At 42.4% G+C, this 246,547-nt stretch overlaps 3 protein-coding genes across 5 annotated transcripts; 2 read left to right on the forward strand and 1 right to left on the reverse strand.

The window, feature by feature from the left end:
• Positions 1 to 9,092: 9,092 nt before the first annotated feature.
• On the forward strand, positions 9,093 to 42,762 carry CAPZA2 (capping actin protein of muscle Z-line subunit alpha 2; the record flags this gene model as incomplete). 2 transcript variants are annotated; one of them, XM_082310157.1, is made up of 10 exons in its annotated part: positions 9,093 to 9,186; positions 25,209 to 25,272; positions 27,389 to 27,440; positions 28,160 to 28,223; positions 28,722 to 28,928; positions 30,291 to 30,370; positions 33,184 to 33,262; positions 36,935 to 37,006; positions 39,647 to 39,709; positions 40,612 to 42,762. In XM_082310157.1, 10 exons carry the CDS (start codon positions 9,148 to 9,150, stop codon positions 40,750 to 40,752), a joined length of 861 nt encoding a protein of 286 aa, XP_082166283.1. In that variant the 3' UTR covers positions 40,753 to 42,762. The 2 variants fall into 2 exon arrangements, with proteins under 2 accessions (XP_082166283.1, XP_082166282.1); XM_082310156.1 differs by lacking the exon at positions 9,093 to 9,186 and having other exon boundaries at positions 25,164 to 25,272.
• A 16,578-nt stretch (positions 42,763 to 59,340) lies between these two features.
• ST7 (suppression of tumorigenicity 7) lies at positions 59,341 to 214,149 on the forward strand. 2 transcript variants are annotated; one of them, XM_082311352.1, is made up of 15 exons: positions 59,341 to 59,498; positions 142,951 to 143,033; positions 152,723 to 152,882; positions 156,933 to 156,987; positions 157,557 to 157,672; positions 158,820 to 158,895; positions 161,264 to 161,418; positions 164,719 to 164,816; positions 177,139 to 177,253; positions 187,321 to 187,393; positions 188,938 to 189,040; positions 199,071 to 199,221; positions 204,120 to 204,212; positions 207,283 to 207,422; positions 213,960 to 214,149. In XM_082311352.1, exons 1-15 carry the CDS (start codon positions 59,348 to 59,350, stop codon positions 214,053 to 214,055), a joined length of 1,665 nt encoding a protein of 554 aa, XP_082167478.1. In that variant the 5' UTR covers positions 59,341 to 59,347; the 3' UTR covers positions 214,056 to 214,149. The 2 variants fall into 2 exon arrangements, with proteins under 2 accessions (XP_082167478.1, XP_082167479.1); XM_082311353.1 differs by lacking the exon at positions 152,723 to 152,882 and having other exon boundaries at positions 59,446 to 59,498.
• Positions 214,150 to 221,136: 6,987 nt separating this feature from the next.
• WNT2 (Wnt family member 2) lies at positions 221,137 to 238,599 on the reverse strand (the record flags this gene model as incomplete). Its single annotated transcript, XM_082308859.1, has 5 exons — positions 221,137 to 221,366; positions 229,813 to 230,077; positions 233,113 to 233,390; positions 236,917 to 237,140; positions 238,520 to 238,599. The coding sequence occupies 5 exons, from the start codon at positions 238,597 to 238,599 to the stop codon at positions 221,137 to 221,139; spliced, it is 1,077 nt and encodes a 358-aa protein (XP_082164985.1).
• Positions 238,600 to 246,547: the final 7,948 nt, after the last annotated feature.

Consider the following 246,547-nt stretch of genomic DNA (forward strand, 5'->3'; position numbering starts at 1 on the left):
GTTTTCTCATGGAGCTTTTCAAAATCAGGTGGCTGCTCTATTCCCGTGAGTTAATGCTCTATTCCTGTAACAAGTCAATGGCTGGGGAGAGCAGCGCTCCAGCTCCTCTGCTTTCCTCAGTTTTATTTGCTTTCTCCTACCACCACTGCTGCTTTCTCCTGGTCCTCCCTTCTCTTCCCAATCTATCCTGGTACAGAGCAAAGGCAAAGAAGTGATGTACACCAAAGGAGAGCTAGACTGGTTCAGGCTGGAGAAGTCTGAGCAATTGTAAGGCAGACAGTCATCTTCAAGGCCCTCTTCAGCCGTTATGAGGTGCAGAACCCTTACACTTTGATTCTCCCCCACTTCCTAATCCCTAGCCTGCCCTCTCCCTTTGTTAATCCTAATCCTGCTCTATCTCTGTATTATCAATAGCTACTGGTACAGCATTCCTGATGTCCGAATAGAAGCTGCAATAAAGGCAGTACAGAAATACAGCCCTCTTGGTACAAAGTCCTTTGTGGGTAAGTGTGTGATCTACCTCCCCGAGTACAGGTTCCCTGAGGAGCAGAGCAATGATGAATTACAGGTATGGTCCTTTCTCCCTTCCCTTAGCCTTGTAACTTCAGCTGTCCTCCGTGGTTTTCCCTTAGCCCCATCCCACTTCCTTGGTCCATCACCTTCTTGCCCTTTGATCTAACACTGAAAGGGGGTTTGGCTGTCATAACATAGGCACCTAATATTTAGACAGTCGGGTCTGAACCAGCCACCTCATTACAGCCAATAATCCTATCCTAAGACAGACGTCTTAACTAGGTCAAACGAATCTCACCCTTGGAGCACTTATTTCTCCCTGTTGATGTAATGGGAGCCGAGGGTCACCAGCTCAGACTCAGGTTAAGTATCAAAAATACTCCCCAAATAATCCCATTTCAAATACTTTACTAAACCTTTTTACAGACCTTCTATTTGAGCCTGGTCTTCCCTGTTTCATTAAGACCCACTCTAACCTCAGTAGTTTCCCTGGTACTTTTTCTTCGCTCCTTTTTCAAAGCCAGGTGCCCTTCTGTACTCCATCCTCGCTGGATCCAGTTTATTACACTCCAACTATACTCTCCTTTGGCTCTTCCATGGAGCCACTTCCATTCTCACCTGAGTTTCTCTCCACCAGTTGTTGAACAGGAAAAGGGCTCCAAGAATCACGCCGTACAACATCAGAGAGGATTGCTTCAGGATCCTCCTTGCTACTTTCTTCTGCAACACAGGCCACAAGACTCCTTGCTGAACTGTAGAATATATCTTTTAGACAAACGGTCAATCTTTGCTCTAAAATTGCTAGTGCCAGTGTTGCCTTGGTTAAATTGTTCCAGTAGTCAACTACTCTGACAATTAATACTAAGTTTATTTATTAATAAATAAATAAGTTTATTTTTAGCCTGACTTTGTCCTGTTTTAACTTCTGGCCATGAATCCTGTCATATCCTAATACACCAAAACATCCTATTAACAAATTTCTGATCTCCCAATAAGTATTCACAAACCTTTAAGCTTTCTGCTGATAAACTAACCAGATTGGATTGCTCACATTTTCCAGTCTCTGATTGATTATTTTTTGAACCTTTTGCAATTCATAAACGTTCTCCTTGAAACCCTCTAGCTCTACCTGTCTGTAGCTAATTTATTTATCTTTGAAAAACAGGCTGTAAAATAGACATGCTAATACTCTTCTTTCCAAAGCACTGTCACAGCACGTGGCTATGATATAATTTACTAATAAAATATTTACCACCGTAGCACAGACTAATGTTTAAGTTAGAAACTTTTCCACAGACACTGTAAACAATGCTAGAGAAAACTTTTCTAGTTGTCCTGTTTTTCCTGAAAACTCCAGTGCTGTAATTTAAACCCTAAAATTGCTTGGTACTGGCAATCCATCATGCACTGCCAACTTCAAAAATACTTTTAGAATGCACTTTTACTATGCTGTTGTTCCTTACATTGCATCAGAATTAAATAAATTAGCATTGAGAGAAGATATTCTGTAATGAAAGATGTTTTATAAGCAGTCACTAATCTTCTTTGCTTGACAGTACTTCATTGTACATTTCAGAAGGAAATGAGGACTCTTTCATCAGAGAATTTTGGATGAAGCACTTCTGCAAGTCTGACAACTTTATCAAACAATACACTCAAGAAGTCAAAGGGCAGGTGAAGAAAAGAAGCTGGCGGGTAGCGACAACACTTTAAAAGCTAATGCTGTGGCTTTTATATAGTTAACATACTAAGATAGCAAAGATAACAAACATGTTAGGAGAAACGTACCAACACATACCCCATGTATGAAGACTACAGGCTTCAGAATCAGCAGAACATGAAATTTTTGGCACCTCTGAAAATTTGTACATAATTTGGATTATATAAGCATCGCTCCTTCCAAAAGATAGCTTGGGACTGACTAGAACCAAAAGTGGATGTTTTATCGTGCAGGACTTCATCCTTATCATCTTCTTGTTGCCTTCAGCTGTTTGCAGATGCTGCTGCCCTATGGCCTGTTGCCTTCAAAGACCTGCAACCTCCTTATCTCTGCTGGGGCAGGAGTAGCAGCCAACAGGACTTAGGTGTATTTCCTTCCTTTGGTTGCCTTCCCCTGAAATGCTCAACACTTGCTCTTTTTCACCCTACTTTTGCGCATTCCCATCCTGGAATAAAAATTCTGTATCACAAATAAACAATCCCACTCGTAGTTCTTGAAACAGTATACTGTTTCAACAGTATAAAACAGCAGACTTCAAAGCACCTCAATTTATGGGAAAACTAAATCTTGCTGTAACCAGTGAAGTAAACTACTGGACTGCATTTTAAGATAAATTTAAGAAACAACATGGATATCTAATTCCTAAAACCTAGGTACATGTCAAAAGAAGGCAAATGCAAGACTGAATTTGAATTACATAAGGCAAGATATATAGCTGACTATTCTTGGAGGGGACGGGGTGGAGAAAGAAGCCAAGAAAACTCCCAAGAATAGAAACAGAGTAGGAAGCCACAGAGCAAGCCTGCGTAAGATCAGAACACAATCCTAAGAGGAACCTAAAAGAGCTTCTAGGGTAAATGTGGTAATAAAGGCTCCTAAAACTGACCAAAAAATCCACTCTAAATATTGACTTTGTCATCTAAATAATTATGACATGCATGGTCTCCATGAAAAACATAAAATATGATGCAAAATTAATAAAACTTGTAAAAATATTATGGTTGTGAAGCATAAAGAATGTTGTGACAATGTTAAAAATGCCACAGTAGGCACGACCGTGAACTTGATGAGCAAAGAAACTGAAGGACAGTGAATTCTAAGATATCAACAAAAACCTTGACGTAAGAAAGACATTTTTTACAGTGAGAACAATCACTAACTGGAACAATCTCCCCAGGAAAGTGGTAGAGTCCCCATCAGTGGAGGTTTTCAAGATGCAATTGGACAGGGTGCTATATAGTCTCACCTATGCTCCCTTTCCCATGAAAGGCTGGACCAGGTGATCTTTCAAGGTCCCTTCCAACCTGGGCTGTTCTATGACTCTAAATGGGACCTCCACAGTAGGTGAAGGGCTACCGAGTCATTCTCTGGAATGTCTGTTGTGGCCTAAAAGATCCCAAGTGTTATCTAAGAAGGAAGCTCAGTCTCAGGTTTGCTCTACAGTTGCACTTTACTATAGTTTTCTTCCTGTCACAGCTTTCTTCCCAACACTGTTGCAAGGATTTAACATTCATCTTCTGTAGAACAAACCTACTTGCTTTTGTCGCTAAGGTTCTATATAGTACAAATTGCAAGGTTTGCAAACACCAATTCCCCCCAAAATCTGGACACAAATTGGCAGGCAATTCCCAAGGCCCTAAGATCTGATAGGTATTTGGGAATCTCAGGAACTGGAGTATGCCTCCCACCAACCAGAAGGAATGTGAGGATTTACACCAACAGGTATCAGGATGCAGGGAGACGCTTCCCACAGAAAGGAGGAGGCAACAGGGACGCAGCCCGCCACACCTTTCTGGGCGCTCCTCCTGTCCCACTGCCAGGAGCACCACCTGAGCGGGGCTCAGAGCTTGGCCAGAGTCCACCTTTGTCCTAGGAAACAGACTGTAGTACATCCTCCAGATTAAACAAGTAGGCACCAAATACACCTCTCATCAATTTGTCCTCTGAACAGATGCAATAGGTCAAATGTCCACCACCTGTCTTGAATACGAAGAATTAAAATGTAATTTATCTTTTTCTGCATTGTTTATCTCCATCTTTGGGGCCAGTGCAGTGTGCTACGCTAACCCCTATGTCCCACTGCCTCGCCACCAGTCTTCAGGATGGCTTTAACACAGAAACTGCACTTCTCTCAAGCCATTTTGACAGCCCTGCAGGGAGACCTTGCAGGAAGGATTGCTGTGCCCTTCCTCCCAGTGCTACTCAAGGGCCGGGGTCCAGCCCTACAGAGTCAATACAGAAAGAAATGACAGAAGCAGTACGGCAAAATAGCAAGGTACTTGACTGGTAGTTCTATCGTGTCCAATTAGATTAAGTAGAACTCAATAGCTGCTTTTTTTTTTTTAATTAATTTGTTTTTCTCTCATCAGTAAACCACACACTGCTCATCAAACAGATCTGCTAGCACACGGAGAGCTTCATGTAGTGGAACTAGACATCTACTAAGACACGAGCTAGCTAGTTACCAATAGGATGTTTTGCAGTTCTGTATGTGATTGTAGTGCAAATTAACCTTTGATCAATGTGTAGAAACACTGGCACGTGAAAAAGATCATTAACGTGGGTGAATTTTATAGCATGAGAAGATATACTGGCTGGAAATTGTCTGTATTCAATTTAAAACAGCACGTAAAGATGTATGACCTCAGATAAGATGCATATAAATTCCAAACTAAGTCAGGTATCACTGCTATTTCCTAAGTCACTTCTTAATCTTGACATCCTTAAGCCTCACATCCTGAAATTTGTTCTGCATCTTCAGGAATATTTTTAGTCCTCCTTTAAATTCCCTCTGAAATTTCCATATTCTTCCTGAAAACACACACAAGCACTCCAAAACACTGAGTCACAAGGCAAGAACGGTACTTATTTCTGTGCAATTATTCATTTCCCATTAAGTCCTAAGGTCACGGTAAAGTACCTGCCAGGGTACTATGCAGAAGGTTCCCATTAGTATCTATGATGACTACACAGTCACTCTCTGAATCATTCACTTAATCATGCTAATTTCAGCAACCTTCAAGAAAAAACCTGGTGTAAACATGTTACATCCATCAGACAGATATATTAACTTATGAGAAAACTATTCATGTGTACCTGGTAAGATCTACCTTTTTGAACCATCCTCTTAATACATTTTAAATTAAGTAACATCCTTGGCAACATCCCCTAGCTGGCAAATCCCAAGGTGTGTTAAAAATTAACAGAAGCATTTCACAGACCTCCTCAGCCAGTTACTGTTAAGACTCCTGGGTGGAAGTTATAAAGTCCTGTTGCATGAAACTGAATGTTGTGCAATGGTTTCCCCTGCTACAGACCATTACGTTTTATTATCGAGTCCAAATAATTTATGTGAGATGCTCCAAAACCAAACATCCTTTAGACGTACCTCTTCTGCTCTACACTTCACCACTCTGCATCTAGCAGTGGCCTTATCAAACACTAGGTTTGGTTGTCCTTTATTTTGTTCCTGACATGAATAAACTACTGTCCATTATCCTTATCCTCCATGGCTACAGGTATTTTAAATCCCTCTTCAATCCTCCTGAATCGGTCACATTGTCCAACTTGCACATTCATTATTTTGACTTTTTTTCATTTTCATCCTTTGTTCATATATTGATTTTTGGTGCCATTGTAATTTCCACGTATCCATTTGACTGTAACAACTTCTTGTCCAATATCACCTTCCTTCACTTCCACGCAACAGTCCTGTTAGGGCATGTAGAATGACAGCCCTGAAAAACTCTACAGACATTGGCAATATTTTGCTATACTGCATGTGACAGCATTAATCGTTGTGTACAAATACTCATGCAAGAAAGACAGATGTGGAGGAACTCTATAGCATAACAAGATCCTTTGGCTAGAAGCTGGCTACATTCATACCACTAACCATGACTGACTTAGATCATATAGAATCATAGAATGCTTTGGGATGGAAGGGACCTTTAAAGGCCATCTAGTCCATTCTCCCTGCAATAGGCAGGGACATCTACAACTAGATCAGGTTGCTCAGAGCCCCATCCAGCCTGGCCTTGAATGTTGCCAAGGATGGGGCATCTACCACCTCTCTGGGCAACCTGTTCCAGTGTTTCACCACCCTCATTGTAAAAAATTTCTTCCTTATATCTAGTCTGAATCTTCCCTCTTTTAGTTTAAAACCATTACCCCTTGTCCTATCACAACAGTCCCTGCTAAAAAGTCTGTCCCCATCTTTCTTATAAGCCCCCTTTAAGTACTGAAAGACCGCAATAAGGCCTTCCTGCAGCCTTCTCTTCTCCAGGCTGAACAGCCCCAGCTCTTTCAGCCTTTCCTCACAGCAGAGGTGTTCCAACCCTCTGAGCATTTTTGTGGCCCTCCTCTGGACCCGCTCCAACAGGGCCATGTCCTTCCTGTGCTGAGGACCCCAGAGCTGGACGCAGTACTGCAGGTGTATCTTGACACCTCTGATCTTCCAGTCAACGATCTGCTTTTCCTTGTCCACCATAACTAAGGTGAAGTACACTGTGCTGGACATTAAGAAAAAGTATTTGTTAAATGTCCTTCGGCTGGGGCTGCACGGCTAGAAGGCGCGTCCCCTGGGTGGTGGATAGGGGATCCCTCTCTGGAGGGTGCACCGGATAAAATTGAAGAAGGTGCCGCGAACCAACGCAGCCTAAGGGAAGGCCACCCTGCCAGAAAAACCACTGGCCCTCCAAGTCATGGGGGTTGGGCAGGAGGCCAACTACCTCCTCCCGGAAAAAAAAAAAAAAAAAAAAAGTTGCAGAAACGACGATCATCAGAAATGGCGGGGATGGAGAAAATCGGTAACGAAGTGAGGAGGAGGAGATGGAGCTGGATCGGTCGTGTCGTGAGGGGGAAACCGAAGGAAGACTGCGCTGTGGCCCTTGACTCCAGAGCACGCAGCCGCGGACCGATCGAAGTGGAAGAACGATGTTCGCGCCTTGTGTGCCTGCTGGCACTGAGAGAATTCAGATTCAGAGATTCAGATTTGTTAAATGTTACCAAAGAGTTATCACTGGACATATAATTCCTCCACCATACTTCCTTCAGTTTGAAGTAACGATAAAAACTTTATGCTTCCCACACATTAGGAACAGACTGTTAAGTTCAACTTATTCTCTAGCAAGATCAGGTGGTCCATGGCAGACCATATTTCATTTAATTAATTAAAACTTTAATTTATAAATAATTTCTTATTCTTCTGAACCTTCTCTGACTTTGAAACAGCTAATGGCCACTCTGGCAAAATACACCAGCCTTTTTACCTTTTCCATCCTGAAGAACAAGGTTTAACCATCAGTTTCAACACCATACAAGACTCTACCCACTACCTTTGTTATACTAATCATATAATCTTTCTCAAGCTCCAAATCGTCTTACATATTTGAGTTTCCTAACACAGTAAACTGGAAGATGTACCCCTTACAAACAATGCAACATTTGGATTTACCACATAATGCTTTAGGGTTGTCCTTTTTTAGAACGTGGAATAAGGATATTTCTTTTGTTCTCTCAGCTGTCCTTGCTCTTGTATCATCCAGGAAATTGGCACCCATATTAATGAGATGAAGCCTACAGACACACAATTTTATTCAGACTTTATCACAGTGTTCCGCAAAACCCAAACACTCTGTTTGGCTAACACCAGTATTTCCCATGTTCCTTCTACTTCTCTACTTGAGGAAGGATTTCTCAAAAAGATCATCTGACTCCTCTTTTGGTTTCCTTCTTAGGCCTCTGCATTTTTTCACCTTCTGCAGAATGGAGTCTGCGACTGTCTCACTGTTGCCAGAACAGATCATTATCAAAGCAGCTTCTCCTAGTTATCCATTTTCCCAGTCTGACTTTGCTCCTAGAAGGAAACAAAACCTCCCACTGTCTACCTGACCCTTGAAGAACAGTTCAACAGTCCTCGTTAGAATGAAGTCACTGAGGAGGATGACCATTTTCTGTGCCGCGGCTGGCTGGAAGCGAGGAAGCATTCCCAGAAAGTGCCAACACGGACTGCCTTGTTCTCTCACCGGTCCTTGGGCATCTGCCCCCGGGACACTGTTGGAAGAGGATACAGAATTCCACTGGCCTCAACCCCACATGAATGTTTTCTCTCCTCTATTAGTTTTCCTCAAAACTTCTATTATGTTTTCTTCCAGGCAATCCTTGCAAGCCGTCATCTCAAATGCCCCTCTGTGTACCTGCAATGTCACACCGCTGGAAGACACCCTTCACATTTTCTTATTCTTGTGGTAGAAAATTTCCAATCTATTTATTTTCCTGTTTCCTCCTCTTGACCACACAAATCATTTTACATAATCTATTCCCTCAGCCTCCCGTTGCTGGCAACAAACTGGGGGTCCCAAAATCTCCTCCGGCACACTGCAGGGTGCACCAGAACACCCCGCCGGCCTGCGCCCCCACCCCAACGCTCAGCACCCGCATCCACTAACCCGCGCTGCCCGCTGCCAAGGGAGGTCTGAAACCAGCCCATCTTTAGTTCTGCCTGCCCCAGTTTCCAGCGGTCTTACTTAAATGACCCATTTTGCTATCAAATCAGAGGTGGGAACCCCGCTCTTCACTCCGAAGACGCCCCGAGGGGCGCAGCAGGCCCTGCCGCCCTGCTCCCCCCCGACTCCCTCTGACACCCAGCCACCGGCTGAGGCCCCCGCTTCCCCCGAGCAAGCACCACCCCGAGGGCCACCCCGCGCCCCACGGACACGGGCGGGAAGCCGGCAACCCGCCCGCCCTCGCTGCCTGCCCCTCCCGCCCCCGCCCCACAGCGGGACGCCCGCCCCGGCCTGCGCATGCGCAGAGAGGCCGCCCCAGGCCCCGCCAGCCGCGCACCGAGCGGGGGGCCCCGCCCTTCCTGCCCGGGAGGGAGGAGGCGGGGGCGGCGGCCGGAGCCAGACGGGAAGATGGCGGACCTGGAGGAGCAGCTGTCCGACGAGGAGAAGGTAGGGGTGGGAGGGGGTGCCGCGCCGAGCCGCGCCGCCCTTTTGTCCCCGGGCCCTCTGAGCCGGGAGGCCGCGGGGCGAGCTCGGCTCTCGCCCCGTGGTTCGTATTTTTCCCGTCGCCCCGCGGCCGGGCCTGTCAGTCAGGGGGGCGGGCGGAGGGTCGGCGGGGAGGCCGGGCGGGAGGGCTGGCCCGGCGGGCTGGCCCGGCCGCCGCGCCGGCCCCGGCGCATCTCCCGCCGCTCCTTGTACGGTGCGGGCCCGGCGGGGGGGCGGAGCGCGGTGCCCGGTGAGGCGGCGGCCGCTCTGCCCGCTCCCCGCTGCCGCCGGGGCGGCGGGCACGGCCGCTGCCTGCCGCCGCCCCCGCCCGGCGTGTGGCGGCGGGGACGGTGAGCGGGGAACGGCGGGGAGAGGCAGAAGAGACGCGGAGGGACTCTCCCCTCCCCTTCCCCCACCGCCGCTTCCCGTTTCCGAGGCCTCCTGCCCGTGCCGGCCGGCCGCCCCGGAGCACCGGCCCCGTCCTCCCGCAGAGGGGCTCCGTGCCGCCGGCCTGGCCCCGGAGCGGGGCCGGCCTGGGCCGTCGCCTCCCCTGTCAGCCCCGCAGGCTCCGGGAGAGGTGGGAGAGGAGCGGGGTGTGGGGATGAGCAAGGCTGTTTTACTTCCTATTAGACAGCAATTGGGGAAGTGTAAGGTCAAGGGGCAGAGGGTCCCTGTTAACGAGATGTACGTGTAATCTCTGTTTGCGGAGGTTGGAAGCTGCTTAGGTTTAAGATTTTTTCAGAAGAATCTCAAGGAGCGGAGGGTCTTGTAAGACCTCAATTATCCATGTCCCTTATCTACCTCTGTTGGATCCAGCTTCATGGCAGCTGCCTGTTTCAGAGCTAGGGTGTGGTGTTTTGTGTACATGGTGCTGGTGCACTGCTCATGTCTTTATGTAATGTGCTGTGTTATTAATTTTCAACTTGAGAAATGTGGGTTTTCATGGCTGTGGAAGCTGTGAGATGACTTAAATATGGGAGACATCAATAAATGATGTTTCAGACTTTTTTGAAGTTGGAAGAAGGATGTCTAAAATGTCTGCGTGGTTACAATAAGGCAGATTTTCTGCATGCTTGAGGTTAAGAGGACCGTGTTTCAGAACTAGAGATGCACTGATATGCCGAGAGATGCATAGCGCCAGGATCTCACTGTCTTTTTCCTAAGAGGCTTTAAGACTGTGCCTTCCTCTAGTTAATTCACATTCAAATGCCACCTTTTTGTTGGTGCAAGTAGTAATGTAATCAAGAAGTATATGTGGTAATCCGTGACTCTTTTAGCCCATTGTAGAAAATACAAGTAACTCTAATTCAGTACGTTGTTCCTAGAGGGTATGCTTGAAATATTTAGACTATTTAGACTATTTAGAGTTATCTTGGCATCACTGAATGGTTGAGGTTGGAAGGGGCCTCTGGAGGTCATTTTGTCCAATGCCCCTGCTCAAGCAGGGTCATCTAGAGCAGACTGCCCAGGGCTATGGGGAGGTGGCTTTTGGAAATCTCCAAGGAAGGAGACTCCACAACCTCCCTGGGCAACCTGTGCCAGTGTTTGGTCGCCCTTGCAGTAAAAAAGTGGTTCCTTATGCTCAGACGGTACCTTCTGTGTTTAATTTTGTGCTCGTTGCCTCTTGTTCTCTCAACTAATAAAAGATACAATGACAGTTTTATCTTGCCTCTGTATGATCTGAGAAGCACCGTCTGTGCTTTTGTGTCTGATGGGGTTAAGTTCTGAACTTTCTTCTATCCATTAATTCCACTTTTTCTTTTCTCCCAAAATGGGTACAGACCTAGAGACGCTTCCTGCCTCAGTGTAAGTGAAGAGAATCAGCACTCTTCCATTGTAAATTTAAATTGATTCCTTTATCTGCTTCAGTCCCATATAAAATTTATTGTCCTATATGAGTGGAATTTTCCAAGCCTGGCAGTATATTTTATTGGCTAATAAAGCAAAAATGGGTAACACTGCAGACTCTTGGAAAAGGAGGCAAATATCCATGCGGATCTTGTGATGCTTTAAAATTTTAATTCTGATATGTTCAAGTTGTGCTATCATTTTACAATAAAAATGTGTATTGCTTAAAAGCTTTAATCATTTTCTGATGGTGTTAAACTGAGATCTAGATGATTGCGCACTCTAAGTGGATTAAATAGAAGACATACTCAGTTTACAGTAAAATATTTTGGGGGGGTGTAAGTTACTGTAATTTTAAGTGGTCAGATTTGCCCTCCACTGAGCCACTAATTGAATACTGTATAAGGAAGGAAATTCAGAAGTGCACGTTCTTAATACATATGGAGATCTTGAACTGGATTTCTTCAGTTTTGATTAATTTCTGATGTCTCACTTGACACTTGTTATGAAAGATAACTGCAAATATTTTTGAAGTTAAAACTTGTCTAACTCCATAAAAATGTTATCTCAAACATTCAGTTTCACTGAGCTAAAAAAAATATCAGCTGGATAGCATTTGAAAAGCACAGCCTTCTCACCTATCCAGTTGGGACTATAAATAAATGTAGGAGTAAAGGCAGACAGACAAACGTTCATTTTCACAGGGAATAAATCACATTGCTCCTTTATATACTTTTCCCCCATGATATGGAACTGATAGTATTGAAGGCTGACACAGATGGTGGTGGTATAGTTTTGTAGGTAGCTTCGATAGAGGCATAGCTATAACTCTGGTCAAAACTGCTGAAATTCAAGGAGGGAAGAAGGTGAACAAAATAACAGAACTTTTTCGTACTAGACTCCTAATAATGCTGTAAAAGCATAAGTAAAGAGGAGATCAAGTGACGTAGTGATATGACAGGTTCTGAAAGGTCTTTGATTCGTGTCTTATTTGTATATAGTCAGTAGATTTAAGTGTTGCAAAGGCAGTAAGCAATTCCCTTTGCAGCAGCTATACCTTCCTGTTGCTATCTGGCAGTCACTTTAAGATGGCTGTATTTAGCTCTAACGTAATTCAGGTTTAAAACTTGCAGTGTTTAGCGTAATTGAAGATACAGAAAGGGCATGAATTGGAATAGTGGCAAAACAGAGAGTTACAGTTCAGGTAAAGAAGCTTTAAAATCAAGGAAGGAGAAGAGCCAGTTGCCAGAAATAACATGATTTCGATATGCAAGATTGCATAACTGGTTTTGAACCCAGTCTTGTTCCTCAGATACACATTTTAGCATGAGATTTTTGAAGCCTTGCTTATCTTTTAAAATGATGATAGTGAGTGTGAGGACAAATTTGAAAAAGCTTTTTTAAAAAATTCTGAGAACTATTTCTAGTAAATATGGTGTGTAAGATTTGCGTACATCCAAAGATCTGAAGTTGGGCCATTGCCAGTGAAAGTTACTGGCTTTAGCATCCAGTACCAGGGACTTCCCAGGGCTGAAAACAGCTTTTGTGAGGCACAGTGTTTTGTAGATGCTTTATTCACGTAGGTCACTGAAAGTTCAGAAGCTTTTAGATAGGTGGAAAAACATGCTTGTGCTTGCTTCAGTCTGTAAATAAAAATGAGGCATGAGAGGTGGAAATCGTGAAGCCCTGAACTCTTAAGTGAGATAGCAACGGGAAGTCGTCACTTCTGTGCCCTTCCTATGGGTAATGCATCCTCACTTAACAAGTTTTGAATGCAAAACCTATTTATTTATCTGGCATATTTGAAGTAGTTTTATTAAAGTCCAGTAACCATTTTTTGAAGTTTAATTTTATTCTAGTTTCTGTAGAAATTGTTTTCCTACCTGTGGCGATGTCAAACTAATAAGTATATATAAAAATGTTTTTAATGAGCATATTAGTGTGAATATAAAAGCTACAATTTATCTACATGAATATAGGCAATGATTAATGGAAGGTACTGATTTAACTGTAAAAGTTGCATTTACTAATGTAAATATTCATTAACAAACACTAGCGCAAATGCAAAACAAGACTAAAACTATTTAAATCATAAAACTAGTGCTCTGCAGTCCATTTTTGGTGACTCGAAGGGATGTGTTTACTGTAGATTTTTTTTTTTTTTTAACCATGAATCCTGTTCTCTACAAAGCACAGGAGTTAAATAGCTGTGTTGATATCAAGATAAAGCCTGAGAAAATCAGGATGCCTTCAGGGAGGAAAGGGGCGAATCCTCATAGGAAAGGATAACGCATCAGTTTTTTAATGCAAAATTAGCTCTTGCATTCCTTAAAATGCTAAGCATATAAATATGGGAATTGTCCAACACCTCTTTCAGTAAGGTTATGTCTCAGTAGTTCCACTTATTCAGGAAGGCATATTGACTAAGGTGGAGTTTAACACTAGGTCAGCTTGCTGTAAGGAGAGCAAAACTTCTCTTCCGATGAGGACATAGTCCCGTTTGTGAAAATGAGCCAGGCCAGCGTTGCTTCCAGGTATTTCCTGGTGCATTGGGTAACTGCAACTTCTTAAATTAGGTGTCAAAACATACAAATCTAAGTAATAAAGGTGGATGTCTTACACCAACAGAACTCTGCAGTGTAGTTTTGTCAGATTGTTTAAGGAAAACTTCTTTCTTTAGTCAGTGCTTTGAGATGAAAGGTCTATGCCAGTAAAATGCATTCTCTCGTGTGTAACTCCATCTTTAAAATGTAATACATTGACAGCAGATCCCACTTGCACATACAACAAGCCCACCAATGCGGGAGGTTCAGGTGTTTCCTTAATGCAAACATAAACCTTTTTCCTGAAACTGTTTTGAAAGCATTGGCAGAATTTTTTGACAAACCCCAGTTTTTAAAAATCTTTACACGTATTAAAGCAATACATGTGCTCTAAATCATTCATTTTGAAAGGATGTCCAATTCTGGCTTTGGAATTGCCCTGAATGAGACTTGGAGACCATTGATGATTAGAAGCAGAATGTGTTGAAGTAGAAGCAGGATTTGAATAGCCTTTTCTGGGTATAACTGCACTGTAATCTATAAGGTAAACTTAAGGTAAAGTTTTGCAAGTGTCCTTAATGTTCTTTCTTTGTAGTTCATCAGTGTATGCTTTGTTTTCTATTTAAAGGAGCAGCTTTGCTAATGTGTCTAGCAGGAGGACCTTGTGAGCTCTCTGGTTCTTGTTTATATTCAAATTCTGAATGGAACTGGAAATGCTGTAGCAGGTTCCAATGACAGGTTGAAAAACCTTTAATACTTAAACGTGAAATAACTAGGTTACTGTTTAAGCATATCTTCTGTTTAATTTACTACATTATCAAAGCTGTGAAAATTAACATTTTTCCACAAGTGAAATGTAACAGAAGTTGCGTAGAAGGAATTGTTTTTGCAAAGGTGAGGTTCAATTCAGTGGTTACGCTTTGATAACGTTTTGAGGCAATTCTTTAATAACAATGAGGAAGTTGAGAGTGCTTCTCAGACTGACACGTAATTCTGAATATAGCAGTCCTCCCAAGGTTAAGATTTTTATATACATCCTGAGATATCATAGTGTGTTGACTTGAGTTAGGAATTTTTTTTTTTAAATGCATCAAAACAGAACAGACATTTTAATCGCTTTATTGGGAAATTACAGAAGTGTTCAACACTATCTGAAAAAATGATCATATACTGTATGTATAACTGCAATTAATAACTTCATTTATTTGTAGAGTCATGCAGGCTGGAAGAAACTTCTGGAGGTAACCCAAATGCCGCTTGCTCAAAGCGGGCCAACTTAGATCAGGTTGCTTAGGGACTTGCACTTTGAGTTTTGGATATCTTGAAGGATGGAGAGACTGCACAGGCTCTCTGAGTGATGTGTTGCAATGTTTGACTACACCCATGGTCAGAAACTTTTCCTAATATTTAATTGTTGCAACTTGTGTCCAACGCTGCTTATCTTTTCACGGTGCACTGCCATAGAAAGTTATTATGCAAAGCAAAATCGTCTGCATTTTTGACAAGTTAAAAACAATTATCTGAAGCTTGAAGATAAATACAAATGAAACCTGTTATTCTAAATATAAGATCAGTGATTGGTATAACTGCAGTTCATATATTCTTTTTTTATTAGTATTTTGAAGAAATTAGATACTTTTTGTGGATTACAGCTTTTAGTGTGTCATAGAGTATTTATAATGCAGTGGCACCTCAGGACCATCAAAAGCCCTGTTCTTGTTGCCTTTGTGCTCGCAGAACTCTTGCAGAAGCTTGCTACCCAGGAAACCTCATAGTTTAAGTAGATAAGAGAAACAAATTGAACCAAAAATAGAGACGAGTAATAGAACAAATTATTAGCAAATCCAGTAATGAAACTGGAGACAATAATTTGTGATATAACAGATAAGGTTCTATTGCCCACCAATACAGTCATCAGCGTACAGTTCTGCTGTGAAATACCATCTTTGGTTGATTACAATTTTGGCAGCCAAAGAAGAATAGGATAAGGATTCTGGCCACATTATTTAGCGAATCAGTGTATTTTTCTCAGGCGGCACTGTATAATATTCACTTCCAGTTTCTGAATCTGAATTCTCTCAGTGCCAGGAGGCACACAAGGCGCGAACATCGTTCTTCCACTTCGATCGGTCTGCGGCTGCGTGCTCTGGAGTCCCAAGGGCCACAGCGCAGTCTTCTATTGTTTTTTTCCTCGGGACATGACTGATCCAGTTCCATCTCCTCCTCCTCACTTCATTACTGATTTTCTCCATCTCCGCCATTTCGGGTTTTTTTTTTGAAAGTTGATGCTCGTTGTTTCTGCAACTTTTTTTTTTTTTTTTTTTCCGGGAGGAGGTAGTTGGCCTCCTGCCCAACCCCCATGACTTGGAGGGCCAGTGGTTTTTCTGGCAGGGTGGCCTTCCCTTAGGCTGCATTGGTTCGCGGCACCTTCTTCAATTTTATCCGGTGCACCCTCCAGAGAGGGATCCCCTATCCACCACCCAGGGGACGCGCCTTCTAGCCGTGCAGCCCCAGCCGAAGGTCCAGTTTCTGAAAGCAGGGCATAAAGGAGTTTGACTTGCTCATGGAGAAATGAAAGCAGATTTTTCAGCATATGGAAATTACTTTTTTTTTTATCCTTGAGTAAAAAGCTTCTGAAATGTAAAATATTTCAAATACTTTCTTAACTTGACAGAAGGCATTAAAACTTTCGAAATAATAGGTAACTTTGAGAGAGAATTTTAAGACACTGGAATGGGGGGGTAGGGGGACATACAGTTAAGCTAGCACCTTATTCTATGACTTTATTAAAGGCATTTTTCGTAGAGCAAGCTGTGATCTTGTTCCTTTTCTCTCCCCGCTGCTATTGAATCCAGCCTTGATGTCCTTGGAGTATTTAATTATAAATAATGAACTGGGAGCAGTAGGAAGGATCACTTTAAAAATTTAGGCTTTGTGGTGGAAGAATGCTTTGCAAATGTGAACCAAGTGCTTTTTAGGTTATGGTAGATACCACTCTAAAGACTGCTGAGAAAGAGAGGTCTCGTTGCTGCAACTGAGGAGCACGTGCGTTGGGCTGACAGAACATCTTGATTCTGTATGTGGGAGATGATGCTATCAGTTGCTTTCTTTGTGAAGTCTTAGTTAGCCATTTCTTATACCTTTTACTTTTCAAACAAAAGTTAATGCTTTTATTTTTCACTAAATGTAAAATTTTACTACTTTTTCAGTTTTCAATTAATGACTTATGCAAGGAAATTCGGTGATTTTTTTTATGCTTATGATCTGTTGTTTACCTGATCCATAAGCAAAGTATGCAATTGCTCAGCTTCTAAAGGTTTTATGGATAAGGTTTCCTCATAAATTTACATTAGACCAATGTCTGCATTAGACCCTTGTCAAATCATATGAGATTTCTATTTAGCGAAGGGAGTCCTAGCCTCTAGCATGCTTCCCAAAGCAATATTTTTTTTCTTGAGTTGGTTACATATGTTGGGGCTTGATCTGACAATGAAACAGGAAGTACCAAAGAATGATGCAGTTTGAGATACTGGTAATTTAAAGCACCCAATGTATAGCCTCTTGAGACTGGAACTTACTGCTACTTTATGGGACACACCTCCTATTCATACGTCCTTTGGAAGTTACTGAAAGCAACTTTTGTCCGAGTTGTGAACCTGAGATGTTCTTAATCTTTTTTTTTTTTTTTCCCCTGGTTGCTCATATTATGAGCTTTCATGTACGTATCTCGAAAAAGGACTACTACAGTAAAGATGAAAACTTGCAGTAAAGACGCTGCAGGAAGAATGCTGTGTATGACAAATTCGGGAGATGCAGCGCTATCAATAATTTCAGAATTACTTTTGCATGTATGTGGTTTTCTCGGCTTATTTGTTTTCCAGCCAACTACTGAGAAGACATAGGCTTTCAGAGAAATACAGATATGGGGAAAAAAAAATATAATGTATTCTACCGACTGTATTACAAGCAATTTTTTTCAGTTCAGAGCCTTTAGTTATTGATGGTGATAGCTGAAGCTAAAGTTTCAGGTTGGTCTTCATCCTTTAACGTCTACAAACAAAACATTCTTGTTTCACTAATTTGAGAACAGTGCTGTTCTTTCAGTATGTTTCTAAATTAATATATGGGAAGTGCATGACGTAAAAAGCTGTCGAATTAGATATCATCGCGGGTAATAAAAGTAACTGCAAAATGACATGGGGGAGATTTATCTTCCCTAATTTTTTTTTCCTAGTTAGACCTGTATTTTACCCAAGTAACATATATTGCTTTTGTATTCGTCTTTGCTATCTGTACCTGATACAATGACTTTCAAAAGTCCTGTTTCAGGTTTGTTTTTTTTAATCCTTCATCTTAATATGATCTTGTGTTTAAAGTGATTTTAAGATGGAGACTTTTATAATATTTAGATACACTACTGCTGAAAGGCCCTACAGTGAAACAATCAGCACCTCTCAAAATGGTTATTTTTGTGAAAATAAATCTCATTATCTGAGTCGGTTCTTCAGGCAGAAAGAATGCAGCTAGAATACCTCACACTGTGTAAGTTTTATGTTTTGCACCACTATTAAGTGCTGGTACTGCTACATACTCTTAAGTACTCATGTATTAAAATTGAGGAAAACACACGTTCTACAGATGCAATGCAGCTTCAGGCATTACTATGAAGGAAATGTCTGTTCGGTCAAAGCCATAGGCATGGAATGTGCCCTTCCTTTCCTGTGCCACAGAACCACATTTTTGCAGTGTTTTCTTCCTCAGCTCTCCCAGAAGCAGGAGTGAGTTGAATACTACAGTGCGTTTTTTAGTTGAGCTTGGTAGGAAAGCAGTTGCGACACTACTTTTTATATTAATTCCCTCTCTACCAGAGTCACTGTCTTTGCTCTGTGTTTGTGTGAGATGCTGCTTGTTTCGGGATGCTTCTTCACCATGTGAAGTTACGCCCGTGGGTATGGACGAGGTTTCATGAGATGCTGAGAAGACGGTTTGCTGCTGACATGGGGTAATCCCTTTCTCACATATTCGTTCTCAGTGCTTATCTGGCTCTTTGAAGGTTTATTCACTTCACTAAACTGTTAGCAGCAAGAAGCAATAATTATTTAAAGCCCTCTTGATAAGTGAATTGGTTGCTCTGTTCTTGCCACCTTCTAAAGCTATTCTTTAAGCTGGATCAGTTTGCTTCTCTGGATGCTCACATAAACAGATGAGCACTGGTGATACAAAGGAGTTTGTAAAAATGGATCACAGAGCTTATTTGGGAGGAGGCAGGGAGATCAGTCCTTTTGGTGGCAGCAGGGGCATGGTATTCAGTCAGTTTATGCCACTTACGAAACACCCCCAAATCTTTCTTATTTTAAAAGTGTATTGTAATTGCTGGTGTAACATCCTGGGAAGTATCTAACCTAAGAATTTGATGAGCAATTGGAGCTAGTAATACCAAATATCTACCTGTCCAAAGGAGTAATACCAAATATCTACCTGTCTACCTGTTACCTTTTTTTTAAACATTGAACGGTTCGCAACCTCAAAAACTACGTTGATGTTTGCAGTACTGACAGATCGTCAGGCATTGTATCTTGCAAATGATTGAAACTTAGACTGTGTTCCTTGATGTGCTACGTGTGTCAATGCAAAATTAATTTTGACTGGTAGAAGATGTCAGAGCAGTTTTGTTGTTCATTAGAAAGTAAAGCTGGATATTGAAAAATAACAGCTCAGCTGAACTCAAAACACAAGTTTGAATCAAACTCCGACCACAATAAAACTAGACAAGCCTTTTGTCCCGTATCACTCCAGGTGGCACAAGCAGGATCCCTGAATGACTTGTGTTATTGTGAGTGTGAATTACAGGGTCCTGAGAGAATTGAAACTTTTTAAATCTAGTTTGAATCAGCTTAACTGTGTTACTATTTCTGTAACTACAGGCTAATTGTGAGAAACCCCAGTAGCTGCCTGTAAATAGAGTTGGGTGGGTCAAGACAAAGCCGTTTGCTTAGTTGCCACCAGAAAGGTTTCCTGAACCAGCAAGGAGGACCGTGGCAGAAGGCGTGACACCAGGAATGGACTCTCTACTGTTCCTAGGGCAGAACCAAAGAGCTCACTTCTAAATGTGATGTCTCATCTACTTCTTTTGCCAAACAGGGGTTCCTGTGAATGGGAGATTTGGTTTGTTTTGTAAGGAAGCAAGGGTGCTTTCAGGAATCCAGAATATAAATGCATGATACACAATGCCTTGCTCCTGCTATAACACTTTTTATAATCACTGATAAAAGTAACTGCTGGAAGCTCTTCCTCCTGCCCTGTGATTAGCAACAAAGTTGTCTTTGAGTGGAAACGTATTGTGGAGGTCTTCTGTCACTTTTTTTTTTCTTTTCAGATTTGCATGCAGTTTTTAGGTAAAAAGGGCTTTTAGTATGTACTTCACTATTTCATTTGTATTGCTCCAGAGCAGTAAAGTTTAACCTGTTATGAGTGTAGAGGAAGGGTGGGTCTCCCTGCTGCAAGGAGTTCGCACCTGAACTTGAAGTAAGTGATGTGTAGGAAAGAGTAAGGGCAAAGTATGTGGTTTCACAGCATCTTGCTTACCAGGGTGTTTTTCCTGCGCAGCATGGCTGTTGATTGAAGGAGTGAGCTGTCAGGGTGCCTGGCAAATACAGCTGTATTTCAGTTAAGTTAAAAAGGGGAAAGGTAAGGGGGGGGGGGAGAAAAGCTAACTTAAGTTTTAGTGTCTCTTTTATTGCTAGGTGTACTCTAGCTGATTATCAGGAATGAGCATATCTTAGCAGAGCTGACCGTGGCGTGGCAGGAGCCCCTGCACTTCTGGGAGCACATATTCATGACCATATATAGGCACATACAGCGCAGAAGGTCGGGCTTTTTCAACCAGTGTCAGTTCCGATGTGCCAGGAACAGGAAGAGTGGTTTGGGGGCATTTGAAGTCACTGTGTATAACTTCTTTAAAATAAAACAAACTTCAGAATGTCACAGACTGGAAAAGGTAGAGAAGTAGGATTTCTCTATGTATCTGATGGGTGTCACACCTTGAGAGAAATTAGATTGTGAAATAAAGGCAGAAGTATGAAAACAAGGCAGATTTAGCGTAACTAACGCTATTCCGTATATTGCTACCTTTGTGCATGCGTAATCTGAAAACTGCAAATACCGTAGTAACTGAGTGTAGGCATTTGATTAAAACTAATCGTTTTAATCTCTAGCAGAATGAGGAATTAGGCATTTTATTATGCCTAGTATCCATGCACATCGCATACAACAAACCTGTCCTTTTTCGCTAAGCTCCTCGGTCTGAATTTTTACCTTAACTGAAATAGTTTACTTTATAAAATCAAAAAGCTTGTAACTGATGTGATGGGTAGCATTTGGCTTCACTTGAATTGAGGAAGTAAATTTTCTAGCTCTTACTTATTGATACTAGACTTCATTTAAGTGAGTCTGTGACTGGTGTATATGTGAAAATTGGGTAAAGAGAACGCCTGCAGTGGATGCTTCCCTTCTCGATGTTTCAGAAGTCTTTTTTTTTTTTTTTTTTTGGTAACTTCCTCTCAGCTTCTGTATGATTTGTCCAAATTAATGCTCAAACCTGCAGGAAGTCATGTTTCATGAAAACGTATTTAGATTGGTTTTGTGCATTCCAGGAATTTAGTATATTAAATGTGCAATTCCTTACGTAGGCTTGTGGTAAAAGCTGTTTGCAAGACCTGTTTTTTGTGAACCATTGATGATCAGATGTTTTGGATTAGTGAACTCTGAAGTTTATAGTTTCTTGCAAGCTGCTCTGCAGACATTTAACTGAAGACAGTGGCTGTAAATCTAATCTTGGAAACTACATCATTAAAACACTGTCTTAAACTTTAGGTGGTGTTTTAGGAGTAACTAGAGTAAAAAGTGGAGAAACTTCAGGTGATTTCTCAGTCTTAGCTTTGGAGTTTTCTAAAGGAATACTCAACTGTAACCTAATTTTTTTGTTACTTGCTGATATGTGTATAAGGCTTTTGTACTGTGTGTGAAGGTGCAGTTCTCTTGAATGAAAAAGGCTTTGTCATTTAGACTTTGAGAATGTTATGGTTTTTCTGTTTTGACTTGTTCAAATCAGTTCTAATCAATTTTTTGAAGTCTCAATGTATTGAATAACCAGCATTGGTTTCAACTGTAATGCATCTGATTGAAGTGTTTTCTTAATCAGTTTTCAGTAAAAATAACTTCCTATCTCAACTGGACTATATTGCAGTTAAGTTTTTTACCTGTTGCTTCATATTACAAGTAATGTACCTCTTGCTATATGTGCATTTTTAATTTTTTTTATTTGCCCATAAACACCACATTTTGTATGGACTGTCCCTTTGTTTAAATTGTGCTTCCTCAAGTGATAGCTGAGCCAGTGGCTTTTTACTGCCAAAAGGGGGAGATCTTCATCTCATTGAGGCTCATGAAAGTGCGTTCTCTTATCCTTCGGTATCAGTCTGGTTTGGGGAAACGGAGAAACCTCCTTCAGAGTATTTATTTCTGGAAAAACTCAGTGGCAATAAAGAAGCTGTAAGTCCTTTTCAGTTCTTACGTGTTAAGTGAGACTACTGGATGTAATTCTTTTATATGGGCTTCTTGTATGTATGAGTTGGGGAAATACGGCTTTTTCAGATACTCATCTCCACAGATAAGTTAATTTGGTTTAATTGCTGAAGAAAAGTGGATTAGTTTTAAATGGACTTAACAAAGGCAGGTTAGCAAAATGCAGTGTCTTAGCTGACAGACTCTCATCTTCTGAAGACACATTAGGTTTTCTCCTTCTGTAAGCATGAATATACTTTATACTTCTTGATGAGATATTCATTGCAAATTTGCATGATTGTGTTTCTGTCCTATAAAAAGTGGCATCTATGAATAATAATCACACTGAAAAAGTTCTCATTGAGGAATTGAATTTACTAGTAAAATGTTCATTAAAAGCAATGTTTAGGTTGGTCTGTCCTGAGGAAACATCTGTTACTATTGAATACTTCTGAATGGATATTACTCGTACTATAGCTAATCTGGCTGATGAGAATAGTTCTTACTGATGGCTAAAAAAGAAGCAAAACCAGTTTTATATTACCAAAACAGCTGAAAATGAGGTATCATTCCAATTTTAGTACAGACTTAATATCTCACCTTACAGATACTACCACTTTAAAGCACACGGTCATTCAGAGTGCAGTTTGGGCACCCAGGTTTTCCTTACCTTTGCTCCTTTAAGCATGTCTTGTTTCTCTGCTTGCCCAGAGCTAACCCAGCCTTGGCAGGGATAAGCAGTCCTGTTCATGTCCTTAAGTCAAGTTGGAACAAAGAAATGGTGTGCCTTCATCTAACTTTGAGCTGGGAGTCAGCCTGATAGTCATGCTGAAAGCACAACTAAATACCTGCTCTTAAGCATGAAGCCTAAATTCTAGTCTGATCCCAGACTCTGTTAATTGGTCATTTGATAAAATGGCCTTGTAGTAGAGCCTTGGAGCCTGTCTTGCCCTTCTCCTTCATGAGTGCTTTAATAGTACTGTAGGTTAGCTATATTGCACATCCTTTACATTGCTTTGGGTTGAGCATTCAGCTGTGTATACCACATACAGAATGCCCCGACTTCAGCAGGAGAGGTATGGAGTATGTCCTCACTCGGAAAAAGTGTACAGACCGGTGGTTGGGGTAATGTCTGGCTAATGCAGATGAGTTTGCAGTCCTTTGGGTCGAAGGAGACAATCCAAGTTGCTTTCTAATCGGGGCAAGTGGTTTAATAAGCTGCCATAGAAAAAGATGCTCTTGCCTCTCTGTGTCTCTTTTGAGAAGAGTAAACCCTGTGGCATTTATCTCAGTATAATGCAAATTTGTTTACATGGAAAGAGGAGTTCTGATCTAGGTATTTGAGGTAGCAGATAAATGCTGTCTGCAATCCAAAGTGTAGCATTCAGTTTAGAAAGTTGGGAACTGACAGCCTTTCCATTTCCATTAGCCAGCTCTGAGTGGCTGTGGGCTGACTCCTAGGGAGCAGAAAGCTGCCTGGGCTAGTCATTTGGGATCTCGTTGAGGTTTGAACACTGCTAATGAGGCAGCTAAGTGCTCTCTCAGGGCACTCTTAAGCTTGAACCATCTCTCCTGGAGACTCTTGCCTTAAACTTGGGCCCTGTCAAGAAGCTGGGGTCCGAGCACTGGCTGTATTGCAACTCTCGACTATAAAAGCTATTTACAAGTCAGCTCAAGAGCTTTAGCGTGCTCAGACAGTTTTTCTATAGTTTCAGATATATGTAAATGTATACATGTAAAGCATTCTTTGGTTATTTTTAGGTATTTGTTAATGGAGTATGTGCTTCTCAAACACCTTAATTTCAAACAGGAAGCCCAGAGAGTGCAGACACTGAATCTCCCAGCTCTTTATTCCATAGAAATACAACCGAAGGTATTAGAAATGAGAACTATGGTTCAGGTAGTATCCTGTATTTGAATAGCAACATTGTATCAAGGATGCAAGAGAGCATTGAATGTCTCCTGAACTTAGGTAACTGTAAAATGTGAAGGGTAGGAACTTTCGTCAGGTTAAGTTAGGAAACCAACATTTATTTACTTATTTTTATAACGGGTCCCTTAACAGTTTAAGGGGGAAAGAAGAATGAATGAAAGCAAGTCTGCTGAGTGACATTCTACAAGTAAGGTAATAGTTGAAAAGTTTTAAGGTTGCTTCACATCAGAAAAGCACTTTTGTGTTCGTTTTGCAAGGCACGTGTGTCTGCTGCTGTGCAGTGAACCAGTTCAGGGACCCGGTCTAATAAAAAAAGAAAAATAACCTTTCTAATTTTGCTCACTGTACAGTTGTACAAGTGCTTGTGCAAGCAGAAGGAGGGAGAAGGCCAGGGCAGGTGTACGTACTTTTAGTGGAAGTACTGGCTTATGCCGTGTTTTGTCTGCAAGAAGTTGTGGCTGAAGGCAATTGCTTGAGGACTTGCATTAAAGAAGTTCTCAAGGTGTTTTTTTTTAAACTTTAACTGCTGATTCTGTGGTACTAAGAGACCTTACAGGTAGATGCAGGTGAAATTACATGCTTTAGTGTCTACGCAAGTGTTTTTAAGCTTATGTAATCTATTGATTACTGTCCACCTATGGGCCTTTTGGAAAGTTTAGAACCATAGGATGTGTAGTAAAATTATTAGAGGAGAAGCTTTGAAGATTGAATGTATCTTCATCGTGGTTGGTTTTTGGCTCTCTTGGAATGTGTGTTGACAGACATCCATGGACTGAAAGTTGAAATAGATTGTGAATATATTATTGATCTCATTTGTTATATTAATCTTTTCCTTTTTGCCAGTAATACAAAACATGAGTGACTCAATTTCTCTATCTGCTTCCATCACATATAACCTCCTCTGTTCTGTTTGAAGAGGTAGAACTTTATATTCTGTGTTTCTAACAAAGACAGAGTAGTTTAAGTAATGTGAACAAATACATGAAACAGTGGGAGCTGTACAATTTCATGTCTGGGTATTAAAGCTATACAATGCATCATTGGTTTGAATAGGAATGAATACAAATATATACAACCACATAATTGTTTTTGTTTTTAAGGTGCGTATAGCAGCAAAATTCATAATTCATGCTCCTCCTGGGGAATTCAATGAGGTGTTCAACGGTGAGTATCTGTCTGCTCTGTCCTTTCATTTAAGGCATCTATATCCAAAATTGTATTGCCAATTACTCTTCTGAATTTCATGTAGCTTATATTCTAGCAGCTCACTTGCTGTAAGAGCTGGTTTTGTAGCTTGGCATAATAAGCTTTGCAGTCACAAGACAGCTTGGAGTTTAAATGCAAAAGGAGGAAAGTACCACTTTCTTTGTGATGTGAGAATGAGCTTGCTTTCTGTTTTTTTAATCAGTCATGAATTAACAGTTGCTAGGGGTTTTGTTTAGAAGACATATGTACTCTTTTTTTTTTTTTCAGTCTTTGATAGACAATTACCTTTTTCAACAGAAATTAAACTAGCTGAAATTAAAATGCCCCCCCCCCCCTTTTTTTTTTTAATTAAGGAATATAATTACAAGTACTTAACCTTGAATATACAAAGGACTACTGCTTAATGCCTGTTGTGGAAAGAATATTAATCTTCTCCAAACATTTTTAACCCTTACATTTTGGGCACACTTCATTTTACTGGTTGTATTGGGAAGCTGAAAGGAAACTTGAAATTAGCTTCTCTCAACTATTGTTGCCTGAACTTTACCTAAGATGTTATTTTTCTTTAAAAATTGTTGTGTATGTCTTGCATCAAGATACATGGGTGTCCATACTATGTAAGAAGGTATACGTTTTGTAGCTGTAGCTTACAAATAGCTCTGGTGCTATTTAAGTAAAGAAGTAGTAGTATACTAAACCTATAGTCAATGTCAGGCTGGAGAGAGCTTAAATTTGTTAAAGAATGTAATGTTTTTAGAAGTACCTTGCTCTTCAGTTAGACTGTGACAAGCTGATTATTATTTAAACTTAAACCAGTTTGTACTGCATTTGTGAAATGAACTGTTGGTGAGCAGCTCATTAACCCAGCTCCCTAAAGGTTAATGCAATTTCTTATAGCAGAACTGCTATGAACTTTATTGTTAAGCTAGTTCATAGTTGCAACTACCTGCTTAATAACCGAGTATAATATGTTTGGAAACACATAACAAAACATTTGATCATAAATGTGTGATGAGTGTTCAATGAGATTCAGACTGACCTCTTAGAAAAAGAGAGAGAGAAAGCTTTAAATTCCAATTCTCTAAATTGTGATTTTGTTTGTTTGGTTTGGTGTGGGGGTTTGTGGGGTTGTTGTGGGTTTTCTTGTTGTTTGGATTTTTTTAATTTTGGGTGTTTTGTTTTGTGCTTTGGTTTGGGTTTTGTTGTGATGTGGGGGTTTTTTTGTTTGTTTTTTTTTGGTGGTGTTTTTTGTTGTGGTTTTTTGTGGGTTTTGTTTTGTTTTTTGGTTTTTTTTTTTTTAGAAAAAATACTTCAGATACATTCCGTATTTTTTTTTTTTCCCCTTGCATGATATCTTGGGAATCTTTAGAAGAGTTTTAAAATGTTATAGTGAGAATAATGATCAGTTCGTTAATGATCAGTGCATTAAACTGGTATTAAGATACTACCTAGTAAATAATAAGGCAGTAAGTCAAGTACATAAATATCAATTTACTGCATAGAAAATAAGAAGTCATTCTGATGAGAGTATCGACTTTATTCTATACTCCCATGTTTCTTGTATGATGGTAGAAGAAATGGTATTGTGATATATTGTGCTCTGACTACTAAGTGTCATTAAGGAACGAAAGCAAAAATGTTAAGGTCAAAAAAAAAAAAAAAACACATACCATATTAATGTTGTCAAAATACAAAATACAGTAACCGCTACCATCAATACAGTGTGAAGGATTTGGTAGTTTATATCTTAAAAGTGAACTCATTTGAACCCTGTGCTGTTCTCATTCAGAACTTGTCTAAAAACTAGTTTGACAGATTCCTAGAGCTGTCACACAGCCTGTAGAATATGGCTTATATGTGTTTACCGGATTGTGTTGGAAGGGATCATGCTAGTTTTCTCATTTTGTTCAGTCAAAATTATGAAATATGAAGCAATAAATTTCCTACCTAGTAATCCATATGGGTATGGGGTGGTTTGGGTTTTTTGTTTTGTACAGTCTGTTGACATTTGTCATGTGACTGAAACAAGTTTCTGAGTTAACTGTACTTTTATGTTGTAAACATCTCCTTTCAGATGTTCGATTGCTGCTTAATAATGACAATCTTCTCAGGGAAGGAGCAGCCCAGTAAGTACCAGATGCCACATACTCAGTTGCATAAAAGCAAGATGTTTTTCAGTAAGACTTTCACTGTCAGTAAGTGATTCGTTTAAAAAGATGTGTGCTTGGAAAGTAAAACCCTATTATGTGTGTTGTGCATCTTTGATCAAGATTAAATTCTTGGCGGAGGAGAGATCTGTATTGTATCCTAATGATTAGAGCAACTGTTTCGGAAATCGGTGACCTGGATTTTGGAACTAGTCTCCACCTTTTTGGATTTCATTTTCTGTTTCGTGGTAGTTTTTATAGGCACTGAACATCTGTAAGATACTGCTTCCTTAGACCCTACTTTTATATCAAAACATTATGCCTACTGTGTTTTATGCCAAAATTAGTTTCATCTGTAAGAATAGAGATGTCTGGCGTAGTAGTTTGGATCCCTGTGGAATTTAAACTTTATCTGTTCCTCCAGTTTCTGTGGGTTACTGTGGAGTTTGTGTTTGTCTATATCAGGTTACTTTTGAACAGAAATCATTGTGTAATGGTGGTCGGAATCTGTAAGATGAGCACTGAATGAACCAAGGTGATTCCAAGAATTTGGGCTTGCTAGATAATGAAGCATTGATATAATTTTTTGATGCATCATTGCCCAGATTATTAGCTATTATTTAAATCTCTTACAGCTACTAAGGAAAAAGATTGTGCTTGCTGCAGGCTTTTGATTTTTTTTTTTTTCTCTCTTGTAGTGCATTTGCACAGTACAACTTGGACCAGTTTACTCCAGTGAAAATTGACGGTTATGATGAACAGGTATGAATACAATTAAATACTTTCAATGCTCCTTAAACTGTTAAAGATGTTCTGGTGTTGGAATATATCTTGGCAAGAAAATGGAAAGAAATGCATCTTCCCTGTCAAAATATAAATATGGCCAGTACCAGTTCCATAAGCTAATCGTTTAGGGCATATAAAGAGCCTGAAATTTCATTCTATGGTGTTGTCCTGAATTCAGTCTGACCTGATTTGCAGCGGTAGAAACAATTTGCTCCATCTTTAGTATTAGAAGACATGAATTTCTATATTGCATTTCTTATTGCAGTAAGAGGGTAAGATTCAGGATTTTTTTTTTCTGAGTCAGTGTGTCATGTTAGCCTCGTCCTCTCTTGCTATATGCATATTTTGTTTAAAATGTGAGTCTTTGGATATGAGTAAGCTCCAGTTAAATGTAGGATATAATTAGATTTGGCATGGTATTTCTTTTCTCTTTATTCAATAGCAAATGTTATTAACTGAAATTTTATAATGCAGGTTTTGATAACAGAACATGGTGATTTGGGAAATGGAAAATTTTTGGATCCCAAGAATAAGATCTCTTTTAAATTTGATCACTTAAGAAAGGAGGCTACTGATCCTAGACCCCACGAAGTTGAAAATGCCATAGAATCTTGGAGAAATTCAGTTGAAACAGCAATGAAAGCATATGTGAAAGAACACTACCCAAATGGTGTCTGCACAGTAAGTACTAAATTATATAACCACTGTACCACTATAGATAGAAATCCAAAATAAAAGTGTTACTCTTTGTAAACCAGGAAGATAGGCGGTTTCAACTGTAAAGAATTTAGTCCTGTCAAGGGTTCATACAGGGAAATGAGGGAAAGCTTCAGAAGTTTAATATTTTAGCTATTGGATTACTAGTGGGTGGTTACTGTAGATCATAGCAAAGACTTACCTCTCGGTTCTGATGAATTTTTATTTAAATTTTTTAAAGCATTAAGACCTTCTGTAGACGACTGCAGGTTGATCCCATTGATCCTGGTTACTTCAAAAAAAAAAAAAAATCCATAAGATACAAATGTCTGTCTTGCCTCAGTTTATTGACAAAACTGTCAGTAAAGCAAACTGTTTTCTCTCCATCACATTTCCTGTATATCAAAGTGCTATATTCTTACCATCAGAATCAGTGGCTTCTGATGGCTGCTTAAAATAAAACCTCTCAGTCTGGACTAAAATAGCATTCATTTGCTGTTAGGAGCCCTATGACCATTTAGAGTTCACCAAACTGATCTAACGATAGCTGTCCTGTGCTTTCTATTAACCTGATGGAAAAACAAAAAAAAAAAAAAAAAAATTGCTCGGTTAACATATGTAATTCGATTGCCAGGCAGTCAGATGAGTTCCAGTTTTTGTAAAGGAAACCAGATTGCGTGTTCATTGAGATCATTTTGAGTAGTATTTGATTTTAGGGGATAAAGCAGAACAGAGGACCCAAACCACCCTTTTAATCACCTTTTCACTAGTCTGTAAAGGCTTAAATCATCACTTAGTTGTAGAATAACTGGTATCTGAAATCCAGCTGGTAATATATATTGCCATAGCAGTCATTCTTATAGGCTTAAAATTCCTATAGTTGCAGAAAAATTCGTAGTATATAAAAAATAAATATAAAAATATATAAAGTTTTTTATATTTTATATATTTTATATTATTTTATATATAAATATATTTTATATTTTATATTATATTATTTTATATATATACAAATATAAAAAGTATATTAAAATAAATATAAAAAATAAAAATTCATAATATACTATATTCGTAGTATTTGCAGAGTTTGTAGTATATAAAATTTCAGTTAAGATGCTTGACCTTCACATTTTTCTAATCTTAAATTTTTCTGCATTGTAATATACACTTCAATGTTTCAAGTACTGAATATTATGTAAGAACCATAGTAGTTGTAAAATTAAATTTTACAGATTATGTAACGATAATGGAACTAGGTATCTCTAAGCAGTTTGAACAAGTCAGATGATGAAACTTTAACTTTGTGGTTTTTTGTTGTTTTTTTTTTCCCCCTCCTTTCTAATTAAGGTGTATGGTAAGACAATTGATGGACAGCAGACCATTATTGCATGCATAGAAAGCCATCAGTTCCAAGCAAAAAATTTTTGGTAAGTTTCTGTATGCATACAAATACAGTAAAATACACCAAACTGAATAACTGCGCTAGTGCCATTACACTGATAATCCTTAGTTCAGAGAAGGAGGTGTATGCACGTCTTGCATGTAACTTTTTTCTCCCTCCACCCCACCCCAAGTTTTTCTGCCAAAACTGTGTAGAAATCTCTTCCTTTGTGGTAGGTAAAATGGCAGACTGCATGTCTGCATCTCCATTACAGAACTTTGGGAACTTGGTAAAATTCCTTATGACTCTTCCAGTTTATCCCACCAGCACCAATACCCATGCCTGTGTTCCCTCATACAGTTGCTTCTGCTCGTGTTGCTTCCTTTGTGACTGACAGAATAAAAACAACTCCGTCTAGGCATGTCTTGGAGAAAGAAAGTGACCAAAGATGAATTTACTGTGAGACTTGAATCATTGATTTTTGGGTGAGGTAGATAAAGGTGATCTTTGATGAAATGAACTCTTATAAACTGCAGCTTGATTTTTTTTCTGTACTTGGTTGAAAGATGTTTTCCACAGTCTGGAGTGAACTTTGGATAGCTCCTTGGAGGAAACTGGCCAGAGTTGAGATAAATATCACAGTATGGGATTTGGGTTAAGGAAGTATCTCCTAAAGATAATGAATGTATGCAAATGTCTGAAGAAATGTATTTCATTATTATTTTATTTGCTATTTTGCATCCGCTTAAAATTATATTTAGTAATGAATGGAAGTGCAGAAATTTTTGTTTTCTGATGCTGAAGGTGAACATTACATATGCATAGTAATTTCAGCACGTGTCTATATCAGTTAAATTATTTGCCCAGTATACTGTTCCATAGATTTTAATTTAATTTGCATAGTTAATAAATAGTTTTTCCTACTGACTTAAACCTGACTGGTTAAGTCTGCATGTTTTACATCAATATTAAAAGTAACTTGAAATAATACTGATTTTCTTTTTAGTTCAGAAGTATGAATAAATTTTGGTATTCCAAATAGTTACTTTAATATTATAGTCTTTATATTAAAGAAGAGGAACAGATATGCAACAACATTTTACAGATGGAAAAAATCTTTCTTGAAAGTTTTCTTTAATAAAGCTATGGTCAGACATCTATGGGTAAATATTGATCATGTTTCTAAGAGTTTTACAGGGGCATAGTCAGACTAATTCTCATTCTTAGCAAATTTTAATAAATGCATATTGATTTGGGGGATTTGGGGATGGAGGAATGGATTCAAAGTTAACCAGGCTCTTCAGCTATCCAGCTGTATGTCCGGATATCCAGCCCAAGCCACGGACATTATTTATTCTCAAGGTGTCCCAGCTTTTTAGGCATTTGGAAGGCTGGCAGCCTACCGTGACAGCAAGTTTGGTGGATGATAGAAAACCAATACATGCCAAAGAAAAATGTTTTATGAATTTCTGAAATGCTATCAACATAGGATAGATGGTTTATTAAAGAATGTGAAAGAAAAGGAATGACACTTAATCTTTTACAAAATATCTTAAGTCAGCAGAGGTAAATAAAGTAATGACACATTGTTTTTAACTTCGAGCATTTCCTACAGAAGGATCCTTCTGAACTTGAACTGTTTTCTTGGAATAGCATCTTAAGGAGAAAAAGGATATCCCAGGGTGGAAACATTGTGGTCATCTTAACTTCAAGGACCACAAAGTGACTAAGGAGCAAACAAACCTGTTAGCTAGTCATTGAATCCCGTGCATTTAAAAACTAATATTGTACCTAAAATGTAGTTCAGCATGTAAGCTTTCTTATAGCTAATGGATCGGTCTTAAAGTTACCAGTAATATTAATGTCACTGAGTTGGGTGACCCTTTCAGTTTTCTTAGAGATGCCAACCAGCTTCTGAATTGCCTTAGTCTGAATTTTCAGTGATATCTATAATTTGGATAGTGTCTGAAAAAATAATAATGTAATTGAGTTAATGTTGTTAGTATCTAAGGTGTGTCAATATAGATCCATAAGTAGGTGTTAATGTCTTTATCTCTTTCTCTTCCCTTGTTGAATGCACTGGAATCTACACCTAACATTAGTAGGAATGGAACTCATAGTATCAACTTTCCTTCTTTAAGTCCAGAGGAGAAATCGAGAGACAGCCGCAGTACATTCTTAATATAGCTCTAATGTACTAACCTTCTAATCCACTAACCTCATAACTAAATAAGAAAATGTCTTGTCTACAGGAAAGAAATCAAGTGAAACTACAATCTCCCCATACTGTTTTCCAGATGTTTGAAACTCCCTTTAAGCAATTTGGCAAGGATATTGAATTTGTGGAAGGAAACTGGAAGGAAATAGTTGTCCTGGAACAGAAATGCTAGAAGAGCTGAAAGGCCTGGTTACGGTTCAGCATAGCGGAAAGTCTTGCTACTTTAATGTTCCTTCCATTCAAGGTTTTCATAGCCTGATGCGAAGTAAGACTTCGGCTGATCCAGGAAGTCATCCAGGTCCCGGAAACAAAAGATTGACTATATATACACCTAATTAATAATAAAGGAGGGAAAGAACATTGGAGGCTTTAGGTATTTTCAAAAGTTAATTCCTACTGTTAAAAGGTCCATACTGATAAATCTCTTTGGTCCACATCCAAAACTGAGGGTAAATATTTTGGGAAACTCTCTTCTCTTCTTGACTGACTACAGGGCTGAATCTTTAGGGAAAGATTTTGTGCACGTGTAGTTGCACAGCATATTTCATTCTCTGTTTTCCCTTGACTATCAGTTGTATGTTCGTGTTTTTTTTTTCTTAACCAGTGGGGTGACATCTGATTTCTATTTTATTTTTTTAAAGGAATGGCCGTTGGAGGTCAGAATGGAAGTTTACAATCACCCCTTCAACCACTCAAGTGGCTGGCATCTTGAAAATTCAGGTATGCTTATCTCAAACTGTGTCCTGATTAGTAAAGTCTCCAGTTATTATCAAGGGAGACTCAGGCCAGTGTATTAAGTATTCTAAGAGAATTTGGAGACCCAATAAGCAAAGCAGAGATGCCCATTCAGTTAAGTGTTAGCAGCTTAATTGCATATTTACCTAATCCTTACAAACACAAAATATGTGTTTACTGTAATGATTCAGAAGAGTTCAGAAGGTGTATTCACCTCAGCTAGGTAGTATACCTCTTTGGTTTCCTGTTTCTTGAATTCACAGTGGCACAAGCCTTTCCTGAGGGTAGGCCCTTTCTGAAGTAGAACTTTTTTCCTATTTAACTGATAGTAGCAGGTTTTTTTCATGTTACCCATCCTATTGTTCAGAAAGGTGGGAAACTTTTGGTTTTAGTCATTCCACCATCTGACATTTTTGAATCTGTGTTTCCTTCATTCAGAATTTGCCCTTCCTGTTGGCTTTAGGGCATTCAGAAAGGAGATACTGTCTAAGCAGGAATGCAGAAATCTTGAGACCAAAGGAAGTCTGACTGTCATCTGGTAGGCAGGGGGACTTGACTGCCTGGATTGGTTCCCTGGAATGCGTACGCATATTTTGTAGGAGTTTATTAAAACAATTCTGGGATCAGGGACTAGAATCTTAGTGCAGTTTGGCATTCAGTGTAGTACTTTATTATTTTTTTACAAGACATAGAGTCAAGTTCTCTTTTCCTGCTCTTTTTGTGCCCCCATGAGTTTTGCGGTTCCTTACTGCTCAGTGACTTGACTTCAGAAGGAAGATGCAATGGAATGTTTTTCTAGCCATAGCCTGAGGCTAGGATGTTATTTTAGGATGTGGTAGCTGTGTTCAGATCCACCCAAGCAGGGGGCCTGAATCTGATTTCCCTTTCTGGGGCGAATTCTATAACAACTGGAATGATAGTCAAAGTGGGGACAGCCATTATTATTACATTGTCAGATCAAGATGGTCATGGTAAGCACCCTAAGTAACTTCTAGGCTTCTCAAGACGTTGGGAGAATCTAAGTAAACTGTCACTTAAATCCAGTCTGCAGCAAAACAGGCATTTTCTCCACAGCATGCACTTTTGGTTAAATGTCTTGAGACATTAATTTTCCAGAACAAGCAGGCAGGTGTCTACCTAATTCTGCGAAAGGTTAGCCCAGTAGCTTAGAAAATAGCCTGAATAGGGAATTTAGTCAGGTTTTAATCGGCACCTCAATTTGGGCACCAGCTGATTTTGTCTTTTATTAGTCTTTCACATAATTAATCAAGACATTGTTTACATTCACTAAAGTCTGTGTTTTGGGGAGTGATGAAAAGTTTTACTTTTTTTGCTTGTATAGGAACTACTTGTTTCACCAAGGAATTTTGAACTCAGTTTCAAATTTTTAGAAATTGTGTACAATTTCTTCAGTGTATGTGGGAGTGCTCCCCTTCCCCTTAACAAACAAAGTGCCTTTTTTTTTAAAGAGCAAAATCATTTTCTAGAATATGAACTCACCACAACATTAGTGAAGTTTCAGAGTACTGAAATTTCAGTGTTATTTGCAGAATCTTTAACAGCAATACGGCCCTTGCCCTGTTTCTGCTAAGACTTTTTATGAATATGTTGGGGAAAATTCCAGCATCACCTGCTGTCTTCAGGTGTCTTCAGTATTTTTAAGGTCACTTGCACAACTTCTTCCTTTTTTTTTTTTTAAAATTCTGTTGTTAAATTGTAATATAACAGAGTCTCAACTGTCTTAATCTCTTCCATTGTTTAATTTTCTTTTAATTATCTGTAAGGGGAAAACTGCAACAGCAGAGTCTTTTACTAAAACTAAGTCCCCGTGGTGCTTGACGTGCTCCAACTGTGCATGGAAACAACTGAAAAGTGTACTGGTTACTAATTTTATCTCTTAGATAATTTGTTATTCTCATCCCTCCTTAGTTAACCTTTCCAAGAGGTTCTGTTCATAAACATCATCCTTCTTGTAGTCTTCTGAACCCAGACCTAGCATTCTAGAAGGATGTCAGCAGTGAGGTATAGTACAGAACAGTTACTTCTCATTATTTTGTATAAGATATACCACATCCCAGAATTAGATTTGACTCTTCATCGCTGTTAAGTTTTTAGGCCTGAGTGTTTGTCAAGAATGTGAGTCGGTGAGGCAGATGTTCATGCTGATGTTAGCCTCAGAGTACAGGGGAAGTTTGGCCCCTCTGAAGTGGATTGTGATGGAGAAGGGGGGAGAGTTATACTTCTCTCGGTTCTGCTGTTTTACTGGGAGGTCTCAGAATTTTGCACTGAGTAAGCACTTCTCATCTTTTAGGAACTGGATTGAAAAAGTCTGGCAGAAGTTTCACTTAGTAATGTTTGATTTGAAAAGAAGCTTATTTTATGGTTAGGATGATATCTTTTTTTGAAAACCAACTATTTGACAATAAGCAAAATAAGAATGTAAGATGAATCATAGGAAATAATGCTTTTCTCATATGGGAAACCTTTCTTTTGCCTAAGTATTATAGCTGTCTTACTCTGTGTCGTGTTTTCTCTGTTGTTGTTTATAAAACTGAGGGTCTCTTGCACAGATCATGATCATAATGTGTATGAAATTATAGCATTGTGCATTAATCTCCAAATTAAAATGTTATCTTGCCTAATAGGGCAAGGCACATATTCTTCAATTCCTCATAACATCAGCTATGTTAACTTTATCAAAATTGTAAAAAATCCTTAAAGATACGTTTAAATGTCAATGAGCTGCATAAGTCTTGTGTATCAGTTTTTGTGAATGACTACATGTAACTTTATGTATGCTTCCTTTTTTTTTTTTAAGTTTTCCAACAGTTGCATTAGAAACTGAGTGTTTTCAGATCCTTCCTAACTGAATTTAAATGTACTAAAGCTAGCTTAGGTAGAGTTTTTACTGGTCGTCTCCTCCTGCAAAATAATTAAGCTGTTCTGTAGATACAACATTTCAAGAGTAAATAAATTTCATTCTGCTTTGCTATCTAGCCTTGGCAGACTTTGTCCCAAAGAGCTCCTTTGTCTAGATAAATACCAGCTTTTGTTATGAGCCATATCTAACAGAGGAAAATACCAAAACCAGCAGATCTAGACAGGAAAGCTTAATGTTGCACTGTCCCTAGAAAACAGTTTGGATGAAGCAAAAAACCAACTTCACAGTATCGTGAGCCTTGCCAAAACTATTCTCATTTTAAATGTGTCTTCACCATTTCAAGAGTTTCTAGTACGGTCACGTAAACAGTATGTCATCTTCATGATGTTAATCAAAACCTTGGTTTAGTGGTGGACGTGGCAGTGTTAGTTTTACGGTTGGACTTGATAATCTTAAAGGTCTCTTCCAACCTAAATGATTCTATGGTTCTGTGATTCTAAACTTCTTTGCATGAAATACTACTTAAGGCACATCAACACAAAAATGTTTCCAGAGTATCTTCTTTACTGTTCCCCCTCAAAAATATTTAAATAGTACAACGTTTTGGTTTTCCTGTTTGTTTTTGTTGTTCTGTAATGTTGTGTGTGTGTGTGTGTGTGTGTGTGCTTGATTCATATAGGTTTGTTATTATAATAAATAGTACAATAGTTTGATTTTCCTTTATGTTGCTGGTCTGTAACATTTAATATGAGGTTCTTTGTTTAATTTTTCTGTAGGTTCACTATTATGAAGATGGCAATGTTCAGCTGGTGAGCCATAAAGACATACAAGATTCTCTAACGGTGTCTGTAAGTGAACTTTTAAAGACCTTAATGTGTATAGTGAATTGACTTTTTTAATTTAAAACAGAAGCAAGCTTAAAAAAACTCAGAAGTCTGGAGGCTAGTTCGCTCTTCTGCATGAATGGGAATTAATGTTCTAATTTATAAATATTTTGTATGTGATATTTACTACTTTTACCTAATATGTAGTTACTGGTTTTTTTAAAAAAAAGTTTAAAAAAAAAAATTAACGTATGCTTGCATGTGGCGTATATAAGCTCAAGTAACTTTGATTGTAAATCGTTAATTAGCTTGCTGTCAGTCTTTCTGCACTTCTGTTGTATTTAAACTTTGATCTGCAGAGTGACCTGTAGAAGTAATTTTTGAATATGAAGGAGGTTTGAGTTATAACAACACAGTTTAGTACAGTCTCTAGATTGCCTCCTTTGCTCACTGGGAGAAGACCAGTATGCTAAAAATAGTAAACAAATGCTACCAGTTGAGAAGCAGTAGTGGGTATTCTCCCTTCATTTCCTCCCTGTCTGTAACTGGTGCTGTCAGCCTCTTGCTTTTCTGTACAAAAAGCCCTTTCAGAGATGCTTCAGCCTGAGAAGCGTAACACTATATTTGAAGCATAATTTTATTCAACTTCTTTCCAAATGGATCATTATAGCAATGAGGAGCAGACAGAAATAAAAATTGTTTGGAAATAGTACCAGTTGTATTCTTTTCAGAGCTGGTAATGTTGCGACATGAACAACTACTACTTTTGAAATAATGCTCTTCTTGCCTACTGTGTTTATAAACAGTAAGATTTTCTGTTGGAGTGTTCTTTAATAAAACTTAAGCCAGTGCAGTTAAACTGGCAAAGGGAAACTGTAAAAGTGAACAGTAGAGGTATTTTGATGATAATGACTGGTAGTGACCAATTTGGCTCAAAAGCTCAATTCATCAATAAAGAACATTGTTTGTTAATATAAAGCAAGGCTTGTTGGCTTTTCAGTTGCAATAGCACCATAAAGAATGGGGGAGTGTGGTGCCAATTGATAATGCTTCTGAAGCTGTAGGTATAAAATTACTTTTGACCCCCTAAGCGAAGGGATCTGTTTAGTCTTTCATTCAACTAAGAGTTGCTTCAGGGAAGATTATGTGGAAGAAGTTCTCCTTTCAGTAGCTTTTGCTTCACTTTCTATTGGGAAGAAACTTAATCCTCTTCCGCAATTTAGTAAAGCGGCAGAAGACTGATGAGTAGAAAAACATCTTTTACATAACTTTCCTACCTCCTGCTAGAACAAAAGCAAGTATGTTGCTGGTTACCAATTTTTAGCCTTGGCTTTGAGCTTCATAGAGGGAAGAGGCTGTACGGGCTCTTATTTCACACAGAAGGAATGGTAGGTAGATTTAAAGGAGTCCCAATGACTCCTCTTTTTTGTTGTACAGCAGAGAAACAATTCTGAGCCATCAATGGGCACAACTGAAATAAATGGCTGAAGAGTTCTCTTCTTGCTGGAGCTATGAATCATTTTGCTGAAGGTTACATTCTTATCCCTAATTTCTCTCTGAGCCAAATAAGACCTCATAGCCCTGAATACTTCCTTTCATTAGCAGAGCCTTTGAAATCATTGCCTCAGTTCACTGAAAAGTCAAAACCCTTTCATTTGTTCTACTTGTTCTACTTGCTCTCTGCCTCCTCCTTCATCTCTTCTTGTGATGTCCAGGAGCACTTTCACAGCTGCTAGCTGCAGTTTCCCTGAAACTTTGAACGAGTTGTAGTTGAAGCTGCCATAGCTTTCTCCCAGTCTTTGCCTCTGTAGGAACAAGGGATCATGTGGGGCAAGAATGCTCCTATCTTTCAACAGCATCTGCAAAAGCACCCTTAGGAATGTCTCCAACACGAAGTTGGAAGTTTCGAAATTCATGAACCCTGACTTCCTTCTTGAGACTTCTTTCAAGCACGTCAGCTAATCTGTCTCCAGATTGACTGATGGGTAATTTTTTTGTTTTTGCAACAAACACACACTTGAACACTTGAGGATGAGGCCCAAAGCCAAGAAACTCTTTATCAGCCATGAAGAAATTTGGACACTGTGGTGGGTTGCACCCTCTTTTTTGCAAGATGTACTTGGGGATGTTTTTAGAAGGTCAGGTATATGAAGTCTAGTGTTTGCCTCAGCTTAGTCTCCAGATTCAGAATGTTTAGAGGTGAACAAATTTGTTTTGGTTTTTTGGTTGTGTTCTGTGTACTTCTGGGTTAGCTGGGGTTCTTTAGGTTTTCCTGAGTTTGTACTGGAAGTTTAACACTGATAAATGTTAATATCCATACTTTGCATGTTTTCAGAGACTTGTGTGTAGGCATTCTCATATTTCCAAATGCTGTTCTGTTCCATATTTTTTTATCATACCATAGAATTTTAAATCTAAATATCTTACTGAGCTCCATGATAATCTTTATGCTTGTTGCAGTTGGACTGTCTTTATTTTTTAATATAATAATAATAATATAAATATAACGTGGCATATGCCATTTGAATGAATGTTTTGTTCAGTAAATGGTCGTCTTCTCATGGAGTCTGCCTGACGTGTCTCATAACTATAGGAAAAAACATAATCCAACTGGTCTTAGAATCTTGCTGTACATCAGACCTAATTCAAATGCTCTTTTTCTAGAATGAAGCCCAGACAGCGAAGGAATTTATAAAAATCGTAGAGGCTGCAGAAAATGAATATCAGGTATGTTGGAAAGAAACACTGTATCCTTACTCACATGTATAACCAAAGCTAGTATTCTATAATTAGCTAGCTTATGATAGTAAGATAATGCAGTTCCATACAAATATAAATAGATTGTATGCTGCTATTAGCTGTATCCTCCCTTTCCATACCTCTGGTGATTGCACTCACCTACTTAATGTTACGTTAGAAGTCATTTTTTTGAGAGCAGAAAAACTCCCAGCACGATCAAATATCAGCAATTCTGATCTCTTTCAGTATTAGTGCATTCCTTAAGTGGAATTCTTTTACAGATTCTGTTTGGAGGCTACTCTGTTAGACAGCTTTGCTAAATATGACTATAAGCGTTATCCATTTCAATTAGCCATTTTAAAGTTAGAAAAGTTTAATTGTACTAGATATCCTCTGTAGAAGTGGATTCATGTTCATTTAGGTCTTGAACATGAGGTAAATTTCAGACACCATGTTCTGTCAGTTTTAAAAAAATGCTCTTTAATAAAAATTTACTAAGTATGTATCATACGCCTTATATTCAGGTTCATACGATGTTGTGGACTGACTCTACCATCCCCACAGGAAAAACAGTGGAAGACTTTGGTGTCTGAAATTAATGATGTATGAGCTAACTCTGATCAGCACTTTATTCAAGCCGCTGATTAACTATACACTGCGGTTTGCTGAAACACCTAGGCTACAGCCAGGTTTATTGCATCCGTCTCACTAATTTTCTTCACATAGTTTCAATCTAGATCTGGCAGCTTTCCTTCATAAAATATTATTTTAATTTAGCATATTTTTATTAAGCTTGTTTAAGAGGTAACAGACAATCATTTAACTTTTTATATAACATTCTAGTTCTGTTCTTCATGTGTCTTTGTTTTGTATGACTTTGTGTTTAACAGACTGCTATCAGTGAGAATTATCAGACTATGTCGGACACTACTTTCAAGGCCCTACGTCGACAATTGCCAGTTACCCGCACCAAGATTGACTGGAACAAGATCCTTAGCTATAAGATTGGAAAAGAGATGCAGAATGCTTAAAGTGAACGTTGCATGACTGGATCATTTTAGTGTCCTTGTAGACAAATAAAAATTATTACAAAAAGTATTCGGAACTGTCGCATCACCCAGTCAGCATGGGCTTTTGCCATTGAAAATCACTGTAAGTAGTTTGGTTAGAGCACAAAGCTTAGCTAATTGACTTTTTTCCTTTTTCTTTCTTTTCAGAGGGTTGCAACTTCAGTATAGCTGAATATCTTTCTTTAGAGTTTCTGTTGTACCTTTATTTTTTTATGATAAAGAGACCATGCCTTTAGTTTTCAATTACATGTTAAGAACAGTTTGAAAAATATTTTCGCATATGATAACCCTTTCTCTTGCTTTCATGTGAAATGGACAACTTCCAAAATCTGCCGGATTCCTTGTCGAGATCAGTAATGTGACCTCTAGGTCAAGGTCAACATGGAGTTAGCCATAGGTGCTGTTTTTGAAATCATCTGTCCTTTCATTGTATGTAAAATTGGGAAAAGCATTTTCTATGTCGTTTAAACCTTTCAGAATACTTATTTAGCTAACTCCGTGGTAACTAAATTTTTTTAAAAAGAAAAGGCCAAGGTTTAATGCTGTTTTAAGATTTTGAAATTAAATAAAAGTACTTATTTCAGAATTACATTTAATGCTTTGTTCCTGACAGTTACTTAAATGAGCTCAAACTCCATCTGCCCTTGAGGTTTTTTTATCATAAAGCCACAAATGTATTATAATAAGGCATACTGTAATATATATAATAATCCTGTACGCATTACTATGTCTGTAGGTTTATTTTTTCCTTGGATTGAAATGTACTAAAATGCAATGTGACATTAAAATGCAAATTTTCTATTTATTTGAGTATCAGATTGGTTCCTGATATAGCCTATTTTTGGTGTTTCTATATGTTTTTAGAATACCGCTTAAAACAGCCACAAACTTGTGGCCTATTGACTATTATCTCAGTGTATTTGGAGATTGTTGTAATATCATCATCCATTGTTTCCATCTGCATTTAAGAAACATCTACATATGGAAGTCTGCTTAAAACAGGTATCTTTTAGCTTCCTATTGGCTACAGAGGATGGAAGAAATTACAAGACCAAAACCAAGACATTTGTCTGGAGAATACTTTCCCTGTCTGATATATGTCATATTGAAAATGGACATCAGGTATCTAAAAACACAGATTTCATTACAAATGCTGTATAATACTTCTGTGAAATGCATAGATTTCATTTTTAATTGGATGAAAACCTGTTTTAAAATATGCTCATGATGGAAAATTAAACAGCTTGGTTTTTTTAGAAGGCAGGTATTTATGCACAGTCCTAAACCAGTAAAGCTTACACAAAGGTTTTATATCTTTGTTTACATCATGATCCAATTAATTACCTTAAACTGTTAAGTTACAGCATAGCAAGAGAAAGAGTTGAGACTTGTACTGAGTATAAAAATGTACACACAAAGTAGTTTACTGTTTGAATTGTAATAGCAATACCCCTATATTCTGTTCTTCAGTGCTCTCTTATAAAGGGGTATAGAATTAACTGAAGTTCTTGAAATTGCTGCTACTTTACAGTACTAAACTGTATAGTAGAAGAGCGGGATTTGTTCTGCCACAGTCTTCCTGGAGAGTTGCCCTCCTAATTGTCTCTGTAGATCAGCTATTGAACCATGTTGTTCTTTAAAAGGAGGCTTATAAAAGCTGTATGTAAGCTAATAACAGATGCTGAGTCACTGTCAAGTCAGTCTGTCAATCTTAACTAAGATCTAAATACAAACCTTGTTTGAAGAATTTCTTCAACATATATAAGAACAAGCTAAAAAAATAAAAGACAGTGCATGGACAGTTAGGAGAACTGTTAAGGGGCAACAACAGTGCAAATAACTTTTCTAGCTGTTAGAATATAGTGTATGACCGAAATCAGCACTGGCTAAAAGTCAGAATGCTATTTTTCTTACCTGAAATAAAAAGCTAATTTTAAATATATTCCTAATAAAGAGGTGTTTTACTGTAAAGTACTCTATTACTGTGTTTCCCTCTCTGTTCATTCAGTCCTGTGATAGTCTTAATTCCTTATCTTCAAAGAATAGCATCCTACAGGTTCAGTTCTACCAGTAGGGTGACATAAGTAGATTTGTATTACTTACATTTTTTTCCTCTTGTGTTAATTTTTAGTCTGTGAGATAATTTTACACCTTGAACGTCAAATTTATTAAGTTATAGCTTCAATAAAGTGATTTATAAGTAAATCAACTATTCTGTTACTTTTTCGCAATGGTATGCTGTATCATATTTAGGGATAATGACTCCCCAGATGAAGCTGACCCGAGTATCAGCTGAGGCAGATGGCACATCTGGAGTTCTTGATTTCTCTCAAAATTTTGGATGTCACTTGCCCTTTATTTTTGTTTCTACCCCTATCCCTTTTAAATTGGACAACTTTAGAGCTTGCTTGGTAGGCTTTAGGGTATTTTGTGTGGGTAAAGCACTTTCTCTGAGAAATTTTGCTGTGGCAATTGTCTTAATGTGAATTACTATTTGTTTATATTCTATTTTTAAATATAAAGACAAGCTTTGTGTTGTGGATTGTTGATGTACTAGACATTATGGCTTGTAATATGGACTTGTAAAATGCTTGCGTTTATGAAGTGTATTACATCTTATGCGTCTCAGTGCTCCTTTATACGAAGGAATTTTTAACTCATGCAAGTAAGCAATTGTTCTTTCTGAACATCTGCAACAGGAGTGACAATTCTGCTTTCAATTTCTCCTGAGTAGCCCCTTTTTTGTATGTCTGTCTTAATTCATACTGCAGGCAGAATGAAACTTTAAAGTCATTGTAATTTTGGTTACATCACTACTGCTTCTTATGCTCTACAGGCTGAAAGCAATTCTGCCGGCTGGTTCAGTTGGGAGCACTGCAATGCAGTTCATTAGTAAATGGTCATTCAGCCCAGGGTTAAAAGTATTGTATGAGACTGCACATCCTAACAGATGTGCTCTCTTTAGGGGATGACTCCAGCCGCATCTACGGCAGTGATGTAGTTTGTGCAGTTTGGGAGTAAATGCCTCGCTCATCCCCGCTTGCCACATACTGGTTTGGCTGAGAAGGCAGTCTCGGTGCTTTTGCATTCACTTCCTTTGCAGAAATCTAAACTGGGAACTGAGCTCTGGGTGTGCACCAAACGCCCTGCAGCTCCTAATGGTGGCCTGTGTCCGTAGCGGTGGTTTCCTTCAGGCAGCTGGAAGCCACCTATGCATTGAGGATGCCTGGAGGATCAGGCTAAACCTGGCCTTCAAATTTCCAGACTCTATGTACTGTTGGCACTGAGTTTGAACATCATCTGTTTGATTCTATGGATTCACTCCTATCATACTGAATTATTTGCTGACACAGACATAGCTTCTGTTGCATTCGTTTACTGGAAAGACTGAAACTGTTCTTCCTCTGATGCAACTGTAAACTAGGTTTAGATTAAACTTAGTTTGTTCATAACCTTGAAGTGTCAATTTTTGTGTGATAGTGTCAACTCTGAACTCTTTTCCCTTTTCAAAAAAAAAAAAAAAAATTTGCATCATATTTAACCAAAAAAGTCAATTTTTTTTCCACAGCTAAAGGAAAGGAACTGTGAATATGTACTTTATTCCTTCTGTGAAAATGAATGCTTAATACTTGGTAGGTTTTTTTATTAGCAATATTTTCCTCTGGTACTATGATTGGCTTACCTGTAACAGATGTTGCTTAGCATGATGTTATCTATGTGTTCATCACAAGAGAGGATAAGAGCAGTAATTGTTGCCTTAAAGGATATTTTCTGTAAACACATTTAGACTTTTCTGTGCATCTTTTCCTTGCAAATCAATAAAGTTGTGCAGGGGCAAATCTTAGGTTTTTTCCTCTTAAGTCAAGAGGAGCATGTAGGGACTTATGCCTGACTAGTTGTAGTTTGAAATAACTTCAGGTCTGAAACAGCTTCCAGCTTACAGGGTTGTAAATGTGCCTGCTAAAGTAGCATTTGGTTGGTTAGCATGTGGGGGTGTCCCCCCAAACCAATAATGACTTGTGCTTAATATTTTTCAATGTCAAGTGTATGCTGAGTACAGCTACTGTAGCCATGAGTGAAAGAATTGAGAGTACTGCCTCTAATAAGTAGTTTCCCAGTTTGAGTTACCCTTCAAGATTATTTCAGAAATTACTTAGGAATGATAATGTAGAAGGCTGAGCTACAGCTTTGGCACAATGTTATGAATGCAAGACAAGCAGCATTGTGAGGAGGGGTTCAGAAAAACATGCTCACGATCTCTTTCTTAGCATGTAAAAATGTCCTCAGAAGGATTGCCGGTTACGGTGCAACAGCCTGCTAAGGCGAAAGTCACCTCTCGTGGTAACACCTGGAACCTCGGCTACTCTCCTCAGATGTAGAGAAGAGAGTTTTGGTCCCATGAGTTAAAGAAGGGACTCGGTCTCCCTGGAGCAAATGTTCTTACAACTGGCTAAAAGAAAACCAGGCTATCTCCTCTTTTGCAAGTCAGGTGTTTATGAACGTAACTGAAAAATCACAGCCACAAGCTCTCGAGTGCAGGAAACACTTACCTTTCACTCTCTGGGGCTGCAGTGGATTTAAAATGCTTTCCTTCCGCCTGCTTGAGCTGCCTCCCTGCCCAGTGTGCTGGCTTTCTTGGGTACCGGATGGTGGTGTGTGTTGTCTTGGACTGGGCGTCTGTTGCAGAAGTTGGGTACTAACAGTTAGGTCCCCAAAGGCAGAAATGTTCAAATTCTTGCTGTGCTGTGAAGGTGTCAGAAAGGCCAATGGTGCAGCAAGGGGCCCGGATCTCAGCCCTGGGATTTGGCATGCCGTCATGCTGCCTCTTCCCAGGTAAGGCAGTCCATCCAGTTATAACGCAAGGTGTGCCAGTAAGACTATAAGAGGTACAAGAATGTGATCTATTATGATTTTCCTTAAGGAAGAAAGGTGCTACGTGTTTCCACTCAACCAAGTCTCCTGTTCAGCCTGAGAGTAGGAGCCTGGTGCTGCAGCTCTGAGGAGAGGGTCAGTTCAATTCAAGCTGCGCTCCAGGAGCGCAGGTCTGGGGCAGGCTGTCGGAGCACTTGCGACAGAAGTCGCTGGTACACAGTGCCTGTGAGCTACGGCCTCCGCTGCCCGCCTGTCTGGGTACGCGTGCTGCTCCCGAACCTGTGCTTGCAAATGGCAATGGTGTGCTTTAAGTATTGCTTGAGCTGCTGTTCTTGTCCCAGCGCAGTCTGTCTGAACCCAGACAGAACTCCTGAGGGTGCTGCTCCAAATGCCCTGTGCGCCTTCTGTTAATAACCTGTGATTTGTATAGTGACCGAGCAACTCTCTCTTCTCTGTTGGTCTAACTGTGCAGTAATAACTTCCACATCATTTGGAAATTAGGGAAGGAGGCTTGGAAAAGGAGTAAGCTAATTACAAAATAAATCAATATTCAAAAGATGAACAGATTTTTTTTAATACATTTTCAGCTTTGCTGTGGCATTTGAGGTTAATGCCTGCACAAGCAAGTGGCATAGAAATCTGAGCTTTCAAGAACCATTGGCAGTTTTAAACTAAGTAGCAGGAAGAAAAATCTGCTTCCTTCTTTCCTTTTACATGACGCTGCATTGTTAAAGCAGCTTTCAGATGCTGTAAAACTAGTAAGCTGTGCAAGTCTTTCACTTCGTTGTAAAAATAGGAACATGAGGTAGCAAAAAAACAGTTGTGGTTAAAGACTCCAAAGTTCAGATATTTGATTGGAAGATATCTGAAAAACAGTGGTATTGGAAATCTTGAAATCCTTGAATGGAAAGCAAAAGCTCGTCTTGTTTTTTATTCCACAGTTTGGCAGGATCAGCTGCATCTCAGCCATACATGGCAGGACAGAGACTTCTCTGCCCCACAAGAAATCGCTAATAATAAAGATTATCCTTCCTCTCCAAGTTCTTGTAGGGCTTTGGTATTATTAGTATTAAGGTAGATATTAGGAAAAGTTAAATCATCCTTGCTGGATCTAAACCTCTTTATCTTAGCTATGGGCATAGAGAACAGCTTGTTCCCATATTCTTTGCAACATGTTTGATGTATTTGAAGAGTGTCTCCAGACCCTGTAGCTTTTAGGCTAAAGACTGAATCCAGCAACTCTTAATTTCTCCATGAAATCCAATACTTTAAGTCATTTCTCTACATCCTGCTTTTTGGTTTCTGTTCATTTTGAGAAGCTTGTTTTTCTCTGCATATTGTTTATTTCGGTCCTTGTGACTTGGCAGGCTATCATGATATTAACATAGTACTTAAATTTCCTTTTGCTAGAATCTGGCCTTGAATGCTGTAATATTCTCTAGCATTGTCTTCACCAGCAATTAGAAGATTGCTGTTATGATTTCAAAGCCCATGCTAAATTAAGGAGGGGAGAAAATCCCAACCAACCAGTACTACGTATGTGTGCCTGTGGTTATCCTTCTCTACTGACAAAGTAGGCGCTGGGAGCATACAAAAATGAGACCGTTCCGTAACGATGTGGACCAGCCAGCAAACGGTTTCTGAGCTAAGAGCATCCTGGAATGAAGAGTCAAGGGCTGCTCTGAACTTGTCCAGGGTGATGAGCTGGATCCTTGTTATCTGGGATATTTGCGCCAACAGCAGGGGGTTTGTCTGTACTTTGTAGGCATTGATGTCAGTCAGAACTGAGGAGGTGAAACACGCAGCCCTCTCTTGTGCTAGGAAGTACATAATGTGCTTTTTTTCCCTACCTTTTTTCTATGTGGAGGAAAAGAAAAGGAATCAACGATCAGAGTTGACAAGGCAGCCTGAGCTGGGGGTCCAAGAGGATAACTTGTCCTGTTTGTAGAAGCACATCTCGGCTCTCCTGCCATGCGCTGGTGAAGACTGGATGGTAGCTGGTGTACCATCCATGCAAGCATTTTCCGTGTGTCCCAACAGTTCTGTGTGTAGGGATAGGTAGTATCCTCCAGCAAGCTAGCCCGAACTTCTCATAGAGTACCAGAAAAGCCTGTGTCATTCAAGAGCCTGTTTAAAGTTCCTGTAGGCATGCGCTTAGTATGAAGAGTCCTTCAGCTGTCACAGATGCCTGGAGCCAGCTGCATTGCAGACGACTAGACCTGAGAGATGCTGCTAAGAAAGTAAATGCCATATGCTCATGAAGAATTGAAGTGCTGCTCCTGTTCCAGGGTTTTGCTGCAAGGCAAAGGCAGAGGTTGCTACATAACTGATTCTCTGGGTGCAAAAGAATCTGTTAACAGTCGGCAAGGAGTAGGTGTCCTGTTCCAGTGCATTGCTAAATTTAGTGAGCCGTCATCTTCCATTTAAGAAGTTGTCTGCCTTTCCTTAGCTCTTTCATAGAATCATAGAATTGTCAACGTTGGAAAAGACCCTTAAGATCATCGAGTCCAACCGTTAACCTGACACTACCAAGTCCATCTATACCATGTCCTTGAGCACCACATCTATCTGTTCTTTAAATACCTCCAGGGATGGAGACTCAACCACTTCCCTGGGCAGCCTGGTCCAATGCTTGACCACCCTCTCAGTGAAGAAGTTTCTCCTAATGTCTAACCTAAACCTCCCCTGGCGCAGATTGAGGCCGTTCCCTCTCGTCCTATCGCTTGTCACTAGGGAGAAGAGGCCGACCCCCACCTCGCTACAACCTCCTTTCAGGTAGTTGTAGAGAGCGATAAGGTCTCCCCTCAGCCTCCTCTTCTCCAGGCTAAACAACCCCAGCTCCCTCAGCCGCTCCTCATAACACTTGTGCTCCAGACCCTTCACCAGCTTCCTTGCCCTTCTCTGGACACGCTCCAGCACCTCGATGTCCCTCTTGTAGTGAGGGACCCAAAACTGAACACAGTATTCGAGGTGTGGCCTCACCAGTGCCGAGTACAGGGGCACTATCACCTCCCTGGTCCTGCTGGCCACACTATTCCTGATACAAGCCAGGATGCCATTGGCCCTCTTGGCCGCCTGAGCACACTGCTGGCTCATGTTCAGGCGGCTGTCAACCAACACCCCCAGGTCCTTTTCTGCCAGGCAGCTCTCCAGCCACTCCTCCCCCAGCCTGTAGCGTTGCATGGGGTTGTTGTGACCCAAGTGCAGGACCCGGCACTTGGCCTTGTTGAATCTCATACAGTTGGCCCCGGCCCATTGATCCAGCCTGTCCAGGTCCCTCTGCAGGGCCTTCCTACCCTCCAGCAGATCGACACTTCCACCCAACTTGGTGTCATAATGGTGACCACTTTCCGCTGGATACTGTGTGCCTTGCAGTCCTACCAGCAGTTAGTGTGACCAGAGTTACTCTACCTGAATGTAAATGAAGAAGGTAGAGTGTGCCAGTACGTAATTTCCCAAAGAACAAACCCAGCTACCTGATACTTCACCCTCCTGATAAGATCCTTCCAGATGTAGTAAAGTTGCTACCCAAATTGTAGCTGCTGACACAGTGCCTAGTGTCAAAACACAGATGATGACAAGGCTGAGAAACAGGGCAGTAGCAGATGCAACCTTGGCAATCCTACAACCAAGGATCATTGTTCTGGGAAAAATCAAAATTACCAACAAAGTAACAGACCCAGTGAAAGAGGTCCCAAGGTTATCCGTAATAGTGATTTTCGCTGCAGATGATGGGTTTGCTATAATCATGTGGCCGTCTTTGGTGGTGAATCTCACCACAGAAGCTGAAAACATGGGAGCAGCAACCATTACTATGTCCTTTGCTCAGAGCCTCTTGTAGTCTGTCGATGAAATTGTAAGGAAAAAACCCTTCAATGTGGCCATTTGCCCCTGCCAGCAAGGTTAGGAAGTGCTGAGGGGAAAGAATGTAAGTGTATGGGTGAAGCTCCCTGCTTACCCACCAGGGTTTTCATCTCCTTCTTCCCTGCTGCCATGCAGAGCAACTGATTCGGTCAGCAGGATGAGGACAGACTGGCTTCTTCAGCTGCACTGATTGTGTCTGAACAGAAAGCGAAGTGAGCCAATGCTGGAGTCATGTAAACAAGGATCCATCAGATGTGTGTTCGGCCGGAACTGAGATGGGATGGAAGAATTCCTGTTGGAGCAGCAGAGGGGAAGGTATGCCATTGAAACCAGTTAGCCAGAGCAGACTGGGGCTAGCCTGTAGCAGAGGGGTTCCTAAAGATTTAAAATCTCCTCTGCACAGAAGATAAAAGTGCAAAATAGAGAAGATGATAAAGACTTTGGGAACAGTCTATACCTCAGGATGGAAAAGGCCTAACAGCTAATTTTCTGGGGTGTGGGAGGGCAAGAAGAATATATAACTATCTCTAGCAAAAGCAACGAGGGAAGCAGAAGAAAGTCTTCTCTTCCTTTCTGAAAATGGCTAAATAGCAGCAGCAGGAGTTAAAACGAGTCCTGTTTCTAAGTGGCAGTGTGTGGAAAGAGCAGGGTGTATTGAGAAGGGAAGGAACTGAAAGCCACTCGGATACGACCCCTGCGTGCGTCGCTCTCGCCAGCGCACAGAGCACCCCTGATGCCGGGCAAGTCACCTCTGTCGCACCTATCGCGGGGGCTGCGGGAGGGCCGCGCAGGCTGCCCTTGCGGGATCCCTGTTTGGCAAGGAGAACGAGCCGGCAGTACCCAGCCTCGCCTCTCGCAGTCTGTACCCGTACAAAGCTCTGGTGTAAGTACTGCTGTGCTCCAGTTATGTGGTCAGAGCCATTGCACAGCGTTTTGGCGCCAGACCTGAGCCTGCTGCCCTGACCTCGGTGCGCTCTCCCAGCCGCTGCAGCACTCTGCTCGCCCTACAGCTGCAGGGCCACCGCACTTCTCCCCACGCAGCACCAGCTGTTGGGATTGAGGAGGATTTTGTCTCCATTTAATGCTCCTTACAAGCCTCCTTTGCCATGGGTCTGCTCGTGTTCCTCACCTTGGGCTGTGCAAGCCCCGAGAAACCCAGATGTGCAGAAGCACTCGCTGTTTCAAACTAATGTCGGGCTGGAGTTCAACAAGAATGATGTTGTGAGTATTCAGCAATGCACAAGACCCCATATTAGTGACTATATTTAGTGTTATTCCTTCTCTATCACAGCTTTCTGTTTGCAAAAGACATTATGGAGAAAGTCCATATGAAGCCTATGAAGTACTTGGTACTGTAGTGGCAAGCCTCATGAAAGAAGCCATCAGGGAATGAATAATATTGTATGTATAGCAGGATTTCAATAATAGGTGTTAAACGGGGCCGGGGATACGTACTGAATAATGGGACTGCAGGTGTCACCTGGTGCTTGAGTACAAACACACCTTGTCCCCAACAAGCCGGTGGGCTATGTGAGAAATGCGTGGTGTTTGGGGCTGCAGGCACCCACCTCGCCCCTGCGTGTCTAACAGTCTCGGCTAAGGCTGTCCAACTACGCCCGGCTGTGCGGTAAATTCGGAGCTGTATGATAAGAGATAGTAAGCAGGATGTAAGCTAGCAGTAATCTATGACAGGGAAAGTCACTTCACTTTGGGCTTACCAACACTAGTGGGTGTGAGAAAGAAGAGAATCTTCTCAAACCAGGTGGGACTCCGTCGCATTACTCTTCTGCGTTCTTCACAATCGGAAGGAGGCTGAAATATTAAAATGTTATATAAAAGCATATCTATAATGTAGAATTCACCTATGTCTGAGTTTGGCTAAAGAGCATACAACCTATTCGAATAATGTAGAAGAAGAGAGATATGAACTACTCAGATTAATATTAACGAAATGTTCAGATTACATTAAGAAGGGAAGAAAGGCCTCCTCTGAAATTAATGAAATTTCTTCTTGAAACATGGTTCAGGTAACAAATGTGAGCATCCCACTTCAACGCAAGGTAGGAGGCTGGCACCAACAATTAACACTGAGCTTGGTTTTAGGATGTTGGGCAACCCAGGTGTCCGTACCAGTGGCAAGCTTCTTTCTCTCTTTCCTGGACCCATCACCTGCTCACACAGGGCCTGAGACAGGCTGCAGGGTCTGTCAGCTCCTGCTGATGAACAAGAGATGTTTTATAGGCAAGGGCGGCATTCCCCAGCCACCTCGGAAGTGAGAAACGCTGCCCGCGGGGTTATTCTGCTGCTTCGTGAGCATTTAGAGAGTGGATTAGCATAAATCTTAGGCCAGGCTTACTCTGAAATGTCACTTTTGCAGCCAGGCCACTTTTACTCAAGAAATGGCCATCATGGTTTTTCTTTTCCAGAAGTCTCTTTCTCCTTAACGGACTACATCAGGGTTATCAACAAGGCTTTCTGTTTAGGCAGAGATTATTGGGTACCTTTTCTCACTACACATCAGCAAAATATGTTCCTCCTTTTTCCACAATATTATAACCTAAATATAGTGAGGTAACTGTAATTTGGGATAGTGATTGCGTCACTACTAAAAGGGGAGGCAGGATGGGCTGAAGAAAAGGATGCTGTGAGAAGGGAACGTGGATGTGAAGAACGACTGCTGGGTGCAGAAGAGAGAATGCCATGAGCCAGCAAGAATATAGATCAAGCAAAACAGACTGAAGAGCAAAGGAGGGAAGAAAGTAGGGTATGATGACGCTAACATGTAAGACAGACAATTGTTCTGTAGCCCAAATTTAAAGACAAGAGCTCATGGAGACCTTCATCTGTGGAGAGGGAAAGAAGATGGGGGCTCCGTGGTCTGCAGAGAGAGGTTTTCTCAGCAGTGATGTACTGGATGGATGTGAAGAGGCAAGACAAGCAGGCCAAGGAGGAAAGAATTGTGTCAGGCAAGGCAAAAGGGTATTTTGGGACTTGATTTTGCAAAGGTTTAACAAGATTTTGCTCAGGAGCCAAATCTAGCTGTGATCTTAAGGAAATTTGGATGCTACCTGCTTCCGTGGCAGAGGATGTGCTGCTTGCTCCATCCCCGTCTACCTACAGCCAGAGCTGTTCTTATCCTCCATAATAGTTGCCAGCCTCAAGCAGCAATAATTATCTGTACGTGACCCAGCACTGTGAGTGCTCAATTGCCTTCATCTGAATTTCTGGAGATTAAGTGAAATGTAACTGTCAGTGGATTTCTGTGTTTCTACTGATACGTAGCTGGTAAAGATGCTGTGTTGACAAATGATAGGGGAGAAATAAACTGTGCTCTGCTAATTGCAGATTTCAGAGGAGAGGAGTTGAGACCTTTTTCTCTCATAAAAAGGCTTGTTTATTAAATATAGTATCAATGCTCAGCAAATTAAAGACCACTCTCAGCGTCTTTTTTCTTCAGAAAAAAAAGGACAAGACACCGAACAGTGGGAAAAATTCCATGTCTTCTCCATCTCCTGCATCCACAAATGCATCTCCTTAAAAAAAAAAAAAAAAAAAGAAGCAGATTTACTGTTTGGCTTCAGTCCAAGGCATGGGTATGGGAGGCTGAGCTCTTGTCCTTTCCCTCAACGTAAACAGGGGAGGGAGAAACCAGCGCTGGTTCCCTCCGGGCTTTTTGCCATCTGTCTCTGCCTCCCTGATTCTCCCACAGCCTTGTTTGCCTCCCGTGACGTACAGAACGCACGGATGCAGATGGCAGACACTGACTTGCCGAGAGCTCTTTTTTGACCAGGGGCCAACCTCGCAGCTCGCATCATTCCTTTATGAATCCTAAGCACGTACCATCTCGTATGAATACTGACGTGTCTTGGTCCACCACCTGATTTTTATAAAGGATCTTCATAAAATGCCTCAATGAATGCGTGTGTCCACCTACTGCATAAAAATATGTAAGTGCTACTGGGGGATATTTCCACAGATTTAAAAAAAAAATAAAATTTCAATGTGCTTTAGCAAATGTGTGTGTTCGGGTTGAGGCACTCTGCCCCGCGCTGATGCCTAAGTGTGCCGACGGTCAGGGTGGAATTCCCATCTCATTTTTAGGAAGAAAAGTCATTTGTTAGGCAAAAAAGCAAAAGAAGAAAACAGGTTTGGGTTATTTTTTTGTTTTGGAGTTTGGTTTCTTTTTTTTCTGGTTAAGATTTATTTTGAACACTACCTGAAAATACTGAAACGCTGCTCTGAGTCGCACCAGCTATTTGGTAACACCTTTCTTTGCCCTGTCTTTGCATTGACATCTCATCCTTAACTGAGCCAGTTCTAACTCAGCTTTTGTGACTTGTCTGGCAATTAAGGCAGCTTGTTGGTTCATTTTCTTGTCAGTAAAGTTCTTAAAACAACTTTCAGGCGGTCTTTCCTCCCTCCCCTACAACTGCCCAGACACGTTCTGCATCACCCTGTTTTCTGGCAGAGTCCCCATGGCCATGGCCAACCCCAGGGGTTTAGGGGAGTTTGCTTTCCCGTTGTTTTCTCCATCCTCCTTTGGTTTAAGCAGATCTCTGGGAATCTGAAGATTCAGCTTGCTCAAACTCAGCTTCCCTGCTTTCTGAACCGATAAAACAGGCAGAGCTTCATCCCCATATTCCCACCTTCATACTGCTTTGGAAGTAATAAGGAAGACAAATTTTTTAAGCTTTTTGACAAGCGATGCTCGAGGCATGTGAATGCTTATTTGACTTTTCCTCATTAGTAATGGTGGCATATATTTAAACATTACTGTCTTCCTTTAAGCTGAAGAATATTCCTGTAATACCGTAATATCTCACTTTTAAGGTGGGGAACAGAAACTTCAGCCTGGGCACACTGTTCAGAAGTCTGTAGTTGCATACTTTTGAAATATCTCTGCTTTAATGAAAATACATTGATTAAATTGTAAAGTAAGCATGAATTTTTATTTCAGTCTTTCTTAGCATATTTTCAGTTCTCCAGACTGTGACTAAGGATCGTGTGCTTTAGCTGAAAACAGATTTTTCACATGTGTTTAAGCCATTTTATTCAGACTTTGGTATGTCTGAAAAGTGCTGGCTATGGGATCCCATGAACTCTCCTCCCGTGCTTTCACATTGGCATGCTGTGTCTCACCATCACTGATTTCAGTTTAGACTGCCATCTCCAGTTCATCCCTGATATTGTTTAATATGCATCTGATGTTGTTTAATATGCATCTGATATGTTTAACATGCATCTGATACGTTTAATAGGTGCACTATATGCATATGTATTTATGTGTATATACATACACGTGTAGATATATGCATGCATGCATACCTATATATACTGTTGGTTAACATGTATCTAGATTAAAAGGTGTTGGGCATAACGCTGCTCAGCTGGATTCAATTGCTCACCGGGCATCAGCTGAAGGTCGGGGGATGTCTGCCTCCTTTGAACCAAGCTGGCAATGCTTCCCAGCACTCACTGATGTCTGGAGCCGACGTGGGGCTTGTTCGTGCCCTTTCAGAACGTCCTCAACAAATGTGCCTGGCCATCTCTCGCCGGCCAAGAACCCTGATGCAATCTTATTTTATAGCTGGGCTGCAAGAGGATTGTACATTGTGGGCCTAGAAAGAGTTATTGATCTCTGAAATGTTCAGACAGAAGATATTTTAAGGTTTATTTAAAAAAACCCAAAACAAACAACATTAAAACCCCCACTACTTTGGATCACGACCCATAAAAAGATCAGGTGGGCAGAATTTTCAAACTAGACTTTTGCTGCATAGTGGTGCCATCTATTCTTTCTTACTTGTGAGGACCCAAGTTCAAGAGCATTTCTTTCTCCTGGAAAAAAACAGTAACTTCACTGTACCTCACGTTTAGTAACTGTCATCGCTTCTACTTCTTGATTTCATTTAGCAAAGTCATCAACAGTCGCATGAGAAACTAGGAACCCTGAACTTGGTTTATGGCAAACAAATTAGTAGTGTTTGCACTTATAGATACTATTTTGAGGTAGGAACTGGGGTACCTGAGGGGTTGTGTGACAAAACACTTAAACAAGTGAGAGAATTGAGTGGCAAATCTTAGCAGAAAGGCAAAAGACTCTTTTCAAAATTATTTTTGTCCAATGATCACTTCAGCTGTATTCTGTTATGTCTTGACTTAGCAAATAAGTGCCTGGAGCCAGATGACACTTAATAAAATCGTGCCTCTTCGTAGTACTGAACAGTTTGCTGCTTTGACTTGCGAAATGCCTGTTTTAAGGCTTTGTATTAATCCTTGGCACTCCTTTCGAACAGAACTGAAAGAGGAGAGATAATTTGTGTTAAACAGAGCCTGAACTGTGAACTTGTCTTGACTCTCAGCTTAGGTGGTGCTTTAATGGAGACAACTGAAATGTAATTTGTCGTATGAGTGCACCAAGCTAGCCATGAGTCAAGAGATCCTAACGGGTAATTGCTCTTCACCTCATGCAAACATCTGAGTTTGGACACATGCTTTTTCTTTCCTGTTTTTTTTTTTTATTATTATTGTTGTTGTTATTGTTATTATTAGTTTTTGTGTGTAGCACCCAATGGGAAATCCATTGGAGTGTGCTACTGAGAGCCTGAAGAGCTGGACTCCGTTGGCAGCTTGGTTTTTAAATTCTTTATGCTCACTGTAAAAACACTGGAGATGCAGGACTGAAATGCATAAAATTACTGCAAAATATTAATAACTGCTGTAATTCCAGGGGAAGAAGAAAGAGTGGTGCTTAAAGGAAGAAGACAGAAAATTTATAACTGTGCTTTAAGTGGGCACAGTTCATAGTGATTTGATCTTCTAGTAATACAGAGGATATAAAGAAAGTATAGCTGAAGAAACCAACCCAGTCCACTCCAGTCTTTCAATAAAAGACAGCTTAACAGAATGAAAAGTTGTTTATAAAAATAAATTATAAAGAAGCCCCATAAACCACCTCTGCCTTTCATACATAACAGGAATTGATCATAGTTAGTTTTATAATATAAGGGATAATATTCTGAAAATTAAAATATGTAGAGGAAAATTTATAAAAGTGAAAAAATTGCTTAGTTTTGGGGGTTTTTTTACTAACACATAAGAGAAAGTGAGATGAATATTTTGATTTATAAATAACTGCAGGATGGAATAATGCTGACTTTTTTCAGACATGACTTATGTGTTAAGTATTTCTTGCCTTCATAACTGGAGGGGGAAGCTGAAATATTTCAAATGTGGTTTTCTTTGGTATGTAATTAAACTATAAATGACCTTTTTGTAGTGAAAGGCCATCTGTATATTCTAATTTTAAAAGTTTTCTGATGTATTAGCAGGAAAAACTTCTGTCGTTCTTGCACCAATATTCCGATCTGGGGACCGCGCTCCCTTAATCAGCAGATCCTGCCATCTTCGATTGCACAGGACACAGCCAGCTTCAAGTTTCCCCGTCCAGCTTCAAGTTCCATAGCATAGTCTGGAAGAAAAGATTTGTGAATTTTGGTGCTTTTGGTACTATATGAGAAGGTATGGATTTGAATAACTACAGATTTATTTTGGTTTAATGTCTGTGGATATAGTAAACATTCTGGAAAAGCTACTATGTTTTTCTCCATGATGACTTTTTCATTGGCAGACTAGAAAATCCCAGGACAGAATGGCTATTACCAGTTGGAAAAATTCTCCAGGATTTTTTGTTCTTTTGGTACTGCTTCAGAAATACTACCTGTTTCTTAAGATGCTGGAAAGTATTATCCCACTCCAAACATATTGTGGAAACACAGAAGGCGAAAGGTCCAAAGAAACTGCAATATGTACAGCGCGTGTCTGCTTAAGTGTTTCTAACTCGCGTAACAGCAAAAAAAGTAGGGATCAATTGTGTTAACCGGCCTCTGAATTTTTGTCACATTCTGTTTAATGTCTTTATCAATGATCTGGATGAGGAGATCAAGTGCACCCTCAGTAAGTTTGCAGATGACACCAAGTCGGGTGGAAGTGTTGATCTGCTGGAGGGTAGGAAGGCTCTGCAGAGGGACCTGGACAGGCTGGACCGATGGGCCGGGGCCAACTGTATGAGATTCAACAAGGCCGAGTGCCGGGTCCTGCACTTGGGACACAACAACCCCATGCAACGCTACAGGCTGGGGGAGGAGTGGCTGGAGAGCTGCCTGGCAGAAAAGGACCTGGGGGTGTTGGTTGACAGCCGCCTGAACATGAGCCAGCAGTGTGCTCAGGTGGCCAAGAGGGCCAATGGCATCCTGGCTTGTATCAGGAATAGTGTGGCCAGCAGGACCAGGGAGGTGATAGTGCCCCTGTACCTGGCCCTGGTGAGGCCGCACCTCGAGTACTGGGTTCAGTTTTGGGCCCCTCACTACAAGAAGGACATCGAGGTGCTGGAGCGTGTCCAGAGGAGGGCAATGAAGTTGGTGAAGGGTCTAGGGCACAAGTCTTATGAGGAGCGGCTGAGGGAGCTGGGGTTGTTTAGCCTGGAGAAGAGGAGGCTGAGGGGAGACCTTATCGCTCTCTCCAACTACCTGAAAGGAGGTTGTAGCGAGGTGGGGGTCGGCCTCTTCTCCCTAGTGACAAGTGATAGGACGAGAGGAAACGGCCTCAAGCTGCGCCAGGGGAAGTTTAGGTTGGATATTAGGAAAAACTTCTTCACCGAAAGGGTAGTCAGGCAGTGGAACAGGCTGCCCAGGGAAGCGGTTGAGTCTCCATCCCTGGAGGTATTCAAAAGAAGGGTAGACGTGGTGCTCGAGGACATGGTTTAGTGGTGAACTTGGCAGTGCTAGGTAAATGGTTGGACTCGATGATCTTAAGGGTCTTTTCCAATTCTATGATTCTATGATTCTGTTGACAAATCTTGTTTCATGAGGAAATACCTCATTGAGAGAGTCATGGAAGAAGAATAATGCATTTCACAAAAGTACAATTTTTTGACTGGATGATTATGCGTCATCAACACTATTTTAATAAGACACACTTATTTCTCGTGCCATATAATATCTTCGGGGGGGGGCAGTTTTACAGTTCAGGACTCTGCTCGGCACTGTACACACAACTATGTCCAAGCAAAACTGCAGTTTTACGCCTGTGATATTATCCTAGCAAGACTCTTAGGCGAGTAAACTGCAAAAAAACATCCTACGAGAGCCCTTTTTAGGCTTAAAGTCCTGCCGCATGGTGAAAACACCGCCTGAAATTCTTCCTCAAAATCGCAAAGACGTGAAAAAAAGTTGCACGGCCTTTTTCCGTTTCTCTTTTTCCCTTTCCCCCCCTCCTCGTCCCCGCAGCCTCTCGCCGTTTCCCCGCATTTCATCATGCAGCTGCCGGGGTGCCGAGCGGCGGGGCGCGGCCGGGGGCAGGTCCGGCGCTGCCGCCGCGGCGCGTCCCTCCCGTCCCCCCCTCGCCCCGCTTTTGGGGACCGCCGGCCGGGGCTTCTGGGCTCGGCTTTCCCCTTCCCCGCCCCTCGGCGGCAGGAGAGGGGGGAGCCCCGAGTTACAGCGCGGGTGGCTTTGCCTACAACCGCCCCGCTCGGCGAGGGGAGCTCGGCGGAGTCCATCTTAGCGGGCCGGCCCTCGCCGCCGGCCGCCGGGGCGGGGAGAAGCGGCAGCGCCCCGGGGGGACGCGCAGCCCCCCGCGGCCGGGCCGCGCCCCTCGGCGGGAGCTCCGGGAGGGGGAGAAGCCGAGTCGGGGAGGCGTGAATCATCCCAGAAATACACGCTGAGAGGCTGTGGCAGCAGAGAGCAGCGTTTGGCTTCTGTTTCTTTTTTTTTTTTCTCCCCCCCCCCGCTTTTTTTTTTTTTTTTTCCCCTCCTCCAAAAACATGGCTGAAGCTGGGACGGGTTTTTTAGAACAGCTGAAGTCTTGCATCGTTTGGTCCTGGACTTATCTCTGGACGCTGTGGTTCTTCATCATGCTCTTCCTGGTCTACATCTTAAGGGTGCCCCTGAAGATCAATGATAATTTAACCACAGGTAGGGTGCGATCATCCCCGAGGGGGCTCTCCCACCGCCGCTTGCCCGACGTCCCCTTCCCCTTCCCCCGGGGGGCGGCGGAGCCGCCCCCCGGGGGAAGGGGAAGGGGACGTCGGCATCGCCGCTGCCCCCTCGGATGCAGGGGGACCGGGCATTGCCTCCCCCACCGCCTCCCCTTCCTCCGCGATCGGCGTAAAACCCGCGGCGGGGCGCGGAGGCGCTCGGCTGTCCCGTCCCGTTAAGGCCGGAGGAGGGAGAGGGTCCCTTCCCTCGAAACGCTCCCGGGGCGGTGGGAGGCTACCGGTTGCTTGGTGGTTTTTGTAAAAAGGGGCTGGGGTGGGGAATGTTGGCTTGTGAGTGACAGGGCTTCAGAGAGCGACCGGGAATTTCAGAGGCTTGAGCAAAAACCTGCAGCTTGTTCAATTCACGCGAAGTCAGGAACAACCACAATTTACATCTCGTATGCGCCTGGTCTCAAATCATTTCCATACCGGGCTTATCTTTGATGTAAACTGGGTAAGTATGTAAATACTTCATCTTCAGTTGCAGGGCAGTTCATTCTTTCTGGGAGCTCGCTTAGGAGCAGGTGGCGTACGCCTGTGCGAGGGCTTCCAAAGGAAAATGGTGTTTGTGGAAGGTCCTCGGCTTCTTTGAAGGATAAAAAAGGACTGGTTATTGTGGGGAATATGCTTGGAGTCGGGCAGTATATGGAGGGGAATTAATATCTTTTCCTGTACAGTTTATATTACACTTCAGCATTTTTTAACAGGATTAAACTTTTATTATGTTTCTGATAAAAATTAGATATCTGCTTATTCTTTTGAATGATAATAAATAATATGCATGCAAGTTTGCTGGAAGATTGTCACTGGTGCAGTGGACTTTGGTCGTTAAGACTCACTAAGGCAGTATGCCACTACTACACTGAATCAGCAGTAACTTCTGTAGTGTTAGCCAGTCTGAATTGGGCAGTTATGTCTTTATCCTGAAATTGCTTATTTTTCCTTCCTATCTACCATGGTCATTTAATCCCCCCCCCCCCCTCCCAGAGAAGGCTGTTTGTTTTGGGGGCAGATGAGATGTAACCCATGCGGCATCCCTGCTGCTGGGAAGCCGAGTGCTATCTGAGCGCTCTTCACCCGCCTTTCTGGCCTGTTCTCATTCGATAAGCCTTTGGCAAATCCAGCATCAAAGAAGAACGAAGGAAAAAAAAAAAAAATTCAGCATACTGCAATTGTCACTTTAAGCGTAGACAGTAAACACAATTAAAACCAGTTTTTAAATACAATTTTGGTCAAACTTTCTCAATATGCCTTTGAACAAGTATCCTGTTTCTTTGACATGGCTGCATACTGATTAGAACAGGGTGTAATTCTTGTTGCTTGGTTATTAACAATGTATGTAATACATAGGTCCCAGGTAAACATTGCAGGCCCTGGTTGTCAAGCAGCATTACCAGAATGCTTTTTATGATCATTTTCACTATTGGAAAAAAATTGCAGGTGTCCATCTGAGACGTAATCAAACCCCTCTGATTTTTTTCCTGAGTTGGAACAAACTAATTCTTGATGCACTCTCTCATTTGAAGTGTTACTCCAGCCATCTTCAGCTGAGTCATCTTGGTTTTCGTTGAAACGTCCCAAAATGCAAGTGAAATGGCAGTATGAAATCTGCAGATCGGAGAGGCTTTCACACCTGTGTGTTTTAAAGCATTGAGGGGGTTAAAAAGACTGACGAAATTGCCCTTAAGTCCCAAAGCGCGTGAGGAAAATGAGTTACCAGGGAAGAACAACAGGCACAATATGGCCTTCATGCATCATCTGTTCCTAAATGGGGTTTATTAAAAAATCAGCACTGGCAATAACATGAGCGGGTTTTTTTGTTTGTTTTGTTTGTCAAAGCTTTTGTGAATGGATTAAAAACGATCTGATTTATTATGGTTTTTGTTTTTTCTTTTTCCCAATTGATCACAATGGGATACTGTCAGTGGGTTAAGGTTGCTCATAAAGTACCACAGCAACTGGCCCCAGATGCGATACTAATCAAATGGATCTCAGTGGTGTGAAAATAGAAGTATAAATGTTGCTACTAAAACTTCTGCATGACGTAAAGAAATAATAAGCTGATTAAAACCAATGACTGGGCGGTTTCCCAGAACAAGCTGGATCTGTTGGTGAGTCGAGGTGAAACAAACTGGTTTTCAGTACCACCAGACGCAGGCTTAGACAGCCGGTAAGGAACTGCTGTTCTGCAGGTATGATTTGCACCTCATGAAATAGTGATTTAAAGAGATTTGAGGTATTTAGCTCAAACTTCTTACCGTGAGTCCACAGCGGGCTGCTGTGATACGAGGGACTGGTGTGGCATGTACGGCAGAGTACCTGCCAGAGGGACCGGTGCTTCGTACTGCTGTGTGATTTTGTTTTTCCATGCCTGACGTCAATATTTTTAAAAGGAAGTTGAAAAGCTGGAGAAGATAGTGGAAAAATGATTTAAGGGCTGGAGAGGATCATCAGAGTAAGAGATTTTGCTCGGGAGGTGACTAGATTACAGTAAAGAGGTGTTGCCATGGGGGAGAAATAAATGGCCTTTTAATCACGAAAAGAATAGTAAGAATTGATGACTGGAAGCAGAGGGCAAACTCAGTTTAGTGATAATCAGGCATTAATTTTTAATGCACCGCGGATCAGCTGCTAAAGGAACCTTTGGGTTTCCCATGCCTGGAAGTCTTCAAATCAGATGGCAAAATACAAGTCCCTAGTGTTCATACAGCCTTACATCGGTTTTCAGCGAGGACTTGGGCAGTGCGCCGTGCAACGGCGGCCGTCAGAGTAGCTACGGATGGGTTCACCAAATAGTCCGGTGGTCACTTCTAGCTGTAAGTTTTGTTAAGATGAAGTGTGGAGCCCTTTTTCCCCCTCTTTTGCTGTTGTACAGATGTGCATGCCCCGAGCATTTGGTAGCTCTGGTAGTGCAAGTCAGTCATTCTGTATGTTTCATTGCGCTTCCAGGCTTGAAAGTCCTCGCAGTTTGGGGCAAGCGTAAGTTCAGTATCCTCAGTGGAGTAGATTACTGTGATATAATCAAAGGGAAATCTAGTCTGTCATATCAAAATATTAATGTTAAATCTTATTGTGGTGTTTCATGGGTTTTGCATTTTATTGAAGCTTGATATACAAATCAAATCATGAAATCCTTTATGAATAAGTGTGTTTCAACTTATAACTCTACCATACCATTAGCCAGGAAGCAAGAGAGGAGATTTAATATGCCAGGCTAAAATATTAAATACAGAATAAGTAGTTGAGGAAGCGGATGTTATCATCTTATTCCAAAATAATTAAAATAAACATGATTATTTTATGTAACATGCTGTATTTTCCTCCCATGTTGGCACTTGCACAATTTCTGAATGCCACATTAATCTGAACTAAGACACACCTCTTCTAAAAATGTGCAACCCTGCTTGTTTTTCCTGACATAACAGTTTGGCTTTCTAGTCATATCCTAAGAAGGAGAAAGTCCCAGAAGTTAAACAGTTTCTGATTATTTTATTTATCCTTTCGAAGCGCAACAGAAAGACGGATTTAATAACCAGAGCATTAAGTGCAGCTGGCTTGCGACGAGGCAGACAGGAGGAAACCTTTGGGGTAGAGAAATCGGCAAACCTGATTTCCTGAAAGTGTGAATAATAAATGTATGGGTATGAGCTCCGGGTTGAAGCTGGCTCCGTCAGTGCTGCAGAGTATTACTGGCTTTCTGCGGGACGTCCCGCTTCAGCTGCACTGGAGCAAGGCCCTGTGCTGTTACCGGTTGAACATCTAGAGGAGGGAGGGTTAGAAACCTACCGCGGGAAAGGCAGCGAGTAACGTTGTCCTGCCGGGCCCCCGAGGTCAGCGAGCCGGGGAGAACCGCAGCCGGAGGAGGAAGGGAAGGCCACGTCGCCTCGGTGAGGAGCTGGCGGCTGTGACACAGTTGCGTTCTGGGGAACGCGGCGGTTTTCTTCATTATGATTTTTTTATTATTACTCTGACGTTCCTACTGAAATAATTGCCTAGAATTTTAATTAATGTGGGATTTGTGACCGTGTAATAGGCTTCTCGTAGAGCCCAGAGCCTGAAGCAGCGCGCATGGTGCCAGCCACCTGGAGAGGGGAAGAAAGGCTGACGCGCACCGCGCTTGCGGCAGTGGCCAACACCAGATTACTCACTCGCAGTCAGGGCTTGCGCACGCATGGGAAGGAGGACAGAGCAGACATGGTCTCCTCTGTTCCCTGTAAAATTGGGATAGTGACGCTTTCTCTTCATCCAAGAGTCCTTCTGAAGACACAGAACGGAGAGATTTTTAGGCAGCCAGATGCTACAGTGATCTAGTCCGCCTCAGATGCATTCACTGATGTGTGCATTGCACAGGCTTCGGTAAATAAAGCAGTTGGACCGCTCCTGTCTCACTGAACCCTCATTTTACGAAAACGATCCAGTATTTAACCATGCAAGAAAGCTGGGTGTGATTCTATAAGCAGAAATACCACGGGAGAAGGAGAGATGGAGCACCCCTCTCAGGTTTAGGCTACGCTGCCTTAGGGTGGTGGTTGCTGTCTTAGGGGTGGTTGCTGTCAGTGGAGCTCATCTCACCTTCCTGATCTTCCCTTTCTGGGTTTCCTGACCTTGCAGATACATGCTTGGCACCGGTGCAGTGTGCTCCAATAGGTTGCAATGTGAGAAATAAGTAACTTTTCGTTCCCATGGTTTCAAATTCAAGCAGCAGCAGAAAACATTCTCCTGTTATTGAAATTTAGCTAATGGTCACTTTTTTCCTGCTGGTGCTGTTTGGCCATCTGGAGCTGTGTGTGCGCAGACCTACGGTGATAAAGCACCCTTAGGGCAGAATCTTTTTTGTTAGCCAGGGATTTGTCCTCCCCATGGCTGCGGGTGTGCTCGGTCACCGTAGCCACCGTGCGTGTCGCGGTTTGTTTGCTGTGATAGCATCTTGACAGCACGATCAGGAGGTATTGTTCCCCTTCATAAATTTAAGCCCGGGAAGGTAATCATGAGGGTTGGAAAACATTAACCTGATGAAGGCCAGGGAATTTCAAATGGATTAAAAACAAGTGAACAGCTTCTTTCTTTTGAGAAGAACCGAAGGACAGTTATTTTTACATTCGCGGACTTGCTGGTAGTTGCTTGGCCTTCTTTCAAAGTCATCTGCCATCGTTGGGATGGGTTTCCCTGTAAGTGCCTGCTGTGTGAACTACAGAAGTGAGGGTGGTGATGTGACCACAGGAGATCTGGAGCAAGATTGCTATGCCGCCAAAAGTAGCTGGAGAACCTCGTAACTCCCTGCAAGTGCAGTGCTGAGGTTTTTTTTCCGTATGAGCTAGACTGTTGAAAGTAAAATTTTAAATACACGACCACTTCTGGCAAGGTCAGCATTAATCCTGCATATGGATTTCACAGAATAAATTATATCAGTTATATATAGATAGTTTGCCCACTGACAACAAATCACTTGTCTTTTAATTTTTGTGTTTCGCAGAACGTAAATGAAGTCTTTCCTAAATACTGATCTTATTTTTCTGTAGTCCTAATGGCACTAAAGTAAGCAGTGTTTTGTTTACTCTTAACCTCCATCTTTGGTTGTATCAGCTACTGGACCGTGAAGCATTCATAGTGGCTGCTCAGCCTCCAGACAGGGTTTGGATGTTAGAAGTTTCTTTGGTCTGCCTTTTGGGGTTTTGCAAAAAATTAGTTGTTACCTGGATATAGGATAATATTCATTATTATAAAACAGATTTTAACCGTTTTAAGCATGTGTTTTTTCAGCGTGGTACGCTTGGAAACTCTCCCTTTAACTTTTATGGAGAAGGATATGATGTTCATGAAAGTAGTGTGTTATTTTTGAGAAAAGTCTTTATAGATGAAACTTGGGATTCTTGTGGGGGTAAAAGCCCTAACAAAACTTGTTAGATCAGTTCCCAATGGATGCAGCGTACAACGATACTTGTTTTCTACAAATTTTGGCATTTCTTCATGAGCTTGATTTTTTTGATTGAGCTTAATTTTTCACTCAGCATCAAATGCAGGAAACTGAGTGAAGTTTGTAGCAAATGCAAGGTTTTCAGAAAATACTTCTTTAAGAAATTGACTTTCATACTACAAAAGCTCTAGAAGATTTGCAGGCAGTATTTCAGGGGAAATGTGTAAGCCAGAGCCTTCAAAATAATACTTGATAAAATCTTGAGTGAGCTTACTGTGGCACTGGCTGATACGCAACCATGGAGTTGTACTGCCAGCTTCTAACTGAAGTTAAGTGTCCTCCGTGTGCTGATGAAAGTCTTCAGAAGTGCTCCTAAAACTGCATGTATTTAGTGGGATTTTCCCAAAGCATCTGCTGAGTGCCCGGCTAAATTTAGCCCGAAAGAACATAAGCCCCGTTGTTCACAGAGGTCGTAGGTCCTAATTGTCTGAGCGGCTGCAAAAATACTACGATTCTAAATTAAAAGAAAAATTTAAAATGGATTTTTTAATGGTTATTTTGTAAACAAAGCAAATATAAAAATATAAATCATAAATTTGCATTTGTGAAAGACGCAAGAAGTGCTAAGTGGTATCAGTGCCTAAAGGACTGAAAAGAGGGAGAAACACATAATTCTGTGCCAGAACTCTACATTAAGTGAAAGACAGAAGGACGTGATGCCTGCCTTGAGAGCAACACCTAGCAGGAATTAGGAAGATGATGTTGGATAAAACGGGGATTTGGGGTGGAATGGTATGCCCGTGTTTTAAAATGGATTCTGAAAACTGCAGCATCTCAGAGAAGAACTACGCAGAGTCTAGCAAAAACACATTGCTAGCATAAGGAAGCTCAAACTGTTTACCTAATCACAGAGAAGCTACAGAAGCAACTTGACGGTAGCGAAGGAGGAGTAAGAGCTTTAGTCTAGTTGACAAACATATAGCGAGCTTCCTAAATATTTGGAGTTAAAATGCATGTGATACACTTGGCAGAATTGGGGCCAAATCATTTGCGGTCTGAAGAAGCAGCCCGGCAGCGAGACATGCTGCGTGCAATGCCTTCACTTTAATAGAAGCAAAGATTTGAGAAGTGCTTGCTTACACTGTAAACCATATGGTGGGAAGAAAATAGCAGGTACTAAAGTAGCCTTTAATACAGGAGAGACAACTCTCACAAAACTGGGTGGCTGCAAGCTGAATCCAGAGGAATTCACATGCGAAGTATGTTTCTAAAGGAAATTTTTGAGGATGTGTGTGTTTGGACCCAGCTGCTATGGCAAGCGATGCTACGGCTTTGCAGCTTTGGCTGTGGTGGTATTAAGACCGTCAGCGTGATGAGGATTGCCAAACTCAGTAGACGGGGAATGGGAGCAAAACCTAATGGCCTGTGATAAACAGGAGAGCTGACTAGTAAAAATGCTATCATGTTGAGATTAAAAAAAACCAACACCCAGCTGGAAGCGATTGCTGAGGGTGTGCAGGTGCGTTGTGCAAGCACGGAGGCTCCGACAGTCCCCGGATCTGCCAGGACTTCTGTGCCTGCGCCAGACCGCCAGCCCCGCCGAGTCCAGGGCTTCTGTGCGCAGCTCGGTCGGCTGGCAAGCTCTGTGCTTAAGGGAGAGTTATTTGTCTTGTTGGCAAGCGGTAAAGCAAATAAAACCACCTAAGTGGTGACTTATATTGGATGACCGAGCAGTTTCTTCTGGACTTAAATCTACAGAAATAAACATCACCGTCAGAAAATGAAGAAGATAGATAGTGTCTTTTGTGCAGCAGTCACAAGTCAGGATTCAGCTTTTTTATAACAAGGCTAGTTGTTTAAGAAGATATTTTATATTTAACAAAATAAGCCCCTACTCCAGACATCTGTTGGTATGTCGAATACAACTGAGAGTTATGTTAAACTGTACAGGGAGAACCAAGGCACAGGGAAATGAGACCCCGATCCTGCAAATCTTTCGTGGCATGATTGCTTCTGCAAGCCTAGGTCCAGGGGTTTACTGCAAAGGTAATTAATGGGCATGAATTCTTAATGACTGGGGCATAAATAGTTTACCAAGGTACTGCAGGAAGCCTGTAGCAAAATTGGGGATGGAGTCCGCAGTTTCTTCAGTCCAAAGGCAGTTTTCCCTCTTGTAATTTGACGGTCACATGTTAAGTTTTACCCTTTTTACCAGAGCTACTTCAGAAACGTATTTAGGGCATTTGTCAGAGAATTTAAGATAAAACCTAGCTTGGTCCTGTGGCCAGACTGAGGTGCTTGTGGGGATGTAGCTCCTTCGCTGCCTGTTAAAGGGGGTGTCTGAAGGCCCCTTCCACCTGTTTTTAAATTAGCTCTTTGTGGCACTGGAGGCATCTATTGAAAGATTGTATTATAAACTCCAGCTCGTCCTCGTGTCTCTGAAGTGTCATGTAGACCAGTGATGCTGTGTAAATACTAATGAGTGAAAGTTGCTTTGTAAACTCCCAGCACAGGCTAATTGGATTTTTTTGTGTGTTTCTTAGTTGGGCACTGCAGAAGGGCAACCAATTTTAACACCAAGAACACTAAGCTTAAGCAACGATAATGCATTTAAAGACAAGAGTTAATGTGCTCTCAGCAGACAGAACAAACAAGTTGTTACTGTTAAGCCTGAGGAAAGGACCTAAATTCAAAGTCCAAATCAAAACTCGCCAGCTGCTGTGAGAAGACAAAGATTTATTATTGTAGAGTCTAAACTGGAGATTTATCACTGCGGCAGATTCAACGCTTAAGTGATTAAGTGCTCTTAAATATACCAATTAGAAGGATGAAAGCTATAGGGCAAAAATGAAATGCAGTCATCGTAAGATTCCTCTTCTGCACAGTGTGCCAACTGCAACCATGAGATTTAATATCCAGCTCACTTTCTAGAAATAAACTTTGCTTATTAAATGTCAAGCCTGTTAAGTTGATATGTTAGGTCTTGTGCTCAGCAGCAAGACAGTCAGAGATCAGATTTAAAGCACAAGAAATGTTATCGTCATCATTGTTTTATTTTGTAAGGCTGCCATTCATTTCTCCAGAAAATGTGCTCGTAACTTGAGAGTGCTGTAGATGTTGATCTTCACATACATGTTTTGATGGCACTGCCTGTATGTTTTATGCTGAGGACTGAAAATTGTTTACAGCGCAGCTTGGTCTGGAGCAGGGTTATATGATCTACTAACGCACTTAATCTTCCATGTGAAATTTCTCTTGCTATTTTTAATTCCAAAGTGAACTTGATAGCAGCGTACCCAGCTGGCATGTTTTACACAAATCTCAGCTTGGAGTCCCAGACTAGTAATTTCCTCGGTTTTTGGAGAGAAGGTTAAACCAGACCCCGTGAGGAGAGGGCGTGCAGCTGGCCCGTCGTACCCTGCACAGGGGACGAGGGGCCGGACACCAGCCCTTGGTGCTCCTGGAGCAGAAGCCGCCTGTGCGCAGCAGCAGGATGCTGCAGCGGAGCTGACGAGCCTTCCCTGCTGGGAGAAGGAGCCGAGGAGGTCTCGTGCAGTGTTGCACTGATGCAGACCTACTTCTTTTAGGAGCCAGAAGTGTCTCCTCAATAACACTTGACTTTTTGGATTTATCTGCCTGCTCGGAGTAGGCTCCTGTACCGTGCTGTGTTGGGTGGTATAGAAGTGCCTCATAGTCCCTATGTCTGTCTGTCCAGCTCTTTGGGTTAGGACAAAAGAGGAATGATAGAAGCACAGGAGAATCTCCTTAGCAGTAAATGTTGTCTTACATACTTCTAACTTGGATTTCCCTCCAGAAATCCTTGTCAAGAGTCTGTGGTTTTAAAATGCTGATCGCAGCCATGTTAGCAGCAGCCCCAAAAGCTGTGTAGTCTTGGGGGAAACACAAGCCATGAGGAGCTCTCATTAGCTCCAGGACTTCTGAAGATGCCCAGACTGCAGGATTTGCCTAGACCTGGTGAGCGAGGCTTTGGCCTGTCTTACAGTTGGGTTGTTTTGTCAGTGGCTCCGCGGGAGCCGGGGTTTTCACCCTTGATGTCCTAGCGTAGCTCCCCTGACTCCTGTGAGGGGTAGGTAGGAGCTGTGCTGTGTGGGACTAGAGAGGTGGACGAGGCTCTCTGGGACCCCGACTGCAGTCCCCAGCCATATTTTACATTATCTTCCCATAAACCACTTCACTGAAAGACATTTCTGGAACTTGATCGCTCTGGTGGTTAGAAACCTTGGTCTTACTCCAGCCCAGATGTATTCGTGGCTGGTTTGCATGCATTTGCCCTCATGACAGCTTTCTCCTTTACCTTCAGAAACTGCACCGCCGCCATGAGGACTGGTTCCCCATGCACGTACATGGGGTTTTCCCTCCTTGTCCTCCCCTTGTGAGGCTGAGTCAGTTAGGCTGTCCTAGCCTGCTCTCCTAAAATGGCTGGATGTCCTTGATCGTGCTAGTAATACTCTACTCTTTCATTTTTTCATCCATTTTAATTGGGTAACCAGCGTTGTACGTCGTATGCCAAGGGAAGGCTTCATTAACTGCCTTAGGTAGTGTAATTAATCTTTCCCTTCTTCCACTGGAAATATTTTGCCCTGTAGTCATATGGTGAAAATTGCCTTTTTTTTTGTGTTGGTATCTCCTTGGTGGATCATAGCAGTATGCGGTCATATAGGAGGTGTGGACCTGTCACGCCAGCTGACCAGCTGCGAGCAGGAACCCTTGCTGGCCCCTTGCCCTTTGCACTGTTGATCGTTGATGCACCCGTTGCACCGATCGATCAACTTAACGCTGATCCGGTTTCTCTGGCAGCTCATACCAGCCGCCTTCTGCACCCTTCTGGTTTTGATAATGAAAATATTCAGTAAGGTTCAGTTGACAGCTCCATGGGCTCTCCTCATAGCCCAGCGCTCCCAGGCACACTGCAGGTTTCTCCATCTCTGCCAGTTCCACCCTCCTCCCCACATCTCCTGTCATAACTAACTTCCTATGGTGCTGTCAAATACTTGACTGAAATCTAGATGGTTTAGAGCTACTCATTTTTCTTGGCTAGAAAACTGGCTATTTTTAATAAAGAGACACATCTGGTTGGTCTGGCATGATTTATTTATTTTGTGTTTTATCCAATTTTTCATTCACCTCTGCTTAATTTATTGTTACCTTTAAAATTCTGAAGTTTCGCATAGTACTGCTTTGTCAGTAGTGCAGTAGCTTGGGTCTGCATATTAAATATAGAAATATGAGGCATTCTGGCATAGTTTGGGGAGTTTCATCAGTTTATTAAAACGGATTGATTTATTGATGATTTATGTGTATTCCCTTCATCTCACACTCAACCGTGTCTTGAATGTGTTAAGCTCTTTGCATTATGTCTCTGTTTCTCCTGGTACAATATCTCTTTTCTTGCACTTACTTTTATTATTTCTTTACTCCACATTCAACAGTTTTCTTCTCGTTCAAAAGTGAAGTAAGTATTCACTTTGTTTTGGGGGCTACTGTATCCTATTTCTTACCTTGCTGTCTCATTATTTACTTTATTGAAGTAATCTTACTGGTTTGCTGGGTTTATTTTGATATATATTAAGTGTTTTTATACAACTCTTAAGGTATAACTCAGTCTGCCTTTTAGCAGATACAATTTTATTTCTGTGCCTTTTGTCCTCACCAAAGCAGAGGGGAATCTCTGAACGTCCCAGGTCTTGTGGGTGTTACTTGTACAGCACTGGTGTTGCTTTATTTTAAAGCCTTGGCTGATAGATCGGCATCTGTGAGGTGGAAATGGAATTTAACTTTCCATTATTATTTTGAGAAAGTCTGTGTTGCAGTTCAGGCCTCCTTGAAGCAGTCGGCAAAATTCCTACTGACTCTGATGAAACGACTGTGTTGCCCCGAGAGTTTTTTGAGGTTAGGTCCTGGGGGAAGAGGGTATTTAGTGTGAATGACTCCCAAACACCCCCCCAGCAATTTGCACATTCGCTGCCTTCCTGTGCTTGGAACATCATAGGTATCAAGAAACTGAGAACTGATAGCAGTGCAGGTTAGACAGCATTAAATAAAGATATTTAGTGAGTATTATGTGTTAAAAAAAGCTGGCTTGTCTAAACCTAAGCTGCAAAGTTTCTCAGGTGCTTTTATGTTTAAAGAGTTTTAATCAATTACCTTCCCACACGTTTTTTGAAGTTCTTGAAGTTGCAAGATAAATTTTCAGTTTTACAAGGTATTGTAAGCTTCCTGACAATATGACAAATTTTACACAATATAAGCCAAACCCAGTAATTAGTAAATCACTCAGCTGAAAATTTTGGGTGCTTCAAGTACTATTCCGCTGTCTTCTAAAACTCAGGTAGATCTAAAATTCCCAGTTTTTCTGCAGGCCACATTCAAGCTGGCAATGACTGATTATGGAACCACATCCTTATTAGGCAACTGGTTTTATTTAGGTTTCTGAATAATTATATATTGCTGTCCCCCTTGTGTTTGAGGGTCTAGGTCTATAAACACACAGCTCTGCAAATGCTCTGACAGTTGGGATGCAGAGTCAGCGATGTGCAGGACTAGTCAGCATCATTTGCTACTTTTCCTTAGGTGAGCTAGTAATACAGGCTTGAAATAAATATCCTATAAGGTCTTAATTACAAATCTGTTCTTCCCCTAGATATGGTGGAGTTCTTCTTGCTGGGTGGCAGAAATGCGTGGGTTTGTACACCTCTGTACTCTCCACTTTATCGCAGGGCTGTTAGGGGCCATTTTGTTTGTTGGTGCAAATGAGACCAGCTGCCGGTCGGTTGTTGTAAGGTGGCTCAGTGGCTGTAAATGCTGACCCAGCTTGGTTCATCGGGAGGGCAGCTGCCACCCTGGGGATCACCCAAGGTGGTGGGATCTCAGATCTTCCTATCTGGGTTGCGACCCCTTTGCATCTTTGCAGCGGACCCTTAGAGCTACAGCGGAGTCTTTGGTTTAGCCCAGGGTGAACACTGGACACTTTCTTAGTTTAAAAAAAAAACACCCCAAAACCAGGCACAGAGAGAATCCACACAGAGTTTCTCTGGCCATTGAGCTCCCTTTTATACACAGCCCTCTGTAAACTGCAGTCATCCTCTTTCCAGCGCACACACATGACCCTTCCGTACAGGCACAAAAATCAATAATAAACAGTAAATGGATAACGAAAGGCCTGCCAAGCAAAATCTCTCTTGTTTAATTTTGCATTTCTTTTCCTTTTCTAATCTAATGTATCAGAGAAGCATTTAAGGGAGAAGGACGCCGGGAGCAATGCAATTTTATGAAGCCTTTTCTCACAAACGCCTTTGTTTTAGGCGCGAAGGGGCTGGTGGTGCCGGGGGGCCGACATCCCCTCGCAGGGCCCCGCACGACCGGCGCTGCAGGCTGCGGCAGCGGGGGTCCCGGGCTTGCCCCTTCAGAAACCTTCTCCTTGCATAAGGATCAGAAACCCGTTACGTTAACGGAGCAGGTAGTGATATGTCTTGTGCAGGACGCGCTCGGCAGTTCTCTGGACCTCTTTTTATTTGTATATGGAAGCAGTACCGTATAGCTGTGCCCTCACCAGCTGTACCTGAGCCCGCCCTTTAACTAAGGGCTTTGTCCTCTTCCTTTCCCCCTCCCTCCTTAGATTTTTATCTGCCTTTGATGTTTAAGGTAAAAATAAATAGGTATTAAAAGTATCTTCTCTGTTGCAGTTTATAGCATTAGTTTATTTGGGGTATGTATTTTAAACACACAGACTGGAATTCTGTCTACAGGGCAATGTTTTCCGAAGCACCCGTGGTGTTTCATCACCTAGATGCTTTAGTCAGCCATTAGTTTACTTATTAACATGTGCTTATTTAGATATGCTTTATAATAAGTATAGTAATAAACCAGAAAGTGCTTTTCATTACATATCTGATATACAATGTAATATGTGCATCTGTAATGGCACAATATCCTTTTACTTGTACGCTAGTGTAATTCTCTACTGTGCGTCATGGCTGCTGCTTTTGCAGGGAGTTACACTGTCAGTTTGGAATAAAAGTTAATATTAATGAGAGATGTGAGAACACCATAAAATAATAATAAACCAAAAATACATGCCAGTTCAAACAAATTTGGTTACGGTGTGTTTGCTCTCTGAATGCTGTAGTTCAGCAAGAGGAAGGTTGGCTGACTCGAGTCCTCAACATTGTTCTTAAAATATGTGTCCCTCTGGTTGGGGGGGTTGCAACACTGCATGGCAGTAGATGGGAACGGTCTGAAGTTTGAATTCTGTTCTTAATTTATAGTGAACAAAAGAAACTGTATATTTATTTACAGAGACCATTAACATGACCATTTGGGATCTTGCAGTTTAAGTTTGGTAGAAAGGATTCCTTGAATTTGTTTATGAAGGGGATAAAATTATACTTTCGATTCTGCAGATGCTTATCATGCAGAAAACTAACTAGAAGCCAAAGCACTTGCATTTGAGTCACTTCCATTTCCTAGTGGTTGCTATTCAGGTAGGAATAGTAAGATTAGACTTTTGTTCTATGCTGTTGGTTTGTAGGTATTTTTTCCCCCTTGTCTTTGCTAGTTCCCTTCTGGTCCTTTCCTTAGTGCTTGAGCTGGGCCCTGCAGTGTGCCTTGCCTAGGCCTCCTTAAACGGATTTTGCATTTTATACGCAGTAATGTGGGCAGAAGTGGAAATGTCCATGTACAGTTTACGCACTAGAGGGCATCCTGTTAAAGATGCAGGAGGCATCCAGAGACAAGGAGAGGTGGCTGCGACCTGTGGGAAATGTAGTCTGAAAAAACCTGAGGCCTGATTGTGCGTCAGAGCCCTAACGAAGGGTCGTCATCAGTTGCTGATAGCGGACACATGCACACACAGACACAGCCCCACGCAGCAAACCTGTGAATGTGATGGAGCCCCTTCACATACAAGCAGAGATCCACAACAGTCATTATATTGCATCAAATTATCCACAGAGGGGAAGTATTAAGTTGAACACAGTCATGTGGTAGGTAAGAAATCCATCCTACAGCTGATGTAGCTGTAAGGCAGAGTCATGTCCCATCCTTGACCTTCAGAAGTCTGCTTGTGAGGTGGTCCTCTAGATTGCTTTTACAAGGTCAGATGAAAGATGAAGTCCTGGGCTTCGGTAAATCGGAGCAACGATGGTGCCTGCAGTAAAGCCAGGCTATCTTAAGTAGGACAAAAAGTGCAAAATACAGGACTAGAAGACTGATTGTTGACTTAAGGTGTCTCATATTTGTCTTCCTGAAGAAATCACTGCAAAATAAGCTAGACTGCGGGTTTGAAACAGTTGTGGTGATGCGTGCTACATCTGTGTGCCAAAGCTCCTGCAGACTGGGGGCTTAAAGACAGCGGGGACAATTTGCATTGAAACGCTGAGGAGGTAACTGCTGCCGGCCTGCCTGCATTTGCTCAACCCACTGCCTCAACCGTTAAGGTCACGAATTTTTAAGGCTCTGGAAAACTCATGGTAGTTTATCCTGCAGCGTTGGGTGGCAGGCTGCAGCGGTCGAGGAGCTGCCCCCAAACACGGAGCACCGCCTGCGCTGTGCGGCCGGAGCAGGTCGGGCAGCGGGAGGGGAGCAATTCCCTGCCAGAGCCGCCGGCTGCCCTCCTGCAGCACAGCCTGGCCCGCGGCAGAAGGCTGGTGCAGAACATCCCTGCACATACAGCCCCTCCCTGGACCACGGCTCGGGGTGCTTTCTTGCGGAGCCCAGTACGGGCACAGTCCGACGTATACCCAACGCTGGCTGGCTTGTTCTGTACAAATGGCAAAATTAGCTTCATTTCCTCAAGGTTTGTCTCCTCCTCAGCTGTTATTAGATAGATCTCCTGTATCGTCTGTCTGAGCGTTTGTGTAGGCATTCAGACAATTTTTTTGTTGTTGGTTTTGTATATGTACAAACAAATTAGAAGTGGTGGTTATTTCTTCTGCCCCCCAAATACAGCTGATCCATTCAGGCACCTGTGGACACTGATGCAAGTCTTAAAAAATGTCCCTTTTGATTCCATGTAATCTTTATAAAAGAAGAACATGTGTGTTGGTCATTTTTAGCATTTGACATTTTTTATCAGGGATTTGTCAGGAGAGAAGTCATCGCTTTTCTTTGATGCTTATGTCTGCCTTGCTAAAAGAACCTTATAGAAGATTGTTCTTTTATAAACCATTGTTCTTTTATAAACCAAATCAACCGAACTCTAATTCTGTTCATTCAGTTTGTTCCCCAGCTGCTTTATGTTCTTTCTCTGGACTGCCACTGATATTTTGTTTATGCACAACAGCATCATTTAAAAATAGGAGTATGTAGGTGGTTGCAGCTGCTCAGACAGTTAAAACAGACTCTTCAACATCAGGTGCCTCTGGAATAACACACATCTGCTTCATTGGGGTTTTATCCATGAGTTTTATTTGGGGAGTTTCAACTAGATTGGGGGTCTGGTGACTTGTCTTTATGCAGCTGTGTATTAAATGCTAGTTCCCACCTTTATGTGATCTATCCAGATTGACCAAAGATAAATGTAAGCGATAAAAGATGAAAAATAGCATTGCAGGTATGGTTTAGAATAGGTTACAAAGACCCGAGCACGTCTCAGTGTTTTGTAATGCCAGGTCCCCACCTGCTTTGTGGTTATTAAATTGATTTGTGTGTGTGGCTTGTTTTACGTGAAGGACTACCTCAGCTAAGGAGACTTACAATGAGGCATACTAGGTAGAAGCAACTTGAATACTTAAAATTTTTGTCTGTAAAGTATTTTTGTAAGAGCAGTCTCAGCTGTGATGTGGTTTTATGACAGATATTCATAAATGGAACAAAAGTATTTGCTGGTATCTATCAAGACAGCAGCTTAACTAAGATTTTAGAGAGATTTCAAAAAGAGAATACAAGAAAACAGATTTATATGGCTACCAGCAACTCACACTGAATGTCAGTGGCATAGGGATAGATGTTCTGGTCCAGTGAGTCATCTGCTACATCTCTTTGCATAATATATATTTCAACCTTGTCCTCTCTTGCATTTAACATGGTATAAAATAGCATGTTAACTGGAAGGGCAATGAGTTTTAAAGAATAGCTGCCTTGGGAGACAAGCCCTTGGCCCTTCCTTAGCTTACCATGTCTTCTAATGCCAAACAACGATGGCAAGGTCAGAAGAATTAAAAGAAGTTTACATGTTAAGTTGCTTCCTATGGAAGTACTTTGAAAAGCTAAATTTGTCCAATTGTATTGTAACATCTGAAGCTGAGAACATATAAGTGAATGTGAAATGTGACTGGGGCTTACTGCGTATTTTGCATGAAAAGCAGTTCTTCATATGTAAAGGAAAGGCCAAATAATGCCTGATGTATTGATTTATTTCTCAAGTGTTATCCAGTATCATATTAGCGTCAAGTTCTCATTTGCTCTCCAGCTCTTAAATGAGTGATGACTTTCACACTCCCCCTCCACTTGTGTTTGAATTTACTTTTCTCTTGCTTCAGCCATGCCACCACGGCCCCTTCCCAAATTGTGCAGCACATGGAGGAACACGGGCAATGATACGGAAAGGATTCAAAATCCATTTATCACTTTCTTTTTACAATTTTAAATGCAAATTTAGGTGCAGACCTTTTAACATCTAGTTCTGTGGGGAGAGTGAGAACATAAGGCTTCCTGTCCATACTTGCATCCTTTGTGAAACCCTCGAGGAGCCACTGCAGATAACGTAAAAGGTATTGCGTCTTTGCTAGCATACATTTTAATTTCTTCTACTCATACTTGGAACTAGGCTGTCTGCTTTCCGGGGAAAGGTCCTTTGATTGAAAATAAGTTGACAAGAAGGATGTCATGAAAGTTCATTTTTGGTGATCAGATGTATGAGTTCAGTGCGTTGTAGGGGAGAGCGGGAAATGATGCTTAATAAGCTGGAGGCTGGCATCCGGAGATTACCGAGAAGCAGTGTCTTCATTACCAAAACAGTGATTTTTCTCTCTTTCTACCTCATGCAATATAATTAACAACCATTTGCAGTACTGCTGTAAAATCTTAGTGGAGGCAAAATCTTGACATTTTTACTCCAAAGGCAAATGAATCCCTGGCTGTTATATAGCCCTGGCCTGGGAGTACGGAGAGTAAAAACCAACAGAATCATGGTTAGATTTCATTCAGCGTTAAAGATGTGGCAAGACGAAGTGATCTCAGTTAGCTCAAACACTTTTTCCATACAGTGGGTTTGCTTGGTTCTGGTTGTGACCTCCATCCCTCAGGCAGGGCTGGTGCGTGGGTTGACTGCTGTGCTATGCTTTGGGGGTTACCCCAGGTAGGGAGAGCAGTGACGACAGGCCTTCGCAGTGAAAAAGCACTTAATGCCTGACCTGCAGCCAGAAATACCTGTCAGACCGCAGCCTTAGTCTTGCTTTTGCTTTTGCAGAGTATCACATAGCTGGACTAAGCGTGATGGATTACGGTACTAACTTGGCAAGAAAAGACGGTCTCCTGTTCAAACGTAATGTAATGTATGTTGAAAGCTTCTTCAAGTTAGTCTGGAAATCATCAAACAGTTTCCTATTATCTGTAAAGTGGGGTTTTTAATGTGTTCTTGATATTTTCGAGCAGCATAGGGGTTTTTGTGTGTGCTAGTAGGCTGTGCTCCAGAAACTAGGCAGAACATTGAAACCTCTGTGGTGAAGTCACTCAGGGCATTTCTAGTGTTGTTTTGCAGGAGGTGGGACGTTCGTTATTTTGGGGGAAGGTGTATTTTTTTTCCTGAGAATAGGTAATACCAGATGCAGCCAACAATGTAAAATCACTCTTCATGAGCAGGTGCCAATCGTAATCTGCCTGTCCTTCTTCATCTGTAATTTACTTTCACATGCACGTTTGCCACTTGGCTTTCCTTTTGTTCCTCTTCTGGATAGTCTTATTGTAATTCCAACTTTGAGTTTTGTTCGTTCATGACTTCAGCATCATCTTTTCGTAGTGATCGTTGCAAGTAAATTATGTGTTTAGTGAAAGCCTGTTTTCTTCTACAGTTCTCAATTTGTCACTTATTTTATTGAATGACCGCTTTTTTGCAATTCTGCTTCTTTATTCTACATACACTTGGAGTATCCAATCTCCTTTAACTCTTACGTGACCTGAACAATACTAATTTTTTTTAATCTTGCCATTTTTATTGCCACTGCTACATCTCCCTCTACAGTCATCTTTTTTGGATAGAGTGATAGCACTCATAAAGTATAGGCGATCTACAATATATAAAAGACATTATATATTTCATATTCTTTGGCGTTCCTAACGTTGTGTTGGTTGGCTGGTTTTGGGATTTTTTTTGCTTTTTGTTTTTTTCTTTCTGGCTTTGGCTGCAGCTGTTCATGGAGGGAGGGGATTCTGTTGAGCCATGTACAGCAGCGCTCAGATTTTCTGCTCAATCTGTTGCTTTGTTTGGGGAGAGAAGAAAATGTAGTCGTTGTGTTTTAAATTTAGTAACTTCTAGTAATTTTGATGATTACTAAGATCACTCTTCCGATTATAAATAAACCACATTGTTTAAAAATATATTTTACCAGACTGAGCTCTGTCCCAAAATTGGAACAGACTGAGGAGAGATTGGGAAAGAAATTATGGTTAAGTTTTTGCATTCTTAACCGTAAATGGAAACAGAAGGGCATTGACTGTCCAGAAGCTTTAATTTTATAGCTCTTGTAGCTAATGGAAAACATTATTTACTAAAAATGCTGTCAGATTTAGTTTGTCATGCTTCGGAGGTTCCTCTGGAGCTCTGTAGGTAGTTGAAGCCTTGAGCAAACCCTTCTGTCTGATGCTGCTTGGTCAACCTGAAGAGCGCTGAAAGCTGAATGTGAATAGGTGTTAGGCATCCTCTGGTGCGAGTGAAAGAGGTAACCCAGCATCATTGTCACTGGGAGAGTAAGGCCAAGCTGGCAAACACTTGAGAATAACCACGGGTTACCGCGAAGCCAATTTCAAGTCATTGAAAGCAAAGTCTGAGGAATTCAATGTCTTCCTTGTCCAAATTGCTAGGAAAAGTCTGCAAAGTTTGATGAAGTAGCAAGGTGGTTAGTTGAGCTGAAGGAGAGCTTGCCAGGAAAAAAACCTCAAATCTGGTCACTGCTTCTGTAGCTATCCTGAATCCATTTACTTCCGTGGACTAAATTGGCTGTACAGTTTATTTACACTGCTTGAGAGTCATCCTTCTTTTTACGTAGTTTTGCCAAGATTTATCAATGGAGGAGAGCGATAGCATGTGGCAGACAGGAAGGTCATTGAGATGAAGTTATTGATGTAGCTGAACATGAGCAAACTGGTGGTTTGACGCTCTGGGCCGTATCTTTGCCCTCCAAGAGACTCACTGTTTACCCTCCTCTGTCTACCATGTGGCATCTCTCTCTGTGTGCACGTTACGCGAGTCTTACGCCTGAGAGATGGAAATGAATCTCCTTCCAGTGTCCGACCATTAAACATGATGTGTGTATTGAGGTGTCACTTCTGATCTCTCATCCTGGGGCCAGAACACCTCTCCTATGAAGAAAGGCTGGGGGGCTTGGGGTTGTTCAGGCTGGAGAAGAGAAGGCTCCGGGGAGACCTTATTGCTGCCTTTCAATATATAAAGGGGGCTTATAAGAAAGATGGAGAACGATTTCTTACCAAGGCCTGTAGTGATAGGACAAGGGGCAGTGGTTTTAAATTGAAAGAGGGCAGGTTTAGATTGGGCATAAGAAAGACATTTTTTACAATGCGGATGGTGAGGCTCTGGAACAGGTTGCCTGAGAAGTTGTGAATGCCCCATCATTGGAGTTGTTCAGGTCAGGCTGGACGGGGCTTTGAGCAACGTGATCTAGTGCAAGATGTCTCTGCCCATGGCAGGGAGGTTGGACTAGATGATCTTTAAAGGCTCCTTCCAACCCAAACCATTCCATGGTTCTATGATCCTCAAATCGGCCTCTTTGGAAAATCTTTACAACAAGGTGCCAAAGTGTTTTACAGTGTTGGGAAATGTAGATAATTGTGGATGTTAAAAGTTTGACATTGTAAAGTCATACACAGGAATGTTTCACCCATAACAAGATCTTGACTGTGTATTGTGGTTTTGACTGTTTAATTTGTATGATGTAGACATTTGATGAATTTTTCCATTACTAATTTTCTCTAAAGCCGAGATTAAAGGCCTTTTATGCACTACTTGATACTTCTTTTATGGACTTGGAAGAGTCCATAATCTTGGAAGAGATTTTCAAACAGGAGGTATGTTTGAAAAATCTTGCTTCTCTATCTCAAACCAGTATGTAGGGCTCTATTTTAGGTTACTAGGTATTTGTCTTCTTTCTGCTGTTGGTTTGTTAACAGTTTTTCATCCTCAGCGTTAACCAGAAACAGAAACTTAAGGAATCACTGTTACTTTTTTCTTTATTTACTAGTAAGTGAGAAGCTCAGGAGCTTTTAGGCGTGTTTGTAACCATGTGTGAAATATCCCTGTATAAAGTTATGAATTCCATTCTGGTGTATGAAAATCATTGATAGTTGTAGCTTGTGTTCTGGTTCACAGCATTTCTATCTCAGCACAGATGTGATACTTCATGGACAGTCAGGGCCAGAGGAGATTTTCTGGCACAGCAAGGTATGATCTGAACTCAACAGCTTTTCTGTGCAATTGCGGCAGTGGTTTTCTGCCAGTGAGGCCCCCGGCTTTATAAAGTCTCCCTGTACAATTAGGCAGAGATCAACCATGCTGGTGAGCCGAGACGGATTTCTGCTCTGTGAACTGCATGGATAGCAAGAGAAATGCCTTTTAAAAAAGGAGATCCCATTGGCATAGAGGCCTTTTACCCTAACGGACAAAAATCAGAAGAGGCAAGAAGGATTGTTGGGATTTGGGGTTTTAGATAAATCCAGGGCTTTAAGACGGGATAAGGTCCAACTGGTAGGGTGTGTTGGGTTTATGTTGTTTTTCAAGGTAAGACATTTGTGGCTAAAAACTTTGTTTCGCTCAGCCTGTTTCTTTGGATAGATTGTCCCATCTAAGTACAAGTAAGGCAGTGGGACATCCATTCCCCTTCTCTGGGAGACATCTGCCTTAAATACCCAGGGGCTCCAGGAGGCTGCGTCTTGAGCCCTGGGTCTGAGACCTCTGGACTCTGCTGGGAACATGAGGTGAGAGCCTGTTTGTTAGTGATGACAAATAGGTTTTCTGAGGGAATCTAGTTGCAAAAATAACTGTGGAGGTGCAATTGCTTTTCTTATTTAATGTCATGTTAATACTGCCGTGGAAGGTAGATATCCTTGAGAGCTCCATGGCTATGGAGATGAATGTCCTCTCCTCCTCAGAGTACACCAGGTACTCAAACAGGGTCCGGTCTGTGGATGTGTAAGGTCTCGACAAAGGCAGAGATACTGTTTTCTGCAAATACTTTCTGTCAGGTGCAGTGTATTCTCTAAGAGAAATCCTGTTCTTTCCACTTGGCAAACCATGGTGTCAGCGAGGCAGCAAATGCTATAGCTTTTGAACATCAGACATGGTCCATGATTCTGCCCATGTTGCCTTTGTTAAGCCAGTTTTAGAAAACTGTGTATTTATAACTGTCTTTAACCTTCTAATGGAGTTGACAGAAAACACTTAATACAGGTCGGACCATTGTATGTGTTGATTACCACTTGTTTCTTTTACACAACTTATTTAATTCTAGAGTGACATTATCCTCTTACATTTTTTTTCTGAATGGTCTGACCTGCTCCTCGTGGTGTCAATAGCTTATTTCTCACTGGCTTCTATAGGTAAAAGTTCATGGCAACAGGAATAGAAGTATGTTTTCATGTTTGGTCATGAATTTGTGGTTTGAACCTAAGTTGTGTGTGGTTTTGAATAATTTTGTATGAGATATAGCAGCATAACTTTTATTATTTCATATATAGCCTATTTCTACTTGTTTTAGTAGAAAAAACCTTAAAAATAAAAAATTGTGACAGTGTGCAAAGCCAAAGTAATAATTCAGCTAAAGGAAAGAAGAAATATAGCAATTTAACGGAAATTTATTTGCATTTCCTATTTTTTCTCCTAGCTGCATGCAGTAAGATACATTTAGTCAATACAGTAACTTATAACCTACAAGATCCCTAAGTGCAGTAGAGAGATTAATCTGCTTTTACATTATATGGCAGGAGCACTTTTGTACCAACGTGTAATGCAGTGAGCAGGGGAGCAAGGAATAATTCCTGATTGTGACCGAAACTGCCTACCCAGACTCATGGGGTAGCTCCATGACCTTGGCATTTATAAAAGCTTCATTTACAGAACCTTAAAATTTGAACCTGACACTTCAGACGTGACATGTACCCTTTCTCATCACTGACACAAAACACGCTTACCTTTATTTATCAGTGCTAGGGGGAAAAAGAAGGAGGAATTAACTAGTTTGTTAGAAGTACCAGGCATTTAACCTCACTTTCTGTGCATATATGATGTGCTGTTAAGAAGTAACAGGGCATTATGGTATAGGAGACCTTCTCTCCTCATCTGGGATAGAAAACCTTCCTTAGGCAGGCCAGTTGGGATCAATGAGAATTCGTTTGAGGAAGGCAATCTAGTTTTAGACCTATATTATTTCCTATTAAATATTAAACATTACTTACTTGAAGACCTAGAAGGTCTGTCATGCTCCTAACACAGACAACATAATTTAAGCGTTCGTTTCAGTAGCTGACCAAGTATGTGCCACTGAAATACGGTATACCTTTCAGACAGATCTCCAGTTGTTGATTAGTGCTATTCCAAAGAGTCGTCTTTAGCCAAGTTTTTATTACTGCAGTTTTTTATTATTGCTGAGATTTGAAATGAAGAGCTGTGGACAGCTAATAGAAAACTGTTGTTTTTTATTCTGTTGCTGTTCTGAATCATATTTCCTGTGAAGGGGTTGAAATATTATGGAAATGATGACTAAGACCATTTGTTTTAAAATATATTATGCTGCATTCTCAGCCATGGATTTAAAAATAAATTGTCTACTGAGGAAAAAATGTTGGGCATGTTCCAGTTTCACAACAAAAAGTGGGGGGTGGGGTCAGATACTGTGCTTGGGCTGAGAAGGAAAAGTGCAGAGAGGCTGGGTAAAAGGCGTTTCACGGAGAGCCACAGGAGATGTCCAGCCGCACGTCTTGCATAAGGGAAAAAAAAGACTTTCTCAATATTTCTGAAAGTTGGTTCAACTCTCTCTCTATAATCAGAAAAGGAGAGTTGATAGATTAAGGTGGCAAGAACTCTATCGCCAGATTAATTCTACTTTTCTTTTTTTTTTTTTTTTAACGTTGCTCTTTTGAGGCTTAGTTATTTTGTGTACCTGAGGCTGTGCTACAGAGAATGGAGTTAGTCTGAGTGTAGAAAGCCGTAGTTTGATCTGTTCCATGTCAAGTGTAACATAGAAAGAAACTCTTCTGCGAGTGTTGCAGAAGATGCTTTATTACTAAATGCTTCCAGCTTTTGGACATCATCCTTCAGCCTCTGGTTTTAATCCTAGACTTTCATAGTTCATATGATTTAAACAGGTGTGAACACACAGACCTCTCTGGCCTCTGCAGCATTCACTTGAATATCAGTGATAAGAGACTTTGGTAACAAATGATCTGGGTATGGGTCAGTGGTACAGGTGAGCTACTGGACTGGTTAACGTCTCCAAAACGAAGTTGTTCTGAATTTCCTTCCACACCGTCACGCATCTAAATCCTAGTTCCAAAAGTGACGTGACTTTCTAGGAAAGCCAATGGTACTTGAATAAAGATATCTGTTCCTAATTAACTTTTGAAAAAGACACTTAGGTTTCTAAAAGCTTCAATGACACAGCTGAACCAATATTTAAATGAATACATGTATGTAAGGCATGAAGTGTATTTTGAAACAACAAGAACAGGACAGTAAACAATCATGAAAGGATGAATGACAGAAAAATAGATCTACCACATGCAGAGCACATGGTATAGTGATTTTGATAGCATTGGACATTGCTCCTTTCAGGGCTGTAATTTCTTTCTGTCTGCAATATGGGCTTTTTTTTTCCCGCTCAATAAAAATCCAGTGGCACTAGATAGGATGAAACTGAGGTATGTATAAAGGTCCTACTGAAATGAAACGAGCTTTGAGTGGTGTTTTGGAGTTCTGCACACCCGAACAAAACACCACGAAACGATGCAAGAAAACACAAGGCACCTTTGGGAAGCAGGCCAGGCTGGGCTGGGCTGCGGGTGCTGGTGGCTGCATCTCGGGACACGGGTGCCCCGCTTCACATCTCTGCCTTGCCTGGCCCCGGGTCGGTTGAATTGGCCAGAGCAGGGTCTTGTGGGGGAAGAAGCTTTGGTCGAAGCCTGACTCAGACTGACGCGAGGTGAAAAAAAGGAGATTTGAATGCATCTGCTCATCAAATAGGGTCAAGTCTGGTCTGTCTTACCCCAGGCCAGTGCCCTGAGCGGGGGGCTCTGAGAGGTCCTCCTTGTTCCTCCTGGCCTGCAAGCCTGTCCGGCCTTCCCTGACAAAGTGTCGCTGAAATTCACGCACTTCCATGAGATACGTTGATACAGTTGAATATGCTGCCAGCAGAAAAATCCCTCCTCTCATAGGGAGACAGTGACTAGGAGGCTACTGAGAGATATTTATTAGAATTAGTCTTATAAACCTGTCATAGTGTAATTTATGCTTTCCTCTTCATGTAGGCTACAGCTTTCCTGCTGTAAGGATTGTGAGAAAGCATAGAGTGGTCCCAGACTGAAAGAAAAACAGAGTGGCTGTGAAATCCTGTTCTCATATGAATGCCGAGAAAGATTACTTGAAAAATGTGTGGGAAGAAACATAACAGTGACCATTACAGATAAGAAGAAAAGTCTAACTTTTAAGAGGACGTAAGCTTTGCCACATGTTAGGGAAACTTAAAAAAAGAGCCCTGAAAAAATCATTGGAAAAATTAGGCGTTTTTTTCAACAGTGAAGCACGCAGTGTTGTCTCCGTGGCCATCACCATGTTCTCTTCCCCCTGACAGATCTGTGAGATTGTACAGGTAGAGAAAGCACTTCAGGTTCTTCTGTGTTTCTGTTTCTTGTTTATTCTTTTTTTCTTCTTTTTTTTTTTTACTTTTTTTTTTTTTTCCCTTTGGTCATGTACATCCATAAAATTCAGTTACTTGCTTTAATCTAATGCCTGGGGGTTTCTGGCCTTTTTCAACTTTCACTTGAATTCACAGGTAAGGTCAAGCTTGGTTGTTTGATCATCAGCCTTTTAAGGTTTATTAAGATCTAGTCTCCGTTGTTCACCTGAGTTCATGTCACTCTGCTTAGCTGTGTGGTCAACATGTAAAATACCTGCTGTAGTGCAGCCAAAAGAGCATTGCTCCTCATTGCTTCAGCTGCTTCTCAGAGTTTGCTCGTGGCTGAGCTTGGATGTTTTTTCTCCTGTCTGCTGGAATCCTGGGGACGTGACAATGCAATATTGTTCCTGGCACAGAGTGATGAATGTGATCCTTACTGTGGGAAAATTCCTCTGACAGCCGTGCTGGTTCAGAGGAGGTTTATTGTTGATGCTCTCTTCGGTCACAGGATGTGGCTGAGGCAGCCGTGATCGCACAGAGGGATGGATGATGCTCCCTGCCACGTTACTTCGTAAACTTTCTCCCATCTTCTGCCATTCATCTTCTCTTGTGCTCGCACCTCAGTCTCCCCTGACTGTCTGTCACCTCTCTGTGGCCTGTTTTGATTGCTCTGGCTTTTCAGCAGAGCCTGGTCCTTGAAGCGCAGCTGCCCATTGCAGTCCCATAAGGATTTTAGATGAAATGGTGTTGCAAATGCAAGTGCATCCCTGTAGCAGCAAAAGCCTTGGCTGACCTGTAAAATAACCCTGGTCTGTTGTGTGGATCGCTGCCACGCAGCAAGCCATCAATATTTAGCTTGGGTCCTTCACTATTCGCTGGAAAGAGCTCTGCGTTGCACTGCTGTGGCCACACTGGACAGTCTCTTGCATAGTGCTTTCATTAGCCGCTTATTTCTCAGACACGGTTTTTGCTGTCCTCTGAGTCCTGTGAAGGTGCGTTTTGATAAGAACAACTCATGGATAGTTTTTTAGCTGCCTGCCAGAGCAAAATCAGGGATTTTGAAAAACTGGGATAGTCAGGTCTGCTCTGGGGATGGGAGGTGCGCTCTGAGGCATGCGAGGAGGCTCGTGATGTGAGTGATTTTTTGGGGGGTAGGGTGAGCGATGGTGGTTGATGGGGAATCTCTGGACCCTGGCAGGGTGGGCGCTTGTCCCCTGTCCCTTGAGTGGCCACTAGTTCCTTTTCTCAGTCAGAGGAAGGCTGTGTCTGGACTAGAAATGAGTGAGGAATAGGAGCACAGGGAGGAAGACTTCTCTGCAAGGCTTCAGTCATGTCTCTGTAAAGGGCAAGTGCTTGCCACACAGGAGAGCTAATACTTATTACTGCAGAAATGCATCTGAGTACTGCGTAAAGAGCACAGATTTTAAATTTGATAACCCAGCTCCTTCTGGCAGGGTCTGAAGCTTTAAATAGAAACTGTAGTGGAGCTCCTGGGAAGCTATTACCCAGGATCAGTATCTGGAGGTAGGGGAGGCACTAGGAGGCTCATGGCACTCTGCTGTCAACATTTTCCTATCAGTTGTGCAGGTTGTAGAAAGAAGTCTTGAGAGTTGTGGGACGGAAGAGGAAAGAGAAATGGTTTCTCTTTGAGTGCAGGAGCAATTAGGTGAGACTTTGAAAGGGCGAAAGCCTTCCTAAGGTCCTGCTGACAGCTTGAAGACAGCAAACTCTATGCAATAAATAAATAAATAAATAGCTAAAAGGGCAAAAGAGTTAGAATGAGTGAAAGATGCCTGGTGAGCTCTCCCTCTGCAGTAGGAATTCAGAGACTGCACCAGATCCACCTTTGTGGGACTATGCTTCACCTCCCTCAACTACCTTGTGCCTTGAGACCAACTCTTGTCATTTGAGGTGGAATACTCTGGTCCCGTATAAGCAGCACCTTTAGTAGCTCAATCTAATCATTAGCATTATGGGGGACTTAATTTGGCAAAATTTGACTTTATTGTATGTCTTTTTACCTCAAATACAGTGATGGACAGAATACTTTTCTTGCATGAATAGACTTGGGCAGATTACAGAAGTCTGAAAAATATTCAGCTGTTAAGGCTGAGTTTCAGTTTGAGGTTAATTCCAAAGGCATGTGCAAAACACGATTTTTTGATTTTAGAATAAGAAAAAACAGTTATATGGACATCTGCTTTAAGTGACATTATTTTAATAAACTGTGCATGTTGTTGCCTCCTTATTTTTATCCAAGGGACCTCTGGCTGAGATGGAAGGGTGTTTTGACTGGGAGATGGCAAGGAATGGTGGAGTCTGGGCCAGGAGGTGCTGCAACCTTGGAGGTGGACTGGATACACAGATCGGATTCCCAGTGGGGCCCGGTGGCAGGACAAGAGGCAACGGGCACACACTGAAACACAGGAAATTTTGTCCGAACAAGAGAAAACACTTCTTTACTCTGTGGGTGGTCAGACACTGGAGCTGGTTGCCCAGAGAGGCTGAGGAGTCTCCATCCTTGGAGACATTCAAAAAAGCTGGCCCTGCTTGAGCAGCGGGCTCGGACTGGATGATCCACAAAGGCCCCTTCCAACCTGTGCTTCTGTGCGGTGCTTTAGGAGAAGCTTAAAGCAGAGGATATGGAGCAAGGCAGAAGAGAGGAGCAAGGAAGGTTTTTCCATGGGCTGGAGAAGAGGAGGGACTTGGCTGTGCATTGGGAAGGGCTGGGTGCTCCCCAAGGGGAAGGACGAATACTGGTGCAGCAGAGCTGTGGGTTAGGAAGCGCAGGGCAGGCGTAGGGTAGGTCTGGGAAGAGCAGGGATGGGACCTGAGCTTGGCTGTGGCCAGGCAGGTGGAACAAGTAGCCACCTTGCTATACCCATTTCATCTAACTTGGATTTTGGCTTGAATAAAAAGATCTATGGACATGACTGTCTTGCTCTGTTTCAACCATCCTCCAAGAGTGATTTACCACTTTGCCATGACTTTTTGCAGGGGGCCTGTCCACTCTATCCGTCAGCTGGTCCTGTAGGTTTTTATTTGATTTGTTTTTGCTTCATGTTTAGTGCTGGAGACATAGTAGTTCCTGTCTGTTATAAACTAGCAAAGCACTCTGTTTTAAATAGGCAATATTGATAACAACACAAGAACAATTAAAAAGACAGATTTTAAAGAAAATAAATGCTTTAACTGCATTTTGCTAACTAGGAAATTACCCCTTCAGAAAGCTCCTGCTCTGGAGACATCTCCTGGCTCTGTAGCTTAGTGCATGTGAATCTATGGCACTTTGTGGCAGAGCTGAACTATGACTGTGGGTATTGCAAGTAAAATATTCCAGTTGCCTTTTGGCTTCCACGGTGAGCATGCAGCGTGTATCTGTCCACTGCCTGCGTTAGCGCAGGCGCTTATCAAAGGACGCGTAAGGCACATTTCAACAAGTGGGTTTTTTTAAATCCTTTATGTTATTTCAGAGCAAAAGAAAAGTTATTGGCATTTCTTTAAGTGACTGTTATCTAACTAACTGCATTTAAATTGATGTCAATTCAAGCTAGTAAATGACAATGAAAAGCCGGTGAAGGGTTAGTTTGCTGATGAAATACAAATTCATGTATGTGTTGCTTTCATTTGCATCTGTAATGCAGAGCTAAAGTTGAATCAAGTTAACTATTTTTTTTTCTGGAATATATTTTGTAGAAATAATTGCTCCGGTAAGAACCAATTATTGCATACAATGAAAGCAATGTTCCAGAAGAGTCTTAACTCTCTGCACAGACACGAGAAAGATATTTGGAATAAGGGGCACGCTGAGCATATGATTAAGGCATAGTGGGACTTTCCACTGAGGTCTTTTCTCTGGGACCTGACACTGCATGCCAGGGGAGACTGTATGTTAATAGTTGGGACACTTGATATCACATACCCTTTTCTTATTAAAGTACTTAACCCTTTGCTTTTCCCTACCTGTAATGTGTTGTACCAATTTCAGTCAAACACGCAATTAGCAACAAGAAAAGTAATAAAGCCTGAAAGTCTGTTTTTAGCAGCTTATAAAGAGATGCGAGGGTTGAGATCAGGGAAGGTGCCATACTGGACGGCGTTCATCCAAGGCACTGTTTCCAGTGATGTTTGGTTTGAGCTGGAGAAGGGCACAATAGCCCGTGTCATTTATTTTCAAATACATTTTCTTGAGAATTTTAATAAAAAAAGATGAAACTATTTGCACAGGTTATTTCTCATGCTGTTTGACTGAAGTTTAAAGGACCGGTGAGCCTCTGCCCTCGGGGTGCCCTCAGGGGTCCTGCGGCATGGCCGCCGTGGTGTGGAGCCAGCCTTAATCAACCAAACGCAGGAGGCGAGTCGCTCCTTGTGCTTGAGGTTGTGTTTTGGCCAACCACCAAACCATCTTCCGCGAAGGGTAAGTGGTGTCAAATGCTACTTGCCTGTAGTGTAAACAGGGCCAGAGGCTGAAGTGGGTAAATAGCATTGCCTGACAACAAATAGAGCTAAGCAGGGCCTGTAGCCATCTGAAGGCTGATGGGTTTCATGAAGCATCAGCGAGGGATGCTCGGAGGCAATCTTCCTACCGTGCAGGCTGAGCAGAGCCGTATGCACGTGCTCTACTATAAGCTGAAGCTCTTCAGTCTGGTTTGACAACTGATTAGGTGGCGTTAAGTAAACAAATCAGGTATGTCAAAAGGGCCACAAACCCTTTGCCTTAAGGAAAGGAATGCATCTCCATGCTTAAATTTGTTAGGAGGAGGGATGTCTCTGACAGTAGGGGAGACTTGCTCTTTGGTGAAGTGACACCTGCTGATTTTATCCGCTTTGCAGATCTGCAAACGCTGTGCTCCGCATAACCTTCCTGCCTGGGGTGGTGAAGTTGATGATAAACTCTGTGTGCCATCTAGTACTGGACACAAGCCCTTGAATCTTTCAGGATATTGAAGCCAGAGGAGTGGCACAGTGCTTCCAGGTATCAAGATACTGTTAAGTCACTGGTGTCATGGAGCTGCAGGGGGGAAAAGGGTGTTTCTCTCAGCTAAACACCTGCTCTTTGGGTGACTTGATCATGCGGAAGCCTGGGATATGTTCAAGAAGAACTTGCACCCATAGCAGAGGTCATGGTTCAAGGTCGGTTTGGAGTGCAGGGATCTACTTTTCCTTCCTTGAAGTACAGGGCTGCTGACTGCAGCACAGCCTTCTCCTTCTCCTATGCTTCCTCTAAAACTCGCAGACACACAGGAGGCAGTTCTTCTATGCATATGTAGATGTCTGCATCTGAGCTGCTCCAGTCTGACTCTGTGTGTAGTCTCTCTGTAGTCAGCAGAGAGAAACAGGCATCATTGGGGTTGGCAACCGCTGCACCGACAACAAAAATACTCGGAAAATCAGTTCTCTCTAGTCATGCTGACAAGGACTTTTCTGGGATGGGTGCTGTGGAGGGTGGGAGCCGCAACGTCCGTGTTTCCATCCTCTCCTTGTGCTGCTGGAATACAGCAGCTCTGTGGGTACCACCACCCACCTCTCCAGGGGAGAGGCTGGGAAGCGGGATACAAGCACCCTGGCCCTGGGCAGTGTGGGCTGCTCAGAGGGAGGCCCACAACTAGTATCACGTTTCTGTTAAACGTGAATAATGTCTGGTCATGTAATTGCCACTAAGTTGCCATGCCACTTGTTACCGTGCCTATCTGGAATCACGGTTCTACCATGGTGTTCATACATTGACCATCAGTGGGCAGAAGGCGTAAGCCGTAGTTACTGAGGTTTCTTTGTGTTTTGGCAGCAAGGTGGTTTGCTGTGAGAGGAACCCTGTGAGCCAGTAAGTGCCGTGAGCTCCTAGTAAGGGTCTGCTCTACGTCCTAAGTTGAGTTCCCACATGGAGTTGGACATGGGAGTCTCTGCAGTTTTCCTTTGTGACTTGTGCCTGGAGGGAAGGGTGTTGGTGCAAATGAATCTGGTGAGAGGAGGGCAGATGCCACCACCCTTTCCAATCTTAATTTCTTCTACCTGCATAAGTAAGCCTTCTGTTGCCATGACTAAGTGCCTGAAGTTTTCTCTAGTGCTTTGTTTAGGAGAACATTTCCAAGGTGTCTGTCAAGTTTAAGAGCCTACTTCTCCTAAAAGCCAGTGGGACTATGCTTAAGTGCTTCAGTGGAGCCTTCCTCTTCACCATACGTTTGTTCCTCAGGCTGGCCCTTATCCCAGATAAGCCTTTTTTTAATTTGGAGAATGTTGCATTTCCAGAAGAGGTTTTACTCTTCTGCTGTTGAGTGTTCAGCAAATGAGACTGTTGTGTCCAGGCTTGCTGCCTGAAGCCTGCAGTCTGAGCCTCATCGATGGACGTCTGTGCCTGCAGGAACCTAAAACACCAAACAGACTGCAGGTTCAGGAGGGCCTCTTGCTTGAATTGCTTTCTCAACTCTTAGAAGCTCTTCTTTCTCAAGAAAAGCTATGATAATCAAGTTATCCAAACATTTACTGAATTTTGTGGTTAATTTTTTTTATTCTGAGAGAAAAATTTTACATCTCTAGTCTGCTCGGCTGGTACTGCATGGAAGTTGGGTGGAACCCATAGAAAGAGGGCCTGGGACACCACTGAAATGCTGCGTCTTGGGAAAACTGAAGTCCTTAAATGACTACAGTTTTGTCCAGTGGAACTAGTGAAACAATTTCCAGTGGACTTGGTTTCCCCACTGAGTCCACAACTGTATTATATTTACGGCTGCAATGGCAGCTTATCCACTGTTAAGTACGCGAGTATCCACATAGGAAAACAAAAATAAAATTCTTGTTTGACATTTTTCCCATGGTTATATTATGGATTCTTTTATGTCTCCTAGGGAGTGTGCTCAACACAGCACTTGCTCATCCAGCAGGGACCTTCATAAGTTCTCTTCCCTGTCTAATTCCTTGCTGTCACACGGCAGGCAGGATAACTTTGTTTCTCCTATCAATTTGCTAAATTGGGTTGCAATGGCTGGCTGGTTCATAGAATCATAGAATCATAGAATCGTTAAGGTTGGAAAAGACCCTTAAGATCATCGAGTCCAACCGTTAACCTATCACTGCCAAGTCCATCTATACCATGTCCTCGAGCACCACATCTATCCGTTCTTTAAATACCTCCAGGGATGGAGACTCAACCACTTCCCTGGGCAGCCTGGTCCAATGCTTGACCACCCTTTCGGTGAAGAGGTTTTTCCTAATGTCTAACCTAAACCTCCCCTGGCGCAGCTTGAGGCCGTTCCCTCTCGTCCTATCACTTGTCACTAGGGAGAAGAGGCCAACCCCCACCTCGCTACAACCTCCTTTCAGGTAGTTGTAGAGAGTGATAAGGTCTCCCCTCAGCCTCCTCTTCTCCAGGCTAAACAACCCCAGCTCCCTCAGCCGCTCCTCATAAGACTTGTGACCCAGACCCTTCACCAGCTTCGTTGCCCTTCTTTGGACACGCTCCAGCACCTCCATGTCCTTCTTGTAGTGAGGGGCCCAAAACTGAACCCAGTACTCGAGGTGCGGCCTCACCAGGGCCAGGTACAGGGGCACTATCACCTCCCTGGTCCTGCTGGCCACACTATTCTTGATACAAGCCAGGATGCCATTGGCCCCCTTGGCCACCTGAGCACACTGCTGGCTCATGTTCAGCTGGCTGTCAGCCAACACCCCCAGGTCCTTTTCCGCCAGGCAGCTCTCCAGCCACTCCTCCCCCAGCCTGTAGCGTTGCATGGGGTTGTTGTGACCCAAGTGCAGGACCCGGCACTCAACCTCGTTGAATCTCATACAGTTGGCCCTGGCCCAATGATCCAGCCTGTCCAGGTCCCTCTGCAGGGCCTTCCTACCCTCCAGCAGATCGACACTTCCACCCAACTTGGTGTCATCTGCAAACTTACTGAGAGTGCACTCAATCCCCTCATCCAGATCATCAATGAAGATGTTGAACAGGACCGGCCCCAGTACTGAGCCCTGGTTCCTGAGTTACTAAGCAGGGACACACGGAGCATGTTCATGTGAACAGCAAACTCCTTGGATACCTTCTTACACTGTTTTGTGGGTATTCCCTCCTAGGCTTAGAAGTCCTTCTTAATTTTTCCCGTATGTACGATGAAATAATTGCTATTTATAATGTCAGATTTAACGTTCTTACTATGTTTACTCAGACTGAGAAGTAATTTAAATTTGATCTTCCTCTCTCAACAATGAAACTTAGTCCTAACCGTGAAGTTCTGGCATTAGATCAGACATTATTAATGTGGATCGTAATGTAATGTTGGCAATGTTTAGTACTGTTCTAAATCTCTCCGACTTATTTTTTATGCATATAAATTGGATACTTGTGTTTTTTCTGGGGCACACACGTTCCGTCTGATGCTAGTTTGCATGCGGTTTATTATGAGTCGGCCTTAATCCTAATCTGTGGTCTCTCAGAGTTGCATAAAAAAATGATGATACTTTGTTTATAATCTGTTTTTTAATTCATTATCCACCTCTGTTCACTCTGACATTTGAGGCTTTCATGTGTACCTTATGTGCAGTCCTGCAGCATAAATCCTTGGAAATGACCCTGATATGAGGATACAAGAAACCCAAACCAAAATATTTTGGGTATATTTCCCTCAGTGTAGAAAAGACACACTTTGTTTCTTCTTCTAATACTTTATTCTTTTAAAAATGCATGTAAACAGGTGGTTATCTAAATATATTTAATTTAACCACAGTGCTGATTGGTTGCTTCCTTTGTTTTTAAGTTCTCCTTGGATCGTATCAAAAGGTAGTGTGTTCTGCTGGTGCATTTTCAGATATGGTAGTGGCCCCATTTCGTCACAAAATTGCATATGTTTGGGATAAAAACCGCTCTCAGACTTTAACGAAGCCATTATGTGTGCTCTGTTGAGCCATGGGTCTTGATGTTACTGAAAAAATAATGCATTTAATTTGGATTTGATATGTCATTTGGACACAGTGAGTAGATTGTCACACTGTGTTGGTAATGGTCTTAGATATTTGTGGATAAACAGTTTTATGTTTAAAATGAAACCAACCAAACTGAAAACCAAACCAACAAAACTGAAATAAAAAAGAGGTGAATCATCATCCTCATCTTTTGACAGTACTATGCAGAAGGTGAGCTATACTCTGCCACTTATAAAATAATATTGCCTTGTTTTCCAGTCACACGCTGAATATTGGAAGGGAAGTGGTTGTTGAAAATGCAAGATTTGTTCTGTATTGTCTGTTGTAGGGAATGGGAATATCTTTGTTCTGTTGCTCCCTGTTACTAGACCCCAGGTATTCAGGTAGAGTCCAGGGGCTACTGCCAGAGGAGAAGCAGATACTGTATTGCTTAGTATCTCAAGGCTCTCTCGCCTACAGAAGTTCCTTGTTCCTATGAGAAGACAGGAGCCCAAGATTTGGGTTTTGTTCAAGATCATGAGACTAATGAGGAGCAAACACCCAGCCCTCTGAAGAGAGCTAGGCACCTGCCTGGGATCCACAATCTCAGCCTTACCCTAGAATTGAGTTCTTAAACTGGGCTAATCCTTTCCTATTTTCTTTCTTGTATGTAATATTCTTTACATATAGCTTTCTGCATGTAATACTCTACCATTTCATAACTGCTGGAGCTTCATGTCCATTAGATGTGTCCCAGAAGGGTGGCCTGGGAGAGGCAGAACACGCAGAACTTCCTCTCGTAATTGCTGAGCATCTCCTCGGAGCTGCCTCATAGTGAATGGCTTGCAGTAATCATCTACAGAGCAGTGCTGAAGCAAAGATCTTTGTTAAAATTGAAGTTGAAAGACATTGCAGTAATGTAATGATTGGCTATTATGGTTCATTGTATCTCTTTTTAAAAAGGCAATCTGTCTTTTGAACTTCATCTCTCAGATAAGGACCAACACAGACATAAAGAGAATTTTTGGTGGTGAAATCAAGTACTTTTTCTTCAGTCTTTCTTGTCATTTGTGTATCTGTGTGCATGCATATGTTTACTCAAAAAACTTAGTTGTTCTAGGCATTAATTGGCTAAAAATGCAGCAGAAAAAGAATTTTTACGTGAAATGGGGTTGCATAAATGGAATATGGACTACACAGAAATATTTGAAAAATCAGTAAAAGAGCAAATAATAATAAAAGGAAAAAACATTCCTGCGATCAGTAAATTGGTCTGTTCTAAAATCCTCTTTGTATGTTGAACAGGACAAAGACCTTGACTTTTTTTCTGCTGTCAGACTCTTTCCTTTCTGTCCCAATGCAGTAAGGGAACAGTGAGTTGCAAAGAGGGAACGTGGGTGGAAAACCTTGAACGAAAGGTGATAAGAGCAGGCTATGAGGAGAACGCTGAGGACTTCCAGACAGCTCAGATGTGCAGGGATATTTTCCACTGTCCGGCTAGCCAGTCCCCTTGCCTCTGCGTCAGGGCTGCCTGGCGTGATCCTGGCTCGGCCGCCTGCCTCGTGCTCGGGGCTGCTCTTCTCCCCGCCGCCCAGCCTGGCGCCCAGTGGGAACGTGCTGGCATTTCCACAAATCATAGAATCATAGAATCGTTAAGGTTGGAAAAGACCCTTAAGATCATCGAGTCCAACCGTTAACCTAACACTGCCAAGTCCACCACTAAACCATGTCCTCAAGCACCACGTCCACCCATCTTGTAAATACCTCCAGGGATGGAGACTCAACCACTTCCCTGGGCAGCCTGTTCCAGTGCCTGACTGCCCTTTCGGTGAAGAAGTTTTTCCTAATATCCAACCTAAACTTCCCCTGGTGCAGCTTGAGGCCGTTTCCTCTCGTCCTATCCCTTGTCACTAGGGAGAAGAGACCGACCCCCACCTCGCTACAACCTCCTTTCAGGTAGTTGTAGAGAGCACTAAGGTCTCCCCTCAGCCTCCTCTTCTCCAGGCTAAACAACCCCAGCTCCCTCAGCCGCTCCTCATAAGACTTGTGCTCTAGGCCCTGATGAAGCACTTCAGACATTTCCTTCCAGTGGGATACGCTTTTGTTTGCTCTCTGTGGCTCTGATTCCCATGTAATCCAAGCCACAGACCCTGGGGGACCCTCCCCGCGGGACCCCTGCCCCGCTGCCCGCTTTCCTGCCGGGAAGCGCTCGTCAGGGCTGTCCTCCCTCCCAGCCGCTGCGCTCCCTCTTCCCACAGCCACGGCTCCAGAGGTGCTGTTTCCCAGACAGCGGCATCATTTAGGGAGGAAGGTGGGAACCTGTTTGGAAAAATACCCTGCAGATGGGTAATCGTTCACACCTCTGTGTCGGGGACTCGGCGTTGTAGCATCAGCGCAGGCCGCTGGGTTTGGTTGTTTGGGGGTTTGTTTGTACCTTAATTACATCATCCTGTGAGATGAGAAGCTGACGTTGTACCATCACGTTAGCTTCTCCCTGGTGTAATTGTGATGTCAACTTATTTCACCAGAAACATTTGTTAGAGCTAATTAAGGGTCAGTGAAGTTGAGCACAACAAGGCCGGAGAAAGTGTGAAGTCAAAGAGCTGTGGCTCAGTGATGTGCGGCCTGCTATTTGGCTTCATTTTTCTCTAGAGACTGAAAAAACACCTTTTTCTTGGTGTCATGTCGATCAATAATTGGTGTGGCAGCTGTTGGCAGAGCTGACAAAAACTACAGAAGCTGGAGGTTGTCGCAGCATGGGTGACTGGGGGTCTCACTGGGTTTTTAGGAGGGATAACATTCCTAGAGGCAAAATAAATTCCTTTTGGGGGTTGCTGAATAGTGTGAATTAACTACGCAGTCGCTCAGAGATTTCCAGTAGCACCTTAAATGCATTAAAATTTTTAATGCCTTAAAAAACCTCCAGTGCCCTTACAGAACAGGGAACTTGGAAAGTGAAGTTTAACTGACTTAATAAAAATCCTTACCCATCTTTGAGGACAATGAAGATTATCCTCTGCTTTCCCTGCAGAGGGGACCTGTTCCTGTTCTCCAGGGGGAGACAGGTGAGACCTCCCCTGTTGAGGGGAGCCGCTCAGGGCAGTAGGGTGGGAGAACCTCACAGGTGGGATGGATTCGTTTCCCATTCCCAGAGTTTCTCCTGTGGAAAACGAGGTTAAGCTCAAAATGAAATGCTCCTCTAGTGACAAGAGAGAATAAAGATTTCTGGTTTAGTGGATCAGCGTAAGGCATGTGTACAGATCTACCTCTGTTGGTAGCTCATGATTTCCTGCTTCCACTGTTTTTCTTCAGAGAAATTACTCAAAAGCAGAAATTTACACCTGTATGAAAATCTCACATTTCATTATCCAACTTCTTTATTAAAACTCAAACTATGCTTTAGGCTTTAGACACACGTCCTTACAAAAAAAGTAAAATATATGTATTATTTTTCTGCGGTAATAGAGGAATAAAGAATATCTGCTCAAGATTGGCAATGGTTGAGGAGCACATCCCTTTCTCTGGAAAATGTGAATGTATAGCAGAGAGCTTTGAGTAGCAAATATATTTGCTGCTTTAAATATTTCATGCTGGCTTGTGGGGAAATATATGGAAGTTACATTGTAAATGAATCTAACGCTTGAACAATGTCTTGTGCCCACTGTAAGCACATCAGCAATGCTAACACTTGCAGGAGATTTCATTTGACGTTCTCTGTATGCTAATTTACATTATCTTCACCGCTGTATAAGAGAGAGAAGCTTTCTCATAGGAGGAGATAAAATTTGTTGACCCTTCTTCACAGAATAAACCAACAGCAAAACTCAGGGTAGGAAACAGAAATCTGTAGTTCTGCTAGCCAGTTAGCCTAACTATAAGGTTATGGTCTTACAAGAGCTGTGGATCAGAAACAGATTTTAACACTTTCTCTAAGTCATTTTACAAAGTGTTTTAGGTAGACTTGAAAGAATTTCAGAGAAAGTCAAGAGTCACCTTCCCCACAAGGCAAAGCACTGACCTGGCAAGCCTGGTGCTAGCAAAATAGATTATTATGAAATCCTTCCACAGATACTGCATGGGTTGCTTAGGCTTTTCAACTGCGTATGTGCGTCAGCGTAATGAGAACTTGGCAGAGGGCCTGGGCTCCGTGACACCTTCAAGGATGTCGCTGGAAAGCCCTGAGGTTTTGCATCTTCCTTGGAAACGATGTTGTGGGAAGTTCAGATCTGCTCATCAGAGCGAATCTTATTCTTCAGCCATGCACATGAACACTAGGGTTTTTGTTCCAGAGGTTTGTGTTTAAAGGTGCTGGGAGACTGGCCGGTACATAATAGACATGTCTCCTTTGTGAACTTGGCTCGGTTGCTGGAAAGCCAAGCCAGAACACTTGCTTTGCTGCCTGCAGCGCAGCTTCTTGTCAAGCTGTTATGACTGAAGGAGGTGTTACTGGCTCTAAATAGTCAAAATAACTAGTTCAGTTCTGGGAACAGCAAAACAGGGTTTGTGCCACGGTCTTTATGGCATTATGGTCAAAAACAATTTGGACATGTCTTCCTGGTGCTGAGCATCCATGCACATGACTGCAAATATCCATGACAGTTGAACAGCCAGGCCATTAATTCAGGTGCTTAAGTACAGACTTGAGGACATCTGGTTAGTCATTGCCTAAGGGTTGATTTGAGTCACCATGCACCCGTGTCCTGCCTGCCAATGGAGAGAATAAAAGTTGCCTGTTAGAGAGTGTGTTGTGAGATGTCTCACCCCAGGGTATGGCCTCTCCCGTGGCTGTCTTCCAGAGATGAAATACAGTTAAATGCTCCCAAAAGCCTGCTGGTCCTAAGTATTCTCATGGTGAGTGCAGAACACAAAAGGACTGTTCAACGTGTGGGGTGGAAAGCAGGGAAACAGTTGAAGAGCGTTTTGTGCCAAGGGAGGTTACCAGGAGAGGAGCTCGGTGTGCCTTGCAGGTGCCTCCCACCCTCTACGCCAGGATGGGGAGGACAAGGAGGTCAGGAACATACAGCTTCTTGATCTCTCTCCTTCCTCACAGCACCTGTGGGGCAGGGTTGTTGAGGGTCCATACGGACATTGGTGGGCACGCACACTGTATGAGCGTGGGGCCGTGGTCCCCCTCCCCAGGAGCGGAGGGATTGGCGTGGCAGCAGATGGCTGTGGCTCCGACCCGTACGTTGCTTTCCAGTCTGCTCTTAGGGCAGCGGTGGCCCCAGCCAACACCGGCTTGGTTCCCTGATGATTTAAGCACATTGAGATCCTCCAGTGGCAGGTCCTGCCAGCCTTCGGTGTGACTTATTTTCCCAGCCTGCCAGTCGAGGTGGCATTGCGTATTCTGCAAACAGCACAAACCCCCTTCGCGCACAGAGCAGCAGGAGTGTTTGGGAACGGTTAACCCACAAAAGCTCAGAAATGCGGGGGTGGTTGTTTTTCTTTAAGTGCTTCACTTAATGAACTTGCATCTATCTTCTTTCTCCTCATCCACCAGCAGTGCTTTTCAGTCTTTGCCATCTTTGGAGCAGCATATACTTGTTCGGTGAGACATCAAAAATGTTCTTGGTTTTGCCCCTCTGGACAGCCATTCCTATGGATGGCCCCAATGCCTGGTAGCTTCTGACCATCAGCTTACTGCTTGGCTGCTCTCACCAGCACAAGCCAGGCAAATTCCTTTTGTCTGCGGGAGGATCGGAAGGAGCCAGCTTCGGGCTTTGTTTCTATGTGTGAACATTTTTAAATGACTGAGTGTCAGAAAAGAATACACTCAATGCACTCAAAAATGCACTAGCAGAGGCTAAGAAACACTCAATCTAGATGGTCTAGAAGAATAAAGAAGAAATAAGGAAAATATTTCTTTAGTTGCTAGGATGCCTTTCTATCACTTAGATCAGTGTGGTTTGAGGTTTTTCTTTTTGTTTAAATGTGTGACTTACAATGGTTAGAGCATTGCTACAGTATATTCTGACAATACATTTAAGTAAATGAGACAGTTGGCTAGCACTTTGATGTGAAAATTAGGTTTGAAGTGTAGATTGGCCCAGGATTTTAATTTTTCTTTGAAGGAAAAATAATGAAGAGAATTAGTGATAGCAAGTCATGGTTATTCTTTATTGAAAATGCCGTAAGTGGCATTTCCTTCGACATTTGTCCCCAAAATTTATTCTGTGTGATGTGTTTGCACAGAAACACTTTGCATCTCGTGCAGCTGAGGAAAGGAGGGTGAATACAACGCAGATATTTTCCTGCTAGCGTTACAGCCCCGGGGCGGGGGTTTTATCATCACGGAGGGAAATATATGTCTGGTCCTTTGTCTTCTGCTTTTTGTGACAAAGGAATTCCCATTTGAATTGCTCTGCTCCGTTCAAGCCCCCTCCGAGCCTCTGGGTTAGCAGCAGTCAGTCTTTGCAGTGTCCTGACGTCATCCAGTGTATGCATAAGCCCTGCTATTGTCTTACGGAGAGCAGGGAGTGGGGATTGCAGTATCTGGTGGCTGCTACCTATTTATGCCTGCCGGTATCACAGAGGGGACGCTGGCCTGCCCTTATCTCTTGGATTTAAAACAGAAGCTCCTGCTTTTTGCTTCCTGAAGAAGGACCTTTGCGGCGGTTGCAAGGAAAAGCTGTCTGCGGTGTGGAGCAGAGGAGGGGAGAGGAGAGAGGAGAGGAGAGGATCTGGCAGCTTGGATAGCCTGGACTGCATTGTCTGGCTTCATGACCCCTGCTGTGTAGCACTCATCCCTACTCTCATACACTCCCTCTCTCTTCCACTTTTTTTTCTTCTTTCCTTTTTAAAATAGCAGCATCTGGGGCCAGCCATGTTTGGCACTGAATCTTCATGTAAGTAATTGCATCCCACTTACATCCTTTTTGTGTTGAGAATAGGGCTTGTTTTATCCTTGCTGTACCCACCGTGCTTGCATTGCCTTTGCTGTAGGTCGTTGGCTAAAAGCTGCGGTCCTCGCCTGTTTACGAAGGGACGAAAGATGCCGGACGGGAAGCATCTACCTCCTAACTGTGGGTGCATCCTCGGTGCCGGCAGCAAGGCAGCCTAGGGCTGTCAGCGCTGCCGAATTCAGGCCACTGAAAGATGGGGAGAAAAAGGCAGTTTTGCTAGAGTGTGTTAATGGATAAGATCGTATCTGTCAATGATCGGGAGTTCCAAATGCTCTAATGCGCTACTCGGATTATATGTTTGGGGACTGGGAATGCTGCAGCATTAGATGGGCGAGAGCTAGGGGAGAGTGATTTAATCAGCAGGAAAAGACTATCTATCTCATTTGCTTCATTTTTGTTTCTGGGAAAAAGGAGGCTTGCGTGGGATTCCCTCCTGTAACTGCAGAATCCAAAATTAAATTAGGTGGAATTCTAAATATGAGGTGAAAATTGCAAAATAATAGGATCATTTATTTGTTTCTTCCTAATCTTTGTGCTGGAAAATCTTAACTGAGGCAGTCTGCTGTATAATAGCAGTGCAGACGCATGTCATTGAAAGCAAGCCAGTTTTGCTTCAACGGGAACAACAATTACCTACCTGGCAAATCTGGCCGCGGAGGAAGGCTGGGGGTTTATGTATAAATAACGTTGCTGGTGACAGTGCGGCTGTGTGGAGACCAGTCTGATCCGGTGACTATCAGGTGACTGACAAATACCAAACAGTCGGTTTACACTGTGTTTTGTGCACAAATAGTACTGCATGTTGGAAACGTGTCTCATTTGAATATGTAGCGGTGGCTTTTTGAGAGCGTTATAACGTGCAGCGTGGTGTAATGCCTCCGTGCCGTTAGGCTGGGGCCCGTTCTGCGGCTCGGCTCTTCCTGCGAAGTGGTAAGAGCATCGGGGTACCTCACCTCCTCCCGGCTGTCAAATCCCCATGCTCCCAAAGAGTTAATCGGTCCTGTTGCCTGGCTCGGGCAGCTCCCCACCTCCTCTGCCACCACACCTGGTCAAGGTCAGGCAGCATAAAAACAAAATTTGCCTTTAGATTTCTTTTGTTTGGGGACCCATTTTTCATGGACGGTTGTAAACATGTTTGCAGCTCTGGGTCAGTGGAGCGTGAGCAGAGATGCCGAATGCTGTAGCTGCATCTGTTTATACCCTGTCGGATCTGTAAGCCCCAGCCTGTGCGTCTATGGGGTCTGCCTCTGCAAAATGCATATTAACGTGCTCTGAGATAAAATCGGTGGCATGCCTGCCCTCTTGCAGAAGGCGCGTACTGCATACTCGGAAAGTCAGATTATTCAGCCGTGTTCATTTTCGTGGTCCTCTCTTGTTTTATGAGGTGCCTTAATAAACGGGTTGCTCGTCACATCGGGCTTGTGGCTAAAGTCACTGGGCTGTACCACCAGCAGCTGTGGCTGCTTTTGTTTCCATGGTTCCCCCAATTCAGAAAAGGGCGACGGGAGCTTCCGCAACAGCCGCTACCTGTTTCCCAGAAGCGTCTAGCAGCATTATTTGCCTTTAAAAAAGGGGTTAAACGCAACATGGCTAGTTGCCATCGATCCAAGCAGAGGCTGTGGCCAGTCCCTGTCTGCACTCCCTGGCCTGATGCAGGTGAAGGCAGCGTGATGGCTTTGCCTTTGTTCAGGCTCCCTCCCCTGCACCTCTGCCTAGGCCTGGGCCTCGGAGCCAAGGGGCCACTTGGGCCAGTGGCATTCCTCCTCAGGTTGGACTGGCTGTCCAGTTGCCTACTGCCGCCGGGTGCGGGCAGACGGGAGGAGAGCGGGGCCAGTGGTGATGCCCCCCGCGCGCCTGCCTGCGCAGGGCCGCCCTTGCGTCACCAGCCCTGCCCGCGCCGCTGCCGGAGCAGCGGCGGGTTTGCTTTCCAAGAAAGAAAATTATACCGAAATTAATTTAATCACAATGCAGTCGCAGCTAGGGGTTTTTGGTCTTCCCTCTCCTCCTGTCTTCTTCATATTTCCAAGCTGTCACATGACAACAGTGCGTCTAATTGTTAATATTTGTTTGGCTAGAACATAAAATAAATAAAATAAATTAATAAGATTCAGCATCATCTGGTCCTTGAAAACATGACAGCAGCCATTTCTGCTGCTGTCCAAAAAGCATGAAATGAGCAGATTACATCTTTTTAAATCCTGCTGTTTACACTTAGTGTTTAGGCTTTTATTTCTCTTTTCTCTGATTAAAAAAACAAGAAAAATGGTCAGAAGCAAATCCTGGTTTAGAACCTTTATTCTGTCACTCAGTATCAAAATATTTTAAATGTCAAATCAACTCTCATTCAGCAATCCTGGTTTTTCTTTTTGCTTTTAACAGCAGTCAGAAGGGCAATAAAAGATAGTCCAAAGGCCATTGTAGAAACACAGGCATCTGCTTATCGCCTCCTGGATGCAGGGAAAGACAAACAGCAGGCGACTTTGGCCTGTGAAGGGGGATAAGGCAGCATGCGATGCACAAGCAGCTGCTACCGCTCCGGCGCGTGATGAGCGAGGAAGGCGCGTGCAAAGCAGAAACGCCGTGAAGTGTCCGTGGGAAGGGCTGCGCTGTGGCCGGGGAGCTGCCGTACGGTCATGCTCCGTGTTTTCCATCGGTCACGCGTCCTCTTTATAATCCCCACGGGAAGTGTATGCGCCGGAGACCCTTCACCTTCAGTGCTTTTGTGCCGACCCCCTTGCAGCCGCGCCGCCAGGGGGGTGCTGGGGGGCTGTATGGGGGGGGGGGGGGGGGCAGCTCTCCATCCCACGCCACCTCTCCGGCTGACCTGACAGATTTATCTGCTCGTCATAGTTGTTTCACATTCTGTAGGGGGTAAATAAAACTTGGTTTGATAAAGCATGGGGTTGAGAATGAAGTCTTTCTGAAGGTGAAATGATGTTGCAGTGCTCCACCGAAGCAGGGAAGTGGTGGGGCTCTGAACAAGTGATGAGCTGGTCCCCGCGAGAAGGACACCCTCAGTTCAGGGAGAAGAGATAACCCCAACCCTAGGGGAAATAGCCAGCAAACATCCCTTGTCTAACTTGTAATACCAGCAGTTGCAGGCCTACAGGGGAGACAACACAGACACAAATTAAACCGAAATGTGAGAGCAGCCACAGTTGGTGGGGCTCACCAGTGCTAGGGGAGGTCAGGGCAATGGCGGCTCCACCAAATCTGTCTGTAATGGGAAGAAATGGGGCAGGGTGTGGTTCAGAGCCTGTAAAGCGAGCAAAGAGGCGCTCAGGGAGCCATTTCATGCATGTTTGAGAACGTGCCCCGTGTGTGCTTCAGATACCCCAGACAGCAGGGAAGCTGTGAGGAGGGAATCGCACACACACGTGTATGCCGCTCGCCCCGACGCTGTTGAAGGGACCCAGATGCGTGCTGTGGAGGTCTGAAGTGATGTTCTCCATACTGCTGTGTTTGTTCATGCCAGGGTATTTTAACCTAGCAGCAACGCTAAACTGCGAGGGTTATACGGGAGGTTGTCTGGGAGGTGCTCTTCCAGCCGGGGCTGTTCAGGGAGATGCTCATGGTGGTCCCTGTCTGGTAGATCAGCAGCTGCACTGTGGAAAGCGGAGAGGCTCTGGACCGAAGGAGAGCTGACCAAAGGGCAGGAGAAATGCCAAACCAAAGGGCAAGTGGTGCTTTCCTTCGTCGCGAGGCTAATGCTGGCAGGCTGCTCTCCACGGGGAGGCTGGGGAATGCTGTGGAGAAGGGGAAGCCCTGCCCACTTCAGTGTGCCAGGGAAAGCTGCTGTGCTTGTCCCAGGCTCACTGTACTGTCTTCTGCTCTGCCTGTTCAGAAAGTGCTTTTGTTCCTGGGCAATTTTTTTTCCCAAAGTCTCTTCCAGCCAGAGTGGAATAAATGGGAAAGGTTGCACCAAGATAATTGATTTTATGGCATCACAAAAGTAGTCTTATAAACCCCTGCAAAACAGCAGCAGCCAGCAGTGAAGAAACGAGTGATCTTAGCGTCAGATATTAAGAGCAAGGATGATCCGATCGGCACGGGTGCTGCCATCCTGAGCCAGTGTGCCTGCCTCCTCCTCTCCCCAGCACCGGTACCCACCCCCACCTGTGGGAGAGCCAGCCGAAACCTGACCACTTCTGCAAGCAGTCAGTTTTGAGCATGTTGGTTCCTCAGGCTGGTTCACGGGGTGATTAAATGAGCTGCGGCACAAGGGAGGGTGGCACACGGCTGTTGAAATTCTGGTGGGACGGCAGCCTTGGTGAGAGTGGGCTCCACTGAACCAGCAGATGACCAAAATGCTCCTTTTTTGAGCATAAATAGCCCACTGCCGTCCTGAATTGCCAAGACCAGTAATAAGAGTAAGTGCAGGTACCTGGCCTCTGTTTCTCAGGCAACTGTACGTCAAAGAGAGGTTACAGGAACGTACCAGAAGCTGTAACTTTAAACCAATATCTTTGGCTGCTGAGGTTCCCACTGTTGCCCATAGAGTCAGGACTGTTGAACAAGTTGCAGAACCAGGTCAAAGAGAGGCTTGGCCACAGCAGCATCAAATGCCAGAGTAAACCTGGATTATGAAAGGAACTGAGATTGCAGGAGCTGTAATAAACTTGACAAATTCAGCAGTGAAACTTCAAGATATTTGCAGGAAAAATGTAGTCTCACCTGCTACTTTACAGTAGATTTTGAGGATTTACTGAGTGCTGTTATTGTTATTTTTTAAATAAATGTATTTTTAAAAAATACAAACATGAGATGAGAGGGTTCTGCAGGTTCTATAAACTCCTTTGGCTGCATTACTTTGTTAGATGCCCGAGGTGATGTCTCCAAGGGCTTGACTGTATGCGTGCTCAGGAGGACGCGGGCTCGAAGCTCAGCCCTCCGCCTCAGACAGCACCGCTGGCGGTTTGAATGCGCTGTGTTGAGCTGTTTACAAGCAGGCGGCTGTTGGGAAAGTTTAAGTGCACCTTGCCCTTTCTTCCTCCAGAAGGAAAAAGTGAACGGAGGCATCTCCCAGGCTAGATTTGACTCATGCCTTTGACAGCCTTAGACAGTTTGGCTCTTGCAGCCCTGGATCACCTTTCCTATCTCATTGGTTTAGAGGTTGGAAGGATCTGATGTAAAGTTACTGAACACAGTGCTAGTCTCCAGTGTAGCTGTGTCCACACGCAAGCTTCTGGAAGGGGGAAGAAATCTCAAGGTGCATGCAGTGAATAGGGTAACCTTTTTTTTTCAGATTGCCGAATTGGTTGGTCCTTGCCATAGCTAAAAGCGTGAGCTGTCTAATTAGTGGAGGTGACAAAAGATCTTTCAGATTTAAGACAAAAATCATAGAATAATTTAGGTTGAAGGGACCAGCCCCTCCCTCAAAGCAAAAATCTCCAAGTTAGAGCCAGTGAAAGATACCATCCCAATCCATCTGCATGGTTGCAAAATGGCCTCAGATCAAAACAAGCTTCAACTTTGACCAGTTTAATTTACGGGACCAGAAATAGGGATAAATCTTTATGCCCAAGGACGACTGAAAGATTATTAGAGTCCCTTTGAGCTGTGTGACCCAGATAGGCAGTGCAGTACATGCAGCGAGGACTCTGTCATATTATTTGAGCTGGGGTAGAAGCAGTAGAGTTTCATGTAATTTGAGGGTAATTAATGGGCATGCCCAGCAAAAAAACCCTTATTTGCAGAACAATCTAAGCCGTCCCTTTTCATCTTAGCTAGAATACCCTGCTTGATCCCTGAAGCACCAGGAAAAGGTCTGTAAAGTGCTATGAAAAGAGCATGTGGGATTCAGGGAGATAGAGTATTCCAGGTTTCAAGATTAATGGATATCTTTCCTGTTTGGTGAAAATACTGATGTGACATCGCTGTTTAGACCCTTTCATATGAAGGTCACTATCTATAATGAGAGATTACAGAACCTTAGAAATGCCATTATGTCCCCTATTGTAAAGGATAGGATGCTGAGGCTCTATAGTAGGGAAATAAGCTGTACAACTACAGAGTATCCAGAATCTGGTGTGGCTCAGTGGAAAATTGGCTGGCTTTGCTGTGTTTGATCAAGGTGAAGCTTATGCTGAGAGATCAACTTCAGATGCTCAGAAACCAGGAATGCAAGTGAACCCATATTCTACCTAGACCAAAAAATGTGCCACTGCTTCCCAGCATTAGATGGAAGGTATTTTAGGAGTTTCTAGGGCTCTCTATGGATTTCATTTGGAAATCGCATCTCGAGGTATATCAAGTGCTTTGATCAGTACATGGGAAGTAGAAGGGAAGTTCTTGTAAGACTACGAGGCAGCGATACAAAATTAAAGTCTGATACGTTTGACCTCTTTTGAGAAATCCAGTGGCTGGGAAGATCTTTCCTCGGTGCAGTGAAATGAAGGATGCTGAGGTGACCCTCAAAGCATGCTTAGATAGTGTTTCAGCCTAAAGCAGGAGCCTAAGGTGAAAACAGTACAAAGTTGGTGAGCTTTTCAGAGAAAGTATATAGCTATAGTGGGGACTTTCCATGTTTGAATAGCCCTTACATAGCTTTTGTAAAGGTTTGACTGAATAGTGAAGAAGGATGAGAGAGTGGTAGGAATGAGCTCTGGAAGATCGTGCCTTGTGCTCGGAAGATCCGTAGCCTAAGAAGCCATGAAGAGGTTTTGAAGATGCCAGTGGAAAGATTATCCACCTCCCTTGGCCTCTCATGTTTAATGTGCCACTCCTTAGCCCAGTGATTTTGCAATCTACAGTGATGATACGATTTCACGTATGTCATCACTCCAGCAAATGCTGACTTACATTTTACCACTAGGAATGAGTCTTGGAAAGCTGTTGTGTATTTGGATTTCCTGCTGTACTCACCTGAGTGTGGAAGCACCTGTGTTGTAGTGCATCAAGGAGTTTTAAGAGGATATGGTCTTGATGTTGATAAGTTGTGGTTGTGCAAGTGCAGCAGAAGGAAAATGTACTCAATTACATATTTTAAAAGTTCCTGGATGGGAGTAGAAAAAGGAGATCAGATATTTTTCGCTTTATGTGTTTGCTGCATTTTTTAAAAGTAGTAAGGGATCATATGATGAGGACACCATTAGAAAGCAAATTCTGAGGGGAAGGGCGTGTATTACAGCTCCATGGAGCTCAGAAAATGGCAGCTGACTCTACTTGTAAGATCTCTGCTACAAGAAAAGGAAAAACTGCTGTAAGAAGATAGCATCCCAAGCAGAACCTGAACTGCATAAATCACTGGCTTACCGATACTTAAAACATGAGTCACACTGACTGAACTGACTTAGCACAAGGAAAATACTGCTGATCACAAATATTTAAAAAGAAATAAATAAAAGCATTGTAATTAGCAATACTGAAAGATGCTAAAAAGGTATATTTAACATTAAGGAAAAGAGCTGAACGTGGAAAATATTAGCACCACTAACCTTTTCCCCTGTCAGCTGCATTCATTACTGGCATTAGTAAGGTATCTAAGACTGTCACAGTGGTAGTAAATTGTGCCACTGTATTTGCGTAGGGGTAGTAACCAGTCACTCAAACCATCCATCTGCTGATAAAATACTCTCAAGCTTTGATTTAGATTATCGAAGAGAATATATTAGATCAGAAATGTCAAATGAGCTGGTAAAGAAGTGTGTCGAGTTGTGTGTGAAGATCCCATGCTGTGCTTTGCCATCCAGAAGGGCATGAGCCCAAACAGTCCAGCTAAAAAGCCCTGGAAATTTTACAGGCAGTGAGTGGAGGCAAAGGTCTGCTAGAGGGTTAACTAAGCCGGGGGAAGTGTTCCTGTAGCTCAGCAACGTATATCAGCCTGGTTATACTCTGTGTCCTCTGCTGCTTGCGTGGTCCACAGTGATAACTCCAGATAAGCTGTTATTATTATGTACAGAGCGAAGAGGGTGATAATCAGGCTGCCTGTGCAGATGGATGGAGGAAAGCTCCGAATGGTGGAAAAGAGCAGTCGGATAAAAAGCAGCAAGGCCTGAGCTGTAAGCGTCGCATTCAAGAGTGGAGGTCCCTCCAAGAAGCCACCCAGGTGTGAGAGGCCTGATGCAGGTTGTGCGGGAGGATACGGTGTCCTTCGTCGCAGGACGGAAGAGAGGCTCTGTGACAGTACAAGTGGGAGCAGATTCCTCTACGACTGCTGACCTGCTAGTGATGTCTTTCTAGGGCTACAGCTGGAATGTTATGATAGCACAAGGAGATGGCACTGGGATGAAGGATTTCTCAAGTCTATTAAATGAGACATAGTATATCCTCTTTAATATCATTTACACATGCTATAGTGGGACTACTGGGTGTTGCCCCAGCCCATAGGGATACGTCAGCTACAATGACCAAGAGATTAAGTTGCCTACCCAGGATAAAGCGCTGGTGGTCTGTCACGGCAGAGAGGGATCGCACAAAGAACGGGCATTGAGAGGGCTTTACACAGGACCTTTTCTAGAGTTATCTTCATAGGTACAAATATTTTCACGACTGGGGTTCTTGCTATGCTAGGATGAACCTCCGTGCCATGGAAGGTGGTATTGCTGTGGGCATTGTGTGTCACAGCCTGCTGTGACCCGTCTGGATGCAAAGAGACATGAGCTTGGTTGCTCTGGGGCATTGCATGTATGCTAATGACTTAGAGCCTCTGCGGGTCTTGGCTGCGTGTCAGAGAGGAATGAAGCTGTAGATTGAAAACCAGTGCCCTGTACTGCGGGAGTTCAGTGCACTACGTGCCTGGCATTTAGTTAGGTTATGTCTTGTTCATGTGTCTATAGAGACATTCAATTAATTCTTCCATAAAATAAAGTATAGATAAATACTCACACAAATTATGCAAAAAGGCAAGAAGAAAAGGCTCACGTTTGGACTTGCCGTCCTTGATAGTATCCCCTTATACACAGAGGCTTCCCCGAGGGAACAAAGAGATGTGACTCCCTAATCTGGAACGTCGGCGCAGCCACCGTCACTGTAGAGCGAGGCACTGCGGGCAGCAGCTGCTGCCTGCAGTCTGGCAGTAAATACGCGGTGGCTGCATTTTCGGTTATTCTCCTTTAGTTCACTGATTTGCATGTACTCCAAATGTGTTTTGGTTTACACTAGGAAGAAAAGACGTGTCTTTATGTCATTGAACAATCTAACTATGGATGAAGGAGTTAAAAAAACCTCCCAGTTTTTATTTACGTATGTAGTATGTGTATATATATATTTTTTTAATTTTTTTTTTTTTTTTTTACTTTGATGGCTGCTGTGAGTTAAAACTGTAACTGCCTTGTTTTTACTAGGATTGTACAACAGACTAGTTGGCCAAAGCTAAAGTAGTTTTTTCCTAGTGAAGGGAGAGCCTGAAGCCATCTCCCATATAGTGGAGATGCTGGTATGAAGCTGTGGTCTTCTCTCCGGGAATTGGGAATTCAGTACCGCGGCAGCTAGTAACTCGTGTTGTTCCCCTGTGCGGGGAGCCCAGAATTGTTTATACATCTGGAAATCGAAGTACCTGCTTCTCTCCAGAAGCACTGCAGACATACTGACAGAAGAGGGTGGAGGTATATCGTGGGCGGCATGGGCAAGCCTGCATTGTAGCTGACTCATGTGCTGCGTTATGGATAGGTAAGGGAGGATTATGCTGCCAAGTTGGCTTCCAGAAACTGGAATTTCATCTCTGAAAATCAGCTGCTGGAGGTTATTGATTGCTTTGTTGGTTTTTGTTTTGGTTTTTGTTTTTGTTTTTTTAAATAGGCTAAAATCTGGCTGTTAGTCCTGTCTGTATTTCAGACGTTCAGTCTAGAAATAACTTTCAAAGGGAAAGTTGTGCAACTATTAACTGCTAAACTTGAATCATAGTCGTTGGGCCATGCCTCTGCTTTCCAGCATCCAAACTCACAGAACTGGGCTGATTAAATAATTTTGAAGAAGTAAATGAGGATGGCCAGTCAAATAATAGCAAAAGTTACCAGTGGATATAGTCAGAATGAAATCAGATCAAAATAAACTTGTGATCAGCAACCTGAAACACTAAACTATAAAATAACTGGTGAATGAGGTATTCATGATACGACAAGAAATATTTTAGAACATTTAAAAAAATCACCTTGTTTTCCAACATTTCATTTGCTTTCATTCTTTGTAAGAAGAATAGAACACTAGCTATGAGCAAAAGTAGAGGTAACTTCCTTTTTTCTTTATAAAGCTGCTTTTTCCAGGGTCTCACACATGAGCCCAAGGCAAAACATGGCCTTCATGGACTCAAGTTTTATCTGATCGCTTCTGTGCAAGTAATTTCACACCAGCTACTGCAGGATGCTAATGTCCAAAAATAAGCCAACAACAGCAGTTGACTTATGGTAGGAGTCACTGCAATCGAGTTTGCGTATTGGCCGTTTACAGCTGGTCACCTGTTCTTTGGGAACAGTGTGTCAAGATGGTTTCGAGCAATTAAAGACTTGTCCTAAATAGGTGTTGAAAACCTTTGTGCTGGGCTCTTAAGAGCTTAGGCTGATTGATGAGATCAGTCTTTTCTGTGATTACTATTCTCAGAAATAGTACATGATCTCTTACAAGCTTTGCCGGTATGTGTCCTTACTTAGGTTTAAATAAAAGTGTGATTTTTTTTTTAACAAGGTTAATTAAGCTGGTACAAAAAAACCTGCACAGATTCTCAATTAGGACTATATTGAGTTAACAAGGTTTAAGATTAATTGAAATAAATTTTCTTAGCTGAAATAAGAATGTCCATGAACTATGCTGCATCAAAATGTGAGTGCAGGCAGGTCAAAGTACTTTAGAGTAATATTCATGTAAACAGGTCGACACGGTTTATTGTTTCTGTTTTTAATGTCTTCTATAACACTTCTTGTAGTTTCCAGAAACTCAAAACGAAATAGCTGCTTGTTTGCTGTGCTCTCAGATTTCTTAACAAGCATGAATGACCTTTGATAAAGGGTTTGAAGTTCACATCTGCCGAAGATGAACTACAGTTTCGAAGCATAACAAATGAATAACTTTGTTTTCTTTGATCTTGCTGCCATGCAGTTGGCCTTTTGGTGATGTTTCTGCAAAGCTAATGATATATGTTTGGAGGACGCCAAGAAAATGGATACTAGGTAGTGTTAATTGCCCTACCCCTAGATATGGCCATGCTTCTCTGAGACGCTTGCTTGTAGGAAGGTCTAGAGACATTTCTATTGATCCGCAGTGGCAGAGCATCAATGATTCTGAGAGCATGAGGTGAGAAGGGCCTTCTTAAATTTGTGAGGGTGTTATCTGTCATAGTTCAGCACTTAAGCCATTGTCCAAGGTGGTCTAAAAGTTAGTCTTTACACCAGACAGCCTACTGTTTATGTTCTGTTCTTGATCTAAACTTGAGCTGGTTTTAAAACCTTTGAGATTCTGACAAAAACAGGATCGAGCACAAAATATATTTTGCAAGCTGTTGCAAAATCAAGGACGAGCTAGATGGCTGATCTGTGGAGACTGAAATAAGCTGAAGAATAAGAACAGTTGGAAACCTGAAGAACAGTTGGGAACCTGAAGGAGGAGGTCAGATCATCTTCATTCTTGAGCAACGACAAAATTGGAGGAGGTGTGATGAGCAGAAGAGAGAAGGAAGTCTGCAACATGGAAGATCCTGGAATAGTAAATTCGCGAATTGTGGGGGATTTGGAAAGTGTGAGAGCTAAAATCTCATATGCCGAATAGACAGCCAGGAGTATGTATGGGTAAGAGAGGGGGGAGGATGAGAGAAGCAGTAGGAGAGGCAGAACAGGTTTGATGGTGGAATGCTTAATCCTGCCCACCCTTCCTTCATGAAGACCTGCTGCCATTCCCATGAAGAAATCAAGAGACATCCTTAAGATGTAAAATGGAAATGCTGGAAAATGCTGGAAATGCTGTTGAAGTGATTTTAGTAAACAAGGCCATTTTAGAAATGAAAATCAAGGCACCAGTCTCCCTTTACTCCAGTACCTAGATGAGAAGGTGGATAGCAGGCAATTTGCTGTACTAAATGTTATCATGCAGTCCTTGACTGCTGTATGAACAGGAGTTTATCGTTTCCTGGAGCCGGTCCCCCTGCTCCTGCGTGGCGTGGGAAAACAGGGCAGCGTCTCTAGTCCTGGTGTGGCGAAGCTGTGACAACCCAGGTGATGCAGGGTTGAGGGGGTTGACACAAACCCTACTCTATTTCCAAATCTTTTCAGAGTTTGGAGTGGAGGCAGGCTCCTTTTTCCTTCCCTCACTTTCTGATGGCTGCTTTTGTGATTTTCTCTAGGTCTGTCAATCCCGACTGTACCCTCTTTTACTGAAAGCACCAATTAAGTAGCTGAGCATTTGCTCTTCCTCCCAGATGGTTCCCTCTTCAATGCAGGAAGCAATCTGTGCTGTAACAAAACGGGCAGGAGCCCAAGCTGTAATCTTGTGCACAGATCGGTGCAGCCTGCCGTTGGAAACGGAATTAATAGTGGGATGTGAGTGAACGGTGTGGTTAGCAGGAAAGAGCAGAACCGGGGCGGGAGTGGGGGAGAGGAGAAACTGCCTGGTGCTGTTTTGTTTGAGCCTGGCTTGCTCCTAATCCTGCTAGCCATTCAGCCTTGATGGTAGCAATAAGCCTGAGTACCAGCTGTGCCTTCCCATGGGCTGCCGTGTTATTTTCAGCTCCTGTGAAAATGAGGCATTTCCATTTAATTTGCATCTTTTTTCCCCTTCTCTTTCTCTAATGAACAAGTGAGTACAGCAAATGCATTTATGCCCTCCTTAGTGATGCCTCCTCTCCTTTCAGCTGCATCTACTGTAAGATCCCTTTCAATCCATTGCTTGCTTTAGATCTAGCATCTTGCAGTTCAGGGAAAATAACTGAAAGTCTCTGCTTATTGATGAGATCTCCTGCAGCTTCCAGCTGCTCCGTGGGCACTTTTGTTTAGAACTCGGATAACTGAGTGTAGGCCTATTCACCCATTTAGCATCACGGAGATTTTCATGCTGGGTAGTTTTCCCTTTACTCTCAAAAATCTTGTATTTTCAGAATATGTATTGGGAGCTTCTTGGAAGAGCTACCTCGATTTTCCTCCCGATTTTTCAGAACTCTAAAGATGAGAGTGGAGAAAATCACTGAACATGGCACTGTTTCATGTGCTGTATGATCACTTCCAACAGTCTGTGTTTCAGGTTCTCACTGGAAGCTTAGTCTTTTACAGTCCTCAGCTGTAAAAAGCATGATGCTCTCCTTTCTCTTACAGCCCATATGGTATGCCATGTAGGTTACCTGAGCATAAAAAGGTGCACTGAATTAATTCAGTAAATCTAAAAAAAGGCCATTTCTCAGTCTGTGGTGGACAGACCAGGTCTAGAGAGCTTGGTCTGCTACAGAGAGGGCTTTAGCTAGGTCTCTGGTATGAACAAGTCAAAGTATCCAAAGTATAGGTAGTCAAAGGATACGTATGTATTTTCAATTAACAGATAGGCACCGAGTATTTTGAAAGTAGATATAAATCTGTCCTGAAGCTAAGAGACTTACTCATTTTTTATAGAATCCCTGAAACGGTAAGAAAGATAAGTAAGACGAAAACAAGCCTGTCCTGGAGAAGGGAAGCAAACAGGTATCTAGAGAAAATAGTTATTGTTATCTATGACATGGCCTTCAGTTATTTGGCTTGGAGCGGTCTCTCATATTTTTATCTTGAACCTGTCGCTTTTTCATTTGTTGCTAGTGACTGATTCCCAGTGCTGCATGCGCTTTGGCTGATCAGGCTCAGCGTGATGCACAGTGCATCTCAGACACCAGAGTTCCTCATTTTGTCTGCTACAGACACATCTGGCTGGTCATCAGGCTCCATCCCTTTGCTATGGCCACTCTGTGGTTTGTGTAGTTGTAGTACTTGACATTTTCTTGGAAGTTGTTTCGTGGACTATTTTGTTAAGCACCTAGTTTTGAGAGGGGACTTTTCATCACATCCTGTTAGGTAGTTAAGTTTTCTGCTCAGTGGGACTTTCTGGTCTCCGAGTGGACTGAGAAGGGTCGTCTTTAACAGGTAAGGAAGAGAATTTCGCTCTTCAGCTACAGCTTCACTGCTGGAAGCACTTTCACCCCAGTGCATCTCTGCACAACACAATGTTTCTTCCAATTCCAGTCACTAATTTTAGCTGCTTTAGGCAAGATTTAAAAGCTCTTGAGCAGCAAGTGCCTGTGGTGAGTGGAAGGTAGCTGCCGTGCTTGCAGAGCAGCACTTGCTTGAAGCAATGGCAGAATTTTACGTTGTAGTTATTTATGCCCCTATTTTTGTGTTCTCTGGTTGTGTTTGTGGCAGTTACTGGGTGAAAGAACAAGAGTACGTGTATGTTCATGTAATAAACAAGCTATACGTTACCTTTTCATGTTACGCCCTCCATGTAACACCCACTGCTTCAGGGAGAAGGCTAGCTGTCAGTTGTGGGTTTGGGGGTTTCTGCTGTCAACTTTAGTGTTGGGATATAAAGAGAGGAACTGACTCAAGGCTATGAAAAGTAGTAAATTTGGAACTGAAAACAGTGACTTTAAATGTAGCAATTTTCCAAGCAAAGACATTTTAGTCATATTCCAACCAAATTTTAGCACTCATCAGCCTGTGGATGTTTCCATTGCTGAATTCTACTTTGATTCTTAGTATCATTTCAGGTTGAAGGAAAACAGTGGTTTTGTCATTAATTTGATCCTATTATTTTAAGTAAAACAGTGCATTACAAAAAGAATCAGTTTCAAAATTGTCTGGTTGTTTTAAATAATTACTTTTTAACAATTATTTTTAATTCCTTAGTATTTCAGCTGGGCATTAATGTGAAATCAGTCTAGGTTGATGTACTGCTTGTACACTTATATTATAGTTTTTCATCACATCTTAAATTTTATTCTGTTGACATTAGGCAGAATCCTGGAAAACATCGATGTCAGAGAGCTGAGCTAGGGAAAAAGACATATCTTCTGAATAAAGGTAGTCAGGTGCCTCCTGAAAAGCCACTAAGGAGATAACAAACATCTATCAAAGCATTCAGATAATTACATCTCCTGTGGGCTAGTAGTGCTGAGGCTGACCAACTAGATTTATCCTTGAAATAATGTCGCGGGTGTTGATGGCCCAGGCTGGGGTCATTTTGCCCCACTTACCTATACGACCTCTAGGCTTGTTGGTGCATTGTCCTTCTCCAGCAGCAAGATGCTCTGGGGTAGGGACCCAACTACACAGAGTCTTGAAGTGTTACCTCTTAACATCTTCTGTCGTTTGCCCTAACCACATCTGTCTTCAGGCTTGAGCATTGTGTTTACAAGATGATTCTCTTGGTTGAGAGTCTTGAATATCTGCTTGTATACAGAAGGAATACTACATCTTTAGTCTTTGTGAGTGACTTAAGATGTGCTTCTGTCGTGGTTTAGCCCCAGCCGGCAACTAAGCACCACACAGCCGCTTGCTCACTCCCCGCGGTGGGATGGGGGAGAGAATTGGAAAAGCGAGAAAACTTGATTGAGGTTGAGATAAAGACAGTTTAATAGGTAAAGCAAAAGCCACGCACACAAGCAAAGCAAAACAAGGAATTCCTTCGCTACTTCCCATCGGCAGGCAGGTGTTCAGCCATCTCCAGGAAAGCAGGGCTCCATCACGCGTAACGGTTACTTGGGAAGACAAATGCCATCACTCCGAATGTCCCCCACTTCTTCCTTCCTCCCCCAGCTTTATATGCTGACCATGACGTCATATGGTATGGAACAGCCCTTTGGTCACTTGGGGCCAGCTGTCCCTGCTGTGTCCCCTCCCAGCTTCTTGTGCACCCCCAGCCCACTCGCTGGTGGGGTGGGGTGAGAAGCAGAAAAGGCCTTGACTCTGTGTAAGCACTGCTCAGCGGTAACTAAAACATCCCTGTGTTATCAACACTGTTTCCAGCACAAATCCAAACCATAGCCCCATACTAGCTACTATGAAGAAAATTAACTCTGTCCCAGCCAAACCAGCACAGCTCCCAAATGTACACACTGTATATACTTGTACTTCTATGTAGGTGCTTTTTAATAGCAATACTAACCCATTTTTATTGGTAAGTGATGCAGCTGAAGAATGCAAGACGTGAAGGGGCCGTTTGGGGCTCAGGTCAGTTGCCTACATGAGGCATCCAGAGCCATTTCAGGTGCCCTAGGACTTATTTCACCTGGCCTCCAGCTGTCAGACCCTGGGAGTGCTCTGTCTGTGCATGTGTCAGTGTATCTGCTACCCTACGCACCTCAAACAGCTTTGGATGTGCACGCTTAGACCACCAAATCAAGCTCTTTTTGTCATTGGGGTTGTCGTTTATGTAATCCTAAAGAGATCTGGCTGTGTTAAGTACTGTGGGAATCTCGGATTCCTGAGTAATTGCAGGGTTTTAAAGGTTTTTTTGTTTTGTTTTGAGCAGTAGAGAGTAAAAGTCGCAATGATGGTGATAAGCTTGGACTCTGGCAAGGCACGCGTGTCAACTGTTGCCGTGATTAACGCCGGCTGCTCAGCAGCATGGGCTCGGGGATCAGGGAACATGCTGTACTCGAATTATCTGGCTTAGAAATGCCCTCCACTTGCCATTTGCAAGCAGGGACAGACAGAAGACAAACATTTCTTCCCCTAAATATGGGACTTGTTATAGCTTAGTTGCTTGGCAATCCACTTGACTGTAAAATAAGCAGACTATTAAGCAATGCTACTGGTTTCCTTCCTTCTATGGCTTTGCGGGATATTCTGTGATCTTTGTACCGTTACAGCCTTTGCAACCATCTGCTTCACTGCAGTGGGAGATACGCACTGCTGCCATGGGTCTGTCTTTGGGGGAGAGAAAGTCACCGCGTTTTCAGGTGTCCCTCCTGTTGGTTTTTTCTGTATGACACTGCATTTCTATTCCTACCACTTCCCTTTCTCCTTTTAAGCTTATTGGCAACATCTGTTGCTGCTGTCTATAATTACACTCGGCGCTGGGAGAAGGGGAGACACTGAGTGCAGCAACTGCCTGTGTGTGTTCCCTGTAGGTATTCCAAGTCATGTATTAATATACTGACACTTCCAGATTCCTTCATCATTTATTTCCCCCTGATCCAAAACAAATTCTTCTCTCTCAGCCCTGTATGAACTGAACCTCCTCTCTCGGTGGTGAAAAACAGAACCAGCTACTGTTGGGAAAAAACATCAGTTTCCATATTGGATTATATTTATATAGCATATAAATATATTTATTTATTTTTTTTATTCAATTGTATTTATATTTATTTATGTGGCTCTCCTGTGATTGAAGTAGTCATCCACATGCAAAACCCTGACAACTCCCTGAAAGATGCAAGTGTATTTTTGATCCTAAGTAGATAGCTCTACTTCCTGTGATCAAAATAATAATGGTAATTATTAAGAATTACTAATACATATTCCTACTAATTATAGTTCTGAATAATACTAATAAATACAAATAAAAGATTCCAGATTGTGAGCAAGGTTTGCCTCAGGGCCACTGGAAGAAAGCTCTTCTGAAAATCTGGGTTTATGTTTGTAGAAATTACTTCAGGTTCTGGTATACTTTATCTTGACATGCCCTTCTCCTGCTGTTCAATATAGTAAGTGACCAGAGCATAATAATTTAACCAATAGCTATAAGGAAAAGGAATAGAATAGAAAGGACAATTTCTATATGTAGCTAACTATAGGATAAAGAATGACAGTCTCAGCTGGTGCCAATTCACAGTACATTCTTGTATGTTTGACATTTAGAGTTGAAAACTTGCTTTAATCTTACTCTTTTCATATCATGTCATTTGACTTCCCCAGCCAGTGAGCCCTGAAATGTAATTACAGTCACCACAGGAAGTACTAAACGAAAGAGCCTTCAGATATGGGAATTAGTAGAACTGTGGTTGCAACGGGCTTGGTAAGCAAGACATGCAAATTTCAGTGGGGTAACATCTTGAATCTCTCTCGTAGTAGTGGGGAAAAACCCCGATTCGTCATTCTTTGTTACTCAGCCTGCACACAAACCCAGGCCCTCTGCAGGCTGATGTTCTGGTCCAGCGGTGTGTGGGAGCAGGCTGCTGTGGTTGCACTTTAGGACAGAAAGCTGAAGAGTCTTGAAGGTATAGATCAGGGTGGGTTCTGAGCAGCAAAGCACCTTTTCAGGTATTAAGCCAGCTCTGTGAAACCAGCAGCAAGATAGATGCTAATTAACTCCATCAAATACAAAATCCATATAGTTCACACACACACATATATTGTATAATATGTATTGCATACATTAAGTTTACATACAAAATTAGTGTAATTTCTGCTTGCTTCAATATATTGCTCTTTAATACCAGAAACAGATTTACTGTCAGAAAAGAGGGAAAATATAAGCATGCTCACTGTCTACACATATAAAATGCACAGAGGGAGTCCTACATTAAACAGAATTATAGATATCACTTTTCAAAGAAACCTGACTTTAATTAAATCTGTCAGATGCCAATCGTACAAACATGCTTTGATGCCTTTAAAATGATAGATCATTATTTTTCCAGAGGGGAAACGCATATACAGAGCACAAATTTTAATTATGCCTGAGAAGACTGAAAGTTTTTAACATTTCAAATAAATATGGATATGACATTTTATCTGAGTTCTTTTAGGATTTTGGATACAGGTCTCATTAGATTCAGCTGCTGCTTACAGCATTCAGCATACGGCACTATATTTAGCTCCAAAAAGCTGAAGACAGGAATTTAATATAAAGGTTGAGGGACTCACTGAGTCAGCAGGGGGTTTTGTCACTGAATAAATGGAGCTAAGGTTTTCCTATGAAGAGCATGTCTATATTGTGCAGTGGAGAGAGCTTCAAGTGAGCTAGTGGAGTAATACCAAAGCAATATTGTTCTTCAGCACTGTGCTCCAGCTAATGAGTCTGTCAAGCTGTTTAATAGGGTTTTACTGCTGTCTTGGATGAAAATGAGCGTCTTCACATGGCATTGTCCTGCGGCACCACGCAGGGTTTCTGAAGCAGTAAGCAGTCATTCAGGGCGCTCCGTAGCACACCTTGCTGTAGCGTTTAGCTGTTCTCTCCATCTTTTACAGCGTCAGGTTTGTTCAGATCCATGCTAAATTTATGTTGAAGGATTTTGTTGTTGTTGTTAGAGAGGCTGTGTGATGATAGTTGGGTTTTGGCTTTTCGTTTTCTACCAGTACATGTTCTACCATGAACAAAACCCCTGGCTTTTCTTCTAAACCAACTCTCAGTGGTATTTTTTAAATCCTGTTTTACTGAGCACTTTATTTAAGCCCTTCCAAAGGATCCTCCTGAAGATGTGCTCTGTTCCTCAAATTAGAAGTTTTTAAAGTGCCTTAATTTAAACCTCTAAAATGATAAGGTATTTTAAAAAATCTTGATCTATCTTTGCTTCTTACTGTCCTTCTGAGAAACATTTTATCATCAAAATGTGCTGATAATTTACTTACTTAACTAGTTAGTTTTAATCTAATTTGCATAAGTTTAGATTACCACACAGTTATAAGTGGAAAAAGCATTTGAAAATATTGGACAAACCTGCATTTTATTTTTCCTTCCATGGAAAAAAAAATCTGCTTTTATCAGTACACTGAGTGAGGAATCAGACCTCTCAAATTCTAACAATTGGTCTTAATCTAACATTTCACATTTTTGGGTGCTGTTATTCCTCATACTTGTAGTTCAGCCAAAATCAATATACTTCTCAGTAGTATATAGACAGAGCCATTATTTGGGGACAGACTTTTTAGTAGGGCCTGTAGTGATAAGACACAATGGTTTTAAACTAAAAGAAGGAAGATTTAGACTAGATATAAGGAAGAATTTTTTTTTATGATGAGAGTGGTGAAACACTGGAACAGGTTGCCCAGAGAGGCTATAGATGCCCCATCCCTGGAAACATTCAAGGTCAGACTGGAGGGGGCTCTGAGCAACCTGATCGAGTTGTAGATGTCCCTGCCCATGGCAGGGTGGTTGGACTAGCTGACCCAAACCATTCCATGATTCCATGATTCTGTGATTCTATGATTATTTTTAACTAAAAGAAGTATAACCTTCAAATATGTTCAGTTAGGGCCAAGAAAGTCTGCAGATTATTTCATTTGTATCTCTCAGAGCCCTTCAACAAAACATGTGGAAAACCAGGCCCTTCTTAATAGGAGGAAACTTCCATAAAGGAAAACAGGCTTTACCAAAACCAGAAGCTCTAGTCAGCCTGGAGTAGCACCGCTGTATTTCTCAAGCATCTCTTCTGAAGAAGATGTGAGGATGTTTGTGCTCTAGTCGCCCAGGCTGTTCTCCAGGAAGATGCAAAAAGACATGAAATGAAGTTCTGAAGGTGAAAAACAGTCTGGGGAAATAAAATATGTCTCCAATCTATTTGTAGTGCTAACATCCCGCATAGAGATTGGCAGGAGGATTCTAGCTTGCAGTAAAGGGAAGACTGGCAGAAAACACTGGGAGATAACTCCATCAGATGTGGTTACAGTGCTACAGTTGCAGGTCTTGGTAAAACAGATGGGATTTCTAAGCTTTTTTGCAAAGGCATCCTGAGATATTGTTTTCCATCATGTGCTACATAAAACAACAGCTAAATGCATAAATAAATACATCTCAAGCTTTCCGTGCTATAAATAAAGGCATCTCTCTCCTGCATGCCCATTAAAGATCATGTATCAGAGGACCGCTTTTCCTAGTTTTTTGCTCAGGTAAAAGACGTCTAAGTGATCTTAAAAGCCTGTCTGTAAACTTATGCAGAAGACAGCTGTTTGAGTGTCTCCCAAGGACTCTTTCTGACACCCTAACTAGGGTGGAGAGGGGCATTTCCATGGGAGCTTCATCACAAAGCAAAGCTGCTGCGCTGCCCTGTGCGCCCTGAGACATCCCTGCAGGAAGATGGATTTGGACCTACACGGCTATCCACATTGCACCGGGGAAGTGGGAAATTCCTGTCTTTTCAGCAGAACTGGGAAGGCGTGAAGCAATCTTAACACACACCTTTGGCTTCATATTCTGTATTGCTCTTAGAGGAAAGTGAATGAACAAGGCTTTGGGTAGTATCAGGTGTGAGGTGCCAGGATATGTAGTGAAGCACGGAGCTTTTTGTGAGTTGTTGTGAATCACTTGTAGATTCTTACTAGCATACAAAAGCAGTAATCAATATGTGGTGCTTTCTTAATATGTTATAGAGGAGGTATGTGAATGACTGTACAGGATACCTGGGCTCATTTCTTACCAACTGTCCTCAGCCAGCAGCTAATGTCAGAGTTGAAGAGGATGAAGGTTTCATCCCCTGAAGATAAGAAGGGGAGCTAAGCAACCCTCCTTTCACTAAAGCATTACTGTAGACAGTCAATATCAAGAGAGCCTTGTCCCCCCTAGGTTGGACAATGTCAAGAAGGTAGATGATGAAAATGGAAGGCAAAGTGAAAATGACCATCAAAGCTGTAAATAAAAAACCAAGCCAACCCCAAAACACAGCCAAACAAACAAAGAAGGAACTTGCGGCTGTCCCATTTTGTCTTTGTCATTCCCTCCACTGAGGCATGCAAATGCTTACATTCACACATCAATATAATAATGAAGTATAATAAAAATCTATATAAAAATTACATAACAATTGTACAGGAAAAAAAGAGTGCCCAAAAGGGAGCAGAAGAAGGGTCTTCCTGTGGTGGCACGAGAGGACTTCGTTTAAATAAGGAGCTGTCGTATTTCAGTAAGGTTCTTTGGAAAAGTCCCTGCAGTGACTGGCTTGTTCCGAGTATCTGCAGTGTGACAGATATCCAGAAGAGGCAGCAATACAGAGAACAGTAGTCAATCAAGCAAATTATTATTCTTTAACAACTATTTCATTAGTAAAAGATTCTTATGAAGTAGAGTGTATTAACACCAATGAAATGAACTGAGCAGATGTACAAAATAATGAAATCGGCTCAGATGGGTTTTGTCTATCAGGTCTATCTTTCTGGGTGCTCTAAGATCATTAGTGCTTGGAAATAGGGCCCAGATGATGCTTTCTTCTGTTTGATGTATATGACTGTTAATCATAACCAATGTGCAAGGGAAAAAGTATTGCCCAAGAACCGCGCATTCTGCCGCAACCACTTAATTATCCCCCTGCATAGCTTACTGCTGTAATGATAGCCTTTTGGAGACAAAATTAGCAAAATGGCTTTACCTGGATGAGATTTTGGTGGAGCTGTTAACCCTACCAGGGAAATGGCAGAGGCATCAGATGGCTAGGGTGAAATTCTGGTCCTGCTAATGTCAGTAGCAAAACTTCCCCTGGCTTCGAGGTGGGAAGATGGATTTCCCCTTGATTCCCTTCTGAGATCAACCGCTGACTCAGTGTTTACACGTGCTTCTCTGTGTCTAAGTTTCCCCTTCTAAAATGCGAATTTGATACACACTCTGTTTAGCAATGCAGTTTGAGATCTATGATGGAAAGGATGCTGAAGTGCTAAATAAATTTGTTAGAAAGGATAATCTCCTCAGACCAGTTCTTACAGTTGGAAAAAACAAATAAGCTTCCAGGCACACAAGCCTTTCTGAAGCAGAAGTCATGTCACTTATTCTGGCTTCTTTTTCCTTTGAGTTATAGAGGCTTTCTTTTGGATATCCAGTTTTGGTATCTTCCATGGTTGTGGTAGCAGAGCTTTTATGGTTGTGATGGCCTGAAGACAGAAATGAGGTTGAGGTGTGGAAGAATTAGTAATGTCATGGAAGGATGATGGAAAATACAGTAAGAGATCCAAACTTAATTGGAAAAAGCCATTTGGAAGAGATTACAGTCACATCACTAATTCTTTACCAAATGTCATTCAGTCCATTCAGATCCTGAGATCTGTTTAGATTTTTCCTGGGATTGTCCTTTTTACTTGGGCACAATAACATACCAAATATGGAAATATGATGGCAAATTGCAGATGGTTATAAACGTGCTTAGTATGAGCAAAATGAGTAATTAGGCAAACTCTGGGAGATTTTGGTTGGCAAGAGCTGCTGAGTTCTATTCATTTCTTTCTATACCTGCTTGTAGCCCTGTCTCGTGATAGACACGCACGATCCATGTACTGCAGATGCAGGCAACGTACCCTGCATGCTGGTTTTTCATCAATACTTCATGTTCTATTGTGAAGTGATCAAAAAAACCAACAACATCAAGAAGTGGAGTGCTCTGGCCATTCCTTGGAGGCCCAGATTTCCTTGCAAGGGACATGTTTCTGCACATGACTTCATTAATAAAGTCCCTATTATTAGATATCCAGAAGTTATTCTTCTATTAGTTTTATATTATATTTAATATATTATAGTTATATTTATATAGCATCATTATTATGCTACACTCTAGCAGCTGCAATTAATCCCACTTTAGAAAGTGGCTTCAGACCAGACTAGAAATCTAAAAAGAGAATGTCAGGATGAACGCAAAGAAAGGAGAACCTGAGTTTTGGGGTACATCTCTCAGTCTCTTTAGCTCTGATCATGTCACTTTGAAAATCTGCATAATATTAGGCTATTTTTGCAGGATTAGGAAGAGTCTTAATTTCTATTTGCTAGGTACTTTGAGCATTGAGACAAAAGATGAAAGTGCAATAGATGATGTTTATTAGCATTTTATAAAATCCTCATCAAAATGATGGCTATCCTCATTTGCTTCAGGTTTTCACAATGTTGTAACTTACAAATTAAAAACAATATCTATGTGAAAACAGATAATAGAAGTCTAGTTTATTGGAAGATTTTTTCTTTCGTTGCTGTGTGAAGCGCCAAAATAGAGAAAGTGTCTGGCTGAAAACATTCATCCAGAAGAGACTCCAGGCAAACAGACTGGGGAAAAAAAAATAGCATCAGTAAGACAGGTTATCATCTTCTTCATTTAACATCAGAAGTTCGCAACACAGTCTTTTTTGTTCACCAGGAGAAAAGAAAAGTGCCTGTTAAGAAATTATTTTAGTCTGACAGTGTCCCTTTACCTTGAAAGAAGGCAGCAAATTATTTCATTTTTGTGGTTCAGAAGAAGAGGGGGAAAATGCTACCCAAGGACATCAGCCTAAAAATCACTGAGCAACTGCAGTCAGTAACTTGCAGGTATTACTGGCTGTAGGGCTGTCCTGAAGGTTTCACTACTGGAGCAAACAGCTTTGGAGCAGTTCTTGAGCTGAATCAATCAACCAAAATCTAATTAAACCCCTCAGCTTAAATAATAGTGTGGGTAAGTAAGTGCTTGGTGCTACACACGAAGGCTTAGCTGCTGAGCTGCCGGTACTGTTAACTGGAGATGGAAAGCTAAATCTCTGGGCTGGAAATCCGCTCCTTGGAGTCCATCTTAAGCATAGGTTAGTTGGGAAACTGCCTGGAGAGTCTGTGGCTCAGCATCACATGAAAGTGAGAAGTGGGGGAAGGGGAAGGAGAGCTGGAGGAAGAAGAAAAAAATGCAAGAAGTGATTTTTTTTTTTCCCTAATATATATTCTGGCAGGTACTCTTTGCTGGCATTAGAAGGTGGGTTATAATAAACCTTACTGTTCTGCTCTTTGAATCGTGAGTCAGAAATGAGGTTACATAAGGTGCAGCACGTGTGACTGGTGCCATGAACTCTCGCCGTGCCGTTGTGTTTGCTCGGAGCGGTGACCACTGATAGCTGCAGCTCTGGCGCAGAGCACCTCCGTGCCTGGCAGACCCCCCCACCCGAACACAAGGCGCTGTGCCCGGGGCAAGATACTGCGCGGCGTGTGATAAGGGAGCAGAGTTAGACCTTGAGCCCTTCGGCGCTGAACTGGTTTTAACCTCTTAGTTCTTCTTTCTAATGGAAGAAGGAGCGCCGTGGCTCTCCGATTCCCTGCTAGTGCACTGGAGGAGCTGAGTCTGTCGGGATGGGGTAGGAAATGGCAGTACCTGTAGGAATTTAACACCCGTGGAAAATCTAGGCAGAGTAGGCAAAAATAAGGCACATGCCTTTTAAAACATATGGAGAGAAGCGAAGGTAAACAGAAGGTAAACTCGGATTTCTGCATCCAAGGGTTTGGGGGCCAGGGCACCGTAACCCATCACCACGAGGCTGGGCCTCCCTACACCGCTCCTCCTTTCTGCTGTGTCCCCTGGGCAGCATCGCTCCTGTTAAAGGACCTTGTGCAGAGAGAGCCTGCGTCGTCCCTCCCCTGGGCTTGGCCGATAGCACGTGGCAACTTTTTCAATTACTGATTTCAGCTTCTTGGGGCTCCCTGTCAAAGCGGGGTTCGGTCGTACAGAGGCAGTGCTGCCCCCAAGTTTCTGAAAGGGGCAGCCGCTGCCGCCTCCCCGGGTTATCCTCACAGACGGGCAGCTCTCCGCGGGCCCCTGTGCCTTGACCCTACCAGGCAGTACAGAAATCAGTCGTGGTCTTCACTCTTGCAATAAAGCCATGGCAGTGACGCAGTTTCATTTTCTTTAACAGGGTTATTTTCCTTCAAGGTTAAGGGACTTTTTATTCTTCCTTTAAATAAGTGCCTGTATTTCCTGATCATTCCCCCTTCTCCTTCAAATCTGTTTGTTCATCGGTCACTTTCTTGGAATTTCTTCCTTGCCTTTTCAGCTGAACTACAGAGAAATTTGATCTTAGGGAAAGCTTTGCAAAATGATTTACTGAGAAAAAAAAAAATTGTTCTGTCTCAGTGGGGACTTTGACTAGAATTTTTGCCCATCAGCATTCATTATGCATTTGGCCCATCGTTGTTTGCCGTATGATTAGATCGTATAAGGAAAAGTGACAACTTCTGCTGAACTCTTCAGAAATGGGTGCTGTTATCTGTTCCTGGCAGAAGAGACATAAACAGAAGTTTTGCACTCTGATTCCTTCTCCTTTCTGAGGCCATTCCCAATGCATGAAGATGGGATAGGATAGGAGGATAGATCTGCTCTGCTTTTTTCAAATGACATTGCAAATTGGAACTAAATTGAGCTAGATGACAGCCAGAATGAATAATTTACAAGTTGAAGAGGAAGGAGCTGCAATGGAGGCAAGCAAGGGGATGCACAAAAATGAAGGCAAGAAGAGGCTTTAAAACTACTGCAGCATGACAGAAAGTAAAAATGGCCTTGTGAGCTGGAAGCTGGTGTGCTAAGGAAATGAACTTACAAACTGCAGGTGTGCCCTAAAGCAAGGGAGGCAGAAATAATTCAGTCCTTCAGAGCCGTGAGACCATCTCAGCTAATCTGGTGTATGGAGGGCACTTTGGTTTCCACTGATGCTGGCCTCGAGCAAAAAACCTTAATAGAGCCTGTCTGCTAGCAGAGCCTCTGTGCTTTCCCTGTCAGCTCTGTGGAGTGCTCCTGGTGATAAGCATTTCAAAGGAAGGGAGTATAACTATGGTGAAAAAATTTCTGTCTGCTCAGAGCAAACCGGAGAAAGAAACAGTGGTCTACACAGAAAGAAAATGATACGGTTAATGACTGTCAACAAGGAATCCCAGGCTTGTTTCATTTTAATTCTTAATTTTGCTTTCTTTTTTCTGCTTGTTTGATCTCATCGGTCAGGATTTGGCAGAAATTGCTTGGTTCCATATGAAATAAGTGTGAAAGTGCAGGATAAAAATTCTGTTTTCCCTTTGCAGCCCAGCTGAAGGCAAGCTTGGCTCTGCGTGTCGGGGAGGTTCTCCAGCCCCTGAGAACATCCTGGGCCACTTCAGTGAAGAGGCCTCTCCTTAACCACTCCTCACTTGTTTTCAAACACCCAGGCAGCACACTGCATCTCAGAAGGGTGTGCTTTAATTATTCATCTGAATTTCTGTGCTACGTGTTTACTTGTAATTTTGCCTCAGTGATGCTCATCTAGCATTGCTGCCTCTGTAACATTCGCCTGCATTTCCCAAAACTTCAGTATGGGAAAAATGTCTGTGGCATTTTGTGGCGCTTCAGTTCTCTTGACATATATCGATGCAGTCGGCATTTTCTCGCAGCATTGACTGGAGTGGGACTGGCAGATGGGGCAAAGAGATCTTTGTTTTTCTAAACAATGTCCTCTCGTCTTCCTTTTTTGCTTTGCCTCATAGGAGCAATCAAGCATAGGATTAAAAATGTTTCCTTGTTTGTGAAAACCGGGAAGAGCAACATACTTAAAATCGCAGCAAAAACCACTGCAAGTCTTCTGCCTCACGGATTTCTAGCTCTGGTTTGAGACTAACTAATCTCTGAAGGATTTACCTATTTGGCAGTAGTAAATTAACTTGGGAAAACCGACAATATTGAATTAATTTGGGAAAACTCCTACAGAAAAAAAAAACAGCTTTAGGGAAAAGGTAATGACTCTGTTGCATTTAGTTAATTATCCAAATTACGAGTGTACTTCATGAGCAACGAACCTGGAGTAGTCTCCTCAGGAGTCTGACTCCTCGGCAAAAGGAAACCACTACTTTGGAGAAGTCTAAAAACCTATTATAACATTTCCAATTCAAGAGGTGCATTTTTCCCACAAAGCCATGTTCATAACTCCCGGGTAAAAGAAGACTGGATTTATTTATTTAATCTAAAAATTAAATGTTTTGAGGGCAAAGGACTTGTTAATGGGAAAAAAAATTATGGGTTTTGAAAGACAGTTAACTTTTTTTTAGTGTTATGCTTCACTGAGAAAATTGTGTATGCTTTTGGGAAAGGGTTAATGCGATATTTCTTTATTGATGCATTCATGCAGAAATAAACAAATCTTGCCCCGCTGCATGTCTGCCAAATACATTTTTTAATACGGCTACAAAATGGTAACATTTCTTGATACCATTTCAAGCTCGCAGACCTTTTGGCATCTCCTGCCTTCGGCTTCTGCTGCCAGTATCAACTCTGGGTTTGGCTTTGCTGGCGAGCTGTAGCGTGTATTTGGGCGTCATGCAGTTTGCTCCAGGCAGCAATGCCTTAACAAGCTCCGGTGGTTTTCCTTAATTCCCCTGACTGATGATGTTTCCTATTTTCAACAGTTGGGATCTTCCTGCTCAGTGGCAGCTCTTCACCATGTGAACTATTAATTGCATAATATGAAAAAGAGCTCTTCAAGGGACCCATTCCTTAATAGGGCTAATGTTGCTGGAGCTCTGAGGAACCTCCTTTGGGGAGCTATTTTTCTTTGTGAAAAGTAACAAAGAGAATAGGGAGATGGTAGCCAAATACAGAGATACCCAAACCCAACACAGTAGGTTATGTGTAGTCTTCATTTTTTCTGCTGTAGGGAGTTTTTAAGGCTGCAAAGCTGTGTTAGTTTTTTGTTCTAATTACCTCTACATACCCTATCATGCTCTACTTCATCTTCCAGCCCATTTATATAATGAGAGCTGGCAAGTCTGCTTCACGGACCACATAAGCTTAGACTACCGTGCTGTCCTGGGGCAGGCTGGACCAAGATCAGGGCTGCAGGAAAGCACTAAATGAAATACCTTTCTTTGGATATAATCAGCTATTTTCTGTAATGCCTTTTTGGTTGGGAGGATGATAGTACCAGAAACAGCCCTTGGAGAAGGCCAGAACAATTCACTTTGCCAGTGTCTTAGGAAGGTGCTACATATACGTGAAGAAACAAATGGGGGCTATAGAGGAGTGCAAAGATCTCTTCTGCTTCTGCACACAAAATGTTACTTAGGTCTCTTCCCAAAGCACAGGCAGGGAACCCAAGCCCCAAAACACTGCATTGAAAGACTCGCAGGCAAGCCAGCTGTGAAGCAGGGAGCAGAAGCCAAACTCTACTGCAAATTCCGTGTTGCTCCGGTATTATATATCCCTAAGTGCATCTCTCTAATGGGCACTGCTAGCCAGAAAGTCAGCTCCCCTTCTCTCGGTGGTATTTCATGCTTTGAATAATGAGCAATAAGGGCTTTGTTGGTCATTTAAATGCCACAATTCCAAGCACTTAAACACACTTAGCAGGTTCCGAATCTCTCTGTTTCTGAGCCAAGTGGCATTTTGAAAAGCATTAAGTTAAGTAGTCCCCCACAATAATTTTGCATTCCCTCTTTGAGCTTTCTGTACCAGAGCACGCATTGAATGTATCGCTGTATTGATTTTGGTATTCTGCCATTCTCAAAGTCTTCTTCTGGATTTTTCTGCTGAAGCAGTTGCTCATTCAGATCCGTGTGTTCGGAGGGGAATCGGCTCCATGTGCCGCACACTTGGAGATCACTTTCCTATTGCTCTTCCTCAAGGGCCAGACGGGAAGCTAGTTCCTAACCACATCTGTAGGGCAACCTGGGAGTGGATGTGAGGTCCCCCAGTTGTTGAATCTTTTTACTGGCATTCCCCCCCTGAAAAAATTCCAGAAACTTTTGCTACTGCATTAAGAGAAAACATGGCAAGTTTTAGCTTCAAAGACAGTTTTTCCAGGGTGGTGTGAGTAGGTCAACTTAAAGGACAGCAGAAAAAAATCCCAAGCAGAAAAAAATCCCAATAATCATAATTAACCACCAGTATCTGAGGATTAGCATAGCTATGGTTACTACTCCTAGATACACTAATGTGAACAGAAGAGGAACAAGCAGATGCAAGAAAACCACAGCATTTTGATGGGCTGTTTCTGCAGCCCAGGCTTCTCTGGTCACCGGGTGCACTGGTGGAGTAGCGTTCGGTCATGTTCAGAAATGAGTACAGGCAATGGTCACCAGGTTTGCTCAGTGCCCAGGTCTTACCAACCTTTGGAGAATGGAAAGCCGAGCTCCTGAGGTTAGTCTCACCTCAGTGATTCACTGCCTGCCTGACTAAACTTTCAAAACCAGTTTCTAATTGCAGACATTCGATTTGAGCCATCCTGGCCTGATTTTTGAGGAAGTCGGAGTTCCCATAGCTCAAGTCAGAGTCAAGGGGGGAACTTGCAAAGAGGACCTTCAGCCATTACCTGCCTGTTTTGAGACCCCGATCTGCGTGATGCAATGGAAGGGAAGGGCAGCGTTGCTGACCAGCCGTGCTTCTGGCACGCCCCCCCTTTAGCTCACAGGGCAGTGCGCAAAACCCAGTGCAAAAACCAAGACATAGCCTGTTAATCACAAAGAGAAATACTTTTTTTTTTTTTTTTAAAGCTGCTTTCTGTTGATCACAAAGAGAAATACTTTTTTTTTTTTTTAAAGCTGCTTTCTGCATCATGGTATCTGCAATCCAGCCGTAGTTTGATACAGCGTGACATGCAGAATATTTCCCTAGAGTTAGTTACTGAAATGTGGGGGTTCACTCTTCAGCTCCTTGATGTCCACCTGGAGAATTCAGACAGGTAAATGGGCATTTACTTTTACAGGTTCCAGGCTGGACCTAAACGTGGGAGCTTCCAAACACAGCTTTGAATTTTCAAGTTAAAGCCAATACAGTATCTGACTGGGTCAACAACAGGGGTGAGAACACAGGTTATAGTGAAGTCCTGCGCAGGTGTTATTTCTCATGCAAGCTTCTCGTCTATCAGGTGTGCTACATTTGGCTAATTTAGTCGTGCATTTTTCACTTCTCTCTCCACACTGTTTGGCTTTAGAGGAAGAGAGACCTGACAGTAGCTGGTGGGTAACACAGCGTCCTGGGTTTAGTGTATTTGTGTGGTGTTTCTGAACAGCCTGACTGCTGTGGCAGTCGAGTGACTGTTCTGCATGGCGCTAACGCAGTCCCACCGAGTTCTGCCTGCAAGTCCTGCCCCGCTCCTTCTGTGGTCCTCCTACCTTCATGAGGAGACCCACCTCTGAAAAGATTCAGTCATTTTAAACAGAAGAAAGGAAAATTAAAGAAGACGCTATTGGACAGAATGCTATTTCACAGTTGTTTTCAGCCAGGTCAGCCACGGCTCATGTTTGGAATTAAAACCATGAAATATTCAATAAGAAACATAGTGGGTGTCTTGCGCTGCCTTTTCTCCTGGGATTTCATCAAAGGCTAAATCAGATAACATCCTTCTTGGTAATGAGGTAGTCTAAGTGGCATTTAATTTGTCTTCTCATGAAAGAAAACAAGCTTTAAAATGATGGACGCTCCAGTTTTGTCTAGCGGACACACGAGACCTTTGGAGGAAATTGCATTGGAGAGAGACTCGGGGCCTGTAGGGAGAGGAAGACCACCCTGGCCACAAGATGATCATGTTTTAAAAGTCTAACTTCATGCTATACTTCCATCAGGCCATGTGAGAGGGGTGCTCCCTCAGCCTCCGCAGCGCCATTTGCCATGCATTTGGTTGGAAATTCTTTCTCTGGAGCTCACTCTATTGAAAATCTTTATTATGCAAAATTCTCCCCCAAAGTTTGTCTCCTCATCAGTCAGGTCCTGAATGCAGATTGCAGTTCTGTCTACAGAGTTACCGCAGAGCCTTTTCCATTTTCATAAGTTTTGGGTGTCCTGAGAGACTGGTAGATAATGGAAATTATACAGCGCTTGTCAAACTTGCTGCTATGCTTTCTTTGAAATACCCCAAAATGGAGGCAAAGAGGTAAAAGTTTTCTACTTTTCTTCTTTTCCATTTGGTACAATTACTGTGTGAGTCACTCAGCTTTAAGAATGCTTTGAAGGGGAAAGTTGATTATTAGACACATGAGAATAATGAATCCCACTCGATGGAAAATTCATTTTTCCCTTCTTTTTGTGCCACATTACCCAGACCATCCATTACTGGGAAAAAATCCCTGCCGCATATAAAAAATTATCATAGGTAAAAATTCTCGTAGGAGAAAAATGGCATGAACACCCTATTGATTTTGTAAGTAGGAAGCATAGATGAGTTTTCAATGACAGGATAATGATATTACATATTGTAGATCTCCAGGGAGTTTTCCTGAGGTTGCTGGCTCTAATTATGAAAATGTTTTCCAGTCACCTCTATTCCAAGAAGCACCTTGCAATTTCTTGTATGCGAAGAGATCAGTATCTTAGAGACTCTGAAAATAGATGTGCTATATAGAGTGAGGCTGTCAAGGTTAGAACAGAAGTGTCTGGAATAGAATATATCTATCTCCAGAATTTAAAAAAAAAAAAAAAAAGTGTATGAAAAATAGTCAAAATTTTAGTCAAGATGCAAATTTCAGCCATATTTTCTGAATTTTTTTCATTGCGGAGACCATTTTTTTGGATGCACCAAACATGATGATCCTCATCTTTGTACGCCTATGAATGCAACACTCAAGCAAGGAAGGAAGATGTAGCACCGCTCATATCTGTAGGTTTAGTGCTCATATCAGATCCTGCCTGGAATAAATGGAGGCACAAAAGGAGGCTGCAGGGCAGCTGAGGGTGCTTTGTTCATGTGCCTCGTTTTGTCTTAGCATGGGAACGGCTCCTCCAAGAGAGGTTCCCAGATAATGTGAACCCATAGGATAATTTCTCTTTTGTGGAACGCCAGGAGTTGGTGGTGAAAACTCTTTGCATGATTTGTCTCTCTAGAGTAGATTAGCCTTTGTTATCTGTGGCACTGGAATTAATCACTGTGGCAAACTTTTAGTTTAGGGTATTCTTTAGACAGCTAATGAACCAAAATCAAGAAGATTTAATGGAGCTGTTACCTCCCTGAGTGTTGCATGAAAGAAGAGTGCAAAACTTCACCCTGTTCCATTGAGAGAACTGTGCTGATCTGGCACTTGGAACAAAAGCCATTAATTGTCTTAAATGACTCCAGATAATGAGGTTTAGTAATTGGCTTTTGTTTTAATACGGCTTTAAAAGGCTAAACCACGTAAATCTGTGTAGTGCCTCAGAATAAGCAACAGTTAAGGTAACAGGTAGGTTTGACTTCACAAACAGTGCCTGTCCAAACTGGATAGAGCCGTATCAGTTCCGTTACATGAATGATTAGTTGATGTTAAGAATAGTTTTAAAATATGGATTTCTTTGAACACTTTGGGGTGCAGAGTGGAAAATAAGGTCATTTTGTCCCAGTGCTTAGGTACATTTTTGCAATGAAATACATTACTATTGATTTTCAGTAGAGCCCCATTGCTGTGTGCCTTAAATTGAAGACTGAAAAGTCTTAAAATCATCTACCTGATAAACTGTGCCACAGCTGTACTCTGAAGAGCTCAGTATACTCCTGCTTTCTCTTACAAGTGTGTATCTAAAAAAAGGTAGAAGGTGTCTATACACAGTGATACGCTGCAGTCACATGAGAGACCATCAGGGAATGCATCCTCATTTGACTGTAGCATCACATCAGGATTTCCCCTGCTTTTGTGTTGGGGAAATTGCTGATACACACACATGCTGATATATGTGTGATTAGAAAAGGAAACCACAAGCTAACTGTGAAGGTGCCTTCTCTAGTATCTAGACTGGTTCTGCCTACAAAGACGCCTTGTAGTATTGCACGGTGAAGGAAATCCCCCATCACAAATCTGAGAGAGCGCTTCCTCCTGCAGTGCAACACTGAAGTAAAAATTAAGACAAGGACTCATACGTTTCTTGAAGCTTTAAAATCTGCACGGGAGACACGTATAATGACAGCATTTCAAATCAATTTGCAAGCAACCTGACTTTAGAAGAATTGAGGTTGAAAGTGTTGCAAGAGAATTTCACTAAGAACCAACCAACAACCCAGTTTTACACATCCACATCTCTAAAAATCCAAATATGAATATCTCTACTCAATACGTCATTGCTCATCCTTCGTGCCTCATTCTTATTTGGCCCTGTTCTTCCCTTCCATTTGTATGTTATTAATACCAGGAGTCTGCTTATAGCATTAGGACACTGTGATGGTCATAAAGAAATGCACAGTACTTCAATCCCTGACAGCTACGGGCTGTAAGGTCCCAGGAAACAGTTTCTCCCTCGTTTTCTTTGTCTTTAAATGGAAATGCCGTGGGGCTTTTTTGGGTTTGGTTGTTTTTTTGGTTTGTTTTTTTTTTTTTTTAAACGGGGTTTTTGCTGCCAATATATTAGCAAATCTTGATGTTCATGCAGCATGCTGTGCAATTAACAGGAGCTGTGTAATTAACTCATGTCACCACTGCATTGTGAAAGCAAGAGGAAATGTCCCTGTCCCTTGGCGGGGGCAGCTATATGGCAGCAAATTTACATTATAATAGCTGCTTTCACCGGGGAGAGTTGATCTTTTATTCTCCCCAAATCCACGAGGTAGGGAGTTCATGATCTCAGATAAATGGAATAGCAAAATACTGTGCTTGAGTCTAGCTATCCTAAGTAGGTTTTAGTATTTAAATTCACAAGAGTATTTAAATTCACTCCTTGGGGTGAGTATAGTGCATCCTGTGCCCGTATGTCCAGCCTGTCTGCTCCTGGGGGAAAGTGTAGCAGCTGACCTTAACAGGACATTCTGGGAAAATATAGTTGGGAATGGGAATCGTTAGTAGCATCTTGTGTTAAGTGCCTTAGTTTGTGAGACAAGGCTTTGGGGTGTATTTGATACCAAGGAATAACTTGTTGACAGTATCTCTTCTTAAATGACGAAAGCTGTTAGTGTTGGCAGCCTTGTTTCTCCCAGTGAAAAAATACTTCTGAATTGCAAACCATCTTTTGCTAAAGTAAAAATAGCCTTTATTTACATTCATGTTGCATGTGTCATTTCTTATGTATATTTTTTGCTTTTGCTGTTCTTGTCTCTATCTTCTTTCTACGCATGTTAATTTTTATTGCCATTCCATTTTTAAATTTTCTTTTAACTCATCTCTGTATTATACTTGTCTATCTCTAATCTGGTTTTTCTTCTCCCTTTCCCAAGTCACAGTAGTGTCTAAGTGGTTTTTTGTCTTCCAGATCTGGTTACCTTGATTCACCTGTATGTCCTTCTGCCCTCAGTTCTATGATGGCTCCTGTCTCTTACCTGTTCTCTTTCACTGTATATTATTCTCAGTGCGGATGAGCAATCTTAATGTCTAACAGGGTGAATGGTTAATGCACTCTGAAGGACACAGTATAGTCATCTAAGTCCCAAAAGCTCCAGAACCAGCACAGACTAATTCCTGATAGGACTGAGCTGGAATTTTGACCAATCTGATAACTTTTGGACATTATAACGTGAATATAGACCTGGCGTTGAAAAGCAGGCCAGCACTGATCTTTGTGTCACTTTGGTTTACAGATATTCAATGCATTAAAATGTTGAGGAGAATGATTAAATTGAATTTGTTAGCAATCCTCAGGCAGGGCTGTTTGGGAAAAGATAGACTGAATTTGCTAAGGCTTGTTTCAGTTTTCCGTGCTGGACATAATTTGCTCCTTGGGCCACTGGGTCACAAAGTGGAGAGAATGTTATTGCCGTCATCTGCAACCCTCAAAATTCTCTATTTTTTAGTTATAAGTAAATGAATGGTTTTGACCTGGAACTGGTACTGTATTATTGCCTTCTGCTCTTTCTTCTCTTTGGGCTGAGCTTTGTGGCTGAAAAGCCTCTCCCATGATACCAACTTCTCTCCAGAGTAGACCATCCCTACTCAACTCTCCCTTTTTATTGTGGTAAAGGTATTCTGTTGAAAGGGAAAACCTACATTTAAGATGTGGAAACATGGAAGAGAGAGTGTGGTGGTCTTCCCTCCAGAAAGTTTTATTTCACTAATCAGAAATACCTGTAAGGGCAGAACTTTGATTATGTGCAACTATGTAGTTAACCAGAGTTCATTATTTATCTGAAGTAATCGGTAGCTTTTGGCACACCACCATTTTCTCTCACCTGGGCTCTGATCCATCATTCGCTGAGAGCAACAGAGCACTTCACTGGCCATTAGCTTAGGCTCCAGACGTCTGAATGTGACTCTCATTCAGCCTCATGCCTTTAGGACAAGAGTAGGTGGTTGAACAAAGTGAGTGGGCATCTGAATTTCCTTGTGCGCAGCACAGAGACACCGGCTGTTTCTGCCTGGAATGGCCACGTGTTTGTTTCTGAGTGACAATTTTTTTCAAGTTTTGAAAACAGATCTACACAAAGCCCTTATAGAAGGAAGTTCCATAGCATTTGCAACAAGTGAAAATGAAACTCACTGCAACATTCTTAAACTTTTGAATGCTGCTCCTTTGGTAATTTCTTCAAGGAGTTGGAAGAAGTTAAAAAAAAATCTTGGTAGCTTCCCAGGGAAAGCCCTGGTAAATGGTAAAAGATATGTTTTTCTGAGACAATACCCCATGCTAGCTTTAAATCTGGTGGGGTTTGTATTTATATTGAACTGGAGGCCATCATAGTATATAATGCATAATTCAGCCTGTTTTCCCAAAAGTGTGTTGTTAACATTCTTACGAGGAATGGGTTGAGGGTTCAAAAAAGTTATGTATAAATAGTTCAATTAAAGTCAAGGGTATGCAGCACTTTGTACTCAGAGGGGAATGTTATACATTTATTAAAAGAAGTTTATTGAACTTATTGTGCCCTCTTTGCTGACAGTTTGGTAGAAGGGTTTTTCACTGCTGCAACAGCTTTGAATCGGGGGGCTGCATTAATGCATGCTGAGGCCCCTGTGAATTAAGGCAGTCGCTGCCCCATCCTCTGTACCATGTTTGAACACCAGCTTGAATGGATGGTTGCAGTGAAAAGAAGCTGAACTGCTGTGTCAAAGGTCCTCAACGATAGGTTTCTTAGCTTGTCACCTGTCTAAACAATTTGGGCTCTTGGCACTGGTGTTATAAGAATCCGCATTGGTCTGCGTACCAAGCAAATATTATGGAGGGTGAAGACAGAAAGTGCAGCAAAATTTCTTAGTGACACAGATATTATAGCCATGATGACTTAAGGACCACTAATGCACAAGAAGGGCTCTGTGACTATAAGCTTTTCTGTGTTTTCTTACTATTCGTTCCCATAGAAGTTACTACTGTACCCAGAAACCTTGTCTTCCTTAGGAGCACGGAGATACTTGCACAAAAAGAGCTGTGCCTTCCTGTCTATTTCAATATGTTTGGATTTTTTATGTTTGATCTTTATTTCTGGGTCTGTAATGCATGTTTTTATTTGTACTAAGTTATTGATATATATTTATCTGTATTTTAAGATAACATTCTGTCGGGGGAATTATTTTTCCTCTTTGAAGTGCCATAAATGATGCAGTCCTGTCTTTGCTTAATCTGTTTGTGTATATGATTTGTGTCACATTGCTATTAAATTTTTATTTGCACCTTACTGTGCAAGCTACATAGCCTCACATTCAGAAGTAGGTAATGGGGCTGTAATTTTAGTAGATCCACACATGGGAACAGTAGGTAGTTTGCAATGCTCCCTCCCCTAATGATCTTCTAATGTAATTAACTGATACAGCAGCACAATGATACTTTGAGCAGTTTAACCCCAGTATTTCCCTCCTACTGTGGTTCCTCTCATGCTTGAAATCCGAACACCTCAAGTCCTTGAAGAAATTTGTAAAACAACATAGTGCTTTATCACCTTCAGTGATTCATTTTACATGATTCCAGGATTTTGTCACTTGAAAAATATCTGGATTTTCCTCTCTTGTTTTTTCCCGTGTAGAGAATGAATCACGGGTATTGGCAATGAGTAACATACATAACAGGAATGAAACGGCATCAGCTTTCAAGAACATTTCAATCGCCACTTTCGATTAGCCTCAACAGGGAATATTAGATATGACTTGTGTGTTTTTTTAGTTTGTCTGCCATGAATTGAATTGGATGTAAATTAATCTCTGTAAGCATGCACAGTTAATAATGAAATAACAGTCCTTGCCTAGATATTATACACTAGGATGGAATGATTTACCAAGGTAACGTAGGCACCTTTGGAAATGTAATTAGTACCTTATTCTGAATGATTCAAGCATGATTAAAATGAAAGCCATAAAGAGAAGGGAAGAAAGAGGAGGGTGGGTATTTGTATGGCCAGGAGCCTCTCATAAGCGGACATGCTTGGCTTGTTTAGACCGCATTTATAGGTCATGCTGGTTTTCTTTAAAAGAAAGCAGGCTGTACTGTATTCCATCATCTCTACTAACACACCTAAAATAAATCATTCATCGTCAAAAGCCTGTGGGAATAATTGGGATTTAACAGTAATTCAAATGAGTAGGCAGTGTAGGAACATCAGGCAAGTGCCTTTCTCTAGATACTCGTTAGATGCCCTTTTTAAGTCCTACCAAGGTACAGACAAGAGATGAACTCCCAAGCTGAATGACTGCACCATCTGCCCTTTGTGGACAGAAATAATTAGACACACACTGGCATGTTATGAAGTCAGAAGAAAGGACATACAGTACCACCTTTCACTGGTGATTCTACTTGGCTTCTATATTCTGCGGTCATCTTCTGCCGGTATCTTCAACTCTCAGTTCTCAGAAATCTCTCTCTGCTCCTCAATCCTGCTATTTCATCAAATTGAAACAGAGAAGAAAAATATTGCTATCCAGTTTTAGGCAGATAGGCTTTTAGCATTATCTAATGGCTCTAGTTTGCTGCAACACCCTGAAGGAAACCTGCGTACACTACAGGATGTAGACGTTGGATATGAAAGCGATTTCTCCAGTGTCAGAATGCTGACTGTAAAGAAATACTCCTTTTTGGATAATGATACGTATCAGATAACCCCAAAATGGGCTGATTTTTACTTTGGGGATTAATATTATGAGAACTGGGCCTTGATGTAGTTTCCACTGAAACAATGACTGAATTCTCATTGACTTCAGAATAAAAATAGTCTGACCACAGATCCTCCAGTGCTTAGTTTTACTGTTTTGGAGATATGTTTCTTATTACAAAATGTTTGCTTTTGGTAATAATATTTATGGAGACAAAGGGACTGGGAGGGTAGTTAGTAATTGGCAGAAGTTGATAGTTTTCATAATGGAACAGTAGATTCTTATATTTCATGAGTGGGAAGAAGAATGGCAAAAGGATTAGGGAGATACAGTCCAGATAATCAGCTCTGGTAGTTGAGTGCAACTGTAGCAAATCTACTGAGCTATTCCAGGTAGCTGGGAGTCTGGCCCATACAACCTAAGAGCATCCAGCGTCGTATCTGTTCACCTTGCCAGTTCCTATGACCGAGCTGTAAAAGTGAAGAATTGTAGCAGCCTCTGGTAAAGAGCATAAAGGAGCACCAGTATACATGCAAGCAAAGAAGAGAGCAGTAACGCTGGTGCAAATGACAGATAAATAAAATCCTATCTCCATTCAGATCTGAGGGTTTGTCTGTAAATCAGTATACATTGCTTGTAAAAGAGTGGTGACAGAGAAAAGCTAAGAGCATTTCTTAAGAGCCTCATTCATTCTACTCCATTGATGAGCTCCATGGAGCTAATTTGTTGAGAGGGCTCTTCCAAATGGGGATGCATTTCCCAAGTGAGTTTTATTGATGGCAGTCAGTAATAAGTGAGTATCTCATCACTGCTTAAGAAACTTTGTTCTCTTTGCAGCATTTCTTAGTGAAACAGGCAATAGGAATTCAAAGCAAATAGACTATCTCCGTATTCAATGGATATCCTCATGTGGAATCTTGTAAAACACAGGAGGCTTAGGTGGCTTCACAGCTTTGGAAATCAAATTTCCTCCAGGGTAATGGGAAAAATTTTTCCAGTTTAATAGGAAAAATTCCAGCATTCTGTGAGCTGTGAAGCTGTGGCGGAGGAACGGAAGAGAAAGCACCTCTGTAAAGTCTCCTGCTGCCTGGCTTTTCATGTTATTGTTGGCACTGCAGCAGCACTGTGCTCCATGGGGGACACGGACGTCTATATCCCATCATAGCGTGTTCTCTCTCAGGAATATTCTAACCTAAGCAGAGGAAGTAATTTCACTGGCAGTCTGAAATTTCCCCAGTGACACAGTTTGATTATGTCTCTGGCTTACGCTTGCATTCCAGAATGAGGAATATTTCTTCTAAAGGACTCATGGGTGGTTTGTAGAAGCCAAAGCTATTTCAGTCTCTCCATTCCTCTTCCTTCTTAGCAGGTACTGGGGCTGGAGAAAGCAGGGACTAATATTTCAAAGTCAGCTTGTATTAGACATTAAAAAAAAAGAAAGAGTGGGAACAGGAAAAAAAGAAATAAGATGTGGGAAGATCCCAACTATTGAGCCAGAGCTGGCATAAATCAGTGTAGCTGTGTTGTACACAGTAAAATTGGGGATGTTATGCTGAGTTACACTGGCTGAGAACCTGGCATCCAATTCATTTGTGAAAGAAAATGTACGATGGAATTAAAAACCACCAAACTAGTTCTTTATTATATCAGCTTGGTGCTTAATGCTACTCCAGTGGAGCAGAAAATGACACTTCCATTTTAACAGTTTATGGCTTTTTCAAGAAAAAAAATATAGAAAATATGCAGCCAAAACCCAAACAAAGCAGCTGAATTGCAGGGTTTCAATCTCTTTTAGTGATGCATTTCTGGAAAACAATTTTCTGTTTTACTGGTCATGGAAAATTAATCATATGTTTGATGATTTGTATCCTGCTGTTGTTGTCTTCTCTTCATTTTTTGGCCCCATATTATTTAATTTCAGTAAGTGTCATTTCTAAATGGAACAGAATGAACTGAGGGCCTCCCACCTACGTATCCAGGTCTTTTATCAGTGTTTTTAAATGACTGACTGGCAGTCTGCTGCAAGCCTCTTAAATTTATCTGCTAACTATTATCACCTCCCTCCTCAGTCATGGATGCATGTATATATACAATATATATGCATGTATATACATTTATGTATATATGTATGAGAAGTACTTTGGCACTGGTTAAGGATGAGACCAGTAGGGTTTTTTACAGAAGATATTCTAACCCTCCATGTAGTTTAATAGAGGATGTTTTCATGTGGGGAAGATGGAGGTGATGGGAAGTTGAGAGTTTTCTTTAAACATCTAGAATTTAGTGGAAGAGCTCCAGTTCTCTCTAGTAGCTTCTGTAGAGTGACTCAAAACTTATAAAAAGATTATTTTATTGTCTTAAGGCCACAGGGATTTTCTGTGGAGGGCCGAGCACAACTACCTGCTGATTCTCTCAGCAGCTTTGAAAATGGTATATGACTAGAAAAGGCCTTTGAATTTCCAGAAGCCCATACAGATGGCGTTGCCATTCCTTGCAGCTTGTCTGGCTTTGCTTCTGCCCTAGATTCCCGATAATCTGGACAGCTATCATGATTTTTACCCTTAATTATCAGAAAGCAGTTAGGTCTTTTCCTAATCTGTTTTATGCATTTATTCACTGTTTGCATACTGAGTGGTGCACCAACTTTAATGCAGTGGAATGAGTTAGGGAAATGCTATTATCTTCTACTTTATAAGTGAGGAACCAAGGTAATGAGAAGTAAAAGACTTTTAAAAATTTGTCCAGATAGTTTCACCAAGATCATACAGGATGTTGACACAATGTTGAATGCAGGACATTGAGATCGACTCCTAAGATTTCTAACTGTAATGGAGTAGCAAAGGCAGATAATAAAATGTCTTCCATATATCATGGGGAATCCCGAACTTGGTGTCAGTGGAGCGCTGACTGGAATACGAAAGACCCAATTGTGTGTGTAACTGTTTTCCAATGCCTTGTGACTGAGTCTTGTGAAAACAAAATTCTGCATGTGGCAGTCTAGTGCTCTGCTTTATTACATCAGGCAGATGGAACAGGATGTTCTTTGAATTGTCTTTTTAATCAGAATTAAGGTAATAACCTATCTGAAGTTGGAAAGCAGTTGGGAGGAGGAGGGGACACGTGGAAAACATGTCCTGCTCTTGTACTCATGGTTTCCTCTCTTTTCTTTTTCAGTGAGTATGTTTTTGAACACATTAACCCCCAAGTTCTATGTTGCCCTGACAGGCACTTCCTCGTTAATCTCGGGACTTATTTTGGTAAGTACTAGATATATTAATATCACTTTACAAATTGATTTTGTTATCCAGAATGGGATTTCAGGCTTTGTCCAGATTAATATGTGTCTTTTTCTTTTTTTCCCTTAAATTTACATTTCTGCAGTACATAAAATTTGTATTTCTTTATTTGTATTTCTTTTTCTATGGGGACAAAAAAAAAGAGAGAAAATGTTTCAGTGCTATGTGTCTTTGAAGAAAAAAAGTCTTGAAGGACAATGTGCCCCACTAACAACCCTATAGTAATTCATAACAAGTGTTTGCACATTAAGTGTTTCCATCAACAAGTACTACAGATATAAAAGGGACGGTAAAAAGAAGAGGAGGAGAGGTACCAACTATCTCAGCTTAGCATGGTCCTTTTAGAAAGTTATGGCAGGACTCGCTAGAGAAACAGTGAGCAGAATATTAGCAATGAACCCAGTTCTGGTGCCAAGATTCCAAGGCATAATTATTTCAGATCTTCACTTTTAAAATCTTTTGCATACATATCTGCCTATTTGCTTAAAGGTCTGAAGAGTATTTTTAAACCATTTAAAAACCCCTCCTCCCATACGTAATCCCTGAGGGCTTCGTTGTGCAAATTGATGCAGTGGAGTGAATCATAATACCATCACAGTGCAGGAGTCCAAAGCAGAGCATTTGCTCTGGATTTTACTCAGTGTCCTCATAGAAACAAATGGAGGTAAAAAACCTCTAAGAATCTGCGTGGTGTACTTAGGGTGTTATGCTTCTACTGGGCGGTTCTGTATCCTCACTGCTCAGTGTTGGCTTTCTACTTACACAAATGCATAGGATAGGATAGGATAGGATAGGATAGGATAGGATAGGATAGGATAGGATAGGAAGGATAGAATAGAATAGAATAGAATAGAATAGACTATTTCAGTTGGAAGGGACCTACAACAATCACCTAGTCCAACTGCCTGACCACTTCAGGGCTGACCAAGTTAAAGCATGTCATTAAGGGCGTTGTCCAAATGCCTCTCAAACACTGACAGGCTTGGGGCATCGACCACCTTCCTTGGAAGCTTGTTCCAGCATCTGACCAACCTCTCAGTAAAAAAATGCTTCCTAATGTCCAGTCTAAACCTCCCCTGGCACAGCTTTGAACCATTCCCATGCATCCCATCACTGGATACCAGGGAGAAGAGATCAGGACTTCCTTTTCTTCCTCAGGGGAAGGTTGTCTTTCTTTTAGTCTTGTTTGTTCAATCAGTCTTAGGTCCTTTGCCTAAAAACAAGTTGTACGCTTTTACAATCTGCTGGATACACGCTGCAGAGCCTCCCTCACCATACCAAGCTAGGCATGTGATTGGGAGACCGATGAGACCAATTTTAGGAGTGTAGTTACCATAGTGGTAAGTGGAAAGAGACAGACATGGCTAGGGGCTGGTTCACATCACCTCAGATCTACTGACCTCAGAGAAATCTGAAAGCAACTAGAATCCTAACTAAACTGTATCAGTTTGGTGTGGGAAATGTGCACCTCTCACTTCCACGTTGCCTGTAGCTGATGTAGACAAAGAAATGGCATCCTTGACTCCTGAATGCCTGTGAGACTCTCATCACTTAGATGATTTCAGGTATAAAGCATCAGGTGCACTGCTGCTGTGCCTTGCTCTGGGGCTTCCTTGTAGCAGAAGGCAATTACTTAATGCCTGCATCTTGGGCATTCATCATCCTTGTATGGATTGAGCCCCAAAGCACAGGACAGAGCTCCAGAGACATCAGCAGATCTTTCAGAATATGAACAGGACCCAGACCTGTAAGGCTTGGATTCAGTTCAGCACAACTCCCTCAAATGCACGGGAGGAAAATACTGCATGTTACATTCAGTACTCTCACTCAGAAAGAAGAAACCGTCAAAAGGCCAGGCCCCGCCGCCAAGATGAGAAGGAATGAGAGAAATAACACGGGTTCCACAGGCACAATTCCATATTTGTTGTTGGGGACTGAAGACAGCGGGAGGAGGTGGCAAGAAAAATACAGTTTGTGCCCTGTGGAAATACCTTACAGAATCAAACAGGAACAAAAACCCTAAAGAGAGACTACATTATCTGTAGCTAAATTCTGTGTATAGCATGATTGCAAATGTAGGTACATTTTGTACTGTAGTCATGAAGGCAGTTTCTGAGGAATGAGCTCAGTAGGAGATTTGTGAGCAAGAAATTTCCAAGTGCTGTACTTTGATGGAAAGTAACAAAAGGAAGTGGCAAGGAGTATTCAAGGCTGGGATATGAAGAGGGAGGAAAAGGGCACCAATAGAAGCCTTCCAAGAAGAGATTAGTGAAGAAATTCACTAAATGCTTTATGACAAAGTCCATTATGAACAAGTTGAAGAACAGTGAGGTGATGGAGGTGTAGACACAGACTGAAAGAAGATTGAAAGCCTTTTTTGTGGACCTTCTCTACTGCTATCAGTTGTTCTCTGCTGTTCATATGCCACCATCCTAAGTGTGCAAAAGATAGGTTGTTACCTGGCCAGGCAGGTAACAGCCAGGAACCCTAGGTTGTAGGGACCGGTGTCTGTGCTGAGAGGAACATGTGGTCTGTAAAGTGGAACAGACCATGCATCAGGGAAGACAGCTGAGTAAGTTCTCGTGAGGTAGTGCTAGCCAGTCACTAGCCCAATTATGCTTTGGATTAATTATTTCTTAATAATCTTGCTGTTTACCAATGGCCCTGTAACATGCTGAATTGCCTGCATTATCACCCACTTACCTGTCACACTACGCAGCATCTGCAGTTCTAAAGGATTCTTAATCTTGCTAATGGTATTAGTGAAACTCTTTTATAAAATAAACATTCTCTTGTCAAATCTACATCGCTGGGGTATTTTTCAGACTAGATGTACTAATATTCCTTGGAATTTTCCACCATATGGTCTGGCAGATTTCTTTCTATTATCAGTTGGCTGCAATTCCTAATCAAAAGGAGAAATCACAGCACTGCAGGTTATGAAATGATGGAAAATTCCATCATTTCAGAACTGTGGTAACCAATTGGAAAATGAATGCTTTTCCTATTTCATGTTTGGGTCATGAGTCTGCGGAGTTCATCTTTGGGCAATTGCATGTTACGTGACTCCTTTGCAAAACACTACTCTCCCATCTTATTTTGTCTCTTACTTTGTTTTCATTCTTTAGGTAAAATTCTGGCCTTGCTGTAGGCAATGTGACTTAAATGAAGCAAGGATTTCAGACCTTTTTTTTCTTTCCTGGATAGCTGAGAACCGTACAGAAAAGACTTTTCTATCTCAAGCATTTTCCTTAATAATTACTTGACTACAGCACATCATAGTTTAAAATGAACAATTTGTATTCATTTCATCCCTGCACTATTTTAGGCATCAAAAATAGGAACCAAATTAAGTCCCAAGCTGCATTAGAAATATTGTATTGGAAACTTGGTTCCACCACAGTTACTTCTAGTCCAGTAAAAAACAGGGTTCTGTCTCACAGAGTACAATGAGCTGTATTGTATTCGGTGTCTGAGAGGCTAAGGTTTTCCACAGGTAGGGTAATAAAGCTGTCGTGAAGCACAACTGGCGTCCAGTAAATGCTGTGAACTGGAACTACGTAAATGCCACTGAGATTTCTAAATAAGGCCACGTATTTAACGTACAGTTGTCACCAGAGTGAAAGTTGTTTAGCAAATGCGGGTGGCATTTGCACTGCAAACTGATGGAGTCCCAGTTCTAACACAGCACAGGCAGAAGTGAACCCCAGTCTTGAATCTCCACCAAGAATGCCTTGTTATTCTACTTCAGAGCTTGGGACAATAATGAGAGTTTTCTGCTACACAATGAGAAACATTCTGCAATGAACAAATACCAGGTCTTTCAGAGATAAGTATTAGAAAGCCAGTCTACAGAGGCAGAGCATGAGTGCTGAGTCTACACACTGGCTAGCGTTGAGGAGGTGGGCTGTCTGCTGCTACCTGAGTATGTGTATAGTATGGGAGAGTCCCAGCCCTTTGTAGCCAATGGCACTAGTACAGGAAGTCTGAGAGGACCTGAATAACACAGAAGGGACCTGTCTTATTTTCTGTAGATACTAATTGTTCTTCTACTTGTTTCGTTACCTTTGTGTAGTCTGCTGCAGAGGGGCAGAAAGGTGACTTGAGTCCTGGGTGTTGCCACAGACTCCAGGAAAGTCTGACAATTGTGCAGGGACAATCTGTGGCGGCTGAAAAGCGATACGTGGTAATTGTTCAAGTTTCTGCTCTGCTTAGCAGAGGCTGACAGGTCCGGGAGGGCAGAATCCTTGTAGGGAGTTCCTAAGAAACTGGAAACACTTGGCAAGGAGCAGATGAGAGAGGAAGGGTCTGTAGGAAGGCAGGCTACAACCCAGTCCACAGACAAGAGAAAGGTATCATAAGTAGCTGGGGTCTACGCAGTGTTGAAAGAAGTACTATACTTAGTCCAGGCAATACATTATTTTCTTTCCCATTTCTGTATTTCCAGAGGTAGATGAACTGTAAGTAAATAGCTATTTATTTTGAATAAGCTGCTTGTTAGCACTGCATGTATCTTCTCGTGCTGAGTCCTTGAGATAAGACAAGTGGGGGTTCGGTAACCAGGAGCAGAGTCTAAGAGGATGCTAAACGGGGGTATTTTAAACAGAAGGAACGGGGCTGCATAGCCTTTAAGAGTGATACACTGAGAGCATGGTCAGAGGCGTACTGCTTCCTAGAACCAAGCTGGGCAGGACTGGAGGACCTGTTTGAGTCACTGGCTACCCCTAACAGCTAAATAAAACAGACCAGGGGGCTTACTTTGTCCAAAGGCAAGTGCCATTGTATAGTCACATCCTCCCAAAACAGGATGATCTTTTCCATACTGTCTACTGGAGACAGCCCCTGGGCTGCGATATCCCCAGAACATGTCCAGTCCTTGCCCGGGAGAGTTGGCACAGGCCAGGCAGCGTGCTAGCAAACAAACAGCATGGATGACTGAGCCAGCCAAGCCTCTGCTGCAGTCCCGTTTTATTTATCAAGTAGGCTTAGCCATTGAATCAAGTTCTGCTATCGTTATCCTGTTCCTCAAGAGAGTAAGTTTAATTTAAATCCATTAGACTGGTTGTTACCACCCCTCACATTAGAAGAGTATGCCAGATCTTACTCCTCTGAGACCTGGAAGTCTTATTACAAGGCTGAATGAGAACTCTGAGCTGTGGAAGTTGCCGGCAAACAAAACTCTCTACTGCTTCTGTTGAAGACTGAATACACGTACACTAGGAGAGGACTACAGAGAGTGTTCGCTTTAAGAGAGGATGCCTGTCTTGGATATGATAAACAGGAAAGCATAATTCAAATCGCTGATAGACATCACTACTTGGTCCAGTGAGAACCACCCTCAAAACCATCCCTTGTGAACTGATGCATTTATGATGGAATATCAGTTCTGAAAAACCATGCGCGAAGATGAGATATCCAAGTGACGCAGAACAGATTTGTTGCTACACAGAGAAATAAAATGATCCGGGATTGTCTGTACGTGAGAGCAGAGATAAGAAAGAGGATGACTGTAATGTTTTCATTGCACAGAGGAAGAAAAGTACCTGCACAAAGAAGCAAAAGGAAAAAAAGTCCAAAGCAAGTATCTGAAATACATTAGGAAGACTTATGAGTGATTAACCAGCTCTTACTTAACCCAAATATATTTGTCACCTACCAGTTGTTTTTTCATAGCCATGCATTTCTAGAAATCATCAATATGGGTTTTCCAAAATCAAATACTCTTACATTAAGCATTACCCATGCCAGATTAAAAAATAAAAATTCTAGATTTGGATTTCTAAACACACAAAGCTGGAAATGTTCAGAACAGGGTTTTAACTTGGCCTTTGTGAACGTAATGGTTTCAAAGATCCCTTGAGGGTTTGGAGATGTTTGACCCTGTTCCAATTTGAAAGCACAGGCACCAATTAGAAAGAACCCAGAGAAGTTTGCCACTGCTGTGAGGGGGACGAGGTCTGTGAAGCTGAGCTCCCCTCCCACTCTATGACAGAAATGAGGTGGCCTTTTCTTTCAGAAGTGGTGCGGAAATGATCTTTTGCCTTAATTTCTTCTCTGATCCAGATCTCTCTCAATGGGTAATTAATTCTTATAGTCAGCTATTGTTCTGCCAGATGATCTCTCATCTGCTGACCTGTCAAAAGCTTGTTGGCTTCACATTGCTTTCAAAGTGGCTGGTGCAGTTAGAAATCAAATTTGATTTATAGAAATCGGGTTTCAAAACAGCTGACACTGTCTGAGACAGGTGCAAAAATTCTGCGAAGAGAGTTTATTGTTTTGACTTCAGTACCAGATTACAGATTACCTTCTCATACACCCTGAACAAATGACTCCAAGCAAAGGCTTATTATGATGATGATTTATGGCTTTAATTTCTAAGAGACCATATGCATTGAGATCTGGCTGATGTTTCCTGGCACTGGATTCACTCAACATTGCAAATATTTTTCAAAGCTGCCTTAAACAATTTACGAGCTTTAATGCCATTTTTAAAAGTAATTAATGTATTAGTAAGTCTAGGGAGGCAGACTTACAGCAAGTTCCTGTCACTCAGCTGAACCGTGACCACATATATATACATTCTTTCTGCTTGTACCCTCAGTTTCATTGAAATTCAGTGTGACAGTTTTCCAGCTGGTGTACATTTGTGCAGGGCAAGTGGGCTCAAGCACACTCTTCTGCTGTTCTCTCACTCTCTCTGGGTTTTACTGACTTTTTATCTAAAAGCTGATTATGATTGAAATAATGAGCAGGAATTTATTAGCACATTTTGAGAAATCTATTTTTCTCTTCTCTTAAAGAAAGTACAGAGCTTGTTGATGCAGTCTATAACTGCCAAGAGTTTTGCGCGGCCAGTCTGGCAGCTGTACTTCAGTCCCTGACTTAGGTTACAGTCATACTCTTACCAAGCATCCCTTGCCTCAGACAAGACTACAGTCTTTGATTCCTAACAACCACTCCCTCTGAGGCCTTGGGCAGGTAGAACTGTGGCTTGTGTGCCTTGATTTGTTCAAGCTTCAAAGTTTCCGAAGATAAAACAGAAACACAGCAGATCTGTGACTGTATCTTACGGCACAGCCTTTCTCTCATGGTTGGCCACATGCTGCCTGCTTAGGTTATGATGCTGTCTTAGATCATCAGATTTAAATTTTAAACCCTTTAGAAAGTGTTGTGTGCCTAAGAGCATGAGAACAGCTAAAACCAAAGCTGGCTCACCTGTGCCAGCTGCCTGTCCACCATCTCCAGCGTTTGGAGGCAGTGGTGCATGCCAGGGGAAGCGTATCAGTGCGGAGCAAGTGTTCAGTGATAGCTCCTCAGCATTCTGTCGCTGGCTGCCGGGATTCCCACCTGGGCGCTGCTGCAAGCGCGTGCCGATGGAATGAGTACGGTGATGGACGCGCTGCGGAGCCTGCGTAAGGAGGAACTGTCCAGGCTGCGTGGGTTCCCGGTGATTTGCCTGGGATGCAGAGTTCACGGAGATCTGGGTGTGTTTACGTTCTGGTTTCTCTGTGACCATCTGTTTATCTTCCCAAGTGCTTGTGACCCTTATGTGTTCACATAGCCTTTCTGTCTTCTCCTCATCAGGCTGCTCCATTCTTCCTTTTTGATGTCTCCTAGAAGAGCCATCAGATTGTTTTGGGGATCGAGTGATCTCCAGGGCTGCCTCGCACTCTTGTGTGAACTTGTCTCAAGCGGCCACCGGCTACGTTCCCACTCGATTCCAGTGCAGCTGGGGTCAGCTTCCTCCATATGAATGCCCTAGACGCTTAAACAACACAGATGAATTTAGGGGAAGCCCCAGTGCAGAATCTATTGGAGTATTCTTTGGAAACGAATGTTTTCTTACTGTGCCAGAAGGTTTATCTTCTGTTTTTCCCCTATGGAATGGTTTAAAGGAGGAAAAAAAAAGTACGTCTTGTCTACAGACAATCCCATGGAGACAGAAGTCAGTTCAATTATATAAAGAGCTCAAGAGAACTTAAAAATGACAAACTATTGTGGGAGAGAGAGTGTGGAGCCCAGCCTGAGCCTCTGCGCAGCAGGCAGACTCCTAAGAGGCCTTCCAGAGCCTGCCGGCTCCTGGCCGGCCCACCAGAACCTGCTCGACAGCACGCGGATGGTGTCAAAGATGTGAACGCAGTCCTTTCACTTGTTGCTGATTGTGCCTAGCTGTAGTAAGAATTAATAAATAACCTTTTCTTTTGGTAGAGATTTGGTGAAAGCTTTCAGCACTGGCGTAAAACATGGAGACACCGAGTAATACAGAAAGGGCAAAGATTGTTCATTCACAATTTCTAGTGCAATCAATATTACAAAGTATTGCCAAATTTTTCAGAACCCCTTTGATTTGCTTTTGTTTCAGTCGGTATATAGATGTTTGGGTGATGATTCAAGTGCAACTACAAAATACACTCATTTTTACATACTCATTATAAGCCTGTGTGCCTTTACAATTTTTACAGTCAAAACCTTTTCCCTATTTATATGAAATAGTCTTCATTTCCAGGTTTATGTGGTTTCCTGAAATATGTGTATTCTTACCCAAGAATATAATTTCTTAGTGAAAATACCACAAATATATATTTATGTATATAATTTCAATTATAAGGTGTTCTTTTAGGCTGTGGAATGATTTTCTAAGTAGAGCTCTGTAAATCATCATTTTTTTCTGATTTGCTAGCTGAACCAAAAGCCTGAAAGTAAAGTTCATTCAGAACGAGCCCAAGTCAGCCAAACAAAACAAAACACAGTTCAGTTGGGGAAGAAAATCCTAAAAGGAACAGGATTCAGCTTCCTGGAGTTTGCTTGGTATTTTTAACATTTTTTAAAATTAAACTCAGTAAATTCCTTTGGAAGCATGACTGGGAAAACAAGCAAACCTGCTTTTCCTCACTGTCCCTTGACCGCAGAGGGAGCTGGGGAAGGATGAGGCGAGAGCGTACTCCTGACTGCAGCATCCCGTTTACGTGGCTGATGTCAGGCAGGACGGAGCTGGGCTCCTGGTTTTTTCCAGAAGTCAGTTTAAAGGAATGCTCCTAACAATTTTAAAAAGCCTTTGAAAGAAATAATTTGATGTGACTGTAAGGTTCTTTGGATTAAAAGAAAAAAAGAAAAACAACACATTTTTTTTTGCTGAGGAGCTGGGCTGCTGTTTTTTTCCAGAAGTCAATGTAAAGGAACGCTCCTAACAATTTTTAAAAGCCTTTGAAAGAAATAATGTGACGTGACTGTAAGGTTCTTTAGATTTAAAAAAAAAAAAAAAAGAAAAACAACAAATTTTTTTGCTGACAAGGCTGAGATTTTTCACCTCCTGTAAACTAGGTTTTTAGAGAGACTGGCCGGATTCAGCGCGAACTTGGGTCAAATTTAAACTCTCAATATGCCGGAGGGAGGGTGGGAGGGCGGCGAGCGGGCCTCGGTGCGCCCCGGGCAGGGAAGGCGCTGGCAGGTGCCTCCCCCAGGACGCGAGGGGAGGGCGGCGCGGGCCCGTGGGGAGGCCGGAGGCTGCCCGCCGGCGCCTCAGCCCTTCTACGGCTCCGGCGCGGCGCTGAGGGACGGGCGAGCGGGCTGAGGGGACGGGGCAGCCGTTAACGGCCGGGCGGGGCGCGGGCGCGGGCGCTGACGCGGCGCGCTCTCCCTGTCTGTTGCAGATCTTCGAGTGGTGGTACTTCCGCAAGTACGGGACGTCCTTCATCGAGCAGGTCTCGGTGAGCCACTTGCGCCCTCTGCTGGGCGGGGTGGACAACAGCGCGCCCAGCGCCGCCAGCGCCGCCAACGGGGACGCGGACTCCAGCCGCCAGAGCGTCTCAGGTGAGGGGCGGCGGGCGGCGGGCGGCGCTCACCCCTCTGCCGCCGGGAGCTGCCGCCTCCCCCCGGCCGTCGAGGCGGTGTAGAGCTCAAACTTGGCTTCTTAAGGCCGCTGGCGGCGGGGCGGGCGGTTGGTGAGCCGTGGAAGCGGGTGCAGGGCGAGGCCGGCGGCTGGGCCTGTCGTGGCAGCGGAGGCTAGGCGCGCCTTGGGCAGCCCGCGCAGGCCCGCGGTGCACGTACCGGCTCACGCTGAGCCGTGAGACCAGATAAGGCTTCCTTTAACCTTGCGTTGTCAAATGAAATGCAGAGCTGCTTCATTAATTGCTCTGGCTAATTATATCTTTCCACATCCATGCAGTGCCTGTTGCTTAGGCTGCGTTGCCAGCGCATCTATTCCTCCCTTGCTCTTGTAGCGCTGCTAAATTGCACATGCTCTTTCTGCAATATCGTTTCTAAAGGCAGGCGGTATTTTTATTTAAATTCTTACAAATAATAACAATGTAAAAAAAAAATTCAGAAAAACATGTCAGGAATGCCTACCTGCTTTTGCATCACTTTATTTTTTAGATAATGTGAGTAGTGTGTAAACAACATTTGAATCTCACTTTAGTAAGTGGAAGCACAGTGGCTTTTAATAGTTTAAGGGCTTTTTCTGTTCCTGACTCTGCCACCGATTTAATTCGTGACTGGGCAAGTCGTAACAGAGTCAGGTTTTAAAAAAAGGCCTCCAACTTAGGGGGCCTGATGTTAGGCATCTGGGGCTCGATTTTCATGAGCTTCCAGGCATTCACTCTCCTATGAGTTTCAGTGCAAGGAATGGGTGCTGCAAATCAGACTGAAAGTGTCTAAGTCATTCAAGCCTTTAAAGTTGACCTTGACACTCTGGGGCTTCTTTTCTAATGCATATGATTATTCTGAATGAACATATGATTGAGGAGGTGTTTCGTGAGCCTTACATGAGTGGTATAAATGTATGGGTTGTAATTTTTGTTATGCATTTATATATTACTACAATGAATCCACATTTATTTGCTCTGGTGAAAAAGACAATGTTAAATCAGAAGAAAACAGCTCTTACGTGATGGAGGGGAGGATGTCAGTTTTGAACAGAGGCAGCTTGAGTCCTGTTACAGCTCTGCTGCAGGGGGACTGTCCCTGCAGGTCACAGGCTTTGGGATTCTGCTGAGGCGCTGTGAGTCGGGTGCCCGGTTGCCCGGGGATGGTTCCCCTGAGAGGCAGGCCACTCTGCCTAAAATGAATCAGTCCCTCAAGCACTGATCTTTGCAGACTCAAGAGGAGTCCCAGGGGAACTTGTCTCCCTGCTTGGGTGGCTCAGCTACCTGGGGGGGGATGAATGGAAAATTTAGCCCATGAGTGATGAAGATGCTGAAATACTATGGCTTCTGACCTGAGCTGGACGTACTCACTGTTAAAGAAAGTCGGGGCAGGACCATCTTGGCTTGTGTTCCTCATCTGTAAAATGAAGCTTACCTGTTTCAGCCCTAGCTTGGCATACAGGCCATAATCTTAATATTAGAAATTAATTCATCTTTTATTAGGAATGTGCCCCTAGAATCAATTATGGTTTCATTAAATTTATTTCCTCTGCAAGGCTTTTAAAATATATCAGAATTAACAGGTGAGGAAAAGTGAATGGAAAAAAAAAACAAAAAACAAACAAATTCAGTTATGGAGAAAACATTGTTTAGCAGCTGAGGTGCCTATGTCTGTACCTGGCAAATTTTATTTCTGCTCTTCAGTGTTCATGAAAACAAACAAACAAAAATTAGCTTTGAACTCACAAGTTAAATAAAATAGGTGGCCTCAAAAAACCTTGCTCTATACTGAGTATTTCTACTTAAGGAAGCCTCCATATAGCACAGCAAATTCAGCTGCTGTCATTCCCATCTGAGGAGAGGCTGTGAATAGCAGCACTGCATGATCCAGCATATTAGATTTGGGTGAACTGGCAGAAAGCATGGGGTGGCTTGGAAACACCTGTGTGCACTCATCAGCGTGCTCAGTCACACTTCAGCAGCTCTGAAATAACTCCCATCGTTTTAAAGCAGAAGGCACAGTATTTTGACTAATGAGGTTCACCAAAGCATCTTGGCTTTTCTGATATAAAGAAATGGTCAAGGAGTGTGTTTGCTTTCAGTGCGTTGGCACTCGAGTCTATGAGTTGGGACTCACAGTGTCTCTGGATAGTGTGTCTGTACAGATAGCCTGATATTCATGCCTTCAGAAAGATACCGATGCTCAAAAATTGATCGTTGAACAAGGAGCTGAAAGATTAATCTTCAATAAAGCCTAATTGTTTATATAAAATAAGGAGATGGTTATATTATTAGTTTGTAATGTAACAGAAAAGACAGCCTTTTCAGTTTACCATGCATCAACACTGGGATATTTCTTTCACTATCCAACAAGGTGAAGATGGCTTTTTCACTTGGCTCACCATGTTTCCCTGTGTAGATGTTTTGACTATGGTAGAATATTGCAGTAGGTATCTTTGTCTTCAGAAGAATGGTTGTTGTACTGAGCCCGCAGTATCAGCAGATACCAAGACAAAAGCAACAAAGAGCATATCGTGTTTAACTAGCCAGACAGATGCCAAACTACCCCCAGGACAGGAGGTGGTAATAAAATCCCTTCTTCACCTCCCCTTTTTGTTCCCCAGTTCCCCCTTTCCCTGTTAGAGTGCTGAAGTACTGCATACTTTGGATAAAGTATAACCACTTAAATTTAAATAAGATGAGCAAAAAGAATGGTGTCACTGTGATCAAATAGTTGTTGCCTGATCTTGTTGGTTGCAAATAGAGTAAGCCAAGCCATTGAATTGTACCTCTGAACTGAGAAGGCTGATGTTTATTTAATATTTACTATGGTTTGAAAGTCATATTATGTAAAAACTGTCAAATTGAAGCTTGTCAAACAGCCATACCCTCTGGCTGCACAACAGAATGGCTGAATGTCAATCGAGCACTTCTGCTGAGTAAACTAGTGGAGCTTTCTGGTATCAGCTACCTGCTGAAGTGGTTAGTTGAAAGATGCAGGTGTATAATCAATGCTCTCTTCCCAAACATCTTCCCTTTCCCATGTCTCTGTTTCATGCACGTTAGGTGATTTAGGGACCAAGCTGAGGGCCTGCCTCCTATGCCGCTTGACTAGTTTTTGTGTAGCTGCAGATGTCATTATGTTACTGTAAATAATTTATGTAAAATGCTTTCTCTCCATGCCATTTTAGCCTCATACTCAGAAGTGGGAGCTAGGTCCATGGGAAAAGGGAAGGACTTGACTTGCCATTCTGTATTTCTGTCTCTTTCTTTAACGGAATGGACATAAAGGGAACAGGCCTATACTTGCCAGTGTTGTATAAAGTAGGGTAGATACCCTGCTGACTCAGTATCTCACCAGAATACTATTGCTGTGGTCTCTTTAGAAACGATGTCACAGAATTTCATAGGGAAAAATGTGCTGTTTGACTTTTGGTGGTGAAAAGCAGCTGGTGAAATGCTGCAGGGCCAGTGCTACTGACGAGTTTTTGCAGAGCACCGTGTGAGGGGTCATCCAGTAGCAAATTTATGGTGCCTCTCAGTAAGGCTTTGTGGCAAATACTGGGTTTGATTCTGGTCTCACCTTGACTGGAGTGAATTGTCTTTGTTGAAATGAAGAGAACAAATCTGGTGTTAAATTAAAGGAAGAAAAGCCTGAATCAAGACTTCACCTTTACAAAAGCTATAGAAAATTATTTTGGGGTTTGGGTTTTTTTTTTTTTGAGTTCTGTTCTAGATTCCAGTGTTGTGGATTTTCTTCTCTCTTCCTACCTGTAGTTTGAAGAATTTGCATTTTTTTCCCCCTTGAGAGAAATGTGTGAAATGCTTTTAGTGTTCCCAAACCTTTGCAATGCAATGAACTTTTTTCCATTCACACCTGTAAAAACTAAAAGTTATTTGATAAGGCTCATTAGCAGGTAACTGATGTTTCTGATAAACCTTAAGTACCATTGTGATTTGGGAGGGATTCATTATTGTGTGTTTCTGTTTCTGACAGAATGCAAAGTCTGGCGAAATCCTTTAAATCTGTTCAGAGGAGCTGAATATAATCGGTAAGTGCTACGATGTTACAGTTTCAGGCATAGTACTGAGTTAAGGACCTTAATTGTACTTCTCTGTTAGTCTAACTCGGAGATGGAAAAGCAAAAACAACTGTGGACATGTGCTCATGCCAGGTTTTTCTGTTACTTGTAAAATGTTTCTGAATGAAAAGGAACTTAAATTCCTGGTCATGCACTTGTTATTTCTGCCATTTTTGATGATCTTATAAAAAAAAGGAAAACCTAAGTGCAGTGTAGCTGGTACTGTGAATAGAGTAATTCTGTTCAAATCAGTTATAGAAAACAACCTAATGAATTATGTCTAGGTTTCATGTAGTCTTAATGTTCAAATATGTGTGTTACCGATATCCAGTGTGTACTTTCCAACATCCTCATTAGTTTAGGTTCAACTACTGTTGCTCCATCACAGTACTGTGAAATGCAATGTACGTTGGTTAGGAGATTGGCTGGGTGAACTTAGTAGGCTATGTCCATCTCTAATGCCTAGGATTCTTTTCTAGATTCATTTTGCCGAATGTGACCTCATTAACCAAACTGTCTCTTTGTTGGCATGTTTGCAGGTATACATGGGTAACAGGGAGAGAACCTTTGACTTACTACGATATGAATCTTTCAGCACAGGACCATCAGACATTCTTTACATGTGACACAGATCATTTGCGGCCTGCAGACGCTAGTAAGAGACCTTGTGAACAGCTGTTTTTGCTAATAGGTTAATGATTGTTTTAAACTGATGCAAGAAAAATGCAGTCAGACATCAGTTCTCTTGGGTAGATAAGGAAAGGCAAAAGTCTGATTGTGCCTGGAGAGCTGTTGCTGTTGGATTCTAGATCTGAACAAGTATCTATATAGGTATAACTGTCTAATTTGTGTCACTATTTTTGTTCTACTTTCTTGCTGAAGTCATTCAAGGTACCAGTTGCAAGTGTAAAGACTTATTTTTTCCTCCTATTTCTTGCAGTGGCTTCAAACATGTATAGCTTAATTTGCCTCCAACTGCAGTGTAGTATGTTGAGTTACATTATCCAGGACACATTTAGTCTACGCTGACAGAAGAGAGAGAGCTTATGTAGAACTTGGGTCCTGTGTTTCATTCCCTGATGTAGTTAGAAGCTCTGTAAAAAATGGGAACAACACATTTACAACTGGATTTGATGTAAGCAGCTTTAGTTGTATTAAGCCTTTACTGTTAAGTCCACGTGCAGTTCTGCTAAAAATGTGTCACAATGATTTTGATCATCACAATTTGCCTCTGAAGAGACAAATCTTCTTTGTCTCTTGGGAAAGGAGAGATACTGACAGTTGGGCGCTTCATTCTGAGGGCATAATTACAAGGGAAAACATAGTGTGCTTTTTTGACACACGATAAACATGAATCCTATTTTCTGAACTCAGTGGGCCAATTATGAGGTGGTCTGATTGGCCTGGATGTTGTTTCCATTTAACATTCACCTAAAGCAACAGCACAGTAAGGAACTAGAGTGAGAATCCCAACTACCCGTGTATTCTTTTGTGCACTGTGGAATCTACTTCCCCAAGAGGAAAAAGCTGCTTATCACCTCTGTATGTGACAGTGCAGATGGCATGATCTCTCAGCCAGATTTTCCCATGGAAAATGTTTAATTAAATGAAAGAATAGAGCTGAGTATTTGGGACAAAAGCTCATGTTGATTATGTATCTTCTGAGTGATCACTGAGCTCTTTGAAATGCTCTGGAGTGAGTCAGGCTGGGAGCAATAAATTCTGTTGTTATAATGCAGTAGATTCTCCTTGTTAACACTGTAATGACTGATATGCCCCTGTTCTGCTTTTTTATTGAATAGTAATGCAAAAAGCCTGGAGAGAGAGAAATCCCCAAGCCCGAATTTCTGCAGCACATGAAGCTTTGGAATTGAATGAGTGAGTGACAAGAACATTAACATTTATTTCCTGTCATTTAAAAATCCATTTGATGATGGCTTAAGGCAAGGGGTTTGCTGCAGTAATTTTTAACCATGATTACAGGCCTGTCACAGGAAGGCCTACAGCGGGAGGAAAAAAGCATAGCTGTATGTTGTGCTAGCTGCTCAGAAGATCCTTAGGGCAGTGATGACAATGGGAGTCTTCCCACTGATGTCAGTGGGCTTTGGATCAACACAGTGAAGTGTTAATTAGGTTGCCTCCTGATGAGCATATGAAATATGCATTTATGGGATGGAGAGTTCCCTTTTGGATTTCTCAGTCGTTCTGAACAGAGGCAAGAAAGAAGGGACTCATAAACACGTTCTGAAATATTCGTTTCATAATGTGAGAGAATATGATGTAATTTTCTGGGACTTTCGGTCTTTGAGACCATTCTCTATTTTCTCAATGAGAAGTGTAGTATTCTGAGATCCCACAATAAACTCAATGCTGCGATGCTTTACTGGCATGGCAAACTGTATAAGTGTTGCCAAAATGCATGAAGTGGAGAGAGTCCCTTAGGTTGCTGTCAGAGATTACTGCATTCTAGAATTCCATAAACTGGTGCCTTACGGATTGTCCTTCGTGTGTTTCATCAGAAGAAGAAAAAGAATTGTTTGTTCCTGGGCAGCAGTTTAACTGAGGGAGCACGTAGCATAAAAGGCTTTTGCAGAAGTGAGCTATAAGCCTATCCTGTTCTGCTCACATGTCACAGAATCACAGAATGGCTGAGGTTGGCAGGGACCTCTGGAGGTCATCTGGTTCAACTCCCCTTCTCAAGCAGGGCCACCTACAGCACGCTGCACAAGACCATGTCCAGACGGCTTTTGAGTATCTCCAAGGAGGGAGGCTCCACAACCTCCCTGGACAACCTGTGCCGTGCTCAGTCACCCTCACGGCAAAACAGTGTTTCCTGATTTTCAGATGGAGCCTCCTGTGTTTCAGTTTGTGCCCATCGCCTCTGGTCCTGTCACTGGGCACCACTAGAAAGAGCCTGGCTCTGTCCTCTTTGCACCCTCCCTTCAGATATTTACAAACATTGATGAGATCCCCCCCGAGCCTTCTCTTCTCCAGGCTAAACAGTCCCAGCTTTCAGCCTTTCCTTATATGTGAGATGCTCCCATCCCTTAGTCATCTTCATGGCCCTTCTCTGGACTCTATCCAGTATGTCCATGTCCCTCTTGTACTGAGGAGCCCAGAACTGGACACAGCACTCCAGGTGTGGCCTCACCAGTGCTGGGTAGAGGAGAAGGATGACCTCCCTTAACCTGCTGGCAACGCTCCTCCTAATGCAGCTCAGGATACCATTAGCCTTCTTTGCGGCAAAGGCACATTGCTGGCTCATGGTCAACTTGGTGTCTGCCAGGACCCTCAAGTCCTTCTCTGCCAAGCTGCTTTCCAGCTGGGTGGCCCACAGCAAGTACTGGTGCCTGGAATCTCATTTTCACCCGGACCTGTTGTTTCCTGTTCCTCAGCTGATGACTCTTTGTGAAACACAACTAGAGGCAGCTGCAGCCTGATTCTGTTTCTATATAAAGAAGAATCTTATCAGCAGTGTGCTTTGGATCGGAAAGAAGTCAACAGGCTATGTTCCACCTAATTTCAGCTGCTAAAAACGTGGCCATCGAGTTCAAAGTAGTTGTCTGGGCTCCTTCTATAGTCAACAAGAGAGGCACCTCCATTCAGCAGTTCACCCTATTCTTAGAGAGATGTTTAAACACGTGAAATGAATGGCTTTGTGAAGATGCTCCTTGATGGAGGTGGAGGGGCACAGATAGTTAAGAGATCTAAATCAGACAGCTAAAAGCTGGATGAGGTGACTCCCACAATGCATTTCACCTTTCTGTGTATTCCTGAAGCTGCTTTCCTGGGTTTGGGGGATTTTGGGGGTTTGTTCTTGTTTTTTAATCTCTACAATTACATTCATAGTCTGTTCTTTGCATATGACAAGTCTATTGATTCTCTTAATACCATTACAGTAATGGAGAAATTTTGTGTTAAAACAATAGTGCATAAAACTAGTCTTGGTTTCCAGAAGGAGTTTTAGTGACGTAGGCCATGATTGCTTAGAGAGACAGTACTTTACTTTCTGGAGCAGTTGTCAGTAGTGGCTGAGTTAGTCAAGTGGCTGAGTGATACAGTACCTACAAATGAAAGTTGTGATCTGGTTGCCAGAATATTTATTCATCAGAATAGTTCATCAGGAAGGTATATGAACAAAACTCCATTGCCTCTGTATTTGGTATATCCTTGCCAGTCTGCATGTCTTTGTATACCTTTTACTTCATGCAGCTTCCTCATGGTTTTTCCTCTGATATTTTTGCAGGTGTGCTACTGCCTATATTCTCTTGGCCGAAGAGGAAGCAACAACGATTGTAGAAGCAGAGAAGCTGTTCAAGCAAGCTCTAAAAGCTGGAGAGGGCTGTTACAGGCGCAGTCAGCAGTTACAGCACCATGGTGCGCAGTATGAAGCCCAACACAGTAAGTTTCTTTGGAGGGAATAGCTGTTTCTAAAGAGAGAGAAATTCCAGAGAGTTCTTTGGGTTTTGTTTTTGGGTTTGGTTTTTTTTTTCCCCCTCTCAGAACTATGTATTCAGTATTTAACATTGGCCGGAATATGGGAATATGGCCCTAGAGTCAGACTATTCTCTTTCAGTGTTTTTGCTTGATTCTGTTGCTGAGCTAGCAATGCTCAGATTACAGGTGCAGCTTTTCTTTGTCGTGGCAGAAAATACGTAGCATGTACTTAACAGGAGAGAAAAGCTAGCAGAGCCAAAAGAGATCTGATATTCAGAGAATGCTGGACGCTGTTTTAGGAAGTTGCACTGAAGTGCCTTTAGCCATTTTGAAAACGTGTGCGCATGTTGTGAAAAGGCAGTAAAGAGTGATGGAAACAGGAGTGAAGTGATGCTTTGCCAGCTTTTTTCCATCAGCTATGAGGGTAAATACGTACATTGTTCTGTGTAAAAGTTAATGAGACCCATTAACCAGTGTGACATTTGGAAAGTTAGTTGCATACATTAAGAAAGGTCACACAAACAGAAAAATTAACAACTGGAATAATGCAATGCTCTAATTCAAAGTCTAAATTGTTATTTTTTTTTTAAATTTTGAATAAGCAGACTTAGCTGCTGTGCTGATATTTATTAGATGCTTCTTAAACCAAAGAAAATACATGCGGGTTCACTGCCAGCAAATGAACAAAAAAATAAACAGTCTAGGTTATTTCTAGTCTACAGTGCATACCTCAGGCAAAAATAATACCAATTAATTACCTAAGTACAAGCACTAACATACTTCGGACATCTTTGGGTTTCTCAGGACCTGAATTCACAGCCTCTGGCTATCTCACATAATTTGAAGATTGCTGATAAAAATTGTACATAGTGAAATTGTCTGTGATCTCTGGTTTCAAAAGTGTACACAAGTCTATACCTGAAAACCTGAGGTTTTATAAAGCTTGGGGGTAGTATTTTAAACATTTGTTGGTTATAAAATGATATTTAGGATGATTTCCTTATTTTTGGAGAAAATAAAAATATAGAGCAGCTGAGCCCTTGAAGCAATTTTCAGGCTCTAGCAGGCTTACAGTTGTCTGTGAAACCTTAATTTGTGCACTCAATCCATCCTGAGTGCAGAAAATGACAGCGATTCTATGACAAATACACAATAAGAGTAATTAAACGATGTCACAATGCTTATGTGCAAGATAACCTGGTTAAGTTTGTGCAGGCAAATATAAGTATGGTATTTTTGTAACCTGTGTGTGCTAGATGGCTACTGTCATCATCAAATTTGACACCCTGAACCTTCAGTATTACAGCAGAGGAAGCAACCATTTGAATTGCAAAATTAAGTGCATTGCCACAGAGCGGGTGGGGCTGAAAAGTGACTGCCAGCTCTGACTGTGGCTTCAGGAGGAGCTTCAGGAGGGGCTAGATCATCGCACTTCTCTACACCACCCAGCCTCCCCTTGATAATGTCAGTGTGCACCCACAGGAGTTAGAAAAGTTGCAGCACCAAGCAGTGCCTTGGACACAGGGGCTTCAAGCAGGATTGTCTTGATTATATGCTGGACTTCTGCATGATTTACAAAGGTGGAGAGCTCAGATCTCTCTAGAGACGAAGGACCATGGACAGATGTGTTGCAGTTACTCCATGGTTCTGAGATGTTTCTCATCTCATTTCTGGTCCTTGAAGTTGACTTCGGGATGAAAAATGGGCATTTCATCTTTTACAGGTGAAAAACACTATGTAATTTCTTAAACAACAGCATATTGTTCTGTATTTCTGTTTATTCATGTGTTCCATCTCCTTCATACAGTATTTTATGTTAGACCATGAATTTTAAGAGTAAATGATGACTTCGAGTACGCAACTTAACCTCTTTCAAAAGGTGCTAATTTATAGAAAGTGCGGGCAATCTTCTTTTGAAGGTGGCTCATGTTAGTCACTCCAAATCAGTAGTCACCTCAGAAAATTTTGGCCTGAAAGGTTATCTTGATTTCATAGTAAGTAAATAAATGCCTTTTGATCATTCCTTCTGAAAAGAAGCTTGGCCTGAAATGTATACGTCTTAGTAACACCACCTGTTGCAACAGATGTAACTAATAAATTGTTTATTAAATATATAGGTATCAATACAGAGATAAGGAATTACATAATATAAAATACAGCTAAGAAATTTCCTCCCTCCCTTTTTTATTTTTTCTTTTAAAGTCAGACCTTTCAACCTGCTGCTTGATCTATCCAAAAATTGTACTCACAACTTTAAAACAATTTGTAGGTACCTGGAATGTTTTCAGTGCGCATCTTGTTCTTATTGTGAAAGACTTGAAAATGTTAGGAACAGACTAAAATCTTTACAGGCTGCATACTATACACAAAGATAATTTGTAGCAGGTGTCTTATATTTCCATGATACAGTAATTTTATAGATGATTAGCTGTCCGCTCATTTCCTGTTGGTCCAAAAGCATGTTAAGAGTTCACATTGGAATTATAGGGAAGAGAATGAGGAAATGAAATGAGTAAGAATTCTCTAAGAGAATAATTATTGCAGCTGTTTAGTTTCTGTCATGTTTGCTGTTAGGGCATCTTCCAGCACATAGGACTGTCATATCTGAAACATGTTAATTTGCCATCAGTAATTAGTGGTGTGAGGAATTTGAAGGTGATAACTGGGTAACAAGTAAAGGCTCTCTGTAAACTGAAAGTTCAGGGTATACTTCTTTTCTTCTAATCATTAAAGGAAAAGACTGTTAGAGGATGAGGATTTGTTTGCTACGTCTCCTATTAATAAGCACGTACATAGTAACTTACAAAAAAGGCAGGATATAACATGCATTTTCATGGATGCTCTTGTCTTAACCATGTATATGAATTGGTAAATAATTTAATGCTCTGTGTGTGACCGGAGAGTTTTGTGGCAATGTTAACTTCATAGGGGTTCTCCTTGCCTCACTTGATTACTTGATGGTCTATACCCTGTACCGTTCTTTGGGCCCTCAGATCTGCTTACGTTTCATAGGTGTAAGGCCAACCCATGGGTCTTTATTTATACCACTGTATATCTGGAGTAATTCCACTGATTTCAGTGATGTTATGCCACATCAAATCAGCAGAATTTGGTAATTTCTTATTAAAATTATTGTGAAAACATTGATGATAGTGAATAACAAAAAATGGCAAGAAAATTATGTTTCTTTTTGTGTTGGAATATTAAATGAAGCTTTGTTTTATCTTTTTGATCTTAATGCTGTTTCTTTTTCCTCTTATACAGGAAGGGACACCAATGTGTTAGTTTATATTAAGAGGAGGCTGGCAATGTGTGCAAGAAAGCTGGGAAGGACCAGGGAAGCAGTGAAAATGATGAGAGATGTGAGTTTGGATTTGTTTCGCATGTGATACTTAAGACAATAGTAGCATAGAAATGATACGCATTTGCTTACAAGTTAGCATCCATTCCTGCTGCATGCAGCACTGCTGATAGTCATTTCCTATGTGTAACATACATAAAGATGAAGTTAAGAGATCATTTACAAGGTTGCAAAAGCAACACTATGAAGTCATAAAATACCAGATGGACGGTTGCCTATACAGACTGAATTTCCCATCCTGGTACTGTGCAATGGAGTGCAGTCTTTAATTATTTGATCATGAGTTTACATAACATTTTTTCCTGAAGCATGTAATGAACGCCGCTAACTTAATAAACAGGGCTCAAGTTTTCTGTTTCCTCCTTGCAAAGCTGCAGTTTGGCTCCATGCATTGTTTACGTCACACTATTCAGAGCTGAGGACAGTGTTATTTATTCATGCAAAACCTATTACTGAGAAGTCAGAACAACGTAATTAATCTATAATGAACTGATTTCCCTCTGAGATGGGGGATGATTATATCCCTGTTTTGTAGGCAGGAGAGCTACCAATGGTAGTCATAAGTCAGTAAGCTACAAAGCTACAAATTTGAAACACCGAACAGTAGCTATTTTGGGGATGGCAGGAGGGGCAGCTGTCCACATAAGGCACTGTATATGTTTCAAGTGTGTAAAATGCCCAAGTTTAGAGACAGCATTTCTTCATGTGACATCCCCTGGATGCAGATTAGGAACGCAATTTTCTGAAGGGGTGACGTGACTCACCCGAGGTAGCAGGTCTGTGACAGAAGGAGGAATGGAGCCCTAGAGCTCTGGGCACATGATGGTAAAACTGCTTACGAGTTTCCTGTGTTATCCTTTCTTACACTTCGTTTTCCAGCTCCCACGAAAGTGAGGTAGAGGTGAATCCGGCAAGATACAGAGTTCTGCAAGTTAAGCTGAAGGACCTAAATTTTAAATGCACAAAATGGAATCCCAGACCAGAATGAAGCACCTGTAAAGTGTGCTTTAGACAGCTCAGATGAATGATCCCAAAACCTGCCTAGTGGAAAGGGAAATTCTTGCTGCAAGTCAGTGGGAATTTTAATGTAAAAAGGCAAGTGACTTTCTCTGGAGCTTAGGCACTCTCATCGAAGGCAGTAGGGCAAGTATGTCTGCCAGCTTGGAATCCAGCACCCAGCATCTTCTCCTGGAATTGGGGCAGTCAGGAATGTTTTTTGAAAACATTGAGCAGAGTTCATCATAATGATGCAGGTCCTCGTCCTAAATAATCTACCAGATGGCAAGTGGTGAGTAACTTTGTTTCCTGTCTCTAGCTGGGGTTTTTCAGGCACACAACTCTCACTCCCCAGAATCACTAGGCTCCCAGGCAGAGGTGTTGAAAAAGAACTTGCCAAAAACCCAGCCATTGTACAGCTAGGAGTGTGAGAGAGAGGAATGAGGAGGAAAGACCTGGTTTTGCAGTCTTGTGATCAGCTGGGAGAATGTTGATTTCAAAAACGGTGTTTTCAGTCCAGTCAGCTCCACTGATTCTTCATGAATTTTGTTACACAGGCACTCTGGGACAAACACTGACATGTTTGGGAACAAACATTGGAATTTTAAGTTCTGGCATTAATATACAAGAAAGATACAATTTTGAATTTCACATTCAGATGTCACACATCATAATTATGGCAACTTCTGGAGCTTACTGTGGCCTGCTGAATGTGTTTTGTGATTTGTAGATAGGTCTATGTGGAACAGATACTCTGTGAAGCCTCCTTCTGCTGATGTCAATATGTATGGTTAATTGTGTATGCAGAGCACTGGATTCAGGGACTTGGGTGGACCATCTAGTCCAAGGTTTCTTATGCAAAGCGAGACCCAGAATGCTTTGATTGTAACGAATGGCTTGTTCTGTCACTAGAGAGAAAATTGTGTGTTGTTGAAGATAAGTCTAATGTGGATCTCGAAAAGCAACAATGACAGGGAAACCCAAAGTCATCATTTGTCAGACACTTGAAGGATGGAAAACTTTCTCCTCAATAGAAACGTTTTGCTAAAATGAAAGGATTGGATGCAAGACAAAGGAGATATAAAGATAGAATTTCATCTCCTAGAGCTTCAACTCAGATCAATGCATTCTGTATTTTTCCACATAGAGACATTGAGCCAAATCCTCAGAACTGAATTTAGATGCCTCTAGAGCTCTTCGTTGTGAGCAAGCAGAGCTGAGAATTAGCAGGTCCCTAGATAAAATATAAAAGCAGCGGTATCTGTAGGTCACAACTCCAGTACACTGGGAGCAAGAGTAGGGTCAAGTCAGCTTTGCAGATGCTTTTCTTAGACTGACTTGGAGCTACTTACTTCTGATGAATGCATATCCTCCATTTCTTCATAGAAGACATAAATAATATACTTACGAAGAAGTTTGAAGAACATGAATGTGTCATTGAAGGTTTCTGTGTGATTGATGAGGGAGGAGATGAATTTATTCACCCTAAAAAGAATATGAAGAATATGTTGGCTGGGGACTGCTGAATCTAGCGTCAGGGGACAGAGGGCGGAGGCCCTGTTTGTGTTTGAAAGATTGAAAACAGATTTCTCAAGACATGGAACATGATGGAAATGAAGTGTTAAGAGGTTCATGACACCATCTGGGAAATATGATTGGGATGTAGTGAGTCTTTGCCACTTTGAAAAAATAAAATATTTGAGAGTGTTTAATTCATTGCATATATGAGGCCATCTTGAGGACATTACTGATGGATTAGATTGTCTTACTTGAATTTTATGTAAGAAAAGACTGAGATTTTGCTTAAAACACCTTAATGGAAAGAAAATGAGTTGTTGGTGACTTAAGTAAGATTTTTATTTTATGGTTATATACGCTGCTGCTAAGAAAATCGTATTCTTTAATATTATATTGAAGATATTTAAAATGAGTTTTTCTAAAACTGTTTAAAAAACTGTTTAAAAACGGGGGGTTAATTTAAAAAAATTGGCTAGGGATTTCTGTTGCTTCTGTGATTGATTTTGAGATAGTATTTTGTTGCTGGCTTTGCTGCTTGGATGTCATTCATTTAGCTGAGTTGAATTAATGAGAATTACGAACCTGTAATTTTCATGGAAGCATGTAATTGAATCATACATAGGTGTTGCTTTTGCTTGTGTTTCTGATGATAATTATTTACTATATTTTGCTATAGAAACCAGCAGCTGCCACTATTTGTATATATTGAGTTAACTTATGATCTCATTTTGATTAGTGTATTGTTGGAATAACTCCAGTCTAGTCAACAGAGTTATTCCAGTTTTATTCCTCTTTATACAGAGCATGATACGGTCTGCGAGGGAACTAGATCTCTTTTACTGTCCCTGAGGAGACAGTCTACAGTGCTGGTTGTTGTACTGGTTGTGCTGATTATGTTAGGAGGATTTAAACCAGTGTGTTCTCAGTGACGTTGGAAAATTTGGTATGTGCAGAGGTGAAAGGCCTTAATGGTGGCTGTGGGGAATCTACATGGCCCTTCACGTTGAATCGTCATTAGTGCAAGCCCAGTAGCTACATGCTGGTGAGCAAGGGTAGCTTTTTGTACTAGCTGCTCTCTGCTCTTTGCCGATTCCCTCTGTCCTGGTTTTGGCTGGGATAGAGTTAATTTTCTTCCTAGTAGCTGGTATAGTGCTGTATTTTGGATTTAGGGTGAGAATAATGTTGAGAACACACTGATGTTTTAATTGTTGCTAAGTAGTGCTTACACTCAGTCAAGGACTTTTCAGCTTCTCATGCTCTATTGACTGAGAAGGCTGGAGATGCACAAGAAGCTGGGAGGGGGCACAGCCAGGACAGCTGACCCAGACTGGCCACAGGGCTGTTCCATACCGTATGGCGTCATGCTCAGGATATAAACTGGGGGAAAGCTGGCCGGGGACTGCTGCTCGGGGACTGGCTGGGCATCGGTCAGCGGGTGGGGAGCAACTGCATCATGCATCACTTGCTTTGTATATTCTTTCGTCACTATTATTATTACTGCTACTATTTTATTTTATTTTATTTCAATTATTAAACTGTTCTTATTTCAACCCATGAGGTTTTTCTCACTTTTACTCTTCCGATTCTCTCCCCCATCCCACCGGGGAGGAGTGAACGAGCGGCTGTGTGGTGCTCAATTGCTGCCTGGGGTTAAACCATGACACCCTCACCATTACAATGGAAGAAAATAGAAGTGTGCTGGGTTTGTGTTTCGTATTTTTCAATTATTAAAAAGAGAGAGGATGTGGAGGGTATGCAAAGGCACTCCTCTCTGTACTTTGTGGGTGACTGGGTCAGTGACTGCGCTACTGAATTCAGGAGCAGACCGACACGGTATTTCCCTTGAGTGGGTCACTCGAGTATCCAGGTGAAAATGTACCGTGCAAGAAAGAGAATTGTCAAGTTAGTTGAGCTTCTTGGGATTGTTCTGGAGAACATTTGAACTGTGGAACAAGCTTTCATTGAAGGGTGATGTACGTTTAGGAAAGAGAAGGGTGACAGGCAGAAGGCATGCTAGTGGATGAAGTGAACAGAAGCTCTTAATTGCTTCCTCCTTCAGAAAAAAGATGAAAGAAGCTCATTTTAGAGTGTCTTTATCTCCTACCCCATGGCCCTGTGCTCCCCTGAAGACTGCTTTGTAGTCTTAAGAAGTATATGTTTCTGAGACACAGTGGAATTGCAACTTGCCCCATGCTTTTCAGCTTTGTTTAGAAACAAGTGAGGTTTAGGGACAGAAGAGACTCTCCAGGTCTTTCCTCAGCTCTGGAGAAGGATAGAAACCAAAACACTTTTTAAACGTCAGAAAAGTACGTTTTATTTCTGGGATCAGTCATATCTGCTGAGAAATTACTCTTCAGATCACAGTAAAGGACCTAGAAGTCTACTTTTATGTACCTAGCTCTGAGAACCTTGCTGAGGATATTTCAGTTGAATGTGTTTGTGTGTTCATCTTGGTGCCCACCTGCAGTCTCTAAATGCATATTTTATGCCATAGGAGACACTAAGGAATTATCAGTACCTAAGCAGTTTGTATTGTTAGAGTGCCGCGTGCTTATCAATGGGTTGCATGATAAGTTGTTTAAACACTCAGGCTGCCCTGAGCATTTAAAATGGTTTAAGACGTTATGTCACTTGAAGGCTTCAAAAGGTTACTAAACCATACTGAAACAATTTTAATGATATGGGTAGGTTGGGGTTTTTTATGACATGTTTAATAACATATTAGTGATTTTTGTTGGTATGATGGTTCTGGAAATCTAGCATACTTTCTTGGCAACCTCTCTTGCTGGCTTTGAATTAGGTTTTCTGTTCAATATTCTCTGGAATTCTGTGTTCTTATATGCATTGCTGATTTGCTCTCGGGTAATGGGAATACATAGCCGGGATAGTGTTCTGCACCTTGAATTATCAAGCTGTGTGAAAGAAAGAGAGTACTAATTGCTAATAAAGATGTTATAATCCCTAGCAACTTAACAACACAACTTCTGCAGCTACTTGCGTCTGCAGCTACTGTCTGTCTCTCCCAAGTACTTTGGTGCTTGAGGCAAGGATTAGGGAATCAGATTCTTTGGCTTGTGTTACACAGGTCAGGTTAAGCAGGCTGCTCTGCCTTGAGTGGGATTCTAGCTTTATTAACATCTGTAGCAGTTATTTAAAGTACCATTTATTAAGATTTGAAGGAAAAGTACTTCTTGGTTAAATGAGACCAAGAGTTATTTCATAAATTTTAGAAGAATGCTGCAGTTGTGAATGGTGACATTTACCAATCTCTACCACAGAGTAGTATCTTCATTTAATTCTTCTGGCACACAAATGCTGCAATGATAGCAAGTGATAAATCCTGATTTTAACATTTCCGTATGTCTGTATATTCAAAATGTGGTTTGTTTTGTCATAGATTCACATGTTACTGGCAAGTGGGAGGGGCGGGCTGGAACATCCCTCATTTGAATGGGCTCTTAAACAAAATGGAGACTCCTGTGATTCCCCTGATAGTGTTTATCCCTTCCATTTACTTACATGTGACTCAGACCCCTCACTTCTTGTCATGGCTGTGAACCTGTGCAAAACCCTCAAAACCTAGAAATTTCGTGACTACTACCTAAACCCAATAATAATGTTTCTCACATAGATTATGGGTTTCCAGCATTTTGATTGTATTAAGATAGAATGTAGTCTTAGAATATAGTCACATAGTCTTGGTAGGAGCCCTAGTAACTTGGACTCCTTTTTGTCTGCCCCCTCGCATCACTCCATGTTCAGGGGCTTTGTATTGTCCTTGAATTATGCTCTTCCATCTCTCTGAAATCTCCTAGCCCATTTTTGAGCTACTAGATCATTTCCTCACTTTAATTTCCTTTGAAAATCTACTTCTAAAAATATGGCAGAGTTTCTGCAAAAAGTATTTTGGGGTAATGCAAATAAAGGAATGTTTTTGAAGAGGGCTATGAGTAATGACTTTATTTTCATGCTTTATAAAGTTACTAATCTTTGATGTAACAAACATTATTATATTTTATCACTATTACTACTTTTATATGATGTGATTGTTTAGTAGTAAATGTACATCTGGAACAACTTGCGCTCTTCTGGTTTCATGCCACATCTGCCTTTAAAATTCTCTTTATTCCTGAAATACGTGCATTTTTACAACACAGTCCAAATAACAGCATTTTCTTAATTATATTGCTTAAAGAACTCAAGTCATACTCTGAAGGCTTTAATCCTCCAATTAAGAGAGAACATAAAGACTGCATGTTCTAACATATTTCCTTAGAGTTTGCATATTTGGTAAGATATTTTTTGCTTTATTATTCATTGTTAATCCTACATTGAAGAGAAGTCGTATTATCTGTGAATATTATGGAGCACTAGGACTAAACTCACATTTGCCAAATTAAAAATGGCATGTCAGCAAATTTTATACCTGTGCCATCCCAAAGTTAGCGTAAACTGGATCTGGGTCTCTTTTCTGACACTGAAGTTCAACTATTACATGACATGTCGAATTCCCTGAATTCCACATGTGGATGAAAATATGTGGATCCTACTGCTAATCGTTTCCAAGCTCCAAAAGAGCAGGATCTGGCAGATTTGGCTTCTTAGCTTCTATCCTCTCTGAGCTGTAAAAGAGTAACTGTGGAGCTGCTTCCAAACAAAACAGTGATTGTTTGCCAAAAGGAATGTAGCGCACAGAGAAGTGCATTAAATGACAGAATCCTACTTTTGCTGTAATTAAGTAGAACTTGAATTCAGGTAGGTCCAGTGTATTTCAGATCATTTTCCAACTCTGAGAGCTATGAGACTGTTTACATCACATGAATCCCACTCACAATGAGACCGCGCTGGAATGAGTTGCACTTTTAGGACCAGGAGTTGGCCTAATTTTTAAGCATCTGACATTGTTAACAGAGCCTTTTTGTGTGCTAGCCTTAGTCTGCTGACAATGTTTCTTCCCTTCTGTCCTTGCCAGGTGAGCTGGCCAGGAGGAAAACTTAAGGATTAGTGTATCTTATTAGACATCAGAGAGTCAACGTGGAGTGACATGTTGCAAATGCCTCAAGCCCAGGGTAAGCTTCAGTCAGAGCTTAGACATATGTAAGCTCAGCTGTAGACAATGAAGCCCACAGAAGTGGAGGTTTCTGTTTTTCTATTCAGAAATGGCTTGGAGTTTTGCCTTTTCTGCCTTGGTCGGTTAACAGTTCTTACACATTACAAGTCAGATACAAGAAAGCAGCTTATGCAAAGTGCTCATGAAAATAAGTGTTATCCATACTGTGTGCTTGATGCTTCAATGGTGGTGGCAGTTGCACCTGGAAGATGGCAGCCTCAGTCATTCCTCTTTTAGGAGACCGATTTTACCATTTCGGATACCCACTGTGGGAACAGATACACTACGAATTAAGGTTGTAACAGTTTCACTGTTTACATTGAATTTCTCTTGTTTGCTTGTTGTTGTTGTTTCTTTATTTTAAGCTGAATTCAGTTTTCATATTTATGAATGCATTCAATTGAATACATTGATCTAAAAATGTTTTTGTTTGTTTGAGAAGATAAAAGCAGCAATGAATAGTTGCATGCACTGCCCGTAAAATATGTGACCATGCATACAACCATAACGCAAATAGAGAATAAATGTGCCAACACCAGGTTATATGTAACATCATTCATTTATCCACCTCTGTATTCCCTTGAGTCCCATGGTCTAGTCGTAGGCATAAACTGTAGCTTAGAGCTGTTTTCTACACAAATGATGTATCACAGCTAATTGATGCATGATGTTAATGTCATCACAGGGAGAATAACGGATGCAACAGTTAAAGCTACATTCCTTGAAAACGCTTCAAAAATTAGATCTAAATGAGAAAATGCTGATGACTGAAATATTCTCAGGGAAAGGAGTCCTCTTCATTAAACTGTTCTGGGAGATAAAACTTGTTCCTCATCCAATAAATCAGATGTGGATTTCCTTGTCCTGTAAAGCATTTCTTGTGATCATCACATTTTCATATCCATCACAAAATCATTGAACCTACGCCCCACAATATGGATTGGGGTGAGTCTGGAAATACGGCCCTCCCAGGACTAGTGATAAGGTATCTGATTGTGTCAGACTTATTTCCAGAATTTTTCTGTGAACTTATACTTCCAAAATATTATTTATCTAAAAAATTAAAAATTATTCATTATGTGCAAAAGCTAGCATTTCTTTATATTTGCAGTATATCTAATGAATCTTTCAATGAAAAGCAATTTCACTTTCTACATGTGTGTCTATTTCCCCCCAAGCATGCAGAGCAGTTAGAACAGAACATGGGCTAACCCAGCCCCAGGTCTGAATTTCGTCACTAGAAAGTATTTTGACCAATAAAAGTTCAAAGTAAAATCCTTGTGAACATAGATTGGGTATAATACGTTCAATAGCTGTTTGAACATCCTTATATTGTAAGGGAATACATTCATAGCCATGTGGTGTCTGTTTTCATATGCTATGAAAATAAGCTTCACTCAGTGGAGCACAGCTCTTTTATACTGGTTGAGAAACCAACTAACTGGAATTTTACAATGAAACTTTTAGTCCTAACTAGTGTTTATGTAAAGAGCTGTAGCGGCTTTGGTGAGAAATCTTGAGTGCTGAATTCGATGACTGTCTCTTGAGATATTAAGGTGTGGAGAAAGATGATAATGGAGCCTTTGTCTTTTCTCTAAGTGCAGTGCTTGCAACTCAAAACATTTGTCAGGTTATAGTAAAAACGTAAAGAGAAGTAAAATTGGTAAGTCAACAATTTGGCAAATGCTAGTCTGTAACTTCACAGAAAATAAATCTTTGGGTGGAAAGGGAGGTCTGTGCCTCTTAAACTAGAGTCCAGATTAGAGCTCGATGCTGTACAGGTCTGGGGAACTCGAGGGTGCGTTCTTCATCTCATGTTCAGGGATAACATGCCCATCTTTAAATCTCTGTGTGGAGTATGAGCCAGCCTCCCTCTCCATCTGCTAGGGAGGAGAGGGGAGCAGGCTCACGGGCCGCTCTCTGTTGCTCCTCAGCATGACGCAGTATTTGGCCTGCCCTGACCATCCAGCAGGCCTATGTTGCAGCCTTTGTGGCTTTTTTTTTTTCTTCCCCAGTGTTTGCTTTCACTATGAGGCCTAAATGATGACCTGTCATAATATTCTTCCATCTAAGTGGCTTTACTTTCTGGGAAGTTTCTCAAAAACCAAATTTTTACTGTGACTGAAAAGTATTTGCAGTGAAAACTATATACATCCTGAGATGACAAAGAAATGAGTTCATGTCCTCTCTTCTTTTTTTTAATAGCAAGCGTGCTGTCATTTGTGCACATTCAATATTCGAATAGCTGAGTGGCTACTTAGAGGTGCTTTATTTTTGTAGCTACAGTATCAACTGAGTTCATTATAACTGGGTTGGACTTCTTAACATTCGACCTTTCCCAGATGAAACCCCTATTAACACTTGTCAGTTTGGAGGCCTGGCAGTCCAGACAGTGACCTTTATTCTGCTGCTGTCTTAGGCAAGGTTTATCACTCTGACAGAACCTAATTAAAACAGAAAAAAATAATCAGTGAGTGATGTCAGTGAGAAACGGAGAACCAAAGTAAGAGCTTTTACTGGCCACAATACATCTATAACTAGCTGCAGCTCTTCCCTTTTCTTCACTGATGGAGGGAATGTTATTCTGCCAGCCATTATTCATTCTCAATGAGCAGGGATAATCTTTCTTAATCCCTTGGAGGGGTTTCTTTGCAATATGTTCATTCTGAACTTTAAATCACTATTTACCTAGGGCCAGATTCTGTCATGCTTTTTCCTGCCAAATAGTAGCTTCCTCTGTTAAAAATGCAATAGTGAGTAAGGACAAGAGTGAAGAGAAGTAGTCTCTATGCTAGATCCTTAACTGATGAATCCAACTATGTGAATTTTCACCTGCAGTTATTTTTCTTCATGAGCAATGACTTAAACATTTTTTTTATTGTCAAATCCTTCCACTTACCTAGATGAGCACCAAGGCCTGTGGTCCATTTTTTTGGAAAACTGGAGAAGGAGAAAAGCCTACAAACTATGCAGTTTTGTTTGTGTTCTTTTTCACAGGGTCAACTCCTGCCATTGAAACTAGGAGCTTTATGGCCATCCTCATGCCACTAGCATCAAAAATTCAGTGAGCTCTTGCAGCTGCTGTCTCAGTGATCATGATTCTCACCAGAAATTTACATAATCAGTCAAACAAAACAGTTCCATCCTTGCCTTTGATATTTTAATAATTCTCAAACTGCAGCAAAGTCAGTACTATCCAGATAGTCAAATTTAGACAGACTTACCTGTTAAGGTCAGAATAGTTCTTACATTAGCTTATGCCAGACCGTTAACACAAGGCAAAAATTCTCTGCGCGTTGCATCTCTGTTTACCTGTTAAGGTCTCTTCCTTAACAGAGTGAAGAAGCTCTAGTGCATTACCTGTTTCTCATTTTCTAAAGTTCTTGGTGAATCTCTACCCCTCTTGTTTCAATCCTGTCTTATTTTTGTTTATGTTACCTGTTTGTGAGATTAAGATTTGCTGGCTCTCATCAGTTTCTCTATTTATATCTTCAAAGGTAGGTTTATTAAGTGATGGAGTTTTCAGGTCCAGCGTACTATTTTCAAATTGAGCAAGGATGACCTTGAATCATTTTCTTTACTTGGCTTGTTATTGTATTTCTTTTCTCATAAACCATCTCAGAGAGATTGTAAATGATAGTGTTCCCCTGCAAGTTCCTGAAGAACAGCAGTAATATCAGCTACCCTAGTTCTACACTGTGTGGGACTTTTTTGTGGTGAATGTACATCATGTAGGTAGTTACGGTATAACAGCCATAAAGGGGACACAAGGAAGCAAGGATCTTTTAACACTTCAGTTCTTTAGAGAATCACTCTGACAACAAAAAAATATTATTTAATCAATTCTGCAGTAAAAAACATGGATGCTTCTAATAAGTGTGGCTTCAAAAAGGAGGTACAATAGAATATCTGCTTCAGTCATTTGAATCTAGTCAAACACTGAAACTGAGGATGTCTAAGAACAAATCCCTGGTATCTCTCAAAGGCCTAGTTTATAAAGTAAAGGCACTTACATGTAAAAGGATTAGATTATTTTAACTACACATTTCATCAAGTTTGTCATACAAGATGGATTCTTTAGTTATAGTGTTAGATTTGTATAAACTTTACCTTTCGTATTGTTGCTACCTTTTCTTTCTTTTTTTTTTTTGGTGTGTTTTTGTTTTTTTTTTTAATATTGGCCGCAATTGCGATTGTGTTCTAAAGTATCCACAATTACAAATTGTAATATCACATACTTGATAATATAGTTGCATATATGTAAGCTTCTCTCATTTGTTTTTATTCTGATTTTTTTCAATGTATTTTCTGTTTTTTCTACTAATATACCAGAGAGGTGCTGGATTACTTACTACTGATACGCAGGGGCTACATTGTTGAAGATTCTTTTCCAGTACAATAAGATAACTCTTCTTCACTTTGAAGAAGCCTGTTAATTGAAGGAGAGTTGTGTATTCAGGCAGCTGTGTTCTTGGATTTGACTAATTACATCCTATGCAAAGCAGGTCTTGTCCAGAAACCTGACCCAGTGTCCATTAAGAGCTCAGAGATTTCTGAGATAATAGTGAACTCTGGAAAAGAGCCAAGAACAAGGGGAACTGAGGGGTTTTAACTTGGTGTTGGTTATTTCAATGCATTTTGAACAAGAAACCCTTCTCTGTGTTAATAATCTAACCCTTTCATATGTTCTTGATTTTAGTTGATGAAGGAGTTTCCTCTGCTCAGCATGTTCAACATCCATGAAAACCTGCTAGAGGCTTTGTTGGAACTCCAAGCCTATGCAGATGTCCAGGCAGTCCTAGCAAAGTATGATGGTAAGTTCATATATCTTTAAGTTTTCTCTATATGGTACACACAGAAGCAATGTCTCTAAGTCAAACTCTTAAAATTTAGGAAACTATAATTAAGGTGACTGGCACAAGCCTCATAGATCCCCTTATACAGTCCTTAATCCAAAGATTAAACATTGTGCATTTTTAATGCCAACCCATGCTTAACTCATTGTATAGAGTGAGGGAACTTGCTTACTAGCAGCTCTTCAGTGCTTTCTTTGCTTTCTGTTGATGTTAAAAGAATGACTGTTTAGGTTCTGCAGACTTTTTATTGCATGCTTTTCAAACCTTGTCTGAAGAAAGGATTATCAGTTCCCTTGTGGACTTCTCTATGAATGTTGACTTAGTAGCATGCAAGTGCTTTACAAACATTAATTGATTTAACTTCACAGCAGTCTAGTGAGTAGCAGACTTCATGTCTTATGGGGAAAACTTGGAAAGCTCAAAAGACTAGGTGAACTTTTTGCGTTAATTTTCAATATTTTTCAGCAAGGATTGGTCTATGCAGCATTACATCACTTTTTATGTTCAAATCACAGCTCCTGCTGACTTCAGCTCTAGCCCTTTGAACTCGAATTCAGACACCAGGGTCTCAAACAGAGAAAGGACAGAGTAAGAAGCACTAACTAGCATACTTTGTTTAGTTTAAGTTAAATGGGTTTTCCTTGTATTGTGTAGAAACTTTGTGACAGAAAGAGGAATACAATCCAATTCTCTTGAGCAGCATTCATCAACCTTCACAGTGCCACTCTTCATCCTCTTCCTGCAGTCCCTGGCTTACTCAATATCCACATTCCAAGTTCTGCAACGAGTGAACCAGGAATCCTACAGCCATCAGTTTTCTGTTGTGTTACTACACAGTCCTCAGTCATCCTCAGAAAAGTCTCATTCTATGCACTGGAGTATGGCAAGGGAGTTTATGAAAGGAATATTAGGTAATCATATAACTGAAAATGAAATCATAACATGCATGAATCAAATAGCTGAATTAAGTGAAACAGGTAGCCTTTTGATGTTTCTTAACTCTTTCTCTAGATTGATCTTGTAGCCTTTAAAATATTCTTAATTACTAGCTCTTACAGCCTTTCTGGTGTTCTTTGAACAGAGATTTTAAGGCTTGTAACTTCCAAAGTTTTTGAAAAGATAGATGGACATCATTTGAGGTACCGTTGTATAAATGGCTACCAATATGGGCTCTGCAGCCTATATCCACAGTGCTTTGGCCACTCTTTTTCTTTGATTCTTTGAAGGAATTAGCATCTTTTCCAGCCTGCCCTTAGTTGATCTGCTGTGCCATTTGTCTACTGAATTGTTTTCTGCTTCTGTTTTGCATGGTCAGTTTCAGCTTTCTATTGCTCCCAGTTCCTACCAGAGGCTCCTTGTTCAGCCAGTACTGTTCATTCCCAATTCCATTCTTCTGCCTCTCCTAACTACCTATACCAGTCTTCTCTTCAGGGCAGTGATGGTCATAATACATCTTCTCACCCACTTTCCAACTCCTGTCTTACCAGACATCTTTTCCATCTACCCTTTTCTCTGAGGCTTCTGCCTCCTCTTCGTTTGACATTCTCTGCTGCATTGCCTGGATGCCAAAAAGCAGAACAGTAAGCACATGCAGACAGAGGCTTCTCGCTGTCAGCCCCAGTACTTGGCCCCATATCATCACATGGAACAGTGGCAAGAGGATGATGCATAAGTTTACTGGAGTACTGAGATGTGTGTACTTGATCAGCAAACAATCTTTGGAGGGTATAACTGAAAAAATTGCAGAAGCTTCCACTGAATATGTGCTAACTGCTTTCTTCTAACATCTTATAACTTAGGAAATTAAGATAAATTTTAATGAGGCTAGCAATAGACCATTGGCTTGATACTAACACGATCATCCTGCCAAATCTCAGAGCCCTCCAGTAGACAGTGGCAGAGCTGAGGTTGTTTATCGAAAGATAAATAAGCAGCTGATTATAGGCAACATTAGTGATAGTCACTGCTATCAGTCCAGCCTGGAATGTTTTCAACTCTTTCTGGAGTCACGTCATTCTAAGCAGAGATCAAAATGTCACCCAGGCTCTTGAGTACAGCCATTCAGTAGCGGTAATGGCTCTGGGAGAGAGCTTGGTTGTGCTTAGTCTGGTTGAAAAAATCTGCAGTTAAAGTGGTAACAGCAGAGTCTTTCTTGTAGCTCTGTGTATTTCAGTAATTCCTGTGACACAGATGTAGATCCCCATGGACTTTATTTTGGCACATTAAGAAGCAAGTAAATAGAAATGCCCATTTTTATGCCCCAGGCACCACAGGACATTGGCACCTTGTAGTCTTTAACGTAGTAGTGAGATAATAGCCCTGAGAGCAGAACTGTGACAGAAGAGGGAATTAAGCCATGCCCTCCTAAATCTCAGACTAAACTCATGTGCCAGCTCTACTTTTGCATACTAAAGCACTGATCCCTAGTTTTAAACAATACCATGATGGCACGTTGTGTCATGGAAGCTGATGAAACTCGAAGGTGCGTTTTGTTCTCTCAGAAGCATCTGACAGAGTCAAAACTGAGGTCGTAAATGTAACAAATGAGGCTTTTCAAAATAAAACTCTTCTTACTTTGTCTGTTTGAACCCGTGCAGTTTCAACTCGTGCTTTGCCATATATCAACAAAGGTGTGTGTGTACACTAGGTATGCACAAGGACTCAGCAAACACAGGCTTAACCAGTATAACCCTTACAGTTCATGAGTCTCAGAAGACCCGTCTCAGGGAGTCTCAGCTCATTTTAGAACTCATCAGCTTCATGTGTTGTAAGATTTATTGGAATATAAAACAATGAACTCATTTATACTTTCCTATCTGCAGTTTCTGTTGGTCCCACTCCACTGCCTTTTTCTGACTAAGACCAAACCTGATTTATTGTATTTTGATAACATATGAACAAATTATTTCCTTGAGCAGTCTGCCCCCACCCTGGGCTAAAAAGTTGGATCACATTATGCGAAACCTCAGCCTGTGCAAGCAGACACACTGCTTTACCAAAAGCCATGTGTTAAATTGTGTTTATATTATGTACCTGGCAACAGAGCTGATGTCCATACTCATTATTCATGGAAAAAGGGCCTCATTAGTGGGAAGGCATGCACTGTTGCTGAGCTACATCATTATGGTTTCAGAGTTCAGTGCCTGTCAATAGAGTGCAGATGACCTAAATACTGTTGAATTGGAAAAGGATTTTTAGCTCTGATTTAACACATATCCATGTTATTTACAGGAGAAATAGTTATGACTGCTAAAGAGACTGTTCTTGATGGAATGAGCTTCTGATATTCATAGTAGATAAAGTTTCTCTGCTCCTCTTTCCTTGCTTTTTAAACAGATTGTTTTCCAGTGGAGTAGGTCTGCTTGTTGTGATGCTTAGAGCAAAGGATTTATTAACTTCCCTGCACAGCCAGTTGCTTTGATTGTTATTATCTGGTAACCTGGACATTGTGTGAACACTCAGACCTTTCTGGCAATTGAAAGTCAGATTTAAAAAGAATGGATGCCTATGTATTTAGTCATAGTGATGCAGTGGTTACTCCCTAAACCTGTCCTTGCTTTCCTTTTTTTAAATGACAGTGTTTTCCAGTGAGACTATATGCCTTCTGATTTGCAGGAGGAACACCTTATACAGATTCCCCTTTCACTTACCCCCTTGCAAAGAAGGAGAAAGACCATGTCACTGTGTAGACAGAGTCCCAAATTCAGAGTTCACTTGAGAAGACAATTTAGACCAGAGGATACATAGGAAGAAAGTGGTTTTTAAATACAAAAGGTCTCATTCTGCTCTAGGCTATGACACTTGTTTATTTGGTAACGGCTTACTTCAAAGAATCCTACTTCAAATTAGTGTGAAATCAAATTGCAGGCCTTTGAAGAAACACTTTAGAAACAGAGTCTTCTTTGTCTTGGAATACTTTCAACTTAGTGAAATACAAACAGTTAATGTAGAGAAATTAGTTCTCTAAAATGTAGCCTACTGAGGGCTACTCTCCTTTCTCCAGTCCCCCTCTAACCAATTTCTTCTTGTCCTTATGGACTTATGAAATGAGTAAATTCTATTTACACTGAACTTGAAGGCATTCCTTTTGTAGAGAGTTGCAGACTGATGAACCAATTGCATGGAGTCTTCAGTTATATTAGCTGTGGTCTTCATGGTTTTTGTGTATATGTATATATTTGAGATCACAGCTCCACTCTATCAGTTTCATTACTTGCCATGATTACGTTTGGTATTTTTGAGAAGGTGTTCTCCCTGGTGGAGCTAACTGGGTAGATGTTCTAAGTGCAAGAAAGGTTTTCTTCTGAGTTAAAGATGTAGTGGCAGTATGGAAGCAACCATTACCTCATGTACACTATTTTGTAATCCTTTTGTTTCTTTGAAAGAGAGACCTTAAGAGAAAGTTCCTTTCAGTTAAGGTCATACCAAAGCCCAGTCTACCTTTTCCAAGAGATGCGAATCAGGTAAGGCCTCCAGTTTGTGTAACAGCAGTATCAAGAGAATAGTTTGTCTTTTTTCCCATTACATCTTTTTCAGCTTCTCCTTCTAAGAACTAGTTTCTTTCTGCTATGTCAAAATCACTTGTCACTTCAGCGAGGTCTCTGTGTCTGTTCATACCATCTGGTCTCTTTTTTTGCCATATGATTCTGTGGGGTTTTTTGTTTCTCCTGCTTGTGCAAAAGCACAAAAAGTCTAAACTAATTATAAACTAATTATACTGATCTTGCTCATTCTAATCCCTTGTAGGAGAAATGATTCCTTCCCCTTGATATGCATTTAGGATTGAACTTGGTCAAATCAAAGGGGCTGACACCTGCCTGGTCAGTCAGATATTCGTCTCAGCAAAAATTGTATATGAAGTGTTTACAACCAGCAGTGACCCTCAAAATCTTTCCATAACTGAACAGTTTAAGTTTTAGTTGTGGTCATGGCAAAATAAACACTTCTTTTTTGTCCTGAGATGTTTTTCCCATCCTATCAGGGGACCAAAATCCAGGCCTTAACGTACACAGTGGCTATGTGTTTGTGTTTGATTGGGGTGTTTCCTACCACTGAGGAAGAATGTCAAAAGTACAGAGAATCGAAACTGCTTTGTTTTGCAAGCACAGAGTAAGTGTTAGATCATTGTGTTCATAGTTTTGCTCCCTCCAGCATGTTTTCTACCATGTTTTGTGGAAAAATGCAATGACTATTCTCATGGGAGATAATACTACAGGATATTAGATCTTTTTGACAAAGTGTTTTTCCCCTGATGTTCAGTTCATACTTTCCTTTATTGAATTCCATCCCATTACTCCTGCTTTTAACCATTTGTATCAGCTTAACTCACTTTCTTCCTTAATATTTGTGTCTTTATAGATGACTGCATCTCTCTTCTGTCATCACTGATCCAGCCTGCATGTATTTATTTGCTAGAACCCTTTCAATCTTTCCCATAAGCAATTTTTCCTACCACCTGTGCAAAAGCTGACAATCTAGCCTGCAGATGCAGAGGACTGGGGGAGTTCTGTGCTGACAGGGCAAGTGTTGGCCTGTCACTTAAACGCTAGAGTCTACAGACAGGCTGGGGGAGAGAAAATCAGAGCTGGGGTTCACCCCCGAGCCATAGCACAATACACGTCCTGTATTCCACCATTTTTTGGTTTACCTCTTCACATAACTTCTTCCAGTTTGTTGATATACTTTCAGTTACGTATTTGGAAATAGGTGAATGATTCCAGCAGCTTAATGTAGTCTGTCTCCAGTGCTATATGAAGAAGTAGCAGTTTGACTGGAAGGATCTTACTGTGCAAATTATCGCCCCCGATCTACAGCTTATTTCAGCAAATATTTAAGTCTTATTAGTGTTGATAAGACTATTCAGCTATCTGAAATTAAACCCATAGGGATCTGTATTATTGACTTGGGAATAACATATGCTTTGGGGTCAAAACAGGGAATAATTTCTGATCAGTGACTTAGATTTTACATTTATTAATGACTAAAGCAATTGCAGCCTGCCTGTCTCTTCACATTTAGGGCCTTCTAATGACTTGGATAGGGGATATTTTACCAGTCCATATCCAGATTCATCATTTCTTGGTTTAGTTGCTATTTTATAAAAGCAATAGATCCCATGATGTATTTAGATGATATATGGCATATGCTAGATATCTTGAATCAGGGAAGTAGTGATGTTATGGTTGCAAGTCTCTATCCATGACATCTTTTCATTAGTTCACCATCACAAGCAACTGCTTATGAAGCAAATGACCAGTAAGAATTCATTTTCCCAACCCTCCCCATAATTGACTGGGGCTAATGGAAAGAAAATGCTCATAAATGAAGTCTAGACTATTTTGTATTCTGTTTAAAGATACAAGCAATAAGGAAGAAGGAGAGCCTTTTTTAGGTTGACACATCAGTTATTATTAGGCAAAAATGTCCTGATGGTTTTGACAACAGAATAGCAGTCACATCTTTCAGCACATTGTGGGAGCTCCACAAGTGATCACAGGAGGGTGGGGAAACAGTGTATGTGAAGATATTTTGCCAGATGGCTCACAGATCTGGACACAGTCATTTATGAAAAACCTCACTTTGGTTCCTGACAGAGGATGTATCTCCTAGGGCTAGTTTATACTTGATTCCCTTGCTAAATTCAAGTTGTAATCAGACATAAGTGGTTTATGCTTTTCTCTAAAATACAAGGGTCCAGTTCTGGAGATGAAGCCTAAATTATATGAGGATTTGGAAGCATTGTAGTGATCAGACCAGGATATAGCAGAACCAAATACTTACAGTCTAATATGGAGCAAACAAAAAGCAAAACGCTTTTGGAGGGAAGCAGGCATGGACGTACTGAGGGCTATCTCCATGGCAACATAAAAATGAACATTTTTATATATTTCTTCCATTGCCAAGGGACTGTAGATATTATCCTCAAATAATTGCTGCATGCTCATTAGGAGCATAGTACTGGAAGAGGCCTCCTGGGTGAGTCAGGTCCCCCACTGTTGCATTCACTACATGATATTACCCCTTCCATGCGCTGAGCAAGCTTCATCCTAGAATTAGCTATTTTGTTTGCCCCGCTATTCCACCTGGAAATCTGCCTCAAAAATTCTTCTTGGAAACTTTCTTTTAATCTCCAGCCTAAATTTAATTCTGAACTGTTTATTCTTGTGCCAACATTATCTGGTACCTAAGCAGCCCTTCTCCTTTCCTGGTGTTTCTTGTCCGTATGCATAGGGAACAGCTGTATCTTCTCTCAGACTTTATTTCATTTGGATTGTTACAAAAACAATCCAATCTTTCTGTTTGATTTTTTTGTTCTTGACCATGGGTGATCAGATTTGAATGCAGCATTCCTTGAGAAATCCCATTTCTTCTGAAGGAATGATTCAGGTGGCTTACGTGAGCCTTACCTCACCTCAGCACGTTTCCCTTCCTTACAGATGCCAGCAGTTTGTTGCAATCTAGATGCACAGATGTTTCCAGTTCAGGAGCACTTACTACCTACTAGAAGATATTGTTTTGTGATATGATGTTTTGTTTTAGTGTATTTAACCCTGTATCAATCTCAGTTCCTACTGTAAGATATCTTAATCTCTTAGCCAAGAATTGTAATAATCCTCACAACTTGGTCCACGCAACTTCCACTGAACATTCTCCATTCAAATATTAATGATCTGATACTGAAACTAGCCTTCATATATGTGGTTAGAGGGGTTTTGTGTGTTGAGTGGTCTCATTGTTTAACCTCATGGATTGTGTATTAATGACTGAATAGCCATTTTCTTGCTGTCATTCTGGCTTTTGCTGGCATACCTGTGTTCTTTGATGAAATTGAGCCAGCAGCTTTCATCGGCATAACAACTGTTTTTCCTCTGCTACGTCAGTTATATACTCCAGACCTCTTGATTCCTCCTAGTTTTCAGCTCCTTCAAACAGATAGGCAAGTGAAGTGATGCTCTCGCTGCATTATTCAAAGAAGTCTGGGCAAACATTCTCTTCTTGGTCCTTTCTTTATCTATCTGTGGAGTTTGCCTTTTGCCTGGGAAAATTATTTCCAGGGACTTAGAGGTATAGACCTTTTGTTCTGTGTCATTCATGCAGAATTTTGTAAAGGTCAGATTGTGAACCAACGTTACTAGGTTTGAACTGATGCAGGGGAAAATATTTCCCGTGCCGTAATGGTGGCTTGATGGCCCAGAGGAACACTTACAGGTAAGGGGAAAATAAGATATTCTATTGACCAATTGAAAACCTTATAAATGACAGCACATCGTTGGTTTTCTTGGTTTTTTTTCTTTACTTTTCCATTTCTCTACCTTTCACTCCATCTATGATTTGATGAATAAGGTTTATACTGAAAGGCAGAGACCAGTATGTTCTGAAAAAGGTCATTTCGGTTTACTGGAAATAACTTTTAACTCCTAATGTTAAGGAAAACCTGGTATAAGCAGGGTTATTGAAGGTGCTTATAAATATTTTCTCCTCCTGTCATTGAAGATGTGCTCACGTCTGTGTCTGTAGCTAGCTTCTATTAGTGGAGTAATTAACATATCTATCACCCAGACTGTTTTGCATGCTGTTGATTTTAATTACTTTAGTCACTACAATTACATATGCCATTGAAATTATAGTTGGAATATATTATAGGGGAGCCTCCAACAAGATCTTTACATCTCATGCTTGAAGTGCAAGTGCATAAAAAGAATAGAGAGGGTTTAACACGCAGCATTTTCAAAGTGCCTCAGTCATTCTGGCAATGTTTTCGCTCTAACAGAACAATGTTTTGCTTGGTTGTTGATAAGTGAAGGATGGTGACTGCTGAGGTATGACTTTCTTGTCCTCTTTTTAATTCCTCTTTGGAGCCCTGTCTTGCAAGGCACTGGGATTCAGTAAATCACAAGTTTCTCTTAACCCTAAAGTTACCAAGCTCTATGGTAATTTCATCTTTCTAATCAACTTTAGTGACAAACTAAGGGACAGATAGTTTCTTATAACAATAGTCAGATTAACTGCTCTTCACTTTTACAGTGGGCCTACTCCAGAGCCTTGTGTTTACTACAATGTGTATTTGCTATTTGCTACAGGAAGCTGTAATACTGCAGTGTCCAGAAGTGTTTGCAGCATCCAGCCTTTTGTGGGGGTTGTTCCTTTTTTTTTTTTTTTTTTTTTCTTTTAGCTGTAATCTTTAACTTTTTAATGCTGGAATATTTCAGTCACTGTATAATATGTGTCTGCTGGGTAGATTACTAGTGTGGAAGTCAATTCTCTGTAGCAGTGGGAACAAATCTATAGCTCAAGTCTGTTAAGCAACATTTCTCTGTACCTTTTGGATGCTTTGTGCCAATCTCCTGGTAGAGAACATAAATTAAGTTGAACTAATGGGTTAAGCCAGGTTTATGGCTCCTTTGTGTCTCTGGAACAGCATAAAGTGGCCAGAGACTGTCTGGTGAATATCTTGGTGCAAGATTTCTGTAAAAGGCAAAACACCTTATTTTACTGTTCATCTTTAACTGCAATAAATCTAATGGTTGTTTGCTTGCAAGTCAAATCCATTATTACTTAAATTGTTGTCTTAACTTGTATAGCTGCCACATATTCATATTAGGCAACTGCTTCTGAGTGAAAACAAGAGGAGTGAATAAGATAGCCCTCAGCTATTACTTAGATGTTTTGTGAACTATGGAAAAATTCATGTATTCCAGGTTACCTATACATTTATGTATGAAGTAATGAATTCTTCCATTACGTCTCTGTCATGTCACTCTTCGAATTAGTTCTCTAATGAACCCAGTTGCTGCTTAAATAGCAGTTCCAGTGGTCATTAACACAGGTTTTAAAGCCTGTATATTGGGTGGAAATTTAAAAATCCATGTGACATGGGACTACAAGTCCCAAGATCAGAAAGTATTCCAAATTCATGTAATAATTTTGCATATGCCATGCCTACTCTGAAGTATCAATCAAACACTTTTCTTTATGCAGACTTTTAAACTTTCAGATGTTTACTTTTTTTCCTTTCTTTTCAACAGATATAAGCTTACCAAAATCAGCAACAATATGTTACACAGCTGCATTGCTCAAAGCCAGAGCTGTCTCTGACAAGTAAGTGCGTAAGAACCACTGTCCAGCAAAATTCCTGATTTAACTCAAGATTTCTCTTAGCTGAGCCCACACCCTAACAATCTGCTGGATTAGCAGGAGAATTCAGTCCTGCAGTAAATTAATAAAATGACTTTATATATATGAAAAATTTGCAGTGATCAAACATTGCACTTCAAATATTCCAGAAGAAGAAAAGAAGATAAATAGCATAAATTAAATTCTTGTTTCAGTTTTATGTATACTGTCTGGGTGAGCTTTGGCTTCCTAGATAGTATAATGAGGATGCAACTAAAAGGTGTTGTGTGGCTGAACCTCTTCAACTTTGTATAAACCTGACCACCAAAAGGTAATAAATAAATGTGGATGCACTGGTAGCAATGTCATTTTACAAGTGCTGTCAGAAGACTGCTCATCTACTTAAATAGTGGCAAGTGGATTTAGCATTACTATGTCAGGGATTCCGAGAGGTAGATGACGTTCATATTTTTAGAGACACAAATGTCTGCTCGTTCCTGTTATGGTTTTCTCTTGGGTCTCAACCTTCCAAGGTGCTGAGCACATCTACTTGATGCCTGTGGACTTGAGAGCACTGGCCCACTCTGACAGGGTGCTCAGCTCCTTGTGAGATGGAGCTCACAAATCCCGATTCTGCTCTCAGATGCCTTCACACAAATCCCAGGCAGAGTTGTGTCTGTGCACCTGAGGGTCGAATGCCTCCCTAAAGTTGGAAAGCAAGTAGAGTGGAAAGCCATTTTCTTGACTGACATCCTGACAGTTTTTGCTTTTAAAGTGTATGTACACAGCAAGATCTAAGTAATTTTCTTTCATTCTTTTTATCCTGTAGATCGCCAGTACCTACTGCAACATCTTTCCTCCCTACACAGCGACTCCAGCTTGGGAGGGCAGGGCTAAGGTTGTCACAGCTTTCCCTGTGGTGTCTGCCTGCCAAGTACAGCTCTGGAGTTAGCCGTGGGGTGTGAGGTGAGAAAGAGATTGCATGGTCTGGTTTTTCATTCACTGGGGCAGATGATTTGCCCACAGTTTGGGCATGCTACCCTCAATGGTGCTGCGGCCAGTAGACCACCCGCTACTGCTGCTGCATCGTGCTTCCATCCCAACCTGACCCAGGGGCATTGGGTTGGGAACCTCCCTAAAACCTCCCCAAACCTGTTTTTAATAGAAACCCTCCAACAATAATTTGGCATTGTTGTTTTTTTTTTTTTTCCTTTTCTTTTTTCTGCAACTTCAGCCTTGACTATGCCCCTTATCAAGGTACCTAGAGCAAATTTAGATTAGTGACAGAGAAAGGACTGTTTGAACTGACTTTCTGCCATGATTAGATACAAACATGCTTTCCACTTCTGCTGGGATTTTCATTGGCCTTGATGTAATAGATCACTCAGAGTTTCCACTTGCTATGGAAGTTTGGAGAGCATAGGAAATTGACTCAGTTTGGTTAGATGGGCCCATGTTCTAGATTCCTTTTCTGGCTCTTTCTTACTGGCATTTCTGACCTAATGTGTTTGTTTCTTTGCTTTTTGTAGATTTTCTCCAGAGGCTGCCTCAAGGCGAGGGCTGAGTACTGCAGAGATGAATGCAGTAGAAGCTATTCACAGAGCAGTAGAATTTAATCCACATGTGCCAAAAGTGAGTACGGAGAAAGCATTGTTGTAGCTTTAACACTGCTGAGGACCCAGCTCCTGATTTCTGTGTTAGATTAATGACTGATGTTGTAGAAGGGGGAGCGAACAATGGGAAGGGAAAGGAGGTGATAGTATGCACAGTTTTTTCGGTTGGTATTTCACATTCAATGTCTTCTACTCTGGACCATGCAACTTGAAATTTTAGCTGAAGTGAGTCCTCTATGTGAGCAACAATTACATGGTGGATTGCAGTAGCAGACACCACCAAATGCTACGCTGCAGGACAGAACCATACATAAAGACAGATTATTATTTACAAAATAGCCATTAAAGATCTTGTAGTTCAAAACAGCATGTTTTATGTTTTGATGATTACATGTAAGAATGTTTTTGGCATGCTATACAAAGGAACGTATGTTTGGAGTTCGTGGGGTGCTTCATAGAAGTTGCATTACTAATTCTTTATGCAGCACCCTGTCATTAAGTTCTGAGAATGCAGAGCTCAGAGATGAAGAATTGCTGAGAACTACAAAGTAAGAAAAGGGATTTATGTTCTAATTCCCTAATCCCCTCTATAGATATGTATCTCAGCAGTAAGAATCTTGCCCAGGGGCTACTAAAGGCTAATGTATTTTATTATTTCATCACCTGATACTCAGTATTGCAGTCTGCAAGTTCATTCTAAAGGCAAACTAGAGACAGATGCTTTTTGGCCCTTGGAGATCTGCCTCTGAACCTCACCCCACAAACCTTTGGACCAGTATTGCCCTTTGAAAGTAAGCAGCCTCCACTGGAGAGCAGAAGACTGGCGTGTGTTAATGTAGGGAGCCTATTCATTAGGTACAGCTGAACACCAGGTCTGATCAAGATAAACCTAAAACCTCTCCCATATCTACACATGGATTGTAGAAAGTTCATTCTCATGCACTGCAGGAGTTGAATATTTTCTCTGTGAGCTATATCTGTTATGCCAACCACCAAATAGCATGGCTTAGCTATCTGAAAGTTAGGCTGTTTGTTTAATAAAATCATCTAGACTTCCTCTACAGGCAGTGGAAAGAAGGAACTATCTTAGACATCTCTAGACAGACTTTCCCTCCGAGGTGCCTGTTTCTACATAGACTATGAAAGGAGCAACTATTTTCCAGTAAAAGCCTGATATTTAGACAACAAGATTTAGGTGAGATGAGTCCCTTTGTATTATTAGCTGATCTTCTATTTTTGTACCAAGCTATAAAATGAAAATATTAAATGAAGTTTGGTTCCAGGACTGCTTCTGTGGAACTCTGTTTACTTTCTTCCATCCCAGTGGTTCTTGCACCAACACAACCATTGATATTTCTCTTCTGTCTGGTTGCCTATTTAACTCTCTGTTCCAGTCCTGTTCTGGGTGAACCTTTCTGAATGTTTTACTGAAGCCCAGTTAGAGTATTCTGTCCTTGCTGTCTAAAAAATTAGCTCTCTTGCCAAGCAAAAATAGCAGTTTAGCCTGTCATGAGCAATTCTTGGGAGCCTGTTCCATTTTCCTCACTTACCTCCATGCTTTTGACAATTCTTTCCATCAAAATCTTTTTTAACAGTTTGCGTACTAATGATTCCATATTAACACATATTGTTGCCTTCCTCTTTAAATGGATGGCATTGCATTTACTTCTCTCATCACTGGATTCCTTGATTCTGAGTGGGGATCTTTTTGTTTTAAGTCAGTTATGCTAGTCTGGCCATTTCTGGGACTGGTTCATTCACTGTTCAGGGACAGAGATCATTGGCTGCCGTGGCCTCCACTTCTGTACGTGCTCGTAATGTTCATCCTCCTGTTGTCTCCACACTTTGCACTGCCATGAAACTGAGGCTAAGTCTTCATTTACTACCTTTTTGCTTGTTCTTTTTCTGTTTATACTTAAGAGCTTGCTGTTCTTTGATTTGACTTCCTTTGCAAAATCTACCTTACTGTAAGTTGTGGCAGTTGCTCCATAACCTCTGCATTCCCAGACCTCCAAGATCCCACTTTTCTTGTAGATGAGTACTTTCATGCATCGCACGTGACCTCCTTCTCACTAGCCAGCTTCTGTTTAGGTGGCTGTTCAGTACAAGGCTGAATCTCCTTTCTGACAAGTATCCCCATGTGTGAAATGCAGATTGTGTGTTATTTTTAGTATTTTTGATTTAAAGAAAGTCCAATCCTCTTCCTCACTTAAGTTCCTGAGTGTTTCAGTCAGTTCACAATGTTAATTCATTCCCTCAGTTTTTGAAAGTCTGTCATTTTGAAATTGAAAACCTTTGTGAAACATAAATTATCAGGATAACAAGGTACTAATGGGAGTAGACTCTAGGGGTTTTTTAGTTCATATTTTAACATTAAAACAGTGTTGCCTAATACAGATTAATATGCAGCACTGCTGATTTCATACTCATTCTTTCTGCTATTAGCTAAAGGATATTAAGGTGACAAAAATATATTTTTGGTTATAATTTTATGCACAGTATGGCTATTATACCTCAGTTTCCACTCAATTATGATTGAAGTCCTATCCAATTTGTTCTTAATGAAATGGAGATAAGTTTTAGCAAGCAGCATCACAAGAAATCTTAACAGTGCCACAAAACTAGTATGTCTTAAAAGCTTTAGGATTTAAACACTAGTGAGTCTCTTGTTCAGAGTGAGGAAGAAATAAATTACAAAGGTGACAAATTATTTAAAGCATTTGCTAAGTTCCCAGCAGAAGCCTTGAAAACAGGTATTAAAGAGAAAAATGGTTTGATATGTTTCTGGTTTGTCTCAAAAGGAGATTTTACCATTTTCAGTGCAAATCATTAAAACTTAGAATTATCACATGAAAGATTATTACTGGATATTTTCAAGACATTTAACTGGAAATAGCAGATTTTTGCTAATGAGATTCTGAGACAAAGGGAATGCAGGGAACACAGTCTGAACATACTGAGAGATGCTGCTGAGCTGCATTTAGCAAGAAAGGGAGACTGGGTCTCCTGTTGTGACCTATTGCAGGTTTGTGTAAAACAACCGTGGGATTCTGACACTGCTGCTCACTTTTCTCTAGGACATTATGGCCGGATTGTAGTCCAGTGTTCCATAGTGATGTTGCAGAGATCTGATACGCTTCTTACACTTCCTTTTGAATGTAATCTAAAGATGTAGGAACATCTAGCTACATGTAGCTTCTTAAAAAGAAGCAGTTTAAAAGTCCCAAATTTCCATCTTTACATAGAGGTGAGAAACCCTGCAAAAACACCTACCTTCCACATAGAAACCTGTGTGTATGCATGGTTCTGGGAGTCTTCCTAATATGTCATGAAGATGTTGGCACCCACTTCCATTGATTCTAGATGACTACATATCACCTTGGCCTTTTACAGAGACCTAATATGGCTGACAGTCTTTCTTCAGGCCACCACCCTTGCAGGAAATCACCTGCTTTTGACACACATATCTTCTTCCATTTTGGAGTAAATTTCAACAACAGTTTAATTCCCAGAGATCAGTCCATTAAATCTCAGCCATAGGTGATAAATTCTCATTGTTTTTGGAATACACTGGAGTCAAGATGTGACACGTGGAGGTACCAGAACTTGGTTTAGGTGAACAAAGGCAATACAGAGCTCAGTGCAGCCTGCCAGATCTCTCCAGAAAGCTGGGCAGCTGACCTGGCTGTGTTGTTTCTGGAAGCTGAGCTGTGCAAGATAAGGCCAGCTCAGGTGTTTCAACTATGATCTCCTTCTTGACTGCAGCGAAAATGGAACCACTGTCAAACTGATCAAGACTTCTCGTTCTGAAGACATCTTACCTGCAAAAAGGTTTCTGTGCTTAAAAGTGGCGAAATTTTTTAAGCTGTGCCAGAAAAATACCTGATAAAAGATACTACCTCTATCTACAGTTTGTCTTGTTTATGTTACTGATACAACTCAGCTACAGCAAATTGCAGCTTTATACTTTGGCGGAGATTGCCTATGTAAAAAGAAAGCACTTCACCAGGCAGAGTGTTTTCAGGTTTCTTTTTAGTAGAAGAAAAACATAACCAGTAGCAAATTGAAGTCAGCAGTACAGCCAGAAAGAGAACAAAGCAAAGAGCTGTGAATTTCACTATGAGAAGAACCACAACAAATTGTATCACTTGTTTGTGAAGATTTGTCTGATTTTTTTTTCAACCATCTTTGTCTTAAATGAGATTCTATGGACTAATATTCTTCTGGTTTAGTGTAGCGCTATGCACTGTGGAGTTTTGGTCCCAAGGAAATGTGCTGACACTGTCTGACAACATGCTGCTCAAAAATTTAAGAGTTAAACAAAAAGGTCTTTATTGCCACTGAAGCAATTGGAGTACCACTGTAATTCCAGAGGGTTTTGTATGGAAAAGAGAGTAGTACATCCTATGTCATGGAGAGTACGTAATTTGTGGAGTGGGTGGGAAAAAGTGTATGTGTATACACACACACACACACAACTTCATTAATATTATTTATATGTTGTGTTTGGAGCTTCCCCACTTATATGTAATGCGGCTATCCCAAGCTAATGCTGATAAAGTACCACAGCTGTTTCTGGAACATTCATCAATTGTGGAACACCCTTTCTGAACTGATTTGCAAGGCTCCCTCCTTGCATTCAAACACCTCCTGAAAAGCCCCCCCATTTTTCTGTGATCTATGAGACGCAAGCTATTCAGTAACGTCAAAGGGAAGAGAAAACAGATGATGGTCTATATATCTGGTTGTTAAAAGTAAGTCAGAAGTATGCTCTGCACACAGTTGTATGGGTTTGCTATGTAAGCCAGGAGCTGAGTTGATTTAAACAGAGTACCTGCTGAAATTTGCTGCATTTGAATCAGACATCTTAAATATTGATATTACTTTAAGAAATGCCAATTTTGTGTGTAAACAGTTTCTTAAAAGGATGTAACAAACCATTGACTTAAACACTTCTGAAGATTTATCTGGTGTCCGTTTCATCCCTTCTCATTCCTTTCTTATTTATTTTATTTCTTTTTAATAGGAACTATGTCTGTCTGTACGCTTGTGTGGTTTCTAGTAAGTTGTAGTTGCTAATAGAAACAAATAATGCAAACAAATTCATATACCAGATGGGAAATGAATCTATTCCACACACCCCATGATATTACAGAGAAACTATTCCAGTCATGTTCAAGAGAGTTTTTAACTGTTCAGTGAGACAGTGATTTGGTTTTGTATCTATCTCCAGCAAAAAGGCCAAACTTCTTAATTACCATCAATCCAATGCGAACTTGTAAGGTGACCTAAAAGTGGCTTCTCTGGGCATGTAGAAACCAGTATTTTGGAACTGGTTTAAGCTTGTGCTGTTCATCCCCCTGGGAGGAGGAGAGTTCCCTGTTCAAACAATGTTAAATTCTCAATTTCTGGCCTGGAGGGATGCTGTCACAGGTGCAGGAGTGCCTATTGCCTGTTTGCGGCCTGAGCTGTAATTTCAGAGCCAAATTGCACAATTGAGGAAAAGAAGGAAACCTGCCTGAGATAGGTTAATTTATTTTATAAAAGGGCACTGAAGTAGCTCATTAATGTGGAATGTTAAAAGCACTCCTAGCAGAGGAGAATTAGTAGCCAGAGTGCTGTCAATATTATGAAATAAATAATGTATATTCAATCAATTCAAGTAAGAGAAATATAACCTCTACCATGTTGCACTTCATGCGTACAAGGTCCATTGTCATCCTCCAAATGGTTGTTAAAAGGCATATTCCCATATGTGTACAGAATGGCTATAGCTGAGCAGTTATCTATTACAATGTCGTGTAACTGGCCCAGAAGTCCTCTGTGGAAGCACATGAAAAATACTGTTACCCTTGTTGTAACTCCTAAAATGCAGGTTTCTGACAGGAAAAAGTTTGGGGTGAGAGAAGAGAGAGACCAGAAAAACAAAAAAGACAACAAAAAAAATCCAAGCCAAAACAATGCCGTGGAGAAGGGCTGATTGAGCCATCTGTTGATGATGGAAGTCATTGCGCAACTTTAGTATTCACTCAGAACTTGATTAAAACTAGGTCATTCTGGCAGTAATTTTCTAGTCTTTTCTGAGCTGATTCCTTTTTTGAAGGAACATGATAATGCCAGATGGTGGTGACATGCTGTTTCCTGTTCTAGTTGAACTTCGTCATTCATCATTGAAAAACAAATGCAGTTGGACATGTGCTGGGCTTGCTATCTCCATTTCCTCCATGATCGCTAGCTCTTTGCTAAGTTTTTTTATTTAGCCTGGTACTTGACTCTCACTCTGAAGTGGAACCACACTTGGGTTCAGAGCCCCATCAGGATGACAGAGGGCTCCCATCTTCCTTGTGTATTCAAAGTATTGAAAAGGTAGTGAGGTTGTATTACTTAAATTGTAAAGATTGTGGTTGAATCTGAGAGGATGCCAGTGTATCAGGAGTTGCAGTTAATAGGGAGTCTGTCAAGAGGTGTAGGCTGTTTTCTTGTAAAGCCAGATGGAGTTCATACTGGTGTGAATTTTAGTGATATGGTAGGTTCTTGTGTCCATATTAGTCCTGTAACAACAAGGGCTGTGCTCTGGACTGATGCCTTTGGAAGTGTTGAGATATAAATAGTCAGATTCCCACCCTGAAGTCCGTGGTGGCTGAAGAGAAGACTCTGCCTTCCTAGTGTAGTATCCTCAATTAAGTGCAATAGCAGCCTCTTGGAAACTATAATCAGATGTCTTTGGCTGATTTTTTCCAAGAGCTGGAGATATTTGCTGCACGCAGAAGTCCATCAGGACTGTGATTCACACGTTATATGGGCAGCATGAGGACTGCAGCTTATTGGATAGTTTTCAAAGAAAGATTTTTTTCATTGAATTTCATTTCACTGGAATTTGTCAGCTTGTCCAATCCCAAAAATTTCAGCGGGGGGCTGTGTTGATTTCATGGGCAATCTGCTAGAAACCCAGCAGATTGCTGGGACTCAGTCCTGCTTGTCAAGTATCTGGGTGCCAGTAGCCCGCAGTTACCCTAAAAGGGGGCTGCCCTTGGCTCTGCTGTCTCCAAGTAGACCCTGAGCCCTGTCAGCCAAACCTCCAGGAACCTGAATGCCTTCCAGGCTCCTGAACTCTCCTTGAAAATACAGCAATGCACGAATGGATATGATACTCTAGGACATCAAGACCACCCTAATTTTCATGTACAGTCATATCTCTTCTTCCATAATAATCAAGCCCTACCTACAGCTAGGTACCTTTTTGGTACCTGATACTCCTATTTAGAGAAGTTAAACAGATGGAGGCCTTCAAGTGCCCTCTCGCAAAGCAGACTTGCCATTTCTTTGATGAGCTCTATTCTGTACTTGTGGAATTTGATCTTTACATTTCTGAAAATGCCTGATGAGAACTGTACAGAGTGTTCCAGACGAGGTCTCTCTGGGGCTGTGTACAATTAGCATTCCTGCTGGAAATGCCTCCAGAATAAATTCATTGACAGCTTGTATGCCCAAAAGGTGTGGCTGGCCTTTGTGCATAAAACAAAAACTATTATGAGGCCCAAATGAGACTTGAGCCATCCATCAACTTTATGTGTGGGTCTTCTTGAATATCAAAAAAACAGATTATGGACTTTTTGTTTGGGAAAGTAGCTGTGATAGAGTAATGAGGGAGGAGTGTTTCACATTTTTGAACTGAAGAACTTTTAAAAATAGTTTTTTCTTTCTGAAACTGAGAAAAATGCAGACTGCAAAGTCAATGCAACTGAGTTGAGGACTAAGAATGATTTGCCAGTGTCAAGATATATCCTTCCATCTGGTATTTTGAGTTGATTTGTTTTTAATTGCTGATAACAAGCAATGCATAAGAATCAAAATAACATGTTTTCATCTCAATGCTCCTCAAAATAGGACGTTCCTTCCTGGTTATTCTTTTCCTACAAATGGTGACATGGCTTTGGGGTTGGAGAACTTACTTTCTCATTTACTTTTGCAAAAAGATGTGGAAATAAGAGTTATGTTCCAAATTAATAAAACAGATAGAAACCTGCAACTCTTGCAGCTGTATTTCATTCTGCTCAACAGGTATAATCTGTGTTTTTAAAAGGGCAACACATGCATGGGGGCAGTGAATAAGAACGTTTGCAGTATCTCTGTAAGCCTGGCAGCTCCCTCCCTCTTGTCAGCTCTTTATTCTGTTCCCTGTCACCCTTAATCGCCTGTCCTGCCTACTAAATTGCAGCTTCCTCCATTAATCCACCTGCTCTGCAGCTCTCTCAAATTTTTCTGAAAGGCTTTAGAGAAAATCCAAGTATCACACATGTGACTCCCACTGCAAATTCAGTTTCTCCTCCTTTAATACTGTTACCTGCATCAGAAACACGAGTGATTTCTCTTTCCTCTTTGAAGTATTTATGTTTCCCAGGGTTGACAGTTCTCTGCTTTGATCATGGTCTCTTCAAATCCTTTACCTGTTTGCTAGCTCCTTCCAGGCTCCTTCAGGTGAAGGGGTGACTAGCTCTAGGATGCCCTCCACGACATCATGGTGTTTGTGCTCATTTCCCTCTGGCCTTTCCTCTTCCTTGCCCCAAGGCTGATTTTGAATTCGCATTTATTTCTTTTGCCCTCTTTTTCTCCTCTTTTCTGCATCCGCTCACACACTGAGTGGGTGCTCAAGCACGCCCTGCGGTGTCCCGTTCACAAAAGTCAGCATTTAACAGGAGCTGTGGAAGGTTAAGGCCACCCACGCCTCTGTTTCACCTCTGGTGTCAGATTGCCTTCTCCCGGGTGCCTGCACGGGGTTGTTGTCGGTCCCTCGGTCCTGCAGTCCTCCTCGTCCAGACCAAAGCAGAGACCAGTGCGTAGGCTCAGAGGCCTCAGTGAAGTGGATGGGCTGCGCGCTCACTCTCTTTTTGCCAATGGTTAACCGTAACTTTCCTTTCCAAACCTTGTGTTGGGGCCTGACAGCCTACTACCTGACTCACCTGCTGCCTCTTGTGTTAACTTCAGCAGTGTGGTGGGGAGAAGATTTGCTCTTGGCATCCTGGAAAAGAGCGACAGTTTCCTCATGCTATTGCAGAGCAGTCAGCACACAGCCGGGAAATGTTACGCTTCTCAGAGGAGAACTGACGAACAGGAGTTGATTCGGCACCCTGTGATTTCTGTCTGTCATTCCCTTCCCTGCAAAGCATGCCAACAAGGGATGGATGTGTCTTTCTCCTCCGCTGTATCTTCCCCTCCGCTGGAATGTAGTCACATCAGTGATGAGATGATGTCTGCTGAACTGGTAGTGGTCTAGTTCATGGGCTGGGGAAGGAGGAAAAATCACCTGCTTGAATAATGTCCAGGACCTCTGTCTTCTCCTGTGGCATGAACCCTCCTTGTGTTTCATCTGCTTCTGTTATGGAGGATCCAGTAACAGGGAGAATTGCTTGTGGGTTTAGTCAGTGATGCTTCTCATTTTCATACTATTTTCACTAAGTATTTCAAGTAGCAAGCTTAAACATCCAGTACTTGTTTGTTTTTTTTTTTCCTGGACATCAGGTTACATTTTGTAACTTCCTTTACTTTGTAACTTGGTGCTTAGGTGGCTGCCAGCTTTACATATTCATAGCGTCAGCAGCCAGCTGATGGCAATGCAGTACAGCAACCTGTGTGCAAACTATGAGTACTGCATGTTTCCTTACGGAAAGACTATGTGCATCAAATTGCTTTGACTATGTGCATCAAACTACACAAACATGTGTAATTAAAAAGGTCTTGTAATTAGATTCTCTTTTCTGCTTTGAGCCCTTTTTTCTGTCTCCTTTGATAAGAGAGACATCTCATTTTGAAATTCTCTATAGTCCCCCTACTACAGCTGAAGAGCAGAACATTAACCATCTGTCAGCATATCTTAGTCTTTGGGAATAATTCAATAATTATCTTCAAGTGCAGTTGGTGATGTTACACATTTGATGAAACACTTATGAGGGAAAGTACTTTAGGGAAACAGTGTGCATTGTGGAATTGCAGGCAGCTTTTTGTGTTTTTTATTACCTCTGAAATAATTGTGCTCTGCTTTTTTATTGCAGTATCTACTAGAAATGAAAAGCTTAATTCTGCCCCCTGAACATATTCTGAAGAGAGGGGACAGTGAAGCAATAGCATATGCTTTCTTTCATCTTCAACACTGGAAAAGAGTAGAGGGGGCATTGAATCTCTTACACTGTACATGGGAAGGCAGTAAGTAATTCTCTTTCTTACAAAAGAGCTAATAAAATATTTTTATTGAATTTCATGCGAAAAGAATAGCTTTTTGTGAAGTATGGTATGTGGGACTTTCGGAGGTCAGTTATATCCTCACTAGCATTGAAATATTTGAAATTCAGACTGAAAATACAAACTTCATTTAATGAGGAAAAAGGGTTCTGAAGTCTTGGATTGTGTTTTCTGTGTGACACTGAACAAAAATTCCCATCTTCTCTGTGACATATGTCCTTACTTGTGGATAAGGGAATTAATACTTTACCTTCTTCATTCCGGAGTTGTAGAGATTTATTTGTCATTATTTGAATGCTTTGATATAGGGAAATTATGAAAGTGCCTTATAAGCAGAAAAAAACCCCCAACAACAGCAACATAAAATACTGTTTTGTTTTATACTATTCATTAATATTTAATTGACAAACTGGAGTGAGTCCAGTGGAGGACCACTAGGATGTATAGGGGGCTGGAACATGCAAAGTAGGAAAAGATGCTGAGCAAGCTGGTTTTATTCAACCTGGAAAAGACTGCTGGTAGGTGAAGGAGGGATCCAGTTGCTGTCTTGCTCCACCCAATGGAGAGATAATATGGAAGACAGGGTCAAAGTCTTCTCAGAAGGGCACAGCAGAAAGACAAGAGGCAGTAGACACGAGCTGCAGCAAGAGACATTTTGTTTAGACATAAGGAAAATATTTTCAGAATGAGAGTGGTGATGCACTGGAACAGGTTGCTGGCAGGCTGTGGGGTCTCCCTCCCCAGAGATGCTCAGAGCTCAACTGGACATGGCCCTGCACAACCAGACCTAACTTTGAAAATGACCCTGCTTTGAGTAGGAGGTTGGAGTCATACACGAACCTTCTAACCTAAATTATCTTATCCTGTCTTTCAGGTTCCAGAGAATTAAAAAGTGCCATTTAGAATCAGCCTCTGTGGGCTTTTTTATTGCAGATTTTTCTTTCTATAATCTGGTTCCCCTTTTCTGCTCTGCTCTCTCCTGTTCTCTTTTAGCCTCTCCAAGTGTTAGTATACCACCATTTTTTTTTTCCTTCCTCCGTTTGCTGTTCTCATTTAGGTTTGTTATAAAAGATACAGTTTGTCACCATGATAATTCCTACAGAAATGCACTTAATACCTCCGTTGTAAAAGTGACTTACTGTCTCAGTCACTGTATTAAATGGCCTGAACTTGCCTAATTTGCAATGTAGGCTCCCTGAGGAAGCGATGGCTTTATTTCTAGGTGTATAGAACACCTTGCTCAGTAATCCATGCGGTTGCCACCTGGGATTTGCTCTGCTGCATTGTTCTGTGTCCTACCTGCTTGCTCTTTTCCTGTCATTTCTCCCAGACTATTATTTTCTCTGTCATAACTTCCTTCCCAGTGGCTTATTTTCAGTGGTTTGCTTTTACGTAGTGTTTCTCCTCTTCCAGATGCTTGCAGAAGTCCTTTAGCCCAAGGCTCATTATCGTGTCGTTATGGAGCAGTATTTTTCAGGGAGTATCCTGAATAGATCTTCTTTTGCTTTGTCAGGCTGAGGAGTCCCTAAGGCGCTGTTTATAAGGATCAGCTTTTGGCACAGGAGGCTGGCTGCCCTGCAGTCCTCCTGCCACGTAGGGAATCTAGTCATCTGTGCCTGAAAGCAGTGTAGGGCATTCCCATCCAACTACATTAACTGATTCCTCTCCATATTACCTCCACAGCAATCAGATCATTTATTTTATTAGCTAATATTTGTATAGTAGCCTGTAAAGATGTAAATTATTATTGTTGCGTAACCTCTAAAGAAAAAAACATAATTCATATTGCTCAGTGATTTCAGAGCGAGATGAATAGTGCACCAGTCCTCAATAATTTTGTTCAGATTTTGTTCATGCATGAAGACTCCCATGGGTTTTAATGGTTTCACCAGTATCTAATCCAATAATCATAACTTTTGGTCCATATGGACAAGAGAAAATGCCCTCAGGTTGCACCAGGGGAGGTTTAGATTGGATATTAGGAAAAATTTCTTCACCGAAAGGGCAGTCAGGCACTGGAACAGGCTGCCCAGGGAAGTGGTTGAGTCCCCATCCCTGGAGGTATTTAAAAGACGGGTAGATATGGTACTTAGGGACATGGTTTAGTAGTGGACTTGGCAGTGCTAGGTTAATGGTTGGACTTGATGATCCTAAAGGTTTTTTCCAACCTAAATGATTCTATAATTCAATGATTCTATATCTTAGTCTGGGTAATATTCTTTACAGATGTAGTGAACTATTTATGTCGCTCTTATGTCCTTTACTTGCAAAAGATTTCCTTGGCATCTCTGCACAATTGTAAGTTAATACCAGTGGAGACATGACAGAGAAATTAAATTTAATTAAATACTAGTTCTAACCAACAGTCTACATACAGTACATGGTCAGTTGCCCTCACTTTCTTTCCAGCTATTTATGTACTTGCCATGTCTTTAAAGTGTACTGTTCTGTCAGTGTGCTTAAATAGCCACAAGTACTAAAGTCTCACTTTAGTAGCTTGTATGTAGGAATTTAATGCCGACATATATACACTATTCAATTCTGACCTTGTGGGAATTGGGCAGAATTAAGTACATTAAGTCAGTCACTTGGGGGGTACATTTTGAGTGCTTATGAGGAGAATAAGGTCACTCCTAATTAAGACAGCCTCTACGAAAATCTGTGCAGAAATGTCTTTGTGATATTTTAAACTCTGAAAATCTCACAGAGTGTTTTTCCCAAATTGCATTCAACAGTTGAAAAAAGTAAAATTATAAAAATAATGATCGTCATCAAACTGGAATGTTGGTTGTTTCCCGCTCTGTCTTCATTCGATCAGTCAAAGTACAGTTTTATTCATAGTACAACTAAAAAAGCCCAAGTGACACCCCATGAAACGTTGCTCTGGGTTTGGTCCAGGTGCTCTGTGCAGAAGGTCTGTAGTTTCAAGTGTAACCAAGTTTCAAAAGAGTCTGAGGTGCTTGTTTGTCACTGTCGATTTCTAAACTTGTGTCATGTTTCCTGTTGTTTGCATGAAGAAGAAAAACCTTGGGGTTCTCAAATCGTGCGGTAGCTTTTACGACGAGCACACGGTTGAATGGCAAACTGCCTCTCTGCTACCTGAATTGGTTAATGTAAAATAGGGTCAGATAATACTGTAAGAATAAGGCAGAGAAGTACCTATGTAAACACAAACAATACAGATGAACCAGAGCACTTTCTTCCATGGCTGATTAACATTGCTAAATAAACTATTTTGCTGTAAATATTCCATATTTGGTCTCATGTCAAAGATGACTGTTTAAATTCAGCAAAATCTATTCAGACATTTTTCACTTGTTTTATAAAAGCAACATCTTTACCATCCCTTTTTATTTCGATTTGAATCTTAATACTACTGTGATTTAGGGTAAGGCAGAAGAGGCTTGATTGTCTGTTTAAATGTTAAGCCAGATTGGAAGGGAAAATTTGGGTTAGTGATTTTGAAGTTATGAGCATTGAACATCTCTCCACATATGATTTTGGACAGACGCTCATGTTTGTTGCATGTGAAGATCATGCAAAGCTTGGATTATTGTATTTGTACTTGGGTTTTTGAGGTGCTACAGAGAGGGGGGTTTTAATAGTGGAAGAGCATTACAGCCCAGGTTGGTTGACAGTCTTTGAGGATTTCTGCCTTCTTTGCTATTGCTTTAAATATAGTAATCAAGAATAAATACACTCATATAATTGCACAAAAAATACAGCTAACATTATTTCCAATGCATTGTGCACAACTGAAAATATTGGGGTATGTGTATTTTAAACAGATTCCTTGGTTGCCTTGTGAGCAAGAGATAATGGAGTGTTATCGTGTGGTGGTGGGCTGTACCTGACGTCTGAAATATACAGTGCTTCTAGGACATCTGTTGAGGAAAATATTGCTTCAGTGACTGATGTTCATAGAAGCAGTGAGAATAACACGTTGATGACATTTTAACAGTGAGAATAATATATAGGATAATGGAAAAGGATGCCTTGATTGCAAAGCTATAATTCAGTCAAGTATTCTGATGTTTCCATAAACCACACTCAGATGGCCTATGACATCATCACTGTCCGGATTTAGTAATCCATTTCCCTCCCTCTCTGTTACTATTTTCAATTTTAAAAATGCATAAGATTAAGTATTATTTAATCCATGACCTGAAGATTTATATTGGGAACCTGACTTGATCTGCTACATTTAAAAAGAATGCATGTGATGAACCTGGTTTTAATAATTCAGTATTAATCTTTGATTGCCAAGTATAAAATGAAAACATGGCTGTGTTGGAAACCTGGTTCTCTGGGCTTGAGTCATCGGTGTTACCTGGTTTGCTGGAGTGCGATGGGAAAAAAGCAGTGTACTTTTTTCCATGCAAAACTTTTATTATGCTTGATGCACAGAGGTTGTGAGTATTGGCCTGAATTCACAAGCTTGGCTGGTCATTTTTGTAGGCTATACCTGTTATATCAGATACACTTCTTTCTCTTGAAATTTTAAAATTCTTCAGCCTAAAAGCCTAAGACAAAATGTGTAAATCTGGCTATGGAATTATAAGTACAATGAGCTCTGATCATGCAAACATTTATGTATGTACTTGTAGCGTGGTCTCACTTAACGCTCATGAACCTTCTCCCAAGAATAAAAATAAACATAAGTGTTTGCAGGATTAAAAGCTAAGTGTAGATTTATATTTTGTATTTTATATTTTGGCATTTCATTAAACAATTTATATGCTGTTTGCAACCAAATATAAATGTTATGTTTTGTCTGTGTTTGTTTTTCAAAATTGTAAATATAGGTAAGTATGTCCAGTGACCGCCACACTCACAGTAACTTGGTGTTGTTTTCTTTTCAGCTTTCAGAATGATCCCCTATCCACTGGAAAAAGGACATCTTTTCTACCCTTACCCTATTTGTACAGAAACTGCAGATAGAGAACTACTACCATGTACGTTCAACTTTTCTTATCATTGACGTCAAAGAATCGTTTACCTGCGTCTTGCAGCACTGCTCTCCATTGGTGATGCCTTTTAAATTGAATACACTGGATTAGAATAATCGGGTTGACAGAGAGTCTCTGGAGCTCCCCTGACTGTTAAGAGGCAGCTCCTAGCCATAGTTCATAATGATGAGCTGTTTTTCTTGTTGTTGACAGTGTAGGGACAGGGAGGGAGATTACTGAAGAGATATAAATCGGTTAGATCTTGCTATTCAATCTTGCCAAGACACTGGAAAATATGTCTGATCTTTCGTCTAGGGTAACATCCCATCACACCAAAAGCACAGTGGCAGAGCCTTGTTAGTCTCTTGTAGACGCACTAGCTGCTTAAATTCCAAGGCAAGATCAAACCTGCTTGAGGACGGCTGGATCATTAACGCACCTGTTATTCTGACAGATGATGCTGACGTTTTCTGAAAAGCAGTCTAGGGGTTCTCTTGGTGTAATGGTATGTGCGCTATTATGAAGAGATTGATGTGAAGTTACCTCTGTCATTTATTATATATGTTTATAGCATGTATTAGCAAAGTGCCAACGGTGTTCCCAGTGCTCTGCAAGATACAGATATAAAGACAGATCCAGCCCTTGGGAATCATTATAGTCCAAGCTAACGGGACTTCTTGCAGTGCGTGCAGTGAAGCACAAGAATGCAGAGGAAGAGCCGAAGCAGCCCATCTTGCAGTTTTACTTCATTCCCACATGTTTTCTCACTGAAGTCAGTGGGACTTTGTGTGAGCACAAGTGGAACACACACAAGTGCGGAGGGGTTTGCAGGGTCAGGGCAGAGGAGGCAAATGCAAGTTGATCCAAGGAAGGAGATTCTTCTCTCACCTTCTCGATCCTGAAGAAGGAATAAAGAGAAATCTGTTCTGGAAAAAGTAAAATGTAACCTGCATCTGCTGTGAAGGCTGGTTTTGAGGGCATTTGCCTTCTCTGTAGTCTTTCATTCAGAACCTCTCTGGTTTGGGCTGAAAAATGTGTTGCCACTTTTTATAAGCCTATGTGAGTAAACATTAGGTGAGAATAATACAGTGAAAATCCACTCATTGCGAGTCTCTCCTTCACAGTACATTCTCGCTGATATTACACAGAAATCCTTGGCAACTGACAGTATCTCCCCACCCCATTATAATCACCCTAATTATAACAACACCTCTTAGAGTGCTCTGCTTGCTTTACTCAGAGGGATGCTGAGCTGGGGAGGGTGGAGCGTCAGGAGATTTAGGAATGACAGAGTCATGCAGAATAGCTCAGCATTCTCTTTTTAAATGCAAAACTAATCGTTCTTGTCAAATGTTAGAAGTGAGGGACTCTTTAACAGCATGTGCAGGCAGTCGTGTTCTGCTCTGGCGGTTATGGGAAATGCCTTTCACTGCAAAATCTCCTGGGTTTGAGTAGGGAAGGGTTTAACATACCATGACAGATGCAGGTCGATTAAAGGGGTTTTGCATACCTGTCCACACCCTTTAATTGCGTATGCTTTAAAGGAGAGTCAGCTGGAATTGTATCAGAACACTAAGATCTGATAGGCTATCGAAATGAAAAATATCAATCACAAAACTTTTGCCATGACTGGGTAACAGACTGGAACAAGTTTGAGCCTGTGTCAAAAGCAAGGGCAAAAAACTGAGCACAAGAATTCTTAGACTTATAAAGTCCATGATCTGATATTTCCCGATCTCTAAATTTAATTTAAATCAAAGAGAAGTTGCAAATTATCTGTGTTTTTAAACTGAAGGAATTAGCAGACCCCAAAATCATACATATTTTTAGTTTATAATATTTTAATTTAAACTCTTATGAATTCCTGCTGTTGGTTTTGGAAACCGCTCCACTCAGGATGAATGCAGTCAAGGATATCGTCCTGTCACATTGCTGATTACCCTGCGCTTATGTTGTCTGCAAGTATGATGAGATGAGAGCTGGTCACTGAAGCAAAGAAAGTTGGCAAAATGAAGAGTGATGTTTTGTGTGTATAGTCATAGGATTTGAGTATATGGGAAGCCTTGAGGTTGGTCCTGTATGAGAAAAAAATGTTTCAAAGTTTGCATTTATCATGACTGTATGGACTGAATGAGTGAAGCAGACAGATAAGAGTTCACCAGACCTTTTGCCAACCCAGCCAAATTTTCACCTTGAATCTGAGCCACCATAAAAGTTTAAGGGATATATTCTTCCACTAAAATACTCATTATCCTCTTCTGAACCTTTTAACCTTCTCAGTGCTGGTTTCTCCAAAGGACAGTGAACGATTTTTCATACCAGAGTCAAGGAAATTTCTGTATTCCTTTCAGTGTGTACTAACAAACACCTTAAAAATTCACTATTAATTTAAATTTCAGGTTTTAACGCTTTAAAAGTTGTTGTATTGTTGTAAGTATACAGAGAATTCTGAAAATCTTAATTTAAAGTACATGTTTATATGTTCTACTTTTAGGATAACTTTTCTTGGTCCTGCAGCTTAAACCCTCAGAATTTACTGTGACAAAGGCTGTAGTTCTGCAGCCTGCTTAAACCGATCTACAGTCATGCTTCTGCAAGGCTGGTCTCACTGCTGCTCCCGGGTGCCTGTTTCTGCCCTCGCTGTGTATCAGCATTAGCAAACATGCAGCCACGTGGCTAGTCAATGACCTGTGTAAAAAAAAAAAGGATGTTTTATTTGTAGGTTAGTTTTCTGGGGTTAGTTGTTGCCCAGCTGCATTATAATTAGTGTTGACACAAGGAAGGCAAAAGTAGCATGTACGTAGGACCAGAGTAAGCCAGAAATATGATCTTTAGTTGAGAATTACTTGGCAGTGAGACGACTGACACAATAATGTTGACCTTAGATGTTTCAGACCTTCTATATGTTTCTTCTTTCAAAAGCGTCTTTGGGTGTCTCTGGCTGTTTAAACCACTTAAGAATGTTGGTTTGGTGTGTTTGGGTTTTTTTGTTTGGTTTTTTTTGTTTGTTTTGGTTTGTTGTTTTGTGTTTTTTTTAATGTATAATGCATTCCTGGTCCCATCTTTTTTTCTACAGCATTTCACGAAGTTTCAGTTTACCCCAAGAAAGAGCTTCCCTTCTTCATCCTCTTCACTGCTGGACTATGTTCTTTCACAGCCATGCTAGCCCTCCTGACACATCAGTTCCCAGAGCTTATGGGGGTCTTCGCAAAAGCTGTGAGTATTCTCTGCTGCTGCTCTCTTCCGGTAAATAAAGACACAGATGCAGGAAGAGCTGAGCTAAATATTGCTGGGTATTAAATATCTGTGTATTCAGTAGCGTAAATAAAACATCAAGAGATGTCTGAGCAGGGGGACATTTGAACAACTGTTAAGGGAGCTAATCAGTAAAACACACTACTGGCTGTCTTCTCTGGTTTATATGGCTCTTTTGTTAGGCTAGATCTCTTGTGGTTTTGCCAAAAAAGGCTTGGTGGGAGAAGGGAATATCTGTGTTTTCATATATAATCCAATAAAATAAACTAATAATGGTTTGCAGACCCCTCTATTTTGTGTAGAGCCATAATGACTGTGCCATGCTTTCCAGTGCAATAGAAACTATTGGGATGAGCAGACAGAGAGTGTACTGTTAACCAGGGCAAATCTCTGCGTTCCTTCCCCAAACTGCCATGAAGGAAGTAGTCTCAATATTTCCCTCATAACTTTTCTTAACTATATCCAGGGAAGTCTCTGCTAATTCTGCTTTTTTAAGCCACCAAGGTTTAATAAATTTTGGAGGACACGGGGGAAGGGCCACGAATTATGCTAAAACATGCTTTTTTCTTTGCACAACCAAGAACATCACTGCTCCAGTGTGCTAGGATATGAAAAATCCACTTACAGAAAAATTCTAGGATAATAAAAAAAGCTGTCTCCTTCTCCAAGAAATACTGAATATCCTCTGTTATAATATATTTTCTCAAATATATTTATATCTCTTATAGGTCTTGTGTTTCCAAAATAGCCTCCTGGGCTTGTTTTTAATGTCTTTGGTGCTTTTGATCTGGGAGGCATAGGGGCTGGGGTGGAGGAGGCAAGGCTTGAAAGGCTTTGAAAAATTCCAGACTGTAAGTACTTTCTCAAACTCCTTTGCAAATGGTGAGAGACTCCCTATGCAGGTGACCAGCTCTAGAGATCTGGTACAGCAACAGTTCTTGCATCAAGAATTTTCTTTCATTAGCTCTAGAAGACAGAAAATTAGATTAGCTGTAGCAAAAGATACCACTTCTGTCAGCAAAAAGTGCTGAAACATACCTGAAATACTATTACTTTCTCTTGTTTCTTGAGTGTATACATAGGCATTTGGTTGACAATAGGTGTGTAACTCAGGCATGTGATCTTAAGCTTCTTAGTAGAGCTTTTTTTGTGCTTTTTTCTTTAAGTCGTTGAAATGCATGATCTTTGTTCGAGGGCTTTTTCAATGTAATCAGAAGTTTTCTGATACTGTCACAGTTTAATGACCCCAAATCTGTCCCTGTTTGTTAGCCTTGTTCCTGTGCTTGTCAGCCTTGTATCCTGAGCAAAGAATATATCTCAAGCGGGCAGCATGGTGAGGTTTTGTACTTAGTGCTCCTGCTACAGGAAGTGAGCTACTGGAATTGGAGAGAACTGGTAGCGTGTTTGCATGGGCTTAACTCACCTGGCTTTGGTGGCTGAGTGCAATGAAACAGAGAGAGCAGAAGTGACACTGACAGTGTGTTAGTAGTTGTTTCTCCATGATTTGGAGCTTGCAGGTTCCAAAGCCATTTGGGGAGCAGAGTCAGACCAGAAGGATCTGTTTCCCTGATGTGTAAGTGCAGCTGTCACTGACGTTAATAGAACGGATACCCCAAGACTCTGTACGTGGTTATTAAGTTCTGCGTATCGGAGCAGGTAAAGCTCCTAGTTAGTAAAATAAGCACAGACGAATAGAATTGAAAGGTGGGCTGCGTTACGTGCATAAAGTTGGCAAGATTACTCAAGATCTCTGAACCTGTATGGATGCAGTTGGTGTGTCACTTAACATGTATTGTGACTTGTTTTAGCTATATCTTAATCTTCATAAACCACTGCATGTAACAGCTGAGTTTTTGTTGTACATGGGAAGGGTAGAATTTAAGCCTGTGACATTCATTTAGTAGCTCATAGAAGGGTTTTGATTCAGAAGCCTCATTTTGTTGTCTCCTCTGGGAAAAGTAGCCCAGGTGTATGAGATATTGAAGAAAATCATGGCAGACATTTCTTTGAAATGCAGCTGTGTCAGAACAGAAGAGGTTGGCCAGCCCTGGCTCTTCCCTTTCAGTTTTAGGGAAGATTGTTTCATAAATAACTAATTTCATAAATAGCTAAAAGATGAATGTGCCGACTGTTGCTGTGGTTATGTGCATTGAATTACCTATTCCTGTATGGTTGGTACTCATTGTGATGTGGTACATTGTGACACTGTGCACATATGCTTTAATTTTAATAGGTCAAAATTACTCCTTCTCTTAAGCCTGCCAATCCCAAAAGCATTGCACAGATGTAATATTGCCATCGTGGCCCAGGCTTATGTTACTGCAAATTGGTATTTACCATATTTCACAAAAACTGAATAGGTTAGCGTGATTGGATTGGGTGTTGCAAACTGGCTTTGACCTGTCCTCCAGGCAGCATCTTCTTGCACCTTTTCCATAGCCCATTAACCCAGACAGTGGGTTCTTCAAGGCAGAAAAAGCCCTTGAAATGCTGAGGACCTCTTCCACGTGTGAGACTGCCAAAGGTGGCCTGTGCCAGTCCCTTAGGGCAGCCCGCGCTCCCCCGCTGGATGCAGAAGTCAAAGGTATTTTAAAGCTACTTTCCTCTTCTGGGAGGTTCAGCGTAGGATGGAATTCACCAGGCTCCATCAGTGCACCCAGGTTTTAGAGCCCGAACCTGCTCTGAACGCTGCCTGCCAGTTCAGCAGCAAGTTTAGATATTCCCAACTGCATCCAGCCAATTCTGTAATGTTGTACCTGGAAGTAAGCTTGATTCTTCCCATAAGGAAACTGAAAGAATCCACTTCTTTGATTGTTTTGTCGAACTGAATATAAGTAACCTTAAAATGGCAGTAGATCTTAGCATTTTCACTCGGTTAGGGAGAAGCATGTTCATAGCTTGTGGTTTTAATTTTTGCTAGGCTTTCTAACAAAAGGCTTTCGGAGGTGACTAAACATATGAATACAGGCAGAACAAACTTCTGATTGCATGGCTTGGATAAAATGGTCAGCACAGTGTTGGTAGTATTGAATTTCTCTCATTGCCATGCAGAAATATAACAATATCTGGGAAATTGCTGAAAATATGTAAGGGCAGGTCCTTTCGTAACATAGTAGCAATAAGAACGTATCTTTAAGAAAACGGAGAGTTGTATTAACAAGGGGGTCACTATAGAATTGGAGTCAACAGTTCTGTCTGAAAGCGTAGTGCCTAGTTAATTTTTTTAAAATGAGGGAAACTTCAGAAAGACTAATTTTTCTCTGATTTGATTCCTTTGTTTGCCTGAGGTAACTGATATAATCTGTTCCATTTTTTCCTGTATGATGGATGAGACCTCAGTTCAGCAAGCAGGTTTGCCCAGGGAGATATTTCATCTGCTTGGACCTCTACAGATGCTGAGGCAGGGAACGTGTAGGTCCGATCACAGGGACGGAGCAATAAATAGTCAGTTCCTCCATGCAAACACCAACTACACAGTGGAAAAGCTTGAAAAGATACTTTTGCATATCTGTTTTAATCAAGTGGTGCTATTCAGAAGGTGCTCCCAGAAAGCTGCTTTCTGCCAGCTTTGAAATAGCCAGGCTGCCAGTTTTCTTTTAAAATAGAAAATAATAGCAAACTTTTTACAGGTCTCCCATCACCAGTTCTGCCACCCTGAATTCTTACTCTACTGCTGGTGCTGTTTTTTCTGTTCCGTGTGGAAAAAAACAGTCAGTGTCAAAAGGAAAGGTAAAAAAATAAAAATAAAAAACCCCAAACCACAAACATATCACGCAGACTAAGCCCTCCTGAGTGCTACCATGTGACAGACAAGCTGGATAGGCATCTGCCAGTGGTGTCTGAGGACAGGAGCACCAGGAGGTTTCCAAGGGCCAGGTTGCCCCGGCACCGATGTTGTTTACATGGGCTTGTACAAGAGAGTAGGTGGCATCCTGAACCTCTTGCTGTCAGCAAAGGTTTTGCTTGGACTTCAGTGAAGCCAGGCTTTGGTATCCATGAATGTAAATGTATTTTGTAGACCAACTAATTTTCCAGGTGGAGAAAAACTTGGCTCGTTTTAAGCTACAGATACTTTGCTGAGTTTGTTATAGGATACAATCAACTACTTCAGCAACAAAATTCCTACGAACTGGAATAAAACTTACTGTCAGGCAAATTATTATTGTGTCATTGATTTAACAAGCATGTGATCTGCACTGGTTACAAACCTGAGTTTCATCCAAGTAAATGTGATGGTGCAAGCTTACCACATAGATCAAGTGCTACTCAAAGAGCAGAAAATATCCTCTAGTGAGCCTTTTGCATTTGGCAAAATTAAAGGGACATATTTATTTAAACGGTTCCCAGCTTAACCAGAGGGAATGCTTCTACTTGGCCCAAGCCACTTGAAATAGTAATAGCAAACTCTAAGATTAGGTAAGTCAGCGTTACGTTAATTCAGCTGCGATTCATGTTATACAGCTTGACCTTTAGCCCTACAACTGAAGTACTCTGTTCAGCTTCAGTTAGAAGTTTTTTCTTCGGCCTGCCCTTACAACAAAATCTCATTACCAGTGATGGTGTCAGCTGTTTTCCCATGATGCACAGGTTGTCCATGATGTAGTGTCTGTATTGTATACAAACATGTCCAAGAGGAAAAAAAAGAATTTGAATGCTTACTATTGCCTTTAAAATGCGTAAGCATCATAAACATCATACATTTTTACAGTTAAACTCTGCACAGAGCCCATTTTGGTAAGCAGTGAAGCTGCTTACAGGTATTTTCTTGCTTGATCCCATGAAATGGTTATAATCTCTGGCTGTTGGATATTGAAATTTTGAAATGTTTTAAATACATTTGCCACATATAGCTGTGTTTCAGCAGCACACAGACCTGTAACAATTTTTGAAATTGTATTTTTCATACTTTAGATACTTAGGAGCCTAAGAGAGCAAGGACATATCTGGATTAAGTGGTGAGATATTGTTTGTTCTGTGGCTCCAAAGGCAAGCGACACATCGCAGTCCACGTCTGTACCTCTAACCTCTCCTCCCTTCAAAGGCGGGACGGCCCGTCCTCGCTGGCTGCTGGGAGCTGTCCCCCGACTCTGCCGGGGCTTTGTTGAGGAGAGACGAACAGGCACGGGCCAGGACTGTGTCAGGAGCTGTGCTAGCCGCTCAGGAGCATGGCTGGGGCAGGCCAGCACCCCGCACTGTGCCGCAGCCCTCCTTGCTTCACGGGAGAAGGCAGACCCTAGCCGTCCCAGCTCCCTCCGCAGCTGGGGGTGGAGAGGGAAGAGACAATTTCAGAGGGTGGTTCTGGGCCTGGGATGCATAGAATTACTCTCTGGAAGTGCTTAGTTCTCTTCAGTGACTACAGGGGGACCAGATCCCCACGTCTGCATTCTTTAAGTGCCTAAAGATACATGGGACAAATTCAGAACATGAAAAGGGATGTAAGTGCGTTTATGTATAAAGTCTGATGTCTCTTTTGTCACGAGAGAGAGTTCTTTTAGGGCAAAAAGAGAACACATCCAGCACCAGATTTGCTTTAATACTGACCTGCCAAGCAGACTTAATATACACATCAGTGCAGTAAGCGGAGTTTATCTGTTTTGTGCTGACTGCAGAGCATTAACCGAAACACAAACCTCTCGCGGCTCTTTGCCGATCGGTTCCAAACAGAACTATTTCTTCTTAGCGAAGTCGCATTAGCCTAAACGGTTAGGAGCCATGGGGTTCGCAGTCAAGGTGGCTGACTTTGCATATTATTGTACTCTCCCATACACGTATAGGGCCCCAACATAACTGTATGTAATGTGTATGGTGGAATTGCAATTAAGGCCAAGCACAGTTAATAAGTATTTCCCAGCATTTTAGGAGTGCTTTGAATATTTGAGTTCTGAGATGTGTCGCTGGCAGTGTTTTTTTTCCTGTGATCAAATAGTCTCTATTTGCTTAATTTTTGTCACATATGCCTGTCCTAACATTACTATATTGAAACCTCTTTCAACATTGCCAACTGTGTTCTGTAATAGAGGGAGGAGGTTAAGATAAATTCCAGTTAGTGGTGTCTCAGTGTATATAGCAGATCTATAGATAACCCAGAACCATTTTAAACCTGAATCTAAAGACATGCTTTTTGTCTCTGAGAGGTGGTCTGGCAGATTCTGCCGTGATGAAAAAGCCTCTCTTCCCCTCCAGTAGGTTTTGGGTTGAGCTTTTAGTGGCCTCAGTGTGAGCCTGAATCTAGGATGTGAGATTCTGTAGTTCATCACTCTGATCTTCATAAAAATGAGGCCCTTGCCTTTTTTTACTGCAAAATCCAGAAATCTGTATATATGCAAGGCTCAGAATCTGGCAGAAAGAAAGTCTTTGTACGTGAAGTATGTAACTTTTGTCATGCTGCAGGATTTTACAGAGAACACAGCAAGAGTTTCTTGTCATATTGGACAGCTTTCTCTTGAGGTGTATTGTCTCCTGGATTTTGATCTGAATGTATATCTGGTTTCTTTGCAGTTTCTCAGCACCCTCTTTGCCCCTTTAAATTTTGTGATGGAAAAAGTAGAAAGTATCCTGCCCTCCAGCCTGTGGCACCAGCTGACGAGGATCTGAGGGAGCACGCCCGCTGACTGACTGCCATGACATCTTCTGTGCCAACTTTTTGTTGACCACAAGAAAGCATGATAAAAAAGGGAAGCAGTTCTAAGACTTAAAAACTCTTCATGGATTGTCTGTTCTCATATAAAAACTGTTTTGTTGTACAAAATACATTGATGTTAGGTTCTATTATATTTTGCCTTCAGAAAAGAAAAACTTAAAAATAAACTTTTTGTGTATTGCAGCATCGCTGTCTTTTGGCTGCTTCTTCAAAGCTCAGATTGTACTTTGTGTTGTTAAACATGTGTGGCGTATCTGCTTCACCACAGCTAGGCTTTGGCTTTCCGTTCAGTTAATGAAAAACACTAATAACTTTACAATTAAGCAATGGTATCACTGCCTTTTTTTACAGAGTTCAATTAGGGTGGAGCCCTCACCACTACAGACAGTCTAGACAAGGCTTCTAGACAGTTAAAGCTCTTGCTTAAAGCAGCTTTAGGCTCTCCAGGCAGTTTGGATGGCACCCTGGGCTTCTGATTCCCATCCCTGCGCAGAGGTCAGTTACATCCTCATTGAATTTTCAAAAAGTCCATGTACTTGACAGTTTTTCCTCACACCGTGCCTCCAGAAGCTCCACGCGTTGTTCTCTGTCTACAGAACAGAGCCTAAGTAATGGCAGAGCACTGAAGACAAATTTACCTGTAGTGACTGATCATTACATTCATGCTCTTACGTATTTCTTGCTGAGTTTTTATTGCATTACTAGTATTTTTCAAGTATGAAAAAGCAGATACTTTTTTCTGAACAGGTTAAACATCAGCATTACAAACTGTTGCTTGAGACCAGAAGCTCATTAGCAAAACTGGTGTTGGTTCATGCACAATTAACAGAGAAGCTGGTGTTCCGTCATTAGTGCTTACCTCAGGGAATCTTACCCTTGTGCTGTGAGCGGTTCAGACAAAGTATTCATTTGTAACTAACTAACTTAGCTGCTGTAGATGGAAACTTCCCGCAGACGCCTCTGCTAATGCACGAGGCCAGCTCTAAGATCAAGAATTTGATCTGGAAATTGAAGTAAGTAGGCCTGGCTGTCAAGAATTGAAAGTGCATCCTTACAAATGCCTCAAGGATGAGATTTTTTTTTTTTCAACTCCTCTCCCAGGTAAGGAAGCATAAACCCACCGCAGCAGATCAAAAAGGCCACTTTGCCAGTTCATCTGTGCGGTTCTTCTAAAAACGCTGAGCAGCTTGAGGGACTGTGATCACCAGCAGATAAGTTTGTTTAGCAATGAGGAAATGACTGAGCAAAGACAAAACTCCCATTATTGGAACTGGTGTAAAAGGAAAATGTTTCTTAGCAGCAGGAGATGCGTTATTTTTTTGCCCTCTTGATCACAGATACGCTAGTCTTCGTAGAAGAAAGATTTTTGTCCAAGTGAGCAATGGTACTGCATTAAAGCAAACACTGCTGTGCTGTGAGGAAAAAAGGCAGCCTCACACCAGGAGAAATCAGCTGTAAGAAAGAGACCTGAGGGGAGGAGGTAGAAGATCAGAGAGCCCATGGCTAAATGGCAAAACCGGTGAGGTGTGTCGCTGTGGGGGTTTCCATACGGGTTTTTCATCTCCGGCCGTTATTCCTGCAAAACAATTCACTGTAATGTTGAAATTGGTATGGCTTACATTTAATGTGGGATGTGGCATAAGATGAGAGGTAGTGGGTTGCTAGCGGACAGCATGTGGAAGTGTGAAATGGGCCAGTATTTGTGTTCTCGGCTTTGCCTCTGAATTGCCAGAAGAGCCACAGAGAACACCTTCACAGCGGGTGCTCCTGTGTATCCCTAGCTGTAAAACTAGGGATCATCGTATCCGTTTGCCTCACAGCAGCGCTGTCGGAGTTATTTAAGGTTGGTGAAAATCAGAAGGATCAGCTCTTGGTGTCCTGTGCTGCTTTGTGTCGCTTATTCCCAGCCACCTCAAAAACCTTTCAAAGGTCATTTATATATATCCTACATTTCAAAAGAACAAATTGCTGCGATTAACAGTCCTAATATATAAATGTGTTTGCCTATCAGTGTGTACCTAGCTATATACAAATGTCCGTGTTTGTCAGCAGCCAGGGTAGTACTTTGGCCTACTGTTAGAAGAAGAGATAATGTGAATTATGATCAACGTGGGAATTACTGTCTGTAATAATCTGATAAAAAGGAACGCTTAACTCCTGGAAGAATCAGATCCTTCCCTTGAACTATAGGGAACTTTTAGGAACTCAAAAATATCTTTATGCAATTCTATTTCTACTGTTTCTAGTATCCATCTCCCTTATACGCAGCCATGAGCCATGGCTTTTATCTAGAAAATATCTCTTTAGCTTTAATTATAATTCTAGGCATCTGGGAGACTAAGCAAGTCAGACAAAAGGATTTTTTTTTTCATCGGGCGGAGTGTTGCCTTAGGCTTTTCTGCCTCTGACATGTTTCCTGTGAAGTTCAGCGTGGCTTAGATCAAAAGGCGAGCACAGCCCGTGATTATAATGACGGAAAGCCTCTGGCTTAGTGCGGAGATGAGCCTTCTGGAAATCTGCTTCAGATAATAACTCATCCGAATCTTCAGTTTGCAGATTTATGGAGGAGGGGCTTTTAAGCTCCAAATGTTCACAGCTCCTGTTTTTTTCTTCAAAGACAACCTAATATAATTTGGATGCACGCTCTCTCTTTACACCGTAACCTGCATAGAACAAAAAAGGAGAGAAGCCCGGGAGTGTCAGGTAGGTCAGGCTGGCCACCTTCTGGCCCTCCCACCGGGCAGATTTAGGGCTGCTCCAAGGCGAGGGCCACACTCGGAGAGGCGAGTGCTGCACCTAGGGAAGGCTGTTGTTGAGGGCTTGAAAACCTCCGCGGCTCTAGTTCAGGCACGGCGTGTGAGGGAGCCCCCGGCCCCGTGGGCCACCGCCTGGTTCCCACTGCAGAGGGGGCAGAGAGGCACCCCCGGAACAGCGGAGGAGGAGCAGGCTAGATGTTAACTCATATACGTTTGCTTCGTTCACACAAGAGAAGATCTTGCGTTATGAAGTTGTATCCATTTAATCAGGCAAATGAGCTGTTACAAAAAAAACCAAAACGTTTGTGATTACAGCCCATGAACTGCTGCTGTCTTTCGGATAATAATACAAGTTCATTTGCGTCATTTGAAGTGGCAGGAGGAACCTGCAGGCTCTTACATGTGACCACAAAGCCACCGCTGCCCTCAGAGGTGGCCTTCGCCTGCACACGAAGGCTGTAGCCCTTCCTAAGAGCATGGGGCAGAACCCACAGAGGTGAGCAAGCGTTGGTACGCTTCGTGCTGCCACACTGCATTAAGAGCTATTTTTTCCCCGGCGAAAGCACCCTCCCCAGCCCAAAAGCTGTGCGACCTTCACTAATCCCCAGTACAACGCTCATTTCCCCTTTGCCACCAGGCGCCGAGTCCTGCGAGAGGCTGGGCACGAAGCCTGCAGGCAGGGACCGCCGGCTGCCTGCCTGCCTGCCTGCCTGCCTGCCTAACGCATCCAGGCTGGATGCCCCTCAGCAGCTGTGCAGCACAGCACCAGAAATGCCGTATTTTATTTCTAATTCACATCTGCAAAGAAGGTTACACAAGGGTGCGATGCACAAATTGGGTTTAGTTTTGCAGGGAAAAAAAGCAGCAACACAACAATTGTCTCTCGAGCTACAATACCCACATGCCCTAACATCCACCACCGTTCCTAAAAGTCATTCCCCATCTTCCATGAGGTAAAAGAAAATGATACTTTTTTTCATGAGATTTCTCCTAAAACAGGTCAGCGTGCTTTTTAGGGTTAAGCTTGCTAAAAAAGAAAATAGCGGGGAGGGAGCAATCCCAAAAAAGCTTGGCAGGCTAATAGCATTTCAGATTCTGATTTCATGCAGCAAAAGTAAAGGGAACTCCCTCAAGAAAATTGGACTGCATATTTTAAAAAAAATTATCCTACAACCTTTTGCCTCAGCTAACATTATTCTGACACTAAAGTGTCTACCTAGGGACAGCTGTTTCCTCTTCGTGACTAAATACATGTATAAATTTATTCCATAGAACAAAATACAGGATTATTTCACTTGCCTTGCCTGATTTCTGTTTCTTCTTTTATACCCCCCCCTTTTTTTTTTCTTTATTTGAGTAGCTGAAGGTCGAGGAGGTGCCTCTCCTAGCAATATTTACACTGCTGAGCATCTTTTCCCACTAAGAAAGGGCAAAAGCTCCCAGGAGTGCTTTCTTCATGGAGGAGGCAGCAGAAATGCTTACAGCTGTAAGAAGCCTACCTTGAGCTCTTTTCTTTAAAAAAAAAAATCATAAATACAGCAAAAAATGTAATCAAATAATTGGCCGGCTCAGCTGTTCCACATTTGTTGTGCTGCGGAATAGTCTGGTTTTCCTCTGGTGAAGTGGGGTTGGGGGGGGGGTTGCATTGCAGCTTATTAATGCGGCACTTGGCATGGAATAGAAAATGCAGCCTGCTGTGCTCCTTTGGCGGGCCCACTGCTAAACGGGGCGGGGATCTGGTGACAAAGGACACCAAAAAGGCCAAGGTGCTCAATGCCACCACCTTCCTGGTCGTACTGGTGACGCCAGCCTTCAGGAACCACAGGGCCCTGCGACCAGGGGGAAGCCTGGAGCAAGAAGACGTACCTGGGTGGAGGAGGGCCAGGTCGGGGAATAAAAGTTCCACCTTTAATACAACGACGCCAAAACACTTCACCTGGGACTGCAGAATTTAGGTGCGTTTGTTTTCTGATGTATTAACCAAATGATGGAGTTAAGAAGCGATCTGATTTCATTACCTTTTATTCAACCTCCTAGCACAAGTTCCATTGCAAGACTGAGGCTTCCTTTGTTCCAGAACATTGAAATATTTTCTGCATTATTACATGGTGAATTTGTAGACTGCTCAAAGGGTCCCTGAATCTTTCAAGACGCTTGGTACAAAAAAAATTTAAAATATTATACTGCTTTTAAGTTCTTTAAGGCTTAAAATGTGATATTGCTCAGGCTGCGAACTACAAGCAGATTTAATTTCACAATGAAACCCTAATAAAAATTCTACTTGGGGGCTTACCTTTAAATACAATTAGGTGTGAAATTGTCCTTCTCCAGCCCAGAGCCAGAATTGCCGGCAGCAACGAGGCCCCGAGTCGAACCGCGGAGCTGAACGCGTACCCGTCCATACGCACTGCGTGTGCACTAACAGGCATACAGGGCCCTTCCCACCAGCAGCTGGTTTATACCCAGAAGCGTAATTATTCTTACTTCTAGCCCTGATCTTTATATTAGTGCTGTGAACAGCAACTGAAACATTATCTTATTGTCCAAATAAATACCTTTCTGGATCCTCCTAATCTCTTAATGCCAGCTGTGCCTTCTGGAGATGACTTGCCCATTTTAATGATACAAACTTGGTCCAAAGCATTTCAGATGTAAATGACTGCTCTCCAAAGACCACTGAATGCAAAAAAAATCCCATTCTTTTAAAATATTCTTTAAAAAAAAACCGCCAGAACCAGAGTACTCACGTTATTGCCATGGTATGCTACTCATATATTACTTTTTCACGCACTGTTTGTACCCGCTAAGGTTCCTCCACAATTTTTCATTTTCATATGGAAATTTTACCTGCATCCACAATATGTTCTATCACCCATTCAACCTCCTTTTCCTACATTATTTTTTCATTACCTTGCCTGTCTCTGCACTTCATCGGTGCTTTTCCAGAGCCTTATTAGCCTTATCGGCACAGGCCCCATCTTTCGTCTTGGCTCATTTGCCGGCCTCTGCTCGGAGGTGAGACGGCTGGTCCCTCGCTGAGCCAGCTCCTCTCCCGTGAGGCTGCGATTTCTGGGCCTCGTGAGCCTGCACATCTTTCCAGTCCTTTGTTGTCTTGTGCTGATCCCCGCCCAGCCTACGGACCTGGTGCAACCTGTGACGGTCTCCATCAGAGGCCAGTGCGCCCTTAGTCATAGGTGTAAGTTTTTGCAGAAAGTATTCAGTGAAAAATCTCATTTGGAAGTCCCCATCTGAATGGAAAGTATCATTCTGAACAGATGTAATAGATATTTATTAAATTTAAAAGAACATAGAAGTTGATAGGTTCTTTAGAAACCCAATCATTACTGAGACAAGGTATTTCCCATCAGCTTTCTGCAAACATTTTTCTGCTTATTCAGTAAGTGAAAAATAGGAAACTTTATCCTCAGGTAGTTGAGTGTCCTATACCCAGCTCTCACTAAGCTGAGAAACAAATATCTTCTCTTTAATCCTTCAGACCACAAAAAACCTCAGCAGTTAATATTAATGACCTTTTAGAAGCTTTTAAGGCAAGTTTTCACAAATACATAACTAAGACGTTTGCTTTGAGTCTTCAATAGTTTATGAAAATGTTGTGGTTGAATACATCTCCTGCAGTTTCCTTTGCTTTTTGCCGTGGGCCAGTTTCTGCCCCACGGGAAGCCGCAGCACGATAACGGTGGCCAGGGTGGCCTCAGGTGGCCACCTCACTGCAAACTCCAGTCCACCGGGGATGGACAAACTCCCCTGCGGGTAAAGCCTTTCACCCAGCCTGGCCCCCGATTTTCTCTCGTGGAGGAATCACCAACCAGTGCTCAAACTCCCGAGCACTTCAGTATCCAGGGCACGACTGTGGCCAGCACAAGATCCTTTGGAAGATGCTTGAGCAAGCTCAGCCCATGCAGTTGGTGGTGGTGGTCTTGTACAAAATGCCCCATCTTTGTGTCTTGCTGTGTTCCTGATGACGGGAACGAGTTGTCACACGGAGTCCGGAGGACAGCTGCGTGTTGGTTGGAAGAGTCCCGCCAGAAGTACGGCCTTCCAGAGCTGCATCAGTTTATGCACGGACAACTCTGCAGCAACACTGTCATGCAGAAATGGGAAGTAAATGCTGCAGAGTTTGTATTAATTATTCAGCAGCTTCTGTGCAACGAAAGACAAAGGCAAAACTGGCATAGAAGTAGAGAAGACCTCGGACACATTCCCTGCATGGACCAGGAAGGGCAAAGGCGGTGGCCCTCAAGCATCAGCAGCCTGTGCATCATGTCCGGGAGATCCAGCCAGCGCTCTTCGGCGCTTTGCAGGTGTGAATATCTACCACTTCTAGGCAGTCCTGGCAGCGCACAGCACAGCACCAGTGGAATTTGCACTCGCATTTTGTCATTCTGCTGACGCGGGAGGTGTCGTAGCCTCTCCCGCAGCACATCACTTCACAGCTGTCCATGCCGCGGGAGGTTTGGTTACAAACCCGACCGGCTGTCCCGAGGGACCCTGCAAAGGAAACGCAGGAAAGGTCAGGAGGTGGATTTTAAGGAAGGACAGAAAGCACATGAAAATAGGTATAGGAGCCAATATTATTGCCATAATTTGCAATGTATTTGATCCTTCAACATCACATCACCTGGGATTCAATATCAAGCCAGAGAAATGCCTATAATAAGGTAAAATTGCTCTCAAATTCTAAAATTTATCCCGGAAATCAGCTTTGGAGATGAGAAGAAGTAAAATGGACCAAATACTTCAAGGTGCAGCCCCTCCTGCCCCCTGCGTCCAGTCTCCCGGGGCTGTGTGAAATGGGGCGCCCCGGAGGAGCACCCCCGTGGTGCTCGGGAGCTCATGGGCTCTGCAGGGGAGCTCGGAGGGGGCAGGGGAGGGCTGGGAAAGAGGAGACCACTGCATTTGGTGGCTGCAAGGGACACGCTGGGCAGAGTAACCATGCTGCTGGTGGTTTAAGTCTTTGCAGAAGTGAGCACAGAAGCACCCCAAGCACTTGGCATCACCGCTGCGCCCTCCCACAACCCCCGTGTCCACCAGTTCAGGCGGCAGCTGAAGAGTGGCTGCTCTGTGCACCTCTCATCTCTGCAGGGTGAGCACCAAGGGTTCTTCTCCTCTTTCTTGAGAGAGATTAGGAGAAACTAAATTGCAGCCTGCTGTGGACAGAAGGACGGGTAGGGGAACATACCCCACCTCTTCATGTTCTTGCAATCTCTCTGGAGTGGCTGAAACGCCTCTCCCCATCTCCACGTGGCACAAAATGGCTCTTTAAGGCATGTCTTAGCCCGAACCACATGGGAGCTGCTGCTCATCTAATACAAACTTATCTTAGGGTTCACTTCCAGACCTATACCACAGCTGTTGACAGATTACTATTATCCGTCTGCAAACTTCATGAATACTCATGGCTTCATCTAATTTCTTATATATTGCTATTATAAATCAATTTCAGGTATATCCGTGAGACGAACGTTGTTCTGACATATTCCCTAGGCCTGACTATAGCTCCATTCTTCTGTTCTTGGCCAAAATGGGATTCCCTAAATATCGACCGCAGTCATTAAACTAACTGGAAACATTTTACAAAGTGTATTCACAGGTGTACATCAAACATGAACAATTTACGTTCTTAAAGAAAAAAACACATGCAGACATTAATTCAAATTTGCATGAGCTAGGAGAGCAAACCAATCTTAATTAATAAAACTTAAGCTCTAATTAATCTGTAATTATTAAAAATCTAAGCTGCACAAATTCTAATTTTCTTTTTTTTCCCCCTGTGGTCTACTGATGGTTGTATATACCATTGCAGCCAGCGACTGCAGCGCTTCACAACATACAAGTATTTGTTGTTCCTCTGTCCGCTACCGTCCCCAGCACCAGGGAGATTTCGTGCCTCGTCAGGCCTGGGCCCAGGCACTGGGACAACGAGTGGTCTCAGGCACTTGAGTAAAGTCACCTTCTCAGACTGTGGTTTTTCAAGGCACCGATATGGGATTTAGCCTTTTAGCCACGGTGAGGGATGTTTTGCTCTTTTTGCATCTAACTCAGGACACGCTTCAACTGCTGCCCTGGAGGAGTGTTTCAGTCCCTAGAAGGCATCTCAGCCTTCTCTTCCATAACCTATTTTCCTGTATTTATTTAAATATTTAAATATTCACTGGGTAGAAGTATACACCTGGAAAGCTTCAATATCAAATCGCTGGCCCAGCTCTGCTGCGGGCAGAGCAGAATAAGGGTGTCGCATGACCACCTGCACCCCGGGCTCAGCGGGTGCCCATGGCCGCCCCGGCTACCTGCCCCAGGAGCTGCTCGCCAGCTGCTGCCAATGGCAGAGTCACAAGCCCCAGCTCAGGGGTCCTGAGCCACAAAGGTGCTGTGGCACCGGCCAAGTGGAGACCTGCTGAGCCACCCAAAAGGGAAAAGGCAGAGGCAGGAGAAATGCTGAACAGAGCCAGAGATGGGCTCCTGCGGCCTGATAAATCCCAGATCTCCTCGAGGTCCGAGCCCGCTCACGCTGCTGCCCATGGACCAGTGCTCTGTGTAGCATCCTTGGGGAGGCAGCTGAACAGCACTTCCAAGTAAGTCTCTGCTATTTGGGGGAGCACCTCGCGTTGATGTAAAAACCAGTGACGTGTTGCATGGGGCACGCCCTGCACCAGGGAACCAGCAGCAACTCCCGGTCTCTTGCCCCCGCAGCCAGCGACAGCACCTGAGTCCCAGTGCAGGGGGTCCCGGGGAGGAGGAGGAGGAGAGGTACCACCAGCAACGACCCACGCGGGCACACACCACCCCTAGCAAGCCCTCTGCCATGCAGCTCTCCCTGCAAGGCCAGCTGCACTGGGGCAACCTGCACGACAAGCAAAGCAGTGATGCCAAAAGGCCTTTCCCAGATCCTTTTTCCAGGAATTGCTCCACACTGGGGGAGACAGAATTCCAATGGCCCCCACTGCCCCCAGTCTAGGCAGGGCCGAGGAGTCAGGAGGATGCAGAGCTTCGTGATCCACCTGTGGTCCCGTAGGAAGCCTGTGGCAGAAAAGAAACCAAACCCTGCTTCCCAGCTACCACGCTCTCCTCCATCCGTGACCCTGTGCAAACAGCTGGGACACCTGAATGTAAGCGCTGGTGCTTGTGTCAGCCCACAGCAATATCCATCGCATCCCAGACTGTGCAAAATACAACTGAATAACCACTTTTATAGGCACTTGTCCTGCCCTCTCTGCTCAGACAAAAAAAAGGTACAAAGGCCAAGCTTGTGACTCGTATCATTAATGTTCTGCGTCAGGAATTTGGTGTGAATTCTTGCTTACCTCCCTGCACCGGCCTCCCCTCACCTCCCTTGCTCTGCGTGCTGCTTTACCCTGCTGACGGGGCCCAGCCCCGAAGTCCCGGCGTGCCGGGGCTGTGTAACGCAGCATGTCTGGGACAACGTAATCTCCAACAACCGTGATTTGGGTTAGATTTCAAACCACTCCGTCCTTTGCTCTCTGCGTGTGGTTTGTGTGAAACGAGCTGGACACTCGATAGCCTTTGCTGTGCCACCATCGCACGGCAGCCGGCCAGGCGTCCCTCCTCCAGCGGAGGCAAAGCAGAGCCGCTCCCCGCCTCAGCAGAGCGGGAGCCGAGACCAGGAGCAGAGCGGGGCCGTGCCGCCCGGCTGCTGGGCTGGAAGGGCCCCACGTCGCCCTCCGCGTGAGGCCCGGCACGGGGCATCAGGCCCGGCTGTGATGAGGTGCAGGAGCTGCCCCGGGAAGGTCTGACCGCATTCCTCAGCCGAGGCACAGGTTAGCTTCCAACTCCAAAGTTCTCGTTTCCAGATGTTTGGGGAAAGCGCACAGCAGCAAAGGAGAACCTGAGCGGAATACGCCTGCTGGTTTCAATGGGAGCTTTACCACTGATTTCAAAACCAAAATGATCTCAGCCCCTAACAGATAGTCAGAAGCCGGTATCATCTGATATTGCCCACAATACAACATCAACATTTACTACGCCGCTAGGAGAGGAGACTAAATTATCCACAGAACGTGACAAAAGGGAAAACAGGCTCACGTAAAGGCTTAGTTCCTGAGCAAAACCAACATTTTTGAAAAGTTCAAACAGCATCTTCAGCATCTCTGCGGCTTCTCTCGTGAGAAAGAAAACGAGCAATAACTGAGAGCGGGCAGCCAGGCAAGTTACCGCGCTCCTGGGGGCACTCACGTACCCAGGTGATGAAGACAACAGCAGACACCAAACAAAACACGGCAGAGTTTTCTGAGCTTTGCCTGCTACCTGTAATGCACCTCCTCATCACTTAAGAGGCAGGAGTATGTTCTAACTTGTAAAAGGTTTTCGTGCAACCTCTTTGTTTTTATTTCAAGTGTTGGAATTGCCATGCCGACACACAACATTATACCTGCCAAAACATCCGCAGCTTTTAATACTGCCAACTTCACGGCCCATACATCAACCCCTTTCTTCTTGGTTTGCACAGTTGTTTTCTTAAGCAAACATATGGTAAGTTGAAAAATATTTTTTCCCATTCCTAAAGCACTAAAATGTATTTATTCCTTTATAACATGAGATTTTTCCTTCTATTTCTATTGATTAAAAATCCAGCTTCGAGCAACAAAGTTCATTACTTGACTTTCACCTAAAAAAAAAAAAAAGGCAGCGAAACCCCTAACAACAGTAAACTAGTTTCCACAGGAGCATTTGGGGAAAAAAAAAAAAGGAAATATTCACAGAAAAGTAGCTGTGAAGCTACTTTTCAAACCAAGAAACATCCACATGTGTCACGTACACCACCTCAGTACATCAGGGCTGGAGAGGACAGGCCACGCACGGCGGAGGCAGCCTTGTCCAGAGGGGCTGCGATTTCCCAGGCCAGCAATGAAAAGACAGCAAGGTGCTGATAAAAACAGCTTATCCGGATTCAGTTTAGAGCAAACGTGTCTCACGCTCATTTCCATAGCCACTGATAGCTGTCATAACCTCTCAGCAACCAGAGGCTCCTGGGGGGATTGCGCTGCTCCCTTGCCGGACGGTGCTTGGAGGAGACCTGCCCTAATGGAAGTCATCGCAAGCTTCATCGTCAGCTTGCACGGGGCTGGGACTGCACCCAACATGTTTGCAATGCGTAAATTGGGAAATACGGGCCAAGAAGTCGCACAGGGACTGCCTGCATGCAGCTAACCTCAGTGAGAAGTTTTTGACATAGATCAGGATTGGTTTCCCTCCATGGGTTACATACCTCAAGTACTAACACATCTTGCCCAACACCAATACTTTGCAGGCTACACTTTAATTTCACATTTTTCTTTCACTCCGGACTTGGCTTCATTCATCTCAAAACTTCAGCAAATGGCTTACGTAGGGCAGCAGGGGAAATAAATTAACATGAAAATACTCCTGTGAAGGACCCAAAGCAGGGAACCCTGGGCACGTGGTGTGTCACCCAATGCGCAGCTCCCGGGGGCTGCCCCTAGCACTGCACATGCTTCCCCACAGCGCTTTCGACCAGGAGACCCGGTGCAGAGGGTCCTCAGACCCAGCTGCAGCACCCTGCCTGCCTGTTGGGGACACAGGAGATGGCCACCGCAATCCAGGTACGCAACCCACACCTTAGGTGCAGGCAGAGGCAGCGATGATGGCTTTGACAGCACCCAAACCGAGACCATGTGAGTGTTGGGAGAACCCTACAGATGACTTGAAGCACATGGCACATGGGCTTTTAGCAGGTCCTGAGGGACTGCTGCAGCAGCTCGAGACCATCTACATGTAGACAGAACCTGCCTCTGCTCCACCACCACCTCCACACGGCCGAAGCCTCGTTGCTACCAGAACAGTTGTGAACAGTCAACACGCGCTCACCAGTGCCATCCTGTCACTCGCCCACCGCCTCCACCTTGGTGTCCACGCTTGGGGACGCAACCTCCTCTCTCATAAGCACCACCTCAAAATGTGTAGCTGAGCTCAGCTTGCTCTACACACTTTGGCGGGGGTCTTCCTGAAAGAAGAGGCTTCATTCAAACACTGCCTACGTTTTTTGGTTGCTCTGTACAAATTAATTTTTAATAAACCTGTTCTAAAATGTTTTCTTTTCCAGGAAGACATTACACTGCTTTAATAGTCTCTATGAACAAGAGGCTGTAACGAAAGCTCGGCCAGCAAGCTGGTGATGCCCACGCTGCGGCCGCTCATATCTTGATTCCTAAAGCAGTCTCTGCTTATCCACTGGTACGTTTAAAACATGATAAACTTGCAACAGCTTTCAATCAACCTAGCCTGCATGGGTGGTCAAATAGTAATATTTCAAAACTTAAAATGCTTCTAACAGAAGCTTATAAGCAGACAAGCAAGAGTTTTTTTAGAGCATTTCGGAGGTGATGTTACGCATGCAGGGTAAGAGAGTACGTGCCACAGAGGCACTGCCGCTTGTGTAGCCATCGCTTTAGTTCCCTCCACAGCTCTATAATTTCTAACAGGTCTCTCCCTGTGTAGTCCTGGGTATGCTTGCATTGGTTTTGGGAGCTGGAAATTTATGATAATACAAGGGAAGACCATGCAAAGTGTGACAAAATTTGTACATTCATGACAAGATTTTCAAAAGCCCTCTGGGATGTCCTACCTCTGTTTCTATCCAATTATGAGTACAAAATTGTGAGTAAAAATTATTTCAGCATCCATGTGAGCAGAGTTAAGTGAATTCTGAACACTTCTTAAAATCTTCCTTTGGTCTTTTTCTAAAAGTCATGGATCTTAATGCTAGACAAGAGGTGGCCGGGTTATTACATTCTCTTGCTATTCAGCTGCTATTAGTGTTTTCCACATATTATCTCACTCCCAAAAGCAATGACTCCTCTTTTCCTTCTAGGAAAAAAAATAACAACAACAACACATTTTTCACTTTGTAGGGGTGATTCATGTATGCATGTACAATAATCTCATTTCATTTCCAGTCATTTAACAGGGCTGCCACTCTGGAGTGCTCAACAGGGCAAACCAAACGTAATAAAGAAAAAATGCTGCTCAGCTGCTGAAATCGCCTCTCTCAAAGCCAGATCAATTTTTGTTCGTCTGATTCTTTGCTCCACGAGAGCAGCAGGGCATCCCTCATCCCGCTAAAGGTTTACTGCAGCTTGCCAAAAATGTGCTCTTCCAAACGGCCGCATTCTCTGAATTCTGGGCAGCAAAGAAACACCGCCTCACCCCCAGCCTTATCTTGAGCTGAGCCAAAGCACGTGTCAGACTCTGCCGTCTCTGGGCAGGCTTGACAGCGTCAGGCAAGGGCGCGTAATACACGGCGGTGGAAAATGCCCACTCTCCTCCATAACAAGACTGACAGATGAGATTAGGCTTAGTGCAAAGAGCTTATTAAATGGCTTTTTGACATAGAACTGGGTCGTGTATAGGGTCTCCTTTTGGGGGGAAAGAAATCACAGGTTTTACAATGAACGAGGCAACTTCAAGAAATGAAGTTTTGAATAAATCCTAGTCTGCAAAGTTAGCCTCTGCACAACACCACAATATGTCCATTTATTCACTTGGATTACAGTATTAGACTTTACAGTATCTGTCACTATTCAAGGAACAACACGTGCTTGTGCAGGTAACAACCATCACCTGCAAAAGCCATAAATAACATTTAAAATTACCTTGACTACTCAACTAACCAGAAACACTGTACAACATAAGCGTACTCGATGAAATTCTGGGTTCACTGAAGTCAATAGTACACGACCAGGATTTCACATATTGTTCTTATTTAAGTACCGTTGTTTTGCAATGCTTGTTCCAAGTAAACTTGGATTGTAAATATGCAGCAGTGCCAAAAAGAGCTGAGCTGCATTGCTATCCAGATACTTACGGATATGTCATACTGGGTGCAATCTGGTATGTTATACAACCTATTAATTAGTTCCACAACATCTTTCATACATTACTCAGTCTGGCTCTCTTTTCCAAAGTTCTGGTTTTCTAGTTGCTAGTTTTTAATTGCCACATCAGGAAATACTATACACGGGTCAAGAACCATTAGCAGGATTCGTGGTGCTTGGCAATGCCTTGAATCCTGTAACACCGTTAAGTGTCTCTCTATCGAAATCTCTGACAGCAGAGAAATTCAGTGTTAATAGCAGCCCTGAAACTTTACCCCTTCCCACTGGGGCTGGCACAACTCTTCAAAAAATGTGATGGTTATCATGGACAGAGCCAACGCTGTCTCGTCGAGAGGAGTAAACAGCGGTGTCACTCGATGCAGTGTGCTGTGCCCCACCGACCTCTATTCTTTCATCCACCTGCACGTCCTCCAGCTGCCTTGCACCACGTTACCGGCAGCTGCATTGACCGGTGCAAGCAGGGTTTGCACCAAGCTGTGGTACCTCCTACATTGCCGATGGGGGGGGATGTGTCCACACCTAGGGGGTCCGTGGTCCACAGTGAGCTGCGGGGAATGGGCAGATAAAGGAGGACACTGGTCTCTTGGCAGTCTGCAGCAGCAACATAACGATATGGAAGAGAAGCAACGCAACAGGAGGTGGTATCGTAGGGACATCACGGGGCTTGGGGCTGCTGTAGTTACATCTGGCAGCTCTGGAGTGAGCTGTGTGATACAAGCATGTGTGTGGCTGTGTATGGTATGGACCTGCCTCCAGAGCATAACTCAAACTTGTCCTAAAAGCAGCTTTTGCCTTGCAATGTCTCCAGGGCTCCATAGCATCTGGAAGAAACTGCTGAATTATATTAGGACAACTGGCTGTCATACATCTAGGGGCATCGAAGAGCTGTTGCCCTTGTACAGAGCTGTCCTTCCAAAACATCGTCCTGCCTGTTGCCTGCTGGTTACATGCATGGATTTATACATACGTATATATACACACACTCAATAATAATGATAATTTTTGACCTTCAAAATATCAAATGTCTGAAATAAAACCATTCATGTGTAACAATAGAGGCTTACCTACATCCCTGTCCCTGATACAGTAGTCTGGAGAGCTTTCAAAGTATACCAGGTCATTCTTAGTTGGCTTCTTAAATCTCTTATTAGCCACAGTGAAACCCGTGCCATCTTGATTCATGACCACCTGAATCGCTCCATTGTATTTCTTCCACAGGTAATCTCCTGTTTTCCTAAAGTCTGCCATGGCCAGCCAACAGGTCCTTAGAGTGCATGATCCACTCACACCGTGACATTTGCACTCCTGTTTCAAAAACCGCTTCACAGCCTGTTCAGAAACGCAGTAAAACACACACAGGTAAAACAAACGGTAATTTGTGCTTCTCAGCCCTTTTCCAGTCATCCTGTAATGCCAGGCTTGCAATGGGTCTCCAAACCACGGTCTGTAGTGACACCCACTGGTAGCATCAAGTCATCCCCACATGGTTGGTCTGCTCTGGTTGCTTGGCTCAACCGTACAGGCAACCCTCCGGCTGGTGAGCTTACCTTCCCCGCTCCCGCCAGTCTTCCCGAGGATCGGGATGGGCCGTAAGGCCAGGGGACATTCTGGGCAGGAGGAAACGGTCTGGGAAATGGAGAGAACCCCTCAGGCCCTTGGTAGGCGAAGGTACCCCCTTTCCCCATCCTCCCAGCTGCAGCACGGCCGTGCTGACCTTCTCTAGCTCGCCTTCAGGAAGTTGCCCTTTGCCCTGAGTAGTGTTTCAAATGTTGCCCAGAAATTCAGAGGCATTTCATATTTAAATGATTTTACAGAGACTGTGCAAAGCATCGTACCTGGGCTAGGCATCAGATCTATGCAAAATTTTTGAATACGGTATTTTTTAAATGCTTATGAACCTTTTAACAAACATTTTAGAATAAGACCTTCATTAGCTTGCACTGGAGAGATCACCTTCATCATTAATTTAATGCCTGGATAGCACTAAAGCCATTTCAGCTTCATCTCAGACATTTAAGCTATCTGTATGATGTTGGAGAACAACAGATGGGTTCATATACAATAAATAATTCATTCCTAATTCTGAAGACATGGATATTTGATCTATACTTATTATGCCTTAAGGGTTCATGAAATATGAACATTTTAGAGTTTGTACAAGAGGAACAGCATCACGGGAGGAAGGTAAGAGAGAGGAAAGCTCCAGGATTAGAAGTGAGACTGATGCACAGTGGGGCAGCATGTTTCAGCCAAGCACTTAGTAATAAAGTGAAAATGTTTTATAAAACCAAAGTACTTCTAATTTTCTTTCCAACTCGTAAAGCAATATGACTGCTTCAAAGAAGTCGCTGACATTCCCACAGCCGCACTTCATTGCCAATGGTACTATCACAAAACCAGGAGTTTAAGCAGATGCTTGGTTTTAATTATCTGAGTAGAAATCAGTTTAACTACTTGTACATTTAAAACAACTTGCTGGAATAGCGGAAGAAGCGTATAGGAATGCAGGACTTTTTCTTTGTCAGTGGTATTCCTATACTAGTAGATGGCATATTATTTTATATGATTCATATGGGAATATTATAAATATTTATTCTATGTATTTTTGAATTAGTAAAATCTGAATAGTCTAGTTTTAAAAGAAACCTATCAACACCCCTTTTGGGGGCAAGAAAAAGCCGAGGGCACAGCTGGCCTTACCCAGATCCTAATGCCAGGCTTGTGGGTGGGCTGAGGTAGCGAGATCCCTGCAAAGCTAAACCTACACTATTGCGCTGTGGATACAGAACAGCATCCCTTTCTATAAAGCAGGTCCTAGAGCATATGAGAATGTGTTGATTATTTTTAATCTAATATATTTATTAAAGTCTCTTGAGCTTTTTCTAAAAAAACTTACCTGCTTACCAATACGGTCTAATTATTTGGCATATGTATTTTTTTAAACTTACCAAGACACTCAACTCTTTCAGAAAGTACTTCCCAGCATGGAGCTAATTCACCCCTATAACGTCTTTGCTTGTGTTGTAGACTGCAGTCTCTTTTGGACAGTAAAATAAATACAGACATAGTATTTGCTTAGGGACATGGTTTGTGGTGGACTTGGCAGTGCTAGGTTAATGGTTGGACTTGATGATCTTAAAGGTCAACCTAAACGATTCTATGATTCTATTGCATATGTATATCACTGATCTGAACAGCCTCATCTGTCTATATTACATATGAATTACACCTGCTGGTAATAAACAGGTGGAGGAAAGATGTCGAAGGAGAAACATTTATCAGAAAAATCACCTACTTGCAGTGCAATTCATTAAAATTGGATCTTTTCTTCTAATAAGGGCCAGCTAATATGGAATGACTTCACAGTTTATAAAGGGAACTTTTTAATACAAAAAGATCAGAATATGAACAATTTACTTCCTAATGAATACACGTTAAGGAAAACTAAAGACAAGAAACAAGAGATCTCTATGAATCATTTTAGAAGGGCTTGGTCCAGCACTATAAAATGTTTTTCTGTATTATTTCAGATGTCGTGGATGCAGCAAATTTTGGATATGTTTTGAATAATGCAACAGTGTATTCCAGCTTCATGCACTAGTCTTGCTATTTATAGCTACCACCACAAAATGTTAGTGCATGTATTCCTCAGCCCCTGCACCAGCAGTGGGCAATACGCCTAGCAGCTACTCCTTCTACTCACCCACAGTAACAAACTAAAGACTCTCTAGTTGAAATTCAAGAACGGTATTTTCATGCAATGTTTAGAAAAAGGTTTTGTTTAGAGCAGGTCATGCCCCAAGGCCAACGCCTTTTGAAGGGACATGTATTTTGGATTTGTTTTCTTAAAAAGTGAAGTAATTGTATTTTATCTCTGCGCATTTTGTGTTTACGTTTACCGTATGCATACAGGAATGGACGGGATGTCTTTTTTCTCCAATGCTATTTTGAATTTGCTCTTTAATAGTCAAGCCTGTTCTTCAGTGTGGTCTTCAGCCTCCCTTAAGAATTTCTATTCTTTGTTAACCAGAAGTAAAACTCCTCCATATATAAGGGTTAGGCTCAAAACAAATTCTCCATCCAAACTGATCCTTCAATGACTTGGGCTCAGGCTTAACTTCCCCCACAAGGAGCCACAGAACTGACTCAGACGGGAGCACTGTTAAGCAGTTGCGCTCAGTCTGTTTGGAGGTCTCTGCCACGCTGAACCTCCGAGGGAGACAGAAACAGCACCTCAGGCTCCCGCTCATCCCGTACTTCTTCCTAACTGCCGAGACCAGTTAGCAAGGGCCAACTGTTACCTGCCCCAGACGCGTGAGAGCTCACCGAGAGCATCTCCAGGCATCTGTTGGATGGACACCCACCTTCCTTCCAGCTCTGTTGTTGTGGAGGTTCATCAGCGCTCTTGCATCTTTTCCTTTCCGTTCTTTGGCATCCACAAAGGCTCTGGCAAATTTAATGCCGTAGTCGATGTTATCGCTGCAGCCACCCCAGTCAAAATGGCCCTTGCTGTCCTTGGCAGAGCCTTTCTTCTTGGGATCGCAGGAGCAGGATTTCAGCTCCCCTTGGCTACATGCCCTGGTGATGGCAAAAACAACTCCAGCGGAGGAGATGGCATGTACAAAAGCAGATTCCCGACTACCTGAAACAAAAAAAGTCGCTTTAAAAATCACTGGGGTAGTTAGTTTGAGTGGCTATCCTAACTCCAGCCATTTAGCCTGGACTTTTTTTGCTGAGCAAAAGATAAAACTGGGCTGAAATCACACATTCCCTGGAGCCAGAATTAGTCATGGCTTAGACTTGGACCCCTCCCTGGTAAAAGCTCATCAATATAGTGTTAGAGTTGGAAAACATTAAATGTGTGCTTCTGATATTGATTAATATACTTTCACAGATCAGTTGTTTTGTACAGATATATGAATAGGACAGCTGGTATTTCTGTCGTGTTTCATCGATTTAGGAAAATAGATGAAGTGCTATCTCAGAGATAGGTTTAAGAAATTATTAAATAGGGACACTGGAACAACATGCACATTGCAAAACACGGCAAATAGCTCCAGAAACTAGCTTTTCCTCTTCTGAAGCACTCGGAATAAACTTTCCTGCTGAAAAAGTGGCAGGGAGAAATCTTGGGTGTTATTTTCTGAAAATAAGTTAAATTTAGGTTTTCTGCCTAGAACCAAGCCCGGTAACCGTAATTCACACAAACAAGTTCCGCTGAATCAATGGCACTGCTTGTGTCATGCCTGAGGCAGGATTTGGCCTGGCAGCTGTGACTTCCGCACGCCAGCTGTGCAGGCGGCTTTCCCTTCTCTTAACGAAGATACTTTATTACACCAAAGATTATCTGCATTTCTAGACTATGCCTACTCTTAAGCTATTGGGTATGTATTTCAATGCAGTAATTGCTTCAGTTTATTTTAAGAGGTAGTAATTTACAATACAGAACTGTCATATATTGGCACAACTCTATTTGTGATAATGAGGTATATAAATATTTTTAAATATTCTAAACAGGCTGTGAAGCAGTTTTTGAAACAGGAGTGCAAATATCACGGTGAGGGGGAGGCAGTGAGGCTGCACCTCGAGTACTAGGTTCAGTTTTGGGCCCCTCACTACAAGAAGGACATGGAGGTGCTGGAGCGTGTCCAGAGAAGGGCAAGGAAGCTGGTGAAGGGTCTGGGGCACAAGTCTTATGAGGAGCGGCTGAGGGAGCTGGGGTTGTTTAGTCTGGAGAAGAGGAGGCTGAGGGGAGACCTTATCACTCTCTACAACTACCTGAAAGGAGGTTGTAGTGAGGTGGGTGTTGGTCTCTTCTCCCAAGTAACAAGCGATAGGATGAGAGGAAACGGCCTCAGGCTGCACCATGGGCAGTTTAGGTTGGATATTAGAAAAAACTTCTTCACCGAAAGGGCAGTCAGGCACTGGAACAGGCTGCCCAGGGAAGTGGTTGAGTCTCCATCCCTGGAGGTATTTAAAAGAAGGGTAGACATGGTGCTTGAGGACATGGTTTAGTGGTGGACTTGGCAGTGCTGGGTTAACAGTTGGACTCGATGATCTTAAGGGTCTTTTCCAACCTTAGCGATTCTATGATTCTATAAAGTTTTTAGCATGGAAAGAGTGAGAAGTAGATTTTTGTGCAGTATCTAAGGCCACTAGCAGTGAGAGACCCATTCAGAGGACTTGTAAGGCTTAAGTAATGTTAGCCCAGTAAAGCAGGACGCTAAAGAGGGAATGTTATTTGTGATTTTATTGTAGGGGCAGCATTACACCATATAACTTATTATTTAGTATTTACGTTCCAGTAGCATCTAGATGTTTCAAATGGGAATGGGCCCTAGACTTCTGTAGGAAGCCTTCGCCAAATGGCAACTAAAACTTGCAAAAGGACTGGGCAAACCCTGCCTCCCCTATGCTGCCTTCAACATCAGGCAGGAGGTATTGTGGCTTGTTACAAATCATGCTCTTCTGAAGACTGATTTCTGAGAAAACGTATTCAGAAACAGCAAAACTTTTTAAAGAGTTAATTAAAAAGAAACATTTGATGTCGCTGGAAGAGAAGTGTTTAATTTGAGTTTATTAAACTAATCAAAAACATTTCATTTCAAATTAGAGCAATATCAAGCTACATTTCCCATTGCAATCACTGCCTGATCAGGCTCAGCGTAGAGCTCGGAAGACTGACGCCTTAATTCTCCCCCATGAGCCAACAGTGAAAACTTTACTTTTGGAAAAATTACTTTTTTTTTTTTTTGTAATGAAATAGCCTCATCAGAATTAGGCCATGTTCTGCCAGACGTGTTTTCCTGAATGTCAGACGAACCTCATCAAGAACTTCAGCTGATGGGTGACGTTACTGGTTACTCACAAATAATTGCTAAGGGAACACGAGGCTGCTTACGGTAACCGACCGCGTACCAGCAGCGGAGCCTGGCACTGAATGATGCTCCGTGGATGAAATCCCACTGCTCGGGTCCGCGTGCCCAGGGGCTCCTGTCCTCCTCCCCATCCCCACCACTGGGGCAATGGCCCCGTGGTACCTTCCTCCTCCTCTCCCTGCAGGTGCCACGCTGCTCGCAGCCCGGAGAGGCTGTCCCCAATGGCGCCAGGGTCGTCACAGGGACACAAGGGCCAGGGCAGGGCCAGCCCCACCAGCTGTGTGCCACGGCCCAGGTGTGGCGTTGGTGAAAGGAGCTGCAGTTTAGAAGAATCTCAGCACGTTTATCACTTGGATAGGGACACCCTGGCACGGTACCAGGTCTCAGCCCTTTCTTTGAGTCAAAAGGACCATACAAGCTGTCTGAAGACTCACTAGATGCCTTCGTCCAGTGTTTAGATGGCAACAACACCCTGCTTCAGTGTCCTCCCTCAGGGTGGGAAGCACACTGTGGTCCTCAGCTGCTCAGGGTCTGCACAAGCCTGGCTCGCCCCTATCAGATGTGTCCCCGGAGCCTGACCCGAGGGACCGGCTGTTGCAGCCCCCTCAGAGGGCTGAGGGCCTGGAGAGCAGCGCTGCCGGGCACGGGTGCAGACCCTGCACCTCACCACCAGCACAGCCCTGGTGGGACTGCACCCTGGTGCTGAGCTTCCCCAGGGAATGCTCCAACGGGAACCAGCTGTCGGCTGCCATCCCAAAGCACTGGGATCGTGTTTGGACATGGGCTTCCCCTTTCAGCCCCCCCAGAGTGCTGGTGTCCCCAGGCAGGGTGGGCTGTGCTGGAAAGCCCTCTGCCCAGCTGCTGCATTCTGGCACCTTGGTTTCTCTGTAGCCCTTAATGTGGGGGTCCATAACACAATGAAAAACGAAGAAGTTGGGAACTGCGGGGCCAGCCCCTAATAGGCCCAACTCCCCTTTCTGAACCTTGCCCATGTCCCTCTGCTCTGATACAGGTTTGTAAGCAAAGCAGCACTTCTCGTTACCGTGTGTGCTGCTCCGCTGATGGTGAGACTCCAGGATAATTTTGCATTTCCCCTTCCCTTCCTCCTGAGACATAAACCGAAGCTGCACCGCTGCTAGACCAGGGGTAACGGGAGGGCCACCGCTTGCCGTTGCTCTCCCGGTGGCACCGATCGCGCCTGGGCGCTGACCGTCCCCAAAAGCCCCTTTGACCCTTACGCCCACCCGCTACACCCCCTTTTCCCCCCAGCCCCCGCCCCGCGGGACTCACTGCGCAGCAGGACGCGGCCGAGCAGGCGCTGGCCCCGCTCCAGGGCGTTGCAGTCCCAGCGGTGCCGGCGGAACTGGTGCTGGCACTCGGCCGTCCAGGCGGCCACGCCGCGGCCGATGGAGAGCATCGCCTCGGGGTGCCGGCGGCACAGCTGCCGCTGCCGGCTCACCAGGCCCGGCACGTTGTCGCACATCACCCGCGACGAGCCCACGGCCCCCATGTACCTGCGGGAGGGAAGGGGCAGGGCAGCGGCGGGGACCCGCGGCGACCCCCGGCACCGGCTCCGGGGGACGGGGGGGTCCTCGGCGCCCCGGCGGCGGGCGGGAGCCCTGCCCTGGCGCGGCCGGAGCCGCAGCTGCCTCTGCCTTGCTGGAGAAAATCCTGTAAAATTAGTCTCCGATGCTGTGTTTTTTAATAACGTGAAGCATTCAGGAGAACCCCAAACCCCGCTATTGCAGCTCCGTGCAGCACTTAGGAAAAAAAAAAAAAAAGAAACCTTGACAAAAATTAAATTACATCATCATCTGTATCCAGATGGTCTCTATTAGTCCTGAAATGTTTCGAAAGGTACCTTTTATAAAACCCAAACTCCTATAGGTGTCTTTTGAAGGGATCAAACAGGAGAAAATGTCCTTTTCTTGTCTTTTCATTATTTTATACGACCATAAAATCGTTAGAGCCCTGATTTCCAAAAAAATACATATATTTAAGTGGCAGTTAAAAGACACCATGACAAAAAGCCACCGCAATAAATAACGTTTATACGGCTACGGACACAGATAGTCATTTTCTTGAAATACGCCCGGTCTGATAAATCAGGCTTTGATCCCGTGTCAGGCAGTGTCAAGGTTAAATGTGTTCCCCAGGTTTATAAGAAGCGGTTTAACTCCTCTTCTACGCCAAGACTTTTCAGCCTGGGCTTGGCTGGGGTCCCCGGCTGGAGGGGCAGGTTTCTGCTCCCCTTCTGACCCGCTACAGGGACCCGTGTTCGGCAGCTCGCCCGGACGCCCCGCAACGAGATCCAGTCTCATTTGCAGCGGGGTCCTGCGCTGCCCGCAGGGCTCTCGGCCCTTTGCAATTGCTGCTCGGCGAGGAGAAACTTGGAAGGAGGGAGGGGACGGGGCGGGTGAGGAAGAAGGAAAATATAATAATGATAATAATAATAATAAAAAATTGCTGCTGTAGCCAAGTCCCAGCGCCGCCGGGGCGCGGAGGGCTGGCTGCCAGCAGCAGCGCTTCACCCGCGCACCTCGGGCGCGCCCCGGCCGCCCCGGGGCAGCGGCCAGGCCCGGCCGCGCCGCCCGGGAGGTGCCCCGCTGCCCCCCGGCCCCGCTGCCCCCCGGCCCCGCTCAGCCCTCGCAGCTGCGCCCTGCTCATGCGAAGGAGGCGGCCGGGGAGCAGGGACGGGGTGGGGAAGGAGATGCCGAGGCCGTCTAATCCCGCTTGCTTTAAGGCCGGGCTTTCTGGACCGGAGCAGCTGGCAGCAGCGAGCTCCGCTTGTACGAGCCTGCGAGGGAGAGGCTCCCCCCCTCCCTAATTTACAATTAATCCGACCCCACCTTCCCCAAGAGCAAATAAAAATTCCTGGAATTGCACAACTTACCACCATGAGGAGGTGACTGGTGGGGTCGCCCAGACCAAGACCAGGGGAAGAGACCACCAGATCCCAGAGAGAAAGTTCATGTTAGAAACGTTTCGGTCCACATCAGGTCAGTCGCGGGGGGCAGAAGAAGTCCCATGGAGCACCGGCGACCGGCAGGAGCTAACGCACCTCGAGGGCTTCTTTCTTCCGTGGGTCAAGCGCCTCCGCACCCCCACGCGGGGTTTATTGATCCCCCCCCGGGGCCCGGGGGATGCCGCTCCGTGCATCGCTCCGGGTGCCTCTCGATTCGCCCCGCACCAAATCCTTCAGGACAAGGAGCTCAGCCCCGCTCCCATCCTTCATCTTTGCCCCGATCCAGCTCTTCCCTGCAGTCACAGCAAAACTGAGGGGCTGGTGTGGGCTGCTCACAGACTGGGTGGGTTCTGCTTTGGGTTGGTTTTTTTTTTTTTTTTTCCTCTGAAACTCTGATGGATGAAATGATGTCAAGAGACACTGGGGGAAGAGGAGGAGGTAACACCTCTGATTAGGCAAGGAATCCCGAGGAGCCAGTTGCTTTCCAATAACCCGACAGCAGACAGTTCAAACACGCCAGCAGAGGCTAGGCGAGCCGCCGCGCAGCCTCCAGCGGCGACCACCCCGGCTGCCGGAGACCGGCCGCGCTTGGCACCTGGCAGGGTCTGACACGACGCCGCTTTATCGCCCCGGCTGCGCACCCAAAAAGCACCGAGCACGGAGCGAAGCTGCGGCCCCGCAGCGGGAGGAGCAGCGGGGCGGCCCCGGGTAGGGCTGCGGCACGGCCCCGCCGCCTGCCCTCGCCGCGGGCACCGCGTACGCGCAGCCCCTGCGCGGCCGCTCCTGCGCGGCCTCTCCGCGGGCACCGGCGCCGGGGCGGCTCCCCCCCCCGCGGCCCTGCCCATCCCCGGGACGCCCCGGCCGAGGCCCACGGGCCGGCGGGGACGGGCTACGCCACCCATCGCCGCGCTTGAAGCCCGGGGCGAGGGACCCGCTGCCGCCCTGCCGCCTCCCCGGGTCGGGCGGCAGCGGGGGCAGGCGGCCGGGGAGCGGGACGATGCCTGCGGGGCCGCGGGCACCGCGGGGGCGGCCGTGGCGCCCGTCCCGCCACCGCCGCCCCTTCCCGGGAGCGGGCGCGCCCGCCGCCCGACCGCCGGTGGGCGGGAACCGAACCGGGGCGGCGGCAGCCGCTCTGCCCTGCCCTGCCCCCACCCCCGCCCCGGGTCCCCACGCGTGGGGAACGCGCGCTCCCGCTGCTGAACGCGTGGGTGAGGCACCCCGCCGCCAGGCCTGGCCCATCGCATACCCTCCTGCGTCTGCTGAACCCATTCTTTCTTCTTCACCTGGGCAGCATTCGCTCCCATCACCTTAAACCAGCTCTTCACGGCGCAGGTCTCCCCTCTCCCTGTCCCCCCCAGTGCACCTTCTCCGCCTCCAGCCCCCCAGAAGCCCACTGAAGGACCCTTCCGCTCTGCAGCTCCCCGTTCACTCTTCCCGCTGCTGTTAACGCGTCTTCAACCATGACAAACACACAACCAAAGCATACCTGCAGAACAGCCGCAGTGAGACAGTTGTATCAGCCGCATCTCACCCACCATGCAGGCAGCCAGGCTAGTGCCACAGACGAGAGCGGCTGTCCCTGAGCTCCAGGCGGTAAGGAAAGTTGTCCTTTCACGCCGGCACTATTCCAGCACCAGCCCACACAGTGGCATTGGCACTGCTGGCACAGAAATCAGAATGTTCCAGGTGGAACAGTCCGCGACCGATGGCTGCCAAATAAGCAAATTCAAGAACAAGGAATTTAGCAACGTTTTTTACTCAGTGTCATCTGTGTAGGGCAAATAGAGGATCACGGATATTCCGGACAATGAACCACCATTAACAGGATGGAGATGCCCCAGTTCACAGTCAGCCCTCCTTGTCTGTAACAAACTCTGAAGGTTGCTAAATAACTTAGGGACCGCACAGTTCTTGTTCCTCAAAGATGCCTTCAGTTGACAACCCCAGGTGCAAATCCTGGGAAAGCGAGGTAGGAAGCACCCTTGGAGACCTGTTCTTCAGGCAGCAAATCACAGCGTGGCTGTGTGCAGAGGACACCGGTCTTCCAGGCTGTCGCTCAGTCCGACTTCTGAGACCGCAGACGTACAACCAGATGTAAGCATGGAGTTGCAGAAAGAAAATGCAAAAGGTAGAGTTGTATCAACTTTTGAGGTGGTGACATCCACCTGCTTCTCAATTTAACTTAAAAAAAAAAAAAAAACCCAAACCCGAACACCCCCACAGAAAACAACCAAACCCCGCATTATCAGAAAAGCTTTTGGCTGCAAAGACTGGGTTAAGGGCTACTGAAGCTTGGAGCACATTACTGCTCCTCCACCAGTACTGCTTGCCCAGAGGCAACCACAGTTCCAGTTACTAACTCCAGCAGGTCTTAAAAGCAACAGATGAGCATTCAGCATCTATTTGATAAAGTATTATCAGTGTGAAAAAAAACACACTCAGATTTTCAACTGCTGGCCAACTTCAGTCTCTGAAGTTTCAGAGACAAACCTTGGATCAGTTAGCAGGGGAGAGAAACGCCAGGGAGAGGACAGCAAATTCCAGCAGCATTTTAGACCCCTCTGAGCAGAGGCTACAGTCCTCCCTGCTACCAGCCTTCTCAGGTGTGCAGTAAAAAGCTGACCCATTTGTTTCTTCCGAGATACCCTTCTGCATTAACAGCAGCTCCTCTACCTGCGGCAACCCCACCAGCGGCTCATGAACGCTGTCCCCTTCCTCTCCAGAAGGGCCATTTACCACATCTGCATCCCAGCTTTCCTGCTCTCCAGATTCCTTCTCCGAGCACTACACTCCGTGCTGGCCTTACATGAACTCACCTTGGAAACCCTGTTTCTCTCCATTAACCAGTCTCCGCTTAGACTGAATGGACAAGGCTGGAAGGGGCCCTGTGGGGCCTCTTCAGTCCAAGCCCCTGCTCAGAGCAGGGTCAGCCATCAGGTTGCTGAGGGATGTGTCCAGTTTTGAGCACCTCCAAGGTCAGAAGCAATACCACCTCTGGGCAACCCGCTCCAGCGTGGGACCCGTGATGAATTATTTTCCCTTACGTTTCAATGGAATTTCCTGCGTTTCAGTCTGTGCCCACAGCCCGCTGGCCTGTCCCTGGGCACCACTGAGAAGATCCTGGCTCCGTCCTCACTCCCCCCCAGGTATTTATACACATGGATAAGATACCCCAGAGCCTTTTCTTCTCCAGGCTGAACAACCCCAGCTCTCTCAGCCTCTCCACATAACTCACACGCTCCAAGCCCTTCAGCGTTTTCATGGGCCTTCACTGGACTCTATCCAGTATGCCCATGTCCCTCTCATACTGGGGAGCCCAGGACTGGACCCAGCACTCCAGGTGGGGCCTCCCCAGTGCTGAGGAGAGGAGAAGGATCACACCCTCGACTGCAGGTGATGCAGCCCTGGAGAGGCTGCTGGCCCTCCTTGCTGCCAGAGCAAGCTGGACTTACAAAGCCGTATGTGCCTCCGACGAGTACACGCACGCAGCTTCTCATCCAGTCAGGAAATCACGCCATGTGCGATACAGATGACAGCTGAGTAGCCAGGAACACTGAAAGCCCAATTCTTCGAATACGTACCTTATAAAATTGAGCTGACGTTTTTCAATAAAATAGTGAAAATCATGTAGTTAAACCTGTATTTCTACATTCAAATAAAGACTTTTCAGAAAAGCTGAAGGCATGGAAGGCTCATCTGAGACGAATAATTAGTAAGGAAAAAACCCCATCAAACCCTTAAGTAGAAGGCATCGTCCCATATATATCACAGTCAGTAGCACAGCTTAAAAGAACTGAAAATCCTTCCCAGAGGGATCCCTGTAAGTCCCACTTCCAGGGACTATGGCTCTCTATTACATGAAACTACACCATTTGAATCAGGATAAAAAAATAAAAGTAATTTAACAGCTATTAAAGCTGTTTATTTATTATTTATTTAATGCCAGTAATACCCCACTTCATGCCTCACCACTTATCATTTCTGGTCTGTAAAATAGAGAGCCCCATTTCTAGACCAGGGAAATATAAATTTCCAAATACACATTTCTCCCACGCAGAACAAAGAAATGACAGTAAAAGTCTTTAAAAGCAGAAACCTGCAGTTATGACACCTGCTAGACCTTCAAGGCTTTTTATCTGTGCAGAAAGATTACCTCCCGTATGAATACCAAAACAGACCGCAAGGAAGCGGACAACTAACATAGACAAGCTATGGATCACCTAGTCGCCCTTTCATGACACAGGGTAAGATGGATTTATACAATTTATTCACAAAGAGACTTGTTTACCAAGGCTGAACACTCAAAATCTTGCACCACGTAAGGCCCAAAGCCACATCTGTAGTACTTTACTTCCAACACAGTAGCTTTATTTGGGAAAAACAACCTGTAACTTTTGCGGAACTGCTGGAACAGAGAAGGCAAACGCAAGCAAACACCTGCATACGCATATGAGCAAGTTGCAGCTTTGCGGAACACCTGAAGGGGTTCAAAGACAGCAAGAGGAAAAAGCATAATCTGCAAAGCTCAAGCTTAAGTCTTGTCCCCAACAAGGCAGTTGGATGAAGAAGAGAAACCAAACACAGCACTTCTCTAAGTCAATGGCAAATGTAATAAAAAAAAGCTCACTTTCTCAATTTAAGAATGCACATAACCAAAATCACTGTTTGCAATTTGTACCCAACAGGAATAACTGGGCAATGTCTTATGACAGACCAGGTAGTCCACAAGCCAACTCTAAAGAGCAGGGCAAATCCGAATGCACAGGAAGAGAGAGACAAAACACACAACTTGCAGTTTATCTTGGGCAGGACAAATGAGAAATAAAAATTCTTTAGGTTCTTTCAGATCTCCACAGGATCACCCAAGGCCCTAATTTTACATAACAGTCTAAAGATTCAGAAAAGGCCATTGCATGAATATTCATCCGTATCAAGAGAAGTTAGGTATCCAATGGTATTGCAAGTAGGAACCTCGCTGCATCTTTAAGCAACCATGTATCTGCAGGATTTGGCCCCAGGTCCAATCCACTCAATCTTCCTGCATCTCAATTTGCACTACTGTAAGAGGAAAACAATACCTCAGAGGGCTGTGCAGCTTACCTGCTTAATGCATGCAAAGCTCTTTAGCTTCTCCTCCAATCCCCTCATAGATGTGCAAATTGTTGTATTCTTACTGTTCTGGGATAATGACTTAATTTGATGACTTACAGAAGGAGGCCTCTCGGCAGGGACATTTTCATCTGAAGGCTCCCTTACTGGGTGCTGGCAGGGGTGAGAATTTTGACAGCGGAGCTCAGGGGACAGATGTTGAAGGAATCTCTTTCTTTGCTTCCTGTGCTATCACAACCAGATTGTGATACCTTCTTAAACAGAGAATTTGAAAGAGGCACTGGAACAACATGAAAGCGAATAAAGGACCTTGAAATTCATTGTTTAAGCCTGAATTTGGAACGTGAAGAGGAAAATAGACATTTTTTATGACATGGTAGGTTAAAAAAAAAAAAAAAAAAAAATCTTTGTTTATTTGGCTCTTAACATATCCTACTCACGCAACACAGTTCATGACCGATCACTTAATGGGACAGCTCAAAATGGTTATTCTAAGACCCTTGCTTGTCCTGTGCGGTTTATGCCATTTTGAACACTATTCTTCAACAGTGCACCATGCTAAGGATGCTGCTGGCAGAAAGCCTATGTTTAACCCAAATGCTGTTCACATGTGTTTGCAATTGTGATTATGAGCACCTGAAATAAGTGATCCATAAGATAACTTAACAGGACCAGCTTCTCCCAAATGCCTTTTGGAGGTCAGCTCCAAGTGTTCAGATTTTTGACTCATTTCTGCAAAGAATATTTTATTGTAACTCTCAAGCTAGAAAACATTTATCAGCAAGTATCATGCATTATTTTTTCCCTCATAGGTATTTTACACTGATGGCATCATTCACATTGTTATACCTACAATTTAGTTAAATATTGATAAAACTATTTTTTGGAGCAGATTTCCTATTCAACTGCAAGACCTTCAAGACTAGCTTAAAAGGCCTCCATACAAGTGGGTGTTTTCTTCAAATTCATGGAAAGATAATTTAAAGTTTTAGTTACTGTCTCAAATGACAAGATCTAGTAGTAGTAGGAAACGCATCTCTTGAAATAGAAGCTACTTTCAGTGTCCCTTGAAGTGGTTTCCTTAATGCAAATTCTCACTGAAGTGGAGAAGTAAGGAATAGTGAGGCTAAGTAACAGAATCTTTTCAAGAGCAGTATCACAGAAACCTTACTAGTGGTTGAAATAATTCCACTTAACTAAAGTGAAAGTACATGCTGGAAACATAATATGAACAAAATGCCTGCCCACCTTCCCACTCTTCCCCCTCCCCCCCCCCCCCCCCAAAAAAAAAAGAAAAAAGAAAAAAAAACCATCACCCAACAGAAAAAACCCCAAAGATGTTGTGTGTCAAAGTTCTAGTAATACTTGTAAGCCATCCCATCATTGGGAACTGCATTTGAATCGTATTTTGAGCTAATTAGAGAAGGAGTGCTGTATATATATAAGGTTCCATGCATATGACAAGCAGTTAAAATTGCACTTTACAGATTTTTGTATTCCCACGGATTTTTCCATTTCCGAGTATTCTTCCTTTTGTGATATGTGTCTTGTTAGTTCAGGATTAATTACAAGGTAATATCAAGAAACAGAGAACTATTTTTTAAATCTTTTCTTTTCTATACTTTGCTGGTTCAAGTCAGTATTCTGAGAGTATGTGCGCTTCTCTGCCTCGGCTGGTAGATGGTGGTGGTGGGGAATATAGCTTATCCCTTCTGACCCAAAGATGGGAACAGAATAGAAAAAGAAAAACAACTTATGTTGTATTTGCCTCTGGCCTCATCTCTCTGTAGGATGTTCCTTGCCTTGAAGGAGAAACCTGGGATGAAAGGAGGTAAAACAATTGCAGTAACAAGGAAACATACTAACACCCAATGTAGTTTTCCAAAACAAAAAGCAGAGAATAACTGTGACAGCAATTGGAGTAGCACTCAGGTTTTTATCTTCTCATTACTAGTCTCTGGAGGGAACATCAAAGATTAAGACTCCACACAACATCTCTGAAAACAGAGAAGAGCTAAAGCATGGCACACCCGTTGAGGCTCACATTTTTCTAGACTGCTTCTGTTTTATTTTGATAGAAGAATGTCCCTTCAGAAACATTCAGCATTTTTACAGATGTTTACTGAAGTCTGCCAAAACATAACTGTGATTTGAATTACTTATACCAATTCCCTTTTTTCCAACATAGCCGGTTTAGTAACCAGATGAAAAACAGATATTAATGTTTCACTGCAGAATTACAAACACCTTTTTATGTGGAGAAAATATTAAGAAAAAATTACTCTAAACATGAAGCTGCTGTAGTGAAAGACCAGACCAAGAAAAAACCATGCTGCTATGCCTTCTAGGTTGCTTGCATTATTGTAGCAAAGGACTGCTATAATCCTTTTAATAGATGGGATGAAACTCTTAATAGAACTAAGTATCCCTGAGGAAACAGATTTCAGGCATAATTTGAATATCGCAGTTCAGTGGGAAATTACTTTTCAGGCAATGTGTAACAAGATCTCCAGAGTCCTGTGATTGTGACAAAGAAAGAAAAGTACACCTCACCGGGAAGTTTTTCATATGATAGATTCGTATGAAAAATTGCAAGAGAAAAGATCTTTATCAACATAAAATTGCATGACATACTTAAAATATTTTAAACCCTCCCAACCGCCGAAACACATCTGCATCATGCTTTGAAATACAAACATGTGATATAATCAGAATTATTTGCTTTATGTTCACCTCTGAACAACAGCTAAAGGTAAAAATGAAACTAGTAATTAGTAAGCAATAATTACAGCTTTATGCCAAAAAAGAGTAGCTTTGACAAGATTTTAGACCTACCGTCTATACCAA

Source organism: Platalea leucorodia, assembly GCF_965183815.1.
Source record: "Platalea leucorodia genome assembly, chromosome: 4".
NCBI lineage: Eukaryota > Metazoa > Chordata > Aves > Pelecaniformes > Threskiornithidae > Platalea > Platalea leucorodia.

Coding starts and splice junctions, on each gene's coding strand:
- ST7 (XM_082311352.1), top strand. CDS start 59,348: ATGGCTGAAGCTGGGACGGGTTTTTTAGAACAGCTGAAGTCTTGCATC. Junction 143,034..152,722: donor TAATCTCGGGACTTATTTTG/GTAAGTACTAGA, acceptor TGTCTGTTGCAG/ATCTTCGAGTGGTGGTACTT. Junction 161,419..164,718: donor GCAGTATGAAGCCCAACACA/GTAAGTTTCTTT, acceptor CCTCTTATACAG/GAAGGGACACCAATGTGTTA.